Genomic DNA, 288,358 nt, shown 5'->3' with positions numbered 1-288,358 from the left:
TCAATCGAAACTGGACGTTCTAAACAATTGTTCGAATCACACCGGTTCGAGTTTATGCTGCAGGGACGACTGAAGAATGATCACACCAGTGTGTTGCTAATGTGTCAAAGGGTTAAACAGCATGATCATAACACATGTGTAGTTTTGTCACACAGAACCACAATGCCACAGATGTCTCAAGTTTTGAAGGGGAGTGCAATTGGCATGCTGACTCCAGGAATGTCCACCAGAGCTGTTGCCAAATCATTTCATGTTTATTTCTCTAACATAAGCCTCTTACAATGTCGTTCTAGAGAATGTGATAATAAGTCCAACCGGCCGCACAACCTCAGACCACGTGCATGGTGTCAAGTGGGCGAGCGGTCTGCTGATGTCAACGTTGTGAACAGATTGCCCCATGGTGGCGGTGGGGTTATGGTATGTGCAGACATAAGCTACGGACAACGAACACAATTGCATTTTATCGATGGAAATTTGAACGCACAGAAATACCGTGACGAGATCCTGAGGCCCATTGCAGTGCCATTCATCCGCCACCATCACCTCATATTTCTGGAAGCTGAAAATGTCCCAGCTCATCCATGGCCTGCATACTCACCAGACATGTCACCCACTGAGCATATTTGGGATGCTCTGGATTGATGTTTACGACAGCGTGTTCCATTTAGTGCCAATATCCAGCAACTTCACTCAGCCATTGAAGAGGAGTGGGACAACATTCCACAGAACACAATCAACAGCCTGATCAACTCTATGCGAAGGAGATGTGTCGCGTTGCATTAGGCAAATGGTGGTCACACCAGATACTGACTGGTTTTCTGATCCACACCCTTAACTTTATTTTAAAGGTATCTGTTACCAACATATGCAAATCTGTATTCCCAGTCATGTGAAATCCCTAGATTAGGGCCTTATTTCAATTGACAAATTTCCTGTACTGTAACTCAGTAAAATCTTAGAAATGGTTGCATGTATAGATTTAAAAGGGAAGTTCACCCCAAAACACTTCTGGACCCTTTATAAAACACTTGCCTGGCTATTTACTATCCCCCTAGAATGTTTTTGGATCGATTGCTTGAGTATTTAGATGTGGCTTATAGTAAGCAATGTTTTCAAAGTGTCGTGCCACAGCTGACGGCCCAAATGGGAAGCTCTCTGAAGGGTAAGTGTTATGGAAATAAGTACATATTTTATTATTACCCTCTAAGATGCAAATTAATAGCTAATAGCAACCTAGCAGTCTCCCCTTCAAGTTTGTCTCACAATGACTACATGCTGGCTAGGTGAACAGTGTCTAGAACGAGTGGATACGCCATAGAAATAGAATGTATGGGATGCACACTTCACAATATGGTCTAAATAATCAATAATGTGCATTACCAAACAGTGTAAGAAGTATAAAATGTTGCTTGCAATTGCCAGTCTAGCTTTTACACCACTAATATTTTGATTCGCCTGTAAACCCACACACTAAAGAGGAAGACAAACAGCCTCGCACTTGGCCACTTACACCCATTCAACAATAAGTTATGTTGTATAGGCCGAGCCTTATTTGTTTTTTGATTGTTGTATATTACATTGTCATGTATTTATTTTCTCTCTTGTCTAGATAATACAGACTGGTTTCCTACAGGATCACTTTGGAGTGGATGCTGAGGGGAGAACGTCTCAGTCGAGGCAAACGCAGGGTACTCCCAACCTGTGTGGTGGCAGCAATTCCGTCTAAATACCCTGACCCCAATGCAAGCTGCGTTGGATTCCAGGAAGCAGAGGAAGCTCGCTCCATAGTAAACAAATACATGTTTTAAAGAAATAACATTGTATTCCAATTTTTGTTTTAAATAAACACTTTAAACACATAAAACTATTAACACTTTGTAAAACATATAAAACACAACAAGTACTATGAGATTAGCACCGTCACTGTTCGTAACCAATCAACTCAGGCAGGTTGTCCTAGATCAACACATACAATTATTGTTCGTGACACTTGTGTGACAACAGTTATGATAAAAAATCCTGAGATACATTGACTGGCCTGGCCGCCCAAAGCCTGGACCCTGGGATAACTGTTCCTGGTGGCCGCCTGCCGACGACATAATTTGGTCTTGGGTGTGGAAGCCTCCTACAACCGAGGACAACTGACAACCATGATATTATAAAACTTATGAACAGCAATGTTCTTTCTGCTGTTCATTTTCTTCAAACCTTTTGACCCAAGCTCTGCAACTCAGCTTGTCTTTGCCACATCTCCACCAGCCACCCCAGCCCCAGTCCTAGTCCCTCCCTCACCAGACTGTAGTGCATCTGGCTGCTCCACAAGGTACTCTGCTTGGCTGCTGATGCCCTGGCGGTAGCTTCTACGGAATTGGTTTTGCTTCAGAGTATCGGCTTCATTTGTAGGGGGCACATGGGCGTTCAGAGTGAATATTGGAGGGAAACAAATACAAACAGAGAAATGTTTTTATTTCGAGGTTTCTGGTACCCTGTCAGATATACTGTGTGTAATAACTGTTTTGTTCAAATGAAGCGTTGTATGGACTGGAATGGTGCTGCGTTAACATTGATGGTACGGCTGTGGGGTTTGGAGACAGGCGGGAATGCAGAGGGAATGGAGGATGGGGCGGGTGGCTGCTCAAACAACAGGGACATCGAAGCCTAGTGTAGTGATGGGGTGGGGAGACGGAGATGTGGTTTTCAATGATTTTCACAGAAACAATTCAGGACAGGCATGTAGGAAGTGTGTTAGCCATCTCTCACCGTCTGATACCAGCCAAGCACAGAGCAGCTCAACCACCCACCCACACACTTCCAGAAGGGTGGAGCAGAGGGCACCTGGGGGATGAAGAGTTTATCTGGATATGGGCTGAGCCTTCTGTCTGTGGCTGGGGCTCTGCTGTGTGGGAGGGCTGTTGTGGAGGAGTAGACAGTTCTATTTCCATTTTAGCAAACGACTCGGGCAGGTTGTCCTAGATAAACACATATCATTAGTCAGAGCCACTTTTTTAGCAACAGTTATGATAAAGACTATCATTTAAAAAAATAAACAGTAACCACATTAGCCACTACAATAATAGGGCTGAGTAACCTTTGTTTATATGAAGAAATAGGAAGAAATAAAGTCCCACAATTCCTGACCAGAATGAGACCTGAGTATTATTTGCTACAACCTAACCCTCGGAAGCCAAACTCCCCAATATGTTGTAGCTACTGGAATGTTGGTGTGCATCTATAACTTACAAGATCGCTTGAGCAAGCTGTGGGCTGTGTATCTGTCGCACGTCTCATTGACTCAACCTCCCATTCTCATGGAACAAAATGAAGTCAGAATGGAATACCATAAAATGGCAGTTACAGTCTGCTGTCTACCTAGTGTGTGGAGTAATGTTACAGTCTGCTGTCTACCTAGTGTGTGGAGTAATGTTACAGTCTGCTGTCTACCTAGTGTGTGGAGTAATGTTACAGTCTGCTGTCTACCTAGTGTGTGGAGTAATGTTACAGTCTGCTGTCTACCTAGTGTGTGGAGTAATGTTACAGTCTGCTGTCTACCTAGTGTGTGGAGTAATGTTACAGTCTGCTGTCTACCTAGTGTGTGGAGTAATGTTACAGTCTGCTGTCTACCTAGTGTGTGGAGTAATGTTACAGTCTGCTGTCTACCTAGTGTGTGGAGTAATGTTACAGTCTGCTGTCTACCTAGTGTGTGGAGTAATGTTACAGTCTGCTGTCTACCTAGTGTGTGGAGTAATGTTACAGTCTGCTGTCTACCTAGTGTGTGGAGTAATGTTACAGTCTGCTGTCTACCTAGTGTGTGGAGTAACGTTACAGTCTGCTGTCTACCTAGTGTGTGGAGTAATGTTACAGTCCGCTGTCTACCTAGTGTGTGGAGTAATGTTACAGTCTGCTGTCTACCTAGTGTGTGGAGTAATGTTACAGTCTGCTGTCTACCTAGTGTGTGGAGTAATTTTACAGTCTGCTGTCTACCTAGTGTGTGGAGTAATGTTACAGTCTACCTTTAGATGTGTTGTTTGCTCTATTGCTGGGATCGAGGCATAGTAACTCCCTAATGTTGAGGGCTGGTCAAGTGCAAGCGCAGGACAAGTGGTATCTGGCTTGGTTTCATTGGTGATGTTGGCTAGTGTAAAACAGACAGTCAGTCATTACATGTCAATTCAGGGCATTATCCAAAGCGTTTGACACAGTTGATCATGAAATACTATTTTCTAAATTACATTATTACGGTTTTCTTGATTTTACATATAATTGGTTATATATGTTTATGATAGAGAACAATTTGTTTATGCTAACGGCTGTGCATCTACCAGGGATCCCACAGGGTTTGATAATTTGACCTTCTTAATTACTAATCTATATCAATGATCTTGATGCTGTGTCTTGTACCGTACTTTCCATTGTCTTTGCTGATGATACCAATTTGATTTTATCACACAAGAATTTTGATTCACTAATTAATGAAGCCAATTCAGGCATGGCCAAATTGTCTGAAAGGTACCAGATAAACAAATTATTTTAAATGTTAAAAAAATCAAACTTTATTGTATTCACTAGTAAGAATAAGAAATATTGTTAAAAAAAAGAGGTCAGAATCTCAATTGGGGGGAATGAAATGGAACAAGTCACATCCACTAGATTCCTAAGAGTTGTAATTGATGAAATGTTATCCTGGAAAGATCATATTCAATCTGTCTGCAGCAAAGTGATGAAATCGGTTGGTATCATCAGACAGATGAGTGGTTTGGTTCATCAGGCTGTCACGTCCTGGCCAGTATAAGGTTAATTGTTTTTGTAGTTTGGTCAGGACGTGGCAGAGGGTATTTGTTTTATGTGGTTCGGGGTGTTGTGTTTGTGTAAAGGGTGTTTGATTTAGTATTTCCGGGTTTTGGTTTATGTTTAGTTAATTCTATGGTTAGTCTAGTGTGTGTGTTTCTATGTTTGGTTGATTGGGGTTGGGACTCTCAGTTGAAGGCAGGTGTTGTCTATCTGCCTTTGATTGAGAGTCCCATATATTAGGGTGTGTTTGTGTGTGTGTGATTTGTGGGTGATTATTCTGTGTATAGCCTTGTGCCTTACCAGACTGTTTATTTGTCGAGTGTTCGTTTTTTTCGTTATTTTGTATGTTCATTTTTGAGAGTAATTAAAAATCAAGATGAGCATTCACGTACCTGCTGCGTTTTGGTCCTCATTCACCGACAACAGCCGTGACACAGGCTTGCTTCCTAACTCTTTTCTAATTAATGAAGCCATCTCAGGCATGGCCAAATTTTCGGAATGTTTCCAGATTAACAAATTATCTTAAAATGTAAAGAAGGAGTCAGAATCTTAATTGTTGGGAATGAAATGGATAAAGTTATCTTGGAAAGATCATATTTGTGTTTGTATTTATTATGGATCCCCATGCTGCCAAGGCAGCAGCTACTCTTCCTGGGATCCTGGAAAATTAAGGCAGTTATGCAATTTCAAAAACAATACAATACATTCATAACAGAATTCACAGCACACTAAGTGTGTGCCCTCAGGCCCATACTACCGTACCACATATATACAATGCAAAATCCATGTGTACGTGTGTGTATAGTGCGTATGCTATCGTGTGTGTATGCATGTGCCTATGTTTGTGTTACTTCACAGTCCCCGCTGTTCCATAAGGTGTATTTTTAAATCTGATTTGACTGCTTGCATCAGTTACCTGATGTGGAATAGAGTTCCATGTAGTCATGGCTCTATGTAAACTCAGCAAAAAAAGAAACGCCCTATCACTGTCAACTGCGTTTATTTTCAGCAAACTTAACATGTGTAAATATTTGTATGAACATAAGATTCAACAACTGAGACATAAACTGAACAAGTTCCACAGACATGTGACTAACAGAAACAGAATAATGTGTCCCTGAACAGAAGGGGGGGGGGGGGGGGTCAAAATCAAGAATAACAGTCAGTATCTGGTGTGGCCACCAGCTGCATTAAGTACTGCAGTGCATCTCCTCCTTATGGACTGCACCAGATTTGCCAGTTCTTGCTGTGAGATGTTACCCCATTCTTCCACCAAGGCACCTGCAAGTTCCCGGACATTTCTGGGGGGAATGGCCTTAGCCCTCACCCTCCGATTCAACAGGTCCCAGACGTGCTCAATGGGATTCAGATCCGGGCTCTTCGCTGGCCATGGCAGAACACTGACATTCCTGTCTTGCAGGAAATCACGCACAGAACGAGCAGTATGGTTGGTGGCATTATCATGATGGAGGGTCATGTAAGGATGAGCCTGCAGGGAGGGTACCACATGAGGGAGGAGGATGTCTTCCCTGTAACGCACAGCGTTGAGATTGCCTGCAATGACAACAAGCTCAGTCCGATGATGCTGTGACGCACCGCCCCAGACCATGACGGACCCTCCACCTCCAAATCGATCCTGCTCCAGAGTACAGGCCTCGGTGTAACTCTCATTCCTTCGACGATATACATGAATCCATCACCCCTGGAGAGACAAAACCGTGACTCGTCAGTGAAGAGCACTTTTTGCCAGTCCTGTCTGGTCCAGCGACGGTGGGTTTGTGCCCATAGCCGACGTTGATTCCGGTGATGTCTGGTGAGGACCTGCCTTACAACAGGCCTACAAACCCTTAGTCCAGCCCCTCTCAGCCTATTGCGGACAGTCTGAGCACTGATGGAGGGATTGTGCGTTCCTGGTGTAACTCAGGCAGTTGTTGTTGCCATCCTGTACCTGTCCCGCAGGTGTGATGTCTGGATGTACCGATCCTGTGCAGGTGTTGTTACACATGGTCTGCCACTGAGAGGACAATCAGCTGTCTGTCCTGTCTCCCTGTAGTGCTGTCTTAGATGTCTCACTGTACGGACATTGCAATTTATTGCCCTGGCCACATCTGCAGTCCACATGCCTCCTTGCAGCATGCCTAGGGCACATTTACAGAGATGAGCAGGGACCCTGGGCATCTTTCTTTTGGTGTATTTCAGAGTCAGTAGAAAGGCCTCTTTAGTGTCCTAAGTTTTCATAACTGTGACCTTAATTGCCTACTATCTGTAATCCGTTAGTGTCTTAACCACCGTTCCACAGGTGCATGTTCACGAATTGTTTATGGTTCATTGAACAAGCATGGGAGACAGTGTTTAAAACTTTACAATGAAGATCTGTGAATTTATTTTGATTTTTACGAATTATCTTTGAAAGACAGGGTCCTGAAAAAGGGACATTTATTTTTTGCTGAGTTTAGTACTGTGCACCTCCCATAGTCTGTTCTGGACTTGGGGACTGTGAAGAGACCTCTGGTGGCGTGTCTGTGGGGTATGCATGGGTGTCCAAGCTGTGTGATAGTATATTAAACAGACAGCTCGGTACCTTCGGCTTGTCAACACCTCTTACAAAAACCAGTAATGAGGAAGTCAATCTCTTTTCCACTTTGAGCCATGAGAGATTGACAAAATAATTAATATTAGCTCTCCATGTACTTTTAAGGGCCTGCCCTGTTCTGAGCCAACTGCAATTTCCCAAGTCCCTCTTTTTGGCACCTGACCAATGATTGAAAAGTAGTCCAGGTGCGACAACCAGGGCCTGTAGGACCTGCATTGTTGATAGTGTTGTTAAGAAGGCAGAGCCGCGCTTTATTATGGACAGACTTCTCCCCATCTTAGCTACTGTTGTATCAATATGTTTTGACCATGACAGTTTACAAATCAGGGTTACCCCATGCAGTTTAGTCACCTCAACCTGCTCAATTTCCACATTATTCATTACGGGATGTAGTTGAGGTTTAGGGTTTAGTGAATGATTTATCCCAAACACAATGCTTTTAGTTTTGGAAATATTATTCCGAAAGTATTTGCAGCTTGTTCTTTACAGTCACTGTAGTAGCTGACGTGTATAGTGTTGAGTCATCCGCATACATAGACACAATGGCCTTACTCAAAGCCAGTGGCTAGTTGTTAGTAAAGATTGAAAAAAGCAAGGGGCCTAAACAGCTACCCTGTAGAATTCCTGATTCTGCCTGGATTATGTTTGAGAGGCTTCCATTAAAGAACACCCTCTGTGTTCTGTTAGACAAGTAACTCTTTATCCACATTATAACAGGGGGTTTAACCTGTAACACATATGTTTTTCCAGCAGCAGACTATGATTGATAATTTCAAAAGTCTAACACAGCCCCCACAATAATTTGATCATGCATTTCTCTCAGCCAATCATCAGTCATTTGTGTAAGCACAGTGCTTGTTGAGTGTCCTTCCCTATACGCGCTGAAAGTCTGTTGTCAATTTGTTTATTGTGAAATAGCATTGTTTCTGGTCAAACACAATTTTTTTCCAAAACTTTACTAAGGGTTGGTGACAGGCTGATTGGTCGGCTATTTGAGCCAGTAAGGGGGCTTTACTATTCTTGGGTAGCGGAATGACTTTAGCTTCCCTCCAGGCGTGAGGGCACACACTTTCTATTAGGCTTAAATTGAAGATGTGGCAAAATGTAGTGGCAATATTGTCCGCTATTATCCTCAGTCATTTTCCATCCAGCTTGTCAGACCCCGGTGGCTTGTCATTGTTGATAGAAAACAACCATTTTTTCACCTCTTCCACACTGACTTTACAGAAATAAAAAGTACAATTCTTGTTTTTCCTAATTTGGTCAGATATACTTGGATATGTAGTGTCAGCATTTGTTGCTGGCATGTCATCCCTATGTTTGTTTAACTTGCCAATGAAAAAGTCATTAAAGTAGTTGGCAATATCAATGAGTTTTGTGATAAATGAACCATCTGATTCAATGAATGATGGAGCCGAGTTGGCTTTTAAAAAAAACAAAAAAACATTTAAGGTACTCTAAAGCGTTTTACTAACATTCTTTATATAATGTATCTTTGTTTCATAGTATAGTTTCTTTTTCTTTAGCTTAGTCATATGATTTCTTAATTTGCAATACGTTTACCAATCAGTTGGGCTGTCAGAATTATTTGCCAGACCTTTTGCCTCATCCCTCTCAACCATACAATTTTAAATTCCTCATCAATCCAAAAGGATTTAACAGTTTACAGTCATTTTCTTAATGGAGGCGTGCTTATTAGTAACTTGGATAAGCAATTTCATAAATGTGTCAAGTGCACATTATACACCACAGACAAGCAAATATTCTTTACATCATCAACATACAGTATGAGTCAATACAAAACTTATTGTATGACCGCTTATAGACTATATTAGTCCCAGCCTATCTGGTTTTCCAAGATATTGCTATTATATTGTGATCACTACATCCTATGGATTTGGATACTGCTTTAAAGCAAATATCTGCAGCATTAGTAAAGATGTGATCAATACATGTTGATGATTTAATTCCTGTGCTGTTTGTAACGACCCTGGTAGGTTGACTGACAACCTGATCCAGGTTGAAGACACTGGTTACAGTTTGAACATTTTTCCTGAGTGGGCAGCTTGACGATAGCCAGCCAATATTTAAATCACCCAGAAAATATACTTCTCTGTTGATATTACATATATTATCAAGCATTTCACACATATTATCCAGATACTGACTGTTAACACTTGGTGGTCTATAACAGCTTCCCACAAGAATGGGCTTTAGGTGAGACAGATGAACCTGTAGCCATATTACTTCAACAGTATTTAACATGAGATCCTCTCTAAGCTTTACAGGAATGTGGTTCTTTATATAGACCGCAACACTGCTCCCGTTGGCATTTCTGTCTTTTCGGTAGATGTTATAACCATGTATTGCTACCACTGTATCATCAAAGGTATTATCATAGTGAGTTTCAGAGAGTCAGAATATGAATGTCAAATCAAATCAAAGTTTAATTTTCATGTGCGCCGAATACAACAGGTGTAGTAGACCTTACAATGAAATGCTTACTTACAGGCCCTAACCAACTGTGGAATTTTTAAGTAAAAAATAGGTATTAGGTGAACAATAGATAAGTAAAGAAATAAAAATAACAGTAGCGAGGCTATATACAGTAGTGAGGCATTAACAGTAACGAGGTTATATACAGGCACTGGTTAGTCGGGCTAATTGAGGTAGTATGTACATCAGTGTACAGTTAAAGTGACTATGCATGTATGATAAACAGAGAGTAGCAGCAGCGTAAAAGAGGGGCTTGGGGGCGAGGGGGGGGGACAATGCAAATAGTCCTGGGTAGCCATTTGATTACCTGTTCAGGAGTCTTATAGCTTGGGGGTAAAAGCTGTTGAGAAGCCTTTCGGTCCTAGACTTGGCACTCTGGTACCGCTTGCCATGCGGTAATAGAGAGAACAGTCTATGACTGGGGTGGCTGGGGTCTTTGACAATTTTTAGGGCCTTCCTCTGACACCACCTGGTGTAGAGGTCCTGGATGGCAGGCAGCTTAGCCCCAGTGATGTACTGGGCCGTACGCACTACCCTCTGTAGTGCCTTGCGGTCGGAGGCCGAGCAGTTGCCGTTCCAGGCAGTGATGCAACCAGTCAGGATGCTCTCAATGCTGCAGCTGTAGAACCTTTTGAGGATCTGAAGAACCATGCCAAATCTTTTAGTTTCCTGAGGGGAATAGGCTTTGTCGTGCCGTCATCACGACTGTCTTGGACACCAAGGAACTTGAAGCTCTCAATCTGCTCTACTACAGCCCCGTCGATGAGAATGGGGGCTTGCTTGGTCCACCTTTTCCTGTAGTCCACAATCATCTCCTTAGTCTTGGTTATGTTGAGGGATAGGTTGTTATTCTGGCACCACTCAGCCTGGTCTCTGACCTCCTCCCTATAGGCTGTCTTGTCGTTGTCGGTTATCAGGCCTACCACTGTTGTGTCATCTGCAAACTTAATGATGGTGTTAGAGTCGTGCCTTTTTTTGTTTTTTTTTACATTTTATTTGACCTTTATTTAACCAGGTAAGCTAGTTGAGAACAAGTTCTCATTTACAACTGCGACCTGGCCAAGATAAAGCAAAGCAGTGCGACACAAACAACACAGAGTTACACATGGAATAAACAAGCGTACAGTCAATAACACAATAGAAAAAAAGAAAGTCTATATACAGTGTGTGCAAATGGCGTGAGGAGGTTGGCAATAAATAGGCCACAGTAGCGAAGTAATTGCAATTTAGCAGATTAACACTGGAGTGATAAATGAGGAGATGATGTGCAAGTAGAGATACTGGTGTGCAACAGAGCAGAAAAGTAAATTAAAAACAATATGGGGATGAGGTAGGTAGATTGGGTGGGCTATTTACAGATGGACTATGTACAGCTGCAGCAATTGGTTAGCTGCTCAGATAGCTGATGTTTAAAGTTAGTGAGGGAAATATAAGTCTCCAGCTTCAGCAATTTTTGCAATTCGTTCCAGTCACTGGCAGCAGAGAACTGGAAGGAAAGGCGGCCAAAGGAGGTGTTGGCTTTGGGATGATCAGTGAGATATACCTGCTGGAGCGTGTGCTACGGGTGGGTGTTGTTATTGTGACCAGTGAGCTGAGATAAGGCGGAGCTTTACCTAGCATAGACTTATAGATGACCTGGAGCCAGTGGGCCTGGCGATGAATATGTAGCGAGGGCCAGCCGACTAGAGCATACAGGTTGCAGTGGTGGGTGGTATAAGGGGCTTTGGTAACAAAACGGATGGCACAATGATAGACTGCATCCAGTTTGCTTAGTAGAGTATTAGAAGCTATTTTGTAGATGACATCGACGAAGTCGAGGATCGGTAGGATAGTCAGTTTTACTAGGGTAAGTTTGGCGGCGTGAGTGAAGGAGGCTTTGCTGCGAAATAGAAAGCCGATTCTAGATTTGATTAAGGATTGGAGATGGTTAATATGAGTCTGGAAGGAGAGTTTACAGTCTAGCCAGACACCTAGGTATTTGTAGTTGTCCACATATTCTAGGTCAGAACCGTCCAGAGGAGTGATGCTAGTCGGGTGGGCGGGTGTGGGCAGCGAACGGTTGAAAAGCATGCATTTGATTTTACTAGCGTTTAAGAGCAGTTGGAGGCCACGGAAGGAGTGTTGTATGGCATTGAAGCTCGTTTGGAGGTTAGTTAACACAGTGTCCAAAGAAGGGCCAGATGTATACAGAATGGTGTCGTCTGCGTAGAGGTGGATTAGGGAACCACCAGCAACAAGAGCAACATCATTGATATATACAGAGAAAAGAGCAGTTGTGGGTGAGTACAGGAGGGGACTGAGCACGCACCCCTGAGGGGCTCCAGTGTTGAGGATCAGCGTGGCAGATGTGTTGCTACCTACCCTCATCACCTGGGGGTGGCCCGTCAGGAAGTCCAGTTGCAGAAGGAGCAGAGGGAGGTGTTTAGTCCCAGGATCCTTAGCTTAGTGATGTTTTGAGGGTACTATGGAGTTGAACGCTGAGCTGTAGTCAATGAATAGCATTCTCACATAGGTGTTCCTTTTGTCCAGGTGGGAAAGGGCACTGTGGAGTGCAATAGAGATTGCATCATCTGTGGATCTGTTTGGGCGGTATGCAAATTGGATTGGGTCTCGGGTTTCTGGGATAATGGTGTTGATGTGAGCCATTACCAGCCTTTCAAAGCACTTCATGGCTACAGACGTGAGTGCTACTGTTCTGTAGTCATTTAGGCAGGTTGCCTTAGTGTTCTTGGGCACAAGGACTATGGTCTGCTTGAAACATGTTGGTATTACAGACTCAATCAAGGACATGTTGAAAATGTCAGTGAAGACACCTGCCAGTTGGTCAGCACATGCCCGGAGCACACGTCCTGGTAATCCGTCTGGCCCCACGGCCTTGTGAATGTTGACCTGTTTAAATATCTTACTCACGTCGGCTATGGAGAGCGTGATCACACAGTCGTCCTGAACAGGTGATGCTCTCATGCATGCCTCAGCATAGAAGTGATTTAGCTCGTCTGGTAGGCTTGTGTCACTGGGCAGCTCGCAGCTGTGCTTCCCTTTGTAGCCTGTAATAGTTTGCAAGCCCTACCACATAAGACAAGCGTCAGAGCCGGTGTGGTATGATTCAATCTTAGTCCTGTATTGGCGCTTTGCCTGTTTAAAGTCAATGCTACCAAATACTAATTGGATGTATGTAAACTTCTGACCCAATGGGAATGTGATGAAAGAAATAAAAGCTGAAATAAATCATTCTCTCTACTATTATTCTGACATTTCACATTCTTAAAATAAAGTGGTGATCCTAACCTGACCTAAGACAGGGAATTTTTACTAGGATTAAATGTCAGGAATTGTGAAAACTGAGTTTAAATGTATTTGGCTAAGGTGTATGTAAACTTCCGACTTCAACTGTACTTTGTTTCTGCCAACGCCCCTAGGATAACGTGCATTTAATGCAGCATGATGACAACTCATTGTCACAATGGTAGGGATTAGCTGAGCTGGTCATTGATAAGTCATTGTTTCAACGCAGCCTTGAAATGTGTGGACAGAGTCCAGGAGGCAAGATGATTTGGATGGACTCATTCCTGTAGAGTTCCTTCTGTTTCCAGAAGGTGTCAAAGTTACCTATAAAAGTGACTCCAGCAGAACTGCAATAATCTTTTAGCCAGATGTGTAAGGCCAGTAGCCTGATGAATCTTTCACACCCGTTGCCTGACGATGGTACTGGACCTGAAATTATTGGCCGTTTTCGGGAGTCTTTTAATGCTAAAATCAGTTCTTTAAAATCCATTTTCAGATGTTCCAAGCTAGCCCTCCTGATGCCGTTTGACCCCACATGGACTACGACAGTGTCAGTTTCAATTTGTCTGCAGCAAAGTGATGAAATCTGTTGATGTCATCCGAAAGATTAGTGGTTAGTTTCATCAGGCTTGCTTGCTAACTCTTTACTATAGCTTAATTTACCCATATTTCATTTACTGTAATATTGTCTGGGCCAGTACAAATGCCTCGTACCTACAGAAATTACCCATCATACAAAATCAATTTGCAAAACTAGCCACCTCTAATTACCTGGCTCCATCTGCACCTTTGTTTAAGAAACTCAATATATTGTCTATTATCAACATTAAAATGTATGCCAATTATGCATTTTCATCTACCAATACTCAAACCTCCCAAACAATTTACCTAAACCCTTCAATGGATTCTTCCAGGTTAATTCTGAAATCCATCTATATTACACAAGACACTGCGTTAAACTTCACCTCCCCACTGCCACACCTCACATAGTCAATTCTCTATCAGATACAGAGGTACCATAACCTGGAATTGTTATCTTCACATTGCCAAAACCGCATCATCCCTCAATAACTTCAAGCGAAGACTGGGGGTCAGCCTGAAGACCAAACTACTCTGTAATCTCTTCCATATAGCCCAACTCTCACACACTCACATGCACACGCATATTTAAACAAAACATACTTTTTTTTGTTTGTTTGTGATACCTTATCAGTTCATTTGTCGAGCAAGCCTTTCTAATCGACCTGGCCCTGGTATCCTGGAAGGATATTGACCTCATCCCGTCAGTAGAGGATGCCTGGTTATTTTTTTTAAATGCCTTCCTCACCATCTTAAATAAGCATGCCCCTTTCAAGAAATTTAGAACCAGGAACAGATATAGCCCTTGGTTCTCCCCAGACCTGACTGCCCTTAACCAACACAAAAATATCCTGTGGCGTTCTGCATTAGCATCGAACTGCCCCCGCGATATGCAACTTTTCAGGGAAGTTAGAAACCAATACACACAGGCAGTTAGAAACGCCAAGGCTAGCTTTTTCAAACAGAAATTTGCTTCCTGCAACTCAAACTCTAAAAAGTTCTGGGACATTGTAAAGTCCATGGAGAATAAGAACATCTCCTCCCAACTGCCCACTGCACTGAGGATAGGAAACTGTCACCACCGATAAGCCCACTATAATTGAGAATTTCAATAAGCATTTTTCTACGGCTGACCATGCTTTCCACCTAACTACCCCTACTGCATTCAACAGCACTGCACCCCCCACAGCTACTCGCCCAAGCCTCCCCCATTTCTCCTTCTCCCAAATCCATTCAGCTGATGTTCTGAAAGAGCTGCAAAATCTGGACCCCTACAAATCAGCTGGGCTTGACAATCTGGACCCTTTCTTTCTAAAATTATCTGCCGAAATTATTGCAACCCCTATTACTAGCCTGTTCAATCTCTCTTTCGTGTCGTCTGAGATTCCCATAGATTGGAAAGCAGCTGCTGTCATCCCCCTCTTCAAAGGAGGTGACACTCTTGACCCAAATTGCTACAGACCTATATCCATCCTACCCTGCCTTTCTAAGGTCTTCGAAAGCCAAGTCAACAAACAGATTACCGACCATTTCGAATCCCACCGCACCCTCTCCGCTATGCAATCTGGTTTCAGAGCTGGTCATGGGTGCACCTCAGCCACGCTCAAGGTCCTAAACGACATCGTAACCGCCATCGATAAGAAACAATACTGTGCTGCCGTATTCATTGACCTGGTCAAAGCTTTTGACTCTGTTAATCACCACATCCTCATCTGCAGACTCAGTAGCCTTGGTTTCTCAAACGATTGCGTCGCCTGGTTCACCAACTACTTCTCTGACAGAGTTCAGTGTGTCAAATCGGAGGGCCTGCTGTCCGGACCTCTGGCAGTCTCTATGGGGGTACCACAGGGTTCAATTCTTGGGCCAACTCTTTTCTCTGTATACATCAATGATGTCGCTCTTGCTGCTGGTGAATCTCTGATCCACCTCTACGCAGACGACACCATTCTGTATACTTCTGGTCCTTCTTTGGACACTGTGTTAACAACCCTCCAGACGAGCTTCAATGCCATTCAACTCTCCTTCCGTGGTCTCCAACTACTCCTAAACACAAGTAAAACTAAATGCATGCTCTTCAACCGATCGCTGCCTGCACCGCCCACCTGTCCAGCATCACTTCTCTGGACGGTTCTAACTTAGAATTTGTGGACAACTACAAATACCTAGGTGTCTGGTTAGACTGTAAACTCTCCTTCCAGACTCACATCAATCACCTCCAATCCAAAGTTAAATCTAGAATTGGCTTCCTATTTCGCAACAAAGCATCCTTCACTCATGCTGCCAAACATACCCTCGTAAAACTGACCATCCTACCAATCCTCGACTTCGGCGATGTCATTTACAAAATAGCCTCCAATACCCTACTCAACAAGCTGGATGCAGTCTATCACAGTGCCATCCGTTTTGTCACCAAAGCGCCATATACTACCCACCACTGCGACCTGTACGCTCTCGTTGGCTGGCCTTCGCTTCATAATCGTCGCCAAACACATTGGCTCCAGGTCATCTACAAGACTCTGCTAGGTAAAGTCCCCCCTTATCTCCGCTCACTGGTCACCATAGCAGCACCCACCTGTAGCACGCACTCCAGCAGGTATATCTCTCTGGTCACCCCTAAAGCCAACTCCTCCTTTGGTCGTCTCTCCTTCCAGTTCTCTGCTGCCAATGACTGGAACGAACTACAAAAATCTCTTAAACTGGAAACACTTATCTCCCTCACTAGCTTTAAGCACCAGCTATCAGAGCAGCTCCCAGATCACTGCACCTGTACATAGCCCATCTATAATTTAGCCCAAACTACTACCTCTTCCCCTACTGTATTTATTTATTTTATTTATTTTGCTCCTTTGCACCATATTATTTATATTTTAACTTTGAACTTTCTTCAAACTACAAATTTACCATTCCAGTGTTTTACTTGCTATACTTTATTTACTTTGCCACCATGGCCTTTTTTGCCTTTACCTCCCTTATCTCACATCATTTGCTCACATTGTATATAGTCTTATTTTTTTTCTACTGCATCATTGATTGTATGTTGTTTTACTCCATGTGTAACTCTGTGTTTTTGTATGTTGTTGAACTGCTTTGCTTTATCTTGGCCAGGTCGCAATTGTAAATGAGAACTTGTTCTCAACTTGCCTACCTGGTTAAATAAAGGTGAAATAAAAATAAATAAAATAAATAAATTTGTACATTTATGATTAGTGGGTTTCGTTATCTGTTTTAACACTTTTTTTAAACTTCTTTTCTACTTATTTAAAATAAAAAAAACGTATTTATTATATATGTTTTTGTGGTGTGGTTTTTATATACGCCTTTGAGCTTCCAACCACACCTGCAAACTGTTTTTTTCTTTTCTCTATTGTTTTTTATCACTTATTTTATTTGGTGCAAATAAATTCAACTTAAACTGATATTCTATGGCCAGAGCAAGGCTAGGCAAGCAAGTCACTTCATGCAATCAATAGCACAAACAGAAAACTGTAAAGCCTAGTTTTAATTGCAGCCTTGTTTGAATGCCACGGTTACGCAAATTTGTACGGAATAGGGTTAGTCACCGTTAGCTAGCTAGCTAGTAACCTAACTTACCTTGAATGGCTGGAGTTTTGTCATCCATGGAAAGACAGTGGTCACCATTGTAGTCAGTGGCCACAAAATGATCACTGAACACTGACAACTGAAACTGGTGAATGACTTCAGGTGACGTATCAACACCATACTCAGGATGTTGGATGACCTGCAGCCATGCCTGACACTAAGCTCCATTGCATTCGGGGACAGGAAAAGAGTGAAAATGTGCAGTTTGTCTGTATTTGAGGAGCATTATTGCTCCCGGGTACAATGCAGATCCTTTTGCCCAAATAGGTTTCCATTTTGTCTGTGCCAATACTACTACCACACATAGAACAATAGGTTAGTAATAAAAATCTTTGCTACTACTAGCTAACAACTATTTGTTTACTTCCTGTTGTCCTGACTTCCTTTCTGGAAGACCAATAATAAGGCGCTCCTTTGTCCCGCCTCCTGTAATTATCAATCTTCGAACCACGAAGAAGTATCAACCGGATGACAGACGATATAGGGACCTTGCGCGAGCAAGAAGTAGGTCGTTGTTCTGTCATACTTTTTACATCAAAAACACATGTATTTACAAAATCAGTGTTGAGACGCCAATCGTTGCTTATGTAACATAAAATACATATAGTTTGTAATGCATTTTAGGTGATTTCAGAAATGTATAGTTTTTACATAAAAATACAGAAATCTAAGTACTCAAGCAATGGACTTAAAAACTGTCTGGGGGGATGAAAATGGCCAGGGTAAGTGTTATAAAGGGTTCAGGAGTGTTTTTGGGTGAACTTCTCCTTTAAGTCAAAACTGTAACTTGGTTCCACTCACGAACATTCACTGTCTCATTAGTAAGCAACTCTAGTGTAGATTTGGCCTTGTGTTTTAGGTTATTGTCCTGCTGAAAGGTGAATTCATCTCCCAGTGTCAGGTGGAAAGCAGACTGATGTAACGCAGACGCTGGGGGTCGAGAAGCAGGTGCAGGTGGTATGTTTAATATAACAAGAAATTATATAACGTAGGAGTAGCATCTAGACATAAACAACAGAAACAATACTGCTTGGGGAAAGAACCTAAGGGAGTGATAGATAAAGGGGAGGTAATGAGTGAGGTAATGGAGTTCAGGTGTGCCTAGTGATGAAGTGCAGGTGCGTGTAATGATGGCTTCCAGGACCGGTGGTTAGTAAACCGACGACTACAAAAGCCAGAGGGGAGGATTGGGAGTAGACGTGACAGTACCCCCCCCCCCACCTCCCACCTGATGAGCGGTACCAGCCGCAGGACGACGCCGGACAGAGGGACGGCCCGAGGACGAAGAGCGGGCCGGTCCGGGCTGCGAAAATGGACATCACGGATGATGTTGGGATTCAGAATGTCCTCCACCAGAACCCAACACTGCTCCTCTGGACCGTACCCCTCCCAGTCCACCAGGTAGTGGAGCCAACCCCCAAGATGTCAGGAGTCCAGTAGGGATCTGATAGCATAGGTGGGAGCTCCCTCGACGTCCAGGGCGGGCAGATGGGTGTCGTGGGGGACAGCATCAGCTATGGGACCAAGAACCACCAGCCTGAGAAGGGAGACATGAAAAGAAGGTGAGATGCAGTAGTCACTGGGAAGCTGAAACTATACGTCACCTCCTTGACCCTCCGGAGAACCTTGAACGGCCCCACAAACCAGGGGCTCAGCTTCTTGTAGGGTAGGCAGAGTGGGAGGTTCCTGGTAGCGAGCCAGACACAATCCCCTGGATGGAACACAAGAGTCTCACTATGGTGGCGGTCTGCCTGCTCCTTCTGATGGTGGATGGTGCACTGGAGTCGTGCTATAAATTCTCGGACAACCCAAAGATTCCTAGATGCCCTTCCAGACTCCCTCCGCCTACCCAAGGACGTCAGAGTACAAAAATCAGTTAACCACCTAACTGAGGAACTCAATTTAACCTTGCGCAATACCCTAGATGCAGCCGCACCCCTAAAAACAAAAAAACATTTGTCATAAGAAACTAGCTCCCTGGTATACAGAAAATACCCGAGCTTTGAAGCAAGCTTCCAGAAAATTTGAACGGAAATGGCGCCACACCAAACTGGAAGTCTTCTGACTAGCTTGGAAAGACAGTACCATGCAGAATCGAAGAGCCCTCACTGCTGCTCGATCATCCTATTTTTCCAACTTAATTGAGGAAAATAAGAACAATCCAAAATGTATTTTTGATAGTGTCACAAAGCTAACTAAAAAGCAACATTCCCCAAGAGAGAATGGCTTTCACTTCAGCAGTGATAAATTCATCAACTTCTTTGAGGAAAAGATCATGATCATTAGAAAGGAAATTACGGACTCCTCTTTAAATCTGCGTATTCCTCCAAAGCTCCGTTGTCCTGAGTCTGCAGGGACCTAGGATCAAGGGAGACACTCAAGTGTTTTAGTACTATATCTCTTGACACAATGATGAAAATAATCATGGTCTCTAAACCTTCAAGCTGCATACTGGACCCTTTTCCAACTAAACTACTGAAAGAGCTGCTTCCTGTGCTTGGCCCTCCTATGTTGAACATAATAAACGGCTCTCTATCCACCAGATGTGTACCAACTCACTAAAAGTGGCAGTAATAAAGCCTCTCTTGAAAAAGCCAAACCTTGACACAGAAAATATAAAAAACTATCGGCCTATATCGAATCTCCCATTTCTCTCAAAAAAAAATGTAAAAAGCTGTTGCACAGCAACTCACTGCCTTCCTGAAGACAAACAATGTATACAAAATGCTTCAGTCTGGTTTTAGACCCCATCATAGCACTAAGACTGCACTTGTGAAGGTGGTAAATTACCTTTTAATGGTGTCAGACCGAGGCTCTGCATCAGTTCTGTCGTTGAGACAGAACTGACCCCACACCCACCTCTAAAGCGGCCACCTCCACCACAAAGGATATTGTGGGATCTGGGTGTTTGAGAAATTGGGTGGAAGTGAAACTTCCCTTGAGTTGGCGGAAGGCCTCGTCAGCTGCTGGACTCCACACCAACCTACTGGGACCACCCTTGAGGAGAGAGGTGAGAGGAGCAGCGATGGAGCTGAAACACAGCAACATTTGAAAAAAGTACCAAGGAGTGTGAATTCCTTTCTGAAGGCACTGTATAATCAGTATCCAGTAGGTAAAAGCAATAACATGTATTTGAATTCAGAGTTACATTGAGTTAATAAATAATTCACCCTTGAATAGTTCAGTCTGAGAGTTACATACAGTATATAAATGTCTCTTAGTATGCTATCTCATATATTTTCCTGCTGTGACCCATCGACATTTGCCTCGCTATTTATATTTATGTAATCTCATAAATTGATTAAATTATGTCATTGAAATGCATAGCTGGCCATGGCTGCATCGAAGGGAGATTCATATAACTTTTCTGACAGCTTAATTCATAGGGGCAGCCAGGGAACAGAACAACATTCATAATTTGACATGAAGGATTTTGAATGTCTTGTGTGCTTTCAACTGGGCTGCATGGGCTGAGCCGGGATAGGCTGGGATGGGTCAGACAATGTTCTAGCCTACTGTTATGTGATTATGTGATGAGACAGGGAAACCATATGGATTCATAAATCATGATGGAGTTGAAGTTGTCAGTTTACACACACTTAGGTTAGAGTCATTAAAACTCGTTTTTCAACCACTCCACAAATTTCTCGTTAACAAACTATAGTTTTGCCAAGTCGGTTAGGACATCTAATTTGTGCATGACACAAGTAATTTTTCCAACAATTGTTTACAGACAGATTATTTCACTTATAATTCACTGTATCACAATTCCAGTGGGTCAGAAGTTTACATACACTAAGTTGACTGTGCCTTTAAACAGCTTGGAAAATTCCAAAAAATGATGTCATGGCTTAAGAAGCTTCTGATAGGCTAATTGACATCATTTGAGTTAATTGGAGGTGTACCTGTGGATGTATTTCAAGGCCTACCTTCAAACTCAGTGCCTCTTTGCTTGACATCATGGGAAAATCTAAAGAAATCAGTCAAGACCTCAGAAAATAAATGTGTAGACCTCCACAAGTCTGGTTCTTCCTTGGGAGCAATTTACAAACGCCTGAAGGTACCACGTTAAACTGTACAAACAATAGTATGCAAGTATAAACACCATGGGACCACGCAGCCATCATACCGCTCAGGAAGGAGATGCGTTCTGTCTCCTAGACATGAATGTACTTTGGTGCAAAAAGTGCAAATCAATCCCAGAACAACAACAAAGGACCTTGTAAAGATGGTGGAGGAAACTGGTACAAAAGTATCTATATCCACAGTTAACCAAGTCCTATATCGATATAACCTGAAAGGCCGCTCAGCAAGGAAGAAGCCACTGCTCCAAAATCGCCATAAAAAAAGTGTGCAAAGCTGTCATCAAGGCATTTTTAGGCAAATCGAAGAATCTCAAATATAAAATATATTTTGATATGTTTAACACTTTTTTGGTTTCTACATGATTCCATATGTGTTATTTCATAGTTGTGATGTAGAACATGAAGAAAATAGTAAAAAATAAATAAAAAAACCTTGAATGAGTAGGTGTCCAAACTTTCGTCTGGTACTGTATATCAGTGTACCAAATGGTACTGTGTTAAACTACTTACAGTGCCTTTAGAAAGTATTCACACCCTACTTTTTGTTGCGTTTCAGCCTGAATTGAAAGTGGATTGAATTGAGATTTTTTTTTGACACTGGCCTACACACAATACCCCATAATGTCAAAAATGGAATTATGTTTTTCGAAATTGTAACAAATTAATAAAAAATTTAAATCTGAAATGTCTTGAGTCAATAGTATTCAACTCCTTTGTTATGGCAAGCCTAAGTACGTTCAGGAGTAAAAATGTGCTTAACAAGTCACATAATTAGTTGCATGGACTCACTCTGTGTGCAATAATAGTGTTTAACATGATTTCACAATGACTACCTCATCTCTGCACCAGACACATAAAATGATTTGTAGGGTCACTCAGTCAAGCAATGCCTTGCAAAGAAAAACAATCAAATCAAATCAAATCACCCTTAACCTACAATGCAGTTTTCTGGAAAATAAGTGTTTAGAAATGATTTACTAAAATTAACTGAAGGAAAAAATAAATAAATGAAATAACATTTACATTTAAGTCATTTAGCAGACGCTCTTATCCAGAGCGACTTACAAATTGGTGCATTCACCTTATAATATCCAGTGGAACAACCACTTTACAATAGTGCATCTAAATCTTTTAAGGGGGGGTTAGAAGGATTACTTTATCCTATCCCAGGTATTCCTTAAAGAGGTGGGGTTTCAGGTGTCTCCGGAAGGTGGTGATTGACTCCGCTGTCCTGGCGTCGTGAGGGAGCTTGTTCCACCATTGGGGTGCCAGAGCAGCGAACAGTTTTGACTGGGCTGAGCGGGAACTGTGCTTCCTCAGAGGTAGGGAGGCGAGCAGGCCAGAGGTGGATGAACGCAGTGCCCTTGTTTGGGTGTAGGGCCTGATCAGAGCCTGAAGGTACGGAGGTGCCGTTCCCCTCACAGCTCCATAGGCAAGCACCATGGTCTTGTAGCGGATGCGAGCTTCGACTGGAAGCCAGTGGAGAGAGCGGAGGAGCGGGGTGAAATAAAGAAGAAAATAGAAAAATAACAAATAATTAAAGAGCAACAATGGAATAACAGTAGCGAGGCTATGTACAGGGGGTGCTGGTATAGAGTCAATGTGCGGGGGCACCAGTTAGTCAAGGTAATTGAGGTAATATGTACATGTAGGTAGAGGTAAAGTGACTATGCCTGGATAATAAACAGAGAGTAGCAGCGTAAAAATGGGGGTGGGAGTGTGTGTGTGTGATGGGGTGGGGGGGTGGGGGGGGGGTTAGTCCGAGTAGTCATTTGATTAGCTGTTCAGGAGTCTTATAGCTTGGGGGTAGAAGCTGTTAAGAAGCCTTTTGGACCTAGACTTGGTGCCCCGTTACCGCTTGTTGTGCGGTAGCAGAGAGAGCAGTCTATGACTAGGGTGGCTGGAGTCTTTGTCAATTTTTAAAGCCTTCCTCTGACACCGCAACAACATTGTAGCTACAGAGTGACAAGAAGGAAGCCTGTGCCGAATAACATTTTTCAAAACATGCATCCTGTTTGCAACTATGCGCTAAAGAAATACTCCTTAAAGTAAGACAAAGCAATTCACTTTTTGTCCTGAAAACAAGTGTTATGTTTGCGACAAATACAATATAATACATTACTGAGTACCTCTCTCCATATTTTCAAGCATAGTGGTGGCTGCATGATGTTATGGGTATGCTTGTAATCGTTAAGGACTGGGGAGATTTTCAGGATAAAAAAAATTACTGAATGGAGCAAAGCACAGGCAAAATCCTAAAGAAAAACCTGGTTCAGTATGCTTTCCACAAGACACTGGGAGATGAATTCAACTTTCAGAAGGACAATAACTTAAAACACAAAGCCAAATCTACACTGGAGTTGCTTATCAAGAAGACAGTGAATGTTCCTGAGTCTCCAAGTTAAAGTTTTGACTTAAATCTGCTTGAAAATCAATGGCAAGAGTGAAAATGGTTGTCTCGCAATGATCAACAACCAATTTGACAGACCATGAAGAATTTTGAAATGGGCAAATATTGTACAATCCGGGTGTGCAAAGTTGTTAGAGACTTATCCAGAAAGACTTGCAGCTGTAATCGCTGCCAAAGGTGCTTCCGCAATGTACAGTATTGACTCAGGGGTGTGAAATCTTATGTGTGTCGAGGCTTGGCCGCTTACTGGCCAATCAGAACGTGCTTCATGGTGAAATATGTTGTTGCTTCAAGTTGGGTATTCACAGACTTGTATGTATTGCCTTGGAATCAACTCCAATTCCAATGTTAGTTCCAATTCCAATGTTAGTCCACTATAGTTTGTTAAATGGCTTACAGAAACAAAATAACAAAATGTTAACCTATCTTTTCTAAATAAATTAACTTGAACCCATTTGCAGTCCACTTTGTTCTAAGTAATTGCATGGCTTCAATAGCATTCACACTGATATATGGGGCTAGACCTACTGTAAATTGCATTATGGCTGAGAATGGACATTCCAAACATATTCAATAAGCAAGATTAAATTAATTATTGTTAATGACTAAAAAGAGAACAAATAATTCTAATCAAATTGTGAACAAAGCCTATATAAAACAAGTTGTTGTTTAGTTATGTCAGACTTACAGGCACCATCATTTCTCACTGTGGGCATATAATATTAAAACAAGGCAGACTACGGAGGGTTTTATGCACATCCAAACTTTTCATAGTAGCTGGACAAAGATCCAATATAAATAGAGTGGGAGAATGTCCGCTCACCGTTATACTGCTCATAAATAGGCCTATGTTTTATGAACATAGTCAGAACCATTTTACAGATCAGATCGCATTCACACATCTCCAGAAGTTGCATTTTCAAGTGCACCACGGACGCTATCACCGTAAAACCAGGAAGGTGAATCATTGTAATAAGTTTGGTTGTAATAACATTTTGCGAAAAACAAGTTATCAATTTTTTTTAACAACAACAATAAATAAATAAATAAATGTAAAATGTAATGATATCATAAAACCGCCAGGATAAAAAAAGACACACATTGCTGTTGAACCAGCCTCAGTTACTGTGTAGTAGGCCGAAGGGAAAGCTTGGGTTTTGAACATATGAAACGGAAGAAAAGCAATCTTTACAGGTTACAGATAGCTTCTAAATACGAGGTTCACCGGTATTAACCATGGTTCTCATCTCTTTTTTCTTGATGGACATGGACATGTACATCAAGGAGGGGTTTTTACGCACGTCCAAAACGAGACCTGCATGCCTAAAATAATGTGGGCCTGTCACGTCCTGACCAGTATAGAGGATATTTTGTTATTGTAGTTTGGTCAGGATGTGCCAGAGGGTAGTTTATTTATGTATTACGGGGTTTTTGGTCACTGGTCTATGTTTGTATTTCTATGTGTATATTCTAGGGTAGTTTTTCTATGTGTAGGTTGGGTGCTGGACTCTCAATTGGAGGCAGGTGTTTCTAGTTGCCTCTGATTGGGAGTCCTATAAATAGGTGTGTGTTTTGTTTGTCACTTGTGGGTAGTTGTTTGAGAGCACTGCTTTTGTTGAGCCTGCTTCTCTGTTCCTGGCGTTAGTTTGTTTATTGTTTTTCCGTGGTGTTCGCATTTTTTATAATAAATATGTTGAGCACGCAACCCGCTGCGCCTTGGTCCCATTGTCTCTTCCACGACAGATGTGACAGCCTGCCTAAAATGCATAGATAAAAATAAATGTCAGCTCACTGTTTTACTCCTCTCAAACTTGATATTTTAATAAAACTTTGGTGTTTAAGATTTATTTCTAAGTGATCTCAGGAACCAAACCCTTTATCGAAAGTCTTGACTACTTCACGATTGCATTGGGCAGACAAAAAAAATACTTCATTGAGAGGAAGGGAAGCTATGCTTGGTTTTTAATCAAATAAAACAAAATAGGAAAAAACTAATTTTTTATGTTTCTAAATAGGAAGTGTACAGGCAGAAAAAGCATATTAGGCTACTCTTGTTCCCTGAGCGTATGGGCAGTATGTGTCACAGCTGGATAGGCTGCATTTGCTGTCAAATTTCATGCCGTAACCAACTGCGTTACCGCTAAAACCAGCTTTAGGTTGGTCTTAAATATCCCTATCAGTGCAGCCTGAAATTAGCACTTTGGATCATGTTTTTAAGGACACACCTCAAATATTTCAACCCCGCCCATCTGAGTGCAAGCCAGCTGATATAAGACAGGTAAATTGCCGAACCTGGCGTTAGGGCTGGAAAATGACAGTGTGACAGTTTTTACATGACAACAGTGCAAACTAACGTGCGTTTGACACTAGCGCCACCTTAACGCCAGCCAAAAATATAGCTCACAGTGTTAAACACACACACACACACACACACACACACACACACACACACACACACACACACACACACACACACACACACACACACACACACACACACACACAAAATCCATTACACTGTGGGCTGTTGTAGCGCCCCACCTCCTTCATTCCTTCTACTCTCCCATCATTACTCAATCTGCTCAAGCATCTTTGAGTTGGCGCTCAGATTACCAATGATATGGTCTCCCCATTGTCTCAACTGACAAATGCCACTGGACTCCCAATCTGGTTTATCCAACACCAAGCTAACTCCTTGGAGACAGAGAGACTGTCCCTCATAGGGTTACTCAACGCTTGATCAGAATATATATGGCTAGTGGTGGTAGATCAACTTGATGTACCGAATGAAGAAGTGAAAGATAGCCTTTTGTCAATTTGACTTAAATCTTCCCATAACTTCTGCAAACTAAAAAAATTGGGTTCCTCAAGGGTTCTTTGGAAAGGGTGATGGTTTTATGTGGAACCGTAATGACTCGAAGGACCCTTTGAGCTCTTCAATGATTCATTACCGTTCACAAACCGGTTCTTTGTTCTTTCAGTGATAATTCAAATGTGGGGGAGGCACTCATTAAAATATTTTGGGGAGTTGTTTGCGCACAGCTATTTCTTTGCAATCGTAAGTGAGGATGTCATTCCAGTTAGCCTAATGTGTTGTGTTAAACCATTGCATATACACATATACACCTATGGTCAGTGGCTGTGTCTTGACTGCAATGTGTGATAGACTCTCATATAACCTTGTGTTAATTGTGAACAGTTGATTGAACCAGTCAGTGGTCCTCAATTCTCTTCTTAGGCACCCCCAGCTGTTCCAGAGTTCAAAAGGGTCTACATAGAAGCATTCTCCATAACGGTTCTGTAAAGAACAATATAAAACAGTTCTACAGTATATAGCCATCTACGAACTGAATATACTTTCCTGCAACTCGCCTCACCCAATGTGGTACGGATCTGCTATTTTTGTAATTGTTTCGCCACTATGGCCTATTTATTGCCTTACCTCCCTAATCTTACTAGATTTGCACACACTGTACATAGATTTTTCTATTGTGTTATTGACTGTACGTTTGTTTATCCCATGTGTAACTGTGTAGTTGTTTTTGCCGCACTGCTTTGCTTCATCTTGGCCAGGTCGCAGTTGTAAATGAGAACTTGTTCTCAACTGGCTTACCTGGTTAAATAAAGATGAAATAAAATAAATAAATAATAATAATAAAAAAAGGGTTGTAACCATAGCAGAACCTTTTTTAATGGTTCTTCATAGAACCTTAGGAAAGGGTTCTTTATAGCACCATACAGGTTCCATTTAGAACCCTATGAGCATGGTTCCTTACTGAACCTTCAAAAAAGGGTTCTACTATGGTTACAAGCCAAATAACCCCTGTCTGGTGCTAATAAGAACCATTATTTTTTTGTGTGTTGTCATGTCTTTGGCTATGCCAGATTAAGTGATATGACATGCTATTCTATAAAATCCTTTCTCTGTAATTAATATTACCTGATTGAGCTAATCATGTAAATGTAATTAACTAGAAAGTCGGGGCACCACGAAAGAGTGTTTATAGAGCTGTTATCTTCCGAATAAACTCTTAAAGATCTAGTAATATTTTACATCAATAGCAGTCAATATTAATCGTCACCTTATTTCAGTCTCATCTGAAAGTTGTAACTTCTTGGTTATCTTCACGAAACCTGGCTAACAAGTTGAATCAGCAATACAAAATTGGGTTTAATTATTTATTTACTAAATACCTAACTAATCACACAGAATTACATATACACAGAATGCAAATTATGTCCCTGGTGGATGGAACCTGTATGACGGCTGGTTACACAAAGGAAAGGGGGTTGGGTTTGAGTGACAGAGCGGGAAGACTGAGGAACAAAGGGAGAAGCTCTGCTATCGTAAATACAGTATCTTATGCATTCTAAAATTACCGGCCATTTGGAAAAGGGAAATGCAATAAATATTTACTCTGAGCTGCGCTTCGGTAGGTTGGTCGTAGATGCTGGCCGTGTTGCCCAACAGAGATCTTCCTAGTCCTTTGACAGGTGTCTCTGGTGGTAATCTGGATACTTTGTAGTAACATCGTTGTGTGGTAGACGGGATAGGTCGTCCGTCCTTTCCTAGCCCACGTTTACAGCTGCTGTTGCTAACTCAACGGCTAGGATGTCTCACTTCTTTTGTGAATAAGAGTTCAAATTTCATACCATTCACAACCAAAGCTCACGCTGAGGTTGGCTTAGTTCTGTAGTTGACATGTTAGTCCTTTTAACGTATGGACCGTTGTCCTATTGTCCTCGGAACAGAATGTTATATTTTCGTCAAGGGCTTATATAGTGGAGGGAGAGAAGGGTGTGTTTCATAGTTCATAACCAGGGGCGGGCCAATGATTGAGCAGAGCTCTAACCTTATGAAAACCCAATTCTCTCATTTGGAAGCTAAAATTACATTTAATCTTTTCACAAATAGTTTCATATTCAAACATTTAAATTGCACATCAATTCCATGTGAATCTGATAACTAGAATGTGTAGACTTTCCCAGATACAGTTTATGTCGTCCTGTCATCAGTCATAATGTCTCAGATGACAACCGAACTGACATCATATTCATTAAGTACCAACGCATATTTTCAACTGGTTCTATTACCAAAATATGGTTCCTTTCCCCCCACTTGTTTGATGTTTCCAGACTCTCTATGTTTAACAAAGGCTATTCAAGAGTCCTTCAGTAGAGTCAGAGAGAGAGGGAAGGGAGAAAGGTATTTATGGGGGGGGGGTCATAAACCTTACGCACAGGCCAATGTCATGACAGTGTGATGATATTTGTCATGGATAATTAATTGTAGAGCGAAGGGTCACACACGGTACAGCAGTAATTTTAGTCAATGTGGAGGCTGTTAGGCTTTTGCTCCAGGCAGTGACTACAATAGACAATAGTCAAGAACCTCTCCTGGTGGTGCTGCTCTGTGCTCCAGAGCTCCGCAGACAGTCTCTCCTACCATGTGGCGGAGAGGATCCTTAGCTGACATACTGTATCTCTCTGTCATCGGTGCCTCCTCCACTCCCATCCTCCAATTTACTTGCTATTGTTTCTAGGAAATTAGAAAATGCAAATGACGGAGCACGGGAGCCCCGCCGTCCCACCATCACACAGAGAATATTATTCCTCATCACTCGGCGCCTGCTAATTGGAATGATTTGCTTGTTAATACACTGCCAATTAGGGTGGCGTCCGATGTGGGGCCCTTGACAGGACTCATTTGAGGTGAGCGAGACGTGTGGCTGCACCAAGGCTGAGTGGGCTACAGGCTGTCTGTTCCTGTTAGCATGGCAGCCATTACCGTGAGGCAGGCACTTAAAGAAGGCACACACACACACACACACACACACACACCACCACCACCAGACACTCAGGTACTCTCATCCACTCCATTTGATTAATCCCAGAATTCACAGGCTAATGCCCGAACTGATCACATAATCAATAATGCATCACACACAGACATGAGAGGGAGATTAGAGATGTATGTCTTCTACGCACAGCATACTCAAAATAGCTGAGATTGTTCATGTAGATACAGTTGGAAAGTGTGTTAATATCTGGCTCGTCAGTGGACAGCTAAGCTATCATAAATGGTTAATGCTGAATCGATGTCACTATTATTCTTCATGTCTTGACTTGACTATCAGAAGTTCAATACATAATCATAGATTTAAGATTTAACGTGAGGGTTTGTCAATTCATGAAAAAGGTTGTCAATGCAAATCTCCATTGTGCAATAAGATGTGATGGAAATTCCTAACAATCTGAAGGCCAGTGGTGCACGTACGCAAGCATTTAATTTCCTTTGGTTGGATTTCATATCAATGCTTACTAGATAAATTCTCCCTTAATCTCCAAATGCGCATCTGTTTTTCCTGGAATATGTCCTGTCACAAAGAGGCATGTAATGATAAATGATGAGGCACAGGAATGCCTTGATATTGTGTTATCTGTTGTAGAAACCTCCATCTAGTTAATCAAATATCCCCCTTAAACAGCCCATTTATTCAGATGAATTATGACAGCCTCTCCATGCCTTTTATGAAGCCAAGAGAGAGGGAGTATTGTGACTAGGGTTGCAAAGGAATCTTCTGTAATTTTGATAACTAACAGAACATCTAAGGCAATCCATCTTAACTTTGGTCATTTATACTTGAATAACTTTTAAAACAATTATTCATATATACTATTCATGTTTTATATCTGTGTACACATTGTCCATTAGTTTCTAGAAGATGGACCATATGGTTCAAGAGAAAATAGCCTACAAAATGAAAAAGCATCCAATCAACAATGGTATTATTTTCTATTAACTCTGCAACTCTTCCAACTTTTTTCACAACTGCCACCAGATTGACAGTAAAACATTGACAAGAAATACATATTTACATACATACATACATACATACATACATACATACATACATACATACATACATACATACATACATACATACATACATACATACATACATACATACATACATACATATACACTACCGTTCAAAAGTTTGGGGTCACTTAGAAATGTCCTTGTTTTTGAAAGAAAACCCTTTTTTTTTGTCCATTAAAATAACATCAAATTGATCAGAAATACAGTGTAGACATTGTTAATGTTGTAAATGACTATTGTAGCTGGAAACGGCAGATTTTTTAATGGAATATCTACATAGGCCCATTATCAGCAACCATCAGTCCTGTGTTCCAATGGCACGTTGTGTTAGCTAATCCAAGTTTATAATTTTAAAAGGCTAATTGATCATTAGAAAACCCTTTTTCAATTGTGTTAGCACAGCTGAAAACTGTTGTTCTGAGTAAAGAAGTAATTATACTGGCCTTCTTTTAGACTAGTTGAGTATCTGGAGCATCAGCATTTGTGGGTTCGATTACAGGCTCAAAATGGCCAGAAACAAAGACCTTTCTTCTAAAACTCGTCAGTCTATTATTGTTCTGAGAAATTAAGGCTGTTCCATGTGAGAAATTGACAAGAAAATGAAAATCTCGTACAACGCTTTGTACTACTCCCTTCACAGAACAGCGCAAACTGGCGCTAACCAGAATAGAAAGAGGAGTGGGAGGCCCCGGTGCACAACTGAGCAAGAGGACAAGTAAATTAGAGTGTCTAGTTTGAGAAACAGATGCCTCACATGTCCTCAACTGGCAGCTTCATTAAATACTACATGCAAAACACCAGTCTCAAAGTCAACATTGAAGAGGCGACTCCGGGATGCTGGCCTTCTAGGCTTCTATTGGCCAGCCTGAGATATGGCTTTTCTCATTAAAGTCTTTGCAACTCTGTCTAGAAGGCCAGCACCCCAGAGTCACCTCTTCACTGTTGACATTGAGACTGGTGTTTTGCGGGTACTATTTAATGAAGATGCCAGTTGAGGACTTGTGAGGCGTCTGTTTCTCAAAGTAGACACTCTAATTTACTTGAGTTGGAACCGTGCATGACCACGCAGTCATGGGTGAACAGGGAGTACAGGATGGGGCTGAGAACGCACCCTTGTGGGGCCCCAGTGTTGAGGATCAGCGGGGTGGAGATGTTGTTTCCTACCTTCAGGGAGTACAGGATGGGGCTGAGAACGCACCCTTGTGGGGCCCCAGTGTTGAGGATCAGCGGGGTGGAGATGTTGTTTCCTACCTTCACCACCTGGGGGCGGCCCGTCAGAAAGTCCAGGACCCAGTTGCACAGGGTGGGGTCAAGACCCAGGCTCTCGAGCTTAATGACAAGTTTGGAAGGTACAATGGTGTTAAAAGCTGAGCTGTAGTCAATGAACAGCATTCTTACATAGGTATTCCTCTTGTCCAGATGGGATAGGGCAGTGTGCAGTGTGATGGCGATTGCATCATCAGTGGACCTATTGGGGCAGTAAGCAAATTGGAGTGAGTCTAGGGTATCAGGTAGGGTGGAGGGGATATGATCCTTGACTAGCCTCTCAAAGCACTTCATGATGACAGAAGTGAGTGCAATGGGACGATAGTCATTTAGTTCAGTTACCTTAGCTTTCTTGGGAACAGGAACAATGGTGGCCATCTTGAAGCATGTGGGGACAACTCGTGCCCTAATTTCATCCACCTTGTTATCTAGAGAGTGGACATTGGCGAGTAATATGCTCGGTAGCGGTGGATGGTGTGCTCACCTTCTGATTCTGACCAGTAGGCCGCTCCATCTGCCTCTCCTGCGGCAACCGCGTTGTTTTGGATCGGCCTCTGGGATAAGATCCCATGTCCAGGGTGGAAGTCCGAACAAAGGATCCGCTTTGGGAAAGACGTATTCCTGGTTGTAATGTTGGTAAGTTGACATCACTTTTATATCCAATAGTTCTTCCCGGCTGCATGTAATAACACTTGAGATTTTCTGGGCTAACAATGTAAGAAATAGTACATAGAGGCGATCATCACTGTCGGCACCATCTTCCCGTGTATTATGGCAAGAACAGGTCAAATAAGCAAAGAGACACAACAGTTCATCATTACTTTAAAACATGAAGGTCAGTCAATCCGGCAGTCGCAAAAAACATCAAGCGTTTTGATGAAACTGGCTCTCATGAGGACCTCTACAGGAAAGGAAGACCCAGAGTTACCTCTGCTGCAGAGGATAAGTTCATTAGAGTAACCAGCCTCAGAAATGGCCTACAAACCTGACTCAGTTACACCAGCTCTGTCAGGAGGAATGGGCCAAAATTCACCCAACTTATTGTGGGAAGCTTGTGGAAGGCTACCTAAAACATTTGGCCCAAGTTAAACAATTTAAAGGCAATGCTACCAAATACTGAGTGAGTGTATGTAAACATCTGACCTACTGGGAATGTGATGAAAGAAATAAAAGCTGAAATAAATCATTCTCTCTACTATTATTCTGACATTTCACATTCTTAAAATGAAGTGGTGATCCTAACTGACCTAAGACATGGAATTTTTTTACTAGGATTAAATGTCAAGAATTGTGAAAAACTGAGTTTAAATGTATTTGGCTAAGGTGTATGTAAACTTCCGACTTCAACTGTGTGTATATATATATATATATATATATATATATATATATATACTGCTCCAAAAAATAAAGGGAACACTAAAATAACACATCCTAGATCTGAATGAATGAAATAATCTTATTAAATACTTTTTTCTTTACATAGTTGAATGTGCTGACAACAAAATCACACAAAAATAATCAATGGAAATCCAATTTATCAACCCATGAAGGTCTGGATTTGGAGTCACACTCAAAATTAAAGTGGAAAAACACACTACAGGCTGATCCAACTTTGATGTAATGTCCTTAAAACAAGTCAAAATGAGACTCAGTAGTGTGTGTGGCCTCCACGTGCCTGTATGACCTCCCTACAACGCCTGGGCATGCTCCTGATGAGGTGGCGGATGGTCTCCTGAGGGATCTCCTCCCAGACCTGGACTAAAGCATCCGCCAACTCCTGGACAGTCTGTGGTGCAACGTGGCGTTGGTGGATGAAGCGAGACATGATGTCCCAGATGTGCTCAATTGGATTCAGGTCTGGGGAACGGGCGGGCCAGTCCATAGCATCAATGCCTTCCTCTTGCAGGAACTGCTGACACACTCCAGCCACATGAGGTCTAGCATTGTCTTGCATTAGGAGGAACCCAGGGCCAACCGCACCAGCATATGGTCTCACAAGGGGTCTGAGGATCTCATCTCGGTACCTTATGGCAGTCAGGCTACCTCTGGCGAGCACATGGAGGGCTGTGCGGCCCCCCAAAGAAATGCCACCCCACACCATGACTGACCCTCCGCCAAACCGGTCATGCTGGAGGATGTTGCAGGCAGTAGAACGTTCTCCACGGCATCTCCAGACTCTGTCACGTCTGTCACGTGCTCAGTGTGAACCTGCTTTCATCTGTGAAGAGCACAGGGCACCAGTGGCGAATTTGCCAATCTTGGTTTTCTCTGGCAAATGCCAAACGTCCTGCACGGTGTTGGGCTGTAAGCACAACCCCCACCTGTGGACGTCGGGCCCTCATACCACCCTCATGGAGTCTGTTTCTGACCGTTTGAGCAGACACATGCACATTTGTGGCCTGCTGGAGGTCATTTTGCAGGGCTCTCTCAGTGCTTCTCCTGCTCCTCCTTGCACAAAGGCGGAGGTAGCGGTCCTGCTGCTGGGTTGTTGCCCTCCTACGGCCTCCTCCACATCTCCTGATGTACTGGCCTGTCTCCTGGTAGCGCCTCCATGCTCTGGACACTACGCTGACAGACACAGCAAACCTTCTTGCCACAGCTCGCATTGATGTGCCATCCTGAATGAGCTGCACTACCTGAGCCACTTGTGTGGGTTGTAGACTCCGTCTCATGCTACCACTAGAGTGAAAGCACCGCCAACATTCAAAAGTGACCAAAACATCAGCCAGGAAGCATAAGAACTGAGAAGTGGTCTGTGGTCACCACCTGCCGAACCACTCCTTTATTGGGGGTGTCTTGCTAATTGCCTATAATTTCCACCTGTTGTCTATTCCATTTGCACAACAGCATGTGAAATGTATTGTCAATCAGTGTTGCTTCCTAAGTGGACAGTTTGATTTCACAGAAGTGTGATTGACTTGGAGTTACATTGTGTTGTTTAAGTGTTCCCTTTATTTTTTGGAGCAGTAAAAAAATATATATATATATATATATATATATATATATATATATATATATATATTGTTTTAATCTGATTTTCCAAGGTGTGTGCAGCACCCTCAGCACCCCCACTTCCAATGACGTTATTTGTAACTTATTTTGTACATAATGTTTCTTCAACTGTCTCTTAGGATCGAAAAGAGCTTCTGGATATCAGAACAGCGATTACTCACCTCGTACTGGATGAACATTTTTCTTCAACGAGTCAGACACGAAGGATTTACTTCAGACACCCGACAAGGCCAACATTCCCGTAATTTGCATGAGAAAGAGACAGAGATATCGGGGACGTAGTTTGGGGTGCCTTGTAAGGATCCGACGGCGAGTGGATAATCTGCCTCTACCATCAGTCCTATTAGCCAACGTACAATCGTTGGATAACAAAATAGACGAACTACGATCACGAATATCCTACCAATGGGACATTAAAAACTGTAATATCTTATGTTTCACCGAGTCGTGGCTGAACGACGACATGGATAAAATACAGCTGGCGGGATTTACGCTGCATCGGCAAGATAGAACAGCTGCCTCCGGTAAGACAAGGGGTGGCGGTCTGTGTATATTTCTAAACAACAGCTGGTGTACGAAATCTAATATTAAGGAAGTCTCGAGGTTTTGCTAGACTGAGGTAGAATATCTCATGATAAGCTGTAGACCACACTATTTACCAAGAGAGTTTTCATCAATTTTTTTCGTAGCTATCTATTTACCACCACAAACCGATGCTGGCACTACGTGCGCACTTAATGAGCTGAATAAGGCCATAAGCAAACAGGAAAATGCTCATCCAAAGGCGGCGCTCCTGGTGGCCAAGGACTTTTTTCAGGGAAACTTAAATCCGTTTTACCTCATGTCTACCACCATGTTAAATGTGCAACTGGAGGAAAATAAACTCTAGACCACCTTTACTCCACACACAGAGACACGTACAAAGCTCTCCCTCTCCTCCATTTGGCAAATCTGACAATAATTCTATCCTCCTGATTCCTGCTTACAAGCAAAAACGAAAGCAGGAAGCACCAGTGACTCTGTCAATTAAGAAGTGGTCTGATGACACAGATGCTAATCTATAGGACTGTTTTGCTAGCACAGACTGGAATACGTTCCGGGATTCTTCCGATGGCATTGAGGAGTACACCACATCAGTCACTGGCTTCATCAATAAGTGCATCAATGACGTCGTCTCCACAGTGACCATACATACATACCCCAATCAGAAGCCATGGTTTATAGGCAACATCTGCACTGAGCTAAAGGGTAGAGCTGCCGCTTTCAAGGAGCGGGACTCTAACCCCCCATGCCCTCAGACGAAGCATCAAAAGGCAAAGCATAAATACAGGACTAAGATTGAATCATTCTACACCGGCTCTGACGCTCGTCGGATGTGTCAAGGCTTGCAAAGTATTACAGACTAAAAAAGGGAAGCACAGCTGCGAGCTACCCAGTGACATGAGCCTACCAGAAGAGCTAAACTACTTCTATGCTCGCTTCGAGGCAAGCAACACTGAAGCATGCATGAGAGCATCAGCTGTTCTGGATGACTATGTTATCATGCTCTCCGTAGCCGATGTGAGTTAAACCTTTTAAACAGGTCAACATTCACAAGGTCGTAGGGGGGACTCTCAGGGTTGCGCGCTCAGTCCCCTCCTGTACTCTCTGTTCACACATGACTGCGTGGCCAGGCATGACTCCAACACCATCATTAAGTTTGCAGATGACACAACAGACAACGACGAGACAGCCTATAGGGAGGAGGTCAGAGACCTGGCCGGGTGGTGCCTAAATAACAACCTATCCATCAAGACTAAGGAGATGATTGTGGACTACAGGAAAAGGAGGAACCAGCACGCCCCCATTCTCATTGACAGGGCTGTAGTGGAGCAGGTTGAGAGCTTCAAGTTCCTTGGTGTCCAAATCACCAACAAACTAGAATGGTCCAAACACACCAAGACAGTCGTGAAGAGGGCATGACAAAGCCTATTCCCCCTCAGGAAACTAAAATGATTTGGCATGGGTCCTCAGATCCTCAAAAGGTTCTACAGCTGCAACATCGAGAGTGTCATTCCCTGATCTGTTTCACCTGTCCTTATGATTATCTCCACCCCATCCAGGTGTCACAGATTTTCCCCAGTGTATTTATCCCTGTGTTTCCTGTCTCTCTGTGCCAATTCGTTTTGTAGGTTTTTCCATGTCAACCAGTGTTTTTCCCGTTCTCCTGATTTTTGCTATTCTCCTTTTCTAGTCCTCCCGGTTTTGACCCTTGCCTTTTCTGGACACTCGCCTGCCTGACCATTCTGCCTGCCTTGACCACGAGTCTTTCTGCCAGTCTGTACCTCCGGGACTCTGATCTGGTTTTGACATTTTGCCTGTCCACGACCATTCTCTTGCCTTCTCCTTTTGGATGAATAAACATTGTAAGACTCCAACCATCTGCCTCCTGTGTCTGCATCTGGGTCTCGCCTTGTGTCATGATAGAGAGCAACCTGACTGGTTGCATCACTGCCTGATACGGCAACCGCTCGGCCTCCGACCGCAAAGCACTACAGAGGGTAGTTCGTATGGCCAAGTACATCACTGGGGATAAGCTGCCTGCCATCCAGGACCTCTACACCAGGCTGTGTCAGAGGAAGGCCCTAAAAATTGCCAAAGACCCCAGCCACCCCAGTCATAGACTGTTCTCTCTACTACCGCATGGCAAGCGGTACCGGAGTGCCAAGTCTAGGACAAAAAGTCTTCTCAACAGTTTTTACCCCCAAGCCATAAGACTCCTGAACAGGTAATCAAATGGCTACATGGACTATTTGCATTGTGTGCCCCCCCAACCCCTCTTTTATGCCGCTGCTACTCTCTGTTTATCATTTTTGCATAGTCACTTTAACTATACATTCATGTACATACTACCTCAATTTGCCCAACTAACTGGTGCCCCCACACATTGGCTACCCGGATTATCTGCATTGTGTCCTGCCAGCCACCACCCACCACCCGCCAACCCCTCTTTTACGCTACTGCTAGTCTCTGTTTATCATATATGCATAGTCACTTTAACCATACCCACATGTACATACTACCTCAATCAGCCCGACTAACCGGTGCCTGTATATAGCCTTGCTACTGTTATTTTTCATTGTCTTTTTTACTGTTGTTTTTATTTCTTTACTTATCTATTGTTCACCTAATACCTTTTTTTTTACTTAAAAATTGCACTGTTGGTTAGAACCTGTAAGTAAGCATTTCACTGTATGGTCTACATCTGTTGTATTCAGCGCACGTGACAAATAAACTTTGATTTGATCCCGGAGTCGCCACTTCACTGTTGACGTTGAGACTGGTGTTTTGCAGGTACTATTTAATGAAGCTGCCAGTTGAGGACTTGTGAGGCGTCTGTTTGTCAAACTAGACACTCTTATGTACTTCTGTGCCTCCCACTCCTCTTTCTATTCTTGTTAGAGCCAGTATGCGCTGTTCTGTGAAGGGAGTAGTACACAGTCTAAAGAAGGCCAGTTTTATTTATTGCTTCTTTAATCAGGATGACAGTTTTCAGCTGTGTTAACATAATTGTAAAATGTTTTTTAAATGATCAATTAGCCTTTTAAAATGATAAACTTGGATTAGGTAACACAACGTGCCAATGGAACACAGGAGTGATGGTTCCTGATAATTGGCCTCTGTACGAGTATATAGATAATCCATAAAAAAAATCTGCCGTTTCCAGCTACAATAGTCATTTACAATCTTAACAATGTCTATGCTGTATTTCTGATCAATTTGATGTTATTTTAATGGACAAAAAAAATGTTTTTTCTTTCAAAAACAAGGACATTTCTAAGTGACCCCAAACTTTTGAACGGTAGTGTATATTTTTATCACAGACTAACTAAGAAATAAGTGAAAATTGACAAATTATCCAATGGATTATGAAAAGTTTCTATTAAAAGAAAGTGGAGCTGCAAAAACATAAGTTTGCACCGCCTATTTTGATTTGCTCCATGGCTCAGACAGCCAAGTAGACACAAGGACGTTTTCGCTAATCTCATTCGCGAAGAGGAATAACTGTTTCTGATTAATTAACAATGCCATGCTGCTGGGTGGTAACTTTAAAATAAAATCCAGCCCTGAAACGAAATGTAGACAAAAATTGATTTGTATGTCATATCATAGGAAAAGACACTGCATTCACACAGACTTGCATGAAGTAGGCAGTTTTGTCACTTCAAGCCCAGATTAGTCACCTCAAGCCCAAATATATGATACTTTGACTAAAATTATGACATTGATTTAAATCATCGTGCAACATCATGGGTAAGCTCTGGCCCCCGTTTTTCAGCTCGAAAAAGGGGATTTCTACTAGTGTGGGCATTTAATGATAGCATTGGAGTCGTACATGGCCACGCAATTGTGGGTGTACAGGGATTACATAATGGGGCTGAGCACATATCACTGGGGGGCCCCTGTGTTAAGAGTCAGCGTGATGAAGGTGTTGTTGCCTACCCTCACCACCTAGGGTCTGCCTGTCAGTAAGTCCAGGATCCAGTTGCAGAGTGAGGTGTTCACACCGAAGGCCTTGAGCTGCAGGGGACTATGGAGTTGAAAGCTGAGCTGTGTTTGTGTGTGTGTTTGCGTGCATGTGTGTATGTTTGTGTCTGTCTGTTTGTGTGCGTGCGTTCATGTCTGTCTGTGTGCGTGTGTATGCTGGGGCTGCAGGCAGCGTTGGGGCGAACCTGATTAGTGGTGCTGTTCTGAGAGAGAGAGAGCTCCAGGTAGGCTGTGTCACACACTGGCCTTACAGAGGTGGGAGGGACAGACCTCTCTGTATCAGCTCCACCAAAATGATTTCACCGCCATGTCCCCAACACAGCTACCAGGCCAAATAAAGGTCTGATCATTTTCTCTAAAGGACATGTCTAGGTGCTGCATTGTTGCACTGGGTACAAAATGTATACCCGTTCACCTGGTTAAGCCTTCAGGCAGACAGTAAAGATAGGGTTAGACAATATTTCCCTTTCATAATGAAAATAGCATTACATTTTCTTACAGCATGAACATTAGTGGCATGACACATAATGTATTGGCAAAGTGGTTTCAAACAAACTGAAGAATGTGGATAGAATGAAAATATGAACGTATAGTCAAATTATGGTCTCATACCGTACATGCTTGTGTGTGTGTGTGTGTGTGTGTGTGTGTGTGTGTGTGTGTGTGTGTGTGTGTGTGTGTGTGTGTGTGTGTGTGTGTGTGTGTGTGTGTGTGTGCTTCAGAGAGTGAATTTAGGGAGGTGGTGTACTAGGGGTGGAATAATAATTTAGATGCATTTGGAGAGGAACTCTATAAAAGAGTAGAGTGGTAGAGTAAAGCGCTCGCTCCCTCTCTGACAATGAGTACGAGGGGGAAGACTTTGAGCGTGGCACAGTGGAGAGAGGGGGGGTAATTCGTTTACATCAGTGGCTGGACCAACAGGGCTCTCCGCACCACCCCTGTGAATAGAGCACCAGGGAACCGATCATGTTTACAACTCCGACTGGAGGGACTACTCTGTATGAATGCTAAAGTACTTAAGCACTGTCAAGACACGCCTATGTTCATTAACACTAACACTTACCACATCTAAAGACGTCCTGGCTGGCTGTTTTGTCCCTGAGATAATAACATGGCAGCAGACAATGCACCCAGAGGAATGTCTGATGAGTCCTGGGAGGGTTTTAGTGAGTGAGAAAGTTACAGAGCGTCAAAGATCACACCCCCAAAACATAACCTAACCTGCCCTGTTATTGGTAATAGTGAGAGGTTAGCATGTCTTGGTGCATGATCTTTGACCCTCTGTAACTTTCTCACTCAACATTACTCACAATTAATTCCTGATTATCTGTAATCATGGCAGTATCCACATGATTATAGAAGTGTTTAGAAACATATTATATTCTTATTTATAATAAAGGGGACTCCAAAATGACACAATACATTATTTACCATTTAATTTCTATTGGGAGCAAAATAATCTGAAACACAACCAAAGCAAACTGCAAATGCATCCAACACATTTGTAGAGTCACAAGCTTGATGTATTCATTGCATGCTAGGAATATGGGACCAAATAGCACTTTATTTAAAGCAATCTTTATGGGTCTCAATTTTGACAGCTACCTTTTTGAGAAAGAACATACATTACTTGTTAAAGAAAATCTCTTTCTCTGAGCAATTATATTAGAATGAAATAATATAATTTCTTATTTTTTCCATACAATATAGCTCAGAATTTGAATGATTAATTTTAGATTGTCATTTTTGCTCATCTTTATCAAGGGTGTCAATCATTTCAGACACCACTGTAGCTTGTTTTATCCTTGGCTTCTTTAAGGGTAATGAAATAAAGTGGACTAAGAGTGTATATCTATCAGAGGCGAGGCATATACAGTAGTGACTTTACAAGACACTGTGGGATCATTAGACCCTTTAAGCCTGATGGGATATAGTGTTTTATTAGCTCTCTACCGTAATCCATACATTGGTTTGACAAACCATTCGAGTTTATTGATGTCCAATGCGTTGGCTCACAAGAAAACACCATTATTTGTCATGATCAAAGTTTAACATTGACAGAGAATGATTTAACATCAGCGTGAAGCTGCTCTTAACCTTCAAGGACAGTGTGCTAAAATTCTGTGGAGATTTGCAAGGATATCGCTCATTTTGGGGCCCGAAATACATTTTAGACTTAAGCCTTCACACAGTTTTTGAGGAGTAAAGGAAATGGATGTGGTTAGTAAAAGCGTAATATTCAACAGTGGATCTCAGTGAATGTAGATACTGTAAATAAATTATAGTGCTTGCTTCAAACACACAGAAACAGTATATTTGGCAGACTTGCCTAGAGTACTTCGTTATTAAGCCTTGAAAATTGATTTTCTTCAGTTTCTCTTGCTGAAATCTCAGAAATGAAAGAGAGTACAATTCATATTTGTTTAGCTTTTTATTGTAATGCTGAGGTAGTACATTTTCACAACGGTGAAGAATTGTAGAAGAATAACTGCATGTGCAAAAATTCTGCTGCCCTGTAGGGAAATTGAAAGTGTCTTAAAATGGTTTAGCAACATTAATAATTTCAAAAGAACATACAAGTGGTAATGTGGCTTTTTGATGTGCCTTAACTACTAGATACGATTTTGATGAGTCCTAAAGTGTTACAAAGCATAGACCATCACAATATTATAAACTGTCCAGTATCGACAACATCCATAACATTGTTTAACTTTTTCTGAGAATACTTATTATATTCTACTTGATCAAGTTCCCACTGGGTACACACTGGTTGAATCAGTGTTGTTTCCATGTCATTTCAATGAAATGACATTGAACCATAATGGTTGAGATAATATAGAACATGGGATGTCCTCTTTTTTTTTATGAAGATGTACATTTTAAGTACCGACACTGTTTTTAGATTATGTTGTAATGTTTTACAGCCATCCCAAAAATTAACAGCATCTTTATGTAAGCCTTTGTTGCCTGAGGTCATAGTAACAAGTAGAATACACTGTATCTAATCAAGTTGAAATGATGATACAAAAAAAGTAAAGGGTATTGTAATGACATCATTCGGATGAAAAAAAAGCTAAACTGATCATCCCTTTGTTGCCTGAGGTCACAGCACCAAAGGGCAGCCAAACAGCAGTGCTGCATGCTGGGACTCGCATGCTACCGGAGTGTTTCCACTCCGCTGGGCTACTTTGGTCATGGTTAACTCCAAGACACCATGATGACAGATGACAGTTATCTATTTTTACCGATTGATATAGATCCATCAACCTCCACTCTACGCTGCGTCTATCTATCCTCCTTTGGGGGGACGGAAGTTCCAGGTCATCAAGTCAAGGGAAAAACCAACCAACAACCCCCCCCCCCCCATCCTCTCCTCCTCCCTCCTTCTTTCCTGTCCTCTGATGGCAGGGCCTATGGAAATGTCAGTGTGTCCCAGGAGGAGGTAGCTAATGTCAGGACATGCAGTTGGCATGAAACAGAGGCACTTGGTGCTCCACGATGCTCCACGGTGCTCCTGTCCAGCTGTGCCGGGGACCGCACACCCCTCTGGAGTGGAACTAATTGTGAGGGTTATTGATTGGCGCCTCATATCTCCGCCTCTCCCCGGGTAAATAAGATTGATGGACCTGTCACGTTGTCATCAAGCCACAATGTGTCTCGGGGAGTGTTAACATGTTCCGAGTTCACGGTGGAACATCGCAGAGAGTGGTGGCTGTGACTTTATAGCACATCACAGGACTATCTATGCAATATATAAGAGGAAAGCCTGTGAGTTTCCTGTCTACCAAGCTCTTCAGTTTGGTGAAAAGTGAACATAGCTCTGGGAGTGGAGCATTTTTAAACGCTGTTTATAAGGAAGTATAAACAAACAAAAGGAGAGGAACGAGAAGGAGCCTTACTTGACCCTCTTGGAAATCAAACATCCTCTTTGCCGCAAGGTTTCTGACGCAAACAAATTGCTCTCAGTATGATTAGTATTTTGAATAACTGCCAGTAAGTGATGAGGTAACATATGCTACCATGAGGATGCATAAGTAAAACAATTGCAAATCGACCTAAAGTCCCATAGAATTTTCAATTATATGACTCCCGTTATATATTCAATAGCCTGTTATCTTCTGTATGCATTGACTGATACATTGTTTGTTCGGTTTACCGAGCCAATAGTTAGAGTCAATTATAATGAGAACAATAGCAAGGTACATCTTAACTATAGGCATTGTAGTTACATGTATATGTGGTTTATTAACTATAGGCATTGTAGTTACATGCATGTGTGATTTATTAACTATAGGCATTGAAGTTACATGTAGTTTAGTCTAAAGAAGGCCAGTTTTATTGCTTCTTTAATCAGGATGACAGTTTTCAGCTGTGCTAACATAACTGCAAAAGGGTTTTCTAATGATCAATTAGCCTTTTAAAATGATAAACTTGGATTAGCTAACACAATGTGCCATTGGAACTCAGGAGTGATGGTTGCTGATAATGGGCCTCTGTACGCCTACAGTATGTAGATATTCCATAAAAAAAAATCAGCCGTTTCCAGCTACAATAGTCATTTACAACATTAACAATGTCTACACTGTATTTCTGATTAATTTGATGTTATTTTAATGGACATTTCTAAGTGACCCCTAACTTTTGAACAATAGTGTATATGTGGTTTATTAACTATAGGTGTTGTGGTTCCTGCATCATATGTTCATTATGTCTCAGCTACAGGTGAGGCAGAAATGAGAGCGAGAGCAGGAAAGAGAAAGAGAGAGATCTCTATTTAGAGAGTGCATATGTACAAATATTTAGTTGAATTTCACTCACACTATTTCCAGAAAATGTTGTGTGCACAACACCGCCTCTTTCACAGCAGAACCATTCATTCTGCCTCAAATAGCATTGCATGTGTGACAAAGGAATTGAAAGTCAACAGATTATGTTTACTTCCAGAAAAGAGCTTATCAAAGAGTCATTAGGCCAGACGATGCGCTTTCTTATATTTGGGCCTAATGATCCATGTAATGTCTGTCCTCTCCCCCTGGATGTGCTGTTTTCCACCAAACCACAAGCTATTTGTGTGTGTGTCTGTGTGTGTCCATATGTGCGTGTGTGTGTGTGCGTAATATTATCTAAACTGATATGATAATATATGACCCTGTCATATATATACAGGCTTCACAATCTCTTTACAAAAGAATAGAATCAGGCATACTGAATGGAACAATACATTTCTAAGACTACAGTAAATGACGTTCTATAGAAAGACTATAGCATTTCTTATAGCTTGTTGCACACAAGCATGTGGCCTGTGTTGGATACCAGGCTGTATCGAATATACAATATGGGATAACTTGGGACCGTGTTGGTTTATGACGGCAGGTTGTATATATGGCTGAGATCAAGTAATTAACCTCGTGTTGAGATTGTCCTTCCATTGGTGTGCAGCAATTAGCCGTAAGTGTTCAGAGAGAGCAGAGAGGTACTCAGAAATCTCCCCTGCAGGTTTAACAGGTGAGCTCTCACCCCATCACAGGCCGTGTGCATTTGCAGAAGTTTTGAAACTCTATTTAACAATTCAATGTTCTCTTCACTTAGAGAGGGAGGGTTATTTTGATGAAGCCATTACACCGTGGGGTTGCAGTATGTTGCATTAGGGCCAGAGTTGTAGATGGTAGGTAGGGCCAGCGGTGGTGGACGCCACCTCATCTCATCGGTAGAGGAAATGATGCGATGCCTTCCATTCCAAGGTCATCCCACGCTACAGTGGCTTCCCCATACAGATATCTACCCTGCAAAGGAAATGCTCTGCCACATGGAAGGCCACGCTGCTGTGTGAGTTCGCACCTCATGCAAAGAAGAAGCAATTTCTGGACATAATTCCATCAGGGACACTGAGCAAGCCATCTGTGGTAATGTGTTTGTACAGTTTGGAAAATCACTAAGTGCAAAGTGTATACTGAGACTATTGTAATGTAGTGATTTCACAACAAACAATTTCCTGGCTTGCCTGAAGTTGGGACAGGCCTCTTTATTGTTTTGGATTGTCCAAACTGTCTTAGTAAAGGGAACACAAGCTGAAACGATTCACGGTCCCAATTCACATGATACTGTATGACTGGCAGAAGCATGGTCCCAACTTTGAGCTGTCCTCAATCAACCCTGATGAAGTGCTTGGTTTCAGCAACTCGTCTTAGATTTACCACCCTCGTACCAATGTTTTACCTTCACCAGATTCTTATCAGGTCACATCTTCTGAAGAGAAACAATAAAGTAGATGTTTTTTTGTGTCAGAGGGCATAAATGGTGTTGTTCCCATCTTCTCCTTTTGCTGGCTTCCTCCCGGTGAGTCCCAGTGTGTATTCCAAATAGCACCCTTTTTCCCTATATAGTGCACTACTTTTGACCAGAGCCCTATGTGCCATGGTCAAAAGTGGTACCCTGTAAGGGAAAAGGGTGCCATTTGGGATGCAATCACGGTTTACTGCCAGTTGTAAAAACAAGTCTCTGTGGATGGAGCTCCTCTCTCCAGTAATGTCTCACCTGTTGGTTTGTCTCCCCTTCTTATTACCTAGAGGAATGGGCCAAGAGATTTATTTCAACTCTGCAATTGACACAGGTTTAGAGGCGTATCGAGAGAGCTAGCTGCATATAAAAGCAACACAGGAGGTTTCTGGAGAAAGACGGATGTGGTCCATAAGCTTCCTACTCAAGCCATTTATCAAAACATAACAGTGTTTGTTTACAAAGCACTCTACAGAGAAACAAGCAGGTCAAACAGATCTTTCTTTCTTTCTCTCTCTACCATTGTCTCTCTCTCTTTTGTAGCCATTCTCCTGTCCATCCAATAAAACCCAGGCAACATCCGACAGATTTAAGAGCTACCCTTGTCTTGCCTCCTCTCCTCTGCTACTCCCCTGATAACCGGTGCCTCAATCAAGTGTGTGAGATATAACCGCTGCTGACACTGCCTGTCTGTCGGCTTCAGCTGGCCTAGATGATGGAACGGCACACTTTAAATGATGGAATGTCCCTCTATGCGGCGCATGGCCACTCATCTACAGTATCTGTCTACACACACACACACACACACACACACACACGCACTGGACCAGGCAGCAGGGCAAGGGGGAATTATGTGATCCCGGGCATCAAGGCAACCAGTAACGATGGGCAGCCAGAGACACTCCCGGAGCCAGAGTCCACTGGGAAATACTACTGTGGAGATTTTCATGAGAGAACCAGTCCCTCAAAAAGACAGAATCCCAATAATCCAACCAAGAAGAAAGAGACTGTGGAGGACAACTGATCAGTGACATTTAATGCATTTTTCACAATCCTTTATTGACAACACGGGCAGTGACATGTGGAGAGATTAGGATTGCTGGTCAATGTGTCAACCTTTTTGAAGATAGAGTAGTTAAGATGTACTGTAACTGAAGATATTGCTTAATATAACCACCACAGTGAATAGCAAACAGTTGTACTTGGAAGCAGATTGTCATCTAATTAGATAAATAGCAGATAGAGGGAAGGACAGGGACTAATGAAGACAATGCTGTGGCCCTAATAATCCCTCTCTGTCATGTAGGTTCGAAGGCTGCCTTAAAGGTCCAATGCAGCCGTTTTTTATATCGATATCAAATCATTTCTGGGTAACAGTTAAGTAAGTACCTTACTGTAATTAAAATGGTAAAAAATAGCTTTTTTAGAAAAACTATTCTCAAGCAAGAATTTTAATAGAATTGTCTGGGAGTGGTCTGAGTGGGGAGGGGAAAACTGAAAACTAGCTGTTATTGGCAGAGATTTGGAGCACTCTTTGTTATTGGTCTATTAACCAATTTATCTCATGGTGAAACTCACGCCCATGCAAACCTGCTGATTAGAAGGTCCTGTGTAGATTGTATTTTCAAACAGCAACCATAACACTGACCTTTTTTTACAGTGATAATTTCATCAGTTGTTGTAAAATATGATATAAAACACAGGGGAAACATAATCTTGGCTGCACTGGGCCTTTAATGATGACAGTTCACGTCTATTGATTGCACTTTGGGCTTTGGCAGGAGCAACAGTCATTTATATTCCTCCCCCTCATTGGTTTTACTGTAGTGTTTGGGGCTGCACTGTTAGGCAAAATGTTCAACTCTAGTCTATCAACAACACCATTATATCTTAGACACTTCAGATGAGTCATAGGGTGTATCCCAAATGGCACCCTCTTCCCTACTGTGTGTAATGCACTACTTTTGACCAGCTCTGGTCAAAAGTAGTCCACTATAAAGGGAATAGGGTGCCATTTGAGACGCAGAAAAGACACCATAATAGAGTATCGGAAAACAGGCTAATACATTTGGAAAGATACTATAAAATAACTCATACATATTCATAATGGCAAATAATGAGGTAATCAAAACTCATTTTACTGTTATGGATTTTTAGATTCAGCTTCGTTATGGATCTTTCCTGGTAGACTTATGGATTTTAACATATACTGTATTAATTTTCTGCATGACTTCAGCGAGGTTAACATCCCAAAGGGCACCATATTCCTTACATCAGCGTTTCCCCAACTCGGTCCCCAAACTTTTGCCCTAATACTACACAGCTGATTAAAATAACCAAACTTGATGATTAGTTGATTATTTGAATCAGCTGTGTAACACTAGTGCAAAAAACTAAACATGCACCGCTTTGGGTCCCCAGGTGCAAGTTTGGGAAACCCTGCCCTAAATAGTGCACTACTTTTGGCCAGAGCCCTATGGGCCCTGGTCAAAAGCAGTGCACTATATAGAGTCGTGGCTGAACAAGGACATGGGAAATATACATCTAACTGTTTGGCAGGACAGAAAGGCAGTGCCAAGCAAACTCAGGGGAGGTTTTGTGTGTCTCTTTGTTAACAATAGCTGGTGAGATCTCTAATATTAAGGAAGTCTCGAGGTTCTGCTCTCCTGAGTTAGAATACCTCATGATAAGCTGTTCTGCAGGTGGGGACCACAGACCACTTCTCAGTTCATTTGCTTCCTGGCTGATGTTTTGGTCACTTTTGAATGCTGGCGGTGCTTTCACTCTAGTGGTAGCATGAGACGGAGTCTACAACCCACACAAGTGGCTCAGGTAGTGCAGCTCATCCAGGATGGCACATCAATGCGAGCTATGGCAAGAAGGTTTGCTGTGTCTGTCAGCGTAGTGTCCAGAGCATGGAGGCGCTACCAGGAGACAGGCCAGTACATCAGGAGACGTGGAGGAGGCCGTAGGAGGGCAACAAACCAGCAGCAGGACCGCTACCTCCGCCTTTGTGCAAGGAGGAGCAGGAGAAGCACTGCCAGAGCCCTGCAAAATGACCTCCAGCAGGCCACAAATGTGCATGTGTCTGCTCAAACGATCAGAAACAGACTCCATGAGGGTGGTATGAGGGCCCGACGTCCACAGGTGGGGGTTGTGCTTACAGCCCAACACCGTGCAGGACGTTTGGCATTTGCCAGAGAACACCAAGATTGGCAAATTCGCCACTGGCGCCCTGTGCTCTTCACAGATGAAAGCAGGTTCACACTGAGCACGTGACAGACGTGACAGAGTCAGGAGACGCCGTGGAGAACGTTCTGCTGCCTGCAACATCCTCCAGCATGACCGGTTTGGCGGACGGTCAGTCATGGTGTGGGGTGGCATTTCTTTGGGGGGGCGCACAGCCCTCCATGTGCTCGCCAGAGGTAGCCTGACTGCCATAAGGTACCGAGATGAGATCCTCAGACCCCTTGTGAGACCATATGCTGGTGCGGTTGGCCCTGGGTTCCTCCTAATGCAAGACAATGCTAGACCTCATGTGGCTGGAGTGTGTCAGCAGTTCCTGCAAGAGGAAGGCATTGATGCTATGGACTGGCCCGCCTGTTCCCCAGACCTGAATCCAATTGAGCACATCTGGGACATCATGTCTCGCTCCATCCACCAACGTCACGTTGCACCACAGACTGTCCAGGAGTTGGCGGATGCTTTAGTCCAGGTCTGGGAGGAGATCCCTCAGGAGACCATCCGCCACCTCATCAGGAGCATGCCCAGGCATTGTAGGGAGGTCATACAGGCACGTGGAGGCCACACACACTACTGAGCCTCATTTTTACTTGTTTTAAGGACATTACATCAAAAGTTGGATCAGCCTGTAGTGTGGTTTTCCACTTTCATTTTGAGTGTGACTCCAAATCCAGACCTCCATGGGTTGATAAAATGGATTTCCATTGATTATTTTTGTGTGATTTTGTTGTCAGCACATTCAACTATGTAAAGAAAAAAGTATTTAATAAGATTATTTCTTTCATTCAGATCTAGGATGTGTTGTTTAAGTGTTCCCTTTATTTTTTTGAGCAGTATATTTACCAAGAAAGCTTTCATCTATAGTTTTTTTAGCTGTCTACTTACCACCACAAAACAATTCTGGCACTAAGACCATACTCAACGAGCTGTATAGGGTCATAAGCAAACAAGAAAATGGTTACCCAGAGGTGACATTCCTATTGGCCGGTGATTTTAATGAAGGAAAACTGAAATTGGTTTTACCTCTTTTCTACCAGCATGTCACCTATGCAGCAAGAGACGGAAAAACTCTAGATCATCTTTACTTTACAGACAGAGACACATACAAAGCTCTCCCTTCGGCACATTTGGCTAATCTGACCATAACATTATTCTCCTGATTCCTGCTTACAAGCAAAAACTCAAACAGGAAGTATCAGTGACATGCTCAATATGTAAGTGGTCCGATGAAGCGGATGCTAAGTTGACCGGACTGTTTCGCTAGCAGAGACTGGATATGTTCCGGGATTCATCCGATGGCATTGAGGAGTTTACCACATCAGTCACCGGCATCATTAATAAGTGCATCGACTACATCGTTCCCACAGTGACCATACGTACATATCCCAGCTAGAAGCCATGTATTGCAGGAAACATCCACATTGAGCTAAACGCTAGAGCTGCCACTTTCAAGGAGCGGGACACTAATCTCCGAAAACTTATAAGAAATGCAGCAACGCCCTCCGACGAACCATCAAACAGGTAAAGATTTAATACTAGACTAAGATCACATCGTACTACACCGGCTCTGGCGCTGGTTGGATGTGGCAGGGCTTGCAAACTATCACGGATTACACGGTGAAACCCAGCCACGAGCTGCCCAGTGACACAAGCCTATCAGACGAGCTAAATGCCTCCTATACTCACTTCGAGATTAACAAAACTGAACCATGCATGAAAGCACCAGCTGTTCCGGGTGACTGTGTGATCACGCTCTCAGTAGCCAATGTGAGTAACACCTTTAAACAGGTTAACATTCACAAGGCCGAAGGGCCATATGGATTACCAATGTTTTCACTGACATTTTTACCTTTCCCAGGCCCAGTCTGTAATACCTACATGTTTCAAGCAGACCACCATTGTCCCTGTGGTCAAGAACGCCAAAGTAACCTGCCTAAATGACTATTGGCATTGTGAAATGCTTTGAAAGGCTGGTCATGGTTCACATCAACACCATCATCTCAGACACCCTGAACCCACTCCAATTCGCATAACGCCCCAATAGATCCACAGATGACGCAATCTCTTTTGTACTACACACACCCCTTTCCCACCTGAAAAAAAGGAATATCTACGTGAGAATGCTGTTCATTGACTACAGCTCAGTGTTCAACACCATAGTGCCCTCCAAGATCATCACTAAGCTAAGGACCCTGGGACTTAACACCTCCCTCTGCAACTGGATCCTGGACTTCCTGACAGGCCATGCCCAGGTGGTGAGGGTAGGCAACAACACATCTGCCACACTGACCCTCAACACGGGGGCCCCTCAGGGGTGCGTGATTAGTCCCCTCCTCTACTCCTTGTTCCCCCATGACTGCGTGGCCGTGTACAACTTCAACACCATCAAGTTTGCTGACAACACAATGGTGGTAGGCTTGATCACCGACGATGATGAGACAGCTAATACAGTGCCTTGCAAAAGTATTCACCCTCCTTGGCCTTTTTCCTATTTTGTTGCATTACAACCTGTAATTTAGATGGATTTTTATTTGGATTCCATACACAAAATAGTCCAAATTGGTGAAGTGAAATGAAAAAAGTGGTGTGTGCACAGTTGAAGTCGGAAGTTTACATACACCTTAACCAAATACATTTAAACTCAGTTTTTCACAATTCCTGACATTTACTCCTTGTTTCAGCGTTTATTGTTTTCATCACATTCCCAGAGGCTCAGAAGTTTACATATACTCAATTAGTATTTGGTAGCATTGCTTTAAATTGTTTAAGTTGGGTCAAACGTTTTGGGTAGCCTTCCACAAGCTTCCCACAATAAGGTGGGTGAATTTTGTCTCATTTCTCCTGACAGAGCTGGTGTAACTGAGTCAGGTTTGTAGGCCTCCTTGCTCGCACACACTTTTTCAGTTCTGCCCACACATTTTCTATAGGATTGAGGTCAGGGCTTTGAGATGGCCACTCCAATACCTTGACTGTGTTGTCCTTAAGCCATTTTGCCACAACTTTATAGTATGCTGGGGTCATTGTCCATTTGGTAGACCCATTTGTGACCAGGCTTTAACTTCCTGACTGATGTCTTGAGATGTTGCTTCAATATGTCCACATAATTTTCGTCCTCATGATTCCATCTAGTTTGTGAAGTGCACTAGTCCCTACTGTAGCAAATCACCCCACAACATGATGCTGCCACCCCCGTGTTTCACGGTTGGGATTGTGCTCATCGGCTTGCAAGCCTCCCCCTTTTTCCTCCAAACATAATGATGGTCATTATGGCCAAACAGTTCTATTTTTGTTTCATCAGACCAGAGGACATTTCTCCAAAAAGTACAATCTTTGTCCCCAAGTGCAGTTGCAAACCGTAGTCTGGCTCTTTATGGCGGTTTTGGAGCAGTGGCTTCTTCCTTGCTGAGCGACCTTTCAGGTTATGTCGATATAGGACGCGTTTTCTGTACAGCACTTTGAGATAACAGCTGATGTAAGAAGGGCTATATAAATACATTTGATTTGATTTACTTTGGATATACATACTTGTGTACCTGTTTCCTCCAGCATCTCCACAAGGTAGTTTGCTGTTGTTCTGTGATTGATTTGCACTTTTCGCACCAAACGACATTCATCTCCAGGAGGCAGAACGAGTCTCCTTCCTGAGCAGTATGACGGCTACGTGGTCCCATGGTGTTTATACTTGCGTACTATTGTTTGTACAGATGAACGTGGCACCTTCAGGTGTTTGTAAATTGCTCACAAGGATGAACCAGACTTGTGGAGGTCTACACATTTTCTTCTGAGGTCTTGGCTGATTTATTTTGATTTTCCCATAATGTCAAGCAAAGAGGCACTGACTTTGAAGTTAGGCCTTGAAATACATCCACAGGTACACCTCCAATTCACTAAATTACAGTGAGGGGAAAAAAGTATTTGATCACCTGCTGATTTTGTACGTTTGCCCACTGACAAAGAAATGATCAGTCTATAATTTTAATGTTAGGTTTATTTGAACAGTGAGAGACAGCATAACAACAAAAAAATCCTGAAAAACGCATGTCAAAAATGTTATAAATTGATTTGCATTTTAATGAGGGAAATAAATATTTGACCCTCTCTCAATCAGAAAGATTTCTGGCTCCCAGGTGTCTTTTATACAGGTAATGAGCTGAGATTAGGAGCACACTCTTAAAGGGAGTGCTCCTAATCTCAGCTTGTTACCTGTATAAAAGACACCTGTCCACAGAAGCAATCAATCAATCAGATTCCAAACTCTCCACCATGGCCAAGACCAAAGAGCTCTCCAAGGATGTCAGGGATAAGATTGTAGATCTACACAAGTCTGGAATGGGCTACAAGACCATCGTCAAGCAGCTTGGTGAGAAGGTGACAACAGTTGGTGCGATTATTCGCAAATGGAAGAAACACAAAATAACTGTCAATCTCCCTCGGCCTGGGGCTCCATGCAAGATCTCACCTCGTGGAGTTGCAATGATCATGAGAACAGTGAGGAATCAGCCCAGAACTACACGGAGGATGTTGTCAATGATCTCAAGGCAGCTGGGACCATAGTCACCAAGAAAACAATTGGTAACACACTACGCCGTGAAGGACTGAAATCCTGCAGCCCCCGCAAGGTCCCCCTGCTCAAGAAAGCACATATACATGCCCATCTGAAGTTTGCCAATGAACATCTGAATGATTCAGAGGACAACTGGGTGAAAGTGTTGTGGTCAGATGAGACCAAAATGGAACTCTTTGGCATCAACTCAACTCGCCGTGTTTGGAGGAGGAGGAATGCTGCCTATGACCCGAAGAACACCATTCCCACCGTCAAACATGGAGGTGGAAACATTATGCCTTAATGGGTGTTTTTCTGCTAAGGGGACAGGACAACTTCACCGCATCAAAGGGACAATGGACGGGGCCATGTACTGTCAAATCTTGGGTGAGATCCTCCTTCCCCCAGCCAGGGCATTGAAAATGGGTCGTGGATGGGTATTCCAGCATGACAATGACCCAAAACACACGGCCAAGGCAACAAAGAAGTGGCACAAGAAGAAGCACATTAAGGTCCTGGCGTGGCCTAGCCAGTCTCCAGACCTTAATCCCATAGAACATTTGTGGAGGGAGCTGAAGGTTCGAGTTGCCAAACGTCAGCCTCGAAACCTTAATGACTTGGAGAAGATCTGCAAAGAGGAGTGGGACAAAATTCCTCCTGAGATGTGTGCAAACCTGGTGGCCAACTACAAGAAATGTCTGACCTCTGTGATTGCCAACAAGTGTTTTGCCACCAAGTACTAAGTCGTGTTTTGCAGAGGGGTCAAATACTTATTTCCCTCATTAAAATGCAAATAAATGTATACAATTTTTGACATGCGTTTTTCTGGATTTTTGTTGTTGTTATTTTGTCTCTCACTGTTCAAATAAACCTACCATTAAAATATAGACAGATCCTTTCTTTGTCAGTGGGCAAATGTACAAAATCATCAGGGGATCAAATACTTTTTCCCTCACTGTATGTCAATTAGCCTATCAGAAGCTTCTAAAGCCATGACATCAATTTTCCAAGCTGTTTCAAGGCGTAAGTAAACTTCTGACCCACTGGAATTGTGATACAGTGAATTATACGTAAAATAATCTGTAAACAATTTTTTGGAAGAATTACTTGTATCATGCACAAAGTAGATGTCCTAACCGACTTGCCAAAACTATAGTTTGTTAACAAGAAATTTGTGGAGTGGTTGAAAAACAAGTTCTAATGATTCCAACCTAAGTGTACGTAAACTTCCGACTTCAACTGTATGTACAGTATTCACCACCTTTGCTATGAAGATCTGGTGCAACCAATTACCTTCAGAAGTCACATAATTAGATTACACACATAGACTTTATTTAAGTGTTACATGATCTGTCACATGATCTCAGTATATATACACGTGTTCTGAAAGGCCTCAGAGTCTGCAACACCACTAAGCAAGTGACACCACCATGCAAGCGACACCATGAAGACCAAGGAGCTCTCCAAACAGGTCAGGGTTGGGTTCTAAAAAGATATCAGAAACTTTGAACATCCCACAGAGCACTATGAAATCCATTATTAAAATTTGGAAAGAATATGGCACCACAACAAACCTGTCAAGAGAGTGCCACCCACCAAAACTCATGGACCAGACAAGGAGGACATTAATCAGAGAGGAAACAGAGAGACCAAAGATAACCCTGAAGGAGCTGTAAAGCTCCACAGCGTAGATTGGAGTATCTGTCCATAGAACCACTTTAAGCCGTACACTCCAGAGAGCTGGGCTTTACAGATGAGTGGCCAGAAAAAAAGCCATTGCTTGAAGAAAAGAATAAGCAAACACGTTTGATGTTTGCCAGAAGGCATGTGGGAGACTCCCCAAACATGTGGAAGAAGGTACTAAAATTGAGGTTTTTGGCCATAAAGGAAAACGCTATGTCTGGCGCAAACCCAACACCTCCGATCACCCTGAGAACACCATCCCCACAGTGAAGCATGGTGGTGGCAGCATCATGCTGTAGGGATGTTTTTCATCGGCAGGGACTAGGAAACTGGTCAGAATTGTAGGAATGATGGATTTCGCTAAATACAGGGAAATGTTGAGGTGAAACCTGTTTCAGTCTTCAAGAGATTTGAGACTGGGATGGAGGTTCACCTTCCAGCAGGACAATGACCCTAAGCATACTGCTGAAGCAACACTCAAGTGATTTAAGGGGAAACATTTAAATGTCTTGGAATGGCCTAGTCAAAGCCCAGACCTCAATCCGATTGAGAATCTGTGGTATGACTTAAAGATTGCTTTAAACCAGCGGAACCCATCCAACTTGAAGGAGCTGGAGCAGTTTTGCCTTGAAGAATGGGCAAACATCCCAGTGGCTAGATGTGCCAAGCTTATGGAGATATACCCCAAGAGACTTGCAGCTGTAATTGCTGCAAAAGGTGGCTCTACAAAGTATTGACTTTGGGGGGGTGAATAGTTATGCACGTTCAAGTTTTCATTTTTTTTGGTCTTATTTCTTGTTTGTTTCACAATAAAAAAAATATTTTGCATCTTCAAGGTGGTAGGCATGTTGTGTAAATCAAATGATAGAAAAACAAAAAAAATCTATTTAATTCCAGGTTGTAAGGCAACAAAATAGGAAAAATGCCAAAGGGGTGAATACTTTCGCAAGCCACTGTAGGACGGAGGTCAGAGACCACAACCTCTCCCTCAATGTTAGCAGGACAAAGGAGCTGATCATGGAGTACAGGAAACGGAGGGCTGAGTACGCCCCCATTCACATCGACAGGGTTGTAGTAGAGAGGGTCGAGAGCCTCAAATTCCTCCACATCACCAAGAACCTATCATGGTAAAACACACCAACACAGTCATGAAGAGAGCACAGCAATGCCTCTTAACCCTCAGGAGGCTGAAAAGATTTGGCATGGGCCCTCAGAATCTCACAAAGTTCTACAGCAGCACCATTGAGAGCATCTTGACTGGCTGCATCACCGATTAGTAGGGGCAACTGTTCGGCATCCAACTGCATGTGTACGGCCGAGCTCCCTGCTAACCCAGGACCTCTATACCAGGTGGTGTCGGAGTAAGGCCCTAGAAATTGTCAAAGACTCCAGTCCCAAGTCGTAAACTGTTCTCTCTGCTATCGCATGGCAAGAGATACCGGTGTGCTAACTATGGACTCTACTCACTCCAATACACACACACACACACACACACACACACACACACACACACACACACACACACACACACACACACACACACACACACACACACACACAAAACACACACTCACACATGCTTATTGACGCCGCACACACACACACACTTTCACATTCGTTCACACTCTTCACATACACTTCTGCTACTCAGTTTATTATTTATTGTCCTGATTGCCTAGTCACTTTTACCCCTACCTGCATGTACATATTACCGCAATTACGTCAACTACAGTACATTGTACCCCTGCACATTGACTCGGTGCCGGTGCTCCTTGTACAGTATATGGTGTCATTATTGTTATTTTAATGTGTTACTATTTCCTTAAAAAAACGAATTTGTCTTACTTTTTAACTCTACATTGTTGGGAAAGGGCTCGTTTGTAAGCATTTCACGGTAAAGTCTACACCTGTTGTATTCGGCACTTGACAAATAAAATTTGATTTTAATGTAGTTAATTCACAGTTGGTTTTTATATTTTAACCTGCATGTCATGATCGCCTTTTTTCAATGCTGAATTGAATGCCATTGAGAAAACAGAAAGGTGTCATAATGTATTTTTTTGCAAACATCCTTTGGGAATTTATAATACATTTTTCAAAATGATCAGTAATCTGATTCAAATATTTCAGTTGGTAACGTAATTGACCATAGTTAGTTTTTTTTGTAATCAGATTACATGTAATCAGTTACTCCCCAACCCTGAGGGTGACATTTGGGCCATAAGTAAGAGCTGCAGCAGCATTACCGTGAGCATCGTGCCGCTGCTTTCATCTGTTAGCCCTATCTCATTGTCGTCATCTGGGGCCCTTGTGCCGCCGTCCGCCAACAAATTGGAGGCAGAGGCAGAAACATAGACCAATATCAAGGGGAGACTGCAGCTGTGAAACAAATCAATGCCCCGGTTTGTCCAGAAGACGTGTTGGCCGTGAGGTACAAAGGAGCGCCGCTGCACTTTGACTATACCACTCACGGGGAGGGGGTCATTTTACTGAAATATTGAAAAGGACACATGGGATGAGTCCCAAATGGCAACCTATTCCCATTTTAGGTCACTTATTTTTAACAGGGCCCATAGGGCTCTGGTCAAAAGTAGTGCACTATATAGGGAATTGGGTACCATTTGGGACTCACACATGTTTTGCACAGCTCTTTTCAATAGACAGTGGTGGGAGGGGGCAGAGCCAGAACCAGAGCAGAGTGCAGGGAGGTAAAGTAGTGGGGGGGAGAGGGGGGCATAAAGGAGAAATATGGTTCTATCCACTAGTGCTGCCTGCTAGCTGCTTCTGTCTGTCAGCTATCAGTCTGAGTGCCACTAAGTCTTGAAGAAATGCGTCTATATTACTTGCGTTCAAATGTAACTCTTACCAAACAAGCAACGAGGTGGGTGAAAAATAAATGTCTGTAAAAAATAAGTGGGCCGCATCAAGTTGATATGCAAGAATATTGTCATCAACAGTCTGACCTGTATGGGCTGAGGTATTTACAGGCTCCGAGGATCGATTCCTATTTGTACCATTTAATTTGATCATTTCCCCACTCACTCCAGAGTGCTGTTGGCCTTATGAATAGATTCCATATGCGTTCGTCAATAGCTACGGATTAAATGTGTGTGCATTGTAATGGCCAGGGACTGCTAAAGAGTGGCCTTAGAGGAATCTCTCTCTCTCTCTCTCTGAAAGTGCTATCAGTATAGAACACAGTAAAAGATAGATCCAATACAGAATGGATTTCTGCATTAGTTCTGAGGGCCAGTTCATAACGTGCCTGACTAAAATCTCTGTTCTAAATCTGCACCACTATCATTACTTATATAATCAAATATTATAATACTATATGAATATAAAGTGTTTCCCGCTGGTCTTACAAACCCTCTTTACTGTTAGATCAGTTGTGGTGCAGAAATATCCTATATGACATACATCACAAACCAGAATACACGATATTAGTGGCAACCAAATTGAACACTGACATCTTCTTCTGGAGGTAGTCAGTTCAAACGCATTAGAATCTCTAGCACCAAGTTTAGAGCCGACAGACCTGGGGTATAGGGGGGCAACCGTTTAAACAGGCCGGTCAAGATGACAGGTCCAGCTACAGTGTGTCAGAGGAGACAGCTGGAACATGTAGAAAGGCTTCTGTCTCACTTGGAAACATTGTGTTAGACTTGACCTTCATATCAAAGGCTTGAATCATTACTGCAGGAACGGCAGTTGACAAATAAAGCAGCCCCACCGTCCTTTGGATAAAAATGTTTTTTTTTCGCTAGAGGGTAATCACTCCTGACACCTCAGCCTTTTGAGGGTCGTCAGGGAAAAGGAGTCTATAAAGTGAGTGAAATTTGGAAGTTGGAAGTTATGATTAACTACCAAGGTGTTTGGTGTACAGTACCGGCCAAAAGGTTGGACACACCTACTCATTCAAGCGTTAAACAAATCTTAATATATTTTAGATTCTTCAAAGTAGCCACCCTTTGTCCTGATGACAGCTTTACACAGTCTTGGCATTCTCTCAACCAGCTTCCCTTGGATTGCTTTTCCAACAGTCTTGAAGGAGTTCCCACATATGCTGAGAACTTGTTGGCTGCTTTTCCTTCACTCTGCGGTCTAATTCATCCCAAACCATCTCAATTGGGTTGAGGTCAGGTGATTGTGGAGGCCAGGTCAACTGATGCAGCACTCCATCACTCTCCTTCTTGGTCAAATAGCCCTTACACAGCCTGGAGGTGCGTTGGGTCATTATCCTGTTGAAAAACAAATTATAGACCCACTAAGTGCAAACCAGACGGGATGGCGTATCGCTGCAGAATGCTGTGGTAGCCATGCTGGTTAAGTGTGCCTTGAATTCTAAATAAATCACCTACAGTGTCACCAGCAAAGCACCCTTACACCATCACACCTCCTCCATGCTTCATGGTGGGAACCACAGATACGGAGATCATCTGTTCACCTACTCTGCATCTCACAAAGACACAGCGGTTGGAGTGGGGCCCCGAGTGGCGCAGCAGTCTAAGGCACTACATCTCAGTGCAAGGCGTGTCACAACAGTCCCTGGTTTGAATCCAGGCTGTATCACATCCGGCCATGATTGGGAGTCCCATAGGGCGTCACACAATTGGCCCAGCGTCGTCCGGGTTTGGCTGGGGTAGGCCGTCATTGTCAGTAAGAATTTGTTCTTAGCTGACGTGCCTAGTTTAATAGAAATAAAAAATATATATCAAATTTGGATTCATCAGACCAAAGGATGGATTTCCACCGGTCTAATTGCCATAATACGGATTTGATCTTTTACCAAATAGGGCTATCTTCTGTATACTACTCTTACCTTGTTGGCTCAAATGCATTAAGAAGCTGGTTGAGAGAATGCCAATAATGTGCAAAGCTGTCATCAAGGCAAAGGGTGACTACTTTTAAGGATCTCAAGTATAAAATATATAACACTTTTTTGGTTTCTACATGATTCCTTATGTGTTATTTCATAGTTTTGATGAAATTCTGCAATGTAGAAAATAGTAAAAATAAAGAAAAACCCTTGGAATGAGTAGGCGTGTCCAAACTTTTGACTGGTACTGTAGGTCTCTGAACAAAACATCACACAGTGTTTTTAACTCTGGATTTCTAATAAACATATTTTTTTATAATGGAGAGTGTCGTGACTCAACTTCTGATGCATCATTATATAAGGTAGCATCACCATTCCAGTCGTTTGAGCACTAAACCCCCTTTTACCTACCAAGGGTTACAAATGATTTATATTCAATGCATCATCAAATGATGCCGTGTAAATGAAGGATAGGTGTGATTTAATTCCACTGCCAAATAGTAGTCATCGAAATATGCCCACTGGAACTTCCTAGATAAGAATATGGTCAACACAGACTCATTGATACTGTTTTTTCACCTTCTAGGAAAAACATTTGTTCTATCATCATTGACATTGTACATCTGAAACAATCATTTTGTGCTTTACAGTATCTACAGTGTCTGTTTTGTTGAGTTGTTTGGAAGGCTATAAGCACTGATTCTAATCATGAAATGCTGTCTGCAAATCCATATGAAAATCCCAAGCAAGGGGCGCTAACTCCTAGGTTGGCCTACACATAACTTGAAGTCCTCATGACTTCAGAATCTGGAAAGGCTGTTTTGATATTGTCGGCACAATGCGTCGATAATGAAGGGAGCTGTGCTTTTACTGGTTGCTTCTCCTCTGTGTGTTCCTCACTCACAGCTACATACAGCCTCCTTCCATTACAACTATTGGTTTTTCAAATCCAAACGACGAGAGGTCTAAACCCCCAGGAATAAAACAACAACATTTGAGAGAACCAATCAATGTGTCAGCTCGGCGAATACTGCATTTACAACGGCCTCCTGTCCAGACCATGTGACACACTGGTCTGGACAAGAGGCTGTTGTAAATGTAGTGTCAGCCAGGCTAGCTAACTCCCCTCCAATCAGATATAACTGTGTACTGGTTCAAATATTTTCCCTGATTATCTATTTACAAATGCAATACACTGTCCCTTTCTCTCTCCCTCCCTCCCTTTCACCCACTCTCTCCCTCCCTCCCTCTCCCTTTCTCTTTCCCCCATCTCTTTTTCTCTTTCTCACCCTCTCTCTCTCTCTCTCTCTCTGGATCTCTCTCCCTTGTCTCTCTGTTTCTCCCTCCCTTGTCCTTCTATTCCTCTCTGTGTCTCTCTCCTTACGGTGTCCCTCTCTTCTTATCCAGCCTGCAGCAGTCCATGGAATCAAAAGGCTTGCACTGCTAATAAAGTTCTTTCTTTTCTTGATAAATGTTACATTGAGCATAAATATTTCAGAGCTGTATGCAATTTTGATGGAGGCCCCATTCTGGTATCTTGTAAGGATAGGTAATTGCGTCATGCTTTGTCTCTCCCCGTTTTAAAGACAATGGTTAATTGAGGGAAAGTGAGAAGGAAAAAGGAAGTGAGATTTAAAAAGAGATCGGCAAATGTGAGGAGGTTAGCCTGAGATGGAAGTGGTCTGTGATTGCCCCTAACCACAGATCTAGGATCAGATCATCAGGGCTGGACTGCCACTGTTGGGGCCCTGGAGTACCTATTCCTGAGACCAAGGTCTCTTTTTCAGATGAATCCAGTATATCAAATCAAATCAAATGTATTTATATAGCCCTTCTTACATCAGCTGATATCACAAAGTGCTGTACAGAAACCCAGCCTAAAACCCCAAACAGCAAGCAATGCAGGTGTAGAAGCACGGTATAGCACCACATTACACAATAAAATACAATAAACACATTAAACTACAAATTCATATACATGATAAAATACACATTATTATACACAACAATACACAAAAAGCAAAAAAAGCATCAAAAACAGACATTGTTTTTGTAATAAAACATCTGAAATGCCCTAGAGGCACCGATTCCTCAAATGTTAAAGTGTATTGTAGATCATTCCACACATAAGGTGCATGGAAATTAAAGGCTTAAATGAATGGTCTATCCTGGGCATCAATCTCATAGGCCCTTTTTAGAAGAGAACCCGCGGCTGGCAACCAGTATGCCCTAACCATGACTGATCTCTTCAGCAATTGGGTAATTGCAGAACCCTTGGAGGGCAAATAGGGAACAGAGATCGCTTCAATAGTCAATAGTCAAACTTCTTGATTTTGGACTTGTGGACAACATCATCACTGACTGTGTAGGGGAGTTTGTAAACGATGTACGTAGTCTTACTGTCACTGATGTCAAACATTGGTCATGACAAGTCTAACACTTTCTAATCATAACCATGTAAGTGCTATGTTGGTCACTTTTTCTTTTTCAGCTCAGCTGATCCATATATAGTCACAAGGTTTGCCCAGCTAGAAGCAGAAACAGAGCTAGTATCACAAACGGATACCAAGGATGTGATTATACAAATGCATTACAAGTGTAGTAATTAATGTAATGTCTAACGCAAACATCTCCCCTCGTGCACCATGTATTAACACTTCCTTGATAACTTCCTTCACAAAGGCACTGCGCTGCTTCGTGAATTGCAAGAAGTATGAATGCCCCGACTTCTGCATTCGGATTTCTGACCTGCTAGAGCTTCCCCGATCAACTGTAAGTGCTGTTATTGTGAAGTGGAAACGTCTAAGAGAAACAACTGCTCATCCCCGAAGTGTTATGCCACACAAGCTCACTGAATGGGACCACCGAGTGATGAAGTGCGTAGTACGTAAAAATCCGCTATCCTCGGTTGAAACACTCACTACCGAGTTCCAAACTGCCTCTGGACGCAACGTCAGCACAAGAACTGTTCGTCTGGAGCTTCATGAAATTGGCTTCCATGGCCGAGCAGCCTCACACAACCCTAAGAACACCATGCGCAATGCCATCGACTGGAGTGTTGTAAAGCTCGCCGCCATTGGACTCTGGAGCAGTGGAAACATATTCTCTGGAGTGATAAATCACGATTCACCATCTGGGTTTGGCGGATGCCAGGAGAACACTACCTGCCTGAATGCGTAGTGCCAACAATGAAGTTTGGTGGAGGACGAATACTGGTCCGGGGCTGTTTTTCATGGTTCGGCCTAGGCCCCTTAGTTCCAGTGAAGGGAAATCTTAACGCTACAGCATACAATGTCATTCTAGATGATTCTGTGCATCCAATGTTGTGGCAACAGTTTGGTGAAGGCCCTTTCCTGTTTCAGCATGACAATGCTCCCGTGCACAAAACGAGGTCCATACAGCAATAGTTTGTTGAGATCGGTGTGGAAGAACTTGACTGGCCTGCACAGAGCCCTGACCTCAACCCCATCGAACACCTTTGGGATGAATTGGAACACTGACTGCGAGCCAGGCCTAATCGGCCAAAATCAGAGCTCGACCTCACTAATGCTCTTGTGGCTGAATGGAAGCAAGTCCCCGCAGCAATGTTCCAACATCTAGTAGAAAGCCTTCCCAGCAGAGTGGAGGCTGTTATAGCAGCAAAGGGGGGACCAACTCCAAATTAATGCCCATGATTTTGGAATGAGATGTTTGATGAGCAGGTGTCCACATACTTTTGGTCATGTAGTGTACTTGATTGATGAATTAAGGTCACTAATTAGTAAGGAACTCCCCTCACCTGGTTGTCTAGGTCTTAGTTGAAAGGAACAACTAAAACCTGCAGTCTACGGGTTTTTGGTTTTTCCCTTCAATTGAGACCTAGACAACCAGGTGAGGGGAGTTCCGTACTAATTAGTGACCTTAATTCATCAAACCTGCAGACACTCGGCCCTCCGTGGAATGAGTTTGACTCGACACGTGCACTAGGCCCTTCATGGCATCAGTTTGACACCCCTGATTTAATGGAAAGAATAACCTACATTTCAGCACCTTCTTCAGGGAGGGTTGAGGAAGCCACATATGCGGAGTTTACACAGGCAGCCCAATTCTGATATTTTTTTGCTAATTGGTATTTTGCCCAATTTATTGTTTATGCCAACAGTTCAGAATTGGCCTTCCTCATTCTATTACCCAAATAGTTGGACGTATACAGAAATGTACAAGTTTATTTTTGTTGGTCAGCATCTCAATCATATCTACTCATTTTATTTGCCTTTTAAAGTGTCAAACACCTGCTATAAGACAGCCGATCATGTGACTTGTTTCTGCAGGTTTTACATCTAATGCTTTTGGTCTGATACCTGCCAGGGGGAGGATGATAGTTTTCTTTTAGATAGCCTGTAATGTCTCTTCCCCTCATACACTGAAATAAAATCTGTTCACTCAAGTCTTGGACTGTCAATTTCTGTTATCAACCTACTAATTAAGCAGATGGCCATAAATTACATCAAGGACTTGCTTTCTCTTTGGCAATATTCTGGCGACAAACTTGAGAGACACACACGCAACACAGTCGAGTCTTCAGTTCCACATTAAGACATTAGAGGCCACCGAATTGACAAATGACAGCAAGAACAGATTATTTTTGAGAAATTGCAGTACCAGTAAGTTATATAAATCTTTGTTAGTGGTGTTGATAGTAGATTTGGCTTTACCACGAATTAGCATTGCATTTATTAGCAGTGCTGCCATTTACTTTCCACTCAAAGATTGCTCCAGCAGAGAGGCTACCATGGTGCTGTTGGCTTTGGGTAATGTGAGAGATGGTGGGTAAGGTTATAAGCTAGCAAGTTGTGCTAGCTAGGGAGTATAGTCTGTCATGTGATGCACGGAATGGCAGATAGCTAGCTCAATATATTTGATTATCAAAAGTAAGTAGTGGAGATGTGAAACAGTTGTTTATACTTTGACTAAAACCTAGCTTTTATATTAGTATATTTAGTTATACAAACAAGCTAAAACTGCACAGCTCTGAGAACAAGCCATCTCGACCAACTGACAGCTAATTATGCTAGCTAGCTAAATCAAGGGCAAGGGAGGGTGTGAGAGACATTCACACGTGCTCAGACATTCACACAAAGAGACGTGCGTGCAATTATTGAAATGGGAACATTTTCACGTTCTGAGAAATTTTACAACATGACGTCACAAGCACAACAAAATCAGAACGATTGGGAGCAATTTCATGCTGGGAAGACATGACACCGGTACTCCTTGTATTTAGCCTCATTATTGTTATTTTATTTTGTTACTATACAGTGCATTCTGAAAGTATTCAGACCCTTTGACTTTTTCCACATTTTGTTACGTTTACAACCTTACCCTAAAATGGATTCAATTGTTTTTCCCCCTCATCATTCTACACACAATACCCCATAATGACAAAGCACAATTAGGTTTTTAGAAATGTTTGCAAATTTATACAAAATAAAAATCTAAAATGTAACATCTACATAAGTATTCAGACCATTTACTCAGTACTTTATTGAAGCACCGTTGGCAGCGATACCAGTCTTGAGTCTTCTTGGGTATGACGCTACAAGCTTGGCACACCTGTATTTTATGGGGTGTTTCTCCCATTCTTCGCCGCAGATACTCTCAAGCTCTGTCAGGTTGGATGGGGACAGTCACTGCACAGCTATTTGCAGGTCGCTTCAGAGATGTTCGATCAGGTTCAAGTCCGGAATCTGGCTGGGCCACTCAAGCACATTCAGAGAATTGTTCCAAAGCCACCTCAGCAATGTCTTGGCTCTATGCTTAGGGTCGTTGTCCTGTTGGAAGGTGAACCTTCGCACCAGTTAGAGGTCCTGAGCGCTCTGGAGCAGGTTTTCATCAAGGATCTCTCTATACTTTGCTCCGTTCATCTTTCCCTCGATCCTGACTAGTCTCCCAGTCCTTGCTGCTGAAAAACATCCCCACAGCATGATGCTGCCACCACCATGCTTCACTGTAGGGATGGTGCCAGATTTTCTCCAGACTTGTCGCTTGGCATTCAGGCCAAAGGGTTCAATCTTGGTTTCATCAGACCAGAGAATCTGGTTTCTCATGGTCTGAGTCCTTTAGGTGCCTTTTGGCAAACTCCATGCGGGCTGTCATGTGCCTTTTACTGAGGAGTGGCTTCCATCTAGCCACTCTACCATAAAGGCCTGATTGGTGGAGTGCTGCAGATATGGTTGTCCTTCTGGAAGTTTCTTCAATCTCCATAGAGGGACTCTGGAGCTCTGTCAGAGTGACCATCGGGTACTTGGTTACCTCCCTGACCAAGGCCCTTCTCCCTCGATTGCTCAGTTTGGCCGGGCGGCCAGCTCTAGGAAGAGTCTTGGTGGTTCAAAACTTGTTCCATTTAAGAATGATGGAGGCCATTGTGTCCTTGGGGAACTTCAATGCTGCAGACATTTTTTGGTACCCTACCCAAGATCTGTGCTCTGACTTGCACTGTCAACTGTGGGACCTTATATCGACAGGTGTGTGTCTTTCCAAATCATGTCCAATCAATTGAATTCACCATCAAGTTGTAGAAACATCTCAAGGATGATCAATGGAAACAGGATGCAGAATAGCTCAATTTTGAGTCTCATAGCAAAGGGTCTGAATACGTATGTAAATAAGGTATTTAAAAAAAAGTTTTTCATACATCTGCAAACATTTATAAAACACTTTTTCGCTTTGTCATTATGCAGTATTGTGTGTAGATTGATGGGGAAAACATGTATTTAAACAATTTACAATAAGGCTGTAACATAACAAAATGTGGAAAAAGGGAAGAGATCTGAATACTTTATGAACGCGCTGTTTCTAATAGCGTGTGAAACACAGTACCCTGATGTTGATTAGTCATTGATGCAGTAGTTATATAAGGATCTGTGTGTTGTGACAGATTTGGCACTGCTATGACAAGGTGGAGGAAACAGCATGTCTTATCAATGACAGTGCATGTCTGCCAATTCAATGCCATGCCAGTACTGTTTGCCAAGCTAATAAAAAAAAGTTAATGTGGCTAGACTGCTGATATTGAGTAGATGAACATATTGGTAACTTTAACACTGATAGATATCATTTCTTACGATGGCATCATCATTAATCGTGAGAGTTGGAATATCACCATCCCTTGGCGAATAATCCTGCCTAATTTAGGTAACAACCATGTTCAATTTCGGTGGCTACCTGCCTGGTCAAGGTTCACAGGTCAAACATGCCACGTAAACGTGGGCACAGGTGTCGCTCATGGCGCAGAATCTGCAGATATGTGTATGCAGCTAGTGACGTCAAAAGAAGTGTAGACTGAAGCCGTTGAAATAGGGCAAGCCAGTAGTGAGAGCCACTCAGAGCTTGGAGAATGGAGCGCCGCTGCTAGAAGTGGGGACATCCAACGCATGCTTATTCGCGAGCCTAATTCAATAAAGCCCATCGCACACGAGACGAATCTGCAACCGGGCGGAGGCTGGAACTAAGAAAGTGTTTGGACACCTAAACTGAATCATACACCTGTGGTGGTATATTTGCCGGCATATTTCTGTTTTCATCACTAGTGGAATACGACTGGTAAGTAGGCAATTGTGCTTGAAAGGAATAAATGGACAATACTTTTTAGTTGTTTAGTCATGCATTGTAGGTTGCATTTTATCTGGGTGTTTTGTAATATCTGCGGGTGATTGAGTAAGAGTACTAATGAATGAAGACAAATGCGACTGGAAATTGTAATCAGTTTTCTGAATAATTGAAAAAAAAGATGCATTCATGATGCATTCATTATGCAGTACTGTCACAAAATTAGGTTTAAACCATTTTAATGTAAGTATCAACACATTGGTGTGATGTCAATTACAGTAATGGTAGCCTACTATACATTTATACATGTTGAGGTAGACTATTCTTCCCCGACACCTCCGCTTTTATAGTTAATAATACGTTAGTTTTAGGTTGACTAGGCAATATGTTACCAAGCTATATTCTTATAGTATGTCGGATATACGCTTACTCCAGCGGCTTTCTTAAGGGTTTATTAGTTAATGTAGGCTATCGAGACATATCTTATATACCTTGACAGCGTCTAACAGAAACATATTCCCGGCCGGGAAAGGTTACTAGCACCCTTTTCCCCTGTCACTGAATTCTGTTGGGATGCTCTGGATGTGGTCAGCATAGCACTAGTACAATTATATCAGCCACAATTAGGCATCCTCGATCCCTATAGTGTGACTCCTTGGCAGGGCACGGGGGACTCTCCTGAAACAGTCTTCAGCCCTAATGTATTTGTGTTAAATTTGAGGTGCCTCATGAAACATGTAGGCCTATAATAAAATGATTGTACAGGGAAAACGTAACAAGGGACGATTGCACTGGGACTTACTTTTAAAGGTGTACCGAGGCAGCGTCATATCCATGTGGCCATACATTCTGTACACTATCCAAAACCATTGTCATTTTACAGTTACCCAGTAGCTTGTGCGAGAAGTTGGACAGCTGTGAGAAAACGGTGTGCACCAGCGTGTATTGGTTGTGTGTTGGAATGACTTTTTCGCACTTTATAGCGTTAACAATAGAGCTGTCCGTGGTGCTGAAAAAAAGTCCGTTCACTCCTATGGGCTTCTTTCAGTCAGTGCATAAGCCGTGGGAAGAAAACGTGCAAGGGGGATGATGGCTATTCTTTAGCATATCTATTTTTAACCATACTTTTATCTTTATTCTCATCCATAGTCTACAGAATAACTTTAACTGCACTACCAGGTGACTCGCTGACGTTTGTTGCAGCTGAAAATCTATTCCTGTCAATAACGTATTAACTGAGAAACATTATTGTTCCGTGTCCCACAGATTATTGCCGTTGCAGTTGACTCATGCACTGTCAAATTCCTCTCCTCCAACAGTATGGTTGGAGTTGAAGCTAAGTTAGTTTTCAGGCATTTACTCCATAGAGATACTTTATCGCCCTGATTTCCTCAAAGGGCTTCTATTATCCCAGTGGGGAATAGGTGGGCCATTATATTTGTGTTAAAGTTCTGCAGAGGGAGTGGAGGCCTTTGATTAGAAATAGAAATAGCAATAGTAGGGTTGCTGCTCTGTCGTTGATCATGGTTGGTAGCACGTTGAGAAGCTGACGTGGGGAGTGGATGTTACAGTTTAGAGTTGCAATTCTTTTTTAGGATTTGTTTTGACAAAGTCATTGTTTCCGTTCACTGCTCCTGTAGTACCCTGTTGTTGCTAGCACTTTGACAGATTTACACAGTTTTACACACAATTAGTGCGAGTACCTTTTGAATGCAAATGTGGCGGCACTTAGCTTTGCTATTTGCAATTGCTATTCTGCTGGAGCTGAAACGGATTTACTTAACTTGATTGCCATTGTAATCAGCATGATAATGTCAATATGCAATCAATGTCATTATCCAATAGATTTAGGTTAATGCTACTGTCTCTCAGTTGAAAAGTAAAATTATAGCAAAACATTTGACCTGAATAATTTAATTTACGAAGTGGAACATATTTAATTAAGGCTCAAGTGCTAAACATAAATATTTGCTTGATGTAGAATTCAAGTCACATTGGTCCTGGCTAATGTGCAATAAATGTGTTTGTATTATGCATTCATATTACTAATATATTGACTCACGCACCGATATACAAACCGGAGAGTAATAATGAGCATGACTCACCGGACACCGCTGCACTAGCAGAACTACCTTGACTTGTTTACTTAACTTATGAAATGCCATTATTAACAATTATTGAATACGTTAATGTCTTAGCTACTGTATGACATTGTATTGAAAGCTATAACATAATGAGACTGTAGTGTCTTAACTCTTATTACTTTATGGATTTAATAAGCAAGACACCGAACAGAACAGAGACCAATATTACTCACATAAATCCCTAAGCGCACTACGTCCAATGTATGGTGAATGGCTGGTTATTCACTTGAAATTCTGATCACTTTCGTTGAACTTTTGGAATGATCTTTTCTGCTGTATCACATTTGGAGCCAATGGCTTGAGCTCAGTGCATCGCCTATACTGTTTAGATTCTGAATCACAGAATCAGCCTAATACTGAGGAGAGTAAGGGAGTTGTGATGGGTTGCTTCAATATCTATGTATTAGAGAGGGACATACGTTTCAGGATATCAGAAAGTCCTCCGACTCTCAGACGATCACTACTTGATCTGCAAGACAAGACCACCCGGTAGTATGCTATTGCTTTACTCCCGACATATATCCTTTCATCTGCTTCTTTGTTTTTTTCTTATTGTCTGGCATTAACAAGTCACGGCGTGTGTCTCCCACCAGCTGACAAGGTTTATGTGAGCTTTAACACCCTTAGGCTACAGACCTGGTCCCAGAATCTTGTCAAAAGGAAGGGCAATATCAGCAGAGAGGACAGGTGTCTTCTATGGTATTAAGCTCTGTCTTATTATTTACTGGGCCGTAGATCTCTCAGACTCTTTTCTATAGAGATGGAGCGGGGAGAAGAGAAAGTATCAGACAATAATTAATAGTGAGGTCTCCCAGAAAGGCTATTCGCTAGCTTCTGATGATCCTAGTTCCTATTGAAACTCTCAAATTGTGTTGGAAAGCAAGTGTGTCGTTAGTCGTTATCTGTGTGCTGTTAGATGTGAAAATTGAGTTACTTGGAGAATTTGCAAAGATATTCTCACCAGACTTTTAGTGTTGGTTAAGAGTTTTATCCATTCAAAACTGTGATGAGTTTTTGTGTTGCTGTAAATGTTATCTCTCAGTCAGCATATTGAGTAATAAAACAATACAACTTTGAGAGCTGTTGTTTAAATCCTGTCGGCATACAGTCATAGGGGTTCTGGCAGAGAGAAGTCTCCGTTAGGGAGGCAGTCAGCCTAGCGGTAAGAGCATTGGGCCAGTAACTGAAAGGTCGCTGGTGTGAATCCCCAAGCCGACAAGGCGAAAAAAATGTGTAGATGTGCCCTTGAGCAAGGAACTTAACTTTAATTGCTACAGGGTTACCGTTGATAATGGTAGACCCTGGACGTGACCCCACTCTCCAAGGGTGTCTCAGGGGGAGTTGGGATATGCAAAAAACACATAGGACAAATATAAGCACCCACCAAATGATTATTATGAACTGGGTGGTTCGAGCCCCGAATGCCTATTGGCTGACAGCCATGGTATATCAGACCGTATACCACGGGTATGACAAAATATTTAATTACGTTGGTAACCAGTTTATAATAGCAATAAGGCACCTCTGTGTTTGTGATATATGGCCAATATACCAGGCACAGCCCTTTATCTGGTTTTATTACTAGCTTGAGTTACCTGGGGTGGCAGATAGTTCCATGAAGTCATGGCTCTATTTAGCACTATGCATTTCCCAGCCTCTGTTCTGGACCTGAGGACTGTGAAGAGACCTCTGGTTGCATGTCTTGTGTGGTACCGATGAGTGTCCGAACTATGTGCCAACTGCATGAACAGTTCGGTACCTTCATCACCTTGCACAAAGAGCATTAGTGATGCAGTCAATCCCTAAATTGAGCCCTCCGTGTGCATCTAAGCACAATATGTGCTGCTCTGTTCCGGACCAACTGCAATTTGCCTATGTACACACAACTAGGGCCTGTAGGGGATGTCAAGAAAGCAGAGCAACACCTTATGATTGACAGACCTCTTCTCATTTTAGCCCCCATTGAGTCTATATGTTTTGACCACAACAGCTTGCTTTCTAGGGTTATACACAGCAGTTTAGTCCCCTCAACTTGCCCAATTGCCACATAATTCAGTAATAGATCTAGATGAGGTTTAGTTTTTGAGATATTTAACACCAGCCTATTCCTAGTTACACATTCTAGAACTGACTGGAGCTCTATGTTAAGGGTGTCAGTTAATTATTTTACTGTCATAGCCAACGTGTATACTGATGAGTCGTCAGCGTACATAGACACACAGGCTTTATTTAAGGTCAGTGGAAGGTCATTCGTAAAAACAGAAAACAATAATGTCCCAAGCCGGCTGCTCTGCGGTACACCACACTCAACCGCATTTGCGTTAGAGAGGCTTCCATTAAAGAAAACCCTCTGTGTTCTATTAGATGACTGTCAATCCATGATAAGGCAGAGGATGTATATCCATATCACCTACATTGTTTAAGTGATATCAAAAGCTGCTCTGAAGTCAAGCAAAAAAGCTCCCATAATATTCTTATTATGAATTTCTTTCAGCCAATTATCAATAATTTGTGTCAGTGCCGAGCATATTGAGCGCCCTTCCCTATAAGCATGCTAAAAGTCAATTTCCAATTTGTTTTCCGTAAAATAACATTGTATTTGTTTAAACAATGTTTTTAAAAAAAAAGTTTGCTAAGCACTGGTAACAGGCTGATTGCTCGGCTGTTTAAACCATTAATGGGTGTTTTGCTATTCTTGCGCAGCGGAATGACCTTTGCCTCCCTCCAGGCCTGAGGACACACACCGTCTTCTCGGCTTAAATTTAAGATGTGGCAAACAGGAGTTGCAATGTATTCCGCTACCAACCTCAGCAATTTACCATCCAGGTTGTCAGTATCAGGTGGCTGGTACTTATTTATAGATAGAAAAATAAAATAAAAAATGTACCTCTTCCACACCAACTTTGCGGAACTCAAAACTATAGTGCTTGTCTTTCATTATTTGGTCCAATATGCATGACTATCAAAGCTCTGTGTTTGTTGTTTGCATGTCATGCCTAAGATTGCTAATCTTGTCAACAAAAGTTGGTTGGCAATATCAAAGGGTTTTGTTATGAACACAAAAAACTCAGGAGGCTAGTGGAGGCAGTTTGCTGTCAGTCTCAGTTTTAGGTGACTGGCATATTAAACCTTTACATTAGTTTAAATAGCAGTTCATAACCTTATCTCCCTGGTGCACCACAGGCTGTATACGTCCACCTTAGATACACTTCAAAATGGTGGAGATTTATCACGTTACTTTGTCATATAAAATTCCTTGAAGAATTGATTCTGTGAAGCCGGTGTCAGTACAATAGAGGGTAAAAAATGAATCCCCCCCCGTGCCTCCTGTTGACGAGCAGTTTGATTCCCCTGCTCTCCCCATGTATCTGCTGCTGTGACCCACAGAAACACAAAGCAAATGTACAAGCCATCCAAGCATTCTAAAAACAAGACAGGGAGGCAATCCCCTTGGTGGCCCTGCTCTGTGCTATAAAGACATCTTTCATTAAAGGTGCTTTCTGAAGCTGCTGCAGCGTCAGACTGGCAATATTTCTCCTCCGCTAGCCTCTGGGTTTTTATTACAAAAAAAAGCCCTTCTCGCTTGCATTGGGGCAGCAGACATGCACTACTATGGTCACAGATGTTATTTTTCTCTTTGGACCACCCCCTGTTTAAGTGCTTTGCAGGGTGGAAGGCGCTGAAAGAAGACTAACTGTTGCAACAGGCCTTTGCCATTTATAATTATGCCAGAGTGCTGCGGCACTGCTTAAGACTGCCTGATTGTCTGCATATGTTCTGTTGCTTGGTTGGTGGTTTTGACCACTGTAGCTGCACGCGAGCTAGTGAGGCGGCCGTCCGGCGGGAAGAAATAGGAAGTGATGATGACAGGAGCCTGTGAATGTAGCAGATGATCTGCCGCCTGTGGACAGGATCAGTTGGCATAGGAAGCCCTCTGGGGCTGCATGTCCGTACTGTTGTCAGGGGAGATATTCACCAGGACACATCAAAACAGAGCAGGCAGCAGCAGAGGTAGAGGTAGGCTAGTGGCTGTTTTGCAATGAGGAGGGACCCACTGACACTGAATGTACTGGAGGTACACCCGAAATACAACATGATGGCAATGCCTGTGCACGGTTTACAGTCATGCTTCATTTCTAACAGTGAGAATTGTAGAGTAGCAAACTGGGGCTGTCAAGGACTTTGATTCTTGTTTGTGTCTTACCGTAATCCAGGTCAAGCATACAAATACTAGTTGAAATGTTGTTTTGTCAAATATCAATAACTTTTATATCCTTTTGAGCATTTTGAGGTATTCTAAACAATGCTGCTTGAATAATTACTTTCCCCCAAAGTATGTTCTCGTGATGAATGACTTCTTCATTTTACAATCATCTCTGGGGGAGCCGATGTCAGCGCAGCAGCACATTAACAAACTGACTGGCAGATCTCTTTTGTTGATTCATTTCACAAGGGCAAGCTCTCCTCTCCTCTCCCAGAACCCATCAACGCTGGAGCCTGTCCACGCTCTACAGCCTCAATGTGTTTACACATTATAGGCCTATGGTTGCAGGAAACACTGTTTATACAGAAACTGCCCACACATCGATGAGTCACTCTACAATGCAACCCTGTATCACCCTGAATGAATACACTTTGCTCTGCAAAATCCACAACCATCCAGCTACCACAGAGAAAATCACTCAAAACACTCAAAGCAACTAGATCTTTTTTTCACAGGACTATGACTGTTTGGAGAGTCACATTACCAGCCAATTTAGCAGAGGGCTCCTCAGAGCTCTGAGTTAGTGCCTTTTATCCAGATTAATGAGTTGATGCGATTCTAAGTTATCAGCCTGTGAAAGAGGGACCTGCTCTGCACTGTTGTACTGCGCTATACTGCTGTACTGTGCTATACTGCTGTACTGTGCTATACTGCTGTACTGTGCTATGATGTAGTGCACTGTACAGTGCTATATTGTCCCCTTTCTGTACTGTACTGTGCTGTAAATTGCTGCACTGTTCTATGCTGTGTGTGAGGGGCAGTAGTCAGTCAGTCAGGTGCGGCGGTGTGACATTTGTTGTCATGCTCTTTTTCCTGACAGGATGAAACTGATGGGTTGGCTGTGTGTTTGGGCACTTCCTGTCCTGCTTGGAACCTTTGCCTCTGTCTGCTGGCTGGCTGAAGGGAGCAGGAGCATGGACACAGCAAACACAGCAGAGAACACCTCCCAGGGACCACAGACAAGGGTAAACATACCGTATGCATCTCTCTCTGTGTATCCCTGTCTCTTTCTGTCACTCTCTCTGTCACCCTCTGTCTCTTTCTAACATCTCTATCACCCTCAACCATGCTCTGTCTACCTGTCCCTCTGAATAAATCTCTCTGTCTGTGTCTGTTACTCTTCTCTCTGCCTGTCTTTAGAAGCCCCTTTATCTTTGCATCTGACTCTCCTCCTCTTCCTCTCTCTTTCACCCCAGCTCCCCAGAAAGTATTGTATGCTTTGCATAATAAAGCTTATATCAATATATACAGGTAACTGCTTAAATATAGGAAACACCAACATAAAGTGTCTTAATAGGGCGTTGGGCCACGACGAACTTCCAGAGCCGCCAGAACAGCTTCAATGCTCCTTGGCATAGATTCTACAAGTGTCTGGAACTCTATTGGAGGGATGCAACGCCATTCTTCCAGAAGAAATTCCATGGCTTGGAGTTGGGTAATGGTGGTGGAAGACGTTGTCTCAAGCACCACTCCAGAATCTCCCATAAGTGTTCAATTGGGTTGATCTGGTGACTGAGATGGCCATGGCATATGGTTTACATTGTTTTCATGCTAATCAAACCATTCAGTGACCACTCGTGCCCTGTTGATGAGGGCATTGTCATCCTATGGGGGCAAAGCAATGGTAGCCAAAATAATGGCCTTCCCAGCATTTTTATAAATGACCCCTAAGGATGATGGGAGGTTAATTGCTTAATTAACTCAGGATCCACACCTGTGTGGAAGAACCTGCTTTCAATATACTCTGTGTCCCTCATTTACTGAAGTGCTTCCATTATTTTTGGCAGTTACCTGTACATAGCACAATTGTTGTGCAATTGAATTGAAATACTCTCCCTGCTCAACATGGGCATTTGAGTGTCTCCTTATGCAGGTGGTCTTGACAGAGGGTTGCTTAGTTACCTTGCAATCACAGGCGTCATACATCTTACCTGTCTCCCTCTCCACCGAGTAGAGGAGGCTCAGTTTGGCTGCAGAGAGTGTGTTAATCAATTACCCAGCACAAAAATTCAGAAGGACTCTCTTTTGTCATGCTATCATTTGTCTCTTTCAAATTTTGTTCCGAATATTTTGCATGTACACACATTTGCCTGACAATCACTTCTATGGTATGGGTTTACATTATATCTATGAGCCAGCCCTAAATCCCATTAGCTTCCTCCCAGCAGTCTCCCCCAATTTTCATTTTTCATGCTGGTCTGGATTGAACCTCTAAAGGAGAAGTGACAGTGTCTGGTTGTGATGCATGAACAGAGCTATTGGTAGAGATGTGTGAAGTTCTATTGTAGATTTGCACATTAATCACACAGGTGTAATCATTACAAGCCCTACCTCCCCCAAAACCCAGAATCAATTGTCCCACAGAGCATCTAGGAAACATTGTGTTGTCCACCCCCCACTCCCCCCACCTGTCTCCCAAATCTTTGTGAAAATAAGCATGCTGTATCTCCCCTAGTCTGCTCTTGCAGTTGGCCTGGCTGGCCAAGTTGGAAGCCAGCAGAGGAATGTCACCGCTCAGGCGGTTCTGCTCTGCCCTCTTATATCCCTCAATGCAAACAACACATTCCCTGGCATCCCCATCTATCCCAGGAAATGGGAACTCAAAAGCGGTCAATTGGCATAGGAGTTTAAAGTCATCCCTGGGGTGATGGTGGTGGTGGATTAGACTGCATCAATATGCAACAGAGCAGGAGCCTTCAGGAATGAAAAAGTGAATAAAATGAAGCCTCCCGGCCAGAATACACCAGAAACGATGCTAAATGTAAGCAAACATATGACACTGAAACAACTCTGACTGGCAGTCCTGAAATTAAACTTGAAAGACTGAGATAGAAATAGATGTACAGTTTCCTTAGGGCCATCTTTAGGTAATTGTTGGGTAAATAATGAGCTGACAAATCCCAGGCAGAGCCTCCATTGTCCTGGTGCAGTCACAGCACCTGGGGCGACTGGAGAAGAGCCACCATGCTAGGCCATCAGGCCACCTGGCTCTGGTAAGGTCAGCCATAAGGCATCAGCTGCCCTCTCTCTCATGTGACCTCACATAACAGCCTCGCAGCTCACAGAGCCATATCTCAGAATCAAATTCAAATTTTACCTTTTGGATTATAATCATGATTCGCTCCGCAGAGACGGGGACGAGAATAAACAATAAGACTGAGGAGAGTATGGAAAAAAAGGAAATATGATTGAGACGGTATTTAGGGTACACGGGAAAGATTAGGATGGATAAGAGAGAGGGTGAATTTGGGAAACAGTGATGTTTGAGATTAGCATGATACAGATGCAGTCTACAGTGCAACTCGTTTTTTAACCCACTCAAGCTTATAGTCAAGACATCCAGCCATGAGACCTACTGGGAATTCACTAAGACATCTCTATTTTGAGATCCCCAGTTGTATCTGCATGGAGTACTTACAGATGATGATATGCGCTTTGTTGCTTCTCAGACATACATACCATACAGAAGAGGCCAATATACAGTACATGACCAAATGTATGTGGACACCCGCTTGTTGAACATCTCATTCCAAAATCATGGGGATTAATATGGAGTTGGTCACCCCTTTGCTGATATAACAGCCTCCACTCTTTTCATGCTGAAACAGGAAAGGGCCTTCCCAAAACTGTTGCCACAAAGTTGGAAGCACAGAATTGTTTCGAATGTCATTGTATGCTGTAGCTTTAAGATTTCCCTTCACTGGAACTAAGGGGCCTAGCCCTAACCATTAAAAACAGCCCCAGACCATTATTCCTCCTCCACCAAACTGTACAGTTGGCACTATGCATTCGGGCAGGTAACGTTCTCCTGACATCTGCCAAACCCAGATTTGTCCGTCGAACAGCCAGGGGGTGAAGCGTGATTCATCACTCCAGAGAATGCGTTTCCACTGCTCCAGAGTCTAACGGCGGCAAGCTTTACACCACTCCAGCCGACGTTTGGCATTGCGCATGGTCATCTTAGGCTTGTGTGTGGCTGCTCGGCAATGGAAACCCATTTAATGAAGCTCCAGACAAACAGTTCTTGTGCTAACGTTGCTTCCAAAGATCGTTTGGAACTCAGTAGTGAGTGTGGCAACCGAGGACAGAGGATTTGTACATGCAGCACACTTCAGCACTCAGTGGTCCCGTTCTGTGGGCTTGTGTGTCTTATTACTTCACGACTGAGCCGTTGTTGCTCCTAGACATTTCCACTTCACAATAACAGCACTTGCTGGTGACCGGGGCAGCTCTAGCAGGGCAGAAATTTGACGAACTGACCTGTTGGTAAGGTGGCATCTTATGATGGTGCTACGTTGAAAGTCACTGCGCTCTTCAGTAAGGCCCTTCTGCTGACAATGTTTGTCATGGCTGCGTGCTCGATTTTATACTCCTGTCAGTAGCTGTTGCAAGAGAATTTAATGTTAATTTCTGTATCCTAAGCCGCCTCCAACGCTGTTTTATAGACTTTGGCAGTACGTCCAACCGGCCCCACAACCGCAGACCACGTATAACCACCCCAGTACAGGACCTCCACATCTGGCTTTTTCACCTACGGTATCGTTGAAGATCAGCCAGCCGGACAGCTGATGAAACTGTGGGTTTGCACAACCAAAGAATTTCTGCACAAACTGTCAGAAACCGTCTCAGGGAAGCTCATCTGAGTGCTCATCGTCCTCACCAGGGTCTTGACCTGACAGCAGTTTGGCATTGTAACAGATTTCAGTCGGCAAAAGCTCACCTTCGATGGCCAGTGGCACGCTGGAGAAGTGTGCTCTTCATGGATGAATCCCGTTTTCAACTGTACCTGGCAGATGGCGTTGTGTGTGCGAGCACTTTGCAGATGTCACCATTGTGAACAGAGTGCCCCATGTTGGCGGTGGGGTTATGGTATGGGCAGGCATAAGCTACAGACAATGAAAACAAGTGCCTTTTATTGATGGCAAATTGAATTCACAGAGATACCATGACAACACCCTGAGGCTCATTGTGGTGCCATTCATCCGCAGCCATCACCTCATGTTTCAACATGATAATGCACAGCCCCGTGTTGCAAGGATCTGTAAACAATTCCTGGTAGGTGAAAATGTGCCATTTCTTCCATGGCCTGCATACTCACCAGACATGTCGCCCATGAGCATGTTTGAGATGCTCTGGATCGAAGTGTATGACAGCATGTTTCAGTTCTCGCCAATATCCAGAAACTTCACACAGCCATTGAAGAGAAGTGGGACACTATTCCACAGGCCACAATCAACAGTCAATTCTATGCGAAGGAGATGTGTCACGCTGCATGAGGCAAATGCTGGTCACACCAGATACTGACTGGTTTGACACACTGAAATTTGACACACTGAACTCTATCTGAGAAGTAGTTGATGAACCAGGCGAGGCAGTCAGTTGAGAAACCAAGGCTGTTGAGTCTGCCGATAAGAATACGATGATTGACAGAGTCGAAAGCCTTGGCCAGGTCGATGAAGACGGCTGCACAGTAATGTCTTTTGTCGATGGCGGTTATGATATCATTTATTACCTTGAGCGTGGCTGAAGGGCACCCATGACCAGCTTGGAAACCAGATTGCATAGCGGAGAAGGTACTGGGGGATTCGAAATGGTTGGTAATCTGTTTGTTAACTTGGCTTTCGATGACTTTAGAAAGGCAGGGCAGGATAGATATAGGTCTGTAACAGTTTAGGTCTAGGGTGTCTCCCCCTTTGAAGAGGGGGGTGGCTGCGGCAGCTTTCCAATCTTTTAGGATCTCAGACTATACGAAAGAGAGGTTGAACAGGCTAGTAATAGGGGTTGCAACAATTGCGGCGGATCATTTTAGAAAGAGGGGGTCCAGATTGTCTAGCCCTGCTGATTTGTAGGGGTCCAGATTTTGCAGCTCTTTTAGAACATCAGCTAACTGGATTTGGGTGAAGGAGAAGCGGGGGGGGGGGGCTTGTGCAAGTTGCTATGGGGGGTGCAGAGCTGTTGGCTGGGGTAGGGGTAGCCAGGTGGAATGCATGGCCAGCCGTAGAAAAATGCTTATTGAAATTCTCGATTATTGTAGATTTATGACACTGTGGTTACAGTGTTTCCTAGCCTCAGTGCAGTGGGCAGCTGGGAGGAGTTGCTCTTATTCTCCATGGACTTTACATTGTCCCAAAACTTTTGGGGAATTTGTGCTGCAGGATGCAAATTTCTTTTTGAAAAAGCTAACCTTTGCTTTCTTAACTGACTGTGTATATTGGTTCCTAACTTCCCTGAAAAGTTGCATATCGCGGGGGATATTCGATGCTAATGCAGTACGCCACAGGATGTTTTTGTGCTGGTCAAGGGCAGTCAGGTCTGGAGTGAACCAAGGGCTATATCTGTTCTTAGTTCAACATTTTTTGAAAGGGGCATGCTTATTTAAGATGGCGAAGAAGGCACTTTTGAAGAATAACCAGGCCTCCTTTACTGACGGGATTAGGTCGATATCCTTCCAGGATACCCGGAGCAGGTCGGTTAGTAAGGCCTGCTCGCTGTAGTGTTTTAGGGAGCGTTTGACAGTGATAAGGGGTGGTCGTTTGACCGCGGACCCATTATGGACGCAGGCAATGAGGCAGTGATCGCTGAGATCCTGGCTGAAGACAGCAGAGGTGTATTTAGAGGGCATGTTGGTCAGGATGATATCTATTGAGGGTGCCCGTGTTTACGGATTTAGGGTTGTACCTGGTAGGTTCATTGATCATTTGTGTGAGATTGAGGGCATCTATCTTAGATTGTAGGACGGCCGGGGTGTTAAGCATATCCCAGTTTAGGTCACCGAACAGTACAAACTCTGAAGATAAATGGGGGGGCAATCAATTCACATATGGTGTCTAGGGCACAGCTATGGGCTGAGGGGGGTCTATAACAAGCGGCAACAGTGAGAGGCTTATTTCTGGAAAGGTGGATTTTTAAAAGTAGAAGCTGTTTGGGCACAGACTTGGATAGCATGAGCCTTGTGGTGGTGGGTAGAGGGCCCTGAGGCTCAACTTGTCTAGCCTCTCAGTCAAGGAAAAGGCAGATTTACTTGATGCTCCTGTCATGTTGAAGGAACTGTTTGGGTAAAGGTGAGAACTTCTGAATCCACCCGTTTTAAACTGAGTTTTAGTTTCAACATGTCAGATATAGGGTTGAAATGTATTACATTTTGAGTTTTCATCCCAATACTACACTTTATATACACCACAGAAGACTGAACTATAACAAAACTGTTTGACATACACTACCGGTCAAAAGTTTTAAAACACCTACTCATTCAAGGGTTTTCTTGTTTTGTACTATATTCTTTACATTGTGGAATAATAGTGAAGACATCAAAACTATGAAATAACACATATGGAATCATGTAGTAACCAAAAGAGTGTTAAACAGATTCTTCAAATAGCCACCCTTTGCCTTGATGACAGCTTTGCACACGCTTGGCATTCTCTCAACCAGCTTCACCTGGAATGCTTTTCCAACAGTCTTGAAGGAGTTCACACACATGCTGAGCACTTGTTGGCTGCTTTTCCTTCACTCTGCGGTCCGACTCATCCCAAACCATTTCAATTGGGTTGAGGTAATTAAATTATGAAAATATTAATAACAGTCCACACATTTGCTTTTGGTCATTGACTGCAGAAAGGCTCTACGCAAAGGGACTATCAGAGCAAAACCAACAGCAGAGAGACATCAAGGCAACGGATCCTCAAAGCTTTCTGAGAAAGTTCACGTTCCAAAGGTGTACAATCAACTTGCTGGCTCTAGTCATCAAAGCGTCAAGGCATCAAGGCGACTGGTTCACGTCAAGACGACTGGTTAGAGATCGCACCAACTGTTTTTGACAAACAGACAAACAGACAACCACCCCCACACCCCACATCCCCTCTGCTTACCAGATACAGATGTTCTGTCCTGCCGATGTATAGAAAAAAACAGCTACATTTATATTATCCATGTCCTTGTTCAGCCACAACTCGGTGAATCATAGGATATTACAGTTCATCAGATCACGTTGATAGGATAGTCTTGAACAGAGCTCATCCAGTTTGTTTTCCAGTGATTGCATGTTCGACAATAGAACGGAGGGTAATGGCAACTTATCCACTCCTATCCACGCCTTTTCCTCCTCCGAGTGACGGGGATTTGGGCCTGGTCTGGGAAAGCCATTATGTCCTTTGCCTCCGATTTGTTGAAATAGAAGTCCTCATCCAAATCGAGGTTAGTAATCGCTGTTTTGATGTCCAGAAAAAAGCTCTTTCCGGTCATATGAAATAATGGCCGAAACATTATGTCCAAAAACTGTTAGGATTAGCGCATAAAATAGCAAGAGTCTGTAAAATGGTGGCCATCCCCTCCAGCGCCATTATACCATCAATCCACATTACTAACACCTGCTCACCAGTAGAGCTAACTACACTGCTGAACCTGTAAGATAAAATCATACAAATAGGCATGTGGACATACTTGCGAACATTAGAAAAAGTTTACTATTTAGTTTATAGAGTGGCTGCGGATCCAACTTTTTTCGTGATGCACTAAAGTCCACTGCACATCCCGAAGCTTATGCTCGTGTGCGGATCACGTTCTGCATGTGCAGAGAACAGGCTACTCAGGCAAACAGTCATGGTGCTCATTTAATAAAGTTATATCAAAGCTGAATCAATGTCTGCAGGATCACATAATGATCATAGTATTCTACATAACATAACAGAATATAATAGCCAAGTCTAACATTTTTGTAAGACAAAAACACCACCACATTCTTCTCTCATGTGCCCAAAACTCAACAGCATGCGCCACTAGGACAAATACACAGGTAGGCTATGCTACGGTATCCAGATTGTCATACTGTACCTTCATACAGACCTTGTGCCATACTGGCATATTCGCTAATACCGGCACTGAACACAAGGGGTACTATTTTTAAACCCCACTGGGCCTCTGTTATCTGAAAGTTAGCAATGCTAGCAAATACATGTAGAATCCCATGGAGAATGCTAACAAAATGCTAATGAGCGGATTGCGAAAGTTTTATACGGTCTCTGACCTGAACTATTTGTAGGACAGACAAAGTTATACAAGTAACAACAATTGATACTCACTGTTTGCTGCATGCACAAAACAAATATTAGACAGCATGGCTCTTGATCCAGGAGGGGATTCTCTGCTGTTAGTAAGTGAAGCTTGATTTTGGAAGAAGCTAACGCTTTAGGTAGCGAGATGGCTAACTAGCTACTAAATTAGCAAACCAAATCCAATTGGAGAGCATTTAGCACATTTTAGACAGTTAACTTAATAGCTATTATATCTAGCTGGCAAACATTTAGTTGTGAATTCCATAATGTAACTAGCTAGATCATCTGGCGTGTGCTGCACAACAGTGAGTGACACACAAGGCTCCGGTCTCTCATTGTTGTGTGCTTGTAAACAAACACCACGTGACTGGGACTACTGTTCATTTTTCATTCTGAAGCTTATATGACAGGTGAAATTAAGAACACAATCTTTATCTCCCTAACGTATTGCACAAGTTGACTGCAAGTATTTATTTAAAAAGTACCTACAAATATTTAAATGTGTAAAAAAAAAACTTCCAAGAAATAGTTTCAACGATATTGATCGTATTGAAAAAATGTCCCGTGGCTATTCCCAAATACCCCGGTGTATGGTATACCGCCCAAGCCTAGTTACCGGCACTATTTCAATGTCATTTCCTGTCCTAGAAAGAAAATGCTCATTTAGGTTCCACCTCTGAAGAATGACGAAGGCTACTTATACATATGAGTTGAGTGTGGGAATTTCCATATGGAGTTGATAAACATCAACAAATAGGGCACTGACAGCTGTCAGTGTACCTAGTTAGCATGCTAACCTTATCTTAGCTAATGTTGCCTGTTATTGATGGTTATTTTCTTTACTACAGAGTATTCAAAAGATTAGCCAGCTTGCTGTTTTGCTGGTTCTGGATTTGTTATTAGCATTGATTTAGGAAAAACTAAACCACAGATGGAAACCACTGGCCTATCTTTCACTTTGCCATCCATTGTTATCTCCAAAGTTGTGTCATCTTCCATAAAGCTGCTGGCAGGCTTTGGCAGTACAGCAAAGTCAAATCAGCCCGTGCTCATGGTTCTCACAAGGGAAGTGAAATGATAGGCTACAATGACTTTGCTCATGATCATGCGCGCCACAAATGACATGTAACTATAAATTCCTTGAAGTTTCTTTCACGGGTGCCTTTTCATTATCTGAATAGACACTTGTGGTTTCTTGCTAACGTTACACCAATCAAAGCAGTGGAGCGTGTAATAAAGCAAAAATGTTGTGGTAAAAACCATTCATCCTGCAAAACGCTATCATATCACGCACTTATGCCATTCATAAATGGTCAGATATTATTTTAATACAGACTAGCTCAAAAATAAGTGAAAATGTATTAAATATCCAATCGATTATGATAATATTCAGGTAATTAAAAGTGAGGTGCAAAAACATAAGTTTGCACCCCCTATTTTGATTTTCTCCATGGCTCAGACAGTCAAGTGGACACAAGGCCGCTTGGCTCATCTCAGTCACGAAGAGGAATAGCTTTGCAGCTGTTTCTCATTAATTAACAATGCCATGCTGGTGGGTGGTAATTTTCTTTTTTTAAACAGCCCTGAAATGAAACGTAGGCTGAAAATAATGTGTATGTCATATCATAGGAAAATACACTGTTTTCACACTGGGCAGTTTGATTTGTCACTTCAAGCCTAAATATAACATACTTAAGACGTTGTGAAACATCTTGGGTAAGCTCTGGTCTTCGTCGTTTCAGCTAAAGAAAGTGAATTTCTTCTGGTGTGTTTTTACATTACTTTTTGTCTTAAAGTAATGTTATACTATGCTATTATAATTTGTTCGGTTATGTAGAATACTCTGATGATTATGTAATCTTGCAGACACTGATTCATCTTGGACCTAACTTTATTAAACAAGCACCAATCGCCTGAGTAGGCTGTTGTCTGTGTGTAAAGTAAAGAATATACTCATGTGTAGAAGCTTCGGGACGCTCCGGATTTTTGAATGCTGCAGACTAAAGATCTAGAAAAATAAGAAAAACGTGGTCCCCGAAGATTGTCTACCACGTCACATACAGTTGAAGTCGGAAGTTTACATACACCTTAGCCAAATACATTTAAACTCAGTTTTTCACAATTCCTGACATTTAATCCTTGTAAAAATTCCCTGTCTTAGGTCAGTTAGGATCACCACTTTATTTTAAGAATGTGAAATGTCAGAATAATAGTAGAGAGAATGATTTATTTCAGCTTTTATTTATTTTATCACATTCCCAGTGGGTCAGAAGTTTACATACACTCAATTAGTATTTGGTAGCATTGCCTTTAAATTCTTTAACTTGGATCAAACGTTTCGGGTAGCCTTCCACAAGATTCCCAGAATAAGTTGGGTGAATTTTGGCCCATTCCCACTGACAGAGCTGGTGTAACTTAGTCAGGTTTGTAGGCCTCCTTGCTCGCAAACGCTTTTTCAGTTCTGCCCACAAATTTTCTATGGGATTGAGGTCAGGGCTTTGTGATGGCCACTCCAATACCTTGACTTTGTTGTCCTTAAGCCCTTTTGATACAACTGTGGAAGTATGCTTGAGGTCATTGTCCATTTGGAAGACCCATTTGTGACCAAGCTTTAACTTCCTGACTGATATCTGGAGATGTTGCTTCAAAATATCCACATAATTTTCCATCCTCATAATGCCATCTATTTTGTGAGGTGCACCAGTTTTTTATGGCGGTTTGGAGCAGTGGCTTCTTCCTTGCTGAGCGGTCTTTCAGGTTATGTCGATAAAGGACTCGTTTTACTGTGGATATAGTAACTTTTGTACCTGTTTCCTCCAGCACCTCCACAAGGTCCTTTGCTATTGTTCTGGGATTGATTTGCACTTTTCACTAGAAAGTACATTCATCTCCAGGAGACAGAACGCATCTCCGTCCTGAGCGGTATGACGGCTGCGTGCACCCATGATGTTTATACTTGGGTACTATTGTTTGTACAGATGAACGTGGTACCTTCAGGTGTTTGGAAATTGCTCCCAAGGATGAACAGACTTGTGGAGGTCTATAATTTTTTTCTGAGGTCTTGGCTGATTTATTTTGTTTTTTCCATGATATCAAGCAAGGTAGGCCTTGAAATACGTCCACAGGTACACCTCAAATTGACTAAAATGATGTCAATTAGCCTATCAGAAGCTTCTAAAGCCATGACATAATTTTCTGGAATTCTCCAAGCTGGTTAAAGGCACAGTCAACTTAGTGTATGTAAACTTCTGACCCACTGGAATTGTGATACAGTGAATTATAAGTGAAGTAATCTGTCTGTAAACAATTGTTGGAAAAATGACTTGTGTCATGCACAAAGTAGATGTCTTAACCGACTTGCCAAAACTATAGTTTGTTATCAAAAAATGTGTGGAGTGGTTGAAAAACAAGTTTTAATGACTCCAACCTAAGTGTATGTAAACTTCCGACTTCAACTGTATGTTCCAATACGTGTGCAACGTCATTGTTGTCTCTCTCTCTCTCTCTGCTGTGTGTGCATCTTGCTAGCTGTCTCTCAAATGGCGAGGGGCTGAAGCTCATTGGCTACAACTTGAATTGTTAGGGTACTGGTCCACGTGGGGGAATATTAAGGGAAAATGACACAGCACAGCTTCCAGAAAAGTAACTTTCAAACTAGGAATGTCATGGCTAATTGAAGTAAGACAGTAATTCTGCTCATAGATTATGCATGTTTGAACTATACATTGACACATCCAGTCCAAAGCAGGAGGTTTAAAAAATGTTTAGTGGTCACCAAAGTTTTGGAGCATGTCATTAAGTTTAAGCATCAGCCAATAAAATATGTTGACATGGTTGCACGTGATCAAAGAATACATGTTAGCTATTCCAATTACCTAACCTGGCCCACTATGCTATCCTCACCAGGTGGCCGTGATTATTCCCGTTTCAAATTCCGTATCAGCCAATTAAAATCGTTGACGTACTTAGACTGATAGAACACTTTTCCATGTGAGCGTCCTTAACATCAGTCAAACAGCACCATCTGCTAATCAAAGTTACTAAAGCACACATAAATGTTAAATTGGATGATTAGCACACAGTATTGCGAGCCTGGCTTCTGGTGATTTTCGCCGTCTGCGGAAAGTTCAAATCCCGGCTGAGCTAAAAAAAAGAAATCTTTGAAATGTGGAATTACATATATTGTGAAGAGAAGTGCAGCGAAAACCTTGTCAATGAAGATTACGAATACATTTAATGAGGAGATTCTTGTTGGGAGTCCTTCTTGCAGACCGACACATGGACTATTGGCACTGTTACATAAATAATCGTCGCTACTGTAGGCTATATTACATAGATGTGTAGGCTACATTTCTACGTGTAGGGTACAATGTTATACATGCATTATTATAATCATCCACTTTGTCACATGCGTCAACCAGTAGTTAACATTGTTTTCCTTAACAAAAATGCTTGAAGTGAAGGGGCCTCGAACCCATGGTTAATGAGCACAATTGTTTTCGAGTCAACCACTTCAGCGGTGTGTGCCACCAGGAAAGTAATGATGATAAAAGTACATGACAGCTATTTCACAAGTCCACAAAATTCCTTGACTTTTTGATATGTTGTAGGATGAACTTCAATGTTGTATAGATCTGCTTTACCTTTTGTCGGTAAAAGCACATGGATGTTCAGTACATGTCAAAAGTTTGGACACACCTACTCATTCAAGGGGTTTTCTTTATTTTTGCTATTTTATACATTGTAGAATGATATTGAAGACATCAAAACTATGAAATAACAGATGTGGAATCATGTAGTAAACAACAAAGTGTTAAATCAAAATATATTTTAGATTTGAGATTCATCAAAGTAGCCACCCTTTGCCTTGATGACAGCTTTGCACACTCTTGGCATTCTCTCAACCAGCTTCATGAGGTAGTCACCTGGAATGCATTTCAATTAACAGGTGTGCCTTGTTAAAGGTTAATTGTGGAATTTGTTTCCTTCTTAATGCATTTGAGCCAATCAGTTGTGTTGTGACAAGGTAGGGGTAGTATACAGAAGATAACCCTATTTGGTAAAAGATCAAGTCCATATTATGTCAAGAACAGCTCAAATAAGCAAAGAGAAACAACAGTCCATCATTACTTTAAGATATCCGGAACATTTCAAGAACTTTGAACGTTTATTAAAGTGCAGTCGCAAAAACCATCAAGCGCTATGATGAAACTGGCTCTCATGAGGACTGCCACAGGAAAGGAAGACCCAGAGTCAACTCTGCTGCAGAGGATAAGATCATTAGAGTTACCAGCCTCAGAAATTGCATCCCAAATAAATGCTTCACAGAGTTCAAGTAACAGACACATTTCAACATCAACTGTTCAGAGGAGACTGCGTGAACCCGTCCTTCATGGTCGAATTGCTGCAAGAATCCACTACTAAAGGACACCAATAATAAGAAGAGACTTGCTGGGGCCAAGAAACATAAGCAATGGACATTTGACCGGTGGAAATCTGTCCTTTGGTCTGATTAATTTTTGGTTGCAACCGTTGTGTCTTTGTGAGACGCAGAGTAAGTCAACGGATGATCTCCGCACGTGTGGTTCCCAACATAAAGCATGGAGGAGGTGGTGTGGGGGTGCTTTGCTGGTGACACTGTCTGTGATTTATTTAGAATTCAAAGCACACTTAACCAGCAAGGCTACCACAGCATTCTGCAGTGATACGCCGTCCGATCTGGTTTGCGCTTAGTGGGACTATAATTTGTTTTCAACAGGACAATGACCCAAAACACACCTCCAGGCTGTGTAAGGGATATTTTACCAAGAAGGAGAGTGATGGAGTGCTGCATCAGATGACCTGGTCTCCACAATCATCCGACCTCAACCCAATTGAGATAGTTTGGGATGAGTTTTACCACAGAGTGAAGGAAAAGCAGCCAACAAGTGCTCAGCATATGTGGGAACTTCTTCAAGACAGTTGGAAAAGCATTACAGGGGAAGCTGGTTGAGAGAATGCCAAGATTGTGCAAAGCTGTCATCAAGGCAAAAGGTGGCTACTTTGAAGAATCTAAAATATTTTGATATCTTCACTATTATTCTACTATGTAGATAATAGTACAAATAAAGAAAAACCCTTGAATGAGTTGGCATGTCCAAACTTCTGACTGGTACTGTATGTGAAATGGATAAGCAAAAACGTGGGATTTAGTCATATATGCGAAAACAAACCTGATGAATTTTGTCTAAGGTAACGTTGGTAAGTAGCCTAGTCAAGGATGCGATATTGTCACTCTGCACTTGAGACAGACCAAGTGAAGGGGAACAAAATTAAACCTTGAAACAGGAGGTTTAAATATATACCTCTGGTGGCCAAGTTGACCTATTTTATGAAATGCCATTGGTTGGAAGATAAAACGTTGAAGATATTTGATTGGCTGATGTGGAATTTGTTACAGGAAATAATTACGGCCACCTGGTTAGGTTAGCATAGGTCTGAATGTGCCAGGTTATATAACGGGGGCAACTAATATGTAGCTATTGATCACGGGCAACATTGTCAACGATTTTAATTGGCTGATGCTTAAACTTTAAACTAAAACTTTAACTTTTTCTAATGTTTGCAAGTATGGCCCCCAATGACTTTTTAAACCCATAGCCATGTTGTACTCGAGTCAAGGACTTGTGACTCAACTTGGACTCAACCATTGGTGACTCGGACTCGCCTTCTCGTGACCAATGTTCCTTTTTTTTTAATCAATGAGCAAATTTCACGTCTGCTGAGCGCAAACTTGAACATAGTGAAAGTTCTGTGCAACTTCCGGCTGGCATTGACTGTAAACACTGAGGCTAGAATTCGCTTTGCAAAATAAAATGCATAATTATTCCCATACCATTATTTTAGAGAATCAGACAAATTATGCAGTGGTGGAAAAAGTACCCAACTGTCATACTTGAGTAAAAGTAAAGATATCTTAATAGAAAATGACTAAATTAAAAGTCAAAATCACCCAGTAAAATTCTACTTGAGTAAAGGTAAAAGAAAGTATTTGGTTTAAAATATACTTAAGTATCAAAAGAACATGTAATTGCTAAAATGTACTTAAGTATCAAAAGTAAGAGTAAAAGTATAAATCATATCAAATTCCTTATATTTAGCAAACCAGACACCACTATTTTATTTTGTATTTTTTTATTTTACGGATTGCCAGGGAGGAACACTCCAATATTCAGTCATCATTTACAAACAAAGCATGTGTGAGTCCGCCAGATCAGAGTCAGTAAGGATGACCAGGGATGTTCGGTTGATAAGTGCATCAACTGGACTATTGTCCTGTCCTGCTAAGCACTCAAAATGTAACAAGTTCCTTTGTGTGTCAAGGAAAATGTATGGAGTAAAAAGTACAATATTTTCTTAAGGAATGTAGTGAAGTAAAAGTTGTCAAAATATAAATAGTAAAGTAAAGTAGCGGCCCATTTTAAAATGCATTCATTCTTCACTTTGCCCGTTGCCGTGCAAGTGTCAACTCGTCAGACTTCATGAAACGTAATCAGAAGTGTCCACTTAATTTGAGGGCTGAGGGGAGAGGGTTTGTCATTTAAGTGTTTGGAATGCAGCCTAGAAATGCACACGTTTTGTGCTCTTGTAGGAAGCAATCACTCTCCTATTGCTGACTACAAATGATTGATAACTGGACTAATATCTCAATAACTAGCAAAGAATATGAACAAATGTACACACGTCGCTACATGTCGTTCTCGATTTGATCTCAAAACAAGCACATGTACTCTTGACCGCTCGTGTTGTAAAACAAGACTACCCATTTGCATGTAGACCTACTGCGGCTCAGATTGGTTATGGCACACCGGTCTGTGTAGAGTACGGGCCTATTGTCAATGAAATCGTGTCCTACTCTGATGCGTTCTGCCTACAACAAAAGATCTTTCATAGTTAGTTTTGTTTCGGTATGTTGCATTGAAAGTGGCTAATATTGCGTTGCTTCGATCACAATTCCCACAGTAAAGGGAAACGTTGATAGAGTTCCCAGTAAAGGGAAAACTCAATCTTGTGCTTCTCTGCTCATGCTTATATTTCATCTGCGGTAGTCCCGGGGAGCTGCGCGCAGTTTAGAGGGAACATTGCTCATAATGTGTATAGGCTACTATGATAAGCAGAATATTAGCAGCACTGGGTGAGCAGAGTAGAGAGGATTCTGTTCGCGATGAGTGTAGGCAGACAAGCAGGGTCTGCTCAGGTGTTGTGCCGAAAATCTCCCCCCTGCCAGGATCCCCCCTTCTAATTTCCTTAATTTTGTGGCTAGAGTCAAATACTTCTGTTGTACACATCAGGTTAGGCAACCGAAATTAATAACGAATGTATGTGTGTTATATTAAACATAGAGGAGGGAGTAAAATGTTGTCAAGCAATAAACATTTCAGAACAACTATGGCTGAATTATTATCCTTACACTTTCAAAAATATTAGTCGAATAAGACATGGGAGAGATGACGAATTTTGGTAAAGAGATGTATTTATAGACTAATACAAATCAGTAGCGGATTTAGGTACGGGCGACATGGGCAGCCACCCAGGGCGACATCTTACCGGTGGTGGCACGGGGCGCCCCCGGGTGCGGGCGGGCGCGGGTGCTGAAGGGGGGGTTTTCCCAGGGCGCCATACAAGCTAGAAACGCCACATACACTTGAAACAAATACCCAAACCAAAAACTGCAAAAAAACGCTTTCTGCTACTAAGATCAGTGAAATAACTGGGCAATGACATGGGCACGTCGGCGGCAGTCTGGGAGAAAGTTGGAGTGGCCTGGGCACGTGGCTCCATATTAGCAGTGAGCCTGCATCCTCTCTTAGCCTGACCTGTCTTGCCCTCCCATAGGCAAGCGATTAGCACTTTAATTAGGGAAAAATCTGGGCATGTAAGAAGCTCTTAAAAACTCAGTGGAACTCTTTTGTCTCCCTCCATCTTCAGGAAGTATGGCACTGTAATTACAATTAATAGGAACACTTAGAGGACAAATCATGCCTGTAAATATCAGGGAAAGCATGCAGCAACGATGCCCAACTCTCCCACTAATGACACAAATGGAATGCAGGGGGAACTTAGAATTCAGGGGAAAGTAATTTGTCAGTTGAGATTTTCCAGAATTTTCTGCTGCCTACTCTCCAGGCTACCTGCCGCTCCCATTGTAGTCATTAACATGGTCAGATTGGATGGTATATTTTTGCTTATTTCCTGTATCAACTGATGGGCACACAACACAATTAGATAGGTCTATGAATATAGTGCTACTTGATTTTTACAATTTCTGAACAGCTTTCTCATTAACACACCAGACACATACTTAGCTTTGTGTGATAGCCTTGTGTGAATTGAATCTGATACAGTGCCTTCGGAAAGTATTCATACCCAATTCATTATTCCACATTTTGTTGTCTTACAGCCTGAGTTCACAATTGCTTATATTTATCTCTCATTCATCTACACACAATACCCCGTAATGACAAAGTGAAAACATGTTTTTAGAAATGTTTGCACATTTATTGGAAATTAAATACAGACATCTCATTTGTATACAGTAGCAGTCAAAAGTTTGGACTCACTTACAGTGGTTCCACCTTTAAAAGTTGCGAGCTTACACCCGCGGGACTTAGAGGTACCCAGCGTCACGGCTTGATTGCTCCAGACCACCACAAGGGGGAGTTAGAGCACTCATTATGCATTTGGGTCCCAAGGTTTTTATATGACCAATCATATCAAGTAGTTCCAATGACGAATTTGATGCGAGCCACCCGTCCCTAGTGACTTCAGCAAAGATGGCTGACAAAACATCACAGGGAAGCAAATGTATGTCGTCATAACGAGTCAAGCAAAAAAAATTGAGAGGAATATGTTAGTTAATTGTGCATATTTTTTTTGTCATAAAGTTAATTTACGAAAATCGCTATTTAGCTTGTTTTTTTATAAGCCATATCCAATACCAGGTGTATCAAACTCATTCATTATAGCAAGCAGGGAGCAGGTTTCGAACCAACATTCTAGCCTGAAGTCCAGCACGCTATCGACTGTGCCCAAATGTATTAATTGGGGTTGGGGCCAATTGTGGCTAAAAACACTTATCAATTGGAATCTTTATTAACGTGGAAAGGGGAAAAACTATTATTATTAGTTTTTCACAAGCATAGCAGGGTGGGCTATTAGCTGAACAATAGACAATTCAACCTTTACAAAATAATTGTCCTCCCCAACTTGAGCTAGGTGTGAACCTCTCCCCCTCCCCTCCCCTCCCCTCCCCAACTTGCAACAAATCATTTTCAGGACTATCTAGAAAAAGCAGCGGATATGCGCACAAGGTTTTTCCTTCGCCTCCTTTCGATGCGTAAAACGAATGTGGGTGTGGTCTACATAAGGGTGTTAATTTAAAAAAAACTCACAAAAGCTCTGACGAAGGCCGTGAGGCCGACACGTAAAGCTTATTAAAGATGATACGTGATACGATCAAGAGAAGTGTGCAGGTCCCCTTTTCTTTTTCCTCATCTTATCCGGCTGTTGCCATGCACCTGCAAAAAAGATGGCTCAGATGTGCGAGTGCCTTTTGAATTTTGAATTTGACTTTACAAACAACAAGAGGGCTTAATTGGAGTCTATTTCTTCGGAGCCTAGACCTATATAAAATAACTTAACTGGCTGAGGCAGGATATTTTTTAATAGGCCTACTTACAATTGCAACTGGTCAAAAATGTAGCATCCTACAAAAAACAATAATTTAAAGAAAAAAGTCTGCGCGTTCGAACTTAAACAATGTAACTAAAAAGAAAGCGCACATTTGTAATTCCCAAACTCTTAAAGTAATTGGAAAGGTAGATACAAATTATGTGTGACACTGTGGTTACAATAAAGAATGTAGCCCATCATGCAAATGATTCCTATTAGCAGGACAATATACTATTTATATACTTATTTTTGCAATGTATTCAATGCTTAAGTACTCTAAAGTGTTACATTTCTAACTCAAAACAGCATTTATTCATCAACATCTTTATGCTTTCGTTAATCTTCTTGATCTTTTTCCTTTTTTTCCGTAGCAATTTTGAGCAGATTGCTCAAGGGCCACGGTTGATTCGTCTGTGAAGATGATGTTATTGAATGTCTCGCCAGCTTGATCCATACCTGGGCTGGCATGACGCAAAGTTCTTTGTTTGTCAGACGAATCATTGGGTCAAAACTACAGAACAGTAGAAAACAAGCGATCACACATGGTTAATGTTCTGAGATTTAAAAAAAAGTAATATATATGTATATACAGTTGAAGTCGGAAGTTTACATACATTTAGGTTGGAGTCATTAAAACTTGTTTTTCAACCACTCCACAAATGTCTTGACATCTCTATGGTTTTGGCAAGTCGGTTAGGACATCTACTTTGTGCGTGACACAAGTAATTTTTCCAACAATTGTTTACAGACAGATTATTTAACCTATAATTCACTCTATCACAATTCCAGTGGGTCAGAAGTTTACATACACTAAGTTGACTGTGCCTTTAAACCACTTGGAAAATTCCAGAAAATGATGTCATGGCTTTAGAAGCTTCTGATAAGCTAATTGACATAATTTGAGTCAATTGAAGGTCTACCTGTGGATATATTTCAAGGCCTATCTTAAAACTCTGTGCCTCTTTGCTTGACATCATGGGAAAATCAAAAGAAATCAGCCAAGACTTCAGAAAAAAATTGTAGACCTCCACAAGTCTGGTTCATCCTTGGGAGCAATTTCCAAACACCTGAAGGTACAACGTTCATCTGTACAAACAATAGTACCCAAGTATAAACACCATGGGACCACACAGCCATCATACCGCTCAGGAAGGAGACGCGTTCTGTCTCCTAGAGATGAACGTACTTTGGTGCGAAAAGTGAAAATCAATCCCAGAACAACAACAAAGCGCCTTGTAAAGATGGTGGAGGAAACAGGTACAAAAGTATCTATATCCACAGTAAAACGAGTCCTATATCGACTTAACCTGAAAAGCCACACAGCAAGGAAGAAGCCATTGCTCCAAACCGCCATAAAAAAGACAGACTACGGTTTGCAACTGCACATTTGGACAATGTTCTTACATTTTGGAGAAATGTCCTCTGGTCTGATGAAACAAAAATAGAACTGTTTGGCCATAATGACCATCATTATGTTTGGAGGAAAAAGGGGGAGGCTTGCAAGCTGAAAAACACCATCCCAACCGTGAAGCACGGGGATGGCAGCATCATGTTGTGGGGGTGCTTGCTGCATGAGGGACTGGTGTGCTTCACAAAATGGCTGGCATCATGAGGCAGGAAAATTATGTGGATATATTGAAGCAACATCTCAAGACATCAGTCAGGAAGTTAAAGCTTGGTCGCAAATGGGTCTTCCAAATGGACAATGACCCCAGCATACTATAAGGTTGTGGCAAAATGGCTTAAGGACAACAAAGTCAAGGTATTGGAGTGGCCATCACAAAGCCCTGACCTCAATCCTGTAGGACATTTGTGGGCAGAACTGAAAAAGCTTGTGCGAGCAAGGAGGCCTACAAACCTGACTCGGTTACACCAGCTCTGTCAGGAGGAATGGGCCAAAATTCACCCAACTTTTCGTGGGAAGCTTGTGGAAGTCTAACCGAAACGTTTGACCTAAGTTATACAATTTAAAGGCAATGCTACCAAATACTAATTGAGTGTATGTAACCTTCTGAACATCTGGGAATGTGATGAAAGAAATAAAAGCTGAAATAAATAATTCTCTCTACTATTATTCTGACATTTCACATTCTTAAAGCAAAGTGGTGATCCTAACTGACCTAAAACAGGGAATTTTTACTAGGATTACATGTCAGGAAACTGAGTTTAAATGTATTTGGCTAAGGTGTATGTAAACTTCCGACTTCAACTGTATATTTATATATAACATTTCTTACCAAGCCGCAGATTACAGGTTGCCTTTGCCGATCCCGCATCATCTTCATTCATCAGTTAGTCAATGGCTTGAATAGTCATTGACTCACTCACGCTTTGAAAAGGCAAGGAACGAGATGGAGTCACAATCCATGCCAGGCACACCTGTGAGCTCTGGAACTCCACCTCCGACAAGTAGAGTCAACATACAGTATGTGGTGGGTTCGTCAGGTTTTCGGTTCCCCCTGACATTTCCGTTCCTCTGCTGACAACAGAACTTGACCAACTGCTCACCAGGCACAGCAGGGGCCGCCCGGACCATTATGCTGTTCTGCTATTCCAAGGATGTGTAACCGAAGAGAGATACCATGAGTGGGCACAGAATACATAGACTTCCCGCTGTGGATGTCTATTTCAGCACCGCTTCGCACTGCTCTGAGACAAGCATGGAGAAACGAAAATGTTCAAATTTTCCATTATATTCTTAAGATATGTGTTGACTGAATATAAGCAAGTGATGTCTGCTAAATAATCAAGTTAGGTTTCTCCAGAAATAAATCATTCTAAATTATTAACTGGCTTTATTTACAAATTAGTGAGAATGTCTCACCCCATGTTCAAGAATTGCCTTTTTCTCGCTCACTCTAGGTTAAACGGAAACAAAATCTCCAAACTATCATTACTTTTTAAACAAAGCGATTATTATTAATTAATTTAGAATTATATAAAAGCCCCTTAGATATTCTCACAGATCCTAACGGAAAATGCCCCTTAGATATTAGTATAGAGTCCTCCAATCCTCTAAATGTAATTATTGGCGGAGAGTCACATCATTGAATGTTTTTTTTTTTTTTAGATATACTGTTAAAAATTATATACTGTTAATTATTCTACTATTTGTACATTGAAGTATTATTCTACTATTTGTACATAATAGTGAAGACCTCACAACTGTAGCAGGTGTAGACCATCATGCAAATGTGTTCTATTAGCAGGACAATATACTTTTTATAACCCGGCTACTGTTGTGAAAATCCCTCAACTTGCAATGTATTCGATGCTTAAGTACTCTAAAGTGTTACATTTCTAACTCAAAACAGCAGTACAGTATTTCATCGTCATGCTTCATTAATAAAATAAAATAATGAGAAAAAAGGACATTCAAATACGGATGTTTATATTTGACTTAATCTCCATTTGGGTATTGGTTAGACAAGAATTAGAAAATTAGGGTGCAGTAATGTTATGCTCTTAGTGTAACCTTTATCTGAAGTCAGTTATGAACAAATTCTTATTTACAAGGACAGCATACTCCTTCCTCGTAAATAGCCCAGTACTGTACTGCCGACCGCCATTTTCCGTTCCAGCAAGTACCAGTCAAAAGTTTGGACACACCTACTCATTCCAGGATTTTTCTATATTTTTACTATTTTCCACATTGTAGAATAATAGTGAAGACATCGCAACTATGAAATAACATGTATGGAATCAGTTAAGAACAAATTCCTATTTACAAGGACAGCCTACTCCTTCCTCCCCAACGGGGATTTGAAACCCGGTCTCCCACGTGCCCTGCATTCTGTAGTACAGACATGGCCTGCTCTCCCTTATGTAAGGGATTAGGCACTTTCCCATGTTTACTACAGTATGTATTGTAGACTGCACAGTAGTCTAATAAACAAATAAACACATTTTGTTAATAAAATAATGATAAAAAAATACTCTTTCAAAATGCAAATGTTGATTTCGTTATGGATCCATAACAGAAATATTGGAACAAAGTTGTCTAATGAAGGCAAACAATTTAGAATCCTCCAATCCTGTAGCCTACTCCCAACGGTCACGTTGTACATCGCTATATTTTCCATTCCGTCCTAACGTAACCCCTGAGGGTTTCGTTTTTCGTTTTTCTCTGAATAGAAACACCATAATATTAATACAATTAATTAAGCCAAATTTCTTAAAATCAATCCCATATACTATGTTATTACAAAACAGGTTTTAAATTCTCTGGTAATGCCAGTACAGAATGACTGGTTGGTTAGTACATGATTCCATGTGTTATTTCATAGTTTTGAAGTCTTCACTATTATTCAACAATGTAGAACATAGTAAAATAAAGAAAAACCCTTGAACTAGTAGGTGTGTCCAAACTTTTGACTGGTACTGTATATCTGGGGAAGGGTATAAAACAATCTGTAGAGTGTTGAAAGTTTCTAAGAGTACAGTGGTCTCCATCATTGGGAAATGGAAAAAATATGGAACTACCCGGACTCTGCCTAGAGATGCCTGTCCGACCACTCTGACACAACTACAGAGTTCCTTGGCTGAGATGGTATAACCTGCCAGAAGGACAACAGTCTCTACAGCACCAATCTGGGCTTCATGGGAGAGTGGCCAGATGGAAGCGACTCCTGAGAAAAAGGTACAGTTTGCAAAAAGGCACTTGAAAGACTGAGACCATAAGGCAAAACATTTTATCGTCTGATGAGAAAAAAATTAAACTCTTTGGCCTGAATGTAAAGTGCTATATCTGGAGAAAACCAGGCACAGCTCATCACCCATCTAACAACATCCCTACCGTGAAGCATGGTGGTGGCAGCATCATGTTATGGGTATGTTTTTCACAGGCAGGGACTGGGAGACTAGTAAAGGATGGAGGGAACAGTGAATGGAGCCAAATACAGGCAAATCCTTGAAGAAAACTTGCTTCAGAGTGCAAATGACCTTAGACTGGGGGAAGAATTACGTTCCAACAGGACAATGACCCGAAGCATACAACCAAAGCAACGCTGGAATGGCTTCAGAACAAGAATGTAAAAGTCCTTGAGTGGCCCAGCCAAAGCCCAGACTCGAAGATTGCTGTTCACTGCAGCTCCCCATCTAATTTAACAGCGCTTGAGAAAATATGCAAGAAAGAATGGGAGAAAATCCCCAAATCCAGGTGTGCAAAGCTGATACAAACATTCCCAAGACGACTCAAAGCTCTAATCGCCGCCAATAGGGTGTGAATACTTATGTAAATTATATTTTTTTGTATTTATTTTTCAATATATTTGCTAACTTTTCTAAGTACATGTTTTCACTTTGTCATTATGGGGTTTTGAATTCAGGCTGTTACACAACAATAAGTCAAGGGGTATGAATACTTTCTGAAGGAAATGTATACCCTTGGCAATTGAAAGGTTATTTTCAATTTTATCTTCAGAAATTGCAGGTATTCAACTAAGGTTTATATTGCACAGTCTGCTCTTCCTTAACAGAGTCTAATTGTTGCCGGCCATCTGTCTGCTGCCGTGTGTGTGCTGTCTAGCGAGCTGATCTGGCACAGGTAGCTAAATCACACTGTTGGCTTAAATTAAAGAGAGTGGATAAGCATATGGACCTATGAATGAGATTGGCTGCACAGCACCCTTATAGGAGAGGAACAGAGGCATACGAGAGCATATATACCAGCATCCATAAGGATACAGCTTGGGCTGAATTGCCCTGCTGTTACAATTGTGCCTCTCCCCAAAGAAATGTTTGCATGGGTGCTGTGTGATGTTCAATTAAATCTAGCTAGGGAGTTTAAATGGAAGCTAAACGGCAGAAAATACACAGATATTGGCTAGCTGATTGAGTCTAGACCTAGAGCATATATCTGTGTCTCTCTAAGAGCGGACAGAGTTTCCTCAGTGGTTCTGAAACCAGTGACAGTCTCTAATCAACTGAATAAACAGGACCCTCTTGAAATTATGGAAAACCCTTGATCAGTGCAAACGCTTTACTCTGCGATGATGAGGATTCACGTCTGCAATTAAGACAGGCAGATGGCATGAGAGGAGGGTTTGACTTGGCCCAAGTCTCTAATCACACGGAAGCACATTCTGTTGAAAGGCAGCGGTGTCTCTTCACAGAGTCTCCAAGGACCAAGGGCTCTCTGCTTCCGCTGCCAAGAAGGCTATCAGACACATATGCTTTATCTGTCAAGCTCATTACAAGCCAGATTTAGAGTGAGGGACGCATCACGTCAAAGATGGTGGACAACAGCTGGCATGCAAAGATGTAAGAGGAGACACTGTTTTGGTTTCATGGGCTGTGTGTGGACATACAGTGAGTCCATGCTGTTTGCCTACTTACTATACATAAGCTGCATACTGTATGACATGGTTTCCAAAAACAGAGGTCAAATGCATTGTGCACTGGCAACAGAGACCTGCTATTTCTACACAGATGCTAAAAACAGCATGACCATGTCAAACGCAGTAAGACATCATTTATAAAATACCTAAATAGTACTTGACATTACAGTACTATTACTCACTGATTACAGTATGCACAGGTTGTTGTAGCTTTTTGTAATGTTATCTAAATAAAGCTACTGACTTTATGATGGTACAGTAGAAGATCACAGTGTCATGCTTTACTTTCAGTTCTCTATTGTTTTAAACCACTCAGCCTGCAATGATTCGTTTAGGCTTCCTTACTGTGACCCTTCAGAGTGATTTCCATCTATTTAAATTCCCCGGCTCTTATTGTGTTTGGCACTTTAATTATGCAGATATCTTTGCCTGGCAGTGGGGGATGTACATAATCCCAACAGCTGCTCTGAGAAGCCCAAAGTGGTCTTTGTTACTTGCACTGCGGATAAATATGAACTTCACAGGCATGTTGCTTCTTGAGCTCTACATCATCCTGACAGATATCCAGGCAAACTGGGATGACACCTGTCATCTTGCAGGAGGATGAATGAATTTACCTCAGAAACAGTGTGAAACCTTTCTCAATTCGACTGGTCTTTTCTCAGAGAGGAAAACACACATTACATGTGGCACAATATTTTTGCTGAGAAGCACACCAGGGTTTTGTCTGAGGCCCATAGTAACACTTTTTGTTGTGCTCTCTCTCTTTGCAGAAGAGTGGAGAAGCTGGCGGAGTTGCCGATCCATGTAAGTACCCTGTAATCAACCAAACTGCACCACTTAAATGCAGTATGTTTATCGATGGCATAAACCTTTTATGTTGGTGCAGGTTATGTGAACAGCATTGATAGTACATTCTATAGAAGTCCTCTTCGGTGAAAGCACTCAAGGTTTTACGTAGTAGCAAACATCGTTCTACACTACTGACACAACTATTGTGTTAAAGATGATCATTTAAAATCACATTTGGGCGATTCCACGCCAGCGTGGCCCGAAAATATTTTTGGTATCGCAGATTGTTCTGGCAATTTACATAACTTCATTGGGAGGAAGAATGTTTAACATGCTTTTTACATTTGTATCATCATTTTTTTTGGGGGGGGAGATCCTGATGAAAGTGGCCATTCAGGTGCTTTTTGGACCTATACAGTACATGCCTCCTGTAAGACCCTATGATCTGTGAACCGTACATGGTACAGACAACATCTGTCATTGTACTCCTTATGGTGTGCTCTAAAATATAGAGTATGTCTATATTCTGAAGAAAGAAAATTCACATGAATGTATCCAACATTAAAAATAGAATTATTACTATCTCAAAAGTACCCTTCGTGATTAGATTTTTTGTTGTTGTTGATATACTCTTCAAACACATACTATTTTAAGAGTAGGCTCTCTGCTACTTTTAAAGAAATTATACATTTACACATAGAAATAGACATTATAGGTCATTAACCAATCACAGCCCTCCTGTAGGATTGCACATTCAGTAAATCACCAGCAGAGGGAGTTCCCTTTGAATTTTTTTCTTCCATTCACTGTGTTGGTGGTGCTCATAAAATGTATCATAACTTTAAAAGTAGCAGAGAGCCCACTCTGGAAATGTGATGTACTTGTAGAGTATATTGTTTAAAACGATATGTCAGAAAAAGGGTACTTTTATATATTAATATTAATCGTTTTAATGTTGAATAAATTCATGTGTAAAATTGTATTTCAGAACGTAGCGATACTCCGTATTTTAGAGCACGCTATTAGGAGTATAACGACACCAAGTTGTTACCTGTATATTGTCTGGATCACTGGGTCTTACAGGGGGAATGCATAGGTCAACAACAAAAAAGGCCTAAATGGCCGCTTTCATCATGATTTATACTGTATCCTACTATAATCACATCGTTGCTGAGATGTGGTCGGTACTACAGGGCTCTACGTCGGCAGTGGTGTTGTTCTATTACTGACTGGGATATTCCAAGCTGTGGAATAAGGAAGATGCAATGCTAGGTCTCAGTATTGTCATGCTCTTAATACACTAAACAAAATATAAATGCAACATGTCAAGTGTTGGTCCCATGTTTCATGAGCTGAAATAAAAGATCACAGAAATTTTCCGTACGCACATAAAGCTTATTTCTCTCAAATTTTGTGCACAAATTTGTTTACGTCTCTGTTAGTGAGCATTTCTCCTTTGCCAAGATAATCCATCCACCTGACAGGTGTGGCATATCAAGAAGCTGATTAAACAGCATGATCATTACATAGGTACACCTTGTGCTGTGGACAATAAAAGGCCACTCTAAAATGTGCAGTTTTGTCACACAACACAATGCCACAGATGTCTCAAGTTTTGAGGGAGCGGGCAATTGACATGCTGACTGCAGGAATGTCCACCAGAGCTGTCGCCAGAGAATTTAATGTTAATTTCTCTACCATAAGCCACCTCCAATGTCGTTTTAGAGAATTTGGCAGTACGTCCAACAGGCCTCACAACCGCAGACACACATGTATGGCGTTGTGTGGGCGAGCAGTTTGCTGATGTCAGCGTTGTGAACAGAGTGCCCCATGGTGGTGGTGGGGTTATGGTATGGGCAGCATAAGCTACGGACAACGAACACAATTGCATTTTATCTATGGCAATTTGAATGCACCGAGATACCGTGACATTGTAGTGCTATTCATCCGCCCCCATCACCTCATGTTTCAGCATGAGAATGCATGGTTTTCTGATCCACGCCCAGTGGTGGAAAAAATTCCCAAATGTCATACTTGAGTAAAAGTAAAGATACTTTCATAGAAAATGACTCAAGTAAAACGGAAAGACCCAGTAAAATACTACTTAAGTAAAAGTCTAAAAGTATTTGGTTTTAAATGTATCAAAAGTAAATGCATTGCTAAAATATACAAAAGTAAAAGTATAAATAATTTAAAATTCCTTATATTAAGCAAACCAGATGGCCAAATGTTCTTGTTTTAAGTGAACGGATAGCCAGGGGCATGCTCCAACACTCAGACATAATTTACAAACGAAGCATTTGTGTTTTGTGAGTCCGCCTGATAAGAGGCAGTAGGGATGAGCAGGGATGTTCTCTTGATTAGTGTTTGAATTGAACCATTTTCCTGTCCTGCTAAGCATTCAAAATATAACACCGTACCCAAACCGGCCAGGCGCGTGCGTCATCGTGCGCTAATGTATTTTGTCCCCCCACACCAAACGCGATCATGACACGCAGGTTGAAATATCAAAACAAACTCTGAACCAATTATATTAATTTGGAGACAGGTCGAAAAGCTTTAAACATTTATGGCAATTTAGCTAGCTAGCTTGCAGTTACTGGCTAATTTGTCCTATTTAGCTAGCTTGCTGTTGCTAGCTAATTTGTCGTTGAGTTGTTTTTTTACTTGAAATGCACAAGGTCCTCTACTCCGACAGTTAATCTTCACATAAAACTGTCAACCCAATCGTTTCTAGTCATCTCTCCTCCTTCCAGGCTTTTTCTTCTTTGGACTTTATATGGCGATTGGCATCTAACTTTCATAGTTACCATGACGACTGACCGAACTCAGTTCATCTTTCAATCACCCATGTGGTTATAACCAATGAGGAGATGGCATGTGGGTATCTGATAAGGGAATTTATATGTTTAAAGGTAATGACTAAACAATTCCACCCTGAAATGTAATTATGACATTATGTAACATATATAATGAATAATTAGACAAACGTAACTATTAGTAATTATTAGATTCTGTAACATGTATAATGAATTAGAATGATAAACTTCAGTCTAATAAGGTGTGGTCGAGACAAGTAGAAATGTGTGTGTGACTAAGAAAATACCGAGAACAATTAAACTGTGTATGACCTGACCTGGCTAGAACTCTGAGAAACTTACGGCAGGAAAGGGAGTCCCATCAAGGTCACTCTAATCTCGGGGGAATGGAACTGCCAGCTTGGTAGTGATAAACAGTGGTAAGAACTATGGGGAAGGATACATCCCACCTACTGTTCGTGTGTATGTATGTGCGTAGGCTATCTACTGTTTGTGTGTAGGTTTGTGCGTAAGTAGGGAGGGAGTGAGTTATAAAATGACATGTTCTTTGTATTTTGACTTTAGAACGTTCTCGTGAATAAACTTTACTGACCTTTTGCATAAGCTGAGTCTTTGCCTAATTATTATTAAACCCAGGGTCTTACAAACCTCGGGAATTGGTCAAAGCTTATTGATTGTTAGTTATTATCACTGGGATTGAAAATTCTCGTGACAGTATCTGCTTCAATAAACCAATGAGGAGATGGGAGAGGCAGGACTCTCACCGGGCTCAGCGTCATAAATAGAACTGACTTCTATTTTAGAGCTTGGCAATGCAGACGCTCGTTGGCGCGCACGAGCAGTGTGGATGCAATAATTGAATAACGTATGCTTAAAAAAAAAATTGCGATGGGAGCGGTGTGGTCAGCATGCAAGGAGTAAAAAGTTGTCAAAAATATAAATAGTAAAGTACAGATACCCAAAAAAACAACTTAAGTAGTACTTTAAAGTATTTTTACTTAAGTACTTTACAACATCTGTGACCAACAGATGCATATCTGTATTACCAGACATGTGAAATCCATCAATTAGGGTCGAATTAATTTATTTTAATTGACTGATTTCCTTGTATGAACTGTAACTCAGTAAAACCTTTGAAATTGTTACATGCTTTTATTTTTGTTCAGTATAGTTTCAAGATTACAGTCAATCTCAGTGTGCATTGGAATGTTATATTCAAATGTCTATTGGAATGTAATATTCAAAGTGTGTTTTCCTGTAGAGTATTTGTTGTCGATGTATATCTTTTTTTGCCCTCACAGCAACCCTTTTGTGTATTATAGCACATAGGCTGTGTTTCTGACCTTAGAGAGAGTTAGAACATATGGCAAATGGCTTAAGTTAAGGAAACAACACCTCCCGGGTGACAACATTCTTCATTGCCATTTAAGGACAGACCAACAGTGTTAGAATGTGTTGGAATTATTCACATGGTGTGGTGATCCATCCGTCTCCTGGGACTAATTATTCACTATCTATTTGTATGCTAAACTTCCCCACCTTCAAAAAAGCATGTCTTGTCCTTTATTCCTTGAAAGGGAATAACTGCAGAGATCTCTCTCTCTCACCCTTTGGCTAACTGCTGCCTTGGTCTCTCCTCTCGTTCTCTCTCTCTCTCTGCATGACAAGGTTTTTATTGTCGTGTCTGTGCTACTCACTTGGAAATGTCGGCATTAATCAAATTGCCCAGGTTTTGCTTGAGAGACGACAACATTACCTGGGAAAATTGTGGTGGTGCAAACATGGCGTGGTGGTCTTCTGTCGGCTCAGACAGAAGTCATAAATAAATGACATTTTACTGGCTAGCAGCACACAACAAGCAACGGAAAAGGTCAGGCTGTACAAAGAACAGAAACAGAATGAAATGTAACGTGATCACCAGATGTTTTCTCTCTTTTGTTTAGGTCATATGCTAAATTTATATTGTCCATTTATCTTATGAATAGGTGGTGATTCATTTGGCCTTGAGTGCTTAATTTATGAACCTTTTACTGAGGATTAATCAGGGTTCGTTACCATCACAAATTAAACAATGGGAAGAGGCAAACCAAGTTAAGCAGCCCTGTGGTTCATTTAGACGGTAATTGGTTGGGAATTAGATAGGGCAAGGCAGACAGAGGGACTCTCTAACAAGCTGGAAATGACTGGAAAGGTATGGGCAGGAGGAGAGGAGAGTAGAGGAGGGGAGGAGGCTATCCTCACAGATACCAAGGTGTGAGTGTTTTGTCATTAAACCACCGAGCCAGATAACCCATCTCCGTTTCAATTCCACAGATCTTCTCCTTCGAATGTCTTAACACATTAAACTAGTTCAAATTCAAAAGGAATGTGAAGTGTTATTGCTCCAAAATAGTCCTGTTTCATCACGTAGTTTACAGCCCTCTTTTTACTCATGTATAGGAGTTCTCAGTGAACATTGGAAATAGGCTACATTGCCTGCAAATAACACACGTTCTCTGTGTGGCCTTCAATTAAACTCTGCAAGATTTGGGAGTGATCCAGAAAGACAGACTTTCAGGTTCTACTTCAAAGAGTCATCTCTAATGATTAAAACTGCCGCTATGGATCATTTCACTACTGACGGATATAAGTCACTATCAGATAGTCACGTCATTAATCTCAAGAAAAATGATTTCATTATATTGAAGAACAATAAAGATAACTCAGCATAGAGTTCATAAAATACCGCGCAGAAATCACTCCATCAGAAACGTAATCAAAATAGTTCAAATATAATAGCCTTTTGTGAAATGCCTCCACCTTATAGACTTGGTAAATACACTTAGAAGCCCTCTGAATGGCTTCTGAGCTGTGATTTGCCCCATAAATGTTCTGATTTCCAAGTCCGTTTTCTGATCAAGCCCAGGAATTGCAAGCATTCCCCAGCATCCCTATAATCAAATTGAGTAGGTACAGTACCACTTCCGTAATTTGATTTGATTTAAAGTATGAAAGTTAAAGACAAAGGGAGTTGTACCAAAAGCGTAAGCTCTGTACTTAGCATGCCCTGAGATCCAGTTGAAGGGCTTATGGAGGGCACATCATACTCTCTGGGGATTTAGAAAGCCTTACATTGGCAGTGAAACTCTGAATAGCACTTTCCTCTGACTGGGGAGAACTGGGAGGAACACTGCAGTGCCTGTTTGGGCGGGAGATATTAACACAGAACACGCTAAGATCGCAGAAAGGAACGGTGGGAAAAAATGACACAAAGATGGCTGTTATTTTAAGGGGGGGGGGGTAAAAACAACCTTGCAAATTGGCTTTGATCTCTAAGCAGCTTGTGAATTACAACGATGTTCTACTTTACAGGGCTAAAGAGACCTAACACTGCCATTATTTGCATACTTAAAATAGGGATAAGACGACAATATCTCATTCAACAGGTTAGGTTTGCAAGTACAAGTCATCATCGCGTGATATATTTTGAAATCATAACACCATCAGTGTCAGTGGCGGTCGGTGCCATTTAAGATGATGGAGGATGATTCTATTTTTTTTTAATGAACATGGCCTTATTTTTATTGCAGCATATCGGATGACTGTCATTCATATTCCATTCACCCAGCTCAGTGTAACGTCGATAGGGTTAGTCTACTACATGATACTCCAATTTCCCCTGTACCCATCATGAAGTTGCTACAACCTACCCTATGAAGGAAAGTGTACAGTGTAGGTGCACGCGAGAGAATTTTGAGTAATCAAGGTGACCGACAGTGACACATTCAATACCGCCTTGCACACTCTTGCCTGCATCTAGCTGATCTAGGGTGTAGTCATTAGTCCAACAGTTGCAAACAAGAGTTTCTATTGGACAAATTCAGGTATGTTTATCCCCGTTTGGTTCCATTTTCTTCAGTTTAACAAACATTTTCCAACAGAATTGGCGCAATGTATACACCCCTTTCACTTTCCTTCTTGCATCTATCTACGCGCTCTCCTGCTCTCACCTTTTCCCTTTGTGGACTTTAGTGCAAAAAACATCAACTGCCTTTGACCAGGAGAAAACACTTTTCCAAGCCCAACCGTCATATCATGACCGCTAACCGCTACACATAGCCTACATCGTTGTCATGTCATAGTCATCATAGCTACTAGAACTAATGCATTAGTAAACCCGCTACAATCATGCAGTACAGTTTATAGTCAACAGTAAGCAGTTACACCGGTAGGCAATAAATGAATCAAACCAAAAGCTTACCTTGACTTGGAAGAGTTAGTGTTGGATAGCCATAGTCAGCTAGCTAATATAGCATCGCTTTTTGTTTGAGGCATGTGTTTGAGTAGGCAAACTAGCTAAGTGCATTCAATGCTAGCTAAGTAAGTGAAAAAATACATATACTATGAATTATAGCTAGCTCTCTCTCTCTCTTTCACTCCCTCTCTTTTGTTTCTCAGAACCATGAACCTCCCAAGTTTTGTTTTGTATTGAAGTCAATGTACCACAGGATGACAGGAGCTAGTTGTCCTCCGGCTACACCATGGTGCTGCTGAGGCTACCGTAGACCTACTGTATTCATTATTGTTTTTATCTAAAAAAATGATCATTTTTAATGTTTCACTATTCTTTTTTTAAATGAAATTGACTGAGGAGGATGGTCCTCCCCTTCCTTCTCTGAGGAGCCTCCACTGCTGTAAATGTGATCTGTGATGATATGAAATAGGTAATTGAATTAATGGGGAAGTGAATATAAACACAATAGCCTGTGTGACTTGAGCCATCTGTGAGGTGTTCACAGATGAGACAGGTTGTGATTAGATTTGCATTGACTCACACTGCCTCGTCTCCAGAGGGACAGCAACACAGTGTTTTCAGCCTGAGCAGTTAGGTGGCATTACCCCGAAGATACACTTTTTACCTTTATCTTGAACTGTATTGCCTGGCATCAACACACACCCTGCTTTATGAGGTGGGAAAATAAATGATTGCCTTGAATTCCTACAGTATGTGCTCCTATCTTCCCTGCTTCTCTGCCTGACGGAGTTCTGAGAATAAGTTATTGAGATGGGGATCTCATCCGGGCAGCAAGGTCCTTAGAAGCACTTTGTCACTCTGCAAAGGACAAAGCATATTTGCATACCTCAGGGGAAGTGGAAATATTAATAAGATGCTGTCAAGTCGGGTTATATGACTCAGTAAACACACTCTCTGCACAATGCCTGCATATGCATTTGGTGTCAGAGACACACAGTGCTATTGAAACAGTTGGAGGGAGTTTTTTCTTTGTCAGATGTGTTCATTCACGTTTTGACTGAGACTGATGCTGTTGTTTTTTTTCCTAGGAAATATATCTCAAATTGTCTTTCTGAGAAAGTTTCATAGTTCAGCTAGAGCGTAAATTCCATATGTGACCAGACCTTCTACAACCACCAGCTGTAGATTGCAGGTCTAGACAGAGAAGATAGGCGTATAAAAGGTGCGACGAAGACTTCGTCTATGTTACACTTTGAAGAGTGTTCAGGATTTTTCTTTTAAGTCATTGCACTTTGCAAAGACAAAGAGAGTGACTTTGCCTAGCACTCCCACTCAGAGATATCCACGCGGAGTGCATTCTTTTGTTCACAGGGGACAGACAGACGTGCCTCAGGCTGATGGCTTAAGGCTTAGTGATTGAAAATCACAAACTCAAAACCACTGAATTGTGCTCATGTGAGGTGAAAATGAGTTAAACGAGGCAAATAATAGAATTTGAACGGTTCTAATACAGTATTTGTATTTTCTACATCATTTTCTAAATATGACAAGCAATTACCAGTGTCTTCATTTTGGCAGTCTGGGAGGATATGAGCCTGCCAAGATGCACGCTTTGAATGTGTGCTTTTCAAATTCAATACGCAATTTGTGCGTCTCTGAAGCTCTTTAGCTACGTCCTCTCCTTTTGTGTTCTTGGCAAGTCATAGCATAAAAGCACCCTGGTGCATCTGACAGACAGTCTGATCTTAGCAAGCAATGCAAATATTCTACTGAGATTCGTCCTAAAATAACACCATAACATAAAATAATACCGTCTGTGTTGGATTCTTGCTATGGTACTGCATTTGTATAGTGTCCATATTTACTGTTCGTAGAACCTTCGGGATGTGAATCCTGGTATGGAATAATAACCAGCTATAGAACTATACCAGTGGATGGGTAGCTCCTTTTGAGAATATCTGCGAGTGTCTTTGGAATTAAAACGCTGAATTATTTATAACTCAACAAACGTGAAGCTGGCTCAGGTAGGTAGCAGGGAGAGAGAACACCCGCAGCAACAGCGACAATAACGAATAAAAAAGACTGTGTTTCCCTGGTTACATCCCAAATAGTAAGCTATTCCCTATATAGTGCACTACTTTAGAAAGTAGAGCACTATATAGGAAACAGGGTGCCATTTGGGAAGCATGCCCTGTTTGTTTTGAAAACTGTGTGGGCTAACAGAGAGCATACAGAGAGTATGGATTCTGCCTGTGTTTTAGAAGAGAATTATAGAAGCATACTGTGTCACGCCCTGACCATAGAGAGCCCTTGGTTCTCTATGGTGTAGTAGGTCAGGGCGTGACTAGGGGGTGTTCTTGTTTATATTTTCTATGTTGGTATTTTTGTATGGTTCCCAATTAGAGGCAGCTGGTAATCATTGCCTCTAATTCGGGATCATATTTAGGAAGCCCTTTCTCCCACCTGCATTTGTGGGATATTGTTTTGTTGAGTGCTGATGTGCGCTCTGTGCTTCACTTTCGTTGTATGTTTATTGTTTTTTAGTGGAAGTTTCATGGTAATAAATTTGTGGAACCCAACACACGCTGCGCTTCGGTCCGTTCTTCAAAACGATCGTGACATGCTGAATGAACGTAAGGAAATTCTCATTAGCAGAAGATTCACTTGGAATGTCTCAACTCAATCCCCCCTTCCTAAAACCCACAGCAGTGTTCAGAGTGGTAATGCTATATTGGTGGCACATCAATGCTTTTTGCCCTCTACACTGAGTTCACAAAATATTATGAACACCTGCTCTTTCCATGACGTAGACTGACTAGGTGAATCCAGGTGAAAGCTATGATCCCTTATTGATGTCACTTGTTAAATCCACTTCAATCAGTGTAGATGAAGTGGAGGAGATAGGTTAAAGAAGGATTTTTAAGCCTTGAGACAATTGAGACATGGATTGTGTATGTGTGCCATTCAGAGGGTGAATGGGCAAGACAAACGAGTTAAGTGCCTTTGAACGGGGTACGGTAGTAGGTGCCAGGGGCACCAGTTTGAGTGTGTCAAGAACTGCAACGCTGCTGGATTTTCACGCTCAACAGTTTCCCGTTGTATCAAGAATGGTCCACCACCCAAAGGACATCCAGCTAATTTGACACAACTGTGGGAAGTATCGATGTCATCATGGGCCAGCATCCCTGTGGAACGCTTTCGACACCTTTTAGAGTCCATGTCCCGACGGATTGTGCATGTTCTGAGGGCAAAATGGGGTACAACTCAATATTAGGAAGGTGTTCTTAATGTTCTGTACACAGTATATGATATAAAATTATGTTCTCATGTTATATAGTCACATTATGTCATTTTGACACTGGTCCAGGAGATTTGGTGGATGACTCTCTCTCACACTCTCGTACTTTCGTAAACTGCAGTTGTGAATATGGATTTAGCATTTAACAATATAGGATGAGGGAAGTCATGCATGTAAATGCTTGCTACAGTATCAAATTCCCTCTATTGGAGAGCAGTGAGGCTCTGAGATCCCGTGGCCTACATGGTAAGAGTGTGACAGAACGCCAAATGTCTTAAAGTCTCCCTCTCTCGCTCTGACTGATTGACATGGAAGTCCTCTGTGTGTGTTATGCGTTCACATAATATTATTTTAGTCTCGGAGAATGGTGCTTGGAACCAAAAATAGTCAGGAATAGGCACATTATCAATCTGATTCTTGTCTTGGTCTGTCCGAGTGTTAGAGGCTGTAAGTGAGAGAATGCCAGTCAGCACAATCAGTGTCAAACTCTCTCTCCCATCCTCCCGCCCACACAGCCTTAAGTTTCAGGGCTGGTTGTTACCATGCTCAATCCTCACTGTGGCAACACTCTAGCTACACAGCCATGCAAGCAAGGAATGCCTTTTTCTTCTGAGTCTCCTAATTTGCATTTGACAATTCTGTCTTTTGATATTTTTATATAGTCTTGTGATTAACTTTAAGCACCGAGTTTCGTACAGTGTTTTAGAGTTATTTGCGCTTTAAATAATTACTTTTGAGGATATCATCTCTTCTCAGAGGAGGGATCATATTGTCGGAGATAATGAAGAAATATGTCTGTATGATGCAGTATGCCATAGCACACTGGGCTGACTTCAAATATTTCCCCTGAGGTTCTCTTCCCATCTCTCCTAACTCCATCTACCTAACTCTACCTACCCATCGCTCCTTTACCATTAGACCATAGTCATAAAATAATATTGCTGGTAAGATCAGCTTTAGTGCCTTATGTGACAACCCAAGGCATTGTTTAAAAATGGGGAAACATGTATTGCCATATCGGTTAAGTGGAGATGCTGTTTCAAATGGCTGTTTCAAATGGCACCCTTTCTTCCTTTATAGTGCACAACTTTGGACCAGAGCCCTATGGACCCTAGTCAAATTAATAATCTATATAGGGAAGAGGAACGCATCCATGACAATGATAATAGATTAAATGTTGATTTAGCTCATAAGGCCTATGTTTATGTCATCAATCTGGTCTTCTTTGACATTTCATTTATTTTTAGTCATTTAGCAGACATTCTTATCCAGAGCAATTTACAGTTTGTGCATTCATCTCAAGATAGCTAGGTGGGACAACCACATATCACAGTCATGGTAAGTTCATTTTTCAGCAAAGTCAGAGCTAGTAAGGGCGGGAAAAGTCAAGTGTGAGTGTTAGTTTACAAAAGGAAGGAGAAGGTGCTGTGGGATTAGTGTTTAGATGTTTTTGGAAGATGGGCAGGGACTCTGCTGTCCTAGCTTCATGAGGAATCTGGTTCCACCATTGGGGTGCCAGGACAGAGATGAGCATGGACTGAGCTGAGCGGGAGGGCCAAGGGAACAGAGGTGGCAGAACGGAGTGCTCGGGTTGGGGTGTAGGGTTTGAGCATAGCCTAAAGGTGGGGTGGGGCAGTTCCTCTTGCTGCTCGATAGGCAAGTACCATGGTCTTTTAGTGAATGCGAGCTTCGACTGGAAGCCAGTAGAATGTGCGAAGGAGCGGGGTGACATGGGAGAACTTGGGAAGGTTGAACACTAAGCTGGCTGCAGTGTTCTGGACAAGTTGCAGGGGTTTGTTGGCACAAGCAGGGAGCCCAGCTAACATTAAGTTGCAGTAGTCCAGACGGGAGATGTGCTGCTTCCCGTGTAAGGTATGGTCATGCTCTATGGATGTTGTAGAGCATGAACCTGCAGAAGCAAGTCACTGTTTTGATGTTTGCAGAGAACGACAGGGTGTTCTGGGAGGGGAACACCGTGGAGTTGTCAACCGTGATGGAGAGGTCTTGGAGCAGGCAGGCCTTCCCCGGGAGGAAGAGCAGCTCAGTCTTGTTCAGGTTGAGCTTCAAGTAGTGGGCCGACATCCAAGCTGAGATATCTGCCAGGCACGCAGAGATGCGTTTTGTCGCCTGGGTGTCAGAAGGGGGGAATGGAGAAAAGTAGTTGAGACCATGTGAGGATACGAGGGTGCTGAGTGACTTGGTGTATAGAGAGAAGCGAAGAGGGCCTAGAACCGAGCCCAGGCAGACACCATTAGTGATAGTATGTGGTGCAGACACAGATCCTCTCCGCGTTACCTAGTAGGAGTGGTCTGCCAGGTAGGATGCAATCCAAGAGTGTGCAGAGCCTGAGACGCACAGCCCTGAGAGGGTGGAGAAGAGGATCAGATCGTTCACAATGTCGAAGGCAGTGGATACATCTAGGAAGATAGATCTGTTACATTCCCCAGCAAGAAAATCACTTGCCCAAGAAGAGGTGAACAAAATAAAAACCATGAAGATCAGATAATGGATTGTTTTTCTAGAAATCAAATAGGGAAAGCCAACTAAAGGTGCCAACCTTCCACACCTCTAAAGACAACTGGAGCACTGGGCCAGCCACTCCTAACCACCCTCATGAACCTTTGGATTTTAAGGCAAAACTCCTGCAATATGAGACTCCAGCAAATGAGACGGTGTTTCGTGACGCTCGATTTTTGTAGGAAATGGGAAAACGAGAGGGTTATGATCAGTATAGACAACGTAGGTGTAAAGGCCGATACATAAACCTTGATGTGCTGAAGAGCCAGTACCAAATTGAGCGTCTCCTTCTCGATAGTCGAAGAGTGTTTTTGATTTCAGGCCAATTTCTTTGAAAAATACACCACAGGGTGCTCAACATTGTTATCGTCTTTCTGTAGGAGCACAGCCTCTGCTCCTACATCTCTGGCGTCGGTGTACAAAGCAAATGGACGACGGAAATCTGGAGCATCTGGCACCGGTGCAGAGACCAAAATGTTATTTTTCTTTCTCTATTCTGTAGGAGGCTAACCCGAACGGAAGACAAATGTAGGAAAACAAACCATCAGGAGTGACAAAAGCATACAAGTCTTTGGAACACTTAGCAGCGCCAACACGGTCCACACAGTCGTCGACCCTGGGCAAAGGGTTTGAGTCCACGGACTGTTCCCATGTTGTGTAATCCCGAGCTCAAGCATTAACTCCACCTCACTGCGGAGATTCTCTTCCTTTTCAGGATTCACTCAATAGGCATTTTGTTTGATTGGGGCAGAGTCCCCAATGTCAATGTCATGCTCTAGTAGATTTGCCTGAGTTGGTACATCTGAGAACAAACCCTGATATTCTAAAAGCAGTGCAACAATGTCACCCTTTTCCTCCGGAGACAAGTATGCTAAAACAAGTTATTTTGAGTATGCTCTTGTGAGGACAGGAGTGTGGAGCACGCATAAAATATTACACTTGAGAAGCACTAGCACTCCCCCTACCTTATTACCTCATGCTGCACCTCCCATTCATTGGACCTACTTTCAGCCAGGACAATGGCAATTAGAGACTAAACATGATATACACAAATCAAATGTTTTACTTCATAAATATCACCTATCTATATGTGAATTATAATAATCTGCCTATCCAGCAAGTTTCACATTTAAAATACAGCCTTAAACGAATGTTGTTATGCAAGGTAGAAGGCCAATGTTAGGTATGAATTATTCGTGGGTAGCTAATGCTAGCTAGCTTTTAGTTCCTTGTCAGTTAGCCTTCGTTGGTTAGCTTTAGCTAAGTGCAGATTCATGCATTGTGCATGTTAGTATTGGTTGGGATTATGGTTAATTGTTCATGTCTAAACAAATCACTCCACTCTGAAAGTAACCATTTCACTGTACCATTTACACCTTCTGTATCCTGTGCATGTGACAATAAACTTAGATTTTATTTTATATAGTGTGTGTTTAGCAGAGACAGTAATGTGAAAAACAACATGACCTGCTTGAAAGTCAGATTAGGATATGGGCCAAGGGCTTGATAGTGTATTTTTACTACTACTTTTTGCTACTACTTTCTTGAAATCTTTGGTTGTTTTCTCCACTAACTTACTCACTTTGTTTAGCACATGGCCTCATATGTGAGCCCTTAAAGAGATGGGTGGGGCTAAGGCTTAAGAGGGTGTCAACAATGCTGAATGGCTGTAGACAAAGAAGAGCTCTCCAGTAGGTGTACCAAAAATATTCAAGGAGCATTTTCTCAAAAGTGGGGTTACAAGTTTATCAACTTTCAAAGCAGAATTACCTTCCCATTGTTCCTCAACTGCATTGTATGATATACCATTTGCTAGCGCTGAGTATCTACTTTTATGCAATGTAAAAAACAATTTCAAATTTTGCTACGTACAACCTAATCGAGGTGGTGGGTCACATATTGTAGTCAGGCAACATACTATGAGATGTGAATGGACTACATTTCAATCTGAAGTCTGAGTTCACTTTCTCTTGCTTCAACACTGAACCAGCCACCATTGTTTTCAATACTTTTTGTGCCGTTACGTGGTTGCGTCACATTATGCCAACAATCCTGGGAATTTCAGTTGAAGCCTGCATCAATGCATGTTTCAAAATGTGTGTACAAACAAAGTATGCATCTGAACACTTCCCTCCATGCTCCGTTTTGCATACTTTGATTTGGACTCATACTCCGACTGTTCCGTACTCCAATTTGTGTGCCTCATGCATATTGAGAAACACCCACTGTATTTAGTCCTCAAAACAAGTGCTATATAATCATTTACGAATCACATCGTATGACTCGGAAAAGTGCTTAAGATATACAGTAGCAATCGAGATTGCATTTTGTTTCATACAATTACATGCATTATAGCCTTCCTACCCATCCAGCTAAAAATGCAGTAAAGAATAATGCCACTCCCATCTCAACCCTCTCAGAGGAGAGCCTTCATTCCTTTTGGCAAATGTATTTCATATTCAAACACAAATGGAGCAATTTGTGCAAATAGCATGCGTAACAGTGGGCAGGATATATCCCAGGTGTGAAACCGTCAGTTAAGAATCCCATCCGCAGAAATAGGCCAGAGAATGAATTAGGTATGTCATTGGGTAAGGGCATCTGTAAGGGAAAGGAAAAATGAAATTTCTGCAGGCATGCATGCATAGGATAAGGATAGTGTGAAATCAGATATAGCACTGACAATTATATGCCACATAGACAGATGTAGGATCACTCTTTCTGTTTCTGAGAATTGCAGATGAGCTTTGTGATTTACATAAATTCACTGGAAACCCGCACAAACACACTGTTATATTTACAGCGTAGCACTTTTCATGCAGCCTACTTTTGTCCAGCTACTAGCCTAACCACTGATCGAGCGACATAATGGACTAAACGTGAAAATCCTGTTGCTGCAGGATTATTTTGCCACGACAATAATGGTCAAATTAAGATCCTACATGTATGTTGACTTTCAAATCAACTGTCATAGTGTAAATGGCAATTGCAATAAGCTAAAGTCGTTTAGCTTATCTATAGGAGCATATGCCGCAGATAAACAAATCAACTGTAATGACTTCTAAAGCCCTCCTATACTGTCTAGTATTGTCACTGGGTTAGTAAACAGCACAGAGGTCAAGCTGTGCAGTTTACTATTGCTTTTCTAGCACACTATTTCATATACAACGTATCCTCATATTATATTCATTGGATGACCGTTTTATATCATAAACACAGGCATTACCATGACTTCACTGCAACTATGCCTGTTTGTAATCATTACTGTCACTTCAGTAATTGCCATATATATTTATACAGTACCTTCCTGGTTATTGTGTGTGAGGTGTGTTTAGTGGGTAGCTGTAGAGACAGAGGTCAGGTCTCTCTCTTTCTCTCCGTGTTTGTGTGTGTGTGTGTGCGCCAGTTAAAGACCGGCCATTTCCCTCTACAGATCTGAGATCTGCCCTCATTACTCTGGCTTTATTAATCTGAGCGCACGTGGCAGGGCCTCTGTCTAATTGCAATTTACCAACATGACATTGATGACAGCATATGCATTCATAATAGTATAGAAGCAGTTTCTCTCTCTCTCTTTCCCGCTCTCTCTTACACGCACACACACAATCTCTCGCTCTCGCTTTCTCTCTTTTCCATCTCTCCCCCTTTTTTTTCGGCTGCTGAGAGAACCTGATTTATATACTGCTTAGCTTGGTAACAATAAAGCAGATTTAGTAGAATATTAAATATTAATAATGCTGTCTGTGAATATTTTAACGCTGGAGTTAGCTCTGTTGCAGTCCTCTCCTCTTCCCTTGCTCTGTGTGGGATGTATAATTGTGGGCCATGTTGTTATCCTGTGCTATATGTGTGTGGAGAGGGGGTTTAGTTGATGAAAAATACACAAGTCTCTTAAGTTGTCGCTGAGGTGTTTAAAGCAATATCAGGGATGATGTTCGCAGTCATGTCTGTCGAGTAAAAGAGAGGGGGGAAAAAACCTGTGACCAAAGACATGCCTTTTGCATGTTTTAGTGTTCCTTGGTTCATTTGTCCTTGATGTTCATTGGCCGTGTTCTGAGAATGTCAGTGACCAGGGGATGACTGAACAGTTTAGGATTGTAGTTTTTACAGGGGGAAACAAACATATTTACTACGAGAGGACTTGTAGAAATCTTGTTTAAAGGGGAGAAACAAACACTTTCGGAAACTGCAAAGTATGCGAATAAGAATTTAGCATTTACCTGTATAGGACGAATTAAGTCATGTAAATGCTTGCTACAGTGTCTAATTCCCTCCATTGGAGAGTAGTGAGGCTCTGAGATCCAATGGCCTGCATGTTAACTGGGTGTGACAGAAAGTTAAATGTCTTAATAAAGACTATCTCTCTATCGCTCTCTCGCTTTCAGCAGAATGACACATAAAAATGACTCTGACCTCTATTAAAAAGGGAGAAAGCATTTGAAGCAATTTATTAACGTGAGACTAAATTGATAGGAATTTAACTTTTCGCAATAATACGGCATAGCGAAGATGGACATGCTGCTCACATAGTAATAAAAAGCCTGTTGAGTCCCACTATCCCATCACTTTGTCTTATTAGAGGGAATAATGTACAATGTGTAATTACATTCATGTATAATTGATATCAAATCTCAATATTATTTAGTCAGCCAGGGACGGAGAAATGTGGATTTATACTGGGCTGTCAGACAGATAAATCACACATCATTCCAAACACATCATTTTTCAATAAAGTTTTAAATATTTAAAATATTTGACTACAGAAAGATGGCAAGTTAGTGAGGAAGAGCAGATAATTTCACACTATTTTTTCATTGTTATTTGCATTAAAGGGGAAGTGACTTATTCTGGCAAACCCACCCAGCCTTAGCTTGGCTTGAGGAATAGGTCCATGTTGAAATAGCAACTTGATGGGATGGAAATGCTTAGTATACACATAAGGACTGTTAAGTCTATGACTCTTTCATGGATTCACCAATCATTGTCACCTCTACCTTTTATAGTTCGACATGGAATAGGCTACCTCCCAAATGGCACCCTATTCTCGATATAGTGCACTACATTTGACCAGGGCCAATAGAGCTATACAGGGAATATGGTGCCATTTGGGATGCAGACACAGGGGCGCAACTTTGGTTTTAGAAGTGGAGAGGACATAACATGGCATGGGGTCTAGAGGTCGATTTCTGCATTTCTACGCAATCGCGTATGACCCATGGGTGTCTCTATTCAGAACAACACAAAGTAAGGAAAAATGCCCCCAGTCATCAAGCTAGGTAGGAGATCATTATTAAATATGTTTAAGTGATTGATAAGACTGAACTAGATCAAAGATAATTCAATAATCAATATTGTGTTGCGCCTTTAACTAATAGCCTAAGAAATTAACAACTCTTTAAAAAAAATAAAGTACAAAGACTTAACTTTCTATTAAGATACCCTCTATATCAAATTTCAGCCAGACCGCCCAGCCAGCCCGAGTCGCCTGCACGCCCGACCACCACCATTCTAGTCAATTACCCAACTCTCTCTCCGACACAACTTCCTTCCCACCTTAAAAAAATGAACATTCCACAAGGGGAAGGTTTGGAAACACCTACACATATAAACAGAAACAGCACATCCTCCATATCAGTGGTTCCCAAACTTTTTATAGTCCCGTACCCCTTCAAACATTCAACCTCCAGCTGTGTACCCCCTCTAGCACCAGGGTCAGCGTACACTCAAACGTTGTTTTGTTGCCATCATTGTAAGCCTGCCACACACATACTATACGATAAATTTATTAAACATAAGACTGAGTGTAAGTTTTTGTCACAACCCGGCTCGTGGGAAGTGACAAAAAGCTCTTATAGGACCAGGGCACAAATAATAATATAATAATAATCAATAATTTTGCTCTTTATTTAACCAGCTTACATATAAAACCTTATTTGTTCATCGAAAATGGTGAATAACTCACCACAGGTTAATGAGAAGTGCTTGAAAGGATTCACATAACTCTACAATGTTGGGTTGTATTGGAGAGAGTCCCAGTCTTAAATCATTTTCTACGCACAGTCTGTGCCTGTATTTAGTTTTCATGCTAGTGAGGGCCAAGAATCCACTTTCACATAGGTACGTGGTTGCAAAGGGCATCAGTGTCTTAACAGCGCAATTTGCCAAGGCAGGATACTCTGAGCGCAGCCCAATCTAGAAATCTGGCAGTGGCTTCTGATTAAATTACATTTTCACAGAACCGCTTGTTGCAATTTCGATGAGGCTCTCTTGTTCAGATACTGGTAAGTGGACTGGAAGCAGGGCATGAAAGGGATAACGAATCCAGTTGTTTGTGTCATCCGTTTCGGGAAAGTACCTGCGTAATTGCGCACCCAACTCACACAGGTGCTTTGCAATATCGCATTTGACATTGTCTGTAAGCTTGAGTTCATTTTCACACCAAGAAATCATACAATGATGGAAAGACCTGTGTGTTGTCCTTGTTAATGCAGACAGAGAAGAGCTCCAACTTCTTAATCATATCCTCAATTTTGTCTCGCACATTGAAATTAGTTGTGGAGAGTCCCTGTAATCCTAGATTCAGATCATTCAGGTGAGAAAAAACATCACCCAGATAGGCCAGTCGTGTGAGAAACTCGTCATCATGCAAGCAGTCAGACAAGTGAAAATTATGGTCAGTAAATGAAACTTTAAGCTCGTCTCTCAATTTATTTATTTATTGTCAATACTTTGCCTCTTGATAACCAGCATACTTCTGTATGTTGTAAAAGCATTACATGGTCGCTGCCCATATCATTGCATAGCGCAGAAAATACACGAGAGTTCAGGGGTCTTGCTTTAACAAAGTGAACCATTTTCACTGTAGTGTCCAAAACATCTTTCAAGCTGTCAGTCATTCCCTTGGCAGCAAGAGCCTCTTGGTGTATGCTGCAGTGTACCCAAGTGACGTCTGGAGCAACTGTTTGCACGCAGGTTACCAGTCCACTATGTCTCCCTGTCATGGCTTTTGCGCTATCAGTATAGATACCAACATGAGCAGAAGCTACGTTTGGCTACATACGGACTGTTAGTGGAATTCCTGTGAGAGAGTAACAGTTAATGTGATTGGATGTTAATTATTTGACTAGGCTACCTGTATTTGACATTGTGCTGTTATTTCGCTGAACACTAGATAGTTTAATTTTATTTTTGGCAGTGAAACGAGGCTACTCAGGTGAGAAAAAACACCTCACCCAAATGTATAGCCCCGTTGGAAAATATAAATGGACGGCATTACATGTACCCCAGTTTGGGAATACCTGCTCCACATAATTAATGTCATATGGCCAAATAGTACTGTAGAGCTTTTTTGATATAGCTGGGTAGCCCCGTCCTGCCACTTGGGGTCCACCGCCTTGCAGTACCCCAACTCAACACACCCAACTCAGCTTTAGGATCTCAGTGAAACATTCATTATTTGTTTCAGGTGTGTTAGGCCAAGGCCAGAGTGACAACCCACAGGACGGCCTGGCCAGGACCCAGCAGCTGTTAAAAACGTGACTTGGGAATGTTTTCAATGCAGACTCCTTTAGTTGTACTGTATTGCATATAAGGCATTCAGACCTTATGAAAGTTGCCAAGTTTACCCTTAATCTAGTAATAATTCAAATCTAGTGATATATAAATTGACATTTCTGCCATCCATTGTGACATTGTGGGAGGATAACCAACCATCCAATTAATGGCAATGCATTTCTTAGCCGCTATAAATGCTACGTTACACAGTTTCTTCAAATAAGTCTCCAGTATCAATATTTCCAAGCCAACAAAAACAGGGAGAAGGGAGAATCTGTAGACATGCTGAGATAAAACCACATACTATTTGCCAGATTTCAACCAGCCTTCACACGATCATAACAATCAGACATGTCCGTGGTACGGACAACTTGGTTGCTGATTGGCTTTCAAGGTTGGGCAGTGAATAAGCTTTGTGTTTTGCATTTAGCCAGTGTGTAGCCCTGGCTCACTATTTATTTTGACTGCGCAGTTTGTAGTTTTGGATTAATTTGGTTTTGGTTGGGCTTGTTCCAAGGGGATGGGAGTTATAGAAAAGTATGTGATTTTACCCATTTCTCAAAACTTCAGCTTTAGGCAGTTATAGAAAGAAAATAACAAAAAGTATGCCAATAGTGTTCAAAGCTGTCATCAAGGCAAAGGGAGGCTACTTTGAAGAATCTAAAATCTAAAATATATTTTGATTTGTTTAACACTTTTTTGTTACTACATGATTCCATGTGTGTTATTTCATAGTTTGATGTCTTCACTAATATTCTACAATGTATAAAATAGTAAAACTAAAGAAAAACCCTTGAATGAGTAGGTGTGTCCAAACTTTTGACTGGTACTGTATATTTACAAAAAAAATGGTGGCTGTTCAGTCTGGTATTTAAGTGTTGACAGACAGTAGACACCATATTTATTTTGGAGAAGGTGACGCATTTAAGTAGCGATGCATTTAAATTGATCCTGTTGTGAGATGGAAGTTATTCTCTGTTGGTTGTGAGCAAACTTGTCCAACAAAAATATAGGATATATTTGCTGTCTTAAGAGGGAAAGTGTTACAGGCTTTGTTTTTTCAATTTGGACATTAGCACCTCAGCATGTGGGGTGCACCGATTGGTTTCACCTCATTAGTCATGATGAAGTTTGTGTGGGTTACTTTGACAGAGATGATGTTCTAATGAGGAAATGGCGTTCTCGTGCCACTTCTGGGCAAATAGATTGGTCTAGTGTAGTCCTCGGGGGCCTGATTGGTGTCACACTTTTGCCCCAGCCCTAGCTAACACACCTGACTCCAATAATCAACTAATCATGATCTTAGTTGAAATCAGGTGTGTTTGCTAGGGATGGGGGGGAAAGTGTGACACCAATCAGGCCCCCGAGAACTGGAATTGCCCGGCCTAGTCAATCTCAAATTGTCGTTCCAGTTACAATTTGACAAGAGATACTGAGTTTGGCTCACCATGGTAGTATGGTAGGCCATCTTGCGTAACTTCTTCATGCCGGGTCTGAAACAGGATGCACAGTGCACTCCGAGAGTGAAACGCTCTGAATTTACGAACAGACAATCTGACAATGCTCGGGATTTACAAACGCCCAGAGCGCACACTGGCACTCCGGGATGAATTGACGAACACACCCGAAATCGTAAAAGCTAGTCATTTGTTAAACTAACAAGCTAGCAAGTGGTTGCATAGCAACAGCATCAACTTCCAGTAGACAGGCAAAGCTCTAGTACGCTCAACTGAAACGATACCGTTCATTTCCAGTATACTAAAATTAACTAATGATTTATAGAATGTAGTATATACTCATTAAGTATGTAGTATACAGTATGTTAGTATGGGTATTCGAACACAGTTCATGTTTATATTGAGAAGGCTACGCATTTAAGTTGATCATGTTGTGAGATGGAAGTTATTTTCTTGTTAGTCAGTATGTATTACACCTGTGCTGGTTGTTTATCTCGTTAGCGGGAAGGTATTTCATCTGTGCTGGACCAGGTGCTATTTAAGAGTGGCCGGCCCAGTGCTCCAGTGGTCTTGGGAGACGTGGAGGGTTGGCTCTCCCTATTTGATTTCTGGACAGGCTATCCTTTATCTGATCATCCCTGTTTTTGTTTTGCTACATTTTTTGGTTTGCTTCCTGTCTTTAAGTTTGGTGTGGGTTTTTATTTTGTTTGCCTCTTCTTGGGTAAATGTAGTGGGTGCTCATGGTGGGTGTCTTTAAGTTTACAGTTCTTGCTAGTCAACTTTCAGTGGACAACCCTCCAAAAATCCCACCTGTTTCATTTTTGTTGTTGTCAGATACGTTTTTAGTCCCCCTTTCTGTTTTGGTGACAGTTTTTGTTTTCCTTGATGGGGAGCGTAACATGTTCTACATCTCTAGCAGACTAATGACATTTCTGAGTGCATGTTATTTCGTTTCACAGGCGTATAGGTGGTCTTAAACTGAAGACATTTATCTATGAGACTATATGAACATGACTGGGCATTCAAACATATCTGTATTCATTCATCATTTCCCAGAGCTTCCTCACATTTTAGTTTTACATGTTTTGTGTCATCGTGAAAAGCCTCTATCAACCCTTGAATCGACTTTAGAGGTTTGTCAGACTGCTTTAAAATAGTTTGTCTTCCCTGTCTGCTTGACCCTGCTGAGACCCCTGTCACCATCTGGTCCTGTTAAGAGGAGGCATGACAAATAATGACCTTGGTGTACATTTATACATTATATTATTCAATAATAAAATCAATGGTTAAATAATTGAAATGACTGTTATTCCCAGATTCCAGACTGTAGTTTTAAATTTAAACCCCTGTGATGTAGGAACTATAGGCCTACCCATCAACTCAAGATGGAACTTTGTATACAGTCACTGATTTTGTTATAATGTAGGCCTACTGAGCTCAGTAGACTGGTCTCCCCTGGCTGTCTGACCCTGCTGGGACACCTGTCACCATCTGATCCTGCTAAGACTTGAGCATAGTGTTGTGCATTGACTGTGCACCATGACTGTGAAGCCTGTAGAGATGTTTAAATTAAATGTTATTAGTCACATGCGCCGAATACAACAGGTGTAGACCTTACAGTGAAATGCTTGCTTACGAGCCCCTAACCAACAATGCAGTTAAAAACAAAATCGAAATAAGAATAAGAAATAAAAGTAACAAGTAATTAAAGAGCAGCGGTAAAATAACAATAGCGAGACTATATACAGGGGTTACCAGTACAGAGTCAATGTGCTGGGGCACCGGTTAGTCAAGGTAATTGAGGTAATATGTACATGTAGGTAGAGTTATTAAAAGGACTACGCATAGATGATAACAGAGAGTAGCAGCGGTGTAAAAGAGGGAGGGGCAATGCAAATAGTTTGGGTAGCCATTTGACTAGATGTTCAGGAGTCTTATGGCTTGGGGCTAGAAGCAGTTTAGAAGCCTCTTGGACCTATACTTGGCGCTCCGGTACCCGCTTGCCGTGCGGTAGCAGAGAGAACAGTCAATGACTAGGGTGGCTGGAGTCTTTGACAATTTTTAGGGCCTTCCTCTGACACGCCTGGTATAGAGGTCCTGGATGGCAGGAAGCTTGGCCCCGGCCATGTACTGGGCCATACGCACTACCCTCTGTAGTGCCTTGTGTTCAGAGGCCGAGCAGTTGCCATACCAGGCAGTGATGCAACCAGTCAGGATGCTCTCGATGGTGCAGCTGTAGAACCTTTTGAGGATCTGTGGACCCATGCTAAGTCTCCTGAGGGGGAATAGGTTTTGTCGTGCCCTCTTCACGACTTGGTGTGCTTGGACCATGTTAGTTTGTTGGTGATGTGGACACCAAGGAACTTGAAGCTCTCAACCTGCTCCACTACTGTGTTTGTGTAAAAAGTAGGGAATTAGCTAGGGAAACTGACTATACATTGCTATACTCATTGTAATATCTCACATTGCGCAAAAAAAAACCATCAGAATATTGGTCTTCAATCGCTTTGCTGCTAGTTTCATTGTTTGATTCAGGTTTAACGTAAGTGTAATTGAGGCAAAATAATAGCTGAAGTTAGACAACTTTTGGCTAGCTCTCTCTCTAACCAAGTTCATTTACTTCTGTTGAAACAGGACAAAACAAAGGCTACAAAACATTTCCATACAACAGCTGTTAGATAGTGCTATAATATAGCCACTTTGTAACACTAGAGGCTAGAGCTGAACTGGTTGTGGTAGCTACTATTAGCTAGCTAATTCATTCCCCTCAGTTGAGCGGGGATAAATCCTTAGCTAACATGTCAGTTACACTTTCTAGCTCAGCACTGGGAATAAACACTTATTTTTTTCTGTTAAGTCAAACAGCAGTTACTTTGCCAGCTACATCAGTCAACTAAAGAGTAGCCAGTTTATGCTCTGCTTGCTTTTACAACTCAGAGAAAGAAGGAACGCAACACATACACACTGACAGCAGATGCCTCTGTTCAACTCTCCCATGCCGGTCCTAAGCCAGCATTTCAGAAGCTTTGCCTTCACACAGCCTGTCGGCATGGTCCTAAATCCAGCCGGCTGACACCGCCAAACAGCTTACCCGACCACTCTGAGGCATCTTCATGGTCCTAAAGCACACTGATACTGCTTTTTGTATCACAGTGCAATGATATAACAGGGGGAGACAAAAATTCAATTTCAGAATGTGGGGCAGGGTATGGCACCCCTGTTCCCAGTGAAAGTTGCGCCGCTGTGCACACATACAGTACACCTAAAACATTATTTACATGGACCACCAACATTATGACCATAAATAGTAAATGCTTCTATTTGGCATTTGACCCTATGGAATAACAATGCACAACGGGCCTCTATAGCTGTTCCCTGTTTGTAACTCCATCCCTATGCAGCCCAGCCAGACCCGAAGCTGCTGAGAGCAGTTTGCAGCTTCCCAGCTCCAACTCTCACATCTACTTTAGTGCCAAGGTGGAGATATTGATCTTTATTGGATTAGGTCGGTGCACAGTAGCTAAACTTAGAGGTTAACCCCAAAGGCACCTTAAGTCTCTCTGACGTTTCTAGTGACTTCACCAGCGTGTGGAAATGAATGAGCTGATGCTGGCGCCCAAAGGCAACTTCAGCACAGCTCCAATAAGGGACTGTGTGTTATTTATGATGAGGGATACCTGGAGAAAATTGGACCTCTTTGAAATTAAAATGGATGACCCTTCCTTCAGTAAAGAACATTTTTACCTGACCTTCCCTGAACTCTTCAAAAAAACAAGTGACCCTCCCCTATACCCAAAATAGTAATTAAAACATAGAAGTGGATAGCAGAGAACATGCCTACCATTTACTCTCACTCCTAGGCCAGAGCAGAGCCTTAGATATGCCGTTTTGAAAACAGTTTTTTGTTTTGTAAGCATTACATGGCAAAGTAGCCAGAAGGTTGTGGATTCACAGACCAGGGTAGAGGTGAAAAGATATTCATGATCAAAAATCACCGAATGAATCTATGATCTTATTTGCGATCTGCGAAAACATTGCCTTTTTATAAATGCATTTCATGCAATTCTGTCATTTTACATGACTGGAGACAAGCAGAATATTTTTTAATACCACAACAGAGCATGACAACGAATGAGCGCATGCTGCAGCACCGGAGACATTTTGATCTCTATACAGGCTATTGTTCAAAAAGAAGAGTCTAAGTTTGGAACAGTGCTAAAGTTGTCTATCAACTGTAAAAATGTTGTGCAACAGAACTAGTTACAACCGAAGTATCTGATCGTCAATGAATTCAAGAAAAAGCCGTTCGTTGTTTTAACACAGCAGCCGCATACCATCATTTTTTTCATTTGGGGGAAACTATCATTTCCTCATTTATTCTATTTTATTCCATGATGTTGTTGTTACAAAATATATCTGTGTTGACCGTGATTAGGGCACGGGAGTATAATTTAGCCTAGCAGATGCTCTTAACACACTAGGAATGCATAGCTCACCACATGATCCTCAAACTAAAGACTGGCCAAACTCGTGTTTCTAAAAGTGAATTCAAAGGCACTGTAGAATGACTGTATAGCCTAATGAGGCATTTTTTTGTGTAATTATTGTTTTACATTTCAATTTATACAGCCTAAATTTATACAGCATTTTGTTGAAGTGCTGTTGTTGTGTTATTGAAATGCTGAGTGCTCTAGCCACCCTGTAGTGTGTAACAAATGCTTCACAATTGATTTCTTAAATGGCAGGCTATAGCCTTGAATAATATTAATATTGTGTAAATAATACATTTTCTTTCCTTCTTAGGCTACCTGGCTTGCACCTGACTGATTAGAGTTAGTACGTTGTTTAATAGCCTGTTGAAATGTCAAACATCAATTGATAGTGACAGAATCACATTTTACTTCCCAAGCAAAGTACATGTTTTGTCTCCTCGGCTATAGAAGGCTTCTGAATGTCATAGAGACAAACCAAAGATATCTGATATGCATCGGAGTCACGTTTTCCCCCGGCATTTTACAGCTTGTTTCTAGCATAAAGCATTGCGGAGTAAAGCGCCATTATAAATCACTTTATAGAATCAGGTACATTTACAAAAAGGGCTAGGCCTATGCTTTCAGCCATTTTCTTTAACAAAAGCCGTTATACCATCACATACCTCCTCAATTCAAGCCCTTGTTTTAACTTAAAACCTCTTAAGGATTGGACCCTTTTTTTCAATTTTCACCTAAAATGACATACCCAAATCTACCTGCCTGTAGCTCAGGCCCTGAAGCAAGGATATGCATTTTCTTGGTACCATTTCAAAGGAAACACTTTGAAGTTTGTGGAAATGTGAAAGAAATGTAGGAGAATTGTAAAGGGAACAAGGCGAGACCCAGATGCAGACACAGCAGGCAGATGGTTAGAGTCCAAGATGTTTATTAACAATCCAAAAGGGGTAGGCAAGAGAATGGACAGGCAAAAGGTCAAAACCAGTTCAGAGTTCCAGAGGTACCGAATGGCAGGCAGGCTTGAGGTCAGGGCAGGCAGAATGGTCAGGCAGGCGGGAATGGAGACAAGAAAAACAGGCAAAGGTCAAAACCGGGAGGACTAGTAAAACAGAATAGAAAAGCAGGATCATGGGAAAAACTCGCTGGTTGACTTGAACATACAAGACGAACTGGCACAGAGAGACAGGAAACACAGGGATAAATACACTAGGGAAAATAAGTGACACCGAGAGGGGGTGGAGACAATCAGGATAGGTGAAACAGATCAGGGCGTGACAAGAATATAACACATTAGATCTGGTAAAATATAATACAAAGAAAAATACTAACTTTTTTTTTTCATCAGCTTTGAAATGCAAGAGAAAGACCATAATGTATTATTCCAGCCCAGGTACAATTTAGATTTTGGCCACTAGATGGCAGCAGTGTATGTGCAAAGTTTTAGACTGATACAATGAACATTTGCATTTCTGTTCAAAATGTTGTATCAAGACTGACCAAATGTGCCTATTTAGTTTATTAATAACTTTTCATGTTCAAAACGGTGCACTCTCCTCGAACAATAGAATGGTATTCTTTCATTGTAATAGCTACTCTAAATTGGACAGTGCAGTTAGATTAACAAGAATGTAAGCTTTCTGACAATATCAGAAGTGTCTATGTCCTGGGAAATGTTCTTGTTACTTACAACCTCATGCTAATCGCATTAGCCTGTGTTAGCTCAACTGTCTTGCAGGGGAACCACCGATCCTGAAGAGGTTTTAACACACCAAGCTCTTCAGTGACACAGAGATATTTATGGAGTGTATGGTGACTGAAGGAATTGGCTGACAAGATCTATGTATAATAGACTATAATTGCGTATGTCAAACAGGTACAGTGAAGGAAAAAAGTATTTGATCCCCTGCTGATTTTGTACGTTTGCCCACCGACAAAGGAATGATCGGTCTATAATTTTAATGGTAGGTTTATTTGAACAGTGAGAGACAGAATAACAACAAAAAAATCCAGAAAAACGCATGTCGAAAATTATTTGCATTTTAATGAGGGAAATAAGTATTATAGTATAGGCTATAAATCATTTGATTGAGACCACACTAGGCACACTTGATATTGTGCACCCAGCAGAGAGTCAGGGATGAGGGGGAGAATCTGGCACACATCAAGATACTATAATAAGTAACTCATTCTCAAACCATGAGCAATATGACATTTAATTGGTTACAAATGTCATGACCCTCCCCTGGACTAAATAAAAATAAAAAATAAACCCTCCCCCTGACTGAAATTGAAAAAGCATGACCCTCCGGGTAACAGTTGTGTAAATTTCGACCGCTCCCTAATTAAGTAGGTCTCATTTTTCAGGCCTCCTTAAAATGCTCAGTGGTGTATGAACCTGGAGTAAAGGTAGAATATGAGAATAGATGAGAGGAACAGTGTAGTAATTGGTTTTATTGGTTTGGCGGTGGACAATGAGTTCAGCCCAATTGGCACCCTATTCCCTATATTGTGCACTACTTTGGCCAGAGCCATATGACCTTAGTCTAGCATACTAGTATACTGTGCCATTGTCTCAACATAATGCACTGCAATGACTCTATGCTCCTCCACAGGTCTCTATCCACTCAGACACACACACCTACACTGAGACACACACACACACACACACACACACACACACACACACACACACACACACACACACACACACACACACACACACACACACACACACACACACACACACACACACACACACACACACACACAGTCACCACATACGCTGCTGCTATAGTGAGTACTGGTACCCCATGTATATAGCCAAGCTATCATTGCTCATTGTGTATTATATTCCTCATGTAAACCTTTTTTTTCTATTGTTATTATTTAATTTGTTTGTGTTCACTGTTAGTGTACACCTGTTGTTCACGAAGCATGTGACAATGAAAATTGTGTTTGATTGATTTATTATGATTATTATTACCATTAGTAGTTATCCTGTTACCAGTCACTTTTTCCACCTCTTTACATCAAATCAAATCAAATTTATTTATATAGCCCTTCGTACATCAGCTGATATCTCAAAGTGCTGTACAGAAACCCAGCCTAAAACCCCAAACAGAAAGCAATGCATGTGAAAGAAGCACGGTGGCTAGGAAAAACTCCCTAGGAAAAACTCCCTAGAAAGGCCAAAACCTAGGAAGAAACCTAGAGAGGAACCAGGCTATGAGGGGTGGCCAGTCCTCTTCTGGCTGTGCCGGGTGGATATTATAACAGAACATGGTCAAGATGTTAAAATGTTGATAAATGACCAGCATGGTCAAATAATAATAATCATAGTAGTTGTCGAGGGTGCAACAAGCACGTCCGGTGAACAGGTCAGGGTTCCATAGCCGCAGGCAGAACAGTTGAAACTGGAGCAGCAGCACGGCCAGGTGGACTGGGGACAGCAAGGAGTCATCATGCCAGGTAGTCCTGAGGCATGGTCCTAGGGCTCAGGTCCTCCGAGAGAAAGAAAGAAAGAGAGAAAGAGAGAATTAGAGAGAGCATATTTAAATTCACACAGGACACCGGATAAGACAAGAGAAATACTCCAGATGTAACTGACTGACCCTAGCCCCCCGACACATAAACTACTGCAGCATAAATACTGGAGGCTGAGACATGCACTTACCTACCTCAATCACTCCAGTAGCCCTGCACATTGTAATAATGGTACTGGTGTAACCGGTGTGAAATGGCTAGATAGGTAGCGGTGTGCTCTAGTTGCATTTCAATCAGTGCTGCCATTCGCTCTGAGACCTTGAAGTAGTTGTTTCCCTTGCAAGGGCCGCGGCTTTTGTGGAGCGATGGGTAATGATGCTTCGAGGGTGATGGTCGTCGATGTGTTCAGAGGGTCCCTGGTTCGAGCCCAGGTTGGGGCAAGCAGAGGAACAGAAGCAAGACTGTTTCACTGGCACTGACCTGTATGTAACTTACGTTTGCTTTCAATTTTTTCTTCTCTCATAGTTCTCGTGTTTTTCTTATCAATATTATTGCTTTTATTAGTGCATTGCTGGGCAAGAGTTCGCAAGTAATCATTTCACTGTGCTGTTTTACACTTGCTGTATCCTGTGCACTTAACAAATAAACGTTGAAACTTGAAACTGATTGCACTAAAGGCTGATCATATGGCGCACTGAGCATTCCTCAGATTTGGCAACATATTCAGAAATATTTTTGTAGGGGTTGATACATTTTCTGTAAGGGAAAATCAATTCTGAAATTTCAGAAGCTTTTTTTTTTTTTTTAAACCTCAAACACACTACAAGCTTTAAATGTCCCGCATTGCAGGAAAGTTCTCCTGCAACAGGGTGATCAAATGAATATCCTACAACTGTAGTGGGGTGTTGGATGGAGCTGCTTTGTAGTCGACTACAATACCCGGTGCCATGTGATTAGCATATCATTAGCATTGTGTGTTCATACCAAGGTACAGTATCTGCTCAGCAAAATACAGAATACAGGACTCAACTGGGGCTGAGCAACTGCGCTGCCAGAGTATTTACTGCAGTTCCATGCTGTTCTCATTTCAATCACCTTCTACAAGACTGGCAGTGTTGTGTTGTACAGTATATTTCCTCATTCAGAATATATTATATTTATGTGTTTATAAACTGAGCTACACAGTCTTTGATATGACAGTATAATTTAAAATGGAATAAATAGTGTACTTCCGAATTCATATCTCACCGGGAAGCATTGATACATCTGAGTCTTATGATTCAATACATTCTGGGAAAGGCCACAGCCTGCAAGCATAGGAACATTTATTTTTTATCTTAAAGCTGCAATCAGCAGTTGAAACAATAACAAAGCAAATCCCCGCACCTGTTTCGGTAAAAAGCCGCGGGCTGAGGCTGGAGTAATGTAATCACTCTCAAATTCATATACAGAGCTGTCGATACAAAGACTGACCATCCATGATATCAAAATGATCGTTTTAACCATGTTTTGAGGTATATAGTGTTTGCTTACAATTGAATTGTTTCCAAAGAATCAAGCAAGCTTATATTTTGGGTTCTGATGGGACACAGCAGTTGAACTAAGCTCATGAGGCAATAAGTTATATTCTTCAAGAATCAATGGGTACATATCATTAATTTAAAAGTCCAAAAATTGATGTAGCAACTGCAGATTGCCCCTTTAAAAAGTGTTTATGTATGCTCATACATGTTCTGTAGCTATCTTTTGGCAGTATGTGAACATTGTCACAATGCAATCATCAGTCGCAATCACAAATCCAGATAAGCCTTTCTCTTTCTTGTCTCATACTTTAGATTTCTCTTTCTGCGTGTGTTTGAGGCACAGTGGTTGCGGCTTCCACAAAGATACAGGAAGACTCCAGCTGAGAACTAAACACATTCTATCTTTTTTTCTCAGTGTGTCTTCGTCTTTTATGGTGGATGACAGTAAAGGGAGAAAGTTGGTAGGGGGCCATCAGAACACTTCTTTCAAGAAAGTTTTTTTTCTACCAAAATCTGTCATTAATAGCACAGGACCCTAGACTTCCTCACATGAATTGGACTAAGGGACGGGAGAGATCGCAGGGTGCCATCAAGCCGCAGAGGAGTGCCAGGCATATTCTATGAGGTGAGCCGTAAAGACTGGGGGTTCAGAGGAGAAAACGGGCCGAGGGAGCTGCTGCAATATTTTCAATCTTCACCCCCCCATGGTGTAGGAACCGACACCGGATTTACAGGAGGGTTTACATGACTCGGTACTGTGAGATTTCCCTTATGGGCCTAGTGGCAATATCAGGCCTGCCGTGTGGGGTGTATGGGGAGTGTGCAGCGAGTCTTTTTTGGTAGAGGGAACAGGAGATCTGGGAGTCCAGGGTGTCCATTCTCTCCCACCTTGCTCCCTATCTCCCCCATCTCCCACACTCATTGATCAGCACAGTGAGGAGGCAGGCCAGTCACACAGCAGTACACAAGAAAGAGCCGATAGCGATGTATTGTCAGAGGCAAATTGTGGATGAATATGAAAGTTAGTGAGAGTTGATGGATGCCATTTGTCAGGGCAAGCAATCATACCTGTGCCTGTATTTTCAGTCCCTGCTTTCCAGCCAGAGAACAGTCAGTTAGCTTGATAAGTGATATTTATAGCTGTGACGGCATCTGGGGATGTCACATGCATACACATGCAGGCAGGCAGGCTCTACTATCAGGAGAGAGAGAGAGAGCCAGTGAATTACAGTCCTGGGAGGATTGGGGGTTTTGTTTTCATTAATTGCCACCTTCCCTCCTTTCCTTATGCCTGGCCTGAAGGACAAATTATGCATGGTGGTTTGACGCTACACACACATTTTGATCTACCATATCCAGTCTGTGCTCTTCCTCTATGGTGGTGTCTTCTCCAGGAGGTAAGAGAGAGAGTTTTTAGGGGTCACAGGGGACTATGGGTCCCTGATTTCAGAGTGCAGTCGATTGGCTGGGTTTTTGTACAAATCAACAGCAATCGGAGGGGATTGATGATCAAAGAGAGCTTATGTGCAGAAGGTCAACTAATGGTGTGACTTGGATTCCTATGGCGAGGGGGTAGTTTGTCACGCCTTAGTAATGCGAGAGCCAGTCTTGACCATAGCATTAAACTGACCACTGTTAGAATGAAGCTATACTACAACATCATGTCATAACAAAAGATAATTGATGGTGATTTATACGGTTAATATATTAGTAATAGATGGTTTGGTTAAAACGTTAAGTTATCAAGCCACTTTGGAGTGCGCATCCTTACCAGACTATCTTCTAGGTATGTACTTGTGACTAGATGGATGTGTGGATTCGTAACATCTGATCTATAATTCAGCTCAATAATGTTACTGCATGTTTAGCTCCAGTGGTGCTTGAGAACAGACCATTTTCCTTGGAAATCAATTTGAACTCTGATCATATTTGTTTTTCTCCCTCGCTGTGTGCTTACACAGCATTTCACATGGCAGCGGCTTTAATATCAGGTGTGTGACTAACCGTGTCTGGGAAGAAGAAGCAGCCAGGAGAATCCAAACATTTGGAACCAGTGCTCCGGGGTGCTGTGTATTATGAATCCCATCAATGAATGCCTGCAGAATTATGGAGGGAGGAAAGGAGGGAGGATAGAGAGAGAGAAGAAGAGGGGGAGAGGGAGAGAGTCTCTTATCTGTCCTATGATACAGCTTTGCTTCCCATGTGGCTCATAATTCAGAGATTTCTGTTTCCCTACCATTGATCCTGACCTGACATCACACATTGAAATGAGAGATTTGACTGATATTGTTAGACGCTAAGGAGGCAGATGCAGCTCAGACAATGGACAGCTGCTCACCGAGGTGACTCAAATTAGACGTGTGACCCCGACTAGTGATGCCAGGGCTATTTCAGCAACCAACACACATCATATCACTCAATAGCAGTAAAAGGAAAGGAAAGCTGGGCCCATAGGGCTCTGGTCAAATGTAGTGCACAATATAGGTAATATTTGGGACTGCCATTTGGGACTCATCCCAGTCAAACTGGGCAGACTGGAGAGCCGAGCAGGAGGAAGAGCCTAGTGAAGGGTCCTCCCCTGTGACAGGGACTGGGAAAGGGCTGGGTGATGGTGATATCTGCTTTTATCACCAGTTGCATGGTTGACTGCAGTCAGCAGAGCATTGTTCAGGGCCAGGCAGCCCCATCTGTCTCCATTGGCTTTTATAGGTTACGATATGGATCACAGTCAAGACCATCAGGACAAAAATGTCATGGTGATTTGCTTGGTGATTTGCTTTTGAAGAGCGTCGCTGTTATTATTTTACTTATCGCACAGGAAGTTTGTTTTTAATGTGACAATGTCCTGTCTGGGGAGCGGAAAATTAAAGCAACAGGAAGGAGGATAAAAGAGAATTACCTTTTTATAATACTAGCCATGGCAGGTGTATTTCACTTTGATCGACATGAGATTTAATGCATTTTATACGCATGACTAAGGGATACATCGATGCTCTCAGTGGGGTCCAAAATTATTGACCCCCTGATAAAGATGAGCAAAACAAACCTAGATAAAATAAGTACAAATACTGAATAAAAAGTGATTACACAATTTCTCAGAGAAAGAGATTTTGTTAAGCAAGTAATTTAAAAAAATCTAAAAAAGATAGGGGTCAAAATGACTGGATACCCTGTTTTCAGTACTCCAGCACCCTCCCCTTGTGAGGATAATGAGACTGAGCCTTCTTCTAAAATGTTTTATGAGATTGGAAAACACATTGGGAGGGATCTCAGACCAATCCTCCATACAGAATTTTTCCACATCCTTGATATCCTTCGTCTGCACTTATCGACTGCCCTTTTCAATTCAAACCACAGGTTTTCAATGGGGTTCAAGTCCAGAGACTGAGATGGCTATTGCAAAATTTGGATTTTGTTGTCAATTAACCATTTCTTTGTGGATTTTGATGTGTTCTTGGGATTGTTGTCGTGCTGGAAGATCCACTTGCAGCCAAGTTTTAGCCTCCTGGCAGAGGCAACCAGGTTTTTGGCAAAAATGGGTCAGTGGAAGCAAAATTGCCCCATAACATCAAAGATCCACCACCATATTTTACAGTATGAATGAGATGTTCTGCATGTGAATTGTTCTTTCAAAGGCCAAATCCATCATTGCTGTACGTGGCCAAAGAGCTGTATTTTCATGTCACCTGGCCAGAGCACCACCTGGAGTTCGCTAAATGGCATTGGCACTTGGATTGGAACCGGTGCCATGGTCATATGACAATAGAGGTCTTTGGGCACACACACCAGCAGTGGGTTTGACCTTCGTAATTACAAAATAACAACGCCGTAGTTGATTCAAAAATGCTGTTTTGGGATATTTAGTTCCCTTAAACACTTAAAAGACATATTTTGATACTGTTAGCAGTCTCAGTAACACTTAACATCAAACTGTTCTTGTGCCTGTGTAATAACACTGTTATTATTTTTGGAGCATTAATTTATTAGCATTTATTAGGTAATTGCCTTTTAATTGCATAGTAATAAGTTGAGAGTTTTGTAACTACTCTACACAAGAGGAATAGTGTGTGTGCTAATGATCATATCAACCCAGCAAAAAAAGAAACGTCCCTTTCTCAGGACACTGTCTTTCAAAGATAATTTGGAAAAATCCAAATAACTTCACAGATCTTCATTGTAAAGGGTTTAAACACTCTTTCCCATGCTTGTTCAATGAACCATAAACAATTCATGAACACGCACCTGTGGAACGGTCGTTAAGACCCTAAGAGCTTACAGACAGTAGGCAATTAAGGTCACAGTTATGAAAACTTAGGACACAAAAGAGGCCTTTCTACTGACTCTGAAAAACACCAAAAGAAAGATGCCTAGGGTCCCTGCTCATCTGTGTGAGCAGGGACCTGCAAGGAGGCATGGGCATGCTGCAAGGAGGCATGAGGACTGCAGATGTGGCCAGGGCACTGTGAGACGCCTAAAACAGCGCTACAGGGAGACGGGACAGACAGCTGATCGTCTTCGCAGTGGCAGACCACGCGTAACAACCCCTGCACAGGATTGGTACATCCGAACATCACACCCACGGGACAGGTGCAGGATGGCAACAACAACTGCCCGAGTTACACCAGGAAGGCACAATCCCTCCATCAGTGCTCAGACTGTCCGCAATAGGCTGAGAGAGTCTGGACTGAGGGCTTGTAGGCCTGTTATAAGGCAGGTCCTCACCAGACATCACCGGCAACAACGTCGCCTATGGGCAGAAAACCACCGTCGCTGGACCAGACAGGACTGACCAGACAGGACTGGCAAAAAGTGCTCTTCACTGACGAGTCACGGTTTTGTCTCGCCAGGGGTGATGGTCGGATTCGCGTTTATCGTCGAAGGAATGAGCGTTACACTGAGGCCTGTACTCTAGAGTGGGATCGATGCCTCCAGTCATACTGCTCGTTCTTTGCTTGATTTCCTGCAAGACAGGAATGTCAATGTTCTGCCATGGCCAGTGAAGAGCCCGGATCTCAATCCCATTGAGCACTTCTGGGGCCTGTTGGATCGAAGGGTGAGGTCTAGGGTCGTTCCCCCCAGAAATGTCCGGGAACTTGCACGTGCCTTGGTGGAAGAGTGGGGTAACATCTCACAGCAAGAACTGGCAAATCTGGTGCAGTCCATGAGGAGGAGATGCACTGCAGTACTTAATGCAGCTGGTGGCCACACCAGATACTGATTGTTACTTTTGATTTTGAACCCCTCTTTCTTCAGGGACACAGAATTCCATTTATGTTAGTCACGTGTCTGTGAAACTTTTTCAGTTTATGTCTCAGTTGTTGAAACTTGTTATGTTCATACAAATATTTACACATGCTAAGTTTTCTGAAAATAAACGAAGTTGACATTTTCTTTTTTTGTTTATTTGGGGGTTTTCTGAGACCTGTATTTGAATATCAAAAGGAAATAATTGATTTTAAAGTTTTAGTTGATTTTCTATATTCGACTACCTCTGTCACGCTTATCTTCGTCTTCTGACGATATTGCGAAATCGTCGTCTGAAAAGGTAGACCAAAACGCAGCAGGCATGCGGTTGTTCATTTTGAACATTTAATTAAATCAAAACGAACACAAAAAAACAACAAACAAGAGAACGAACGATCTACTGACAGTCTGCAAGGCACAAGGCTAACACAGAACAATCTCCCACAAATAACAAACACACCCTAATATATGGGACTCTCAATCAAAGGCAAATAGACAACACCTGCCTTCAACTGAGAGTCCCAACCCCAATTAACCAAACATAGAAACAGACACACTAGACTAAACATAGAATACATGAAAACCAAACAGTGCCCAAAAACCCCGGAATACTTAAATCAAATGCCCCTTCAACAAACACACCACCCCGAACCACATAAAACGAATACCCTCTGCCACGTCCTGACCAAACTACAATACCAATTAACCTTATACTGGCCAGGACGTGACAACCTCGAGTTTTTGAAATGTTGGTATTTGCAAATAAACTACAAAATAGATTTTTTTTTGGCCCAGGTCTGACCAAAACAAAGCACATACTCACAGCAACATGCAGTCAGAAGAAATGTTGTTTTTGCTCCCCTGGTTGAAATCAACCTTGAGTTTTTAATGTGCCTATGATGATGGCAACCCACTACATGAAAGCAATTTCATCCGCCACTGAGATCCTTCACTGGCAAGAAATCGCACGGCATCTATTAAAGATGCCTGGGCCTCTGCACATGCATGGAGGCACCTTTGCATAAATCAAAGACCAGCAAAGTTTTAATAGGAAACAGAACAGCATAATAAATAACACAAGTCAAGCGTTTACTGTTACTAATGATCTTTAGATTAGCCATTATGAGGAGTAAAAGTGCTGCGAGTCACTTCATTATTCCTTGGCGTCGGCCATTGAAGAAAAGCAAGAGGGAAAGAGAAATCACAATGGCATGATAAGTTATGGTCTGGATCTGTCACGGGGACGGAGTCCTGGGGCTAAAACATGTCTGTCTAACTGCCCTTTTGATGAATGCGGCAATAAGGAAAGGACTTGAAACAGATTTAAGGTTATTCCTGTAATAGAATGGATCTTCTATTCATTTGTGCTTTTGGAGACGTATGGTCGGTGCTGGTTGGAGGTCCATCTGTTTGTAGTTCTGATATTTGAAAGCAGCTGTGTCATAAGATGTACTGCCCACAGCATGGTGGTTGACAGTTGGTTGATTTACTCCGTTTCTCCTCAGCATTAGTGTTGAGTGAGAGAACAATCTTAGGATATAACAAGGCTATACTGAGGCTTTACTACAGTATTCTGAAATCAGACTCAATTTGATCATAGCCTGATTGCAGTATCCAAACACAGTATCATATTGTATAAACATACAGTACGCTTCCCACCATATGAAATCACAGAGAATGTACCCACCTACTCTAACTATCTTTATACATTTTCCTTGTCAGTTGACACATCTTTTCACAATTCATGCCGCGTTCATCAAAAGGGCAGTTAGACAGACACCATCACCAATTAGCAGCTCTTAGATATGATGTACACTAATCTCTCAATATAAATATGCAAGTCCTTTGTTTGCATACAGCAATAACTCTATGAGAGCCATGCCTGAGGGTTCTGGAGTTATTTATTTGGCCTGTTAGTGCTCTATTTCCCCTCTCTGATCAGTTCATTTTCTCCTTGACTGCGTGCCTTGTTTTCCTGCTGGCTTTTCCACTGGCTGGATGAAGCAATGAGATTGCTAGCAGAAGGACACGTCCCAAGAACAAAACATTCAAGGAATTTCTTTACCCATAATCCCTGACGTTCCAGAGACATGTGAGAGTCATTGCAACACGTGCACGTTATGAGATGTTCTGTGTGATAGTATAATAGTCTCCCCTCATCCTCATACCCTGGTCATCTGGGGAGGCCTGCCTGCCAGGGGGTCCGTCAGAGAGAAGAGAGGGAGTGTGAAAGAGAGAGAAGACGGTGTGTGTGAGTGTGTATGGGCGGCAATGCGTGTTTATGTGTGTTAGAATAGTGGAATGTGTTTGTTCCTCCTAGCCCGTGCCAAGTAAAGCGTTTTGGTCTCTACTTTGAGAACCAGCCCTCACACTTACCCAGCACAATGGTTTCACCCCCTCGCTCAACACCCAAACTCCATATTGATTTATTCAAGCGTGTATTTACCCTTTCATCCATTATGCTGCATCTTTCCCAGCCTAAGCAAGTTGTCTACATTGTGTCATCAATCAATATCTCAGCGTATGTTCTCGCACACAGGGGAGTATAAAATATATTAAAGGGATTTGCGGAGGATACAAGCCACTTAAAAAATATCTGACAGCATTTACAAAATGCAAATACTCTGGAGTCTTCAGATATACGGTACTGAGTCATTTGCATAGTTAGACAGGCATTCCTTTGAAAGCTTTCCCCAAAAATATAATGGATCCATAACAATGACAGGGGGTATTAAATTTGAAACGTGGAAGGAATTTGAGCGAGAACGTTGAACTAGACTCCGCGCTGTCAGTTTTCAAGCTACGTTAACATCAGAGTTATGTTAGTGAATATTATTCAAGATGATTAGGAAGAATATGTCGGCAATGTATAACAGGAAGTGATTCAGGTGTCTTTCAGCTAGAGAGCAGGGATTATCTAAAAACTGTTCTGCATGGATGTGTTGATGGCTTCATTTTCAAAGTGACCAGTTGTCTAGTGGTGAGTATAATATTTTCCTCGTGTAAACACATTCTCACTTTCGCTCTGCACAGGATTTTGTGTGTACACCTAAAGTCGTGAGCACTATTCACTCATCCAACCTCAACAACAAATGAAAACATTGGGTATAAAGCGGCAGCAGCAACAACAACGTGGTAGAAACGTGATACAACCGGCCGCTCCCCACCCCCCCATTTCTGAGATGTATGGGGAAAGTCCGGGTTAACTTTTAGAATTATGTTTGTTGAGTACGTACTCTTACAAGGTGAGACTTCGTATTGAAATGAGTTAAAGGGAAAATAAGGCTATAAGAACTCCATAAAAATGCAAATATAGCATGCGTGATCTGCATTGCCAAACCTTTAACTGTAACCTGTTTGTTTTTATTTCTGTCCAATGTCAGATACAGTACACGTCATGTTTGTTTACTCAAAAAAGACTAACTGCCTAAGTTTTGAACCTTTTTATGTTATACCTGTTCAAAGACAAGACTTTTGGGCTCTATGTGTCAAACGCACGTTAGTTTGTAATTGTGTCATGTAAAAACTGGCGCACTGGCCCCAGGTTCGGCAATTTATCTGTCTAACATCAGTTCACTTGCGCTGGCGTGGGATGGGTGTAAATATTTGAGGTGTGCCCTTAAAAACAAGCGCAAAAGTGACAATATCATTCAGCGCTAATGGAAAGTTTTAAGACCCACAAAAAGGTCATAAAAGTAAAGCAGGTCTTAACGGTAATACAATTTGAGAGAGGAAGCGCAGCCTATCCAGCCATGACACACAGTCAGTGCTCATGAAAGGAGAGATGTGCCTTTTCTTGTCCCGGTGAATCTCGTATTTAGAAACATAAAAAAAACATTTGGTGTTCTCCCATTTTGTTTAATTTGATTAAAAACCAAGCGCCTACCCTCCCCTTAATCTTATTCACAATTCACATACTGTACCTGCATACTTAATTCCGCTTGTTCAAGTAAGCTATCCCCATTTTCAAATAGCTCACCTCGTTCGATTACCAAAGACACGCTCCTCCAAACTATTCGGTCCTATAATGCCATGTCAACGGCAGATGTTTTTGAGAATCTGCCTCGCAGTATCCTAGTATTTTGGATAGATGTGCACATTTTAATGTGGAAAGACATTTAGGCCCATGTGTGCATACAGTGCCATGGAACGAGAGAAGCAATTTATCATATCATGCTTCTGACCCCATCCTATTTAGAAATATTGTTGTTGTTTTAAAAAAACGGATTGCTTGTTTTCTGTTTCATATGATTAAAAACGAAGCACTCCATAGGCTACTATAATGAAGGCTGGTTCAACAGCAATTCATGCTTTGTGTATTTTTTATCCTGGCCTTGCAAAGTAGCCTATCCATAAAAGGTTTTTAAATGGTCTATTCGTCAGAGTGCCTTGAATTGAAAATATACTGCACACACATACAGTTGAAGTTGGAAGTTTACATACACATTAGCCAAATACATTTAAACTCAGTTTTTCACAATTCCTGACATTTTATCCTAGTAAAAATCCCTGTTTTAGGTCAGTTAGGATCACCACTTTATTTTAATAATGTGAAATGTCAGAATACTAGTAGAGAGAATGATTTTTTTCAGCTTTTATTTCTTTCATCACATTCCCAGTGGGTCAGAAGTTAACATACACTCAATTAGTATTTGGTAGCATTGCCTTTAAATTATTTAACTTGGGTCAAACATTTCGGGTTGCCTTCCACAAGCTTTCCACAATAAGTTGGGTGAATTTTGGCCCATTCCTCCTGACAGAGCTGGTGTAACTGAGTCAGGTTTGTAGGCCACATTGTTCACACACACTTTTTCAGTTCTGCCCACACATTTTCTATAGGATTGAGGTCAGTGCTTTGTGATGGCTACTCCAATAACTTTAATTTGTTGTCCTTTAAGCCATTTTGGGACAACTTTGGAAGTATGCTTGGGGTCATTGTCCATTTGAAAGTCCCATTTGCGACCAAGCTTTAACTTCCTGACTGATGTCTTGAGATGTTGCTTCAGTATATACACATAATTCTCCCTCCTCATGATGCCATTTATTTTAAGTGCACCAGTCCCTTCTGTAGCAAAGCACCCCCACAACATGATGCTGCCACCTCCGTGCTTCAAGGTTGGGATGGTGTTCTTCGGCTTGCAAGCCTCCCCCTTTGTCTTCGAAACATAATGATGGTCATTATGGCCAAACAGTTCTATTTTTGTTTCATCAGACCAGAGGACATTTCTCCAAAAAGTACGATCTTTGTCCCCATGTGCAGTTGCAAACCGTAGTCTGGCTTTTTTATGGCGGTTTTGGAGCAGTGGCTTCTTCCTTGCTGAGCGGCCTTTCAGATTATGTTGATATAGGACTCCTTTTACTGTGGATATAAATACTTTTGTACCTGTTTCCTCCAGCATCTCCACAAGGTCCTTGGCTGTTGTTCTGGGATTGATTTGCACTTTTCACACCAAAGTACTTTCATCTCTAGGAGACAGAACGCGTCTCCTTCCTGAGCGGTATGACAGCTGTGTGGTCCCATGGTGTTTATACTTGCGTACTAGCTTACTATTGTTTGTACAGAAGAACGTGGTACCTTCAGGCATTTGGAAATTGCTCTCAAGGATGAACCAGACTTGTGGAGGTCTACAATTATTTTCTGAGGTCTTGGCTGATTTCTTTTGATTTTCCCATGATGTCAAGCAAAGAGACACTGAGTTTGAAGGTAGGCCTTGAAATACATCCACAGGAACACCTCCAATTGACCCAAATGATGTCAATTAGCCTATCAGAAGCTTCTAAAGCCATGACATCATTTTCTGGAATTTTCCAAGCTGTTTACAGGCACAGTCAACTTAGTGTATGTAAACTTCTGACCCACTGGAATTGTGATACAGTGAATTATAAGTGAAATAATCTGTCTGTAAACAAATGTTTGCAAAATCCCTTGTGTCATGCACAAAGTAGATGTCCTAACCAACTTGCCAAAACTATAGTTTCTTAACAAGAAATGTGTGGAGTTTTTGAAAAACATGTTTTAATGACTCCAACCTAAGTGTATGTAAACTTCCAACTTCAACTGTATGTCTACCTGCATACTTACAGTGGGGGAAAAAAGTATTTAGTCAGCCACCAATTGTGCAAGTTCTCCCACTTAAGAAGATGAGAGAGGCCTGTAATTTTCATCATAGGTACACGTCAACCATGAGAGACAAAATGAGAAACAAAAATCCAGAAAATCACATTGTAGGATTTTTAATGAATTTATTTGCAAATTATGGTGGAAAATAAGTATTTGGTCACCTACAAACAAGCAAGATTTCTGGCTCTCACAGACCTGTAACTTCTTCTTTAAGGTGCTCCTCTGTCCTCCACTCGTTACCTGTATTAATGGCACCTGTTTGAACTTGTTATCCGTATAAAAGACACCTGTCCACAACCTCAAACAGTCACACTCCAAACTCCACTATGGCCAAGACCAAAGAGCTGTCAAAGGACACCAGAAACAAAATTGTAGACCTGCACCAGGCTGGGAAGACTGAATCTGCAATAGGTAAGCAGCTTGGTTTGAAGAAATCAACTGTGGGAGCAATTATTAGGAAATGGAAGACATACAAGACCACTGATAATCTCCCTCGATCTGGGGCTCCACGCAAGATCTCACCCCGTGGGGTCAAAATGATCACAAGAACAGTGAGCAAAAATCCCAGAACCACACGGGGGACCTAGTGAATGACCTGCAAAGAGCTGGGACCAAAGTAACAAAGCCTACCATCAGCAAGGGCATTGAAGATGAAATGTGGCTGGGTCTTTCAGCATGACAATGATCCCAAACACACCGCCCGGGCAACGAAGGAGTGGCTTCGTAAGAAGCATTTCAAGGTCCTGGAGTGGCCTAGCCAGTCTCCAGATCTCAACCCCATAGAAAATCTTTGGAGGGAGTTGAAAGTCCGTGTTGCCCAGCGACAGCCCCAAAACATCACTGCTCTAGAGGAGATCTGCATGGAGGAATGGGCCAAAATACCAGCAACAGTGTGTGAAAACCTTGTGAAGACTTACAGAAAACGTTTGACCTGTGTCATTGCCAACAAAGGGTATATAACAAAGTATTGAGATAAACTTTTGTTATTGACCAAATACTTATTTTCCACCATAATTTGCAAATAAATTCATTAAAAATCCTACAATGTGATTTTCTGGATTTTTGTTTCTCATTTTGTCTGTCATAGTTGACGTGTACCTATGATGAAAATTACAGGCCTCTCTCATCTTTTTAAGTGGGAGAACTTGCACAATTGGTGGCTGACTAAATAGTTTTTTTCCCCACTGTAATTTTGCTTGTTCAAGTATCCATCCCCATCTCCAAAAAACACCTCTCATCCGGTTACCAAAGACGCACTCCTCCAAACGTATTGAAATGTTTCAGTCCTATAATGCCGTATCAACGGTAGGCCTAGGCTATATCTTGTTAATTGAGAACCTGTCTCACACATACAGTCAATACAATTTACAGGAGCCTTCTATTGAGATGCGTAAAGACATGTAGGCTATGCTAGGTTTGTTGAATCCAATTGCAACAATGTTGACTGCCAACACAGCAAATTCTGTTTTTTTTGTTGTTTTTTAAAAAACTTTTGCTATTACTCGTTACTGTAGCTTATGCTACTTAATAAACTGTAGCATCAATCCACAATGGACCAGAACTAGAATTTACCGAATTGGAGTTGAAGACAATGCAAACACCGTCAATAATCTACAGAACTTGAGACAAACACATGCGTTGATTGGCCAGTGAGTGGCCAAGCCCGCATCACACCTACAACTTGTTCATTCATCAAAACCCAGCCCTTCCGTGCCACCGACAGCTATTGCGCTCATAATTCCGGCTGTGACCTATAGCGCTACCGCCAGCGCTTAGATTGACCATTATGTTTCCTGCAATATCAAAATGCATTGTTGAAAACAACATGTTGGATTCTCTCCGGAAAAGTGCTTATTTCCTGTCAGTGCAGATGAAGGAATGGTTAAAGGAAATGGTACGAGGAAGCCAACCACTGTAGAGTTTTCAGATGCTGTGGACTTCTATCTTCATCAAGATGAATGCGTGATGTGGTGGTGGTGGTGGTATAATGGTGGAATAATATGGTGGCTGTGGTCTACTGTATGAGTCTGGATGTAGACCATCATGGCCATGACGGGCCTCTATTCCCACCACGGCGACTAGCAGGACGGCCAGCTCCATTTGAACCCAGTCAGTTAGCCAGCCAGGGCGGCCAACGGCAGCCAAATGGAGGATGACTTGCAGCGTAATGGAGCTAATGTTGAAACACGTGGACAGCTACAGAAGCTGGGTGGAGTAGGGCTACGCCTTATTCAAAGTTTATGATGTTGGAGACCAGCGTCTCCCGGCCCGTGTATAAATTATGTGTTGCTCGAGGGTGCACTCATTTTAACCCTGATTTCCTGTGAATTATTAATGATCAACAGGGTCAGGACTTGCTTTTAGTATTCCCATGTGGTGCGCTGTGGAGCTAAGCGCTGCATCTGCACTTATAATATCATCACTTGAAGAGAATAGACTCTCTCGGCTAACTCGACAAACAACTTTCACCCAAGTAATGCATTTGAGTGGCTGTGTGTGTTTGTGGTTGAATGCATGTATGTTAGACAGCATGAATGTGTGTTTAAGTTTGAGGGAGAGAGTACATTTGAAAAGTTTATTTCCAAAACGCTATGTGTGTACGATATTACTGTTCTCCGGTTTTTAATTCATAGATTTTAGATGTGTTTTTTTGCAAAACACTACATATCCATTGTTTAGCTGGAATGGTATGTTTGTATCCTGTATATTTTACTGTGATATGTGGTTGTCTCACCTAGCTAATTTAAGATGAATGCACTTACTGTAAGTCGCTCTGGATAAGAGCATCTGCTAAATGACCATTTCAAATGTAAATGTTTTGCATACAGATCTCATGTATTGATTTTGAAATATTGATGTCATAAATGTATAATTTGTACATTTATAAATAATATAGATATTTGTTACACTACATGACCAACCCCATGCCATGATTAGATGGGGAAAAAACACACCAATATCTTTCATTTCTTCAAACAATAAAAGCTAAATTACCAATTTCTGAAAATTGATATATAACGCTTTTGAATGAAACTCTTCATTTATTCTGCATGTGAGCTTCATCTTTAGAATGTGCTACGTTGCTTTGTTTTGAGGAGTTTTTTAGAAAGAATCCTTGGCTTCAGGTCATAATTTCAGATCAGCTCAGATATTTTTCCAGTCTACTTCCTCCCATGGCTGTCTTGTCCTGTAATTTGCAGACAGAGGATGCGTCCCAAATGGAATAGGGTGCCATTTGGGATGAAGACAGAGAGGAGAGAATGGACATTTTAGTGTTTGATGGCAGGTATTACACCACCATGAAGTTCAGCTAATCAGCACATTTTTTTATAGAATTAGTCTGCTGTTGAAGCTGCTCTGTGCTGACCAAGAATTGCCGCCCTGCCTCCTCGCACGTAAACAATTAATGAGAAGCTGAAACTGTACTCCAACCGCTCTGAGAAAATGGCTTGATTAAAAGACAGCTGTGCCTAATTGGCAGCGGCGAGGATTGTTTGGGTAATAGCCAGGAGGTATTACCCTGCGACTCCTCAAGATGGTTCCCCACAGTACAGTACAGTAGACATTTGCAGGCCAAGAGAAAGCAAATAGCCCTGATGGTCTGTAGGCTATGAGAGAAAGCAAATAGCCCTGATGGTCTGTAGGCTATGACCCAGACACTGTTGGCAGAGGTCAAACACAGCTGTCGACATTTCCCATGCAGTACATAACTCAACCAAGATTAACTGCAATTCGGCAAATCAACAACTCAACGACTACGTTTCGAGATATTATGCAGGCATACAGTATGTCTGTATTGCATGGTTCCTTGTGTGGACAGCTGGTTTAAATAAATTAAAGCAACGTGCTGTATATTTACACATGCATGCTAATTGCTTTAATGTCTAATCTATTTCAAATCTGAAACACACAATGCAGGGCCGTACAACATACCATACAGTGCATTAGGAAAGTATTCAGACCCATTGACTTTTTCCACATTTTGTTACATTACAGCCTTATGCTAAAAGTGATTACATAGTTTTTTCCCCCTCATCAATCTACACACAATACCCCATAGTGAAAAGCAAAAACAGATTTTGACATTTTTGCAAATTTATAAAAAACTGACATATCACATTTATATAAGTATTCAAACCCTTTACTCAGTACTTTGTTAAAGCACCTTTGGTAGTGATTACAGCCTCGAGTCTTCTTGGGTATGACGCTACAAGCTTGGCACATCTGTATTTTGGGAGTTTCTCCCATTTCTCCCTGCAAATCCTCTTATGCTCTGTCAGGTTGGACGGGGAGCGTTGCTACACAGCTATTTTCAGGCCTCTCCAGAGATGTTTGATCGGGTTCAAGTCCAGGCTCTGTCTGGGCCACTCAAGGACATTCAGAGACCTGTCTCGAAGCCACATTGTTTTGGCTTTGTGCTTAGGGTTGTTGTTCTGTTGGAAGTGCTGCAGAGATGGTTGTCCTTCTGGAAGGTTCTCCCATCTCCACAGAGGAACTCTAGAGCTCTGTCAGATTGACCATTGGGTTCTTGTTCAACTCCCTAACCTTCTCCCCTGATTGCTTTATTTGGCTGGGCGGCCAGCTCTAGGAAGTCTTGGTGGTTCCAAACTTCTTCCATTTAAGAATAATGAAGGCCACTAAGTTCTTGGGGATCTTCAATGTTGCAGACATTTTTTGGTACCCTTCCCCAGATCTGTGCCTCGACACAATCCAGTCTCAGAGCTCTACAGATAATTCCTTCGACCTCATGGAATGGTTTTTGCTCTGACATGCACTGTCAACGGTGGAACCTTATATATAGACAGGTGTGTGCCTTTCCAAATCATGTCCAATCAATTGAATTTACCACAGTTGAACTCCAGTTAAGTTGTAGAAACATCTCAAGGATGATCAATGGAAACAGGATGCACCTGAGCTCAATTTCGAGTCTCATAGCATAGGGTCTGAATACTTACATAAATAAGGTATTTCTGTTTTTATTTTTAATAAATCTAAAAGCCTGTTTTTGCTTTGTAATTATGGGGTATTGTTTGTAGATTGATGAGGAAAATGTTTTATTTAGTCCATTTTAGAGTAAGGCTGTAAGGTAACATAACGTGGAAAAAGTCAAGTTGTCTGAATACTTTCGGAAGGCACTGTTAAAGTGACGATGATGCTAGTTCATATGAAATATCTCCACTTCTGCAGCATATACCTTTATGTTTCAGTTCATTGTGTTGGAAGGCTGGCCTATGTTTTGGTGCTTGGGAAAGAGCTTGTGGGTTTTTTTCTGTGTCCCTAAGCAGCAAGTCATTTTCTCATAGCTGTCCTTCATCACTTATTCACAGGGGCTATCTATTATGTATTGTGATCTGATTGAGAGTGAGTGTTCTCCGTCCTGGCCCCTCCATGAACCCTCCATTTGAGCACTAGCTTCAAAAAACACTGATCCAGACTGACCTCAAATTCGAAATGAACCCATAACACAATTTTAAGAGAGGTGTTTTACTTAAAAGTGATATCAGAGTGATTAAATGCATGTGGGTGAGAGAGGAAGGTAGATAACGTAGCTTTGATGATTTGAATGTTTGAAAAGGTATATTAATGCATAGCCAAAGGCAACCTCAAGACATTCGGTATATGTTATTCTGACAAAGTTTAGTGGAGTCAAACATTTTAAACAGCATTGTAAACAATGCCCTCAAAGTTCCCTAGCTAGGGTCACGGTGGGTTTATGCCTCATTCATAACCCATTTCACTGTAACTGAAATACATATTGTACACTCACAGTACAGTTGCTTACATACATACCGCAGAGAGGAGGCATATTTTTAGCCGACTATCAGAAACAGACAGCCTCCCTACCTGCAAGCCAGAGTCCCTAATCCCCAGCAATAGCTTCACCTTGTCCACCTCCTCCTCTTACAGTAGACACATCCAGCGATGAACTCTCTGTGGTGGTCCCACTGATGCTTGGCCTCCACACAGCCAGCCAGCCCCCCGTCTCCCCCCACCGCCTGAGCAATGACAGGCTGCTGTCAACACAATCCAGCCTGAACCGCCCACCCACCGAACAGACCTGACTGGGCCTGATGGGAGCTCAAGATGAATGCCGGTTCCAGCTGGACAATATAGTGCATTGTCTGCTTTGGAAAGCGCGGTCAAAGCTATTTTGTACAGGGTTTTCTCAGTTTTTTTCCCCGGTTGTGTTTGGTGATGAGCTTCTGTCTGTCATTGTGGTTTTCTTCCGTTATTGTAATCCGATAAGAATGATTCCTGGCCATCTTGAATTTCCCATGATGCCTTGAGGCAAATCATAATTTAAACATTAGATCTGATAGCTCAGAAGAAAGAAATGTTGATGTTTTATTCAATATTTCTAATTCTGGCTCCTGAAAAGGGTTGATGTTCAACCTTTTACAAGCTGAGATACACTACATGACCAAAAGACATCTGATCATTGAACATCACATTCCAAAATCATGGGCATTCATATGGAGTTGGTCCCCCATTTGCTGCTATAGTGTTAAGATTTCCCTTCACTGGAACGAAGGGGCCTAGCCCGAACCATGAAAACCAGCCCAAAACCATTATTCATCCTCCACCATACTTTACAGTTGCCCCTATACATTGGGGCAGGTAGCATTCTCCTGGCATCCGCGGAACCCAGATTCATCTTTTGGACTGCCAGATGGCGAAGCAGGATTGATCACTCCAGAGAACTCGTTTCCACTACTCCGGAGTCCAATGGCGGCGAGCTTTAAACCACTCCATTCAACGCTTGGCATTGCGCATGGTGATCTGCTCATGTGTGGCTGCTCGTCCATGGAAACCCATTTCATGAAGCTCCCGACAAACAGTTATTGTGCTGACTTTGCTTCCAGAGGCGGTTTGGAACACGGTAGTGAGTGTTGCAACCGAGGACAGACGATTTTTATGGGCTACGTGCTTCAGCATTCGGCGGTCCCATTCTGTGCACTTATGTGGCCTACCACTTTGCTGCTGAGCCGTTGTTGCTCCTAGACATTTCCACTTCACAATAACAGCTCTTACAGTTGACCGGGGCATTTCTAGCAGAGCAGAAATTTGACAAACTGACTTGTTTGAAAGGTGGCATCCTATGACGGTGCCATGTTGAAAGTTACTGAGCTCTTCAGTAAGGCCATTCTACTGCTAATCTTTGTCTATGGAGATTGCATGGCGGTGTGCTCGATTGTATACTCCTGTCAGCAACAGGTGTGGCAGAAATATCAGGTGTGGCAGAAAGGGGTGTCCACATACTTTTGTATATGTTGTGTAATTTAAAAGTGCTGTATGCTTATTAACCTGCCATAAATAATATGACTAAGGAGGACTAAGCTTGAGAGAGAGAGGGAGAGGTAGAGGCGTGGCCAATATCTGAACTGTATCTGAACTGAAATACACCCAGAGGACTTACTCAAAGTTCAAGGAATGCCCCAAAAAGAGACCCATGCATTACAGCTATTACAGTTATGAAATGGTGGCATGATAGTGGCATGATATTTATATTCTAACTGCAGGAAAAACTAAACAAGACTAATAACTTTCTGCAGAACAAATCTCCGGACTAGGGGAAGCAAATTAGCTTAAACCCAGGTCGGGATTGGCTGTGTGAAAGGCGAGGTACCCTTGACCCTGTCTCTCTCTACCCTCACTGTGATGTTAGAGCGAGGGCGATGCCATCAAGTGCGGCTGGCAATCTCCCAAAGCTCTGGGATGAGCAGGAGTTGTGTCAGCACAGAGCCGGGATCAATAAGATTAAGACGTATAGCATTATAGACATGCATGTACACAGAGGTATACACGCGTACTGTACACACACTGAGACACACGCACAGTACATGTTTCTGATATGTAACATACTGTCAAAACTAGTTAACACTTTGCCTTTTGAATATGAGAATGCACAAAACACATTTGACATGTAACACATTAACATGTTTTCACACAGACAGTATAACTAGAACCTACACAGACAGTATAACTAGAACCTACACAGACAGTATAACTAGAACCTACACGGACAGTATAACTAGAACCTACACGGACAGTATAACTAGAACCTACACAGTCAGTATAACTAGAACCCACACAGACAGTATAACTAGAACCCACACAGACAGTATAACTAGAAACCACACAGACAGTATAACTAGAACCCACACAGACAGTATAACTAGAACCCACACAGACAGTATAACTAGAACCCACACAGACAGTATAACTAGAACCTACACAGACAGTATAACTAGAACCCACACAGACAGTATAACTAGAACCCACACAGACAGTATAACTAGAACCCACACAGACAGTATAACTAGAACCCACACAGACAGTATAACTAGAACCCACACAGACACACCTACAGTAAATATACAATTCCAATTATTTTGGCAATAAAAGGAAATGTTTAATTTAAGTCTACAACATATGGGGCTCATTTCTTTCTGAGATGCTGTAGCTGTATGGGACAGATGAGGGACATTTCTTAGCTTTCACCACACCATCTATTTGTATAATATACACCCCTGAGATGGAACTGGACTTGTGCTTTTTCATGATACACCATATTTTATCACCTCTGCTGTTGGTGAGGATTGTGCAGAAAATGCGTTGTGTGGCTTATTCAGTGTTGGCCTACTGTAGCTGGTGGCAATTAATAGGGAGAAATGAGAGAGGAGCCTGGTATGGACTGATGCTCAACGCCTAGTGATTCTGGGATGGCAGTAAATAACATTACAGCACTGGACCAACATCTCTGAACCTGCAGATCCATCATCAGCGTTGCTAGCTACTATACTTTAACACACGTGAGTGTACACACCCACACACTCCCACACACACAATTGGAATATAACAGATGAGAATCTGAAAATAGTACAGATGATCTGATGGTCAATTTCCAACCCAAGGTAAATGGCCTTTCTTCATGACTAATAAATTCAAGTTGTTCTATCTCCAGAGACAGCAGCAGCTCATAAACAGAGCAGGCAGTCAACTAACAGTCTCACTTAATTACCTTTTCCATAACCATCCTTTATAATCATGCTGGGAGAGGAAGTTAATTCACTTTAATAACATGCAGGATATTGAGACAGGCCTTGTATAATTAGTCAACTATGTCCTGTTCTTATAAATCATCTGCACTGGAGATGCCTTGTTAGTTAGTTACAAAAGTCTACCAAAGTTTCAGGACCTTTGAACTTGTTGTACTTTTTAAAGTGACACTGTGTTTTGAATACACACTGTCTAGCTTGTTTTATATCTATTTCCATCTCCTGTGGAGAAGCGCAGGATATTGAGTAACATATTATAACGATGAAAGTCAGGCAGTTTATGGGCAATTGGAAAAATGGTTTTAGTTCAAATTCATATTGAACATAATCATCCTTTTAAAGTTACTTTACAATGCTCTCAAACCACTGGCAATGTTTGCTCAGTATTCTATCCTTTGAGGGTCAGAAAAAAAACAGAGCGGTTAATTGGAATTATTCATTTCATACTAATAAAATGGCGGCAATTCTCACCCAACCAGTGTCAAGACCGTTAATTCCAAATCCTCACGTCTGGGAGGTCGTAGAGGCTTACAAGTTGGGCTGTTTTCACACCCCGCCCCCACCTCTCATTTCTTAGCTCTGTTTGAATTCATATGACCATTGGGGTCGATAGACACAATGTCACAGACATGAAAACTAATCTTATACACTACAGTCTCTCACCCAAGTTCTGGCCTCTTGTCCATTGATATTCAAAAACAGTGTGTCCGTCAGAATCATTTTGCCTGACTGTCATACAGAGGGGGAAGATGTCTGACACCATGTCTCTGAATGTGATTATGTTCATCTGATTTAAACCAAATAGAATGATATGGGAGATCAGTCGACGTGAGGCACTGAATCCAAAAGCCACGTTGGAAACCAAAATGTCCATACTGAATCCACGAAATTGCAATATCCTAAGCCTTAGGACATGTGACTAGCACTACGGAAGCGATGGAGGCTCTGTGGATTGGGGCTCAGTTATTACTCTGTTACTGTGGATAGACAGGAAGTCCCACACCACCAGAGCAGTGGCACTTCCTCTCTAATTAGAACAGTTTGGCAGGCCAGGCAGTGTCCCACTCTCCAAGTGTCGCTCAATGATTCAGCCCTACCTATTCTTCTGTGGTTTGGGATGGGTGGATAAAAAATGTGTTTTGATTGATGTTTAAATGTTGACGGGCTTTAATCAGACTCAGTATGTAGCCTCAGGTACAAATAAAGACAGATATTTTCTTGACTGAATACAGAGCGTGTCCTTAAGTGGTCTGCCTCGAGAGTATACTGATGTACTGTGTTTGTAGATAGATGGTGAAGATACCCCTTCATTACAGTGACATGATGCATCTGAAGGGAGCAAAATGACAAGATTGTTATTTCATAAAATGATTAATAAAGCAAATATCAATCTGTCAAGAATTTGACGGATGCTTGCCTGAAGTCTTGTTTCCGTAACTTAGATTAGGCACGAGGACACAAATAGCACTCAGGGGAGGACACATTCCTCTGGTAAATATAGTTTCATGGCTTTTACCTACAACTTTCCATTGTTCTTATTTAATTATACAGTGCATTCAAAAAGTATTCATACCCCTTGACTTATTTCACATTTTATTGTGTTATAGCCTGAATTCAAAATGGAGTCAAAAGTTTGGAAACACCTACTCATTCAAGGGTTTTTCTTTATTTTTACTATTTTCTACATTGTATAATAATAGTGAAGACACCAAAACTATGAAATAACACATAAGGAATCATGTAGTAACCAAAAATCTGTTAAACAAATCCAAATATATTTTATATTTGAGATTCTTCTAAGTAGCCACCCTTTGCCTTGATGACAGCATTGCACACTCTTGGCATTCTCTCAACCAGCTTCATGTAGTAGTCCCCTGGAATACATTTCAATTAACAGGTGTGCATTGTTAAAAGTTCATTTGAGGAATTTATTTCAAAACTCATATGGCAGGCAAAAACCTGAGAAAAACAAAATAATTTTGTGGCTGTACTATTTTTTCGAGTCATTGTTAATAGATCACACAGTGAGAAAGGATTCATTTCGCACTTCCTACGGCTTCCACTAGATGTCAACGATCTTTATAAAGTTGTTTGAACCGTCTATGATGAACAGAGACCGGATGACAAGGAAGAGAAGTTGACCTCCCTGGGATGTCGTCACTTCATTATTGCCCGCACCTGCGCATTCATGTGAGTTCATGTGAGGCGAGACATTTTTCAAAAACATTTTTCAAGACACAGGAGAGGTCGGGTTGAAACATTACTGATGTTTCACGTTAAAAATGGGCCTAAAGATTGATGCTAAACAACGTTTGACATGTTTGAACAAACGTAAATAGATTTTTTTTTTTTACTTTTCGTCGTGACTTTCACCCCCCGCCCTACTTTTGAGGAGCCTACCGAAGTGCTATCAACATGGAATAACTTGGAGTTATTTGGACATAAATTATGAACTTTGTCGAAAGAAACCACATTTGTTGTGGACCTGGGATTCCTGGAAGTGCCAATGGATGAAGATAATCAAAGGTAAGGGATTCTTGACAATAGTATTATTGATATTAGATGGTGCTAACCTGTATATCCTAGCCTATTGTTCTTAGCACAGCACCCCGTTTATTGCAAAGTATGATTTCCCAGTAAAGTTATTTTGAAATCTGGCAATGCAGTAGCATTTACGAAATGTTAAACTATAATTATTTGAATGACAATATTATAATTTACCAATGTTTTCGAATAGTAATTTTGTAAATTGTAACGTTGATTCACCGGAAGCATTTGAGGGGAAAAAAATCTGAATTTCACCGCTACTGTAAAATGCTGTTTTTGGATATAAATAGGAACTTGATGGAACAAAAAATGCATGCATTGTATAATATAATGTCCTAGGAGTGTCATCCGAGGAAGATTGTCAAAGGTTAGTGCATAATTTTAGCTGGTTATCTGCTTTTGGTGACGCCTGTCTTTGAATTGACAAAACATTACACACAGCTATTTTCAATGTACTCTCCTAACATAACCTAACTTTATGCTTTCGCCGTAAAGCCTCTTTGAAATCGGACAATGTGATTGGATTTAGGAGATGTTTATCTTTCAAATGGTGAAAAATAGTTGATTGTTTGAGAAATTGAAATGATTAGATTCTTGCCATTTTGAATTTCCCGCCATGGTCTCTTGACAATAAATCCCAATACCGGGATAAGATCCCCAAGAGGTTAATGCATTTGAGCCAATCAGTTATGTTATGACAAGGTAGGGGTGGTATACAGAAGATTATGAGATATGAAGGTAAGACCCAGATGCAGACCACGTCAGATAACCAATAGTTTAATCATCCCAAAGGGGCAGGCAAATTGACAGGTCAAGGCAGGCAGGGGTCAGTAGTCCAGAGAAGTGGGGGACAGGTACAGGACGGGAGGCAAACTCAGGGTCAGGTCAGGCAGAGGTCGGTAATCCAGAGGTAGGGCAAAGGTACAGGACGGCAGGCAGAGTGGTCAGGCAGGCGGGCTCAGAGACAGTACAGGCAGGGTCAAAACCAGGAGGGCGCGAAAAAGCAGGAGCTGAGACAAACCGCTGGTTGGCTTGAACAAACCAAATGAACTGTCACAGACAGACAGAAAACACAGGTATAAATAAATACACAAGGGTTAATGGGGAAGATGGGTGACACCTGGAGGGGGGTGGAGACAATCACAAAGACAGGTGAAACAGATCAGGGTGTGACAGAAGATAGCCCATATTATGGCAAGAACAGCTCAAATAAGCAAAGAGAAACGACAGTCCACCATTACTTTTTAAGACATGAAGGTCAGTCAAAAACTTTGAAAGTTTTTTCAGGTGCAGTTGCAAAAACCATCAAGAGCTATGATGAAACTGGCTCTTATGAGGACCGCCAGAGGAATGGAAGACCCAGATTTACCTCTGCTGCAGAAGATAAGTTCATTCGACATACCAGCCTCAGAAATTGCAGCCCAAATAAATGCTTTACAGACTTCAAGTAACAGACACATCTCAACATCAACTGTTCAGAGGAGACTGCGTGAATCAGGCCTTTATGGTTGAATTGCTGCAAAGAAACCACTACTAAAGAACACCTACTTTTTTGGTTACTACATGATTCTATATGTGTTATTTCATAGTTTTGATGTCTTCACTATTATTCTACAATGTAGAAAATAGTAAAAATATATAGAAAAATCCTTGAATGAGTAGGTGTTAACTTTTGACTGGTACTGTATATTTTTCTCACCCATCTAAACGCAATACCCCATAATGTCAAAGTGAAAACATGTTTTTAGAAATTCTTGGCAATTTTATTGAAAATTAAATACAGAAATATCTCATTCACATAAGTATTCACACCCCTTTGCTATGACGCTCCAAATTGAGATCAGGTGCATCAAATTTCCTTTGATCATCCTTGATGTCACTACAACTTGATTGGAGTCCACCTGTGGCCAATTCAATTATTTGGACTTAAAATGATTTAAAACAAAACACACACGTCTATATAAGATCCTACAGTTGACAGTGCATGTCAGAGCAGAAACCAAACCATGAAGTCCAAGGAACTGTCCATAGATCTCTGAGATAGAATTTTGATGAGTGATACAGTCGCAAGTACCTGGATTTCTTTGGAATTACCTGGATTTCTGCATAAATTGGTCATCAAATTTGATCTGATCTTCATCTACGTCACGACAATAGACAAACATAGTGTGCTTAAACTAATAACACACACATTATTGTATTTTTCTTGTCTATATTGAATACCATTTAAACATTCACAGTGTAGGTTGGGAAAAGTATGTGAACCCCTAGGCTAATGACTTCTCCAAAAGCTAATTGAAGTCAGGAGTCAGCTAACCTGGAGTCCAATCAATGAGACGAGATTGGAGATGTTGGTTAGAGCTGCCTTGCCCTATAAAGAACACTCACAAAATGTGAGTTTGCTATTCACAAGAAGCATTGCCTGATCTGAACTATGCCTCAAATAAAAGAGATCTCAGAAGACCTAAAATGAAGAAGTGTTGACTTGCATCTAGCTGGAAAAGGTTACACAAGTATCTCTAAAAGCCTTGATGTTGATCAGTCCACGATAAGACAAACTGTCTATAAATGGAGAAATTTCAGCTCTGTTGCTACTCTCCCTAGGAGTGGCCATCCTGCAAAGATGACTACAAGAGCACTGCGCAGAATGCTCAAGGAGGTTAAAAATAATCCTAGAGTGTCAGCTAAAGACTTATAGCAATCTCTGGAACATGCTTACATCTCTGTTGACGAGTCTACAATACCTAAAACACGAAACAAGAATGGTGTTCATGGGAGGACACCACGGAAGATGCCACTGCTGTCCAAAAAAACCATTGCTGCGCGTCTGAAGTTTGCAAAAGTGCACCTGGAGTTTCCACAGCGCTACTGGCAAAATATTCTGTGGTCAGAAGAAACTACACTTGAGTTGTTTGGAAGGAACACACAACACTATGTGTGGAGAAAAAAGGCACAGCACACCAACATCAAAACCTCATCCCAACTGTAAAGTTTGGTGTAGGGAGCATCATGGTTTGGGGCTGCTTTGCTGCCTAGGGCCTGGACAGCGTGTTATCGTCGACGGAAAAATAAATTCCCAAGTTTATCAAGACCATTTTCGGGAGAATGTTAGGCTATATGTCCAGCAAATGAGTTTCAGCAGAAGTTGAGTGATGGAACAGGACAACGACCCAAAACACAGAAGTAAATCAACAACAGAATGGCTTCAACAGAAGAAAATACGCCTTCTGGAGTGGCCCAGTCAGAGTCCTGACCTCAACCTGATTGAAATGCTGTGGCATGACCTCAAGAGAGCAGTTCACACCAGACATCTCAAGAATATTGCTGAACTGAAACAATTCCTCCTGACTGTCTGATCCGCAACTACAGAAAGCGTTTGGTTGTGGTTATTGCTGCCAAAGGAGGGTCAACCAGCTATTAAATCCAAGGGTTCACATCATTTTTCCACCCTGCACTGTGAATGTTTACACGGTGTGTTGAATGAAGACATGAAAACGTATAATTGTTTGTATTATTCGTTTAAGCAGACTGTGTTTTTCTATTGTTGTGACCTAGACGAAGATCAGATCAAATTTTTTGACCAATTTATGCAGAAATCCAGGTATTTTCAAAGGGTTCACATACTTTTTCTTGCCACTGTATCTGGGAAAGGGTATAAAAGAATGGAGTGTTAAAAGTTTCCAAGAGCATAGTGGTCTCCATCATTGGGAAATGGAAAAGAACATGGAACTACCAATACTGCCTCAAGCTTGCAGTCTGACCAAACTGGGCAGAAAGGATCTTAGTCAGGGAGGTGACCAATGACCACTCTGATGGAACTAAATAGTTCATTGGCTAAGATGGCAGAACCTGCCAGGAGGACAGTCTGTACAGCACTTCACCAATATGGGCTTAAAGAGAGAGTGGCCAGATGGAATCAACTCTTGAGAAAAAGGCACATGACAGCATGCCTGGAGTTTGCAAAAAGGCACATGAAAGCCTGAGAGCATAAGGCAAAAGATTCTGTGGTCTGATGATACAAAATTGTATCTCATTGGCCTGAATGCAAAGTGCTATTTCTGGAGAAAAACAGGTACAGCTCATCACCCATCTACCACTACCCCTACCGTGAAGCATGGTGGTAGCAGCATCATGCTATGGGGATATTTTTCAGCGGCAGGAACTGGAAGACTTGTAAGGACAGAGGAAACAATGATTGGAACAAAATACATACAAATCCTTGATAAAAACCTGCTTCAGAGTGCAAACGACCTAAGACTGGGGGCAAAGATTTTAAGTTCCAACAGTACAATGACCACAAGCCTACAGCCAAAACAACGCTGGAATGGCTTCAGAACAAGAATGTGAAGTCCTTGAGTGGCCCAGCCAAACCCCGGACTTAAATCACATTGAAAATATGTGGAAAGACTTGAAGATTGCGGTTCACTGCTACTCCCCATCTAACATAACAATTCTGAAAAGAAGAATGGGAGAAAATCCCCAAATCCAAATGTGCAAACCTGACACCCAAGACGACTCAAAGCTGTAATCACCGCCAAAGGTGCTTCTACAAAGTAATGACTTAGGGGTGTGAAGACTTATGTAAATATAATATTTTGGTATTTTTTTTATACATCTGCAAAAAAAGTTTAAAAACATGTTAATTCTTCATTATTAATTCTCGAAGTCGCTGATTATGATGAGGGACAATGTCTAGATTCTGCCTAAGCCCATTAGAGCTCAGCTAGGGGGGACTAATAGAATAAAGGGAATGACCATAGGGGGAAATTGAATGCAGGAACTAAAGATGTGAGGCCCTGCCGCTGCTGGTCAGTCAGCCTGTACTGACTGCCATTGGCACAGAGGCTTGGTTGAACTTGTATAACCATTGTGCTTCAGCTTAACAGAGAGGATTATCAAATGACACTTTAGCTTCTCAAGCTAGTCACAACTGGAGGCTACATGGCCCATGGGAGTAGAGAAGAAAGGCTTACTGTACAGATCAGCGAGCCCGCAAGACTTTATACACCAGAACCCCAGAACTTTTCTCTTTTTTATTGTGGCCTATTCTGCAAAGATAATGAGAGACAGTGAGGGAGAGAGTGGGGAAAGGACAGGGGGAGGTGAAGAAGAAAAACAACCAGTGGCGCCGGACGGTGCTGAGCCTTTAAGCTTTGCTGCTTGGAGAATACAAACGATCCAGTAATCGTCCCTGACCTTGACACTGACAACAAGGTCACTGGGGAGTCGGGGTGTTTGCATTCCCACAGATGATTTGCCGAGACATGCAGAACAATTAGTGAACTGGATACAAGGCCATCATGTTGTGTGTCGCCCGTCGCCCCCCGCCCCTCGGGTCCAGTACCTGTTCCCCTTCCTGGCTGGCACCTCACACTTCATTATGATAGATCACACATCAATACGGCAAAGCCAGGTCAGCCTTCAGGTCTCTTTTTCTCTCTCTCTCTCTCTGTGTGTGTGTGTGTGTGTGTGTGTGTGTGTGTGTGTGTGTGTGTGTGTGTGTGTGTGTGTGTGTGTGTGTGTGTGTGTGTGTGTGTGTGGGTGCGAGTCTCCTTTATGCAATTAAAGGACTTTTACCCTCCAACTGTGGAGCCTTACCTTTGTTATTAAATATTTCCTAGAATTTAGATACAATTATACTAAAGGCAGATTCAATTTGTGTTTTCAACTGTTTGATTGTAATAGGAGGAACTGAGGTCTTGAGCTTTAGCGGTTTCATAACAGGGAATTAATACATGACCCTCTATGTTTAGATCAACACAAACAATGAGATATTATGCTGAACAATTCTGAATGAAATATTATGCTGAGTGACGCCAATCAGATACCCAATATAATCAATTCCCGACAATAATTCCCCACCTGTCTCTGAAAATTAATCTCTGAGGTTAAGATTGAGAGCCAGTGCTGCTCCTTCCAGAAATATAGTCACGCTACTAACCTCAGCCCAGTACCCCTCTCCCCCATCCTAAAGCTGCTAACCCCACTCCGGCTACCCTCGTTCCCCCAGCCATGCTGCTAACTCCAGCACAGTACTCCTTTCCTCCCACCAGCCATGCTGCAAAACTGAATCCAGCTCCTCTCTCTCCCCCCACAACCTGGACTCAGGGAAAGGAAAGGGAAAGGGGGATACCTAGTCAGTTGTACAACTGAATGCATTCAACAGAAATGTGTCTTCCGCATTTAACCCAGCCCGGTCGACGTAACATAGTACATGTAAATCCGGGACACTCCAATTAGTATGATGTGATATTATGTTTCATATGGTATGTATTCATTTGTGGATGTCCATCTATTTTCTACAATATGTATAAAATATATAAAAATTGTATGATATGTTACGAATTCCAATTTGTTGTGGCTAACGTTAGCTAGGTGGCAAGATGGCTAACGTTAGCTAGGCTAGGGGTTAGCGTTGAGGAGCGGGAAAGAAGGGGAGAGGTGAGGGTGGAGGCGTTGGGAGGACGGGGAGCGACGCAGCGTCTTAGTCCTGAGGGGGGGTCTTCAGTTGGCATGGCATCAAGCATGATCTATTTCTATAACCTCCCTAAACCAGCATGATCTTGCAAGCTCAAATTCTGTGAAACCAGCGTGAGCACAGTGGTCAAGCTGGTTTGACAAGGGTATTCTTTTCTGTTCAACATCCGTATGGAGTATAATCTTTAATATTTGCATCATGCGTTTGGACATACTGAACCATCTGCTCGTGAGATTCCTTCCTCAGGATATTAGTCTGTTAGACAGCCATACCTCTCCCACGACCCAGCTCCTCTGTCAGCTCAGTGTAGACAAAAACCAGGTTCACCCTGCACAGGAGGAACAATAGTTTATAATCTTTCAATGTCAGGGCTGTGTTCAAAATTCCCTAGACGGGTGTCAGTGTAGACATCTTTGATAGGCACCAGTAAAGGTAACTATGTCCACAATGATTCACACTACCTGGAGTGCCACAACCTAAAACAATTTCGGTCCCCTACGATGCATAACCGCTTGCCCTCACATTCAGGTGCTACGCAAACATAATCGCATCCTATTCTCCTTTCCATCTTTCCTGTAACAAAGCCGGTGATTTCTAGAGTAGTCCTCCAGTACATTGAAGTTTCACTCTTTCTGTTCTGACTATAAGTCAAATGTTAGTGTGGTCATTAATAATGTCACTTTAATAATATTTACATATCTTGCATTACTCGTCTCATATGTACAGTATATACTGCATTCTATAATTTTCTACTGTATCTTAGTCTATGCCGCTTTGACATTGCTCGTCCATATATTTATATATTCTTAATTCCATTCCTTACTTAGATTTGTGTGTATTGGGTATATGTTGTGTATTGTTAGAAATTACTTGTTAGATATTGCTGCACTGTCGGAACTAGAAACACAAGCATTTCGCTACACCCGCAATAACATCTGCTAAACACGTGTATGTGACCAATAACATTAGATTTGATTTGATTTGGTCTTCCATCAGATTGTGCCAAATAGCCATCTCCTGTGTGTAGCCAACTTCTATGTTTTAACATGGCATGACAACAATCATACAATAGGATGAACAGATCTGTGAGCAGGCTTGCCGAATGTTGATTCCCTGCCAGGCAATGTTCACCTGCCTGTCGTGTGTGTGTGTGTGTGTGTGTGTGTGTGTGTGTGTGTGTGTGTGTGTGTGTGTGTGTGTGTGTGTGTGTGTGTGTGTGTGTGTGTGTGTGTGTGTGTGTGTGTGTGTGCGCGTGTCCTGTCACTCTTGTTTATCGTATTGTGCTCACCTGGACTGTGAGGGTGGGATTGTCCCTCATAAAAACGTTGACTTACTAAAGGATTGTGGACATCATCTGATTTATAGCAAACACTATCACAATTTGCTTGTGTCTAGATGAATGCGTGGTGGATGAAGGACAGTGATAGTGGAACCAAACACAAAATATGCTATCCTATCTAGCTAAATTAGGATTTAGTCGTTTTAGTAATCTAGCTAGCTAACTACCTTAGTACAATAATAGTACAATAGTAGATACAGACACTGTATCTGCCAGGCAGGAAAACCATGTCAGAAAAGCTGATAGGCTGAAGTTGGAGCATAGCAAGCCATATTTTACATGGTAGCTATATTCAGAGAGGGTGTTTCTACAATATTCACACAATTACAATCTTTATGGAATTCAAATCTAATTTCATCAATTACATGTAGAAAAACCTATTTGAGTGAACATTAGCAAGCTACCAGCAGATGAAACAGAAAGTAAATTGTTTCTTCCCCTTCCCTTTCCCTGGTTTTAGCTTGCATCTATCACTGTCTAGCTGGCTAGGTTTAGGATATCTACTAGCCCATACCAGTGGCGAATGTAGTTATGTTATCGACAGTACACAAAGAAAATGATGCTCACTTGTTTTGCCAGCTAGAAAGAAACAAATTCATTCAGAAATGGAGAGGATAGATAGCTAGAGCAATAGCTAATAACACAAGCTACTGCTTGCATTGCAACCAGGATTATTCAGCGCTGCAAATACAGACTTTTTAACAAAATGATTTGTCATTTAAGTGACATTATTGATAAAACATTGTCATAACCAATTTAATTATTTTCTTACCTCAACTGATCCACCTGGTTCCCACTTTGAAGCTGTCAAAATAGAACTTGAGATCCACTCTCCTTTCAGTCATCTACCAGGGCACTGAGGCAAATGTAGGATTTGGTCTGAGATGTTTCATTGAAGTAAAAATAAAAGTTCCCACACATAAAGTCCTAAACCAATTATATTTATTTTTAACTCATGTTGTCATGTGTAAATAGCATTTTTCAGAAATAAAATTGGTGATTGGATGGCAGTGTTATTAAGGCATTTTCACTGCCTTGCAAAAGTATTCATCCCCTGTCACGTCCTGACCAGTAAAGGGTTATTTGTTATTGTAGTTTGGTCAGGACGTGGCAGGGGGGTGTTTGTTTTATGTGGTTCGGGGTTTATTGGGATATGTGTTTATGTAGAGGGGTGTTTGTTTAGAATATTCCGGGGTTTTTGGTTATGTTCTATGTTTTGTATTTCTATGCTCTGTCTATGTGTATTTCTTTGTGTTGGCCTGGTATGGCTCTCAATCAGGAACAGCTGTACATCGTTGTTGCTGATTGGGAGTCATACTTAGGTAGCCCTGTTTTCACCTGTCCTTTGTGGGAAGTTGTTTTTGCACTGCTAGGGTTAGCCTGCAAAACTGTTTAGCTGTCATTTGTTTTCTTGTTTTTGTTACGTGTTCAAGTTTATTAAAATAAACGTTAAAATGAGCACTCAACCCGCTGCGCCTTGGTCTACTCCCTTTGACGGCCGTTACATCCCCCTTGGGATAAATAATAATAAATAATAAATAATAAAACATTTAAAAATTAAAACGGAAAAGTGGTGCGTGCATATGTATTCACCCCCTTTGATATGAAGCCCCTAAATAAGATCTGGTGCAACCAATTACCTTCAGAAGTCACATAATTATTTAAATAAAGTCCACCTGTGTGCAATCTAAGTGTCACATGATCTCAGTATATATATATGTTTATACACTGCTCAAAAAAATAAAGGGAACACTTAAACAACACAATGTAACTCCAAGTCAATCACACTTCTGTGAAATCAAACTGTCCACTTAGGAAGCAACACTGATTGACAATACATTTCACATGCTGTTGTGCAAATGGAATAGACAACAGGTGGAAATTATAGGCAATAAGTAAGACACCCCCAATAAAGGAGTGGTTCTGCAGGTGGTAACCACAGACCACTTCTCAGTTCCTATGCTTCCTGGCTGATGTTTTGGTCACTTTTGAATGCTGGCGGTGCTTTCACTCTAGTGGTAGCATGAGACGGAGTCTACAACCCACACAAGTGGCTCAGGTAGTGCAGCTCATCCAGGATGGCACATCAATGCGAGCTGTGGCAAGAAGGTTTGCTGTGTCTGTCAGCGTAGTGTCCAGAGCATGGAGGCACTACCAGGAGACAGGCCAGTACATCAGGAGATGTGGAGGAGGCCGTAGGAAGGCAACAACCCAGCAGCAGGACCTCTACCTCCACCTTTGTGCAAGGAGGAGCAGGAGAAGCACTGCCAGAGCCCTGCAAAATGACCTCCAGCAGGCCACAAATGTGCATGTGTCTGCTCAAACGGTCAGAAACAGACTCCATGAGGGTGGTATGAGGGCCCGACGTCCACAGGTGGGGGTTGTGCTTACAGCCCAACACCGTGCAGGACGTTTGGCATTTGCCAGAGAACACCAAGATTGGCAAATTCGCCACTGGCGCTCTGTGCTCTTCACAGATGAAAGCAGGTTCACACTGAGCACGTGACAGACGTGACAGAGCCTGGAGACGCCGTGGAGAACGTTCTGCTGCCTGCAACATCCTCCAGCATGACCGGTTTGGCGGTGGGTCAGTCATGGTGTGGGGTGGCATTTCTTTGGGGGGCCGCACAGCCCTCCATGTGCTCGCCAGAGGTAGCCTGACTGCCATTAGGTACCGAGATGAGATCCTTAGACCCCTTGTGAGACCATATTCTGGTGCGGTTGGCCCTGGGTTCCTTCTAATGCAAGACAATGCTAGACCTCATGTGGCTGGAGTGTGTCAGCAGTTCCTGCAAGAGGAAGGCATTGATGCTATGGACTGGCCCGCCCGTTCCCCAGACCTGAATCCAATTGAGCACATCTGGGACATCATGTCTCGCTCCATCCACCAACGCCACGTTGCACCACAGACTGTCCAGGAGTTGGCGGATGCTTTAGTCCAGGTCTGGGAGGAGATCCCTCAGGAGACCATCCGCCACCTCATCAGGAGCATGCCCAGGCGTTGTAGGGAGGTCATACAGGCACGTGGAGGCCACACACACTACTGAGCCTCATTTTGACTTGTTTTAAGGACATTACATCAAAGTTGGATCAGCCTGTAGTGTGGTTTTACACTTTAGTTTTGAGTGTGACTCCAAATCCAAACCTCCATGGGTTGATAAATTGGATTTCCATTTATTATTTTTGTGTGATTTTGTTGTCAGAACATTCAACTATGTAAAGAAAAAAGTATTTAATAAGATTATTTCTTTCATTCAGATCTAGGATGTGTTGTTTAAGTGTTCCCTTTATTTTTTTGAGCAGTATATATATATATATATATACAAGTTCTGAAAGGCCTCAGAGTCTGCAACTCCACTAAGCACGGGGCACCACCAAGCAAGCGGAACCATGAAGATCAAGGCGCTCTCCAAACAGGTCAGGGACAAAGTTGTGGAGAAGTACAGATCAGGGTTGGGTTATAAAAAAAATATCAGAAACTTTGAACATCCCACGGAGCACCATTAAATCCATTATTACAAATGGAAAGAATATTGCACCACAACAAACCTGCCAAGTGAGGGCCACCCACCAAAACTCACAGACCAGGCAAGGAGGGCATTAATCAGAGAGGCAACAAAGAGACCAAAGATAACCCTGAAGGAGCTACAAAGCTCCACAGAGGAGATTGGAGTATCTGTCCATAGGACCACTTTAAGCCGTACACCCACAGAGCTGGACTTTACAAAAGAGTGGCCAGAAAAAAACATTGCTTAAAGAAAAAAATAAGCAAACACGTTTGGTGTTTGCCAAACGGCACGTGGGAGACTCCCCAAACATATGGAAGAAGGTACTCTGGTCAGATGAAACTAAAATTGAGCTTTTTGGCCATCAAGGAAAACACTATGTCTAGTGCAAACCCAACACCTCTCATCACCCTGAGAACACCATCCCCATAGTGAAGCATGGTGGTGGCAGCATCATGCTGTGGAGATGTTTTTCATCAGCAGGGACTGGGAAACTGGTCAGAATTGAAGGAATGATGGCGCTAAACACAGGGAAATTCTTTAGGGAAACCTGTTTCAGTCTTCAAGAGATTTGAGCTTGGGGCGGAGGTTCACCTTTCAGCAGGACAATGACCCTAAGCATACTGCTGAAGCAACACTTGAGTGGTTTAAGGGAAAACATTTAAATGTCTTGGAATGTCCTAGTCAAAGCCCAGACCTCAATCCAATTGAGAATCTGTGGTATGACTTAAAGATTGCCGTACACCAGCGGAACCCATCCAACTTGAAGGAGCTGGAGCAGTTTTGCCTTGAAGAATGGACAAAAATCCCAGTGGCTAGATGTGCCAAGCTTATGGAGACATACCCCAAGAGACTTGCAGGTGTAATTGCGGCAAAAGGTGGCTCTACAAAGTATTGACTTTGGGTGGGGGGGGTGAATACTTTCGCAAGCCACTGTAACCATCATAACTATTAATCCAAAATTAGAATGTTCCGGCTGGAAAGGGGATGGGTTTGTTATCATGCTAAGTAGTTGCTAATTAGCTATTAGATTGAGATGATGAGATTTGAAAGCGCAACCTTTGGGTTGCTAGACGTTCACGTTATATGCCTACCCATCCACGCCAACCAACCACCCTACTTAAGTAACCTTCTGTCTTATGTAAACATACCAAACATAACATATTATACTCATTTGAGTGTACCCGATTGACATTTACTATGTTACATCTAGTCTATGACTATGCTCCCCAGCCTATAGCTGCTAATCCAGACCAGCTACTCTCTCTCTCCCAGCAGTGCTGCTATCTCCAGCACAGCCCCCCTCTCTCCCCCCAGCCATGCTGCTAAAACCAATCCAGTTCCCCTCTCTCCCCCAGCCTAGCTCCTAACCTCAATCTAGCGGCCACCTATACTCCAAACCCAGCCCCCATAAATCCCAGCTGAGATCTCTCCAGGAGTGGTCCCTTCTAGGGCCTGGTGCCTAGCAAGATCAATCCAAGGTGGAGTGGCTGCAAGTCTCAGCAGCTTTTTCCCTGCTTTAAATGCAAATAGATTGAATCAGAAGGGAGTGGGAGGATCTCCATGGTGAGGGGTTCAGGACTGACAGGTGCTAGGAAGGACATGTAAGGAAGGGTAAGGTACAATCTCTGTTGATCTCACAGAAAGTTTAAGTGTGTTTGTGTGTGTGTGTGGAATATTGGGTCACATTTTATTTGGATAGTCTAGATTTTCCATCTGTAGATGCTCTACAGATGGTTGTACTATCTGTTGATAAGCAACTGCTTGCTAAGGTTAGCGTTAGAATAAGGGTTAGGGTTATAGCTAGGGTTAAGGTTAGTTGATAGATGAAATGTTACTGATAGTCTTTAGAGCATGAGTCCACCTGGATGGAAAATCACAATTATTTTTATAAAAACAATATGCCTTCACAAAATCTTAATAAAAACAATATGACATTTCAGAGTTTCCTTTAGGAAAAATTGGCACCTGACAACATGACAGGAAAGATTTTAATTTACCTGACATTTGAGAAATGTAATGGACATCCATATACACTCAGAGACAACCTGGCGCAACCAGCGCCTTCAATAAACAAGGTGTTTTTTTTCTCACTTTCCTTTTAGAAAGCAGACAACAGGTGTTCAAAGTGATTAATATTCTGACCAACACAACCTATCCAAACATCCTTCCTATCTTTTCTTACTGGATCGTCTTAGTATGATAGTCTACTGGCATTTTACCAACCTTGGGTTTCTTTTTGAATGTTTATTCCAGGTTGTCTCTGTTTCTTCCAACCTAAACTCTGGTTTCTCTCTCTCTCTGTGTTTCTTCCAGTCCACTCTGGGTCAAACGGAGGGCCATGCAAGAGGACAAACTGTGGGAGGGGCCGCCAGTGTGTGCTGCTGGAGTCGACGGGCCGGGCAGAGTGTGTGTGCCAGGAGAAGTGTCGACCCACCTTTGTGCCGGTGTGCGGCTCCGATGGAAGGTTCTACGAGAACCACTGTGAGGTGTACCGCACCGCCTGCCTGCAGAAGAGACGGATCTACGTGGTGCACAGCAAGGACTGCTTCTTCAAAGGTAGAACCACATCTCCACACTGTGTTGATGTTATTAATGGAAATCTTGTTATTTGGAAATGCTGATGTTCTGATACCAAACAAGTCAAATTGCAAAGATACCTTTTTGTTTAATGAATCAAAGGAACTCTAAAACCCAAAGCTGGGAGACAATCATATCCACAAACTGAGACTGCGAGTCACAAACAAAATATTCTCTAGAAGTTGTGCTAATTATGTCAGTTGAGGACACATAATTCCTCCCTAAATTACAAACAAAAACGGTGAGGGCTGACTAGAATTTATGACTGGAATTTTCGTTCAATAGAGACAGAGTCAAACAAATGGGGCATTAAAGAAATGAAAGAGGGAAATCATTTGCGCAACATTCATAATGTTGTCTGTGTCCTGGCACTCAGGGCTATGGCACAGGGTCAAGATTGTCCTGGGAACCGTATCAATTCACTGACAGATGGGGCCTCGTTTTACGGAAGCAGTCTCTGAGGTTATATTCAGCTTATACATGCTTTTATACTCTATTAGGGTTTATTTCAAGTAATTCATTGAGAACATTTCTAAAACTGAACAAAGCCCACTAAATCATTAACAATGGTAATGTAAGCCAAATGGTAGACTTGTACATTGGAAATGTTCTTGAAGTTAATGTTAAGTTGTCATATGTAATTCAAAGTATTGCATAAGCATCCCAGTAATATCTGACAAAAACACATTTTCTGTCAAACCTAAACAGTAGTATCTGCAATTTCAGTTTGCTGACAGCTTCAATTCATAACATATTACCACAGATTACAAATACTGCATCGATAATCATTGGACTCCCAGTCCCTTCCCTCCTGAACGAATGTGCAATTCAACCAAAACGCCTACTTTATCAACAATGCAGACCACCCACTCCATCACTGCTTCGACCCCCTGCCATCAGGTCCTAGCTACAGGTCGGTAAAGGGCCACTCTACTTACGGCCTGTTAATACTGTTCACTGCTTTCCATACAAAGCAAAGTATACATGGGATGATGAAGGCTGTGTCATGCTGTTTACAACTTCTTGTGGTGAAAGGAATTTCCTCTTGAATACCAATAAGTAGCATTCATTCAGTCCTTACCAGCTACAAAAATGTGTTCATGACTCTGGCTGAGGGGGCAACATCCCTCTTTACTCTTAAGTTAATGTCCAGTGTTGACTGGGACAGTTATATGCAGTAATTATTGGCCTTATGCTGATATAAATAGAAGTGAGTAGCAGTGTACAGCACATCGTTTACAGTGGTGTCATTCGATGCTGGGACCGGGCTAGTTAAGAGAGGTGCTTATGCATGAGCAGTGAATGTGTAGAAATGCTCTGTCATTTCACATTAGAGCGCCAGAGATCCCAGGCAGACACTGCCATGCATGCTTAATCCAAATTAGGCAGGTGTTCAATCGCCACATTACACTTGATCACCATTTCACCGCAAGCCAGCGGGAACGGAAGACGCTCAAATGTCAGTGAAGTCGTATTTGTTTACCTTGCTGTGTAAAGAGTGGTGTGGGGGGGAATATTATAGAGTCTGCTGAATTAGGTAATGTATTTTAATACAGCATTATTACCTCAAATGGTCATTATCAAACTTTTACTACTGTTAAAAAATGATCAGTACTTAAACACACAGAAATAGACTCAGGTGTTTATTTGATGAATTACCATAAGATATTCAGCATGGGATTGAAGGGTTCAGTTGCAGACAGAAAACAGGGCAAAAATGTATTCCTCTATCAAATGATGACTGGAAACCAGCTGTCCTCCAATAACCTTTTTAAATGGTTGAGTATTATGCCCTTCGCAGCATTGATATTTGCAGGCAAAAAATATAAATAATATTTTGTCACAAATTAGCTGACGGGGGGGGGGGAAGTGTGTAAATAATCAAATCAAATTTTATTGGTCACATACACGTGTTTAGCAGATGTTATTTCGAGTGTAGCGAAATGCTTGTGCTTCTAGTTCCGACAGTGCAGAAATAACTAACAAGTAGTATCTAACAATTTTCCAACAATACCTAATACACACAACCTAGGTAAAGGAATGGAATAAGAATATATAAATATGTGGATGAGCAAAGCGGCATCGACTAAGATGCAATAGATAGTATAGAATACAGTATATACATAAGAGATGAGTCATGCAAGATATGTAAACATTATTAAAGTGACTAGTGTTCCATTTATTAAAGTGGACAATGATTTCAAGTCTGTATGCAGGCAGCAGCCTCTCTGTGATAGTGATGGCTATTTAACAGTCTGATGGCCTTGAGATAGAAGCTGTACTGACCTCACCTTCTGGAAGATAGCGGGATGAACAGGAAGTGGCTCTGGTGGTTGTTGTCCTTGATGATCGTTTTTGGCGTTCCTGTGACATCGGGTGCTGTAAGTGTCCTGGAGGGCAGGTAGTTTGCCCCCGGTGATGCGTTTTGCAGACCGCACCACCCTCTGGAGAGCTCTGCGGTTGCAGGCGGTGCAGTTGCCGTACCAAGCTGTGATACAGCCCGACAAGATGCTCTCAATTGTGCATCTGTAAAAGTTTGAGAGCTTTAGGCGACAAGCTACATTTCTTCAGCCTCCTGAGGTTGAAGAGGCGCTGTTGCACCTTCTTCACCACACTGTCTTTGTGGGTGGACCATTTCAGTTTTCAGTGATATGTATGCCGAGGAACTTAAAACTTTCCACCTTCTCCACTGCTGTCCGGTTGATGTGGATAGGGGGTGATTGGGGTGATGTGAGGTGATTAAATGTGGGGTGATTGGTTGAAATTAAAAGCCCTTTTTTTGTGCTGCGGTGATCGGTCAGTTTAGTAGCAGAATCGCAAAATCCTGGATGGACTGATTATGGACAAGATTAGTTAGGGAGAAGAGGATTGGAATGACAGTCCCTTGTCTATAGAAAACTATACCAAACCCACGTGTAGCTTTACCATAGCTTTCCTTATGGATGGAGAAAAGGTGGAGAAGGAGGTATAGGAAAAAGCTTAAGGGCTTCCCCCCTTACCACCTTATTCTGCTGTTCCCCCCCACACAGAAATACTCTTTCAACCCTTTTTCAACCCATTTTTGATGTCAATAGGAAGAGATTGCAGCCTGCAATCTACTCAATAGTATTGATGTAAGCCTTTGGCTGTTGGTTCATGGCCTGCGACAAGCTGGAGATACGATTGTGGAGGGCTCTAGAAATGCCTATGGAATCCTGGCTAAGGCTTTTGTTCAATTCCGTTGTGACTTTACTTGAGTATGTCAACGAAAACTGTAGCTGATGGGAATACAATAAATCATCAGCAATCTCCTTTCCCTCCAAATACGTCCAGGCACACTAAACACCTGTGAGCACACGCAGACACCAGACTACCCACAGAGCCATTACACAATTAAAAAACTGGTCGGCAAACTACCCTATAGCATAAACCCTTTGCTTGTTTTGAAATTGATACAAACAAGATAACAACTTTGTTTTCCCTTGTCTTCACTTCTGATTAACATCGAACAACATCCCGGGTCAGGCCCATTTCCTGATCTATCCTTTGATTAAAACAACACTCGCTAAAACACTCCAAACAGAGCTAATATAACTACCATGGCTGATTATTCTAGAACACTCCAAACATAACTAACATGGCTAATTATTTGAATAGCTTTCATCTCCTGACTGACTGCAAAGTGGCAAGCTGAGCACAACAAAGCACAGCATGTTCTCCTGCAGCCCAGTGGGAGGTCTCTGAAGCTGCTAGGCTGACCGACAGAGTGCTTGTTCACATTTAGCCAGCCCAATCCGATGCTCGCAGGACTTCCAATGCAGACGGAGAGACGTTACAACTAACCCACAGGGTGTGACCCAAAAATGCACCATCCTCCCTACATTGATATGGGCCCTGGTCAAAAGTAGTGCACTACATAGGGAATAGGGTGCTATTTTGGTCCCCAGATATAAACTGTAGATTGCATTTAAAAATGACTCACCCAGGGTCAGGCCGAATTTAGAGACAAGCAATTGAGGGGTCATCGCCGCTCCCCGCGATTCCTGATAATGATCAATCGGACACGTCACATGTCCGACAAATTAGGGCAGCCGGCGTTGGATGGAAGTTAAACTTCTCCTCCTCTGTTCATCTTCTCTCAGTCCTGGAGCTTTCAGTATCTGAATGCTCTTATCGTTCCGCTTAGTTTGATGTCTGGCTGTGGTTATTGCATTAGCCATCAAAGCTGCTTTTTTCACTGTACCCTGTGCCCAGAGTGTGGACACTCTTTCCTTCAGTGTCTGTCTTATTGACCGCTGATCTTTGGCCCCTTGTGTCTGAGGCCATTAGCTGAGTTACAGAAACACTTGGCTTTGGAGGAGGAGATAGGTTTCAGGCACTGTTCACGCCCTGTAAACCTCAGCCAGCCACTTGCAGGGCCACCCGGGTTCACAGCGGGAAGTAGAGGTCTAAAATACTCCTTATACTGTACACAGCCATTAATGTACATGATGCTGAAAAACTTTGAAGTATATGGCTAAAATGCACATTACTATACTCAGTGGTGACCCGTCCTTCAGGGCAGAGCCCCACCTGTTTTAAGCTCCACATGTTTTGCAAATAATAAATAAAATGAAATATATATACATATATATATATATATATATATTTATTAAAGTTTTTTTGGGGGGGGGGCTTGCCTGTTTTGCATGTTATTTTGGCATGAATACGTGTCACATATCAGTTTGCAAACAATGTAAAAAAAAAATATATATATATCATTGAGTTAATAAAGCTGCACACAAACAGGCAGCTCCAAAATGCAAGTGTTTCAACCTAGCTCAGTCCTTTCTGTGGTGGTGGGGCAGGCCAGCAGAAAATAGGAGCATTGCACCGTGATTGGCTCAGTATTCTGTCACTCATGGGGACACTAGACTTTAGTAAGGGTAGACATCAAGAATGTGAGCCCTTTGGGTGCTGCCATAGAGTTACATTAGAAGTGCACTTCCAAGAAGGTTCAAGGACGTCAAATCACGTCGAATCACGTTCTATCTACAGTAGCTTTGATTGGACTGATCATGTCAACATCATACTTTCAAAATCTTAGCTAGCAGTCATCATCATAAATCAAGTAGACAATCTACTGGCAAATCATTTTAAATCCTCCTCATATGAAGATAAATTATAGATAAAACGTATCGGTGCACATTGACCATTGGACATAAACATCACACAACAAGTTGGAAATCGCAAATTCAACACTGACTTGTTTGGAATTAATCGGTGACAGTGGCTAACCGCAAGCATTGCAACTGGGAAGTCAGACTGGGAAAATACGTTTTGAACGGTCATCCAACTCGGAATTGTAAATCTTTTTTTTTGATGACAAAATTTGCCAATGAAGGACCGCCGCGCACAACAAGGTGAGTCCATAAATGTCTTATATGCTGCTGCATAAATGATGTAATATGCCAGGGAGATATGGCTAGCCATAAATATTATTGCACTATGGGCCCCTCATCAAAAGTAGTGCACTACATAGGGAGCAGAGTGCTATTTGGGACGTACACAATGTCATTCACTGCGAAGTCTATGTGATGTGACTTACAAATATTAAGCTAACCATGCCACTGATGTTGTAAAGTTGTGTAGGGCACGTCCAACTGCCTGAGAAAGTTCCATCCCTACTTATTCTTAATCAGGGCCGGACTGTTAAGTGTTTTGCTAGCCAGGTGTGATGTGGCCATGCCCCAGGCCTCCCTTGACAGCACTTTATTTGTTACAGTTTTGTTATTAACGAGCCTTCTAACAATTCCCATCCTTCTCAGTTCTCCTCTGAACACCTCCAGTCCCCCACGGACACGTGCCCACCTCCTCTGAAAACCTCGTCACGAACACATGCCCACCTCATTAAGTTGATTCCTCCCCACAGATTCATTATGTGAAAGTAGTATTTTCTGTGTGAAAATGGTTGCCCTGTCCCAGATAGAAATGTCCCCAGCTCCTCCATTAGTGGAGTGCCTCATAAACATCACTCTCCCCTATGAAAATAGAAAGGTCTTTTGACTGCTGTACATGCTGGTGAACATTCGCGTATACTGTGACTAGAGAGCCATTACAGCCCAGTGGTCCCTGCCTGCTCCGTTCCCAGCCTCAGATATCTTAATCTCTCCTCTGCGTATGCTGCCGTAGATGGAGAACGGAATGCGCTTACAGTCACCATTTAGACAAAATGACTGTGCTGTGGCATTGTAGTGTTATGGGTCAACATGGACGTCTTGGGACAGCTTTGCAGTACATGGTGCTTTTAAGGCTATAAGAGCCTGCTTTTATGGGACATTGTGCCATCTTTCTGTTTGTAACATCAATGGTTTTTCAATACATTTGAATATATGTAGCTACTTTTTAAGTTAATACCTGCAGTCAACCTGTGCAATACATTAGGAGATAAAGCATATTGCATTCTTCATTTCACCTGTCACATTATTTTACATTATGAAGCTTACCGTAATTCTCCAGAACAGTTGAGCCAGTCACATGTTTGTTTTGTAAATAGCACAACAGGAGAAAAAGCAGGAGCTTTTATATCTATTGCGTTCTATTGGCAAGCCTCTGTTGTCCGGCACACATGAGGTGATGAAGTTATACTTGTATGCCATCAGACATCTTATAATGGCATCGTGCCAGAAGTCAAAGAGCTCTGGATGAGTTATCTGTACAGCTGACATTTTTTTCCTTGTGCTTCCTACTAGAGTCTTTTTCTCCTTCGTTCTTCTCCCATCTGCTCCTTGTTCAAATGCTGATCTTCCTTCAGAAAAGCATGCATCACAACTATGATCAGTTGCACAATTTATCTTGTTCACTTTCGCGTGTAAATGTCCAAACTCACCAAAAATGATATTTGGTATCTACTAGCTATGCTTGTATAACTTTATGAGCTGGATTTGCCTGTCTTTGCAATTAGTTCATCATCGTTTTCGCTCGTAAGCATTTAGCTTACAGCGTCTATGTGCTTTCGCTATTAGTTTGTGCTAATTTTGTTAACTTTCTGGGAATAGAGTTTTTAGCGCCCCCTTGTGTGCTATGCCATTAATACCGTAAATCCCGGGATGAGAGAAGGACTGTATGATGATATTACATTTGGATATTTACATTTACATTTAAGTCATTTAGCAGACGCTCTTATCCAGAGCGACTTACAAATTGGTGCATTCACCTTATGATATCCAGTGGAACAACCACTTTACAATAGTGCATCTAAATCTTTTAAGGGGGGGGGGGGGTTAGAAGGATTACTTTATCCTATCCTAGGTATTCCTTAAAGAGGTGGGGTTTCAGGTGTCTCCGGAAGGTGGTGATTGACTCCGCTGTCCTGGCGTCGTGAGGGAGCTTGTTCCACCATTGGGGTGCCAGAGCAGCGAACAGTTTTGACTGGGCTGAGCGGGAACTGTGCTTCCTCAGAGGTAGGGGGGCCAGCAGGCCAGAGGTGGATGAACGCAGTGCCCTTGTTTGGGTGTAGGGCCTGATATTGCCCAAGCCTAATGCTAAAACCCCTCTCAGTGGCTGCGAGGCAGTCAGCCCACATACTGTTCACACCAGACCCAGTCTTGTGTCCCAAATAGCATCATGTTCCCTTTATAGTGCACTACTTCTGACCCGAACCATGTGGGCTAGTAGTGCATTATACAGGCAATAGGGTGCATTTTGGAACACATCCCTGGTGTTTTCCCCTGGCGTCTCCCTGAAACAGGCTGCCACTGGTTCCCCTCATGCCAAGACCCTGGAGCTCTGGAGCCATCCTTCTTGCCCTCTCTCCCTCAAAGATCTGTTCATCCTTGTCTGTCACTCCATACACATGCCCTCACTATCAGTGGGAAAAACAAATGTGTGTGCTATGAGTGTGCTATGTATTCATGGTTAAGATACTGGTATCGCTCGTCTGCTTTGCTTTTTCATTCAACTCTCCTTTGCTTTCAATTGCCTGTTGGCCTTCATATACGCCGCTGTAATTGAAATTGGAGATATGTATGGTAAACTGAAAAACAGTAATGTTCTGAATTCAATCTCTTTCAGTGTGAATGTAATAATGCCTTCCTATTTCTGCCAGCACAGAAGAGATTTCTAATGTGTCATAGATCAGGCGTATTTAATTGAAACTAATGTGCTTTTTGCGATGTCAAAGTACCCCAAGTTTTAACCCCATAAGTAGTGTGTACATTGTAGTTTTATTTGTTCAATCTCTCTCTCTCTCTCTCTTTCTCACTAAGTCATAGTGACTATCTATTCCTCTCCTCTGCTGGTTGCATTTAAACAGTAAGGTGTTTTTCTGTTTTACTCTATCTCCATGCACATGCTTTACAGCTTTTCATAATGCACTTCTTTACAAGTTCTTGGCAAACACCTCAGAACAAGCTAGAAGTGACAAATTAATTCATTTGGCCCATCCCCTTCATTTTAATGGCAGTATAAAAACAAATGGCAGCTAAAGCTGCTGGGCACAACTTTGAAAACGTCGCTTAATAACCCCCTAGAGTGGAGAGACTCACGAACGTAATGGGGAGACTCTCACGAATACAACGGTGTTCTCCGTTTTGCTCTACAACCCCCCACAATAATATTGGGACTCATCTAAAGTCGGTACAGCAGATCTGCCAACTTCTGTCTGTAGCGTGCAAACAGTTTGGGCTACACACTAATAATACTCTCATGAACACGTTCTGTACATGTTGGATGTTTTGCACTAGGCCTCACAAGACTTGTCTGAAGGTCCCCAGGTACCAGTTTTAAAAAAATGAATGGAAGTACAGTACCAAAAAAGTGTTAAATAAATCTAAATATATTTTATATTTTAGATTCTTCAAAGTAGCCACCCTTTGCCTTGATTACAGCTTTGCGCACTCTTGGCATTCTCTCAACCAGCTTCGCCTGGAATGCTTTTCCAACAGTCTTGAAGGAGTTCCCACATATGCTGAGCACTTTTTGGCTGCTTTTCCTTCACTCTGCGGTCCAACTCATCCAAACGCATCTCAAGTGGGTTGAGATCAGCTGATTGTGGAGGCCAGGTCATCTGATGCAGCACTCCACCACTCTCCTTCTTGGTCAAATAGCCCTTACACAGCCTGGAGGTGTGTTGGGTCATTTTCTTGTTGAAAAACAAATGATAGTCCCACTAAGAGTAGACCAGATGAGATGGTGTATCGCTGCAGAATGCTGTGGTAACCATGCTGGTTAAGTGTGCCTTGAATTCTAAATAAATCATCACAGTGTCACCAGCAAAGCATCCCCACAACATCACACCTCTTCCTCCATCCTTCATGGTGGGAACCACACATGCGGAGATCATCCATCTCACATCTCACAAAAATACGGCGGTTGGAACCAAACATCTCAAATTTGGCTTCAGACCAAAGGACACATTTCCACCGGTCTAATGTCCATTGTATGCGTTTCTTGGCCCAAGCAAGTCTCTTATTCTTATTTGTGTCCTTTAGTTATGGTTTCTTTGCAGCAATTCAAACATGAAGTTCCTGATTCACGCTGTCTCCTCTGAACAGTTGATGTTGAGATGTGTCTGAAATTTTCCAGATTGACTGATCTTCATGGCTTAAAGTAATGATATACTGTCATTTCTCTTTGCTTTTTTGAGCCGTTCTTTCCATAATACAGTATGGACTTGCTCTTTTACCTAAAAGAGCTACCTTCTGTATACCAACGCTACTTTTTTATAACACAACTGATTGGCTCAAATGCGTTATGAAGGAAAGAAATTCCACAAATTGACTTTTAACAAGGCACACCTGTTAATTGAAATGCATTCCAGGTGACTACTTCATGAAGCTGGTTGAGATAATGCCAAGAGTGTGCAAAGCTGTCATCAAGGCAAAGGGTGGCTACTTTGAAGAATCTCAAATATAAAATATATTTTCATTTTTTTAACACTTTATTGGTTACTATATGATTCCATATGTGCTATTTCATAGTTTTGATGTCTTCACTATTATTCTGCGATGTAGAAAATAGTGAAAATAAAGAAACACCCTTGAATGAGTAGGTCTGTCCAAACTTTCGACTGGTACTGTATATATTAACAGTGTTTAGTGCCAACAATAAGAGGTTAAATATATGTTAAAACAAGTAGAAATGTTTCCTGATTTTATATCGCTCAGATATAGGACAGACACTTCAGAACAAAGTCCCCCCAAAAATCTAAAGGAACTATCTGTTTTTCCATGTAGTGAATGTGTTATTCAATGTTTTTGTAAATATGCAGTATGCAGTAAGTATATATGCAGTAAGGCCAAATAAACTTTTTCATAAACAATGTATTGTAAATAATATATTTTTTTGATACTTCAAGGGTTCTTAAAATGTCAAATAAAATAGCAAAATGATATTTGATATAACCCTTTTTAAACATATAGCTTACTGGAATATGACATTCCTGTCAGGCCCTCCATTCAATTATGAGCAGAGGGTAAAAAAAGTATTATTGTCTCTCAACTCAGTTGTGTTGTAGACTGCAATCTGGTAATGCAGTCACTGTGTGCCAGCATCCCTTATATTAGTGAGTAACTTATTTTATCAGCAGCGGAAATACCCTTCTCCTCTCTCTCCTTCTCTCTCTCTCTCATCTCTCTCTCTCACTCTCCCAATGATGTGTAGACAGGTATTTTAGCAACTCTGTCAAGCTTCCCTCGACATTTCCTAGTCTGTGTGAAATTGTTTCAGAGCTTAACTAAAATGAGAACCAGGGAAATTAGAAACATTAGCTACAGGCAAAGTGACCTGAGGTAGATTTGTATATACCTTCAGAAAGTATTCACACCCCTTGACTTTTTCCACATTTTGTTGTGTTATAGCCTGAATTTAAAATGGATTCAATTGCGATGTTTTTATCACTGGCCTGCACACAATAACCCATCATGTCAACGTGGAATTGTGTTTTTCAAAATGTTTACAAATTAATACAAAAATAAAAGCTGAAATGTCTTGAGTCAAGTATTCAACCCCTTTGTTATGGCAAGCCTAAATAAGTTAAGAAGTAAAGATTTGCTTAACAAGTCACATAATAAGTTGCATGGGCTAACTCTGTGTGCAGTAATATTGTTTAAAATAATTTTTGAATGACTACCTCATCTCTGTAACCCATCCATACTATTATATGTAAGGTCCCTCAGCCGAGCAGTGAATTTCAAACACAGATTCAACCACAAAAACCAGGGAGGTTTTCCAATGCCTCGTAATGAAGGGCACCTATTGGTAGATGGGTGAAGAAGAAAAAAAGCTGACATTGAATATCCCTTTGAGCATGGTAAAGTAATTCATTATGTTTTTGATGTTACATCCAATCACTACAAAGATTCAGGCGTCCTTCCTAACTCAGTTGCCGGAGAGGAAGGAGAAGGCTCAGGGATTTCACCATGAGGCCAATGGTAACTTTAAAAAAGTTACAGAGTATAATGGCTGTGATATGAGAACTGAAGAAGGATAAACAACATTGTAGTTACTCCACAACACTAACCTAAATCACAGAGTGAAAACAAGAAAGTCTTTATAGAATAAAAATATTCCAAAACATAAATCCTGTTTGCAATAAGGCACTAAAGTAATACTGCAAAAACTGTGACAAAGCAATTACCTTTTTCCCTGAATAGAAAGTGTTATGTTTGGGGCAAATCCAATACAACACATTACTGCGTAACACTCTCTATAGTTTATTGAGAGTTATATTGTTATATATGTTTTATTTTAAGGATATTGGTGGTGGCATCATGTTATGGGCATGCTTGTAACCATTAAGGACTGGGGAGTTTTTCAGGATAAGACAATAATCTAAAACACAAGGTCAAATCTTCACCGGAGTTGCTTACCAGGAAGAGAGTGAATGTTCCTGAGTGGCTGAGTTACAGGTATTACTTAAATCTACTACAATATCTATGGCAAGACCTGAAAATGGTTGTCTAGCAACAGTCAGCAACCAATTTCACAGAGAGTGAATTTTTTTCAAAAGAAAAATGGGAAAATGTTGCACAATCCAGGTGTGTATTCTTCGAGACTTACCAGGAAAGACTCACAGTTGTAATCGCTGCCAAATGTGAGTCTAACATGCATTGACTCAAGGGGGGGTGGTCAGCGACTCAGGGGGAGGAGGTCAGCCTACAGGGAGGAGGTCAGTGACCTAGCAGTGTGATGCTGGGACAACAACCTCTCCCTCAATCTCAGTAAGACCAAGGAGCTGATCGTGGACTACAGGAAACGAGCGGCCAGCACGGTCTCAACCACATCTACAAGGCTGCAGTGGAGCGGGTTCGAGAGCTTCAAGTTCCTCAGGGGTCCAAATCACTAAGGACTTAAATGGTCGGTGCACAGTCGTGAAAAAGGCGCGACAACACCTCTTCCCACTCAGGAGGTTGGCATAGGCCCTCAAATCCTCAAAGTTATACAGCTGCACCAATTAGAGCATCTTGACTGGCTGCATCACTGCTTGGTATGGCAACAGTAACGCCATCGATGGCGCTACAGAGCAGTGGCGGTCAGTGACGTTTATAATGAGGGGGGACACTTTTTTTCATGAGCATGGCATTATTTTTATGACAGCATGTTGATTGACTGTCATTCATATTCCATTCACCCAGTTCAATGTAACAGTGGTAGGTTTAGGCTACTAAACCCTGTCTTTCAAAGATAATTCATAAAAATCCAAATAACTTCACAGATCTTCATTGTAAAGGGTTTAAACACTGTTTCCCATGCTTGTTCAATGAAACATAAACAATTAATGAACATGCACCTGTGGAACGGTCGTTAAGACACTAACAGCTTACAAACGGTAGGCAATTAAGGTCACAGTTATGAAAACTTAGGACACTAAAGAGGCCTTTCTACTGACTCTGAAAAACACCAAAAGAAAGATGCCCAGGGTCCCTGCCCATCTGCGTGAACGTGCCTTAGGCATGCAAGGAGGCATGAGGAATGCAGATGTGGCCAGGGCAATAAATTGCAATGTCCGTACTGTGAGACGCCTAAGACAGCGCTACAGGGAGACGGGACGGGCAGCTGATCGTCCTCACAGTGGCAGACCACGTGTAACAACCCCTGCACAGGATTGGTACATCCGAACATCACACCCGCGGGACAGGTACAGGATGGCAACAACAACTCCCCTAGTTACACCAGGAACACACAATCCCTCCATCAGTGCTCAGACTGTCCGCAATAGGCTGAGAGAGGCTGGATTGAGGGCTTGTAGGCCTGTTGTAAGGCAGGTCCTCACCAGACATCACCGGCAACAACGTCGCCTATGGGCAGAAACCTACCGTCGCTGGACCAGACAGGACTGGCAAAAAGTGCTCTTCACTGACGAGTCGTGGTTTTGTCTCACCAAGAGTGATGGTCGCATTCGCGTTTATCGTCGAAGGAATGAGCGTTACACCAAGGCCTGTACTCTAGAGCGGGATCGATTTGGAGGTGGAGGGTCCATCATGGTCTGGGGCGGTGTGTCACAGCATCATCAGACTGAGGTTGTTGTCATTGCAGGCAATCTCAACACTGTGCGTGACAGGGAAGGCATCCTCCTCCCTCATGTGATACTCTTCCTGCAGGCTTATCCTGACATGACCCTCCAGCATGACAATGCCACCAGCCTTACTGCTCGTTCTGTGCGTGATTTCCTGCTGGACAGGAATGTCAGTGTTCTGCCATGGCCAGTGAAGAGCCCGGATCTCAATCCCATTGAGCACGTCTGGGACCTGTTGGATCGAAGGGTGAGGTCTAGGTTCGTTCCCCCCAGAAATGTCCTGGATCTTGCAGGTGCCTTGGTGGAAGAGTGGGGTAACATCTCACAGCAAGAACTGGCAAATCTGGTGCAGTCCATGAGGAGGAGATGCACTGCAGTACTTAATGCAACTGGTGGCCACACCAGATACTGACTGCTACTTTTGATTTTCACCCCCCCTTTGTTCAGGGACACATTATTCAATTTCTGTTAGTCACATGTCTGTGGAACTTGTTCTGTTTATGTCTCAGTTGTTGAATCTTGTTATGTTCATACAAATATTTACACGTTAACTTTGCTGAAAATAAACGCAGTTGACAGTGAGAGGACGTTTCTTTTTTGCTGAGTTTACATGATACTCAAATTTTCTTTATACCCATGATGATGTTGCTACAACCTAGCCTATGAATGAAAGTTTACAACGTAAGTGCACACAGGTCGAGAGAAATTTGAGATGACAGACAGTGACTCATTTAATGCTGCTTTGCACACTATTGCCTGCATCTTGCTTGTCTGGAGTGTAATCATTAGTCCAACAGTTGCAAATGAGAATGTAGACAAATTAGGGTATTTTTTCCCTGTTTCATTTGCTTCCGTTTAAGAAAGATTTTTCAACAGAATCGACAGAATGAATAGACCCTTTATGATGGATAAATACAGTTCACTTTCATAGCAGCCACGTTGCATTCCTTCTCACCTCTTTGCACTCTCCTCTTACCTTTTCCCTTTGTATGTCGACTTCAATGAACAACCCATTAGCTGTATGTGACCAGGCGAAAAAACCTTTCCAAGCCAAATCATGTCATAGCAGTTATTTATTACGCTTTGGATGCAACATCTAGTCACTACAAAGATACAGGAGTCCTTCCTATCTCAGTTGCCGAAGAGGAAGGAAACCATTTAGGGATTTCACCATGAGGTGAATGGTAACTTTAAAACAGTTGCAGAGTTTAATGGCTGTGATAGGAGAAAACTGAGGATGGATCAACAACATTGTAGTTACACCAATATATAACAAAAATTGTGGAGTGAAAAGAAGAAAGTCTTAAAAAAAAAAAAAATATTCCAGAACATGCATGCTGTTTGCAATAAGGAACTAAAGTAATGATCTGTATACAAAGTGTTATGTTTGAGGCAAATCTACCACAACACATCACTGAGTACCAATCTTCATATTTTCAAGCATGGTGGTGGCTGCATTATGTTATGGATTATGCTCGTCATCAGTAAGGACTAGGCAGTAAGAAACCGGATTGAGCTAAGCACAGGCAAAATCCTAAAGGAATACCTGGGTCAGTCTGCTTTCCATCAGACACTGGAAGACAAATTCAACTTTCAGCAGGACAACAACCTAAGACTCAAGGACAAATATACACTGGAGTTGCTTACCAAGACAACATTGAATGTTCCTGAGTGGTCTCGTTAGCTTTTCAAGCCGCTTTAAGTCAAAACTCTATGGTAAGACGTGAAAATGGTTGTCTATCAATGACATTCAACTTGACAGAGCTTGAAGAGTTTAAAGAAGAATAATGGTCAATTATTGTACAATCCAGGTGTGCAAAGCTCTTAGAGACTTACCAAGAAGACTCACAGTTGTAATTGCTGCTAAAGGTGATTCTAACATATATTGACTCTGGGGATTGAATACTTTTTTAAGTGTTCAAATTTTTCTTCCACTTTGACATAATATTATTTTGTGTAGATTGTTGAAAAAATGTGTTACAACAAAATGTGGAAAAAGTCAAAGGGTGTGAATACTTTCTGAAGGCACGGTATATGCCTCATCACAATTCTATCTCGGAGATCTACGGACAGTTCCTTGGATATGATATAGTTTTTGCTCTGTCATGCACTGTCAATTGTGGGACCTTATATAGACAGGTGTGTTTCTTTCTAAATCAGGTCCAAACAATTGAATTGGCCACAGGTGGACTCCAATCAAGTTGTAGTGACGGCTCAAGGATGATCAAAGGAAATGGGATGCACCTGAGCTCAATTTGGAGTGTCATAGTAAAAGGGTGTGAATACTTACGTAAATTATATATTTCTGTATTTAAATATCAATACATGTGCAAACATTTCTAAAAACATGTTTTCACTTTGTCATTATGGGGTATTGTGTGTAGATCGGTGAGAAAAAAACATATATTAATCAATTTTGAATTTAGGCTGTTACACAACAAAATGTGGATAAGTCAAGGGGTATGAATAATTTTTGAAGGCACTGTAACCTTTTGAATGATGCCACACATTCATTGTGTAAGTTTTGTAATCAGAACTTCTTTAAGGACAAAGCTAGACTACACAAAGCCTTTTCCACTCTATCACTCTGCCTCAACCTCCTCATCCCATTGTTATCATTGACTCATCTGTTTTTTTTACAACAATCCTATAAGGCTCTTTACAAAATTGTCTTAGCTAAAAAAAAATAACAAATGTTATGCCATTGTGCCCCCACGCGCATTATCTCTATGGGTGTCAAGTTTAATTATACTTGATCATCCTCAAAGTTAGAAGTAAAATTGGGAACATGCAGGGCTGTTTCACGACCCAGTTCTCCTCTATCCCTGACCTTGCAGACTTGGATAAATACACACATGGCCATCCTGTGAAATGTGATCTGTCAGATTAAATATTTCCACTCTGCCTGCGCTGAGATGTGTGACCACGGGGCAGAGCTTTAGATTGGCAACTGAACCAATACAATCACTGGATTTCTCAGAGGTAACCCTGTATTGCCCCAGGTGTCTGCAGCCTGCATCCCCAAAGTCCAGTTCCTCAACTCATATGTTGAGGGTTATCAGCAACAGCAGAATGAATCCCTAATCCCTAAAACTGAGCTCTGATTTCATCTTTAAACTTTAAGCATCTAACTTTTTGAATACAACAAATACTGGTGCTCTACTATCTGGTGAAGGTCCGATATCTATGCTGTACGTTATTATGTCCATGTATAATAAAACCAGCTTCACGTTTCATAAGATGTTTTTATTCAACTTGAATGGAGGCATCACAAAGACAAATTACCGATTGTATGGCTAATGATGTTCACTGTTGTGGATACCAAAAACTGCTGTATGAAATGACTGCCTAGTAAACAGTGTTCATGATATTTTTATTTTGTTATAAGTACAGTAGTACACTTTTAATAAAGCCTAGAACAAAGGTATGTGGACACCTGCTCGTCAAACATCTCACTCCAAAATTAGGGGCATTAATATGGAGTTGGTCCCCCCTTTGCTGCTATAACAGCCTCCACTCTTCTGGGAAGGCTTTCCACTAGATGTTGGAACATTGCTGCAGGGGAATTGCTTCGTCTGCAGAATCGTCTAAAATGCAATTTTATACTGTAGCATTAAGATTTCCCTTCACTGGAACCAAGGGGCCTAGCCCGAACCATGAAAAACAACGCCAGACCATTATTCCTCCTTCACCAAACTTTACAGCTGGCACGATGCATTGGGCAGGTAGCGTTCTCCTAGCATCCGCCAAACCAACATTCATCTGTTGGACTGCCAGAGGGTGAAGCATGATTCATCACTCTAGAGAATGTGTTTCCACTGCTCTAGAGTCCAATGGCGGCGAGCTTTACACCACTCCAGCCGACGCTTTGCATTGCACATGGTGACCTTAGGCTTGTGTGTGGATGCTAGGCCATGGAAACCCATTTCATGATGCTCCTGACGAACAGTAAAACAGGTGTGAAAGAACCACAGACAAAACAAACGGAAAAGGAAAAAGGGATCGGTGATGACTAGTAGGCCGGCGACACCGACCGCCGAGCGCCGCCCAAACAGGGAGAGGAACCACCTTTGGTGGAAGTCGTGACAGTACCCCAAGTCGTGACAGTACCCCATCCCGCAGCGCGCCAATGCCGGCCTCGAGGACGACCCGGAGGACGAGGCGCAGGGCGATCCGGATGGAGGCGGTGAAACTCCCTCAGCATAGATGGGTCTAATACGTCCTCCACCGGCACCTAGCATCTCTCCTCTGGGCCGTACCCCTCCCAATCCACGAGGTACTGAAGGCCCCTCACCCGACGCCTCGAGTCCAGTATGGACCGAACTGCATACGCTGGGGCTCCCTCGATGTCTAGCTTCTTGAAGTGGACCAGCCATCACCGGTCTGAGGAGAGACACATGAAACGAGGGGTTAATACGGTAATAAGGGGGAGCAGTAACCTATAACACACCTCGTTTATTCTCCTCAGGACTTTAATTGGCCCTACAAACCGCGGACCCAGCTTCCGGCAGGGCAGGCGGAGGGGCAGGTTTCGGGTCGAGAGCCAGACCCGGTCCCCCGGTGCGAACACCGGGGCCTCGCTGCGGTGGCGGTCAGCGCTTGCCTTCTGCCGCCCTTCGGCCCATTTAAGGTCCCCGTGGACGGCCTCCCAGGTCTCCCTCGAGCGCCTCACCCAATCGTCCACCACAGGAACCTCGGTCTGGCTCTGATGCCATGGTGCCAGGACCGGCTGATAACCCAACACGCACTGGAAGGGCGACAGGTTCGTAGAGGAGTGGCGGAGTGAGTTCTGGGCCATCTCTGCCCATGGGATGAATTTTGCCCACTCCCCTGGCCGGTCCTGGCAATACGACCGCAGAAACCTACCCACATCCTGGTTCACTCTCTCCACCTGCCCATTACTCTCGGGGTGAAAACCCGAGGTAAGGCTGACCGAGACCCCCAGACATTCCATGAACGCCCTCCACACCCTGGACGTGAACTGGGGACCCCGATCAGAAACTATGTCCTCAGGCACCCCGTAGTGCCGGAAGACATGAGTAAACAAGGCCTCCGCAGTCTGTAGGGCCATAGGGAGACCGGGCAAAGGGAGGAGACGACAGAACCAACAGCATCGCCTTGGCCTATACGTTCTCTCCCAGACTCGAGAATAGAACATTTGGAGTGTAGCATAACTTAACCAGTCCATCCAGTACGCATAACAATACAGTCCACACTTACTAGAATTTTGTGTTTTTCTGCCATGTGTAATATGCGGTAGGCTATGTATTGTATAAGGGCACAATCATTATCTTAATTCAGTTTTTTTTTCTGGCTAGCCGAGATCCTACATTTAGCAGTGTTAACCTCATGGTTCGCCTGAGAACACTTCAGTAGGAAGTCAGGGATCTCGTTGTGCTGAGGAGAGCTTCAGTGAGTGCAGTCTCTTCCACAAGAAAGAGGCGAGAGTGACCAGTATGTGGGCGAGTAGTGCCTTATAATGAGGAAAGGGGCTAACCTCATTCGCCACTCGACCTGTCTGTCTTCAACATATGATGTGTGATTGGTTCTTTGAGCCCAGTGAACCTCCGAGCAAATCCCAATGTGAGACATTGAAATGAGTATTTGAAATAGAACTGATTACAGTTAGTTGTTTTGTAATCAGATTAAATGTAACTGATTACATGTAATCATTTTCTCCCCAACCCTGTCCCTGGACCAATTACTAACTTTTCAGTCTTGCAAGGTAACTTTAGAGTGCAGAACACAATGAGCGGGGTTTGATAATAAATGGTTATACATTTGCCTGACCATGATTTGCTGCTGTGACAATGTTTTGTCATAGAAAAGATTTAAGACAATTTGGTTAACTTCCTGAATTGACTCAATTGAAAATAATTTGCTGCTCCTCTGTCTCTGTCTAGTCCCATAGTTCCTCTGGAGTGTCAGGCCTTGGGAGATGGAATTCTAATATCCTCCTCTGGGAGGAGTGACATTTTCCTGTTTGTTTCCATCCCCGCAAAATGATCAAGAAAGCAAAATAAGCACTAATATGGAGTGACTCTGTGGGCTTTGCTCTCATTAGGGTGGGCGAGCCAGCCGTGTATTTCTAGCGGCAGAGACTTTCCATTACGTCAGCGAAGTATATCACTGAGTATTGAGACAGTTTGAGACCTAATCCAGAGCCACAGAGGGAGTTGGGACTAGCCTTGGGGATTATCAGCGCATGTTATTGTTTTCATGCTCCCACATAATTTCCACAGAGATGTACCTAAGAGGTGGAACATTGCTGACCTTTTTGTTAATCACTCTCCATGCATGGTGTGTTGATGTGCAGTAACACTCTGTTTACCGAGCCATAGGACACTGTATGAAAACACGTGGGGTGACTTGGCACACAGTGCAGCCTCTTAGTAATCAGATACATTGTGGTGTTACCAAATGCATTAGCCTCCACCGTTCTTGAAATGAATTACTCACTTCAAGTAGGAGGTAAATTAAGGTGGCTGGTATTACTAAGGTTGCAAAGCTACCGGTAATTTACCAAAGTTATCAGAATCTTTTAGTAATTTTGGTAATGTCAAGGCTGTTGGTAACTGGTGAAAGGAGTCAGGCGCAGGAGAGCTGAGATGCATGGACAAGGTTTAATATAAGATAACACCAGTATAAACACAATACTATGGTGTGGGAAAAATACCGGTACCACAAAATAAAAGGGCATAATAACAAAACCCGGCAACAATAATACCAGCCGTCAGATACAGCCTTCACAATAAAACAAACACGCACACAAACATGGGGGAAACAGAGGGTTAAATAATGAACATGTAATTGGGGAATAGAAACCAGGTGTGTAGAAAACAAAGACAAAACAAATGAAAAGTGGACCGGCGATGGCTAGAAAGCTGGTGACGTCGACCGCCGAACGCCGCCCGAACAAGGAGAGGGACCGACTTCGGCGGAAGTCGTGACAGGTAATTAACAGAACATCTATGGCAATCCATCGTAACTTTGGTAATTTATACTTGAATACATTTTTTTAATGTTTTCAAATATGCAGTGGTTCCCAAACTTTTTATAGTCCCGTACCCCTTCAAACATTCAACCTCCAACTGCGTACCCCTACTTCAAGTCTCAGAGCGAGTGACGTCACCGATTGAAACGCTATTAGCGCGCACCACCGCTAACTAACTAGCCATTTCACATCGGTTACACTAGCACCAGGGTCAGCGTACTCTCAAATGTTGTTTTTTACCATCATTGTAAGCCTACCACAACATTTATTAAACATATGTAAGTATGAGTGTGAGTTTTTGTCACAACCAGGCTCGTGGGAAGTGACAAAGTGCTCTTATAGGACCAAAGCACAAATAATAATAAAATAATGATCAATAATTTTGCTCTTTATTTAGCCATCTTACATATGAAACCTTATTTGTTCATCGAAAATTGTGAATAACTCATGAGATGGGTGTGCTTGAAAGGGTGTGCATAACTCTGCAATGTTGGGTTGTATTGGAGAGTCTTAAATCATTTTCCACACACAGTCTGTGCCTGTATTTAGTTTTCATGCTAGTGAGGGCCGAGAATCCACTCTCACATAGGTACGTGGTTGCAAAGGGCATCAGTGTCTTTTGCCAAGGCAGGATACTCTGAGCGCAGCCATATAGTTGAAGAGAACATAGTCTAATTAATGAAAAAATAATTTAATCAGCAATGGCATTATATTAACTCTTCCAGCTATAAATTTTTTTTCACAACTGCCACCAGATTGATGGCAAAACATTGATCATAAATACATATTGGTATATACACTACATGGCCAAAAGTATGTGGACACGTGCTCATTGAACATCTCATTCCAAAATAATGGGCATTAAAATGGAGTTGGTCCCACCTTTGCTGCTATAACAGCCTCCACTGTTCTGGAAAGGCTTTTCACTAGACATTGGAACATTGCTGTGGGGACTTGCTTACATTCAGCCACAAGAGCATTAGTGAGGTTGGGCACTGATGTTGGGCGATTAGGCCTGGTTCGAAATCGCTGTTCCAGTTCATCCCAAAGGCGTTCTAGAATGTCATTGTATGCTGTAGCGTTAAGAGACTTCTCGTAACATAAAAACAGCCCCAGACCATTATTCCTCCTCCACCAAACTTTACAGTTGGCGCTATGCATTTGGGCAGATAGCGTTCTCCTGGCATCCGTCGGACTGCCAGATTGTGAAGTGTGATTCATCACTCCAGAGAACTTGTTCCCACTGTTCCAGAGTCCAATGGCGGCAACATTGCGCATGTTGTTCTTAGGCTTGTGTGCAGCTGTTCGGCGATGGAAACCCATTTCATTAAGCTCCCGACGACCAGTTCTTGTGGTTGCTTCCCGAGGCAGTTTGGAACTCAGTAGTGAGTGTTGCAACCGGGGACTGGGACAGCTCTGACAGTGCAGAAATTTCACTATGGAGATGCGTGTGTGCTCGATATTATACACTGGTCAGCAATGGGTGTGTCTTAAATAGCTAAATCCACAAATTTGAAGGGGTGTCCACATACGTTTATACAGTGCCTTCGTAATGTATTCAGAGCCTTTGACTTTTTCCACATTTTGTTACATTTCAGCCTTATTCGAAAATGTATAAAATAGTTTTTTCCCCTTGTCGTTCTACACACAATACCCCATAATGATGAAGCAAAAACAGGTTTAGAAATGTTTGCTGATTTATATAAATAAATAACTGAAATATCACATTTACAGAAGTATTTAGACCCTCTACTCAGTACTTTGTTGAAGCACCTTTGGCAGCGATTACAGCATTGAGTCTTCTTGGGTATGACGCTACAAGCTTGGCACACCTGTATTTGGGGAGTTTCTTCCATTCTTCTCTGCAGATCCTCTCATGCTCTGTCAGGTTGGATGGAGAGTGTCGCTGCACAGCTATTTTCAAGTCTCTCCAGAGATGTTCGATCGGGTTCAAGTCCGGGCTCTGGCTGGGCCACTCAAGGATATTCAGAGACTTGTCCCGAAGCCACTCCTGCATTGTCTTGGCTGTGTGCTTAGGGCCGTTGGAAGGTGAACCTTCGCCCCAGTCTGAGGTCCTGAGCACTCTGGAGCAGGTTTTCATCAAGGATCTCGCTGTACTTTGCCCTGTTCATCTTTGCCTTGATCCTGACTAGTCTCGCAGTCCCTGCCACTGAGAAACAACCTCACTTCATGATGCTGCCACCACCATGCTTCACCGTAGGGATGCTGCCAGGTTTCCTCCAAACGTGACGCTTGGCATTCAGGCCAAAGAGTTCAATGTTGCTTTCATCAGACCAGAGAATCTTGTTCCTTATGGTCTGAGAGTCTTTAGGTGCCTTTTGGCAAACTCCAAGCGGGCTGTCATGTGCCTTTTACTGAGGAGTGGCTTCCATCTGGTCACTGTACCATAAAGGCCTGATGAAAATATGGTTGTCCTTCTGGAAGGTTCTCCCATCTCCACAGAGGAACTATGGAGCTCTGTCAGAATGACCATCGGGTTCTTGGTTACCTCCCTGACCAAGGCCCTTCTCCCCTGAATGCTCATTTTGGCCTGGCGGTCAACTATAGGAAGAGTCTTGGTGGTTTCAAATGTCTTCCATTTAAGAATGATGGTGGTCACTGTGTTCTTGGGGACCTTAAATGCTGCAGACATTGTTTGGTACCCTTCCCCAGATCTGTGCCAACACAATCCTGCCTCGGATCTCTACGGACAATTCCTTTGAACTCATGGCTTGGTTTTTGCTCTGACATGCACTGTCAACTGTGGGACCTTACATAGACAGGTGTTTGTGCCTTTCCAAATGTCCAATCAATTGAATTTACCACAGGTGGACTTCAATGACGTTGTAGTAACATCTCTGTCACGTTCTGATCAGTAAAGGGGTTATTTGTTATTGTAGTTTGGTCAGGACGTGGCAGGGGGTGTTAGTGTCGTTAGTTGTTTTGTATACGTGATTTGTTTGTTTTTCCTTCTTTTTATTAATTAAAGAAGATGAGTATACACGTTCCCGCTGCACCTTGGTCCAATCCTTACCACGCGCGTTACAATCTCAAGGATGATGAATTGAAACACAATGCGTCTGAGCTCAATTTCGAGTCTCATAGCAAAGGGTCTGAATACTTAGGGTAAATAAGGTATTTTTTTATTTCTGTTTTCTAAAAACCTGTTTTTGCTTTGTCCTTATGGGGTATTGTGTGTAAATTGCTGAGGGTTTTATTTTATTTTTTCCATTTTAGAATAAGGGTGTAACATAACAAAATGTGGAAAAAGTTAAGGAGTCTGAATACTTTCCGAAGGCACTGTATATGGTGTCCATGTTTATAAAGGAAATTTCATGCTGAAACCCTCATATTGAACACCATTGGTATTAGCTATGTCAATGGTTTATATTTAGAATAATATTTATCAGCTTTGTCATTCTATTATTTTGTGATAAGGCATCACAGTGGGCCAGAGATAAATACAGACGCCTGTGATAATCAGAATTATCCAAAAGGGCCACTAGATGTCTTGTGATAGATTACATATCAATCAATCAAATGTATTTATAAAGTCCTTTTTACATCAGCAGATGTCACAAAGTGCTATACAGAAACCCACCCTAAAATCCCAAACAGCAAGCAATGCAGATGTAGAAAAACGGTGGCTAGGAAAAACTCCCTTGAAAGGCAGGAACCTAGAAATAAACCTAGAGAGGGACCAGGCTCTGAGTGGTGGCCAGTCCTCTTCTGGCTGTGCCTGGTGGAGATTATAAGAGTACATGGCCATTTAAGGCCAGATTGTTCTTCAAGATGTTCAAACGTTCATAGATGACCAGCAGGGTCAAATAATAATCACAATGGTTGTAGAGGGTGCAACAGGTCAGTACCTCAGGAGTAAATGTAATTTGTCTTTTCATAGCCAAGCATTCAGAGGTCGAGACAGCAGGTGCGGTAGAGAGACATATCGAAAACAGCAGGTCTGGGACAAGGTAGCACGTCCGGTGAACAGGTCAGGGTTCCCTAGCCGCAGGCAGAACAGTTGAAACTGGGGCAGCAGCATGACCAGGTGGACTGGGGACAGCCAGGAGTCATCAGGCCAAGTAGTCCTAAGGCATGATCCTAGGGCTCAGGGCCTCTGGGAGGGAGAGAGAGAATTAGAGGGAGCATACTTAAATTCACACAGGACACCAGATAAGACAGGAGAATTACACCAGATAAAACAGACTGACCCTAGCCCCCCGGCACATAGACTATTGCAGCCTAGACACTGGAGACTGAGACACGGGTGGGTCGGGGGGACACTGTGGCCCTGTCCGACGATACCCCCGGACAGGGCCAACCAGGCAGGCTATAACCCCACACACTTTGCCAAAGCACAGCCCCCACACCACTAGAGAGATATCAACAGACCACGAACATAAAATCTTTGAAAGACACCAACATTCTGGTAGTTTACTGGTAAACTTCTAAAGTTTCCAGTAATATAACCTACCTTTGCAACCCTAGGTATTACTCACGCTATTGAAGTAATAATGTATAGCAGTGGTATGTTGATAAAGGCTATATTCAGAGAAGTGCCAGTGCAGGACTGCAACTCAGTTTCTTGATGGGAGTTCTAACATACCAAAGGTACTACATTCCTACCAGAAATACAATAATACAATAAAACATGAGTAATTACTTTCAAGAAAGATAATAAAAAAAAAAATTGCACAGCCAACCCAATGACCTTTTGTTAAACATATTACTGTGATTAACAATCTACGGTTTCTTTCCCCTGCGTGTCTTTTTATTCAGCTGTAATAATTCCCTCTCCCGATGGAGTGCTGATTGGGAAGTTGATAATTATCTTGACCGTTTTACTTAATCTGCAATTCTTATTAGTGGAAAGAGTGTTGAGTTCATTTGGAAATAAACGGCACAACTTTCGCATTTGCATGATTGAGTGGAATAACAGATACCTTCCTCCCTCTCTCCACCTCCCTCTTCCTCGTTCATTATTACCTGTGGTAATGATAGCAATAGCAGCATGTGACAGTGATTCCACACAATCATTTGTATTGTTTTAATGATTCTCTTATCTATACTCAGATGTGGTTGTACCTGTGGGGGCTGAGGCTGGTGCTGTTGCTGCCTAGGTTGGCCTTATCAGTGGTTGACTTATGAGGTGTACCTCATCCTCTCTCTCGCTCTGTATTAATTTTGCCACACTCTAAACCTGTGCAATGAGCATTATAAATGAAACCATTAATAGCCATGGGTCACTTTCACAAAATACTCATAGCATTACTAGAAATTGCTTTTGAAAATAGGGTCAAAAACACACAATAAAAACAACATTTTTTTGCCCAGTGAGCCATTTGCTACGGAACACTGCACTGGTCATTAGAGAGGAGGTCCAATGACAGAAGGTACACACTCCCCCCATTAGACATGAGATGACAGAGGTGACTCCCATCTCTGTGCTCCTTTTATAGCATACATCAAGCAATGGACCAGAGATCCCTGCGGCAATACCGTCTGAGCCACTTCCCTCCTTGGTCCCTGGAGCCCCAGCTAGCTCTCTCCACTCTCCTACCCTCCTCCAGGCCTCAAGGCCCAGTCCTCTTGATGCACAGAGTGTACCCTGACACCATGTACAAACCTGAAATACTATCCCACGGGTACACCCCAATCTTCCCTTCAATGAGCCTGCAATAATCTGTATAATACAGTGAGTCATTTTCCATCCCTGGTGAGTCTGTTGAAGCAGGCCACTGCATGACTTTGCCCGCTCCTGCAAAGAATGGAAAAACGGTCAACATGATTCCAAAATCACGCATACAATAGGTTCTCTGATGTTCTTAAAAGAGAAATGAGCAAGGTGTCTGAGAATATGGCATGATAATAGAACATAGTCTCATGCTTGATGGAATTCAAGGCTTGTTTGAGAGAGAGCTTTCATTTTTTTAGCGGCTGAAATAAGCTACAGTAGTATATCATGAGCAGAGAAAATAAAATCTCCTATTCCTGGTTGTAGTCGGTGGAATAATTATGTATGTCACTGCACATTGTCTGAGTGCTTAATTCGTCTAACAGGTGCATCGCACTGAGCCAAGTTTGACGCTTTAAGAGTTCACAATAAATTGAGGGCCATTATCAATAACGGCACCAAGTCGTTCCTTAGATCTCCATGATTTAATTTAGCAACACACAAGGATCAACAATGTTAATTACAAATTTACAAGCAGGTAAGGGCATCAGAAATAAATGTCAACAGCTGACAAGCTTAATATATTATCCGTTCTGAATCACTCCGTAGGACATTTTGTCATTATGGCAGTGGTCTAGGTATAAATGACCGCCGTAAAGCAATTCATAACACATTACGGGCTAATATATTTTATGAGCCTCTTGAGAAATCACAGGAGATAGACATGACTTTGGAAATGGATGTAAAGACGTGAGCGAGGGTTTTCACATTGATGGAGTGTTGCATGTAGCCAACTAGTTGCTACACGCTGCCATGTGTTCTTGTGGACTGACACACACATACATACATACACACACACATGCACACAAAACACAAACACGCAAAATACCAGGGTTTCTGTTAGCCTGTAAAAAAATAATCGAAGGTTGATAAATAAAAATTTGCCGTCCAATTTGACCAGGAGAAAAAAATTATCCCCTTTGCAAAATAATGCTTTTTATTAATTGATGGAAATATCAGTCGATGGAAAAACATTTTTACCGTCATGCTTACCGGTCTGTGGGTTAATTAAATTGGGGCGTGTGTATACTTGTCAGACAGGCTACAGCCTATTTTGAGTGGAATATCTCGTTAGACAGTGCTAGAGCTGCTGCTGCAGCTCCTCAGCTCTTTGCAGCTGGAGTGAAACGTGCTTTTATAACCCCTGCCGTTGCGCAACAATCCTGAATACAATCCTGAATACAATCGCTTGTTAAAATCAGCTACTATTTTTATTTCTCAACTGGTAATCGAAGCGCACCTCCCATTCGCCATTCAAGTGCATAGGCAACGGTAGGCAGGCTATGCACTGGAATGTCCCCCACCACCTTGCAATGTGAGCTGGTGGCAGTATGCATTTTGAAAACGTATACTTCATTGTTCGAAACTTGAATGTTTTACTTCATATTGTAACCACTTTGCTTACCTTATTGCATAATGAGCGCTAATCAAACAACTGTCATTTCAAATGGTTTGCCCATCTTCACCTTTCGCATTTCTACAAAAATAGGCCCTTGTTCCTAGAAACTAACCCTCTCTGTTATCTTCCGACCTATCACCTTTAGCGCTGCTCCTTTGACTAGCAGCTCAGTGTTGTAGCCAGGAGGAACCCAAAGCCCCCATTAAACCCATGTGGAGACCTGAGTCACATGACTAGGATCCTGCTGGTGTGAACCTGAACGCTGCTGACAGCCAGGGCTCCTGTGGTTGATCTAGAGGTGTTCAGGTCTCAGGCACTAATAAGAGGGGTGCTGTACTGAGACTGAACAATTCACCGGTAAATTAAGACTACTGGGTTTAGGGAGGATACCTGGTCTGCCTCTCAAATGGCACCGTATTCCCTATAAGATTCACTACATTTAACCAGAGCCCTGTGCCTTGGTCAAAAGTAGTGCACTATACAGGGAATAGGGTGCCATTTGAGACGCATGCATACTGTAGCAGTGCCATATCCCCACCTCACAGCAGTCTAGTGCCCTATCCACCATGGCTCAAACTCAAGCACATAGCACAGGAGTGAAGCCCTTTGTGTCTGATCGGCTCGCCTAAAGAGCAACCCATTACTCTAATCTAATGTATGCTTGATTAGACAGTTAGACAGTGTATTTCCTCAACTAATGCGCATTCAAGTTTTTTTTTTTTTTTACCTTACGTGTTATATGACACAGTATTTGCATTTCTATTATACAGCAAGACAGAAGCATAATAGCAACCTGTTCAAACAGGTTGTGGTTTTAAACCTTTACACTTACTACAACAGGTCGGTTTCCTTGGGAACAGATGTTAATTACTATAAAGTGTTTCACAGAGAACTATTCACACATTCCAACCCATATGGTACAGCTAGAGCAGAAAGGAAAGACACTTGGCATGAGTCTTGACGAGAGTGTTATTTTGGGCTGCCGTTCACAAATATTGTGCCAGTTGGGGGTGAGACAAACATCAGCCTTTTTCTGATTGTTTCACGCATGAATAGAGACAATTTCATCAGCATTTGTAGACAATGTGGTAAAATGTTGTCAGAGATGAAATTGCATTTGAAGGAGAGCTTGTACCAGCTCATATCGTTTTAGGAGCATTCCTTGGAGACTCGGAGTTGTATTTGTGAATCGGTTAAGCATAGAGTAGGGCTTGTGGAATGCCAAGGAGCAAGTAAGGACACGGTCATGGAAGTCATTACACACATTGAGCATTTTGGGGATCAGTCTTGGATTGGCAGGAAATTGTGTGAGCTTATAAAGCATATTGTGCATAGTAGTATTATAGTTCTACGCATTTGCTAGGTGACACTTCAATTATAGATGGTAGGCTAGGTTTCTTTGTACATTTCAAACCACCAATTTAGCATGCTACATTTTTTTCCCAATGAAGTAAGTGTAGTTCCATGGGAGATAAAGGACATTGACAGAGTTTATTGATCACAACAGTAAGTGAGTGTTATGTCAACATAATCTTTCTGATATTTTACAGTTATTTATCAATCCATGTGGAGTAAACGCAGAGTAAAGCTCAAGTAACGACACAAATCACTGTAATATAAATCAGGTGCCTCCCAAGGCCTCAACATACTACAAATCAATGGCAGACCTTATTGCTTTTCTGGCTTTGTAATAGAGAGAAGAGTAGCTACGGGTTTGAAAATATATTGTCTACTGGACATGTGATGAATGTGATTGTGATTTCAGCACTTTGTTTAGATTACACAAAACAACTGCTTTAGAGTCATTCGTTTCACCAGGATTTACATTTCCCTTTTCATAATACTTAACTCAAAATGAACAGCTACAAACTCACTTTTTCAATAAACAATGTGTCCGCTTTTCCCTAATGCTGTAATGCACAACTTTAATATCCATTTATTTTTTTCCATATGCCTGATTTAAGAAAACACTCTTCTCAAAGCCTCTATTACTGCTCAAGTCCAACCTTGTCATTCATTACTTTACAAATGATCATTTCTGAATCTGGAAATGATTGTATGAAAGATAACATTTAAAAGGCTGATTTATTAAGACCACCAGAGGAATGGGAGCCAGGCAAACTGCTTTAAAGACATGCAAGCGCATTGCGTTAATAACGGTAGATCAAATAGACTATATTTAGCACTGCATTTAGCAGTGAAAATGAAGGCCTTCCTAACTGCCTTTCAAAACCTTGAAAGCGAGAGAAATCAAGAATTGATGATCAAGTCAAATTGTATATGTCACACGCTTCTTAAACAACAGGTGTAGACTAACAGTGACATGCTTACTTACGGCCCTTCCCAACAATGCGAAAAAATATCAATAATAGAAAAATAGTAAATACATAAATAAATAAAATAAATACACAATGAGTAATGATAACTTGGCTATGTACACAGGACACCATTACCAGGTCGATGTGCAGGGGTACGTGGTAGTTGAAGTAGATACAGTTGAAGTCAGAAGTTTACATACACCTTAGCCAAATACATTTAAACTCAGTTTTTCACAATTCCTGATATTTAATCCTAGCCCTGGATTAGATCAGTTAGTATCACCCCTTTATTTTAAGAATGTGAAATGTCAGAATAATAGTAGAGAGAATGATTTATTTCAGCTTTTATTTCTTTCGTCACATTCCCAGTGGGTCAGAAGTGTACATACACTCAATTAGTATTTGGTAGCATTGCCTTTAAATTGTTTAACCTGGGTCAAACGTTTTGGGTAGCCTTCCACAAGCTTTCCACAAGTTGGGTGAATTTTGGCCTTTTCCTCCTGACAGAGCTGGGTCAGGTTTCTAGGCCTCCTTGCTCGCACACACCTTTTCAGTTCTGCCCACAAATGCGTATAGGATTGAGGTCAGGGTTTTGTGATGGCCACTCCAATACCTTGACTTTGATGTCCTTAAGCCATTTTGCCACAACTTTGGAAGTATGCTTGGGGTCATTGTCCATTTGGAAGACCCATTTGCGACCAAGCTTTAACTTTCTGACTGATGTCTTGAGATGTTGCTTCAACATATCCACCTAATTTTCCTTCCTCATGAGCCATCTATTTTGTGAAGTGCACCAGTCCCACCTGCAGCAAAGCACCCCCACAACATGATGCTGCCACCCCCGTGCTTCACGGTTGGGATGGTGTCCTTCAGCTAGCAAGGCTCTCCCTTTTTCCTCCAAACACATTATGACCAAACAGTTATTTTTTTGTTTCATCAGACCAGAAGACATTTCTCCGTAAAGTATGATCTTTGTCCCCTTGTGCAGTTGCAAACCGTAGTCTGGCTTTTTTATGGCGGTTTTGGAGCTGTGGCTTCTTCATTGCTGATCGGCCTTTCAGGTTATGTCGATATAGGACTCGTTTTACTGTGGATATAGATACTTTTGTACCTGTTTCCTCCAGCATCTTCACAAGGTACGTTCATCTCTAGGAGACAGAACGCGTCTCCTTCCTGAGCGGTATGACGGCTGCGTGGTCCCATGGTGTTTATACTTGCATACCATTGTTGGCAGAGATGAACGTGGTACCTTCAGGCATTTGGAAATTGCTCCCAAGGATGAACCAGACTTGTGGAGGTCTACAATTTCTTTGAGGTCTTGGCTGATTTTTTTTGATTTTCCCATGATGTCAAGCAAAGAGGCACTGAGTTTGAAGGTAGGCCTTGAAATACATCCACAGGTACACCTCTAATTGACTCAAATTATGTCAATTAGCCTATCAGAAGCTTCTAAAGCCATGACATCATTTTCCAAGTTGTTTAAAGGCACAGTCAACATAGTGTATGTAAACTTCTGACCTACTGTGAATTATAAGTGAAAAAATCTGTCTGTAAACAATTGTTGGAAAAATAACTTGTGTCATGCACAAAGTAGATGTCCTAACCGACTTGCCAAAACTATTGTTTGTTAACAATACATTTTTGGAGTGGTTGAAAAACGAGTTTTAATGACACCAACCTAAGTGTATGTAAACTTCTGACTTCAACTGTATGTACATATAGCTAGGTATAAAGTGACTAAGCAACAGGATAGATAATTAACAGTAGCAGCAGCGTATGTGATGAGCCAAAATAGTTAGTGGAAAAAAGGTCAATGCAGATAGTCCAGGTAGCTATTGGTTAACTATTTAGCAGTCTTGGGGGTGGAAGCTGTTCAGGGTCCTGTTGGTTCCAGACTTGGTGCATTGGTACCGCTTGCACTGTGGTAGCAAAGGGAACAGTCTATGACTTGGTTGGCTGAAGTCTTTAGGGCCTTCCTTTGACATCGCCTGGTATAGTGGTCCTTGATGGCAGGGAGCTAGGCACCAGTGATGTACTGGGTCATACGCCTTACCCTCTGTAGCGCCTTGCGGTCGGATGCCAAACAGTTACCATACCAAGTGGTGATGCAGCCAGTCAAAATGCTCTCAATGGTGCAGCTGTAGAACTTTTAGAGGATCTGAGGGTCCATGCTGAATCTTTTCAAGCTCCTGATGAGGAAGAGGTGTTGTTGTGCCTTCTTCACGACTGTGTTGCTATGTGTGAACCACAATAATTCTCTAGTGATGTGGACACAGAGGAACTTGAAGCTCTCGGCCCTCTCCACTACAGCTCCGTCAATGTGAATGGGTGCGTACTCGGCCCTCCGTTTCCTATAGTCCATGAATCTCCTTTGTCTTCCTGACGTTGAGTGAGGAGATGTTGTCCTGGCACCACTCTGTCAGGTCTCTGACCTCCTTATAGGCTGTCTCATCGTCGTCAGTGACCAGGCCAACCACTGTCGTATCATCAGTAAACTTAATGTTGGTGTTGGAGTCATGCACTGCCATGCAGTAGGGGACAAAGCATCCACCCCTGAGCGGCCCCCGTGTTGAGGGTCAGAGTAGCGGATTAGTTGTTGCCTTCCCTCACCACCTGGGGGTGGCCCACCAGGAAGTCCAGGATCCAGTTGCAGAGGGAGGTGTTCAGTCCCAGGGTCCTGAGCTTAGTGATGAGCATGGAGGGCACTATGTTGATAAACGCTGAGCTGTCGTCAATGAACAGCATTCTCACGTAGGTGTTCCCCTTGTCCAGGTGGGATAGCACTGTATGGAGTACAATAGAGATTGCATCATCTGTGGATCTGTTAGGGCTTTTTTTTAGGCTGGATCATGTTGTTGTATTGTTTGTTGTATGTTTTAATTCTGTATGTATTGATTGTTGCTGCCTTCTTGGCCAGGTCTCCCTTGAAAAAGAGACTCTGGGTCTCAATGGGCTTTTCCAGGTTAAATAAAGGTTAAATAAAAAAATAAAGGGAGGTGTGTGAATTGGAGTGTGTCCAGGGTGTCCATGATCGTGTTGATGTGAGCCATGACCTGCCTTTCAAAGCATTTTATGGCAACAGATGTGAGTGCTACAGAGTGATAGTCATTTAAACATATTACCTTGTTGTTATTGGGCACAGGGACTATGGTGGTCTGCTTGAAATATGTACAGTAAGTATTACAGACTAGGCCTGGGAGAGGTTGAAAATGTCAGTGAAGACACTTGCCAGCTGGTCAGCGCATACTCTGATTACGCATCCTGGTAATCCTTCTGGCCCCGCGGCCTTGTGAATGCTAACCTTTTTCAAGGTCTTACTCAAATCGGCTATGGAGAGCGTGATCACCCAGTCGTCCGAAACTGCTGGTGCTCTCATGCATGGTTGTGGTGTTGCTTGCCTCGAAGCGAGCATAGAATACATTTACAGTACCTTGCAAAATTATTCAGACCCCTTGGATTTCTTCACATTTTGTTGTGTTACAAAGTGGGATTAAAATTGTCATTTTTTTGGACAACAATCTCCACAAATCACTCTGTAATGTCAAAGTGGATGATTAATGTGAGAGTTAATAAATAAAATATAGTCGTTGCATAAGTATGCTGCGCCTTTGTTTAGGCAAGCCTAAATTAGTTCAGATGTTCCTAATGTTTTGTACTCTGTGTACACTGTGTGTATGTGTGTGTATGTATATATACGGATGCCATGGTTTCCCTTAATTTGAAGATGCAATGCGGAGGCAGGTGTTTTATACAACAGCCTTCTGTGTGTTCTCTTTCGTCTTCCTCCACATATTTGCAATCAAACGCCAGAATTTTCTCCATCTCCTTAAATATCATATTCTGCTTCCCACTGATTTCAAAACTCAGTCTTCCAGAAAGGGGAGAGCATAAGTAACACTTTTGCAGTTCTTCGTGATATCTTTCAAAAAAACTGCGTTAGAAAGGATTACCTACACATACTGAGCAGATCATGTTATAGACAGACCAATCAAACTAATCTCTTGGCATGTCCAGCCCATCCATTATCTTGGCTAAACCAACTAGGCTCGTAATTTAACAATTTTATATGTATTTAGAGATGGCACACACTTTTGTTATTAAGGCACATGAAAGTTCACAGAAGGCATTTCGGCCAAAAAATAAAAAATGGATGTTTACTGTATGTTCAAATGTCTCTCCTGTGAAGTAGTGATGCGCGACATATGCCTAGTTTCCTGAAACAAGTTACATATATTAATAAATCATTCTCATGCTACCTGGCTTGCTCCTGACTGATTTAGAGTTAGTTTGTTGTTTAATAGCCTGTTGAAATGTTGAAAGTTAATTCATAGTGACAGAATTGCACATTCTCCTCGGCTATAGAAAGTTGTAGCGCAGCCTCTGAATGTCATAGAGACAAACCAAAGATATCCCATATACATCGAGTCTGTCACGGATCCCTCCGGAACTTTCATTACGCACAGCTGTCCCGTATTCCCACTGATTAGTATTTGTATATATGTGCCCTTTGGTTTCCATTGGGCTGTCGATTATTGTTACTATTTCCGTTGGTGCGTGTGAGTACCTGTGCTGTGTATTTTGGCTTTCGTGCCCTTGTGGATTGCGCAGATGATTACGGGTCTCGTCCTGTGTGATAATCATTGTGCGCTTGTGTTACTTATTCGAGGTACTCCTTGCTCTTTTATTTTGGGTTTCTACCCTGTGTTTTGTATACTGTTTGTTTGGTATTTGTCCCCGTGCCTTTACACGGCACGCCGTAATTTGGGTGCAATAAAAAACCTTCTTACGCATTCCTGCACCTGTCTCCCGAATCATTTATGCCAACGTGACAGAGTCACGTGCTTTCCCGGCATTTTACAGCTTGTTTCTAGCATAAATTATTTGGGAATAAAACATTGTTATAGATCACTTCACATAATTGGGTCTATTACATTTTTGGGCGAAATCATAAGCTAACAGGTGGTAGGCCTATGCTTTCAGCCATTTTCTTGAGCGTAAGCCACAATACCCTCACATACCCTTACATATCCCCTCAATTCGAGCCCTGGACAGTAGACTATAATTTAGTCTGTCAAACAGGTGGGCCTACCTCTTATTTCTTGAATAGGAAGAAATAGGCAAAGCCCTATTGTTGTTAGTAGCCTAAAGTCAAATGAAAATGACGACTGTTTAAACGAATTAGGCCTTCTCTATTTAGCCTACTTTCACCACCCATGCACTGTCTATCTCCATCGCTGCCTCTTCATAGTAATGTATGTTATGTAAATGACTCAAATATATATATATTTTTGGGCGGCAGGTAGCCTTGTGGTTAGAGCATTGGGCCAGTAACTGAAAGGTTGCTGGATCGAATCCCCGAGCTGACAAGGTAGAAAATCTGTCGTTCTGCCCCTAAACAAGGCACTGTTCCCCAGTAGGCCATCATTGTAAATAAGAATTTGTTCTTAACTGACTTGCCTAGTTAAATACAAGTTAAATAAAATTTTAAAAAAGGTCAATTACTCTGATAAATAGCTTCAATATGGTCAATGAAACATATTGTTTTTTTATTAAAATCAATTATAGCAGTAGCAAGTAGTCTTCCTTCTCATCTTCACGCTCTCCCTCTCAAACTGAACAGGACACCAGTAGTCCCAGTCTGCACGCACAGATATTGATTTCTTTTTTTTTACCAATAAAACAATTATTTTCGGAAGAAGCCTTTGACTCGCCTCCTGAAGTGCCACCGTACACAGCACAGCCATTCGTTAGGCAGCACAAAAGGGTTTACATCAGCAAGAGCAGGGCAGGCCGGAGCTCATCATTGGGATAGGCTATCCATTGCCGTGTATAATGCAGTGTAACCTAGTTTTACATACACCATCCCAGCAGTGCAAAAACTCAAGAAGGAAATACATTTTCTTTGAAATATAATTTTGCCCTGTGCTTCTCCGAGCATGCTCGTCGTATTGCCTAGGCCTGTAGCCTTTAGTATAGGCTATGGATCATTTGATTGAGACCACACTAGGCGCACTTGATATTGCGCGCCCAGCAGAGAATCAGGGACGAGGGGCAGCACCGGGCACACATCGAGATATAATAAGCAACTAATTATCAAACTTTGAGCAATATGACATTTAATCGATTACAATTACAGGATCCTCCCCTGGACTTAATGAAACGTGTCATTAAAAAGCATGACTTTCCCCCATTCTCCCTGGGTACCAATTGCGTAATTTCAACCGCTCCCTTAGGTCAAAGCTTTATAAGTCAATTCATGTATTTCATTTTTCTGCACTTTTCTTACCAATGTATTATAACCTATTCCACGCAACTGTACAGGAAACATTTTGTATAGGAACTTCTTTCCCAATTATTTAGTTACAATATACATTTTGTATTTTCCATTTTGTTGCGGTGCCACCATGTCCCGCGAAGGAGTGTATAGCCTATTGTAGCTTACTGGGTTCAGATGGCATCATCTAGGCATCATTTAAGGATGAGCTGCTGTCTCCATTACCCTGGTCTGGGTATGTGTGGAGGGACAGTGTTTGCATCTCAAATGCCACTGTATTCCCTTTATAGAGCACTACTTTTGACCAGGACTCATAGGAATGTGGTCAAAAGTAATGCTCTATAAAGGGAATAGAGTGCAATTCCGGATGCAGCCTGGGTGTGTTCTGGGGAGGGACAGTGCTGCGAGCTCATTTAGGTCGCTGATGAATAGGATTCCACTTGAGTGGAGGTGCCCGAGGACAATATGGTAGAGATTGCATGATGATCCCTCCAAAGAGCAAGACAGGCTCCAGGACAGAGCTGTGTAAAAGAGCAACGGCATTCCAGGTAGAAAAATATTGCCCTATGCAAACACTGTTCATCATTTCAGGGCCGCTGGCAGCAGCACACCCAGTGTGTACTATGGAAATGTTTGCCAAGCGATATTCTTGTTCTGATATGGTAGCGGTATCAGGCGATTGTAAATATGTGTCGTTAACCATTGCAGGTGATACTACATAATCAGTTGAAATGATTTCTCATCAGAGTTATATGGTCTTTACGCGCAACATTGCCCTACAATACCAGTCATAATTATTATAACACACCTGTAATTTAATTTAATGAGTAGCCCGATGAGTTTTGACTTTCAGTCATCATTTCAACATGGGGTTGGCCTACGATGGAGAAGGCTACAGCACACAGTACAGCACACACACCAACAAAGGGATCTAGAGTATCGTCGTTGATTCATCAACTCTCTCCTCCAGGAAGATACACTCATTTGCTCCATCACCAACTATCTGTGATCTTCTGACATGGTTGTTTTGAGAGCAGCTGCCGGGACGGCTTTGATGTCAGTATCCTTTCTGTGTGTAGCACTTTGGGAGTGTATTATGTATGCATCCCAAATGACACCCTCTTCCCTACATAGTGCACTACTTTTGACCAGGGATCCCTATGGGCCCTGGTCAAAAGTAGCACACCACATAGGGAATAGAGTGCCATTTGGGACGCAGCCCTACATATTGGGATCCTTGTAGTTCTCCTGCCGCCCGTCATCAGTCAGGCCAGCCATGTTTTCTCTCGTAGCCCAGGCAGCAGTATCTGACGTGTGGTCAGCTTGTCAGTCACTCACGCGCCTCTTGCTCAGCAGAGCATCTGTACAACATCAAAAGCACCTGTGGTGTCAGACACGCTGCCGTCATCTGGTTCGTCCTGGATCAGGTGGTAGTGAGTGGAGAGTTTGGGGGGGCATACCAAATGGCAACCTAGTCCCTATATAATGCACTACTTTTGAGTAGAGCTCTAGTTAAAGTAGGGCCACCGGGCTCTGGTCAAAACAGTGCACGACATAGGGAATAGGGTGCCATTTGGGATGCAACTTGTGTCTACGGTGGGTGTCCCTGGGACCCAGGTTGGTAGAGTGAGTGTCTTCTGGATGGAGTTGGGGAGCTTTCTCACTGAGATGTGAGCTGCTGCTGTCTTTTTTATTTATACTGACTACATGAGACTAATACACTAGACTGGAGGAGAGACTGTTCAACTTCACCCATCTCGGAAATAATTAAAAACCTCACCTTTATCACTACGGTCCTCAAAATTCCAGGAAGGTATCGAAATTTCTGCAATAGCTGACAAATAAGGGCCCAAATGTGAGTAAGTGTGTATGGAAATTTGCTTTAAAGCACCGTTTAATGACACTTGCTATTATTATTTCTGGCTATGTATCTGATTCAAGATGTCACGTTAGATCAATCTGCATATATTCAGCACAATTTTATGATAATTCCAGACACATCTGGGAACCTTCATGAATATCATTCATCAATCAAGATGCCACATTTGAAATTTAGATGTGACTTATATAAGAACATGTGATGGCCGCTCTATGGCAGTGCATGACATAGAGGAGCTATAGCTAGCTAGTAACATAAGGCTAGTTCACCCTATCAACACTGGCCCTCTTCCTGTGTCCCTCAACGTTTTCACTACAAGGCTATTAGTCAAAATGGCACGAGCCCCTGAAGTAACAGGGAACAATTAAACAAAGATTGATTTCACACACGGCCAAAATAAAGTGGAATTGAAACCTGTTTACTTCAACAGTAAATTGAAGCGAGCAAGCATGACAACTGGCAGCATTTAAATTCTATTACCAGGTGCCCAGACATCTGGGTAATTCCCCCGGCAGGTTCGAACCAGGGCTTTGTGAGATGTGCATTATTTACAGGCCGGGTTAAGACTGCCATCCTACTTTACTCACTACACACATCGATGACGGGCAGGAGTGGGGGGGGCGAAGGAGGCGGAGGGGTGCTTTGAGAAACAACGGCAAAGTCAAAGTGTCTTTTGACTTATTAAATCATGAAGTGACTGATCCCTGGCATGTACCGAGTCACGGCCGAGAGCTGCAGCTGTTGGAGCAGAAGGGAATGAGCTTGTCATGGTACTGAAAGGAGAGCAGGGGAACAGGGGCGCTCAGATCACAGTGATGCGTCCCAAATGGTACCCTATTCCTTATGTAGTACACTACTTTTGACCAGGGGATAGGGTGCCATTTGTGACACAGCCAACGTTACAGTATCCCTTCCTTCCCTCCTGGTCGACGCGCCAGGCAGGCGTCCATGATGTTTCCACCTCACGTCTCTGACTCTGCTGCATGACTGTCTGCTGGCGAAGGGGTGGTGGTGATATTAAAATGACTATTATTATTACTATTATTATTATTATTATTATAAAACCCAAGGCATGTGACGTTGGGAAGGTGATACTCTGCCACCGATGCCATAAGTAATTTCTTCCGTACTGCATAACATTGCAGCAATACATAATCTGTCCTAGCCGGTGTCTACCGTATTAACAAAACATATGTTTACGCTCACCTCTTTATGTGAATTCATGTGGATGTGTGTGAATGGTGCGAATTCCTCATGGTAATGTCTTATTCTCTTCAAAATCCATAACTAATCTGAAATGCTAGCTTTGAGTGTGCACATCTGTGTTCACCTGTGATACTGTAGGAAGAAGAGCAGGTGAGCTAACCAAATTGCACCCTATTCCCTATTTAGTGCACTAATTTTGACCAAAGCCCCCATAGGGTTCTTGTCAAAAAGAGTGCACTATACAGGGAATAGGGTGCCATTTGGGACACATACCAGTTGTCCCGAACTGACCTCCCCTACCTAGAAACACCTGTTCGTTGGCAGGGACAATATGAAGTGTCTTTGATCTGTGGCCAAAGTATGTCATATCTAATACGTTCATGCCATGCTACAACTTCAATTATCTTTACTGTTCTTTAATTTAAGCCCCTGGTGTTGCACATCGCTTCACTTAGCAGATGAGCGTATCACCAATGGGACCTCACAGCAAAATTACACATCTGACATTACATTTCATGTAAAATATGGCTCTGGTACAGCCAATTACAATTTGACTGCATCAGCAACATTTGTAGCAGTCTTAAGCAGCAATCTTTTCTCACTTAGTTGAAATTGACAACTTTTCTCCTTTTTCTCTCTCCTGCTCCTTTTTCTCTTCGGCCAGCATCTAAACAGGCAGAGATGTGCCTCAGGACAGCAGACTCTCATCATGCAAACAGTCTGGAGTTATAAACAGCAACCGTCTAGCAGTAATAAATGTTATTTTGAAGGAGGTTATCTTGAAGGAGTTCCCACATTGGCTGCTTTTCCTTCACTCTGTGGTCCAACTCATCCTGAACCATCTCAATTGGGTTAAGGTTGGGTGATTGTGGAGGCCAGGTCATCTGATGCAGCACTCCATCACTCTCCTTCTTGGTCAAATAGCCCTTACACAGCCTGGAGGTGTGTTGGGTCATTTTCTTGTTGAAAAACAAATGATAGTAACACTAAGCGCAAACCAGATGGGATGGCGTATCGCTGCAGAATGCTGTGGTGGCCATGCTGGTTAAGTGTGCCTTGAATTCTAAATAAATCACGACAGTGCAACCAGCAAAGCACCCCACACCATCACACCTCCTCCTCCATGCTTCACGGTGGGAACCACAGATGCGGAGATCATCCGTTCACTTAGTCTGCGTCTCACAAAGACACTGCGGTTGGAACCAAAAATCTCAAATTTGGACTCATCAGACAAAGGATAGATTTCCACCGGTCTAATGTCCATTGCTCGTGTGTCTTGGCCCAAGCAAGTCTCTTCTTCTTATTGGTATCCTCAAGTAGTGGTTTCTTTGCAGCAATTCTACCATGAAGGCCTGATTCACGCAGTCACCTCTGAACAGTTGATGTTAAGATGTGTCTGTTACTTGAACTCGATGAGGTGCAATCTGAGGTGCAGTTGTTTGAAGATATATGAGGCTAATGAACTTATCCTCTGCAGCAAAGGTAACTCTGGGTCTTCCTTTCTTGTGACAGTCCTCATGAGAGCAAGGTTCATCATAGCGCTTCATGGTTTTTCCGACTGCACTTGAAGAAACTTTCAAAGTTCTTGACATTTTCTGGATTAACTGACCTTCATGTCTTAAACTAATGATGGTCTGTCATTTCTCTTTGCTTATTTGAGCTATTCTTGCCACAACATGGACTTGGTCTTTAACAAAATAGGGCTATCTTCTATATACCCCCTACCTTGTCACAACACAACTGATTGTCTCAAATGCATTAAGAAGGAAAGAAATTCCATAAATTAACTTTTAACAAGGCACACCTGTTAATTGAAATTCATTCCAGGTGACTACCTCATGATGCTGGTTGAGAGAATGCCAAGAGTGTCCAAATTTGTTATCAAGGCACAGGGTGGCTTCTTTGATGAATCTCAAATATAAAATATATTTTGATTTGTTTAACACTTTGTTGGTTACTACATGATTCCATATGTGTTATTTCATAGTTTTGAAGTCTTCATTATCATTCTACAATGTAGAAAATAGTAAAAATGGAGAAAAACCCTTGAATGAGTAGGTGTGTCCAAACTTTTGACTGGTGCTGTACATATACATGAGGAATAAATGATGCATGTCATGCTAACAAAGATAAATGTGTTGGCTTGTCATCAACAATAGAACAGTATCTGATAACACTTTCTCTAATGGTATTTTGAGAACACTCTTGAGAACATGAGTGCAGTCCACTGTTGGATTAATATAATCTATTAGTCTATCTACAAAGGAGACAGCCTAGATTTAATCAGAGAATTGGGCTGGCAAGCTTAATACGATTATCTCTCCTTAATTAAAATATAATCAAGATGGCTGACATTAAATAGAAAGTCCTTACAGACATAAAACATTTGCATTTGTAACCATTGAGCCATTAGAGGTTGGATGTACACGTTGTTTCAGTATTTTACAGAAACCGATAATGATTTCCAAATGGTAGCACATTTTAGTTCAACAACAAGTTAATAAATGTGTTGAGTCTACTTTTATGTTTTTACCAAAGCAGCAAAGCAATTTATTCAACCTGACTTAATTTTACAGCGTAAAGTATTACAAAACATAATTTTACAGCGTAAGGTATTACAAAATGTCAAACTAGACTACTACGGTTTCTTTTTTAATCAAAGTCCCTCTTGTGGCCAGGGACTCTGTGGATTATTTTACTTGGCTTTAATTAATTATTAATCTGACAACTAGTAATTTGTACCACCTCCCTGTACCCCAGTGAGGCTGAGTGATACTGTAGCCTTAATCCTGTGTTTGGGCTGGTAATTGGTTGTGTTTTTTAAACGTGTTCGTTTCCCTAATGATTCATTATTTTAGAATATCAAAAGGCTCAAGAGAGACAACATAGCTCAACTGCTGGAAGGGGATAAGGATTCTTGCTCAGAATGATGACAAGTTGGTAAAACAAAGACGGGACACAGTAGTATGGGTTGATGATGAGGATGCTAATGGTTTGTAATGAGAATTCTCATGAGCTTTCTTATAATTCTATGTCTCATTTTACCCATCACAAACACATTTTGAAAATACCGAAAACATCAAAATAGTTTATTGTGGGTAGCCTAGACAGACCTGGGTTCAAAACCATGCATATTTAAGTATTTTTTTATTTAAATACGTATTTTCTGTGTATTTGAGTATTTCCACATAATGTGGCCAAATCAGCTACTTATTATTGAAGTTTATGAAACTATTTTCAAATACTTATTTACAAATACAGTATTTAAAATACCCCTAGGACCAAACAGACCTGGGAGTATTTAATATTTATGGAGTATTTAAATATTTGTATTTGAAAATACAAGTCAATATTTTCCTAGTGTATTTTGAAATACATTCCAATATTCAACCACTGGTATTTTTAAAGAAGAAATATCCAAAAACATAATTAAAAATGTCTGTGAAAGTAATTGACATCTCCTAAATAGTATTTGAACACAGGTCTGAGCCTTTTAACCATCTCTTAAGGACAGGAATCAGCTAAAGCATTTCAGCATTGAAGGGTACATTGAATAGAAGGCCTATTCTTGTTTTTCTGCTGAGTATGAGGCCTTTCCACACTGCAACAATCTCTAATAATATCAGACTGCATTCTGCTCTGCTGTTTCCCCAAGGAGTGTGTCTGTTTGTTTTCATTACAGACACAGTCTTTAATCTAGATATATTACGGGCGCAGAGGACCTACAAACTTTTGTCAGGTTTTTTAATTAGGGTATCTGTCGTTGGACTCCTCTTCCTCCATGTTCTCAAATTTGTCACTTGGATGATCAGGGGGGCTGTGGGATGGAGAGGCTGTAGCTCCGGGGGAAACAGTGCTTCTGCTGCCATTGTGTGTTGCATATTATCATCCTGACCCACATTCCTCCCTGTCTGAGTCTCCTGTTCATTTAGCCTGCGTTGTCAAGCCCGGGCCTAATGACGAAGCCCCTGAGAAGAGGTGGGGGAAAGGAAAAAAATAAGAGAATGAATCGTGTTGCGTCCATTTTGAAGTCAATTCCATGGACCTCTGAGATTACCCCCTCTTAAATTTGTTGGTGTGAGTGACAGGCTTGGGGGATAGAGGCTTGACTGGTGATCGTGAGGGGACAGGGAGCCAATGGGTATTTTAATAGCTTTAGACCCCTGCTTTGAAACATGCCGTTCTATCTGACAACCTCATGCTAAAAGAGTGACTCTCACAGTTATGAGATTCTAATGTTGGAAATACATCCAACAGCGGGAATCCATATTCTGGTATAGATTCACAACATGGGGGTGAAAGAGAATTTCACAGAGCCACTAAAAAGTCAGAGTTTTAGAGGCAATTCTCTGAAGGGACTATGGTTGAAGTGGTGCATGCTTAACTGGCCAGGCCAATGATACATTTGCCTGTTCAACATTCACACAGTTCTATATATAGATGAGGTGGTGTGGTCTGAATCACTCACTGTGTTCAACCAGGTCAGCTCATTATTAATAGTCAATGAGACATCGGCAAAAAATGTGTTTCTTGCATTTCCTCAAAGATTCCTTCCCCATTGCAGACATTTCTGACCCAGATAGTATTTTAACGAACCTGCAGCCAGGTAGGAGCCAGGCAGGGTAAACCATGCTGTATTTCTTTGTTGTTTTGTTAATTTATCCCTTCATTAGTTCTGTTCCCTGGTTAATGACTTTCCCTCACACTATTTCTACCTGCTGGCAGAGAGAGGGAGGAGGTTGAGGAGCTCCGAGTGTAAACCACTAATGACTCGACATCAATCCACTGCTACCAATGCAACGCACCTCCAGGCAACCAATAGGAGTTGGGAGTGGTGGTGGTATCTTTCCTCATCAAATAAATGGAGACAATCTATGACAAGGAAAATATTGCTCATTAATGTAGTGCCAGAAGGGATGTGAATGCAAAAAAAATATCTAAATTCTGGCATTTTTGTTCAATTTAAAACCAGGATTCTTGCATGACAGAAGGTGCTCTTTCATATCAGCCAGCAGTATGAATGCAGTAACCTGTGTTGGCCTACTGTGCTTGAGGAAAGATTGCACCTCCTCCCCAGAGGTGTTTGTGCAGTCAACTTATATTACCTGTCATACGAACAGCTTATTCTACAATTGCCCCTGAAGGTTGCATCAGAGAGTAATGGTTTCATGGGTCAATAGCAAAGTCCATGGCATTAGTGAGAGTTGGCGTTCACTGGCAGATGTTTTAGCCTAATGGAAGCTCTGGTGGTCTCTGAAAACTCACACAGCGCTTGGCCCTGTGTCTGAGTTTGGTAAGTACTGTATGGTTATTTCAGAAAAGTGAAGAGTAGACATATTAGAACACAATTTAACTAGGTTGATATGTTTTTGATAAAACAAAGTTGGCATACTTTTTCATAATCTTTTGACTTTGTTGTTAAAAATAGATATGCCATCATTGGGTATTTCAGTATCCTTCATTCACTGAAGTTGATAACTGAGAACAAATTGTATTTGTGAAATACTGACATGGTAGGTTAAGAAGTATCCAAAGTATAATGAGAATTATACAGTGTACTTTTGTTAAAGTTGCTACCAAACATTACAGTTATTCTGTAGCAAACATTATCATACTGTAATTGTTTATCTGTAAATTGGAACACACAGTAATTGCAGCTTTTCATAAGCACAAATTGAAATGAGCTTCCAATAATTGCTTAATGTGGTGAAAGGGAACATGATTGTGTAGATATGGGGATTGAAACATGGAAATCAAACAGCAAACTACTTGGCCTTCTTTTGAATAAGAATCAAAGAAACAAACCTAGAGCTGAAACAGGATAAACAACTGGCTTGAACTATACTGCAAATCAAGCATTGATATTGGGCCGTACATAATTGAGCTCAAATGTGTTTTCAACAAAGCATATCTACCTATACAAAGTTATTCACAAAAGTAAAACAAATGGATGCTATGACAGTTGCCTACCACCTAATCTCCATACCCTCCTTTCCAAAAAATATATGGAAATGTGATTATTCTCTTTTCAAGTGTTAAAGCAGGTTATCTAAGCATCTGTAAAAAAGTTTTCAGATTTTTTTTTCTCACACCTTTAAAAAAAGAGCCCTGTCTTAAATCAATGTCATACGACTGAAGTATATTAATGATATTGCATTTAAGTGTCATCCTTGCACATTCCGGGCAGGTAGATATGCATGGGGGTAGTTACTTAGCTGTTGAAGCTGCCACATTTACATGAGAAAAATGTCCTCTCAGTGCAGCAGCGAGGAAGAAAGAAGATGAAAACTCCTCTTTAAGGCAAACAGTCAAAGATAAAAATTTAGTTGAAAGACAAAACTCTGAGATGAAAGGGAGATACAGCATCTCTCTTTCTCTTTCTGACTATGGAAGTCATCTCTTTCTCTTTCTGACTATGGAGATTGAAAGGGCTGTTCCCTTATGTTTTCTTTGCCCTCTCACTTTCTTTTCTTAATTTTGTCTTCTTACTGCTTTGCTATTCCACTGTATTGTAAATGAACATAATGCTTTTCCAGAGTCAGGTACCTGCTCATACTGTAGCAAAGAGAGAGGAACAATTGTCCTTGTTATTTTACCTCCTGGTCAACAGCTGAAGAGTAGTTTTGTTAGCCTATACTGTCATTTTTAATCACTCATTTATTGAAAGTCAAAAAATATTTTCTGTCCAAAGTTGAACTGTATCATCCAAGTACTGTAAATGTCTTTTATTTAATAAATCCTCTTAAGCTGACAGTCCCCGAAATCGGGCCCTAGAATTGCTTAAATAAATATGTATATGTTTAGATTAGAGATTTGATTGATTTCTCACCGTTTTAGAAGTCAGAAGATAGCCATCCAGACCTACCTATGACCATGTCAACGTCCTAAACGTGTATTTGCCTTCTTCTGGCGGTCGGCGCAACGTTACGTCAAGGGGGTGGTCCTTTATAAAAACATTTGTCTTAGCTCGACTAATTTACGGCACAGACATGGCAAAGCAATCACCGAATTTGTCTCGAGCAGGCTGATCTAAATACATCATTTTCATAGCTCTACGATAAAGAATGCGATCTACACACATCCTTAAACCTAAAATAAGTAAAGAAGTAATTTTGTGTGGAAGTCAAACATTTGTTTTGGTTGGAGGCAAACATATTGCATATGCTCAGAACAACAAAATAGGGCCCTTTACATAGTCCTTCTCCGCTTGTCTATAGGAGGGACGGTCACTGTTTAAATGTCATGATATCTTTCTATGGGTGTGTTAGATTGATGACTAAAACCATAGCAAAATATTGTAGAATGGCTGTCAGCTCAACTGGTTATTAACTTTCTCACTCTCCCTGCTATACACTGAGCTAGTCTAAGCAATCGGGCACAAGTTGATGAGCACCTCTGCAGTTCATTCTGTATCTTTTATCTTGTTGCTAGGTTTCCATATTAATTTCAAACATATGATTCACATTCATTGATTGTTTACATCCAGCTAACAGTAGCAACAGTGCACACAGTAGTTTCTGTACCTTTCCCCAAGTCATTTTACCATCTCCCTTTCAAGCCTCTGAAGGTCACCAGTGTGACGGAGCAGGCTAATGATGGCTGTTTGTGCTTTGGTCTCAGTATGGATGGGTCTCGCTGAGGCTGCGGTCCTAAGCAGCTAGCCAGGCATTTTAAACCCTCTTTCCCCCTGAGATGGCAGTCTGCAGCCCCAGCTCAGCTAACAGACAGGACAAGCCAGGAGATTACTGTAGTTTACACTGAAGGTATGGTGGGAAAAATGTATGCTAAAAATCTAATATACGCCCTACACTTGTACTCTGAATCTCTAAGCGGAGCGATCGCAGGGGCAAGTGCAACTCTATTTAAGGACTGTCAGGTGGGGTTTATTTCTGGGTTTGATTGTGTTGGTGATTTAACTGGGTGGTTGAGAAACATATTGGTAAAGTGTAAGGTGGTGTAGGTAGGGATTCATAGAAGGAGTAATGACTGTGAAAGTCACCGGACTGTACATTACACCTGCAGTGCGTCATAAACACTCACAAAGGGGGGCGTGATGGACCATGATTGAACTTGATTGTAAAGTAGAAAAAGGTGTTTAATAGTTTGTGATTACTGTACTTTTCTGCCCTGTGGGAAAATAGTAATATAATGTGTATATCGGGATGGCTACTTTCCTATTCTGATTTCTACAACAATTTCAAGAATTCATTCTCATTACAGTAGAAGGATTTGTTTAGGTTGGAATCAGTGCAGTTATGATGCTAGTGAAGCGATCGTTTTTTATTGCTTTTCTACCTCTGTAACTGCAGACACAATCTAATGCCCATATTCTTAATTTTTCACAAGATGTTTTCTTCTCCTTCCTCTCATGTGGGCCATCCTGCATAACAGAGTACATTTGATTACTTTTGAATGCTATTAACTTATGTCTGTAAAGTGTTTGTTTGCACATTCCATTTTAGATCCGCCCAATTCAGTATTACCAAGTATTTTTTATTTTATTTTATTTTTAAAAAATGTTAAGGATTGCCAAGTGTTGGTGTTCAGCCATTTGGAAATTGAGACATATTCCTGTCTTATATCACTAAAGCCTTGTTTTGTACTTTGAAGTTGAACTGGGCTATTACTTGGATAACTATTTGATCAAGACTCCACAAAATATTTTATACGTGGGATTTTAAACTGGGAGAATGTAGAAACGGAGAGAGAGGTGCTGCTAGCATATGTGACCGACTGGCTCTATTCGATCCTATGTGGCAAAATTTGAAATTGTGTTTTTTACATTGCATAAAAGTAAAGACTCAGCTAGAAAATGGTATATCATACATTATAGTTGAGGAACAATGGGAAAGTAATTCTGCTTTCAAACTTACCCCACTTTTGAGAAAATGGCCCTTGAATATTTTGGTACACCTTCTGGAGAGCTCTTCTTTGTCTACACCTATTCAGCATTGTTCACACCATCTTAAGTCTTAGCCCCACCCATCTCTTTAAGGATTCACATGTGAGGTCATGTGCTAAACAGTAAGTATGGTAGTGTACCAAACAACAGATTTCAAGACTAAAAGATGGTTTATACTACTTCTATCGACATGTCTGTATACAATTGTCGCAGGGACATCATGAGCATTATATTGTCGTCCGACATCAAACTTGTCGTTGTCGTTATGAAAAATATAAACACAAAAGCGACAGGCTGCATGACATCAGCTGCCTGGGGGTCCGAAATAGTACAACTAGTGTATTTTAAGACCAATAAACCCATCCCTTTTAAAACTAAGTACATGTCAATCTAGCAAACCAGGCAACTAAAAGCAACTTTCTAAACAATATTTTGGTTTGTTTCCAACTTGCTAGCTAGCTAACATGAAGTTAGTTGGCTAGCCAGTTCAAATAATGACTATATCATATAGCTGACAATGTCTTAACTTTATATCTAGTTTTAAAAATTAATTAATAATTCAACTCACAACAAGATCATTATTTACAAATTAATGGCAAGCTAATTACAGAAAATAGCTCATGGTCGTGAGTGTGAAAAAATAAAATAGGGCATTCTACCAGAGAAATGTAGAACTTGGACACTGTCTCGTTGGCCTAACGTTATATCCTAATTTGACTTTAGTGCAGGTCATGTTGTTTTTCACATTACCATCTCTGGTAAAGACACACTATATCAAATAAAATCTAAGTTTATTTGTCACATGCACAGGATACAGAAGGTGTAAATGGTACAGTGAAATAGTTGCTTTCATGGTGTAGCTAGCTAAACAATGAACCATAATCCCAACTCATAATGTTACTACCCTGCATGAATCTACAGGTAGCTAAAGCAAACCAACTAGGTTCAATGTTAGCTAGCTAACATTATGCTATAACTAGCAATACAAATTGCTCTGAGATACAAATAATATTACTACACACATCATACACATAATTTGAACTAGCGAGCCAGCCAGCCAGCTAACTTTAGCTGGCCACCTTCAGTACGCTTTAACTTGCAATGAAAATGACTTTTGACAAAATTATAAATGTATAATATCTGAAAATGTAGCTAGCTAGACTCTATTACCCATATACATGGATAAATGCTTCTCCCTCTCTGTCACGGATGCCATGGTTGCCCTTAGTTTGAAGATGTAATCCAGAGACAGGTGTTTTATACAACAGACCTTCTGTGTTCTCTTTTGGACTCCCTCCGCTTTTGCAATCAAACGCTTCAATTTTCTCTATCTCCTTGGTTATCGTACTCTGCTTCCACCGGGCATTCCACTGATTTCAAAACTCAGTCTTCCAGAAAGGGGAGAGCATAAGTAACACTTTTGCAGTTCTTCGTGATATCTTTCAAAAAAACTGTGTTAGAAAGGAGTACCTACACATACGCACCTGCTCATGTTATAGACAGAAGTGTGCTTCATGGCAGACCAATCCAAACTCATCTCTCGGCATGTCCAGTCCTTCCATTATCTCAGCCAATCATGGCAATCGGGACGGTTCCTGTCTTTTTCCGTGGCTAAACCAACTGGGCTCGCAATTTAACCATTTTATTTGTATTTACAGATGGCATACAAGTTTGTTATTAAGACACATGAAAGTTCACATGTTCCAGAAGGCATTTTGATTTTAGAAAATGTTTACGTTCAAATGCCTCTCCTGTGAAGTAGTGATGCGCGACATACGCCTAGTTTCCTGAAACGAGTCACATATAGTACCGATGCACGGTTTGAGCACTGTAGGTTTCCACAGCAGTCAGTCCTCTATAGTATTTCTCCTTCACTGCTCTGCCAATAACTCTCATGTTGCAATGAGTTCTCATTTAGCCTGTCCCAAGGTGCAGTGAGTCAGATAAGGTTTGCCAAGCACACACACATCCTGACGGCAGAACATATGGGGGAAGACTGGATGTCTTTACTCAGCTAATCTAATGGCATCATTTGGAAATGTAAGACGTGACTAAAATGTTGGGAGAGCTATTGAGATTACTTCTCAATGGTTGTCAAACTACTGTCCTCCGAATCAATGGCATTGATCTGAAAATATTTGTCATGGTTATTGTATGATGAAGGAGCGGACCAAAGCGCAGCATGATTATCGTTCCATATATTTTATTGAACAGTGAAACTATGCAATACATACAAAATAACTAAAGAACAAAACAACAAACCGTGACGCAGAGGTGAAACATACACTAACTCAAAACAATCTCCCACAAACCCAGGTGGGAAAAACACCTACTTAAGTATGATCTCCAATTAGAGACAATGATGACCAGCTGCCTCTAATTGGAGATCATCCCAAACAAAAACCCGACATAAATATACAAAACTAGAACATAACGACATAGAAAATCTAAACTAGAAAAAAAAACTGTCACGCCCTGACCTACTCTACCATAGAAAATAACAGCTTTCTATGGTCAGGACGTGACAATATTATAATATGATATAACCCAGCTAGCACATTTGGTTCCTTGGAAGTTGTGGGTACCTAGGTTTTTGGTTTCACATTGGTCATGGATACGAAGCCATACGTTTCCTGACCGGTGAAACAGATTACATTTTTTTAAGTTCTGAGAATAGAAGTGAACATTTAGAGAGCGTTTTGTTGATGCTTATAACCGAATGTATATGTTTTTAAATAACATTCTTAGAACATTCTCTGAACGTTCTGAAAGTATTGTGTTTTTTTTATGGACATTTTCTTCACGTTCTGAGAATAAATGTGTGTTTTTAAATACAATTCTTAGAATATTCTCTGAACGTTATTAATGTTTTCTTGTGTTTTTATATGCAAATTTTCTTAACGTTCTCTGAACATTTTGACAACATGACTTTAAATAGAATCATGAGAAAACCTGTAGGAAATGTTATGCTGAAGTACTGAAATTCCCACAAAAAAATATTGTTTCTTTACATTCTCTGAACTATTTGAGAACATTTCCAATGTCAAACCAGAACATATTCCAAGAACATTACCAAAATTGAAATGAAATGTAACCATGTTTGAACTAACCGGGAACTAACCATAGGACAACCATGCTCTCACCAAGCTCTAAGAAACATATAGTTCTCAGAATATTATATGCTAGCTGGGAATACACTTTCCTGAGCTCTGTCAAAAGCTCAATCTGTCCCAATTGAGAGTTTCTGGGCAACTTGCTACGCAACATGGCATTGCTATTGGGAGATTACAGATTTTTCAGAGAATGGATTAATTAAACAAATGCCAATAGAAGTAAACATATATCATTAAGTATTGCTGTTCTGCAAATAGCAATACTTAAGGCATGACACCATGGCACCACCACTTAAATAATATGAACATTGGGGTCTCAAAGCGTGTTTGGAACATTGATTGCTTCGCTTATGTAGCTTGCCTTTCCTTTTGGCTTGCTCTTCTGATAAACACCCATTGTCGTTTTTGTCCCTCAGAACAATTTTCACAAAACAAATGTTATAATTTTCCCTTGGCAAAGCTCTTACGACAAACAGTCCAGTTTCACTACAGTCAAATTCTTGCAGCTTTGTAACAGCATAGATTTAGGATTTGCTGAGTTGGGCTGAAAAGAGAGATGAGATTTTGAAATGGCCTCTCTGTTGTTGATTGTCTTTTGTCTGCGTACACTTTATTTACCCAGCCAGATTGAGAACAGAAGTAGAGTTCTCTCTCATACAGTATGTGGCTCCCGTTAGATGCTGCATCGCAGGCTACTTTAGTTGGCTTTGGGCCATAGTTATAGGCTGTCACTGTGAAGACTTATGTCTAAATTAAACAGGCAAGTATTTAATGGGCTCATGTCTCAATGAGGGTAATGTCCATGCAACAGATAACCCTCAAAGGACCCCTGGTCCATGCTTTGATTCACAGTTACTTTTGACCTGATGTCCCTCACGTATGAGGAAAGGATCTATCATCTCCATAATTACCTAAGAGGCAAGTCAATCTTTTACCATTAGCAGGACACAGATGGCATGGCTTAAATAACCCAATCATCTCAGCCCATGGAGGTCAAGCCGTCATAAATCAAACAGGAGCGCTGCTCACACCCTTGAGGGATTGTAGTAAGATTTCAACAGTTGATGTATTAGAACAAGCTTTTACTCTCTTGGATCTGATGCTAAGAACCGCTCATGAGAGGCCTTCAGACACCTACTCTTTCAATTAAATGTGATTATTTTTAGTAGTTTTTTTTAATAGTTAGTCCATTCTTTAGTTTGGGTTATGTCTTTGTACATTTATTGTGTTTTATCTGACTTACCTAGTTAAATAAAGGTTGGAGAAAAAAAAATATATATATATAAAAAAATCACTAGTTCCCTAAAATATATCTGTATGCAGTTATGTTGATATTACTAAAGGTGTCCCGCATGGGTAAAATTGTTACTTAATGCCGGAAATACTAAATGTATGCTATTTTGTCATTCGCATAGAAGTATTTCAGATGGCTTACACATTTATGCAATGGATGGTTCTTTAATCAGGTAGGTTCCCACCTATATTTTTCTGGGCTTTTAGTTTAACAATAATTTGATATTTAAAAAACATATGGATAAGCTAGAGATTTAAAGTAGGCTTCTTTTATAGAAATAGATCATGCCTCTCCCTAAACAGCAGAAAGCAGATTGTACAGTCAACATTCCTGCCAGGTCTTGACTATGGTGACACCATTTATCTGAATGCAGCAGCCCCTACTCTTAAACCTTTGGATGCCATCTACCATAGCGCTCTTCGCTTGATCACAGGTGACAGTTTTAATATGCATCACTGCATCCTGTATCAAAAGGTTGGCTGGTTCTCATTAAAGTCCCGTAGATCATTCATTACTCCCTTTTGAAAGTGAGCACCACTTTCAAAACTACAAAAGCTCTGGAGTGCATCTTTAAACAGCTAACATTTCAAACAAGGAGTAATGTGAATTTCAGCCCCTCAGCTGCTGTCTTCAGCAGAATAAGAAAGACTTACTGGTAGTAGGACATCATTGAGGGAAAGTAAGGACATTCATCTCAACAAGTGGCACACTCCATTCCCCCTAGAAGGAATAACATTGAACAGGGATTTAGCCGAGACCTTGACGTTATTGCTGCTCACACGCCTCGGACTGATGCGGATAGTGGGGTGTGTCTGTGAAAGGTCATAAGATCTTTACCCCGAAAAAAGCGAGGATCTTGGATTAATAGTGTGTCATAACAACTTAACCCATATCACCGTCGACCTTTCTCCTCACAAAGTCGCCTTGATAGATGTACTTCATTACCCGATTTGAAAAGTCGAAAATTGAATCCCTCCCTTTCTTCGTGGCAGGTTGATCAATGATTGATCAGCCACTGAATGCAGTCAGAGAGAAAGGGCTGGTGCATTGAAATGACCCCTTGTCATGCTAATGGATAGCACCAGAGCAGTGCCAGCGGCAGGTCATACAGACAATGCAGCGGGTAGGCAAAATAGAGCTGGTAAAAGTGTTTTAAAGTTTGGGTCGGTCGTGTGTTCCAAAGAGAGTTGCTAACAATTCACGTAGCATGTAAGTTAACCCTCCTGTCACTGAAGAGAAAGGAACCCAATTTACATTTTAGTCATTTAGCAGACACTCTTACCCAGAGCAACTTACAGTAGTGAATGCACACATTTCATAAATTTTTTTCTCCACTGGCTCCCCGTGGGAATTGAACCCACAACCCTGGCATTGCAAACACCATGCTCTACCAACTGAGCCACATCAGGCAGCATGCTTCACCAAAAAGCCACGAAACGTGACGTAATGTAGGAGACATTTCTCCCTTTTAGAGGCTTAACAGAACTCTTGTTGAGTTTAGAAGTGACATGAGGGTGAACGGATAGGACATTGAGGCATCAGTGCTACAGTGGGGTGGGGGAACCAGGGGGATGCAGGTTGGACGCTTTGGATGCCTGCATCTTGTACACTGTTGTCTTTCTGTGGTATTTATTAGCTGTAATTGATGTTGATGTCTATTCTGAATTAGGCATTGCAATCAGGCATTGCAATCACGCAGGAGGGGGTATGGCTCTTCGCAGAGATCGGGAGACATTTTCTAATGACTTATTCATATCAATGAGCTTTTAATATTTGGTGCGCTCATCACTTGGCGGAGATACACAGGCACCCCTCCCACCTCCTGTCAACTCTCACAGGCAGCTGGTGGAAGGAAGGGGGAGGAAGGGGGGAGTGGAGCAATGCTCTCCATTCACATCAAGTCCTAAAGATGCCCACAGCGGGTGGCCTGTGTTTGCACAATTTTATTTCAAGTAAGGAATAAACACACTCTCAGCTGCACTTGATTAATCAGGGCTCCTCCATTCCTCTGCACATATTTATTAGTGGGCTGGGAGACAGAGTGCTGAGCAGTCAGGCAGGATGTGATGCTGTGTTTGAAACATGTGGTGTTAAATCCCTCAGCAAGTGAAAGAGGACAAAACTGTCCAAAGCATCTCAATGAGGATGTTTACCTTTTGTTTTCATGTGGATTGGAGGATTATACATAATTAATTGGACCCCCTGCGCGAAAACACATTATGCAAGCACACACACACGCACACTGCAACACGCACTCAAGCAAGCAAGAACCCATGCACGCACACACGCACACACACACACACACACACACACACACACACACACACACACACACACACACACACACACACACACACACACACACATTTAATATACTCACTCTTACACACTTAACCATCCCCCAAAATCATTTAGTCCTGCAGTGGTAAGGTCATTATAACTTAATTGAGGTTAATTTAAAGTCTGTATTGTGTTGTTATAGGAGACACGTGCACCATGGCAGATTACAACAAGCTGAAGAGTATGCTGCTGGATATGCAGCCTAAAGGCCTGAATGGCGGGGGCAGGAGCATTAAGAGAGACATGGACCAGAAGAGAGCCCTGGTGGACACCATGTTTAAGTACCTGGACATGGACGGGGATGGCCGTCTGTGCAGCGACGAGCTTGAACAGGTGGGTACTTCTCTGGGGTGAGAATTGGATTAAGGTGGGCATCAGAGCCACACTAACTGGTGTTAATTGGATGCATCTCCATCCATGGGTGATCTACTTCTACTAGTCCTATGCCAGAAGGTGCTCGGGTTGGGGTGTATGGTTTAGTGGCGGTCAGTGCCGTTTAAGATGAGGGGGGACCAACAAAAATTTTTTATGAGCCATGGCCTTATTTCTATTGCAGCGTTGTGGATGTCTCTCATTCATATTCCATTCACCCAGTTCAATGTAACAGCGATAAGTTTAAGCTACTACATGCTACTCAAATTTTCCCTACACCCATCATGAGGTTGCTACAACCTAGCCTATGAATGAAAGTTTACAACGTAGGTGCACACAGGTTGAGAGGCAAATTTGAGGTCACAGACAGTGACACATGGACTGACAGTGACATTTAATACCGCCTTGCACACTCTTGCCTGCATCTAGCTGATATATGGTGTAATCATTAGTCCAACAAGAGTTTCTATTGGACAAATTCAGGTATGTTTATCACTGTTTTGTTCCATTTGCTTCCGTTTAAGAAACCTTTTTCACCAGAATCGGCTGAATGAATACACCCCTGATCACGCGTAAACCCAGTTCCCTTTCAAAGCAGCCACTTTGTATTCCTTGTTGCATCTATGCGCTCTCCTCCTCTCAGCTCTTCCCTTCGCTTGTGGACTTCAACGCGCAACACATCAGCTGTATGTGACCAGGCAACAAAACACTTTCCAAGCCAAACCGCTACACACAGCCTACGTCATGGTCACCATAGTTAACATAGCTAATATAACTAACGTGTTAGTAAACCCGCTACAATCATGCAGTAAAGTTACAGTGTACAGTCAGTAAGCAGTTACAACAGCGGGCCCCGGTGACAATAAATTAGTAATACGAAAAGATGACCTTGACTTGGAAGAGTTCCAGTGTTGTGTTGGATAGTCATAGCCAGCTAGCTAACATAGCATCCCTCTGTTTGAGCAGGGTGTTTCAGCAGGCTATACTAGCTTGTTGAATTTGCTAGTGAAACTGAAACTGAAAGTGAAAAAAAATGACAATCTCTCTCTATTTCTCTATTGTTTCTCCTTCATTTTGGAAGAAATTAATTTGTTCAACACTGTTTAACTATTTTCTTTCTCTCTCTTTGAGTCAACTAATCACCATATTTTATACACGGCAGTTCTAGCTAGCTGTAGCTTATGCTTTCAGTACTAGATCATTCTCTGATCCTTTGATTGGGTGGACAACATGTCTGTTCATGCTGAAAGAGCTCTGATAGCCTGGAGGACGTCCTCCAGAAGTTGTCATAATTACTGTGAACCATGAGCCTCCTCGGTTTGTATTGAAGTCAATGTACCCAGAGGAGGGCGGAAGCTAGCTGTCCTCCGGCTACACCATTGTGCTTCCCTATAGAGTGCTGTTGAGGCTACTGTAGACCTTCCTAGCAAAATAGTGTGTTTTAATCATTTATTTGGTGACATGATTATATTTAGGAAAACTTTTTAAATGTTTTACAATACCCCTTTTTCCTCTTAGGAGCCTCCACTGGCAGGGTTTGAGCATAGCCTGAAGGTAGAGAGGCACAGTTCCTCATGTTGCTCCGTAGGCAAGCACCACGGTGTGGAAGCCAGGGGAGTGTGCCGAGTGGAGTGACATGCGAGAACTTGAGAATGTGTTGGTTTCTGCATTAAAGCACTGTTTAGGTTCGTGATCTTTTTTTAGAAGGTAGATACTTCCAATTATTTAGATGCAGTGTTGTGACAAATAGCTGTCGTGTTTTATTAGCTTACAGAACAGGTTGCTAATTGACATCACTCAATGTCTCATGAAACTAAAATAAAATACTTTGCCTACATCCAAATGGCACCCTTTTCGCTATATAATTGTACACTACTTTTAAATCTATATATGGAATAGGGTGTCATTTGGGACGGACAATTTGCACCTTTCTACTTTGAGGAGACAGGACCGACATGAAATACATTATGAACTATTTCTCACATCTCAGCAGTTTAGAAGATTTGATTGAAGATCTGATCAAATCATACTTGGCAATTATTAATGTTGACACGTAGCCAAGAAATCTTTAAAGAGACATTTACATTTTTTTAAGGGAGAAATATCCATCCAAGATCAGAGAAATCAAAGAAATAGAAATAAGATGTCACTAAATGTCATGATCAGTTATATATATATATATATATAGATATATATATATATATATATATATATCTGTATGTTAATTAAGCAGTATTTGACTAGCTCTACACGTTGGTTCTCCTTCCCTCTATAGATGTACAGAATGGGGCCAGTCTCACCAGAAGCATAGTTTGCACCTGTACTTTTTCCAAAGGGAATTAAATATAGGATAGAACAAGGCTAAAATAAGGGTTAAGAGAAGATGTAAGACCGTTAAGTGAATGAAGGAAGACAGTTGTTATAATGTACTTTATCTGACTTAGTCCTATGGTTTATATCCATAGAACTAGAATGTGAATAATAGAATGTAATACAGTCTATGGTTTCCATCCTCCTGTCCAGATCTCTATGAAGGAGCACCTAGAAGACAATCTGCTGGAGTGCACCATGCAGGACCTGCTCCGATACGATGATTACAACAACGACGGACACCTCACTCTGCACGAGTTCTACACCGCTTTTCGTAAGTCCAGCTTTAAATCCCCACCTCCCTCTCAGTCTCTCTCTCTCTCTCTCTCCCTCCCTCCCTCTCTCAGCCCATCCCATCAGGATAAGACCGGATCAGACCAGATAAACCTGACTCAGGCTGCGCTGCAATCCAGTAATCCTGCAATCCTCTGCCCTGTTTGCCAGGCCAGGCATCATTATGGGCCTCTGAGCTGTGAGCCGTGGTTGAGAGCACCTGGTCATCAGGCCTAATAAAGCCTATTCGCACAGCCAATATGGCAGCCTGGATTTGGGCTAGAACAGAAGATGACAGAGCAACCCCTATCACTGAGGTTGCTTTACCTCTGAGAGGATATCTATACACCATACATTTCAGCCAGTGTGATTAGAAACACAATATGCGACCTGAGCACCAAAATGCGCAGCCCAGACCTGTATGGCCAGTCCATCCAATTGGACAAAGCCGATAAATCAGGACATTAGCAGTAGGCGGCATGGCACCATTTTGAAGGTTTTCACAATAGGGGCAAAAACACAGGTCCATTAAGCCTCAACAGTCATTAACCATAGTAATGACTGGGTTTTAGTGGAATCATTGTTGTCATTATACAGTTACTTTCCTTTTAGCATCCAGATGGGCTGTGAGAATGGCTGGCGGTGGGTCTGTTTTGAGGAAGGTGTAAGGGGTTTAACAGGGAGGTGAAGGAGAGGGTTGGGACTAATAAAACATGTGATTGATCAGACATTGTTCAAGGTTAACTGTTGTGCTGCATAAGACTAAAACAAAGAGTGGGAATGTTTTATTAAGAGGAGGTTTATGGCTTATGTGCTATGGATGGATGTTCCTGAGATGAGTTGTTCTCCCTTGAGGGAAATTTAAGTTGAGATGCCAGGAAGCTCAGGTGTTTCTACACAACCTCCCCCTGTAGATGCCATGCTTGGTAGATACACTGGGCAGCAATACTCAATGTTAAGCCCCGTTCTGCAGATGCTGTTGTGTAGAGAGAGTGTTCTGTTCCATAGCAGGCAGACAAATTCCATTCCAAAGCTGGGAGTTCAGTTTGGCTCTAGACACCCCCTTCAGGAAGTGATAGTATTTGCAGTGATCTACTTAGGCGTCTGACAGTAGCAGTTCAGCACAGCGTTGTTGTTTCCTTTTTTTCTCTCTCTCCAACATCTTCTCGCTTTATCCTTTACCCTGGTCTGTCAGGATGGCTTTGCTGTACAGGAGGGCTTAACTGTACAGCTATAATCACAGTCAGAAAAAAAATATCTACTTGAATCTTTGCCTAATGAGTATTTAACGAAATGTTGGAAAGTAGTATTCATGACTAATGATGAAAAGTTTGGAGAGCTCAACTCAGTCAAAGGAAGAAGAGACCTCTTGTTCTTCACAAAGGAGAATAAGTAATGGCCATTGAATAACGCACGTCTCTGCCGCAGTGCCTATGGAGGTGCTGAGATAAAGGTATAATGACTCTAAGATGTGCTCTGTGAGTGCCCTACACACTGGGCACAGATGTCAATTCAACCTCTATTCCACGTTGTTTCAACGTCATTTTGTTGAAAAGACATGGGAACAACAGTGACTCAACCAGTGTGTTCCCAGTGGGTAGAGTGTAGTATTTATCTATTCCATAAATAACGGTTCAATAAAAAATACCCAATGTGAATGTAGATCATGCTAGAGAACGGCTGGTACACATGTGCTGTTATTAGAGTGAACTGATACATTAACCTCATGGTCCACATGTGCTTTAGCCATTGAAGCAGATGCTTGTCCAGACGTGCAGATACATACTGTGGTAGTACTCCCTTTAACATTGTAAACCTTTTCTACTGCAGGAGGGATGCACTGTAGTGCCCCAGGGGAGTGGAAAAGAAGCATCCATATGGGGCGGAGTGAAGAGGATAAGGGAAGGGAGAGGAGAGGGGGAATGCTGGAGTTGGGGGCATTGTGCCCAGAGCTCCCTTCGCTGGGAGTCTATTTGTTTTTCATGGCTGCCGTTAATAGTGGAATTATAAGGACATGGTGAGCTGAGCTGGCAGGCACCGTCAGCAGATCTGCTTAATTAATCAAGTGGCTGAAACAGAGTGTGGTGGCAGAGAGGGAGGAGAGAGCGGTCAGGGGGGGAAGGAGGGAAAGAAAGAAAGCGGGAAAGAAAGGGAGACAAGTGTAATTGGCTAGGAAAAGGGGTCCGTGTGCGTGCGTGCGTGCGTGTGCGTGTGGTGGAATGTACTAAGGGGCAGGCTTTGCGGTGGAGGGGCATGAATGACCGTGTAGGGTGTAGGTCAGGAAGAGCGGCATGCGCCAGTCCCCTGTCTGCCTGTGATGCTTATCCTCCACAGGTGGAGATTACACAGGCCATCAGAAGGGTATGCTTATCACAAGGAGATCACAGCTTTTCAAGGGATGCAAATGACTACATTCGCAAAGGCATAGTTAATTAAACCCACTCATTGAAAGACAAAGCTTCTGTCCGTCACCGTAAAGCTGTCGCAGCACATTTTTCATGGTTTTCTGACTTTTCCAGTAAGTGAAAAATAGCCTAAATTTAGATTATAAGCTGACACTGTGGACAACCTCGATCATATCTGCATGTCATTGTCTAACAAGTAACCCACCCATGACGTTGTAGCCTGCAGTGAGTGGTGAAATATCCATAGCTAAGCACATAGTAGAGAGTGACTTAAGATAACTGTACTTAAGGTCTATTCCACCTGCCTCCCTCTCAGGTTGGCTCCTCTCTTCCAGCTCCTCTCTGTTCCACGTTGGTGTTTTATTTGAAGGCTCATTAGACGACTCCATGGCCTTCACGGCTAATTGCCAATACCGTATTTGTATGGTTTCCGGCACATTCATTGTGTCAGCTGTGTGCTGGGGTAATTACATTCTGTCAGCTTGCTGTGTTAGCCCTTAATAACCGTCTCTGTCCCTGAGTGTGACAGAAACAGAGGATGTCCTGTCACCACATCTCTTCCTCCACACATTCACCGTTTTACAGTTTCTCTCATCCGCCCCTTAAATATGGCCGACGGTGAACGGCAAGAAGCCAGAGGATTGCTCTGTTCTGCATAACGCAGTGAGACAAGCAAAGTGAGTCTCCATGGCAACTGTAGGTACCTCTGATCTTGGAATAATCTATTTTGTGAGACATTTAACAATGCCGCCATCTCCATATAGAGAGGAGAGAAGAGAAGAGAAGAGATGGACAGTACAGAAAGAATGTGTCTACGCTCATTAAGTTGCCTGATACACAGAGCCTAAAATGCACAGGTACAATGTATGTCTGGAAGACGAAGCAAAATATCTTTGTACCGGGAGACTTCAATAAATATCAAATTTCAAATAAGAAATATGAGCCAACATCTTCAACATTGTGAAATACCACTGGGTTTTTTCTTTGTACAGTAGAAACATCCAAGCATATGTCAAATGATGCTTGAGCAGTATAATGCTAATAAAATCAATATCCCTGTTAGGCTGACAGAATCTTTATCCACTTGTTTACACAGACAGTGATATAAATCTATAAATGGGATGAAAAAGTAGCGCATTAGTGTTACAGCAGTTGCTTGTCAGCCTGTAACCAATTAAAGGCAAATGTTGGAAACTCGTTGTTTGCCAGCCAAAAGAATTGTGAAATACAACAACTTCCGCAGAGTTCACTGAAAGGATGTTTGGCTTTCTTTTCTTCTCATGAGAACTTACTATTTAATTCAAAGTCTTAATATTCTCCAATCCAAACTCTAATCCTTGAGATTGAATAGAAGACTCTCTTAACCGGGGGAAATGTAATACAAGATGTGATAAAAGAACACTTGTAACTTAATGTAATACTCTAATATTTCCTATCTCCATTATCATCAGTGAGTTGATAATTTAAAAGGTGAACATTCGCTTGAGAGCCGTTGTGCTACCAGTCATATAGTAATATAGTGATATCTATTTTAATTTGACCCCTTTAATAGTTCTTCTCTAATTTATCGGAGTCGTGTCCTGGGAATAGCACGGCCTGACCTCTAACCCCTGAACACCCAGAATCCACTACTCCTCCATCCTCCTTGCCATCTCGTTGTTTTTCCACCATCACATTTTTGCTAGCAGTCCTCAGGCTCCGGCACACCGTTATTCACACACTGAGGCCCCCCGGCTGTTAGCAGCACAGCATGGGGTCTTCTTTTATCTTTCCCTCCAACTCTCGCTCCAGCAAGGAAATAATTCATTATCATGCCTCCATTGATTGACACATTTTGTGAGCTTCATTGCTCCCGCTACAACTTTGAAACAGCAGGGGCGTGTGTCGTGTGTCTCCCCCCCCTCCTCCGGAGTAGAGAGTTTGTCACAGAGAAAGTGTTCCTCTGATCAGCCCAAACTGTTGTGGAGAGCTGGGCCTCAAATAAACATAAAAAGAGCTTACAAAAAAACACCTTTTGAAAGAGTATGATAACAAAGCCTACAACAACAATACAGTGTGTTCATCGTACTTGTATTGCTTCACTGGGTTCGCTGTAAGGGCCCAATTCCGACCTGAGTTAAGCAGGTAAATGGAATGTAATTCCCTTTTTATGCACTTTTTTTCTCTAGGTGTATTCTAAACTTGAATTTGTAAGCATGAGAATAGCATGCTATTCGTTTTAGGTGGAGATCAAATAAATGAAGGTGTGGCGGAGGTGTGTCTACAGATACGCCGTATTCTGACCTTGACTTAATTCCCTAATTATTCCACAACCTTTATATGTGAGCGAACAATGAATAAGACCTAGCGAACCTACCGATTCCAAGTGGGAAAAATATTTTTTAAGATAGAAATAACACCATTCTTCATGCACTTTACTTTACTACTTGACAAGAGCTATTGATAAGAGCTAGGTAAATGAGTAATCCGTTTGGAAGAGGGAATTATAAATTACAATTGTTTTAGATACAGTTGAAGTCGGAAGTTTACATACACATAGGTTGGAGTCATTAAAACTCGTTTTTCAACCACTCCACAAATTTCTTGTGAACAAACTATAGTTTTGTCAAGTCGGTTAGGACATCTACTTTGTGCATGACACAAGTAATTTTTCCAACAATTGTTTACAGACAGATTATTTAACTTATAATTCACTGTATCACAATTCCAGTGGGTCAGAAGTTTACATACACTAAGTTGACTGTGCCTTTAAACAGCTTGGAAAATTCCTGAAAATGATGTCATGGCTTTAGAAGCTTCTGATAGGCTAATTGACATCATTTGAGTCAATTGGAGGTGTAGCTGTGGATGTATTTCAAGGCCTACCTTCAAACTCAGTGCCTCTTTGCTTGACATCATGGGAAAATCAAAAGAAATCAGCCAAGACCTAAGAAAATAATTGTGGACCTCCACAAGTCTGGTTCATCCTTGGGAGAAATTTCCAAACGCCTGAAGGTATTACGTTCATCTGTACAAACAATAGTACACAAGTATAAACACCATGGGACCACGCAGCTGTCATACCGAAAGGGAAGGAGACGCGTTCTGTCTCCTAGAGATGAACGTACTTTGGTGCGAAAAGTGCAAATCAATCCCAGAACAACAGCAAAGGACTTGTGAAGATGCTGGAGGAAACGGGTACAAAAGTATCTATATCCACAGTAAAACGAGTCCTATATCGACAAGGAGAAGCCACTGCTCCAAAATCACCATGAAAAAGCCAGCCTATGGTTTGCAACTGCACATGGGGACAAAGATTGTACTTTTTGGAGATATGTCCTTTGGTCTGATGAAACAAAAATAGAACTGTTTGGCCATAATGACCATCGTTATGTTTGGAGGAAAAGGGGGAGGCTTGCATGCCGAAGAACACCATCTCAACCGTGAAGCACGGGGGTGGCAGCATCATGTTATGGGGGTGCTTTGCAGGAGGAGGGACTGGTGCACTTCACAAAATAGATGGCATCGTGAGGATGGAACATTTTGTGGATATATTGAAGCAACATCTCAAGACATCAGTCAGGAAGTGCAAATGGGTCTTCCAAATGGACAATGACCTCAAGCATACTTCCAAAGTTGTGGCAAAATGGCTTAAGGAGAACAAAGTCAAGGTATTGGAGTGGCCATCACAAAGCCCAGACGTCAATCCTATAGAAAATTTGTGGGCAGAACTGAAAAAGCGTGTGCGAGCAAGGAGGCCTTACAAACCTGACTCAGTTACACCAGCTCTGTCAGGAGCAATGGGCCAGAATTCACCCAACTTATTGTGGGAAGCTTGTGGAAGACATGCCAAAACGTTTGACCCAAGTTAAAAGAAATGTAAAGGCAATGCTACCAAATACTAATTGGGTGTATGTAAACTTCTGACCCACTGGGAATGTGATGAAATAAATAAATCCTGAACTAAATCATTGTCTCTACCATTATTCTGACATTTCACATTCTTAAAATAAAGTGGTGATCCTAACTGACCTAATTCAGTGCTAGGATTAAATGTCAGGAATTATGAAAAACTGAGTTTAAATGTATTTGGCTAAGGTGTATGTAAACTTTCAACTTCAACTGTATATTGCTGGAGACAAATGTGAAACCAATCATATGGCAGCCAACTTAAGCACATCAACATATCAACTTTCCTACATCAAAGTTGATGAAATGCTGTGCCATTATGCCAAATTTCAATTGTACAGCCTTTTAACTTGCAGGGATGGGTACTCTCGAATATCTTACTTATCTTACTTTCTCTGTTTCATATTTCTATCATGTTAAATATTATCCACTATCAGTATTGACCGTCAATAGGCCTAATGACCTCACATACAGTGCCTTAGGAAAATATTCAGACCCCTTTACTTTTTCCAAAAATGTTTACGTTACAGCCTTATTTTAAAATGGATTACATTTTTTTAAATCCTCAGCAATCTACACACAGTACCCCATAACGACAAAGCAAAAAACAGGTTTATGGAAATGTTTGCAATAACATTTTTTTGTTTACATAAGTATTCAGAGCCTTTGTTTTGAGAATCAAAATTGAGCTCAGGTGCATCCTGTTTCCATTAATCATCCTTGAGATGTTTCTTCAACTTGTTTGGAGTCCACCTGTGGTCAATTCAATTGATTGGAAATTATTTGGAAAGGCACATACTATATATAAGGTCCCACAGTTGATAGTGCATGTCAGTGCAAAAACCAAGCCATGAGGTGACCAAGAACCCGATGGGCACTCTGACAGGGTTCTGGAGTTCCTCTGTGGAGATGGGAGAACCTTCAAGAAGGACAACCATCGCTGCAGCACTCCACCAATCAGGCCTTTATGGTAGATTGGCCAGACGGAAGCCACTCCTCAGTAAAAGGTACAAGACAGCCCACTTGGAGTTTTCCAAAAAGTACCTAAAGACACAAGAAACAACATTCTCTGGTCTGATGAAACCAAGATTGAACTCTTTGGCCTGAATGCCAATCGTCACGTCTGGAGGAAACCTGGCACCATCCCTATGGTGAAGCATGGTGGTGGCAGCATCATGCTGTGGGGATGTTTTTCAGGGACTGGGAGACTAGTCAGGATCAAGGGAAAGATGAACGGGGCAAAGTACAGTGAGATCCTTGATCAAAACCTGCTCCTGTGCACTCAGGACCTCAGACTGGGTCAAAGGTTCACCTTCCAACAGGACAATAAGCACACAGCCAAGACAATGCAGGAGTAGCTTGTAGCATCATACCTAAGAATACTCGTGGCTGTAATCACTGCCGAAGGTGCTTCAACAAAGTACTGAGTAAAGTAATGTCCATGTTGAAAGGAAACACTTTGAAGTTTGAGGAAATGTGAAATCATCTTTGAAATGCAAGAGAAAGGCCATAATGTATTATTCCAGCCCAGGTGCTAGCCTAGGGTCCTGTAGAGGTTAAGACAAACGGAATTTCCTAAATTGGAATCGGAATAGTATTTGATGGCAAAAACACAGGCCTAGTATTTGATACTGCAATGAAGACTTGTTTTCATTAGGGAACATCTCTTATGATAGAAAACCAATTCCACTGAGTGATTACACTTTTCTTATTCATACTAACACTCATCCATTCACACGTCACGTCCAGTTACATTTTTATTTATTAGGATCCCCATTAGCCAACGCCAATGGTGACAGCTAGTTTTACAGGGGTCCGACACATAACAAAAAATACATTAGAAATAAAATACTTTACAATTTACATACATTTAAAAACATTAACAGATTGTGTGTGTGTGTGTGTGTGTGTCTGTGCGCGCATCTATCAGGTACACATACATGGCAGTGCGTACACACACAAAGTAGGTCACATGGCAGAAAGGCGTTGTGCCGTGAGGTGTTGCTTTATTTGTTTTTTGAAACCAGGTTTGCTGTTCACTTGCGCTATATAAGATGGAAGGAGTTCCATGCACTCATGGCTCTGTATAATACTGTATGTTTCCTTGAATTTGTTCTGGACCTGGGGACTGTGAAAATACCCCTGGTGGCATGTCTAGTGGGGTAAGTGTGTATGTCAGTGCTGTGTGTAAGTTGACTATGCAAACAATTTGGAATTTCCAACACATTAATGCTTCTCATAAAAACGTGTCAGAAGAGAGACTGGCATGCATAGTATTAATATTAGCCCTCTATTTACAATGAAGAGCAAGACATGCTGCTCTGTTCTGGGCCAGCTGCAGGTTAAGATAAAAATAGAGCCTGCAGGACTTTCTTTGTGGAGTGTGGTATAGGGGTTTTTCATTTCTTTAGTGTGTTAATTCTTTGTTTGTTTAGTCATTCAGCCTAATCTTCTGCAATTTATCCCAAACTATACAAAGAAATTTGAGTTTGAATTAGCATTTTTATCCACACCATTTTACAAGCGAATGTCGCGGTTAGCCCCTGTGGCTGGGACCTCTCCAACCTGACCCAAGCTTGGATCCTACTGGCTAGAAGGCTAGCAGTGTTTTTATTCATGGCTGGGCCCAAATGCGATAGGTGCAAGATTTGTGGATGTCCATCATTCATTTCGTATGATATGTTACAAATTACAATTCATATGAAATGTTTTGAATTACAATTCACATTAGATTTTATAAATTGCAATTCATACAATAAGTTACAAATTTGCAATACGCCTGATATGTTATGAATTCCAATTTGTTGTGGCTAACGTTAGCAAGGTGGCTAGCTGGCTAATGGTTAGCTAGGTGGCTAACGTTAGCTAGGCTAGGGTTTAGGGGTTACGGTTAGGTTTAGCTAACATGCTAAGTAGTTGTAAAGTAGCAAAAAAGTAGTAAGTAGTAAGATTCGATTTGAACACACAACCTTTGGTTTGCTAAATGTTTGCAAAGTTGCTAATTAACTAAAATTGTCCATGATTCGATTTCAACACACAACCTTTGGGTTGCTAGACGTTTGCGTTATATACCTACCCACCTTGACCAACCACCCTCCTTTTATTTTTTCCAGTTGTAACTTTCTGTCTTATGTAACTATACCATATGATATGTTACGAATTGCAATTTGAACGAGGCATGTGATTATTATCATTTGACCCTGCTGGTCATCTATGAACGTTTCAACATCTTGGCCATGTACTGTTATAATCTCCACCCGGCACAGCCAGAAGAGGACTGGCCACCCCTCAGAGCCTGGTTCCTCTCTAGGTTTCTTCCTAGGTTCCTGCCTTTCTAGGGAGTTTTTCCTAGCCACCGTGCTTCTACATCTGCATTGCTTGCTGTTTGGGGTTTTAGGCTGGGTTTCTGTATAGCACTTTGTGACATCGGCTGATGTAAAAAGGGCTTTATAAATACATTTGATTGATTTGATTGATTGATTTAAACCTTTGGGTTGCTAGACATTTTTGTTATACACCTACCCATCCACCCCGACCAGCCTCCTTCCTTTCGTTTTTGCCTTAAGTAACCTTCTGTCTTAAATAACCATACGAAACGTAACATATCATACTCCTTTGAGTGTCGCAGATTTTTGCATATTATGTTACGTCTAGTCTATGAGCCCAGGCTGCACAATCTTTCAGCTTCGGGAAGAGATTCTCTGGTGGTTTGGTCAGCTGCAGCAGAAAACTTCACCGACCTAACTGCATCCCAGGCGAATCGCATCTCGTTGAGTCGGGCGGCGTTGATCTGTTCCTCCACTGGACATCGCTGCCTTTGGGAGACTGGTCACTTGCCGTCTGGCAGGCCTCCATCTATCCTGGAAGATCTGATCCAGCTATCAAACAATGGCTGTCTGTTACAACTCTGCAGAGAAACCTCACTGCCTGGTGTCCTTGGCTGAGCATGAGGAGCTGAACAGACAAACACACTACACCTGGCTCATATCATTTTAGAGAGAGAGAGAGAGAGAGAGAGAGAGAGAGAGAGAGAGAGAGAGAGAGAGAGAGAGAGAGAGAGAGAGAGAGAGAGAGAGAGAGAGAGAGAGAGAGAGAGAGAGAGAGAGAGAGAGAGAGAGAGAGAGAGAGAGAGAGAGAGAGAGAGAGAGAGAGAGAGAGAGAGAGAGAGAGAGAGAGAGAGGAATCACAGATAAATGAACCAATGGGATTTTGCTGCTGGTAGCAATTTAACAGGATAGAGGTAATGGGACAAAAGATGGTTTCTGCTGCCATTAGCCAGCAGCCTACACAGCTTGTCCTATCCACATGTACATAGGCCTACTGTAGCTCTCTCTTTCCCAGCTGCATGTTGTTGAGTTTCCCAGGTCTACAGAGCTAAACAGTGTATTGATCAGCCTCAGACCTGCACAACGCACTGGTAATCTGCTGGAAACAACACTGATCTGTCAATGACTGCGTCCCAAATGGTATCTTGTTCCCTTTATAGTGCAGTACTTTTGACTAGAGCCCTACGGGTCCTGGTCAATAGTAGTACATTATATATAGGGAATAGGGTGCCATTTGGGCCTCAGGCTCCGTTCTGGAGGGAACCATAATGAAAAGAGCGCAGAATGTTAACCTGATGTTGCTTCCTGTTTACAGACTGTAGACTCTTTGTAGCACATGGGTTCTCGCTCTGCGTATAAGATGCAGGTGGAAAAAGAGAAAGAAAATGTCTGGGTGGATTCTCCAGAGAATTGGCTGTTTCTCTAACTCAGCTGAAATCCTCAGGCCTCCAGAGACAATGTCAGTATATCCCTGCTTGGCTAAGAGACTACTAGCAACATAGTTTTGCCTTGAGGAAATCATGCATTTAGCTTGCTCAATGGTAGAGCTCAAAGAGACAAGCTTTCCAATGCTGTGTGGTTCATCAAGGCAGTCCTACAGAACTCCCATGTTTAAACATAGCCCATGTTGTAATGTTGTCCTTACCTCTATGTGAACTGTGGAAACAGCAAGGCAGTGTACTGATTTTTATTTGAGATAAAGTGGTAATGTTGGTATCTCTATACTGTACAATCAGGTATTACAGATAAGAACATTTTGTAGTAATTAATTCCATATTTTAAAGTCAAAATAATATAATTTTTCAAATAAGAGGAATATTAATTAAGAATGTTTAAGTCAGATAATTAGCATACACCAGCAGACAGAACCAATGGAATAACGTGGCAGCCTTGTGACTTCTAGACCTATTCTCTAGTGATTTCCTTCTCTGGGAGCCAAGACTCCAAGGAGAGATCTCAAAGCAATTAATCAACTTAATCAACTCCCCAGGATATTTTCTAGAAACCTTTGACTATCTTTCTTTCCCATCGTGACAGAATGTTGCTCTTTGCTCTCATGGCTTGGTTAATTACTAAAGCTATTATTTTATGTCACACAGTTGCAGTACGTGACGATTGTTCTCTATTGAGCTTCTTTGCACTGTACCACAATGCTCTGAAAAGGAGAACCATCCCACTAGGCACAAACTGGTTGAATCAACTTTTTTTTAATGTAATTTGTGAATGTAGTGTGACGTGGAATCTACGTGGAAAATACATTGGATTTGAAAAAAGTCTGCAACATAAACTATTGTTTTGAGCGTGAAATTTCAACCACAGGATGTCATCATCATGGTAACCAAATGTAAACATAGACAAACCTTGTATAAAATATGTTTCATTTGTTCCTTTAAAACAACGTCAGATCTTCAATGTTATATCAACTATCAGAAAAAGTAACCTCTCTGGGCCAGTGGGACGTTAGCGTCCCACTCTATTCAACAGCCAGTGGAATAGCGTGGCGCGAAATACAAATACCTCAAAAATGCTATAACTTCAATTTCTCAAACATATGACTATTTTACACCATTTTAAAGACAAGACTCTTGTTAATCTAACCACATTGTCTGATTTCAAAAAGGCTTTACAGCGAAAGCAAAACATTAGATTATGTCAGGAGAGTACCCTGCCAAAAATAATCACACAGCCATTTTCAAAGCAAGCATATATGTCACAAAAACCAAAACCACAGCTAAATGCAGCACTAACCTTTGATGATCTTCATCAGATGACACTCCTAGTACATTATGTTATACAATACATGCATGTTTTGTTCAATCAAGTTCATATTTCTATAAAAAAAAACAGCTTTTTACATTAGCATGTGATGTTCAGAACTAGCATACCCACCGAAAACTTCCGGTGAATTTACTAAATTACTCATGATAAACGTTGACAAAATACATAACAATTATTTTAAGAATTATAGATACAGAACTCCTTTATGCAAACGCTATGTCAGATTTTAAAATAGCTTTTTGGCGAAAGCACATTTTGCAATATTCTGAGTACATAGCTAAGCCATCACAGGCAACCTAAACTCAGAATTACTATTAGAAAAATTGGATTACCTTTGCTGTTCTTCGTCAGAATGCACTCCCAGGACTTCTACTTCAACAACAAATGTTGTTTTGGTTCCAAATAATCCATAGTTATATCCAAATGCCTCCGTTTTGTTCGTGCGTTCAGGTCACTATCCGAAGGGTAACGCGTGAGCGCATTTCGTGACAAAAAATTCTAAATATTCCATTACCGTACTTAGAAGCATGTCAAACGCTGTTTAAAATCAATTTTTATGCGATTTTTCTCGTAAAATATAAATAATATTCCAACCGGACAACGTTGTATTCATTCAAAGACTGAAAGAAAAAAATGGAGAAGTCTCGTGACTGCGCATCTCAGTCTCACTGTCCCCAGGCAGGCCACTTACAAACTCTGCTGCTGTACTTTGTCCAGAGACAGGAGACACGTCATTACACTTTCTGAACGCTTTAGAGAGCCAATGGAAGCCTTAGAAAGTGTCACGTAACAGCACAGATGCTGTAATATCGATAGAGATGCAACAGAAGGACAACAAATTGTCAGACAGGGCACTTCCTGCATGGAATCTTCTCAGGTTTTGGCCTGCCATATGAGTTCTGTTATACTCACAGACACCATTCAAACAGTTTTAGAAACTTTAGAGTGTTTTCTATCCAAATCTACTAATTATATGCATATTCTCGTTTCTGGGCAAGAGTAGTAACCAGTTGAAATCGGGTGTTTTTTATCCGGCTGTGAAAATAGTGCCCCCTAGCCCCAACAGGGTAACAATGGCCTGGGCAGCACCTCCTACTGGAGAATTTATTTATGTACAGATACACTTTGGTCTCCCATTCAGGGTTTTAATCAAACCCAGTGTAATTAACAGCTATTGTTTCAATTCAATCCAGAATGAAACTAAAAATATACAATACAATAGGCCAAGTTCTTGTTGATTTCAAATGTAATGATAATTAGTGATATTGAATTGTGTTTGGTTGTCAACACAACCAAGTGGACAAAACACTTGGAACACCTGCCTAATATTGAGTTGCACCCTCTTTTGCCTTCAGAATAGCCCCAATTCGTGGACATGGACTCTACAAGGTGTCGAAAGTGTTCCACAGGGATGCTGGCCCATGTTGACTCCAATGCTTCCCACAGTTGTGTCAAGTTGGCTGGATGTCCTTTGGGTGGTGGACCAAAGGACATCCACACGGGAAACTGTTGAGTGTGAAAAACCCAGCAGCATTGCAGTTCTTGACTCACTCAAACTGGTTGGTGCGCCTGGCACCTACTACCATACCCCTTTCTAATACACTTTTGTTTTACACTTCCCTTGCCCACCAATACAGAGAGAAAATATGAGAAGAGAAACAGATGTATCACATCACTTTATATGACAAAATAAATACAAATAAATGTTACCGAAATACAAAGAACATTTTGGTAACACTTCATTTTAAGGGGTCCTACATTTGTAATTACACTATAACAAGTAGTTACACTCTAATAACAACATGTAACTGGTGGAAATTGCAGTCTGTCGCAAAAATTCTTGTTTCCGTGCTTGTTACAAGTAGGTAAGTTTCCACTAAATTCACCAATTTAGTGTTTGGTTTCTTCTCAGCTGCATCCGATTCAGTAATAACTACCACAAGGTTGTAATCTCTTGTAGACAGATGTGCTGGATGTCCCAGATTACAATGGTTGGATGCTTAATAGGCTCTAATTAGCTACCCTCAATTACCTCCACTCAATGTTGTTGCTAGCACTTGTCCCCCAAAAAGTGTACCATCTGGGTTAACTTGGTTGAGTTTACAAAAACAGATCAGATATAGGTCAACCTCTCTGACTGGGGTCTATCATACAGATGTCATCCCAGTTTATAATATATGATATACTATATATATAAACAAAATACTTACCCACTTACACATTATGACAACCTGAACCTCTTTGCCATCCAAGTGAGAGGACAAACCCACTAGTACACCACATATAACATGTACTGTAATATCTGCATGAGTGCAAGGTTGTCGCCAGTTGTTACACAGGATTTAGCCATTTAAAGTGAAGTGTGACTTTATAGTTACCTATGAGAAATGTCTTTATAATTACATATTACCAAATGAAAATACCAACAAACAAAATATCCGCTTCTACTTTAGCCAACTTTTTTGCAACATAAAAATATCTTACATTTCTTACAAAATAATAAGGATATTCATTGTTTGTTTAATCTAATTAATACAATTATTAAACTAAGATATAGACCTACTCAGTAACATAAAATAACTATTTACAGTTGAAGTCGGAAGTTTACATACAGATAGGTTGGAGTCATTAAAACTCGTTTTAAACCACTCCAAAAATGTCTTGTTAAGTTGACTGTGCCTTCAAACAGCTTGGAAAATTCCCGAAAATGATGTGATGGCTTTAGAAGCTTCTGATAGGCTAATTGACATCATTTGAGTCAATTGGAGGTGTACCTGTGGATGTATTTCAAGGCCTACCTTCAAACTCAGTGCCTCTTTGCTTGACATCATGGGAAAATCAAAAGAAATCAGCCAATACCTCAGAAAATAATTGTGGACCTCCACAAGTCTGGTTCATCCTTGGGAGAAATTTCCAAACGCCTGAAGGTATCACGTTCATCTGTACAAGCAATAGTACGCAAGTATAAACCCCATGGGGCCACGCAGCTGTCATACCGAAAGGGAAGGAGACGCGTTCTGTCTCCTAGAGATGAACGTACCTTGGTGCGAAAAGTGCAAATCAATCCCAGAACAACAGCAAAGGACCTTATGGAGATGCTGGAGGAAACAGGTACAAAAGTATCTATATCCACAGTAAAACGAGTCCTATATAGACATAACCTGAAAGGCCGCTCAGCAAGGAAGAAGCCACTGCTCCAAAACCGGCATAAAAAAGCCAGACTACGTTTCGCAACTGCACATGGGGACCAAGTTCGTACTTTTTGGAGAAATGTCCTCTGGTCTGATGAAACAAAAATATAACTGATTGGCCATAATGACCATCGTTATGTTTGGAGGAAAAAAGTGGGAGGCTTGCAAGCTGAAGGACACCATCCCAACCGTGAAGCACGGGGGTGGCAGCATCATGTTGTGAGGGTGCTTTGTTGCGGGAGGGACTGGTGCGCTTCACAAAATAGATGGCATCATGAGGATGGAAATTTATGTGGATATATTCTAGCAACATCTCAAGACATCAGTCAGGAAGTTAAAGCTTTGTCGCAAATGGGTCTTCCAAATGGACAATGACCCCAAGCATACTTCCAAAGTTGTGGCAAAATGGCTTAAGGAGAACAAAGTCAAGGTATTGGAGTGGCCATCACAAAGCCCTGACCTCATACCTATAGAAAATTTGTGGGCAGAACTGAAAAAGCGTGTGCGAGCAAGGATGCCTACAAACCTGACTCCATTACACCAGCTCTGTCAGGAGGAATGGGACAAAATTCACCCAACTTATTGTGGGAAGCTTGTGGAAGGCTACCCAAAACGTTTGACCCAAGTTAAACATTTTAAAGGCAATGCTACCAAATACTAATTGCGTGTATGTAAACATCTGACCCACTGGGAATGTGATGAAAGAAATAAAAGCTGAAATAAATCATTCTCTCTACTATTATTCTGACATTTCACATTCTTAAAATAAAGTGGTGATCCTAACTGACCTAAAACAGGGAATTTTTACTAGGATTAAATGTCAGGAATTGTGAAAAACTGAGTTTAAATGTATTTGGCTAAGGTGTATTCCGACTTCAACTGTAAGTGGTGACTCAAACCTGTAGCCTAAAGTATGGTGAATAGCCTAGATAGCTAATTGAGATGTTTTTTTTCTTCCACTTTGAGCGATGGAAATTGACAACTGTCTCTGTCTTCATCTGTTCTTTCTTGTTAGCATTTCCCATCCTGGAGTCGGTGACCTTGTGAGAATCTGTGGTAGAAAAGAAGAATGTATGAAAATGTAGCATGGACACTGTATATTACCCCAAGTTATCATCATGATTTCTATAGTTTAGGCATATAGCTAGCTTGGCCTAGCTAGCCCCCCTAGTTAGTTGTTGTGTTATCCAGCTAGCATTAATAGTGCTTGCTAATACTAATAAGTTAGCTTGTGTTTAGATACATTGAAATGGATCTAACGTTAGCTAGCTTGCTAACGTTAACATGCTGGGTGTGTCTCACGTAATACCCTTGAGTACGGATACTCTGAGAAGGTTAAGAGAACATACAACCATCGAGCCCAGCTAATGTTAGCTAGCTATTTATCTAGTGAATAGCTAGCTAGATAATTATGCTAAATCATCCAGCAGAATTAATGTATCCAAAAATGCAAATAAGTTGCATGGAAAACGTACTTTTGCTCTCCAGTGTTGATATTTTTGACCTACAACACTGTTTTTTTCGTGGCAATCTTTCATGTTTGGACTTGCACTCTGATCTTCTTCTTGACCCTGTTCTTTGCGCGCTTTCACATGATATCGATGTCAACATCTGGGCACGTTTGCGGCCGTCATTATTTCTAGGGTTTTGCGCAGATGGGCAGATCTTGACATGATGCCTTAATTCCTGCGATAAATAAATAATTGCACCAATGCATCCCAGTCAAAATTGAGAATGTTCCTCAACGGTGAAACACTTGCAAGATTACATGATGGAATTAGTTTGTTTTATGACCATTTTAAGTGAATTTATAAACCATTATTCAACCAAGCTTAATAATAGGCTTACAATTTAGCAATCACAAATGACTATCATTTTAAATGTAATTGTTTATTAATGTGTTTACAAATGTTTAGTTGATGATTAAAATAATTGACCCATTGTAATTGACCCAATGCACAGTGAAATGGTTTAACATTTGAATGTATTTTTTGATGTAAACTATTTGTGAACCCGTTTTTGCTATTGGGCCTGGGCATCACACTCCAGAGCTCTTTATTGCAGAAGTAATCAGTTTTCAATTGGCTAACACTTGTCATGTGGTTTGTGCAGGCTGAAATATGGTGTGTTGGGATGTTATCTTTAACTTTAACATTTGTAACAAGCATGGTAACTAGCATTCGTTGTTAACACCTCTGTAATTACAGACTGCAATTACCACCAGTTATTACAGTGTAACTATTAATTATTACAATTAATTACAATGATTGTTACAGTGTAATTGCATATGTAATTACAGTGTAATAACATATGTAATTTCACTGTAATAAGGATGTTACCAACATTTTTCGCTTTAAAAAACACTTCAGACAAGGTCAAACTGCACTTTGCGATTATTGCTTGAGAGGAAATGGAATGTTCTTTTCCTTCCATTCTGTCCTCCAACAGAGGAAACAGCTAGGGACAGGCATATCAGTCAGATGACTGATTATTAATTGTCACGTAAATCCAACCTGACTCCCCATCAGTGTGTCACACAGACCATGGCAGTGACATGCATTACAGAAATGTCCACTGGTGAGGAAAGTCATAGTCACATGGACTGGGACAGCTGAGCATTGTCAGCCCCATTTACTGTCTCCAATCCGAGTCCCTATGACTGTGTATTCACCCACCGTCTGCCCCCTTGCCCTGCCATCTACAATAAGTGTCGCCATGGAGCGGTGAGGGTGACAATTGCCCCAAGGCCAGTGACATGTGACCGCAGCCTCTCCCCAAGTCTCTATCGAGCTCACTGGGATCTGACATCCTACTACATGACAAGAACTAGGGCCTGACACATATGTTGGTTACTGACTTACACTAATGGTTGAGGCTATTGCTAGCAGCGACACATATGTTGTGCTATTGAATGGAATGTTCTCACACATGCTAAGTAATGTTTACACTTGCTAGCTAATGTGCTAGCATAGCAACAACTCATTTGAAACCCCATCTTTTACAGCAATATCAGTGTCACATGTTTGTTCTTTTTCTGTACCTATAGCAAAACTGCTTAAACTCCCTCAGTATTTCGTTGAAAAAAAAGTTAAGCTGCCTGAGTCTAATGCAAGATAAGGGCTCTCACTTTATCACAGTGTGATACTGCATTCATTAGCTCCCATAGAAGTATATTATTTTATCTGTGTACAGATCTATGGGCTGGCCATGCAGAGTATGTATTACACCTGAATGCAACAGACCTTAAAAACTAGTAACATTAAAACATTAATGCCTTTTATTTACTGCCTCCTCTTTTATTTTGATCAGAGATAGATGTCTGGTGATTACGGTAGTGCGTTCTTACTAGGTTTACCAAAGTCTCTGTTACAGTGGACCACAGATTTGAACCAGTATTCCCAGTACTATAACAAATCAAATCAAATGTATTTATATAGCCCTTCTTACATCAGCTGATATATCAAAATGCTGTACAGAAACCCAGCCTAAAACCCCAAACAGCAAGCAATGCAGGTGTAGAAGCACGGTGGCTAGGAAAAACTCCCTAGAAAGGCCAAAACCTAGACACACTATAACGTCCCCATCAATACCATTCATCGTCAGTTAAAAGCCAAGGCAGAACAACAGTACTTCAAGTCTCATGGTGACGTTACTGCACAACGCTTACTTTGCTATTTCCCCGCATATACTTAGCGTTCACCATCCTCCTTTCTAGGCCTAGATTCAATCAGATCAAGTATTAACCGGTGATAGCAGATACCCACATTGCTGATGTTTTGGCTGTGTCGGAGGTGGAATTGCGTTGGAGCTGTCAAGCGATCTTTGTCACGAAGCCACACCCGTCCAACTCGCGTTAGAAGTTCAGAACCAGAAAGTGTAGGCTATATAAAAATAATGACGTTAAAATTAAAATCATTAAATGAAATAATGAGAATTTCTATCATCCTAAGTGAGGAGTAGATTACATCTCACATTTCAGTGTTTCAACGTGTAAACAAGGCTGCATGGGATTTATCTTATTGCGTCTTTGTGCAGCCAATGGCAATGTCCGCTTTAAGTATGATACTGTGAGTCGATTGTGGATTTGACAGCTCTAACGCAGTTCCACCTCCGACACATCAAATCATCAGCTATGAAGATGTCGGCTAAAGCGGATCTGACTGAATCGGCCCCTAGCTTTATGAATAACACGCAGAATGACATTCGATTCAAAAGTTGCAAATCATGTTCAAACCCAAACACTGTCTGGCTCAATGTGATTCCTACACTCTGAGAAGAACCAAGGCCTAATATTGACGCTATGGAAGACATTTCAAACACACCCCATTTAATGAGCTGCAGAAGAGATGCTGTGTGTGTGTGTGTGTGTGTGTGTGTGTGTGTGTGTTTACTGGGTCTACATTCTGCTGGTAGCCAATAACATCTCTAGGTCAGGTCAGTCAGTGGCACCCATAAAAAAGATTTATGCTGCAGGCAATTAATCCCTCTTACCTCCTCCTTAAGGCTTTAAAACAAGAAAAGCTATTTACCCCGTCAAAGGCTTTAGCATTGTTTAATAAGAAAATGCCTCTGGCTGGCTGTTTTTAAAAGATTTAGGCTCTATTCAATCCGTTATCGTGGAAATTCAGCGTTACATCGGTATTGAAATTTAAAGGCAATGTTCATGTGTTGGTGAAGACCGCATTCATAGTAAACACTGCATGTCGGCTCAATCGTAAATTACCTTTACATTTCGATCGCAGAATCTGTAATGCTTTTGCTTTACAGATTAAATAGAGCCCTTAAAGAATATCCAGATTGCATGTTGGTCTTTAATGAATCAGGCTTGATCTAGCCAAATTAAGTTGGAGATTAGTTTCAGAGAATGCGTAGCTCCTCACTAACGGCTTGGAGGTCAGTATTAAGTGAAGGTTGTCTATCTTTTTTTGTTGCTTTGGGGAGAGTTCTGTGGTTTTTATTTGGCACAGGGGAGGGTAGAGATTTTTCTCCCAGGTTTACTTTAGCCCTTTTGCAGGTTTTACTATACAATTTCTTCCATCCTAGCCAGATTTCCTCATTGCTTGCATGCACCTCCACTATATCGAGGTGTTTTGGTACTTCCCTTATGCACTATGTTTTTCCACACACTAACTATACCACACAGGTCAATATAGTCTAACGGTCTATCCTGCTCTCTATCCAGCATTCATAGTGACAATAGTGGTAGGTGGATCGTTTGTTCAGATCTGCAATATACTAAGTAGCAATCATACCACAAATAAAATCCTTCAAAGCTGCACCAATTTTCATTATAAGTGGAGAGGACATGGTGCATCATTGTGCATGAAAGAACAGTGAAGACATGAGACAGGCAGCTTAAAAAGCTGCCCTATTGATCTTGTTTAGGGACAATACAATTATCCTGCGTAGACTAGCCTCCAACACCCCATTGCAATTAATAATTGCATTGTTTTCAAGTGAGTATGTTCTACTCTAGGCTGTAAACTGCAGTGAAAATGTCATTTGAATAACAGTGCAAACGTGATTTGAATGTTTCATTCCATTCTACTCTTAACAGTTTATTAGGTATAGAAAGTAGCATGCCAGTCTGACTGTATTTTAAGTTCTGATACTGAGATGCGCTGTCTGTTGTCAATCACCAAGTCATCCTATAATAATGTGGCCACATATGCTTCCAGCAAGCCCAGTTATTCAGGATGCTGAGCTCTGCCTTCTCTCCAATCTGAGTGGCTATTCCTCGCGCACCTAGAATTCATAACGCTTCAATATCCTATAGCCTAAATATTTGTCATTTCACTTTTAAAATGTATTATATTTTATTTGTGGCATTAACACAACCAGTCATAAAGTTTTAATCTGATTATAGGCTACTTCAAACGTATCCTGTAGGCTACCTGCGCACATTCGTCCAAAATATAATTCCAGCATCCAAACAGTGCAGATTGTAGCGTTGAAAACGCAAACCATGTTGAAGCGCCCGAAGTCTGTATGCTTTGTTTATTGGTTATGGGTCATTGGCACAGAAACCTGTTGGTGGAAATGGAATTTCAGATTCCATTTTAGGAAACAAGCCTATCCTCAACTATTGTAAGATGAAGATATTGCGTCCAAGGTTAAAATTATCCTTCATACTACAAGCAAATACCAATGGTACAAAACTGTACTGTTTATTAAGTGGATTAAGTGGCCAACTGTTCAGTGCATTATCTGAACCATCACATACTTAATCTATAATAGAGTAAGTTTCACATTAACTATTGGTTGTGAATTTTTAATGTACATGAGAAAGAGACCCATTCTCAGTCAAACGTTCAGTCCATTAAACAATATGTGACTGGAAACTATTGTTTTTTTATGGTTCAGGAAATTGAGTTCCATAAGGATTTATGGATTTCTTTATCAAATAATGGCAATTGGCTGTGACATAGAATTTCTCCTGTTATCCTCAGTAACTTATACTTCCCAAATTACAAAGCTTTTCTTGTCTCCGTTTCACAAACAGTATAATGGACTGAAAAATGTAAATGTCAAATTGCGTGTGTCTGAACATTCTGTATCCTATTTTTCCATAAAATGATATTTTTCCATGAAATCTAGCGAGAGCATTCGAAGTGAGAGATTAGTACCTAGTAACATCATGCTATTATTAATTTAGATACCGATTTACAAATAAATCTAAATTGCTATTTTTGTTAATAAACCAATAAGCAGACTAGCAGCGATGTAGTAGGTTATTGACCTTACATTGCAGATTCTCCTGTGCCTATATTACAGAGCTCACTTAGAGATATAGGCCCGGCCCAAATCAATGAAATCTTTCCTTATTTCTAAACTTTTAAATGTAGTTTAACGATGTGATTGTTCTCATCATCCAGACCTTTCCCATTCTTAGTGATTATAAAAAGCTTCATTCTCCTTGTAGTTCAGGGCTGCCAGGGAGCCGCAGTCAGTCTCTCCACCTTGGCTTTGTTAGAGCCACTGGGGCACATTTAAAGAGAAAGTGACCGAGAGAGAGAGCAAGAGAGAGAGAAAGAAAGAGAGGGAGAGAGAGAGAGAGAGGAGGAGAGGCAAAGAGAGGCAAAGAGAGAGGTGGCAAGAGAAAGATAGAAAAATACAAAAGAGAGAGAGACAGAAGTAGAATAAAAGTGAGACAGGAGAAGTAGAGTGAGAGGCAATGGAGGGATTCATCTTTACCTGTGGAGGAGATTAAGGGTCTGGATTGTGTGTGATTAATGAGTGGGCTGCTGATTGCTCATCTTCTCTTTCCCTCCATGAATTACCAGCACACTCGCAAATTGACACATTCAGATCCCTCAAATTGAAGAGAGAGAGAGAAAGAGAGAGAGAAAGGAATTAAAGAGATGAGAATAAAAGAGAGAGAACTAAAGAAAGAGACAAAGATAAAATGAGAGAGAGAGAACTAAAGAAGGAGAGAGAGAGAATGAAAGAGAGAGAGGAATAAAAGAGATGAGGATGAAAGAGAGAGAGCGAGAATGAAAGAGAGAGAGAGAACTCAAGAACGAGAGAGAGAGAGAGAGAATGAATGAAAGAGAGAATGAAAGAGAGGGAGAGCACTAAAGAAAAACAGAGAGAGACAGAAGTGAATGTATTATTCCAGTGGTAATAGGTTGTTGTGCTGGAAAAATTTTATTCACATACAATCTCAGCTATAGCAAAAAGCATGTCGAGAACATGTGGAGACCTCTTTCTACTGGGTCCCATTGGGTTTTATTAAGCAGGCCCCCAATGTCCGGTCTGGAGCGTGAAGTCACAAGCTTTGCTGGTCAGCTACCGCGTAGCAACCTAGCGGTGCCCTAGAAAGCCTATGTAAATTATTATTATGACATTTGTCGTCACACAGGACCACGTGCTGACATAGACCAATCACAGGCCCGGCAGGCTACGAGGAGGTTCCATAGACATTAAGGTTGACTCTCTCAGGCAGGATGAAAACGACTACATCGACCACAATCCTTTTCTAGTTACGAACACTTTCACCATGATCCTTAGCAATTCTTTGGGGGTGCCATTCAGCCCCATTCAGCAATATGGCACGCTTCAAATTCTAATACTTCTGGCTTCATGAGCCGAGTTTTCCATAGGAATACGTGGATGACTATCACTATCTACTGGTTTTAATGTCTATGGTTTTAAGATAAATGAATGTTCCATAGAACGTTTTAGAACTTGTTGGAGTTAACAAGTTGTTAGACTGTTCCTGGAATGCTTCGGTATGCAACATTCTCAGAATAAGAAGTAATGTTGCTGGACCCCAGGTCTGAGTAGCAGCTGCCATGGCAGCAGCTAATGGGGATCCTTAATAAAAACAAATTCTACCTAACCCAACCGTTCCTGGAACCAAAAATGTATTAGCTGGTGTATTTATGTATTTTAGCACATTGCCTTGGTGTGAAATTGCAAGACCTTATAAGTCCTTGCAAGTCCTTTTACTGGATGTGGCAAATATTGTCTGTTTTTAATTGATAATAGAACAACCATATGTATCAGTTCCCACCTGCACAGCCCAGGCTTACATGTACAGCAACACATCAGGGATTGTTTGTAGTCACCGAGGGATCTCGGGGAGGCATATCTGCATAGAGCCTCTCCCCGCTTTGAAAAGACACATTAAAGTGTGCGTGTGCACGTGCTTGTGTGTGTGCATGCATGTTTGAACTTTAGGTCCAATGTGGCTGCTTTTCTTCAGATATTATATTGCAGTAGTGGCACATTGCTATCAGTTAGGGATTGGACTGAGGGAACCATGCAGTCACAAGAATGTGCCCCAGCAAGAGGAAACAGAGCACCAATTAAGAGCTGTTTTAAACCTGATTGCTTTAAAGCCCATTGCTAAGCAGCTTTGGCAGCATTGGAGAATAGGTAGCAAGTATCAAGAATGGCAAAATAAACAAATTCCTTTTCAGGTGTTGATATCCTGAATCTATTAATTAATCTATCTACCTAACCTGAAATGATCTATCCTGACTATACAACCTGAAATGATCTAGCTTGACACTGTATAACCTGAAATGATCTATCCTGACTCTATACAACCTGAAATGATCTAGCTTGACACTGTATAACCTGAAATGATCTATCCTGACTCTATACAACCTGAAATGATCTAGCTTGACACTGTATAACCTGAAATGATCTATCCTGACTCTATACAACCTGAAATGATCTAGCTTGACTCTGTATAACCTGAAATGATCTATCCTGACTCTCTCTATATATTGTGGGGCTCCCGAGTGGCCCAGCAATCTAAGGTACACCATCTCAGTGCTAGAAGCGTCACTTATAATTCACTGTATCACAATTCCAGTGGGTCAGAAGTTAACATACATTAAGTTGACTGTGCCTTTAAACAGCTTGGAAAATTCCAGAAAATTATGTCATGGCTTTAGAAGCTACTGATAGGCTAATTGATATAATTTGAGTCAATTGAAGGTGTACCTGTGGATGCATTTCAAGGCCTACCGTCAAACTCAGTGCCTCTTTCCTTGACATCATGGAAAAATCAAAAGAAATCAGCCAAGACCTTAGAAAAAAATTGTAGACCTCCACAAGTCTGGTTCATCCTTGGGAGCAATTTCCAAATGCCTGAAGGTCCACGTTCATCTGTACAAACAATAGTACGCAAGTATAAAGACCACGGGACCACGCAGCCATCATACCGATCAGGAAGGAGATGCATTCTGTCTCCTAGAGATGAACATACTTTGGTGCGAAAAGTGCAAATCAATCCCAGAACAACAGCAAAGGACCTTGTGAAGATGCTGGAGGAAACAGGTACAAAAGTATCTATATCCACAGTGAAACGAGTCCCATATCAACATAACCTGAAAGGCCGCTCAGCAAGGAAGGAGCCACTGCTCCAAAACCGGCATAAAAAAGCCAGACAACAGTTTGCAACTGAACATGGGGACAAAGATCGTACTTTTTGGAGAAATGTCCAATGGTCTGATAAAACAAACATAGAATTGTTTGGCCAATATGACCATCGTTACATTTGGAGGTATAGGGGGAGGCATGTAAGCCGAAGAACAACATCCCAACCGTGTAGCACGGAGGTGGCAGCATTATGTTGTGGGGGTGCTTTGCTGCAGGAGGGACTGGTGCACTTCACAAAATAGATGGCATCATGAGGAAGGAAGATTATGTGGATATATTGAAGCAACAGCTCAAGACATCAGTCAGGAAGTTAAAGCTTGGTTGTAAATTGCCTTAGCCACAACACTGACAACTCCATCAGAATGCCATAAGCATCAGAGAGCTTGGGAGGTGGAGCTATGGAGACCAATCAAACATTTAGGCCGAATTCTTACCAAGTCTAATGCTCCCTCCTCGACTCTCATTCCTGTGTACCCCCACTTCGCAGACAGCCAAGCTCTCTTCTCCCTGTTTTGTTTCCAGGGATGTCTTATTTAGGCACATTAGGCCCCAGGTAATAGAGGAGAAAGGGGACGAGATTTCTGGGCTGCATTCAGAGGCCCACATTAGTTTTTCCCAGGGAGAGCTTATTCGTACTTTGCATTTACATTTCTGTGTGTATTTTTTGGAGCGGAGGCCAGAAACGAGCATCCTTCATGTTGGCTATACCGCATATAGCAGGCGCTAGCAGTTACCACTGATGGATCAATAGTTTGTGAGTCGCAGGAAAGTTACTCGTACACATGCAATTTTTGGGTGGGTTATAAAGCCTAGGAATCATTAAGCAGATAATGTCATGTCAAGCCTTTCCAGCAGGGAGAACCGTGCAGGCATGGCCAGTGGATATGTAATTTGTCTGCCTTTGTCACACATGCTCTGCTCTTCAGAAGACGAGGCTTTTGCCTGTGTAGTCTGCTGGTAAAAAATTGGACGCAGAGAGGCTTCTCCTCAGGGAACAACAATCTCCAAAGCTGGAGTCAAAATCTCCATTTGGCATCAGGATTTATTTCACATCGAATTGCTCAGAGCCAACAAAAGATGAAACCACCACCGTTCTAACATGGAGGACATTTTTGTGTGGGTGTTTTCTTTGTTTTGCTTTTGTGCCAGACAAAACAGTGTAGGCTGAATTTCTAGACGGAGTGGGTTTGAAAAGTTGCCAGGTTGACTCTGCTTTGTCAATACAATAACCTCCATCTTAGTGCACAATGAATTTTACATTTGATTCCGCTTATGTGTCAAAGTGTTTATATCATGGCTGAATTTGGAAGGCTGAAATGTGTTGGTTTTAACAATGATCCATCAGCTTTATCAACCTTCACTGTCCTTCAAGAGTTGACAAATTTCCTCTTCACTTCAGTTTTGCTTTCGGTTTAGAGACATCTCTCAAGACCCTGCAAATGAATATGTCCTTTTCAACAACTTTACTCTCTACTCATATACTGTACATGTAACATCTGAGAACAAAAAGGGAAACTGACTACTCAGTCATTTGCACAATCCTTCTCTCTGCATATTGTGATACCAGTAACATTAAGGTATGCAGTCTACATGACAGACCAGTTGTAGTGAGGAGTGGGCTCCCTAGCCAGCCATGTCAAATCAATGTACTCTGCTCTGCATTGGCCTACATCTCATAGCCCACCATGTCACCCCAATTACTGTGGGGTAGATTAAACCCTACCTGGAAGTGGCAACGTATCATAACAAAAAAACAAATATTGTTTTATTTTGGAACTCAGTCGGGGTCCTCAACTTAAAATTGAGAGTAAGAATAGTAGAATAAATAATAGGTACAATTTAGAAATGTTTTACTCTTGATATGTCAGTCACTGACAGTCACTCAATTAGCTATGTCAGCTAACACTTTTTAGATTGGGAGTTAGTCTAGCCAGTTATCTAAACTTGCATTCTGCCTAATCACGGTCGAATACCGACCGCGCATGCAGGGCATGTGCCCAGGGGCCCTGACCTCCAGGAGGCCCCATTGGTTTTATTAGTCGCTCTCACTCAGATATCATATTAACATGGCATAAGTCATTAGGGAATTTGCATTGAAACTGCAACATTTTCTCTCCATTCTATGGCAAAATGGGTAGAATTGCATGAAATGTGATGTAGAACTGCACATGCTTTCTCTCTGCCCCATGGCAACATGTATAGATTTGCAGAAAACTTGCTTTAAAACTGCAACATTTTCTTTATACCCCATGGCAAAATGTGTAGAATTGCAGAAAATAAATGTTAAGACGTCTATCTCACTTTGTCACATTCTCTATCTTCAAATTCCCTGTCATATATGAGCCAAGGCACAGCGTGCCGGTAATTCCACATCTTTATTTGAAGAAAACCGAACCAAACCAATAAACATGTTAACAGAAAGAAACGTAACGCAACTGTGGCGAACACACAACACGCACAGAAATAATAATAACCCACAAACACAGGTGGAGAAAAGGCTGCCTAAGTATGATTCCTAATCAGAGACAACGATAGACAGCTGCCTCTTATTAGGAACCATACTCGGCCCAAAACAAAGAAATACAAAAACATAGAATGCCCACCCCACACCCTGACCTAACAAAATAGAGAAATAAACCGTCTCTCTCAGGTCAGGGCGTGACACACTTAGGGCCCCCAAAAGGCACAATTATAGACCTGCTCTCCTAATCTCACCAATCCAATAAGTAACCCTTGGTTATTTTACTATAAATTCAGTGTTTCACCTCTTTTGGTATGTTTTGTAACTGAACGAAGGAACAGCAAGCAATGTAGCAATCTAAGTAGTTCTTGACTAAATGATATCATTAGACGGCAACAGTAAATGTTTCCCTCTCAAGCAGTTTGTGTTTGGGCTCCGCTTGCTCTCTGCTTTCAGAGCCTGATGAATAGGGTTTACATAAGCCTTTATAAGAGGTGGATCAGAACATCGTGAATTGATTCTGCGAGAAAAGCAGGGGAGATTTGTCAGAAGTATGTACTAGCGTAGCAGAGCAGCTCTTCGCCAAGCTCCTTCTAAATGCAAGGTATTATAGTCTGAACATGAACTAGGGTGAGTCAACTAGAGGAAGCAATATTGTGTGTCTCAAACCTGTCAAACCGATTTATTTTTATCACCTGGATTTGATCACGATTGGATTCACCTACATATCCAGTAGTGTTTGTTCTAATCATGTACTGTAGCAATACCGACTGTAAGTATAGAAAGTATAGACCAGAAAGTATAGACCAGCAGGAGAGGCTGGCACATTGTAATTTCATATAGGTCACACATCCAATCCATTTCAGAGTGGGAAGGGAACAGGGATTTGCTCAGGAGTTCATGCATGGTCGGCTCTATTTAGATTTCTGTCAGGTGTCTGGGAATCTTTGTTTATTGAATGAATTATACTCTTCCTAAAGACCCCAACCAATTTTGACCCAGGGCCATTCAGACATACACTGAGTGTACAAAACATTAGGAACACCTTGTTAATTTTGAGTTGCAACCCCTTTTGCCCTCAGAACAGCCTCAATTTGTCTGGGTATGGACTCTGCAAGGTGTCGAAAGCGTTCCACAGGGATGCTGGCCCATGTTGACTCCAATGCTTCCCACAGTTGTGTCAGGTTGGCTGGATGTCCTTTGGGTGATGGACCATTCTTGATACACACGAGAAACTGTTGAGTGTGGAAAAACAACCCAGCAGCGTTGCAGTTCTTGACACACTCAAACCGGTGCACCTGGCACCTACTACCCAACCCCGTTCAAATGCACTTAAATCTTTTGACTGCCCATTCATCCTCTGAATGGCATACATACACAATCCGTGTCTCGGTTGTCTCAAGGCTTAAAAAATGATTTAACTTGTCTCCTCCCCTTCATCTACACTAATTGAAGTGGATTTAACAAGTGACATCAATAAGGGATCATAGTTTTCACCTGGAATCACCTGGTCAGTCTATGTCATGGAAAGAGAAGGTGTTCCTAATGTTTTGTACATTTAGTGTATTTATTACGTTCTTACCTGTCATCTCTCATTCTTCCATCCCTCCCTCTTTCTTCCTTCCTGTATATGGTCCCCGGGGACACTCTGGAACAGTGCTTCTTGATTTTCCTTAAAGGTGAAACAAATTGGACTCGCTAGTCAGCTGAATGTAAATCTTCCTTAATGAGAGAAATTATACTTCCACAATGTCCTGCTCTCGTCCTCAGATTAAACACCGTTCTCTCTCACACAGCTGTGTTTGTATCCCCTACTGTGTGTTCTGTGATGTGATGAATAAAGTCTGTCTTTGGTTCAGTTCCACCAGCTTATCTCTTTTATTGGTTTCTTTCTTTCTTTCTTTCTTTCTTTCTTTCTTTCTTTCTTTCTTTCTTTCTTTCTTTCTTTCTTTCTTTCTTTCTTTCTTTCTTTCTTTTTCTTTCTTCTCTCTCTCACCCCTGATTTCTCTATTTCTCCCCCCACCCTCTCTCTCTCCTCTCTCTCACTCCCCTACTGTATGTCTCTTTCGCTCTCTCTATCTCTCTCCCTCTTCGCCTCACCCTGACAACAGAGGTTGTTCAGCTGAGCCTGGCTGAGGACCAGAGAGTGAGTGTCTCCACGGTAACAGTGGGCCTCAGCACCGTGCTGTCTTGTGCCATCCAGGGAACGCTGCGGCCACCAATCATCTGGAAGAGGAACGGGATCATACTCAACTTCCTGGACCTGGAGGACATCAATGTGAGTATTGGCTGAGTCAGAGGGTTTCAGTCATCTTGGTTGGAGGATTCCCAGAATAAGAAGGGAATAAGCAGGAAATCCAGTAGTCTCCAGCCAGGATTTCTGGAACCAGGGAATTTATGGAAAGTTATAGGACCTTGTAAAAAATCATGTTTTGACATGAATTAAGTCATGCTAGTATGAGCCAGAGTCCAAGGGAGCAGGGTTGAAACAGGTTAGTCCTACAGCCCAAAAGTGCATAGGCTTTCACTCTGAAACTGTAGATATGAGTAAGAGTGTCTTTCAACTTCATGGGCTTTTCAAGGTGAAACAAGGTGAACCAGTGTCCAACATTGTAAACTTTGATGTGGTGGGTTTTTAGAAAAAACTTTTTATAATTGGAACGTTGGTTAATATTTGATTATCCTCAGAATGTGTCTCAACAGGGGCTCTTCACGTTGAAAGAAATCAAAGAATAATCAATAACGTTAGATAAAGGTTCACGGAAAATAAATGAGAAATGCTAATTCCCATTAACACCATTAATTCATCTTATTTTCCCAGCTTGTTTTTTTTCTTCATTTCCAATTAAAAACAGGTCTGTGTTTTTCCTCACTTGTTAGCTATCATTTATTCGAATTAGAAATGATGTAATGATTTGGGTCTCAGTAGCACGTGGGTCTCATTGGCACTCTGCCAGGCGTCGTGCTCATCTGAAAGAGCACAGACCATGTTCAAAATAAATATGAGCAAATCCAAACATAGCATAGCATGGGAATTGGCTACATGCGGTTAATGAACTATGGAGTGGCGGCGCCGGCGAGTTGTTTAGCTCACCTGCACAGCTGACAGTGGGGGACTCTGTTAATCCACCAGCTGATTTAGAATTCTCTATTTGCATGTTAACGAATTGGCCTTGTTATATGTTGCCTCGGAGATACAATAAACAATGACATGCAGGTCAACTGGCATGTGTATAGGCGGTGTCACGGGGAGGACAAGGAAGTGAGAGAGAAAAAAAGGTCCTCTGTGCAACATGCTACTGCTACTGTTGCCATGGAGTTAGGGTTTTCAGTGGTAAAAAGTGTGTGACGATAATTACAGTTGTCAGTTACCACTAATAGCTATTACTTTGAGGTTATTTTTCATGCCTTCATGTTCACAAAGTAATGTCTGATGTGCAAGAACATGCAGGTGTGCACAATAAGCAATGTACCACTCCGCATCATGTGTTCCCATGTAATTCTTAGGCAGCTTTATGCTCTTATAATGCATACAGTGTGCAAGGGAAGAGTTACCTCCTATTGTGCACTTCCGCTGCATTTTAATTAAGAACAAAGGAAATAATGCATACTTACTGAAGGCCTTTGGTCTCCGTGTGTGCACCTTTAGTGGCGTTGGCAGAAAGCGGATGTTGCCGCTCTTCAGGGATCCAGTATTTTCAACCCAACTTCTGTTTCCCCTGAAAAACAGAAGTGGGAACTCAGTTCAGGCGTCTTTCTACGCCTGCTATGTTGGGTTACCGTGTGTGTGATTTGTCGCTTCAGGTCAGCGTAAAGTAGATTCATTTACAGGCCAACTGAGTTGTTCTGTTTTACTATGAAAATTATCTCATTTTGCAATCAATAAACAAATATTACATTTAGTTGTGATTGAAATTCCAACCCAAAAGGCACTCTGACATATGAAACGTTTCGCTGGCTGAGTGGCAATTTGCCCATGCTGGAATCAGACCCATTTGTCTGCACTCTGCTACAGCGTAAAGGTAGAGCAGTATTATTCTTTCTCTGTCTCTCTCTCTCTCTCTCTCTCTCTCTCCCACTAGTAAATGGGACATTTTACATATTGAATGGCTACTTTTCTCCAAAGTAATTGCGTTGTGTTTTGGGAAAGATAAAATCTGTTCCCTCTGGTTTGATTGCCTTCAAGGAGAGGGCGGCACCATACGGCTGCGTTTACACAAGCTGCGTTTACACAGGCTGCGCAGTTCTGATCTTGTGGCCAATTATTGGCAAAAGAGCTCAGCTGATCTGATTGGTCAAATAATTTGTGGAAAAGGATAAGAATTGGACTGCCTGTGTCATAGCAACCTATGTACTGCAGAGAAAGAAAACAATTTGTTTCACTCATCACCTCCAGTAGTTCCAGACAGACCAACCTTCACTGAAACACAAGGGAATAATTCAGCAATGAAATTAAGTAGTGCGTTTTCTCTATTCAAACAATTATGCTATAACACATGTTAATTAGCATGTCAAACTTGCCCGTTTGGGAATGCTGTGAAAAATCCACAAACGATATTATGGCTACAATGGACAACTATTGGTGTGTATTGTAAAGGGGAAGGGGAGATGGAAGGAAGCATCGGGGTTGGTTTTGCGTTTCAAAGACAAAGAAAAAGGAAACATTTATCAGACAATATTTACAGTGGGGGAAAAAAGTATTTGATCCCCTGCTGATTTTGTACGTTTGCCCACTTACAAAGAAATGATCAGGCTATAATTTTAATAGTAGGTTTATTTGAACAGTGAGAGACAGAATAACAACAAAAAAATCCTGAAAAACGCATGTCAAAAATGATATAAAATTATTTGCATTTTAATGAGGGAAATAAGTGTTTGACCCCTCTGCAAAGCATGACTTAGTACTTGGTGGCAAAACCCTTGTTGGCAATCACAGAGGTCAGACGTTTCTTGTAGTTGGCCACCAGGTTTGCACACATCTCAGGAGGGATTTTGTCCCACTCCTCTTTGCAGATCTTCTCCAAGTCATTAAGGTTTCGAGGCTGACGTTTGGCAACTCGAACCTTCAGCTCCCTCCACAGATTTTCTATGGGATTAAGGTCTGGAGACTGGCTAGGCCACACCACGACCTTATTGTGCTTCTTGAGCCACTCCTTTGTTGCCTTGGCCGTGTGTTTTGGGTCATTGTCATGCTGGAATACCCATCCACGACTCATTTTCAATGCCCTGGCTGAGGGAAGGAGGTTTTCACCCAAGATTTGACGTTACATGGCCCTGTCCATCGTCCCTTTGATGCGGTGAAGTTGTCCTGTCCCCTTAGCAGAAAAACACCCCCAAAGCATAATGTTTCCACCTCCATGTTTGACAGTGGAGATGGTGTTCTTGGGGTCATAGGCAGCATTCCTCCTCCTCCAAACACGGCGAGTTGAGTTGATGTCAAAGAGCTCCATTTTGGTCTCATCTGACCACAACACTTTCACCAGTTGTCCTCCGAGTCATTCAGATGTTCATGGGCAGACTTCAGACGGGCCTGTATATGTATTCTTGAGCAGGGGGACCTTGCGGGCGCTGCAGGATTTCAGTCCTTCATGGCGTAGTGTGTTACCAATTGTTTCTTGGTGACTATGGTCCCAGCTGCCTTGAGATCATTGACAAGATCCTCCCGTGTAGTTCTGGGCTGATTCCTCACCGTTCTCATGATCATTGCAACTCCACAAGGTGAGATCTTGCATGGATCCCCTGGCCGAGGGAGATTGACAGTTCTTTTGTGTTTCTTCCATTTGCGAATAATCGCACCAAATGTTGTCACCTTCTCACCAAGCTGCTTGGCGATGGTCTTGTAGCCCATTCCAGCCTTGTGTAGGTCTACAATCTTGTCCCTGACATCCTTGGAGAGCTCTTTGGTCTTGGCCATGGTGGAGAGTTTGGAATCTGATTGATTGATTGCTTCTGTGGACAGGTGTCTTTTTTACAGGTAACAAGCTGCGGTTAGGAGCACTCCCTTTAAGAGTGTGCTCCTAATCTCAGCTCGTTACCTGTATAAAAGACACCTGGGAGCCAGAAATGTTTTGATTGAGAGGGGGTCAAATACTTATTTCCCTCATTAAAATGCAAATCAATTTATAACATTTTTGACATTCGTTTTTCTGGATTTTTTTGTTGTTATTATGTCTCTCACTGTTCAAATAAACCTACCATTAAAATTATAGACTGATCCTTTCTTTGTCAGTGGGCAAACGTACAAAATCAGCAGGGGATCAAATACTTTTTCCCCCCACTGTAGCTCCTTTACAAACTAAGGCGGAACTAACTAACTATGTGTAAGTGTAAAGCCATTCCACCCACTGTATTAAATATTGAAATGTTTTATTATAACACACTTCCTTCTACGAGGTCCATCATTTGAGACCCAAATGGCAGTGTGAACAAGGTGTTCAGCATCTCTTGTTTAATTTCACTTTGAGAGGATTGTATTTGCATTTATAGTCTCAGGTCCACCCGCATACTGTACACGCATATCTTGGTAATTAAAAGCATCTCAAATAAACCTGTACTGGACAACATAATGAGAATCACCATTACACATGTAAGTATATGCCCTATAGGGCTACATACTATAGAAACTGTTTAATATCTACCTCACAGAGGGAGGCTGCTGAGGGGAGGATGGCTCATAATAATGGCCGGAACGAAGCAAATGGAATGGCATGAAACACATGGAAACCAGGTGTTCGATGTATTTGATACCATTCCACTCACTCCGCTCCAGCTTTTTCCATGAGTACGCCCCCCCCCCCCCCGCCGCCCCCCAATTAAGGTGCCACCAACCTCCTTTGATCTACAGGTACAGTACTATACCGTAATTCATTTCTAAAGCAGTTTCTACTGTTTTGCTATGTTCTACAAAGTCTGTCCTAAGTATTTCCTCTGCCTTTCCTCACCTAAAAGCATTGCTAGAGATGATATGTCCTCATCCACTCCCACCTCGTTAGCTAAGAGAGAAGCAAAATGTTCTATCTAAAATCACGTAGTGGGACAATAGCTTGTGGTAAGAAACTCCAAGGCTTTAGTCTGTGTTCAGAGAGAGATTTGTTTCCAGGTAGGTAGCTTTGCACACAGTCTGTCCGCCACATACGGGACACCACTATTTAGTTTCTTAATCCTCCCTAAGCCCCTGCTAAAACCCCAGGTGAGTTGTGCATCCGGAAAAACAACAACTGGCTCCATTAATCACACTAATGTTCTTTGTATTTTTAACCCTTCCTATTTATCAGACTGAGTGAGCGTGACGACGGGGCTCAAATCCCCACGCCCCTCCCAACACCCAGGGACCGCGTTGATTCATTGTCTAATATGCTTCCCATCACTCCATGCTCCCCTGTTGTGTGCCCTCCCTTCCCCCTCCCTCCATCCGTCCCCAACTTTTCTTCCCCCCCCTCACCTCACTCCCCTCCCTTATTCCCTTCCTCACCATCCACCACTGCCACCTTCATCTTCTCCCAATAGGACTTTGGTGATGACGGCTCCCTCTACATCACCAAGGTGACAACCATTCATATGGGGAACTACAGCTGTCATGCGTATGGATATGAAGAGCTCTACCAGACCCATGTACTGCAGGTGAATGGTTAGTAATGGCACATACTTGACATTTCACTGTCCTTTCATGGTCAGATTTTAGTTTGGCACGTGGTCACCAGAATGTTGACCTGACTAAACGTGTAATAGTTGCAGTTTGCGATCATTGCTGCTTTCAACGTTACGTTCCTTTTTTTTTTGAATAGATAACAAATATTTTGATAAAGTTAGAAGCAACAGCATTCACATCACCAAACATGGCATTGATTCCAACATGTCCAACATTCTATCATAGAAAGCAAATTAAGCCTGTAACCATGGCGTTCTATTCACCATACTCAATTGATTCCACCCTGAGCATGTAAACCTTTTTAGCTACAGTACACCAACTAGCCAGCAGCAAGCAGCGCAGATGCTGCAGACATTTATCAAAGCACACTGCTCGACAAACTCATTTGCATAAGTATTTTTCCCGCTGAGATGACGTGTGATTACCGGGCCTGCCTCTTCATTGAAGACCTTGGGAGAGCCGTCTGTACCGTATCAAATCAAAGATAATAATCGCCATCCTCAGAGCTTTGATTCATTGCATGCGCAGATATGAATAGAGAAAAATTGCCTGAAATGATTTTCAATTAACAGGGACAATAGGCGTGATTGTGTTGTGTTGTACGGCAGGATTTAGGCTAATTGAAAAACGATACAGCTGCATCTAAGACCTGGCTTCAGCTGAAGACGGAGAGAAAAGTTTTCTTCCTGGAAGGCAGGTTATCTTGGAAGACAGTTACCATGTATTTCAATTGTGATCTTATTTGGTCTTATAAACATGTAAACATGTCTCTTATAAACATCTCTCATGCTGGACTATGTTGTAATGCAGTGCATGTAGCTATGCGTGTGGTACTGGTGTGAAACAAAATCCTTTCTGCCTGGTGTGCCCAATGTGCCTGGTGTGTGTGTGTTTCTATACCATCCTGCCACTCCTATCAATGTTTCTTTGTAAGTGTTCCTCCCTGACTCCTCTCTCTTGTGGCTGTGTGTGTGTGTCTCTCTCTTTGCATGTGTGTGTCTGTGCATGTGTGCGTGTTTCTGTGTATCCAGTTCCCCCAGTGATCCTGGTCTACCCAGAGACGCAGGCACAGGAGCCTGGTGTGTCTGCCAGCCTGCACTGCCACGCCGACGGCATCCCAGACCCTACGATCCTGTGGCTGAAGAACGGCATGGACCTGCAGCCTAGACCCTCCAAGCAGCTCTCCCTCATCGGTAAGGCACCAGGCTGCCTTGCTGCCCACACTGGCAAGACTGAGTGCATCCCAAATGACACCCTATTGCTTATATAGAGAACTACTTTTGACTAGGGCCCATAGGTAACATAAGGGTCAGGGTGCCAATTGAGACGCACCCTGTTATTACTGTCATAGCAGCTGCTGTTTACCAGACACACTATTATGCAGGGAACCATGGAGGTGTTGCTATACTAGATGCCAATCTGTGTCACACCCTTCTGTGTTGCTAAATCTAAGCTTATGGTGACCGTTTTGACTATTGTTATTTTGTCGGTTGATTGCTTAGGCCACTGATTTTAGAAGAGTAAATATCCATTCCTAGAAGATGAAAGAAATAGATGGAACAACAGTGTGTGAAAATGAAACCTACGGCAGCCAGCCACGTGGGGGAGTTAAACGGAAGTTTCAATTTCCGAGGGGACAGAAGTGAGCGTCTTTTATGGAGTAACCCTCGTTAGATGCCAGTTTATAGGCTGTGTGTGGGTCATTACCTGTGATAATAGCCTGTTTTCAGGCTTCAGATGCAAGCTTAAACAAGGGAGGTTCTGAAAGCTTCATCCATACATTAACATCCTGCAATCCAGCTTCACGGATCTGTCAACTCTCACAGCTCAGTTTAGAGTTGGCAAATCCGTGAAGCTGGATTCTAGGATGTTGATTTAATTGTTATTTGGGATAGATCTGATGATACTCTTATATCTAGTAAAGGTTTAACAGAGTGCTCAAACCTTAGTCTGCAGAATATGGTGGTTTTAGAGAGTGACACTTTACACATTTGCCATGAATTTTTTCAACATTGCATCAGTGAATAGATTTCCAACTCAGAGGCTAATGTTAGAGCTCACAATCTTTCTTGCCATTATAAAGGTGAGGCTACAGTACTCATTAGCTATGTTCCCATTAAGTTGTCCAGTGATTTTTTTTGTTGACATTTAGAAGGTTTGCATAGAAATAGATGCGACAATTGACTGCTGCGGTGTGTTTGTGTCGATAAAAACAGCTGGAGCTAATGACATCCCAAAAATCTAGAATGTGAAATAAAATGAAGTGTTTGAAGTGTTTCCTTCATTAGTTTAGGTAAATTCCGCATTAATAAATTGGCGACAGACTGTATGCCCTCCCACCTATCTGTTTCATGTATCAGGTAGCCTGCAAAAGCCAGAATTGATAGAATGCAAGATTTTACTGATATTTGCCATGTTGTAATAATTCTCATGTGCCAACATACCACCACGGTCCGTGCCATGGTGAACCTTGCACTCCTGTAGATCTACAATAATTGGATGGTGAAACTTGCATCCAGCCAACCAGAAAAGCAAGGCGAAGCAATTCAGGCATTCTTGAAAGTCAGGATAATGATTCTGCAAAGAAACATTTTTCTTTTTATAGTTGAACAGTAGATTTAACGAGCAGTAGGCATTTAGAAACAAATGTGGAGTGGAGGTTCACGTGCCCTGTGTCCCTTCAGGATTATTCGGCAATCATCATTTATTCGAAAAGCACTGTTTCCATCATTTGTCGCAATAAAGAAAGTTAGACAAAAGAAAAGTTAGACAAAAGAAAAATCCACCCCTTACTGAACTGATAAAAATGTTGTTGATCTTTACAAAACATTTATCCTATAGCTGCTGTTTCCATTACACGTCAAAGTTTTTTGTGTGTTTTTTTTTTTTACATAGCTTTTGTCGATAAACTGCCTAGCTATGCTGCCAGGATCCCCCCCATTTACAATGGGAGTGTTCAAGAGGCTCAGCTGTTAAGAATAGGTGCTCTCCAAGGTTCATGACTGCTTAGTGCTACTGATGGTGCTGAATGGACAGCTGCGTGGGGGCTATTTAGGAAGGCATAACACTGCTGAAATCAGATAGAAATGCATTGTGTAGAACCAACATTATCCCCTGTCTTTTGGAATATTGATATATATATATATCAGCTCTGTATATGTTCTATCTGACATATTCTCAACATTTCACCACACTGAAACCTTCCATTTACCCTCTGGCGCCACACAGTTCTACAAGTCTGAAATCACAGTATAATATCTCTATTCCCTTGTTATTAATTCAACACAAAAACAACATTTTAAGTGAGAAATCAATGCCTAACTATAGGAGAATTATTAATTGAGTGGTTATGCATTAAAATTGATTAAGGCATAATTATACATAACAGGCAATTACGACCGTGTCTGGTTTTTAATGTCGGGAGGCCCACACTTTACATCATTACGTTTCTCCTCCCTAAAGAGTAGATAGAAAAGTGAATTTGAACACAAACTACTGTAAAAACATCATCCATTTAACTGTGCATTTCACTAACATGAGGTATAGTGTAACATAAATGACTGTTTTTAAGGTGGTATAACTTTTATCTACATTGATCTAAATGGGGCGGCATGTAGCCTAGTGGTTAGAGCGTTGGACTAGTTAACCAAAAGGTTGCAAGTTCAAATCCCTGAGCTGACAAGGTAAAAATCTGTTGTTCTGCCCCTGAACAAGACAGTTAACCCACTGTTCCTAGGCTGTCATTGAAAATAAGAATGTATTCTTAACTGACTTGCCTAGTTAAGAAAATGTATATTGCATTATCTGTGCATTCCTGTGGAAGTTTGTTTATATTAGTCCAGGGTTTTAGTCTCAGGCCATGGCTCAGTCAGGTCTTGTGTAGCACTGAGAAGTTCTCCTCTGCCTGCCACTCCACATTTAGAAGATACATGGAGAGAGCTCAAGAGAGGGAGATCAAAGAGGACAGCAAGAGGGAGGCAGAGATGAAGGGGAGGAAGGTGGAAGAGAGACTGGCACATGATCTTTGCCACGGCGTGTTGAAAGCAGCTGTCTGACACCGGCGTCCTTCACTCCTTCTGCGGCGTTGTGAAGATTGCCTTGTGATCAAGGCAACAATGCAGCAACAGCAGCAGTGTGAGGATGAGGAGGGAGGGATGTGTGAGAGCGTGCCTTAGATCCCCCAAAAATACTGAGTACTAGTGTCAGAGAGCTAGGAATACCTCTGCTGCCTCTCATGAAAGCACTGTGCCCTGGGACACATCACCTTTACCTGATACGTCTGACACACACACACACACACACACACACACACACACACACACACACACACACACACACACACACACACACACACACACACACACACACACACACACACACACACACACACAGTACTGTCAGAGAGGGATGCCTCTGATGATAGCACTCACTGTGTCCTGGGATACATCACCTTCACCTGACACTCTAGATCTCTGGGAACAGAACAGAGACGGTTCAGTCAAAGTATATTTTGATAAAGTGTTGTTGTGACGTCGTCAAAAGGGTTTCCTGGCGTCAGTGGCTTCTGTTAACGAGAAGTTGGGTGCGCAGGTAGGTGGCTACTTAGATTCTCTTTGTTTATTCACTTAGGAAAGGACAGAGTGTGCATTTTTAGGTGGGAGGATGAAACAGCCAAGGTAAATGTATCAGTGTAGAAACGTGGGGCTTAGCTAACACTTGTCTTTTCTGCTCATCTCTAACACAGCGAATGGGAGCGAGCTCCACATTGGCAGTGTACGCTATGAGGACACAGGCGCATACACCTGCATTGCTAAGAACGAGGTGGGGGTGGACGAGGACATATCGTCTCTGTTTGTGGAGGACTCAGCCAGAAAGACACGTAAGTGGCTGAGAGTCGAACATGGAAAAATGCCTCTGGGATTTTCAAAAGCCAATTTTGGCAATGAAAATGTAGACAGTAATTAGCATATTGCAATATCTGCATACAATTAACCAAAAATATTAAGCTGTAGAAAGCAGAGGTGGGACCAAGTCATTGTTTCACAAGTAAGTCTCAAGTCTTAGCAGTCAAGTCCCAAGTCCTAAACTTTGAGTTTCGAGTCCTGAACAAGTCATAATGTGCTCTTCACCAAATGTAATACCATTTCATATTTTTAACAAGAGTAATAGTTAGTATATTACATTTACACAAATCACGAATGCTTTTAAAAAATATATATATTTTTTACTTTCCAAATAAACTTTATATTTCCATGGAAAACATGAGTAGCCATGAGAAAGACCCCCCATATCGATCGACTATCGAGGATCGCTAAGGGCCGCAATCGGGCGATGTAGGCTTGTACACAATCGCCCAACCTTAACACACACCCCTCTCTGTGTGTGGTTACAGTAGGCTAACGTATGTCAATGGTTTTAGGAATAGCAGTAACATCAGGCAGGATTTAGGTTATCAACTGCCTAGCCAGTTGTAGCACAATCTTGGGTGCAATGATCACGTTCCCGCATTGACTGACTGTGTGGAGGCTCATTGATTTAACGTTATGCTAGCCTACATGCTACACTAGCAAATGTATATATAGCTGTCGGCTATATTAGCCACGACTTACCGTTCTTTGTGCAGCTTCAAATGTCGAACAAAGTTGGAAGTTCTTCAAAAAGAAAGGAGGACCAAGGCACTCTCCATATAATTGATTAAAATGCCTTTATTAGTATGGCATGTTCAATAGAAACAATGTTTGTAAAAAAAACGACGCGTTTCGGCTGCATGGCCTTCATCAGGGTGTACAAAGAAATAATACAATGTTCTCTGTTTAACAGCTTTTCCAATTAACCCTAATTAGAAGGGGGAGTGGTTAACATTGATTGGACACACCTAGTAAGCAATAGTATACACACTTTAAAGTGAAATGCTGCAGCTATGTTATCATAAAAATGTAACTCCAAACTAGAAGTATCAGAACACTTAGAAAGGTAGTTCTAACCTTAAATATGTCTGGGCGAAGTGTCAAGAATAAGAAAGCAATACATTCCATAGTACACTAGAACACAGCAAAACATGAACAACAAGAGTCTAAACATAGCTGAGGGCAATTGAGCAAAATATCCACTAGATGACAGCAAATGTACCCATCACAACCCTACAGGAAGGGTGAGAAATCCATATCTTCATTTAAACCCGGTTATTTAGTGGCCTGTAGTTTGTAAATCCAAAAACTTTCCATTTGGTTTAACTGTTTAAGACGGTCCCCTTTTCTAATAGAGGCCGGGATATGATCAATACCCATAGCTTGTAGGGAGGCAGGGTTGCCATGGTGTAAGGACTTGTAGTGCCTTGCCATGGGGTAGTCTTCATTGCCTACCCGTATGGCGTACTTGTGTTCCGCTAGGCGATCTTGAAGGCGTCTCTTTGTCCGTCCAATGTAGAACACCTTGCACTGTGGACATTCCAATCTATAGATGACATGAGTGGTTTTGCAGTTAATGAAATGCTTGACGTAATACTCCATTTTGGAAGCTGTATCAACAAAATACTTTTAGTTGGAAGTTGGAAGTTGTTGCGCCTCCATCTGTAATTTTCTTCCTGCATGTTTTGCAAGTTGCAATCCGTTTTTTGTTGACTACATCGTAGTCTTTATATCCAAAAATAATTATTTGGGGTATCATCTTTCCAAGGGCTCCGTCTGAATTCACCCACCAACGTTCCTCTGCACTGCGACGTGCAACTTTTTCTCAGCTGGCACAATTTGATTGGCTGCTGTCCGATTCAAACTGTAATCTGCTGCACAGTTTTTAATATTTGGGCTTGGGGAGGGTATCAAGTCAGTTTGAGTCAAAAGGCTTAAGTCCAAGTTAAGTCACGAGTCATTGGTGTTAAAGTCAAAGTCGAGTTGCAAGTCATCATATTTGTGACTCGATTCTGACTCGAGTCCATGTCATGTGACTCGAGTCCACACCTCTGGTAGAAAGTGTCAGAAACAGAAGTTATAACAAATACATTATAATGTACTGTATCTGATTTATTGTATGGTATCTGTATGTACAGTATATATATATATATATATATAAAACATTTTTACAGCCTTTGGGTTTAGATAGTCTCAAATGCAATTCAAAAATCTAGAATACATTTATGTTGTGATAATACAGAATATCTGCCTCTGTAAAGAAACACTCTTGCTAAACGTGTTTCTGTCCCACTTTTTCTGATATGACTTGATATGACATGGTCTCTCTCTCTCTCTCTCTCTCTCTCTCTCTCCCTCCTCTGTCTCCCTTTCTCTGTCGCTCTTCTGTCATTCTGATGGTGATGCTGCAGTTGCAAACATACTGTGGCGGGAGGAAGGTACTAAAATCTACTGTTGCATAACACTTTTCACCATGTCTTTTTTTCTGTTTTTTATTTTTTTTATTCACTTCGATAATTGACCAACATTCTTCTGAATGCCTATGTTTTGTAGGGTGAATAGGTTCATTATATGCAGTGTATACGCATTATGTCAAATCAAATTGTATATGTCACATACACATGTTTAGCATATGATATTGCGGGTGTAGCGAAATGCTTGTTTAGAACACAAATCCACAAGAGTAAAACATCATTTGTAAAACACGACATAAATTTTCCTCTAATTTCCATTTGACTATATCTTCCTGAATGATGATTGGTGTGTATGTGTTCTTGCTGAAAACATTATTTCACAAGACTTAACCATGGAAATATATATACACACAGTTTTGTTACAGGCCTGCCTCAACATTTCAGTACATGTAACTCTTCCTCAGAACAGTATAATCTAGCTGTGACACCAAAACGTGTGTATGAGAAAAACTATTTTGGCTGTTTAGAGAGTGTGAGACAGGCCCACTGTTTGAATCCTTTGCACCCCCCCGATGCAGACTGTACCACTGGCCTTCGCGTCACGGTCATGACTGTGTCAGCAGCGCTCAAGGTGTTGATTTCACCTCATTATTCAATATGATGTAAACCTGCCGTCCATCCCCACACAATGTGCTTTTCCAAAGCATGAATGGCGGTGGTCTAGTTAACAGCTGTTGTTTAGGGTCAGGTAACTGGCCGGCAAAATGTTCTCGCGCTCATAGCGGCTATCAACTTTGTGAAGACAGTCTCACAATTCACTCGCTAGACATGCTGTTTACAGAGACTGACCGTGCTGTCAAAATGGCTGACAACACCGCCAGTCATTCACCAGCTCAGGAGTCGCTAACAGGGTGTGTAGGCTCTGGTAGGCTCTTGAATGTTAGCTGAACCAATTTGTATGTCCTATCTCCCCAGGGTTGAGCGTAGGGAACATGTTCTATGTGTTTTCTGATGAGGGCATCACGGTGCTGCAGCCCAGCGAGTGTGAGATACGCAGACACATCAAGTGCACTGAGAGGATCATGGCCAGCTATGTGAGTACATACTGTACATGTTTTAGAGGATAATGATTCAGGTATTTGTGGACTTTTTATGACTTGAGATGATATTAAATATATACTAAACCAGAGGGAATAAGCCTCACTCTTACAGATATGCAGTTCATTCGGAAAGTATTCAGACCCCTTGACTTTTTCCACATTTTGTTACGTTACATCCGTATTCTAAAATGTATTAAATAAATAAAAATCCTCAGCAATCTACACACAATACCCCATAATGACAAAGCAAAAATAGGTTTTTAAATAAAAAATTCAATATCACATTTACATAAGTATTCAGACCCTTTACTCAGTACTTTCTTGAAGCACCTTTGGCAGCGATTACAGCCTGGAGTCTTCTTGGGTATGATGCTACAAACTTGGCACACCTGTATTTGGGTAGTTTCTCCCATTCTTCTCCACAGATCCTCAGGTTGGATGGGGAGCGTTGCTGCACAGCTATTTTCAGGTCAGATGTTCGATCGGGTTCAAGTCTGGGCTCTGGCTGGGCACTCAAGGACATTCAAAGATTTGTCCCAAGCCACTCCTGCATTGTCTTGGCTGTGTGCTTAGGTTCGTTGTACTGCTGGAACGTGAACCTTCGTCTCAGTCTGAGGTCCTGAGCACTCTGGGGGTGGTTTTCATCAAGGATCTCTCTGTACTTTGCCACATTCATCTTTCCCTCGATCCTGACTACTACCAGTCCCTGCCACTGAAAAACATCCCCACAGCATAATGCTGCCACCACCATGCTTCACGGTAAGGATGGTGCCAGGTTTCCTCCATAATTGACGCTTAGCATTCAGGCAAAGAGCGGCCATCTGTAGTAAGAGTCTTGGTGGTTCCACACTTCTTCCATTTAAGAATGTTGGAGGCCACTGTTCTTGGGGACCTTCAGTGCTGCAGAAATGTTTTGGTACCCTTCCCCAAATCTGTGCCTCGACAAAATCCTGTCTCTGAGCTCTACGGACAATTCCTTCGACCTTATGGCTTGGTTTTTTCTCTGACATGCACTGTCAACTGTGGGACCTTAAATAGACAGGTGTGTGCCTTTCCAAATCATGTCCAATTAATTGAATTTACCACAGGTGCACTCCAATCAAGTTGTAGAAACATCTCAAGGATGATCAACAGGATACACCTGAGCTCAATTTCGAGTCTCATAGCAAAGGGTCTGAATACTTATGTAAATAAGGTATTTCTGTTTTTTATTTTAATACATTGACAAAACTTTCTAAAAACCTGTGTGTAGATTGAGGGGGAAAAGGAATTTAATACATTTAAAGGATGTAACGTAACAAAATGTGCAAAAAGGGAAGGGGTCTGAATACTTTCCGAATCCACTGTACAGATGTACACCCCCCCCCCCCACCCCATTGCTAGTATCTGTGCCCTCCATTCACTAAATGTTATGGGATTATGAATGTCCATTAGTCAAAGACCCCAAGTCAATAGCTCACAGTAACCCTGCACGTCTGTAATATACTGTACTAGAGAACATTGTTCTCCCAAAGTAATGGGCTTAAGTTGGTAAAAGTGGCTTGTTTTTCAGAGGGATTTAAGTTGTACAGATTGCTGTAATTGTATTACAGATCAATGCAAACTTAATACGGCATGTGTTAGTCCATTGCTGCTGTAAACAGCATTTTCTCTGCTGCGTGATGGTCCTATCCTGTGTGTAGAAGCTATGTGATTAACTGTGGATTCGCCACTTTCCCTTCTATTCTGCTTCTTCTTCTTCGTCATCGTCTTCTTCTGCTTTCTCCCTTCTTCCCGTCTTTCATTCTTCAATTCTCTCTCTTCTTCCATCTCGTTCTTTCTCCAGGAGGAGATGTGCCCTAAAAGTGAAGGTGTGTCTCCGGAACACTGTGTGTGGTCCTCAGCGGTCAGTGTGAGGGATAAGTACATCTATGTCACCCAGCCCCTTCAGAAACGCCTGCTCGTCATCGACACCCAGGCCCAGAATGTGGTGCAGGTTAGTTGGTATTATTAATCTTCTCTATGAGCTGTTTAGAGAGCGGTCCCCCGAGGCTTTTACACAGGTCACCAATAGGTAGAGAGAGAGAGAGAGAGAGAGCGAACAAACAGAGGGAGAGGAAAGAAGAGGGCTGAAAACAGATAAGCTAGTAGTTTCCCAATCGCCAAGCTCTGTCACACTTCGCCATACCCTCACTGGTGTGTGTGAGGGAAGGGGGTTAATGCATCATCCCTTTCCTCTCTCCCTCCATCTCTCTCTACCTACTGTACCTCACCCTCTATCTCAGCCATCTCCACTCTTTACGGAGACGTTTCTGGGAGGCTTTTAAAAGAGATAGAAAGAACACCCTTCTTGTGCTCATATGTTGACTCAACAACAGCAACATGTAGCTCACAGATACGAAAGTCATTTTGTATACTGTCACGCTGCATGATATTAGATACTGAACATTATAAAAAATGTAATATAAAACTCTTTAGCTGGAGAAATGCTGTAAAAATAAAATGGCTGTAAAAGAACAGTGAGCTGATAGTGAGTGAGATGTGTCTGTAACAAACTAGGAGTATACGGGGGGATGTGGCGAGCGGTCAGTTGCCTGTATGTGTCATTGTTTGGTGCACTCTGCCACCCCCCATTCCCCTTCTCTGACATGTGAGTGGCAGCGTCAGAGTCCCCCCTCCGAGGGTCTCGGAGTGGGAGTGCTGTTGACACATAGCTGACCAGTGGAAAATAAATAGGCTGGCTTCCCATTACTGAACACATGCCTCTGTCGCGCTTCACTGGGGGTGGGGTTGGGGAAGGGAGGGGGGTCGGGAGGACTAGTAGAAGAGAATAGAAAAGCAGGCGCACGGGAAAAAACACGCTGGCTGACTTCAACATACAAGACGAACTGACACAAAGAGACAGGAAACACAGGGATAAATACACTGGGGAAAATAAGCGACACCTGGAGGGGGTGGAAACAATCACAAGGACAGGTGAAACAGATCAGGGTGTGACGCTTCTGTGTGTCTCTCTCTCTCTCAAGACGGTAGAGACAGATCCTTTCCCAGTGAAGCTGCTCTATGACAAGTCACATGACCAGGTCTGGGTGCTAAGCTGGGGCAGCATGCAGAAGTCCCACCCAACCTTAAAGGTAAGGAGTTATTGGTGTGCACTTGTGTATTTTTGTCCATTCGTGTGTGTGTGCATGCGTGTATGAGCAAGTATTTCATTTGTGTGAGTATTTAATCTATGTATGTTTTACAACGTTTACCAGTCAGCAAACTACAATTTACAGCTTTGGCACTGTAGACATGGGATCCAGTCCCTTTGGAGAGGATGTGTTGGAGACTTCAGGGATGATTACAGGCCCCCCTGTGGGGGGGTTGCCAATGGGAGCTGGGAACTAATAAAATACTAAATAGTATTTATAGGGCTGAGGTAACCGAGGACAGCAGCACAGCTTACTACAACTGCTGAGGGACTACATTTTCATTTTGCAATGGCCACAGCATGTTTATTGTTCTTTTCCTCTTCCTTTGGAATCCTATTAAAATCTTGTGAGGTGCTCTGTCTGTCAGTAGTCAATACTCTCCCTTGCTAACAGCCTTATTAGCAAGGGAGAGGACGTGAACACTTGTCAGGTTGAGCTCATTGTGAAATCCTAATATGTTCTCACTACCAACCGAGACGCAATGGGTCTCAAATAAAGAGGAGGCGAGGCAGTTTTGAAAGGCACTTTTCTATCTCAAACAAAGTGATTTTCTGTTCATTCTTCAAAGTGTTGTAAATTCTCAAAACGGCTCTGCATAAGCATTTCGGGTGAATTGTCAGAACTACTCAAACACGCCTGGCGTTTTGTTGTCGCTCAATAGTAATGAATAATTACAAAATGAGGCTTGAATCATTCAGTCCAAAATTCAATTTCAGGCAATCTGCATAACTGACTGTAGGGCATATGGATCACACAGCAGATAAATGGCTTGATAATGTCATTATTACTTGGAATGCAAGTAATTGACCTGAGCACCGGCAGTACTCCGTTCTCCAATTCAACATTTAAACACCTCTTTTTTTTACTAGCTCAATATCTCTAAGCAAACATCCAAGTGAGATTGTCAATTTATTAGATAAAACAAATGAAGGCGCAGGGATGTTGAAAGGGGAGGAACAGCCTTTCTAACTGTCAGACGAGTCTCACTGTTGACGTCTGCACGCGCCAATGCTGGCTATTCAGAGACAGCAATTGAGGCAGAGGTAATATAATAATATACATGCCATTTAGCAGATGCTTTTATCCAAAGCGACTTACAGTCATGCGTGCATACATCTTATGTATGGGTGGTCCAAGGAGTCAAACCCACTATCCTGGCATCACAAGCACCATGGTCAACCAACTAAGCTACAGAGGACCACAGAGAGAGAAATGTGCGATATCAAGCAGATGCACCGAAAGAGGTCTAAGAGTGCCTGAGCACCTGCTCTTTTTCCATCCTGTGAGAAAAGTCCCCTTTCAGATTGGCTTTTTTCGTTGTTACATTTTTATTTAACTTTAGGTCTATTTCCTCTCATGTTATTGAAAAGAGTTGCCCATTAAACTAGCTCATTTCAAAACGACTGTATCTTGGAAAATGTCCCCCGTGCGAGCACACGTTGCACTCGTCCTGCTGGCAGAAGCTACCAGTGCTTAACGTTAGCGTAGTAGCTAGTGTCTCCCTTTTGAGTTGTATGTGTCATCTCACTGTCAGGAACAGGAAAGGCTTCAATTTGAGTGTTTGATAGTAGGCCTAAGAGGTCAGCAGCAGAACAAACCATGTATGGGTAGCTGAGGCCCAGTATGGACAGATTTGTTGCCAATCAAGACTATTTTGCGTGGCTGATTGGGATGCACGACGAGTCGATAAGCCAGTGCGAATGACTAGTGCATCAGTGTTGTATCGATGTGCCTGCCGAACGGAGTTGCTTCCCACTGGGCAGCTATAACACAGTCATTTTTCTCCTCCCATGATTTTATTTCAATTAGGATAACAGCCTACACAAGAAATAACTCTTATTGATAACCATCTAGATGTCACCTTGATACATACATACAGTCTACTACTCAATTGGGAGGGCATGAATGGCAACAACACCGTTTGCCAACCACTATTCTCAGGCAACGGCATGGGTGGCAGTCACAGAAAGCACGGGCATACAAGCAACAGTACACCAATCATCAGTAATTTTAATTTAAAAAAAATTGTCTGTTTTAAATCTGAAATTGTACAATTATTTGTGTAAAACTAACAGTGAAATACGACTCAGACTCATCCTCTGGCTTCAAAACAGAAGTCCAAACTCTCGTGGTACGGAAGCTCAATGTACAGTAATTGCGCAGTAAGAAAAAAACACAGCTCAGTCAAAACCATCTAACCTATAGCTTTCGACACACCCACTCATTTCCATACGCCCACTACTTTCCTTTCGACACACCCAACTTCTTTCCATAAACCAACTACTTTCCTTTCAACACATTTCCACACGCCCACTACTTTCCTTTTGACACACCCACTCCTTTCCACACGCCCACTACTTTCCTTTTGACACATCCACTAATTTCCACACGCCCACTACTTTCCTTTCGACACACCCACTCGCCCGTACTCCGGTCGCCATATTGGTCTGCAGCTGCACCCTTCTCGAACAAACTCCAACCACAGATTAATACTAGTTAGATTGTTTCAACAGCATAGCTAACTAGCTGATTTACATCATCTACATTCACGATGATCAGCTGATCAGCCCAGCCTTTGCCTTCTCTTTCAGCAGTAGGCTATAAGCTTGCTTACAGTGGGATGAGTGTGATTTTGCAGGAAATAAAGGCCTAGGCTACAATATATACTGAACAAAAATATAAACGCAACATGTTTCATGAGCTGAAATAAAAGATCCCCGAATTTTTCCATCCTCCTGACAGGTGTGGCATCTCAAGAAGCTGATTAAACAGAATGATCATTAAACAGGTGCACCTTGTACTGGGGACAATAAAAGGCCAATCTAAAATGTGCAGTTTTGCCACTCAACACAATGCCACAGGTGTCTCAAGTTTTGAGGGAGTGTGCAATTGGCATTCTGACTGAGCTGTTGCCAGAGAATTGAATGTTAATTTCTCTACCATAAGCCTCCTCCAAACTAGTTTTAGAGAATTTGGCAGTATGTCCAGCCAGCCTCACAACCACAGACCACGTGTAACCACGCCAGCCCAGGACCTCCATATCCGGCTTCTTCACCTGTGGGATCACCTGAGACCAGCCACCAAACTAGAATGGTCCAAACACACCAAAACAGTCGTGAAGAGGGCACGACAAAGTATATTCCCCCTCAGGAAACTAAAAAGATTTGGCATGGGTCCTGAGATCCTCAAAAGGTTCTACAGCTGCAACATCGAGTGCATCCTGACTGGTTGGGTCACTTCCTGGTCCTGCAATTGCTCGGCCTCCGACCGCAAGGCACTTCAGAGGGTAGTGCATACGGCCCAGTACATCACTGGGGCAAGCTGCCTGCCATCCAGTACCTCTACACCAGGCAGCAAGCGGTACCGGAGTGCCAAGTCTAGGACAAAAAGGCTTCTCAACAGTTTTTACCCCCAAGCCATAAGACTCTTGAACAGATAACCAAATGGTTACCCGGACTATTTGCATTGTGTGCCCCCCCCCCCCCCCCCCACCCCTCTTTTACGCTGCTGCTACTCTTTGTTTATCATATATGCATAGTCACTTTAACTATACATTCATGTACATACTACCTCAATTGGGCCGACTAACCAGTGCTCCCGCACATTGGCTAACTGGGCTATCTGCTACTGCTACTGCTACTCTCTGTTCATCATATATGCATAGTCACTTTAACCATACCTACATGTACATACTACCTCAATCAGCCTGACTAACCGGTGTCTGTATATAGCCTTGCTACTGTTATTTTCAAATGTCTTTTCACTGTTGTTTTATTTCTTTACTTACCTACACACACACACACACACACACACACACACACACACACACACACACACACACACACACACACACACACACACACACACATACCTTTTTGTTATTTAAAAAAAAAAAATTAGAGTAAGAAAGCATTTCACTGTAAGGTCTACACCTGTTGTATTCGGCGCACGTGACAAATAAACTTTGATTTGATTTGGACAGCTGATGAAAATGAAGAGTATTTCTGTCTGTAATAAAGACCCATGGCTGTGCCCCTGCCCAGTCATGTGAAATCCATAGATTAGGGCCTAATGAATTTATTTCCATTTACTAATTTCTTTATATGAACTGTAACTCAGTAAAACCGTTGAAATTGTTGTATTATGCATTTATATTTTTGTTCAGTATATATGTTGAAATTTGGCTACAGGATCATTAGATAATTACCTATGAAACTAGGGTTTAGAAACATGGTGACATGAGCTCACAACATATAACAGTGGCAAGACGCTGCAATATGTTGAAACCTCAGCATGATCAAAAGATGCAACTGTAATAGATACTTGGATAATGGAATTGGCCAGTAGAGGCCTGCTAGTTGGATATTAGTAAGTAAGTAGGTTTGCACGAGCCTTGGCTTGTGTTAGCCGGAACGGCTCATAGAAGTACGATCCTATCTCCTGTTTCTGAGGCAGCTTGATGTACAAGTACACCCCCTGGAGAGGACGCAGGTCTATCTCAGGAGTTGGATATTAGTATAAACTTGGATTTATAGTACAATTTCACATTACTTTACCCTCATAATATAGTGTAAGAACAGTGTAATATTCTTGTAAAGTGGGGACCTACAGTGTAGAATATATATAAAGCATTTCTTAATAACATTGAGATCCACCAGTCTGCCTTGAAGCAAGTGCAGTTCAATATAAAAGGTACTCAGTCAGTACAAACCAATTTCCCTTCAGTATTAAAGTACAATAGGTGTAATACAGGAGAGAAAATAATAGCCGAGGTAAAACACAGTAACATGGTGCATATGATCAATATGTGCCAGGGTGGTGGTGTGAAGTTTAGAGCACCCTGAGCCTGTGAGAGCATTACTTCCCAATTAGACATGACTTCTATTATGTGAGCCTGTGAGAGCATAACTTCCTAATTAGACATGACTTGTATGATGTGAGCCTGTGAGAGCATTACTTCCCAATTAGACATGACTTACATGATGTGAGCCTGTGAGAGCATAACTTCCTAATTAGACATGACTTCTGTGACGTGTGATCTCATTAACTCTTCACCATTTGTAACAATGTAACATTTCTAATGACCTTCTTTATTAACAAGGTTTCTCTCTAAAAACCCTCTGTTTGTTACATCCGGGGCTCCATAGCTCTGTTGACTGCAGTGGCAAAGGGCGCTCCATTAAAACGTTTTTTTTTAATTGTCAGTATAGTTCGTTCATAGGAAGACTGCAAAATACTAAATCAGGTCCCCCAGTGACAATGTGATGGTTCTAGAGCTTCAGTAGGGATGGCACAGACTTCAGATTAGTGTCTTTAGTTGTTTTCCCTTTTATTCAAATACCTTCTACATGAAATATTTACTGGGGTTCCTTAAATAAGCCAAGCTATGCAGTGGTTACATAAACAGCCCACAAGTCCTTGACAGTGACCTGATAATGTAGAGTACCCGATGAAGCGTTTGTCATGTACATACTGGGTGGGGCCGATAAAGTGGATGGATAGATCGTCCAATGAGAAATGGATGAGTCAGACGACCGCCTTTGACTTGTGAGATAGCAGCTTTATCTGTGTGTGTATCTTCTCAAGCAACCATTAGCCAATAAGTTCGTCTATCAGGACTTGAGGTGAGGCCATATATCATCCGTTTAACCACACTGCCCAATACACACTGACACATTTGTTTTTGTGTTTGGCTCTGTACTCCAGCACCTTGGATTTGAAATGATACAATGACTATGAGGATAAAGTGTAGACTGTAAGCTATTGCTGAGCGATTAGTGCTTTTTGAGGTCAGTTCGGTTTCGGTTAGATTATTAAAAAAATGATCACGGTTTTCAATTTTGTTTGAGATTTTTTACTTTAAATATATGATGAAATAATGGCATTAAAAATGATTCAAGCGTATTAATGTAAATGCCAAAGCCAAAAATAGTGAACATTCAATTGCCAAAACATTGAAAATATTCCATAGTCTTTGTCAGGTCCACATAGAAAATAGGAAATTACTATAAAAGAAAAAAATATTTCAGTTGTGTACATTACTTAGTTTTATTTGAGTACTTTATAATTCTTCATTCCTTAGTCATCATCATATCTCATCTCTGCTTAAGCAGCAGCAGAAATGAATGGCAAAAAATGTAATGTGTCAATTTGGAGTCCCTTTTGTTGTAAATAAGAATAGAATATGTTTCTAAACACTTCTACATTAATGTGGATGCTACCAAGATTACGGATAGTCCTGAATGAATCATGAATAATGATGAGTGAGAAAGTTACAGACGCACACATTTCATAACCCCGAAACATGCTAACCTCTCACCATTACAATAACAGGGGAGATTAGCATTTTTTGGGGTCACAAGTTTGATGTAATCATTGCGTGTTAGGCATATGGGACGAAATACTAAACTTTTGACTACTTTAATGTTTGGACACACCTACTGACACACCTACTGAAATGCATTCCAGGTGACTTCCTCATGAAGCTGGTTGAGAGAATGCCAATAGTGTTTTTCTTTATTTTTACTATTTTCTACATTGTAGAATAATAGTGAAGACATCAACACTATGAAATAATACATATGGAATCATGTACAGTACCAAAAAATTGTTAAATAAATCAAAATATATTTTAGATTTTAGATTCTTCTAAGTAGCCACCCTTTGTCTTGATTACAGCTTTGCACACTCTTGGCATTCTCTCAACCAGCTTCATGAGGAATGCTTTTCCAACAGCCTTGAAGGAGTTCCCACATATTCTGAGCACTTGTTGGCTGCTTTTACTTCACTCTGCCGTCCAACTCATCCCAAACCATTACAATTGGATTGAGGTCAGGTGATTGTGGAGGCCAGGTATCTGATGCCGCACTCTATCACTCTCCTTCTTGGTCAAAAAGCCCTTACACAGCCTGGAGGTGTGTTTTGGGTCATTGTCCTGTTAAAAAAAACAAATGATAGTACCATTAAGCGCAAACCAGATGGGATGGCGTGTCGCTGCAGAATGCTGTGGTAGCCATGCTGGTTAAGTGTGCCTTAAATTCTAAATAAATCACAGACAGTGTCACCAGCAAAGCACCATCACACCTCCTCCTCCATGCTTCACGGTGGGAACCACACATGCTGAGATCATCCGTTCACCTACTTTGTGTCTCACAAAGACACAGCGGTTGAAACCAAATATCTCAAATTTGGACTCATCAGACCAAAAGGACAGATGTCCACCGGTCTAATGTCCATTGCTCGTGTTTCTTGGCCCAAGCAAGTCTCTTCTTCTTATTGGTGTCCTTGAGTAGTGGTTTCTTTGCAGCAATTCGACCATGAAGGCCTGATTTACGAAGTCTCCTCTGAACAGTTGGCATCATGAGGATAGAAAATTATTTGTTGAAGCAGCATCTCAAGACATCAGTCAGGAAGTTAAAGCTTGGTCGGTAATGGGTCTTCCAAATGGACATTGACCTCAAGCATACTTCCAAAGTTGTGGCAAAATGGCATAAGGACAACAAAATCAAGGTATTGGAGTGGCATCACAATGCCCTGACCTCAATCCTATAGAAAATGTGTGGGCAGAACTGAAAAAGCGTGTGCAAGCAAGGTGGCTTACAAACCTGACTCAGATACACCAGCTCTGTCAGGAGGAATGGGCCGAAATTCACCCAACTTATTGTGGGAAGCTTGTGGAAGGCTACCCAAAACATTTGACCTAAGTTAAACAATTTAAAGGCAATGCTACCAAATACTAATTGAGTGCATGTAAACTTCTGACCCACTGGGAATGTGATGGAAGAAATAAAAGCTGAAATAAATCATTCTCTCTACCATTATTCTGACATTTCACATTCTTAAAATAAAGTGGTGATCCTAACTGACCTAAGACAGGGAATTTTTACTAAGATTAAATGTCAGGAATTGTGAAAAACTGAGTTTAAATGTTAATTTTTTTGGCTAAGGTGTATGTAAACTTCCGACTTCAACTGTATGTGTTATTGCATAGTGTTGATGTCTTCACTATTATTCAAAAATGTAGAAAATAGTATAAATAAATAAAAATCCTGGAAGAGGTAGGTGTGTCTAAACTTTTGACTGGTACTGTATAAGTGAATCTGTCCCAATACTTTTGGTCCCCTAAAATGGTGGGACTATGTACAAAAAGTACTGCCATTTCTAAATGGTTCACCCGATATGGATGACAATACCTTCAAATTAAAGCTGACAGTCTGTCACTTTCCCAGTACTTTTGGAGCTCAGAGTATATGGCAACATTGCCTTCGAAGTGTTTCGCTGTTATGTTTAAGTAAACGCTCCAACCCATGCTTTCTTTTTATGTTCTCTTGCCGGATAGGTGACACTTGTATTTGTATATTTCCTGTTCTCATGTTCTCCTTTGACTGCTCTGTTCTAGGTGATTCCCCAGGCCAGTGTTGGAGAGGTGCACCACACCATCCGTACCCCCTTCCAGAGGGTTGATGACTTCTTCATCCCTCCAACCAACCTCATTATCACACACGTCAGGTACAGAAGGCCCGTTAACCTTTAACACTGGTGACCTCACCAACTCATCTTTGCGATCTCTCTCAAATGGAGGAGAAAAGAGCAAATTATAATTTAATGAGAATCCTAACCACACCGTAATCACCCAAAAAAGACCATTAACCTTTCCCTTGAACTTTGTCGTCTTAGGTTTGGCTTCGTCTTCCTCAAATCTGAACCTGCGGTGCATAAGATTGACTTGGAGACCTTCCACCGAGTCAAAACCATCAGCCTGAAGAACTACAGCTGTGTGCCCGTCAGCATGGCCTACACACACCTGAGTGGCTTTTACTTCATTCAGTGCCAGTCTCAGAGCAGGGACCCCTCGTCAGCCCAGCCACAGCTCCTCATCGACAGTGTCACCGACACGGTCATTGGGCCCAACCTCAACATCACGGGCCAGCCCTATGTGTCCCCGGACGGCCGCTACATCATCACCCCTGACCAGCAGCGCGGCAAGGTCAGAGTTCAGACAGTGTCCTTCCAGGGGGTGCTGGGTCTGAGCCGGGAGCTGGACACCTCTCTCCTTGTGTCCGACCTGATCTTCCAGCCCTCCTTCACTAAGTCCAACCAGTACACTGTGGTAGCTGCCTCAGGCTCAGGCACAGACCTGCTCTTCTCTGACCTGGCGACAGGGCACATTGAGGTCCTCAGAAGCCTCAAGGAGCCCCTGTCACACCACACCTGGCCCTGGGGGGGGCCCAACAGGGTGGTGGTGTCCAGCGGACTGTTTGGCCAGTACTTGGTCACTCCCTCAGCGGAATCCCTCTTTGTGTTGAACGGCAAACTGAACATGCCCCACTGTGAGGTGTCAGACATCAAGAGAGGGAACACAGTGGTGTGGGTGGGAGAGGTATGAGAGAGTGGGAAGAAGGGGAAAGGGAGAGAAAGAGAGGGAGAGATCAGGCCAAAACACTTAAGATATATATGGACATAAGTGGACTCAACCCTGGGACTGAGCGCGAGGAACACGCCTGGATTATTGTAACAAAAGTACACAAAAAATAGTAATTGAAAAAAATATTTAGAAAATCGTATTATGGTATTTTTACGGGGAGATGGTGGGTGGTGAGTTCCTTTAGTGCAACTGTGATCTATGTGTACTTAACTAAGAGGAGTTGTACATTGCACTTCCTTGTAACACTGCAGATAACAGGAGGGATATAATGAGGACATTTTGAAAATTTAACTATGCACAACGCTCACTTTTTTAGACTAACGCTTTTTGGTTTCGAGATGTTTGTCGTTCACCAGTTCTGCAAATAGTCCCAACAAGACGTCTGTCTGCCTCTAGTGTATACATGTGTTTGCGGTCCTTTTCAAAACCACAGCACCCTGTTACTCGCCTTTGTCCTTGTCCATGTTATTGTACGCTTTCTGTAAAAGCTCTCATGCTGACTAACACATACAGGTTGGCTTGAAACATGTTGCACCGTATTAGTCATGACCTGTTACTTTCCAAAGAGAATACTTTTCCATCCCTTAGCTAAGAACAGTATCTAATAGCATACAGTAGAAAACCCATCAGTGGATAACATGTTATTGTACAAAGAATATATATGGTATAGTATGTCCCCCACCCTCTCTCACACAGTAAGCCTACTTCCAGTTTTGATCCAGTGACCTCCTAGTCCTCTGTCCACTAAGTCTAGCATTGTAAGGGTCTTGTTCATCAGCATGGAGGTATTGTAAGTCCTGTGTATCCAGTTTCCCTATAGCTTAGTTTCCATTCTTCAACTGCTCGACAACTGAAATACAGCTTTCCCTCATAAGGAGTAGCTGTGCCTGTTACCCTAATGTTGGCTAGTACTGTATGTGACGAGCAAGTAATAGCAAAACAAGACTGTAAAAAAAAGACACAAACCAAGATTAACAGATGTGTTGCTTATGTTTGCGATTTAGATATGTGTTGCTACGGTAACTGCCTTTGCTCAATCTGACACAGAAGCAAAGGCTTGATGACATTTCTTAGAACACTGTTGTATTGAGAGAGAAATATGTGTGTATTCCAGGAGTGAGGCAGAGATGTGTAATATAAATATTCAAAAAGACCAATTTGAAGCCCAATTATTTTGCGGTCATGGAAAAATAACATTTCAGTAATTGCCATCAAAAAGCATCAGGCACCCAGACCAAAGTACTTATTGTGCCACCATTACAGAGTAACTTCAGAATAATTCATATGAGTCACCACCAAAGGCATCATCAGAACTGAGTGTTCCATATGCATGTACTGAGAGTTGAGGCTCATCTCACTAATATTGTTTAAGAGCATTTCGGCTGGGATTCAATCAAAGGCGCGTTATCAACAAGGTAATTTCTGCTTGTCGACAAGGTAATTTCTGCATCATTTACAGTGAATGCAATATCCCCAATCGTCAGGAAAATTGCCTTTAAAAGGTACATTGCTGCTTGTGCAATGTGCTTATCATCAATGCGCCTCTGATTGAATCCCGGCCTTCAAGTACACAGGATCACAAACAGTACAGTTGCTGGTGAAAATGTCACATATATTACATACCTGGTCTCTAACCAAGACCATGGCTGCAAACCTGAACCTCTTGGTATGATAATGACATTAGAGACACTGTTGTAGATATAAATTGTTCTTGTTTAGAACACATTCAAACAAGTCCAGTTTTCTTTATGCATTTGGTGTGTTCTTGTTTATGAGGGAAATGGTTTGTAAAATAATATCTAATAAAATGACCAAAAAAAAACGTGCAGCTGTGTCACATTATAAATTACTTTGAACATAAAATATGTGAATATTCAGGGACAAATTTCATCAAACGCATATGTTTGTTGCTAATGTGAGGACAAACTATGGTATATAACCCCAAACTGATGCTGTATATGTATTTCAACGTTCATTACATCAAGTTGTTAGAGCTACAGTTACATCAAATTGTTACGAGTTTGTTGATATCTGGGCCTCTGGATATGGCTCTTTTGTGCAGCAGTTTCTCATACAGTACGTCATCCTGACACCTGGACAGCACAGGTCTGAAAACGTTGCAGACATCCCTTTGTCACATCTGACTCTCTTCACAATACTCTTCTTCCATCCAAAGCCCAATCGATCCAGTGCAGCTTTCTGTCTGAAACCAGGCAAGAGTACTTTCTAAATGAGGAGTACCATTTGTAATGCTCGGAAGAGTGGCACAGACCCGCCAATGGCGAACACAGCAGCACTTTCTGTTTTTTCTGTTGAGTTGAGTCAGGATGTGTCCAGTGGTAATGGGTTTTGGGTTGCCCCAGGACAACATAGCTCTTCTTCAGCAGTTACGACAATGACCAGTCTCAACGGGGGACTTCTTGCTAACTAGAGCGCCAGTATTATGACTGAGAAAAAACCCATCCAGTCAGCAGACATTCTTTACTATTAGGACGAAACTATATTGTATAGTGACACTGACTAAACACTAACAATATATTAGCATTGTGCTGATACGTGGCTGAAACATCCATTTTTATCACTGTTTATACTTGGCTCTAACATGCATCCTTCGTTCTGATCTTGTCCTGATCTTGTCCTGATCTTGTCCTTATCTTGTCTGTTTACATTTATAAGATCTGATAACAATCAGATCACAATGCATCTTTTAATCGTCTACTGCTGCCTAAAATTGTGGGCACAATTAGAATGTGATCAGGACAAAGGATGCATGTTAGCACCAGGTATAAATGGGGCTTGAGTTACCATCCCTCAGTAACTGGCTAAGGAACGGCAAGATACGCCTGCCTCTAAATCTCACATTGTTAACAGAGCTACACAGTTCTTTAAGAACTAAAAACCACATAGTTATCAGATATGAATTCATATAGGCTCAACTAAGAGTATTCAAATCAGCAGATATGTCAAATGTTTTATAAATATCAACAACACAAGAGGCCTAAATTAGAGGATAAATGTGTGCTGTTCTAAGATCTTTGGCAACCTAGGCAACCTTAAAGGCTTGTAGCTGTATCCGTGCTGGTTTATCTCTATGCAACACATTCTCATTGTTAAGGCAATAACTGTTGTATGATGTATGTGTTTTGTGAGTAGATTTTTCCTAAGATGTTAAAACAGTCTGGGTGTATAAATGTATTACTTCTCCTCCAATTGTTAAAGGGAAACTCCACTCAAAATCAATATTTTAGTATTTTCTTTTGATTTGTCCACTTGGTGATGCGTTTTGAATCATATGATGCATTTTGAATCATCATGATGATGTGGCACGTGACACTTTGCTTCTTGAAAATCCTTTATCTTGAAAACTTGACTGCTGACATGCAAAACATTTTGGGACTGTATCAACAGTGGATTAATGAAAAAAATACCAAAATATCATTTTTGAGTGGAGTTTCCCTTTAATGACTCCTATGCTTTTTTTCCCCACCCAAAAATTGCCTCTGTACAATAATATATTAAAATATTCAGAGATTTTTTTTAAATATATTTTTGAGTTGCTTCATCTGAACTGAAATGTATGGAACCAGTGTCTATACCTCATATTATCTACCCACAGACAAGACCCAGCTCACCAGTGATGTATTTTAATTAGCATTGACTGTAAGGATATGACATACTGTACTGTATATTGTATTGTGTTGCCTGGGATGTAATTTTTCTTTCCCCCCCAGTTTTACAATAAAATATAAAATGGAGTATTTACTAAGAAGCGTATTTTCTTCTAACCATTCAGTTTTTTAGGAACATGCTACAGAATTGGCAAATAATGAGAATGGAACCAAATTCTCATTAGATGCTATTTATCTCATCACCCAATCTATGGATGCCAAAACAGAGGATAAAAGAGAACACGCAAAGATTGTTTCTGTTATGAAGATGCATTGCCTCTTAAGTAAAAATTGGAATATGAATGATACGTTAGCTCCCCTAAATGCAACAAAACTCAAACTTTAGGTGGTCACTAAATGCTCATTTAACCATTCTTCTATGTCTTTAAAATGCAGTGGCAAATATGTTTTACAGTGGTAAATAGTAAAATAAAAGCTTCGAAATGAAACGAACACCCCAACCTCTCTGTCCAACCAGTAACCATCTCAGAGCATTTTGTATTATTCTGTACGTGAATCTGGGACAGTCCATTTAGGATGATATGTTACGTTTAGTATGGTTATATAAGACAGGGGTTTCTTAAGGCAAAAACAAAAGGTGGTTGCTCTGAGTGGATGGGTGGGTGTATAACGGGAACGTCTAGAAACCCAAAGGTTGCGAGTTTGAATCTTTAGCAATTAAGCTAACTAGCAACTTTTCAACTACTTACTACTTTTTAGCTGCTTGCAACTACTTAGCATGTTAGTTAACCCTTCCCCTAACCCTAATCTTAACCCTTTTAGTTAACCCTTCACCTAAACCTTAACCGTTTTAGCTAACCCTTCCTCTAACCTTTACAGTTTAACCTAACTACTAAACTTAGCCCTAACCTTCACCCTAACCCATAGCCTAGCTAACATTAGCGAGCTAGTTAACG

At 41.8% G+C, this 288,358-nt stretch overlaps 1 protein-coding gene across 1 annotated transcript; it reads left to right on the top strand.

Annotated features, from left to right (window-relative positions):
* The first annotated feature begins 67,426 nt into the window (after window positions 1–67,426).
* Window positions 67,427–285,599, top strand: LOC106567522 (follistatin-related protein 4). Its single transcript, XM_014136869.2, has 16 exons — window positions 67,427–67,669; window positions 74,904–75,048; window positions 100,955–100,988; window positions 168,959–169,201; window positions 224,292–224,482; window positions 227,045–227,165; window positions 257,219–257,385; window positions 262,614–262,734; window positions 263,787–263,948; window positions 267,500–267,634; window positions 270,074–270,100; window positions 271,052–271,170; window positions 273,002–273,151; window positions 274,182–274,289; window positions 282,748–282,857; window positions 283,026–285,599. The coding sequence occupies exons 2-16, from the start codon at window positions 74,905–74,907 to the stop codon at window positions 283,732–283,734; spliced, it is 2,541 nt and encodes an 846-aa protein (XP_013992344.1). The 5' UTR covers window positions 67,427–67,669; window position 74,904; the 3' UTR covers window positions 283,735–285,599.
* The last annotated feature ends 2,759 nt before the right edge of the window (window positions 285,600–288,358 follow it).

Source organism: Salmo salar, chromosome ssa13, assembly GCF_905237065.1.
Source record: "Salmo salar chromosome ssa13, Ssal_v3.1, whole genome shotgun sequence".
NCBI classification, from domain to species: domain Eukaryota; kingdom Metazoa; phylum Chordata; class Actinopteri; order Salmoniformes; family Salmonidae; genus Salmo; species Salmo salar.
Note: the sequence above shows the minus strand (reverse complement) of the source record. Positions and strands in the feature narration are given on the sequence as shown.

Excerpts from the sequence above, each read along its gene's own strand:
- LOC106567522 (XM_014136869.2), top strand. The coding sequence starts at position 74,905 with ATGAAACTGATGGGTTGGCTGTGTGTTTGGGCACTTCCTGTCCTGCTT. Across the intron at positions 270,101-271,051 it reads CATACTGTGGCGGGAGGAAG|GGTTGAGCGTAGGGAACATG; the intron begins GTACTAAAATCT and ends CTATCTCCCCAG. Across the intron at positions 273,152-274,181 it reads AGGCCCAGAATGTGGTGCAG|ACGGTAGAGACAGATCCTTT; the intron begins GTTAGTTGGTAT and ends CTCTCTCTCAAG.